At 51.0% G+C, this 246025-nt stretch overlaps 8 protein-coding genes, 1 non-coding gene and 1 pseudogene across 13 annotated transcripts in view; 4 read left to right on the top strand and 6 right to left on the bottom strand.

The window, feature by feature from the left end:
- Positions 26276–29325, bottom strand: INAFM1 (InaF motif containing 1). The gene is made up of 3 exons (XM_018062672.1): positions 29132–29325; positions 28699–28748; positions 26276–28118 (listed from the first exon to the last, which is right to left on the bottom strand). The coding sequence occupies exon 3, from the start codon at positions 27043–27045 to the stop codon at positions 26608–26610; it is 438 nt and encodes a 145-aa protein (XP_017918161.1). The 5' UTR covers positions 27046–28118; positions 28699–28748; positions 29132–29325; the 3' UTR covers positions 26276–26607.
- Positions 30003–40602, bottom strand: CCDC9 (coiled-coil domain containing 9). Its single transcript, XM_018062666.1, has 12 exons — positions 40495–40602; positions 38855–38928; positions 38623–38727; positions 36785–36880; positions 36370–36618; positions 34674–34757; positions 34404–34577; positions 33682–33863; positions 31521–31567; positions 31266–31398; positions 30727–30817; positions 30003–30634 (listed from the first exon to the last, which is right to left on the bottom strand). The coding sequence occupies exons 2-12, from the start codon at positions 38855–38857 to the stop codon at positions 30185–30187; spliced, it is 1614 nt and encodes a 537-aa protein (XP_017918155.1). The 5' UTR covers positions 38858–38928; positions 40495–40602; the 3' UTR covers positions 30003–30184.
- On the top strand, positions 45510–46303 carry LOC102178104 (annotated as a pseudogene).
- Positions 62909–71929, top strand: BBC3 (BCL2 binding component 3). Of its 4 annotated transcripts, none has more exons than XM_018062668.1 (4): positions 62909–62971; positions 66899–67187; positions 68623–68813; positions 70815–71929. In XM_018062668.1, exons 2-4 carry the CDS (start codon positions 66914–66916, stop codon positions 70929–70931), a joined length of 582 nt encoding a protein of 193 aa, XP_017918157.1. In that variant the 5' UTR covers positions 62909–62971; positions 66899–66913; the 3' UTR covers positions 70932–71929. The 4 variants fall into 4 exon arrangements, with proteins under 4 accessions (XP_017918157.1, XP_017918156.1, XP_017918158.1 ...); XM_018062667.1 differs by lacking the exon at positions 62909–62971 and adding an exon at positions 64023–64208; XM_018062669.1 differs by lacking the exon at positions 62909–62971 and adding an exon at positions 64778–64844.
- SAE1 (SUMO1 activating enzyme subunit 1) lies at positions 75937–136936 on the bottom strand. Of its 2 annotated transcripts, XM_018062664.1 has the most exons (9): positions 136731–136934; positions 124082–124193; positions 119989–120162; positions 117606–117748; positions 115905–116004; positions 103634–103739; positions 85601–85745; positions 80425–80494; positions 75937–76894 (listed from the first exon to the last, which is right to left on the bottom strand). In XM_018062664.1, exons 1-9 carry the CDS (start codon positions 136826–136828, stop codon positions 76802–76804), a joined length of 1041 nt encoding a protein of 346 aa, XP_017918153.1. In that variant the 5' UTR covers positions 136829–136934; the 3' UTR covers positions 75937–76801. The 2 variants fall into 2 exon arrangements, with proteins under 2 accessions (XP_017918153.1, XP_017918154.1); XM_018062665.1 differs by lacking the exons at positions 80425–80494; positions 85601–85745 and having other exon boundaries at positions 136731–136936.
- On the bottom strand, positions 150357–154115 carry LOC102177832. Its single transcript, XR_001919530.1, has 2 exons — positions 153258–154115; positions 150357–150662 (listed from the first exon to the last, which is right to left on the bottom strand). It is a non-coding gene; the product is annotated as an uncharacterized LOC102177832 (transcript).
- On the top strand, positions 154157–191846 carry ZC3H4 (zinc finger CCCH-type containing 4). Its single transcript, XM_018062663.1, is given in 15 exon segments — positions 154157–154314; positions 168849–169068; positions 169349–169459; positions 171581–171803; positions 173215–173369; positions 174003–174099; positions 174214–174353; positions 174834–174941; positions 176545–176656; positions 177476–177585; positions 182992–183181; positions 183184–183355; positions 183482–183825; positions 186694–186942; positions 188048–191846. Coding segments are annotated over 15 exon segments (3903 nt in total). The 3' UTR covers positions 189562–191846.
- On the top strand, positions 203820–206305 carry TMEM160 (transmembrane protein 160). The gene is made up of 3 exons (XM_018062662.1): positions 203820–204054; positions 205381–205473; positions 205959–206305. The coding sequence occupies exons 1-3, from the start codon at positions 203847–203849 to the stop codon at positions 206222–206224; spliced, it is 567 nt and encodes a 188-aa protein (XP_017918151.1). The 5' UTR covers positions 203820–203846; the 3' UTR covers positions 206225–206305.
- NPAS1 (neuronal PAS domain protein 1) lies at positions 206425–223125 on the bottom strand. Its single transcript, XM_018062661.1, has 11 exons — positions 222965–223125; positions 222257–222492; positions 214389–214462; positions 213955–214044; positions 211881–212055; positions 210392–210519; positions 210055–210212; positions 209293–209399; positions 208720–208867; positions 207593–207687; positions 206425–206992 (listed from the first exon to the last, which is right to left on the bottom strand). The coding sequence occupies exons 1-11, from the start codon at positions 223063–223065 to the stop codon at positions 206529–206531; spliced, it is 1776 nt and encodes a 591-aa protein (XP_017918150.1). The 5' UTR covers positions 223066–223125; the 3' UTR covers positions 206425–206528.
- ARHGAP35 (Rho GTPase activating protein 35) overlaps positions 238727–246025 on the bottom strand; it is a 115055-nt gene continuing 107756 nt past the window's right edge. The window contains exons 6-7 of the mRNA XM_018062659.1: positions 244207–244312; positions 238727–243618 (exon numbers count right to left, since the gene is read on the bottom strand). Coding sequence (XP_017918148.1) covers positions 243261–243618; positions 244207–244312 — 464 coding nt within the window. The 3' untranslated portion in view covers positions 238727–243260. The remainder of the gene's footprint in view (positions 243619–244206; positions 244313–246025) is intronic.

The raw sequence follows: 246025 nt of genomic DNA, 5'->3' as shown, positions 1-246025 counted from the left end.
TCCTCTTAGCCAAGGACCCTGACCAGTTTTTGTGAAAACCCTTAGTGTACATGCTCAAACCCACTTCCCCAAATTCCTTGAAACTAGTCTGGGCAAGGTAAAAGAGAGATCTGATCAAAGTTAACCCATGATTCATGTGTCATAAGCCTAGGTAGTTAAACAGCGGATATTTATCAATAGGCCTGTGGTCATGCCCCGATAAACATAATGGAATTTGTTTAGAGATAATTAGCATATGAGTCGGACACGACTGAAGTGACTTAGCAGCAGCAGCAGCATATTCTTTTAGGCTACGGAGAGTCCTGAGGCTCTTTCATTCAGGAGGTCTGGTTTCCCATTGGTATGCCATTTCTATAGACACCAGGCACAAAGTTCAGAGTCCACTGGGAGGCTGACCACGCATGTAGCCTGATGTTTGCAGCCTGGCCTAAGGTGGAGTCCAGCTCTATCTGTTTCTTCCTTCACTATAGGCAGCAATGCTTGGGTCCATACAGTCTTCTGACCCTGGCCAGACTGGTTCACCAGAACTTTCAACACTGTGCGAACTGAGACCCAGGAGGTGGCAATAAGCCCCAGGGGCAGGGCTGGGAGGAGGGTGCCTCAAAGAGAGGGCCTCTCAAAGGCTGGCAGAAAACACCACCACCAGCAAGAATAATAATAGCCAAAGCTCCCTAAGCCACTGCCTGGTGACCATGCTGTTCCTAGCATCTCACAATAACAGAAACAGTGAAGAAGTGCTGAGACTTCCCTATGGCCCAGTGGTTAAGACTCCACAGTTCCACTGCAGGGGCATGGGTTCGATTCCCGGTCAGGGGAATTACTCCCACCTGCTGCATGGGATGGCCAAAATAAATAAATACAATTTATAAAATGACAAAAAAAGATAAGGAGTGCTAACCCTGATGGAATTCAGAATGGGAGCTATTATTATTACTACTCTGAAAATTCTAGAAGTTTCTAATTCTAAAATTGTTTAAGTGTATGAAGAGCAAAAGCATCTCTGACTTTAAAACTTACCAGTTCTTTCTTTTCTTTTTTTTTTGAATCTCAGTTCCCTGACCAGGAATTGAACCCAGGCCCACAGCAGTGAAAGTGCCAAGTCTTAACCGCTAGACTGCCAGGGAATTCCCATAAAGTGTCAGTTCTAAGATTCTGATATTCTGAGCTCCAAAATCACTGCAGATGGTGATTGCAGCCATGAAATTAAAAGACGCTTACTCCTTGGAAGGAAAGTTATGATCAACCTAGACAGCATATTCGGAGAAGGCGATGGCACCCCACTCCAGTACTCTTGCCTGGAAAATCCCATGGACGGAGGAGCCTGGTAGGCTCCCATGGAGTCGCTAAGAGTCAGACACGACTGAGCGACTTCACTTTCACTTTTCACTTTCTTGCATTGGAGAAGGAAATGGCAACCCACTCCAGTGTTCTTGCCTGGAGAATCCCAGGGACGGGGGGAGCCTGGCGGGCTGCCGTCTCTGGGGTCGCACAGAGTTGGACACGACTGAAGTGACTTAGCAGCAGCACACAGCATATTAAATAGCAGAGACATTATTTTGTCGATAAAGGTCTGTCTAGTCAAGGCTATGGTTTTTCTGGTAGTCACGTATGGATGCGAGAGGTGGACTATAAAGAAAGCTGAGTGCTGAAGAACTGATGCTGTTAAACTGTGGTGTTGGAGAAGACTCTTGAGAGTCCCTTGGACTGCAAGGAGATCCAACCAGTCCATCCTAAAGGACATCAGTCCTGAGTGTTCATTGAAAGGACTGATGTTGAAGTTGAAACTCCAATACTTTGGCCACCTGATGCGAAGAGCTGACTCATTTGAAAAGACCCTGATGCTGGGAAAGATTGAGGGCAAGAGGAGAAGGGGACAACAGAGGATAAAATGGTTAGATGGCATCACCGACTCAATGGACATGGGTTTGGGTGGACTCCAGGAGCTGGTGATGGACAGGAAAGCCTGGCATGCTGCGGTTCATGGGATCGCAAAGAGTCGGACATGACTGAGCGACTGAACTGACTGAACTGAAAGATTCTGTCATTTTTTAAAATTTCTATTAATTTATTTTTAACTTACAGACAAATGATTTCCTCTCATTTGAGGGAGCAAGTCTATGGATCTTTATTTATTTATTTTTTCTGCTGCAGTTACATAACTTGTGGGATCTCAATTTGGAGACCAGGGATTGAACCTGAGCCCTCATCAGTGAAAGCACAGAATCCTAAGCACTGGACCGCTAGGAAATCCCCAGTCTATGAGTCTTAACAAAGGCATTGAGTCATGTAGCCTTTACCACAAACAAGACATATTGCCTTCCAAAATCCCCTTGGGGCTTCCTCTCTGTCAACACCACTGCCACCTGTAACCCCTGGCAACCACCGATCTATTCTCCATCGCCAAAGTTCTGTCTTTTCCAGAATGTCCTATAAATGGAACCAAACAGTATGCAGGCTTCTGAATGTCAGTTCTTTCCTGTAGCATAAGATGTTTAAAATTCATGCATGTCATGGCATGGACCACAGGTTCCTTTTAATAGCTGAGGAGTTTTTCATTGTCTGGGTGTTTCACAGTTTGTGTATCCATTTATCAGTGGAAGGATGAGTTGTTTCCCATTTAACAATTACTTTAAAAGCTGCTGCAAATATTCTCCACAGGGTGTTCTGTGATCCTGTGTTGTTTTTGGTTTTGGTCACTAAGTTGTGTCCTACTCTTTGTGACCCCATGGACTGTACTCCACCAGGCTCCTCTCTCCATGGGATTTTCCAGTCAAGAAAACTGGGGTTGGTTTCCATTTCCTTCTCCAGGGATCTTCCCGACCCAGGGACCTTCCCGACCCAGGGACCTTCCCGACCCAGGGATCGAATCCACACCTCTTGCACCTGCTGCACTGGCAAGTGGATTCTTTACCGCTGAGCCACCTGAGATTCCCGTCTTGCAGACAGGCTAATGGAGGCTCAGAGAAGCTTCAGGGTAGGTCCCTAGGAGTGGGATTTCTGGGTCATATGGTGAGTGCATGTTTAATTTCATAAGAAATTGACCATATGAGGGAATTCCCTGACAGTCCAGTGGCTAAGACTCCATGCTTCCAGTGCAAGGGGATCAGGTTCAATCCCTTTTCAAAGATTTCACTTTTTAAAAAGAGCTGGGTTCAGGGGAAACCAGATAAAATAGGTCAGGTGGGGTGACATGGTACCTCCTTAGGTTATCCATCTTTAAGTCCTTCTTTAAGCCCCTCACTGATCAAGGGGCAACCACAAACCCCAGCATCAGCATCTCCTGGTTTTGTAAGAAATGTGAATCTCAGACCCCGCCCCTGTGCTATTAAATGACAACCTGCATTTTAACAAGAGATCCAGGTGGTTCCTGGGCACCTTAAGGGCTAAGAGGTGCTGGCCCAGAGCATGCCTGGGAGAAACTGATCAAGTGTGCCGTCCAGCCCTCACTGTGCAGATGCTGCCCTCCTGTGGAGCTGCTCTCAGCCTTCTCCCTTTCATCCTGAGTGTATGTTCCTGCTCAGTCGTGTCTGATTCTTTGCGACCCAGTGGACTGCAGTCCAGCAGGTTCCTCTGTCCGTGGAATATTCCAGACAAGAATACTGGAGTGGGGTGCCTTTTCCTATTCCAGGGGATCTTCCTGACCCAGGGCTTGAACCCATGTCTCTTACGTCTTCTGCATTGGCAGGCAGGTTCTTTACCAACTGCACCACCTGGGAAGCCCTCTCCTTTTCAGAGTCTATCTGTATTGGGCTGTGGGTACATATGTTTGCAATCTGCTGGAAATCTGAAATGAAGGCAGAGATGTGTTCTTGGAAATGAGTAGTATATATATTACTCTCTGAAAACACACACACAGATACACACATAAGAAGAATGAAGATAGACAAGATCTAGAGAGAAGTGGAGTTTCGCTTGAGTTTCCCCAAGAGTAGACTCCAAGAATATGACTTGGGAGACAAGACTTTTTAGAACTAACACCCAAAAGAAACGTCCTTTTCATTATAGGAGACTGGAATGCAAAGGTAGGAAGTCAGGAAACACCTGGAGTAACAGGCAAATTTGGCCTTGGAGTACAGAATGAAGCTGGGCAAAGGCTAATAGAGTTTTGCCAAGAGAATGCACTGGTCATAGCAAACACCCTCTTACAACAACACAAGAGAAGACTCTACACATGGACATCACCAGATGATCAACACCAAAATCAGATTGATTAAATTCTTTGCAGCCAAAGATGGAGAAGCTCTATACAGTCAGCAAAAACAAGACGCGGAGCTGACTGTGGCTCAGATCATGAACTCCTTATTGCCAAATTCAGACTTAAATTGAAGAAAGTGGGGAAAACCACTAGACCATTCAGGTATGACCTAAATCAAATCCCTTATGATTATACAGTGGAAGTGAGAAATAGATTTAAGGGACTAGATCTGATAGAGTGCCTGATGAACTATGGATGGAGGTTCATGACATTGTACAGGAGACAGGGATCAAAACCATCCCCATGGAAAAGAAATGCAAAAAAGCAAAATGGCTGTCTGAGGAGGGCTTACTAATAGCTCAGAAAAGAAGAGAAGCAAAAAGCAAAGGAGAAAAGGAAAGATATAAGCATCTGAATGCAGAGTTCCAAAGAATACCAAGAAGAGATAAGAAAGCCTTCTTCAGCAATCAATGCAAAGAAATAGAGGAAAACAACAGAATGGGAAAGACTAGAGATCTCTTCAAGAAAATTAGAGATACCAAGGGAACATTTCATGCAAAGATCGGCTCGATAAAGGACAGAAATGGTATGGATCTAACAGAAGCAGAAGATATTAAGAAGAGGTGGCAAGAATACACAGAAGAATTGTACAAAAAAGATCTTCAGGACCCAGATAATCATGATGATGTGATCACTCACCTAGAGCCAGACATCCTGGAATGTGAAGTCAAGTGGGCCTTAGAAAGCATCACTATAAACAAAGCTAGTGGAGGTGATGGAATTCCAGTTGAGCTATTTCAAATCCTGAAAGATGATGCTGTGAAAGTGCCACATTTAATATGCCAGCAAATTTGGAAAACTCGGCAGTGGCCACAGGACTGGAAAAGGTCAGTTTTCATTCCAATCCCAAGGAAAGGCAATGCCAAAGAACGCTCAAACTACCACACAATTGTAATCATCTCACATGCTAGTAAAGTAATGCTCAAAATTCTCCAAGTCAGGCTTCAGCAATACATGAACCGTGAAATTCCAGATGTTCAAGCTGGTTTTAGAAAAGGCAGAGGAACCAGAGATCAAATCACCAACATCCCATGGCTCATGGAAAAAACAAGAGAGTTCCAGAAAAACATCTACTTCTGCTTTATTGACTATGCCAAAGCCTTTGACTGTGTGGATCACTATAAACTGTGGAAAATGCTGAAAGAGATGGGAATACCAGACCACCTGACCTGCCTCTTGAGAAATCTGTATGCAGGTCAGGAAGCAACAGTTAGAACTGGACATGGAACAACAGACTGGTTCCAAATAGGAAAAGGTGTATGTCAAGGCTGTATATTGTCACTTGCTGATTTAACTTATATGCAGAGTACATGATGAGAAACTCTGGGCTGGAGGAAGCACAAGCTGGAATCAAGATTGCCGGGAGAAATATCAATAACCTCAGATATGCAGATGACACCACCCTGATGGCAGAAAGTGAAGAGGACTCAAAAGCCTCTTGATGAAAGTTGAAAGAGGAGAGTGAAAAAGTTGGCTTAAAGCTCAACATTCAGAAAACGAAGATCATGGCATCTGGTCCCATCACTTCATGGGAAATAGATGAGGAAACAGTGGAAACAGTGTCAGACTTTATTTTGGGGGGCTCCAAAATCACTGCAGATGGTGATTGCAGCCATGAAATTAAAAGACGCTTTCTCCTTGGAAGGAAAGTTATGACCAACCTAGATAGCATATTCAAAAGCAGAGATATTACTTTGCCAACAAAGGTCCATCTAGTTAGGGCTATGGTTTTTCAGTGGTCAGGTATGGATGTGAGAGTTGACTGTGAAGAAAGCTGAGTGCCGAAGAATTGATGCTTTTGAAGTGTGGTGTTGGAGAAGACTCTTGAGAGTCCCTTGGACTGCAAGGAGATCCAACCAGTCCATTCTGAAGGAGATCAGTCCTGGGTGTTCATTGGAAGGACTGATATTGAAGCTGAAGCTCCAGTACTTTGGCCACCTCATGCGAAGAGTTGACTCACTGGAAAAGACCCTGATTCTGGGAAGGATTGGGGGCAGGAGGAGAAGGGGACGACAGAGGATGAGATGGCTGGATGGCATCACCAACTCGATGGGCATGAGTTTGGGTGAACTCCGGGAGTTGGTGATGAACAGGGAGGCCTGGCGTTCTGTGATTCATGGAGTCACAAAGAGTCGGACACGACTGTGTGACTGAACTGAACTGAACTATTTAGGAGGTAACTTTGGGAGTGGAGGTCCCAAGGAGTGGAGTAGAGGACTGGAGACGTGGAGAACTGAGGCAGAGAAGGGAGAAGGGCCAATCAAGGGTGAGCTAGGACTTCCCTGGTGGAGCAGTGGATGGGAATCTGCCTGCTAATGCAGGGGACACGGGTTCGATCCCTGGTCTGGAAGATTCCACATGCTGTGGAACAACTAAGCCCATGTGTCTAGAGCCTGTGTCCACAACAGTGAAAAAAAGGAAAAAGCCACCACAACGAGAAGCCTGCGTACTGCAAGGAAGAGTGGCCCCGGCTTGCCACAACTAAAGAAAATCCAGGCTCAGAAAGAAAGACCCAGCATAGCCAAAAAATAAAAATAAAAGAGTAAGCTAATCTGTGGGGTGCAGCCGTAGGCAACTGGGCTCAATCCTGTTGGGACTCTGAGGAACAAGGCAGAAGGCGCCTCCGGATGTTGCTACTGAAGGATGGAGAGGCTGGGGCATTAATGCGGTCACTCTCATCGCCTTTGGGTACAGGTCGCCCCAGGAGACGTTAAATTCTTCCTCTGGAACTTAACAAGAAAACTGAGTGGTGCCAAAGAAAAAGTCGCTCGGAAGGACAGGGGTGCTGAGTGACACGGGTGCTGAGGCGACAAGCTGTCCGTGTGCTGGAAACTGTCAGCTCCAGCTGCAAGTGGGTCAAAGGGGGATGGGGAGGGACACCCACAGTTCCAAGACACACGAATGATCCTTGACGATTTATTTTTATCAGAAGATTGGGTCTCCTCTGTGGCCAGAAGCGATCATTTCCCTTCTCCTCGTAACTTTTTTTTATGAATGAAAAGCAGTTTCTCTCCTTCACCTCTCCATCAATGCTCAGAGAAAAATAACGTGAAACGATCGGCTTTAAGGAGCACTGAATTGTTCCCTTTTCTGAAGTGTAAAATTACCAGCATGCCCAGGAGGCTCAAAGAGCTCAGTCAGGCTTGAAAGAAACCATGCCAAATGAAGTGAAGCTAATAAGGCATGTGAAACAAGTATAATAAATATCCTTAGAGACATACGGCAGGGTATCGAAAATCTGAAGAAGCCTTATGAAGTAGAACCTAACTGGTAATAAGGGATATAAACAATATAATTACTGAAATAAAGAACTCAATAGGTGTGTTAAATGGCAGAACACATCCAACTAGAGAATAAATGAGTGAGCTGAAAATACTCTCCCGAAAGGCAACTGTAAAGGACAGAGAGAAACCCTCGAAGAAACAAAACTCAAGACGTGCAGAAGATATATGTTAAAAACTCTCACTTCTAGCATATAGAATCTCTCTGAGGAAGAGAAAAGGGAGATAGGGTAACAATATGTGAAAAAAATAAACTAAAAAGAGAAAAAAAGAAAAACAAAGCAAAATAGTAAGAATTTTACAGCTAATATTATTGTTATAGACAATACCTAAGAATCTGAACCAAGAACTCAAGGCACCATACTTCATGCTGAAATATTTATCATACAGCGAGCCAGATAAGTGTGGTGGAGAAGAGGAAGGGAATAAGAAAATCGAACAAATATTTGTGGAATTTTTCAATACCAAAGAGCTAGAGGGACTTCCCTGGTGGTCCAGTGGTTATAAATCCTCCTTCCAGTGCAGAGGATGTGGGTTCCATCCTCGGTTGGGGAACTATGATCCCACACACCACAGGGTGACTAAGACCATGGGCCACCACAAAAGAGCTCATATGTCACAACTAAGGCCTGACACACCCCAAAATAAATACTTTTCTCAAGTTTCTAAAAAATATACCAGAGAACTAGAGAAAAATCACAGAAGTCTCGAGCAAGGGGGGGAAAAAAGATTCTTTATTAAAGGATAAAAATCAGATTGTCTCCTGCAATGTTGTGATTTATAAGAAATATATCTATTTAATTATTTGGATGACTAAAATGTATTTCTCAGGTGTATTTGGTCTTTGCTCATAGTTCCTAGCTCACAGTTCCCAAAACCCTTGGAATTTCTTGAGTACTGAGAGCAAGGAGCATCTTGTTTAAATACTTGATCTCCTATCCTCATTTTCTTTCTTTTTTTAAATATTTATTGTTTATGTAATTAACTTGTTTGGTCACAATGACTCAGTTGCAGCATTCGGCATGCTACATCTTTGGTTGTACGTGTGGAATCTAGTTCCCTGACCAGGGGTCGAACCCAGGCCCCCTGCATTGGGAGTGCTCTGTCTTAGCCACGGGACCACCAGGGAAGTCCCCTGTCCTCGGTTTCTGAAAATGCTTCAGAGCCTTAAAGGTGAAATGGGTGTCTTATTATTCATAACAAGCTGCTTTCCATCACAACTGAGATTCTGTTAATGAAGGTGATTTCTGCAAAGCACCTAAGGATAGGGGTTAGTTGCCAGGGGAACCAACCGTGACTGGGGGTTGAAACCTTTAGCCCGGCCCTTGATTTCCAGGGAGGAGAGAGGTTGAAACGATCACCAATGGTTGATGAGTTAATCAATCATGTCTATGTAGTGAAGCCTCTGTGTGTGTGTGTGCTAAGTCGCTTCAGTCGTGTCTGACTCGCAACCCCGTGGACCGTAGCCTGCCAGGCTCCTCTGTCCATGGGATTCTCCAGGTAAGAATACTGGAGTGGGTTGTCATGCCCCCCTCCAGGGGATCTTCCCAACCCAGGGATCAAACAAGGCTCTCTTGTATCTCCTGCACGGCAGGCAGATTCTTCGCTGCTGAGCCATCAGGGAAGCCCAATGAAGCTTCTATAAAATACCAAAACGAAAAAGAGGGCGTTCAGAAAGCTTCTGGGTTGGTGAACACAGGAGATGCCGGGATAGCGGGGTGCCCTGTCATGGAAGCTCCACTCCTTTCCCTCCCTCTTCGCCTGTTCCTTGCCCCATGCATCTCTTCTTTCTGGCTGTCCCTCAGTTATATCCTTTTATCATAAACTGTTGATCTAGTAAGTAAAATGTTTCTCTGAGTTCTGTGAGCTGCTCTAGTAAATTAATTAAACCCAAGGAAGAGGATCCTGGGAACCTCTGGTTTGTGCCCAGTTGATCAGAAGCTCAGGTAACAACCTAGATTTGTGACTGGTGTCTGAAGTCCACGGAGAAGGTCATAAGAACCTCCATCTGCAGCGGGGGGATCAGAGGCACAGGCTTGCAACTGACACCTGAAGTGGGGGAGCTTCCCCGGCAGTCCAATGTGCTTCCAGTGCACGGAGTGAGGGTTCGATCGCCGGTCACTGAGATAAGATCCCACATCCTGCGGCATGATGCAGCCAAAAAATATAAAATAAAATAAATGAAGTGGGGGAGGTGGGAGAAGGTGGGAGTGAATTCTTGTAGGACTCAGCTCTCAACCCTATCTCCCTGTAGGTAGTGTCAGAATTGAGGTGAATTCTCAGACACCCAGCTGATGTTCTGAGAACTGTTTGTTGGAAGTGTAGGAAATCTCTCCTCCACATTGGGAGTGAGTCTCAGAACACCAAAAAGAGCATCTAACTTCCCGCAGCAAATCTAGATGCAAAGAGATAAAGAAGTGACATCCTCCACGCAATGCTAAACTGCCGTCTCAGTGTAGAATGGTACAACCAGATGAATGGTCATTTACCTGGAAGGTCATATTTGATAATTCAGAAAGCTTGCCTCCCATAGACACTTTTTGAAAGAACTTGAAACAAACAAGAGCAGAAATTAATTCAGAAGGAAATGACAAGTTGTTGGACATAAGGTGGATTTTTTTTATAGGTAATTATCAGAAAAATAAATGTTTATCCATATAAAATGTGTTAGTTGCTCAGTTGTGTCCAACCCTTTGCGACCCCCTGGACTGTAGCCCACCAGGCTCCTCTGTCCATGGGATTCTTCAGACAAGAATACTGGAGTGGGCAGCCATTCCCTTCTGCAGGGGATCTTCCTGACCCAGGGATCAAACCCGAGTCTCCCACATTGCAGGCAGATTCTTTACCATCCGAGCCGCTCAGAAAAAGAAATGCTTGTCCATGTAAATTTACATATAAAACTCAAGGTGATATACAAATGGGAGTTGCATGATGTGGGTGGACAGTGTGGAGGAGAAGATGAAAGGATGCTTAGATTTTGTCTTGTTTGGGGGGGAAACATAGATACTGATGTGATTATACAGTCCGCAAAATTCTCCAGGCCAGAATACTGGAGTGGGTAGCCTTTCCCTTCTCCAGGGGATCTTCCCAACCCAGGGATCAAACCCAGGTCTCCCGCATTGCAGGTGGATTCTTTGCCAGCTGAGCCACCAGGGAAGTCCAAGATTACTGGAGTGGGTAGCCTATCCCTTCTCCAGAGGATCTTCCCAACCCAGGAATCAAACTGGGGTTTCCAGCGTTGCAGGAGGATTCTTTACCAGCTGAGCTACCAGGGAAGCCTGATGATTCAAACACTAACAAAAAAAAATTAGAATTCAGTATTGCCTCTCAATAAGGGGAATCACTAACGGATGATATTAAAACTTTCAGAGACTTCCCTGGCAGCCCAGTCATTAAGACTCTGAGCTTCCATTGCAGGGGGCGAGAGGTTGATCCCTGACATCACATGCCACACAATGCAGCCAAGAACTTTTTAAAAATAAAGTGAATTTTTAAAAAAATTTTCAAAGCAGTAGCAGGAATATAACTGATATACTCAGTGGAAACATGAGAGTAAAAAAAAAAATCAGAGAGCCTGGTGTGGACACAAAAGCAAGAATAAACACGTGGGACTGCATTAAACCAAAAAGCTTCAGCACAACAAAGGAAACTATCGACAAAGTTAAAATGCAACGTCCCGAATGGGAAGAGACATCTGCAAACCTCATATCTGATAAGCGGTTAGCATCCAAAATACATAAAGAAATCACACCGCTCAATAGTAAAAGAGCAAATGATTTTTTTTAACTTTTTTATTTTGTGTGGGGGTATAGCCGATTAACAGACAATGCTGTGATAATTTCAGGTGAACAGCAAAGGGCCTCAGCCATGCATGTACACGTATCCATTCTCCCCCAAACTCCTCTCCCATCCAGGCTGCCACGTAACGCTGCAGAGTTCCACATGCTCTGCAGTAGGTCCTTGTTGGTGATCCATCTCACATACACCAGTGAGGGGGCTTCCCTGGTGGCACAGTGGTAAAGAATCCCTCAGCCAGTGCAGGAGACACAGGTTCGATCCCTGATACAGGAAGATGCCGCATGCCTCGGAGCAACTAAGCCCGTGCGCCGCAACTATCAGGCCTGTGCTCTAGAGCCTGGGAGGCAAAACATACTGAGTCCACACACCCTAGAGCCCGCGCTCCACCACAGGAGGAGCCAGGGCAAGAAGGCCACGAATCGCACCTAGAGAGCAGCCCCTGCTCGCTGCAACTAGAGAAAACCCCAAGCAGCAATGGAGACCCAGCACAGCCAAAAAGAGTACATATTTTAAAAAAGAATAAAGAAGTATACCAGTGAGGCCTTTGTCAGATTCCACTGTGGTGGATAAAACATGGGTCCTGGCTCGAGGTAGTAATAAACCCCTTTATGCTTTTGCATTGCTGTGGACGTCTTATTCTCTCAGTTTTGGGGACTCGGACTCTGGGCATAACATTTGGGGGCTCGTCCGGGATCCCTTTAACTGGGAAGAATAACACTCTCCCGGCAGAAGGGGTTTCCTCACTAGGAGGAGAGATCTCTGAACATCGGTGTTAATTCTGGTTAAGTCGAGCGTAAGGCCGAGGCCTGGCTTGTGCTGGGGAAGCGGCTGGCTCTGTTTTCTGGTTAAGACCAGTGTAAAGCCGAGGCCTGGCTTGTGCTGGGGAGGCGGCTGGCTCTGTGGACGTCCTGCCGGGCGCAAAATCTATTGTTATTGGTGAAAAAGCCAAGACTGACATCCTGACCACTTGGGGTACTCAGGGGCCAGCTTGCCTCCCAATGGACCAGACCCAGTGGCCACAACTGGGACCCTTTTGTCCCTGGTCTCCTCCTGACGTGGACAACTGGCCAGAGTGCCCCGACCGAGAGAATGTTATGATTGGATCACCACGTCCTCTTACCTCCTTTCTGGCCTCAAAGGCAGAAAAATTAAGTTACTGACAGATGAAGAAAAACAGCAGCTACTTGGAGAAGAGGATAGTCTAAAAGAATTAAGTGACCCTGAAGCAAGAAAGATTCATAAAGAAATTGAAGAAAACATGGAGGACAAGAAACTTGAGAAGGAAAAGAAAGAAGAGAGTGAAGAAGAGAAACCTTCGACATCTACAGAAAAGGAAAAAATCATTCGAGTCATTGGAGAAGATGAAAATATTCATTCTCAACCTCTATATGGAACAGATGTCTTCTTGGAGAGAATCGGCTAATCAAGGTACATTGGCCCCAAAGTATCTTGAAGCAATGGCTATACTTGATCGCACACAGGAGAAGTTAATAGAGGTCGAAAGCAGAGCCAGACAAGCTGAGGAGAGGTTTGATGATGTGAATGAAAGACTTCATTATACCATTATAAGAAATAAAGAACTGGAGAAAGAGTTAGAGGAAGTATTGATGAAGTATAAAATGAAGGAGCCTGAAGTGGAAGAAGAAGAAAATGAAGGAGAAAGAGAAGAAGAAAAAGAAGAAGAAGAAATCAGACCACCAGACAGAGCCTCAAAATCTCCAAAGAAAGAGATACAGCACAAGGAGGGTTCTAAATCCAAACTCCGGACTAAATCCAAGACGAAACCCAAATAGCAACCACAGGATGCTGGGCTACACCACACCACAGCCATCCCAGATATCTGTGCACTTTTGAACTGACAGTGTGGCTCAACTGACGGGACTCCCTTTGCAGCAGACAACTCAGGAACATCTTCACTTTAAAAGTCACAGTGATGGCTCTAGGCAATCAATCAGTTAGCTTATTTCCAAAATTAAAAATGGTTTGTGTAAAGGTTTTCTAGCCTCTTCAGTTGATTTCCCAGCGGAAGTCGTCAGCCTCTGCCAAGAAAATTATGCTTTCTGAGGACTCTGAACTCTGCAGAGGAGAATGGCAAATAAAAAGCATTTTTTTTTTCAATTTAAAAAAGGGGATCGTGATAACACTGTTAGTTTTCTGCAGCATTTTCAGATTTCTTATTTCAGAAAATAAGAAAGAATTCTTTTTAAATAATTTTAAAATTATTGTTTTCTTCTTTTTAAATAAGTTTTTGTCTTCTCTTCTTTTTAAATAATTTCATTTATTTATAAAAAAAAAAAAGAAGAAGAAGAAGAAGTATACCAGTGAGTGCATGTCCATCCCAAACTCTCTACCTATCCCTTCCTCCATCCTTTCCCCTCCCCACCACCGGCAACTATAAGCTCGTTCTCAAAGTCTGCTTCTGTTTTGTTAAGTAAGTTCATTCAAACAGTCTAATTTTTAAATGGGCAGACAATCTGAACAGACGTTTTCCTAGAGAAGACGTAACAGATGGCCAACAGGGCCAAGAGAATATGCTCAACTTGACTAATTATCAGGGAAATGCAAAGCAAAACCAGAGTGAGATATGAGCTCACAGGGTCATATCTGGAAAGTGCTCATCACAGGAAAACAGGTCATAACTATGTATCGCGATTGATGTCAGCTAGGTTTATTGCGGCGATCATTTCACAATATATACAAATGTGGACTCGTGCTGTGCCCCTGAAACTAATATAATGTTATATCATTTATATATCAATATTTTTAAAGAACTCAGAATTCACAGAGGTCTTTGGAGTCAGATGAATAAAGTTTGATATATGATTCTACGGGGGCTTCCCTGGTAGCTCAGTGGTAAAGAATCGCCTGCCTTTGCAGGAGATGCCAGTTTGATCCCTGGGTTGGGAAGATCCCTTGGAGAAGGAAATGGCAACCCACTCCAGTATTCTTGCCTGGAGAATCCCATGGACAGAGGAGCCTGGCGGGGTCACAAAGAGTCGGACACGACTCAGTGACCAAACAACAACGAATATGACTCTAGACAGGCTTCTGACTCCCTGTAAGCCCTAGTCCTCATTCGTAAAGTGAGAGGAAGAACATTTACCGCCTACAGTTATTGTCAGAAGGTCATGGTCAAATGGGGGATGGCAATGGCACCCCACTCCAGTACTTTTGCCTGGAAAATCCCATGGATGGAGGAGCCTGGTGGGCTACAGTCCATGGGGTCGCTAAGAGTCGGACACGACTGAAGCGACCTGGCAGCAGCAGCAGCAGCATGGTCAAATAGAAAAGTTGTTTTAATGACTGTAGGGTGACCGTGGCAATTGGCTAAAAGCTGAGGATTTGAAACTGAAGTAAGATATTTAATTAGTCTCTTGGTAAATACAGTAAGCGTATAATAATACAGTTACAAGACACTATTTTTTTGCAGCTTTATTGCAGTATAATTGAGGTCCCATAAACAGCATATATTTACAATGAAATATGCATGGGAAACCATCACCACGATCGATTTAACGGACATTTCCATGGTCCCTAGAAGCTTCTCTGTGGCCTTTTGTAGGCTATCCCTCACTCCCTCCTCCCTCATTTTCAGGAAACCACCAATCTGCTTCCTGTCACTAGAGATTCAGTTCAGCTCAGCTCAGTCCCTCAGTGGTGTCACTATAGATTAGTCTGCCTCTTCTAGAATTTCATATTGGTGGAAGCATACAGTATGTGGATGAATTTCTTCTGACCTGCTTCTATCACTCAGTATAATGCTCTGGGGCCGTTCATCATGTCATTGCAAGTACCAGGAGTTTATACCGTTGTTCTTTCTAGCTTTCCATGGTAGTGTGGTAGACAGAATAATGGTGCCTGGGTTCTTCATGCCTACGTGACTGAGCGCCAGTGAAAATCCTGGACCCAGGGGCTCAGGGGAGCATCTCTGGCTGGCAACACTCTGTACAGGTCATCACATGATATGCCTGAAAGAAAGAAGCACCGACCTACGACTCCACTGGGGAAGACCCCTGGGGGAGCTTGTGCCTGCTCTCTCCTGGACTCTATCCCATGCACCTTTCACCTTTGCGGATTTTAATCTCTAGCTTTTTGTGGCAATATACCATAGAGGTGATTATGACAGCCTTTCAGACATCTGTGAGTCTCTGAACCTGACAGTCGTCTTGGGGACCCCCAACACACGTGTCTAGACGTGTCTCAGTTTATACCTCTCAGAATGCCAGGTTTGGTCTCAGTCTCCATCTCTATTTCCATCTCCCAAATCCCATCTCCCAGGTCTTTCCACGTTTCATTTTTTCTATCTCTCCCTCTTCTGCATTTCCTCACAACATCCGCTCTTTCTGTTGATCTGACGGCCAGAATTACAGCCACCTCTTCTCTCTTGATGTAAACCACACACTGATTATTTTTTTAATATTCATTTCTTTATTTGGTCCTGCAGCATGTGGAATCTTAGACTAAGGATCAAACGCGCGTCCCCTGCATTGGAAGTGTGGAGTCCACACCAATGGACTGCCAGGGAAGCCCCTTTACTTTGATTATTTTTATACTAATACAACAAAGTGGGGATCTTAGAACATCAGAAAACAGAGAGTAGATAACAAGAAACACTCTTCCCTGGCTCCCTATCAAACTCAGTGCCAAGCATCCCTAGGCGTTGCCCTTCATGCTCCCATCGTCTGCCAGCGAGTGGGCTCTTCAATCGTCCACAGCCCCAAGCCCCAGTGTTCCTAGGCGGTGGGGACCGACAACGAAGAGATTTCTCATGGCCTGCACGTTTTTCCTCTCCTGTCCTGAAAGAGGACAGGATGACAGAGGATTAAAACATTCCAAGACCTTTATTGTTGCAGCAAGACAAGAAATGAAGAGCCCATAGCGTATCAGTTAACTGCGGCCATTGCTACAGACTGAATATTTGTGTCCCGCACCTCAAAATTCATATGAGGAAATCTAATCTCACATGTGATAGAACCAGGAGGTAGGGCCTTTGGGGTGACTAAGTCACGAGGAATTCCTCACGAATGGGATTGCTGTTTAGTCACTCAGTTGTGTTTGACTCTTTTGTGACCCCACTGACTATAGCCCACCAGTCTTCTCTGTCCGTGGGATTTCCCAGGCAAGAATACGGGGGTGGTTGCCATTTCCCTCCCGAGTCTCCTGCCTTTCGGGCTGATTCTTTACCACTGAGCCGCCAGGAAAGCCTGATGAATGGGGCTGGTGCCTTTATAAAGGAGATCCCAGAGAGCTCTCTGTCTCTATCTGCCATATGAGGACACAGCGAGAACACAGGTGTCCACAAACCAGGACGTGACCCCTCATCAGACTTGGAATCTGTTGGCACCTTGATCGTAGACTTGCCGGCCTCAGGAGCTATGAGAAATATTTGTTGTTTAAGCTACCCAGTCTATGATCATTTGTTACAGGAGCCCAAACAGACCCCAACAGCTGTGTAACAAATATCCCCAAATAATAATGGTTGAAAACAATAAGTATTATGGGGTGGGGTTTTTTTGGCTGCTCTGCATGCAAGGGGGGATCTTAGTTCCCCAGTCAGGAATTGAATTCATGCCCCTTGCAGTGGAATCACAGTCTTAAGCACTGGAGCCACCAGGTAAGCCTTGATAACTATTTTTGTTGCTTACAAGTCCATGGGTCAGCTGGAGGGCTTTTTGTCTTGAGTGAGCTCATCCTTGCATCTGCAGTCAACTGAGGGCTGGGTGGGCGGCTCTGTTCTGGGAGCTGAATGGGTGCTTGTGGTCTATCCAGTGCAGGCGCTCATCCTCCAGTAGGTTGTGGGGATGCTCAGTCACTTCAGCTGTGTCTGACTCTTTGCAACCCCACGGACTGTAGCCCACCAGGCTCCTCTGTCCATGGGATTCTCCAGGCAAGAATACTGGAGTGGGTTGCCATACCCTGCTCCAGGGGATCATCCCAACCCAGGGATGGAACCCGAATCTCTTATTCCCCCCCACACTGGCAGGTGGGTTTCTTACAAACTCTAGCGCCACATGGGAAGCCCTCCTGCAGCAGGTTGTGACTGAGTGAAAGTCGTTCAGTCGAGTCCGGCTGTTTGTGACCCCACGGGCTATAGCGCGACAGGCTTAGCCGAGTCTTATTCCCACGGCAGTGACAGCTTTCCAGGGAAGCAAACGGAAGGCACGAAGACTCTCAGGACGTAGACTCAGAGCTGACGAAGCATCACGCCTGCCATATTCTACTGGTCAAGGTCAGCTCAGGTTCAAGGAGAGGGGAAACTGACCCTACCCATGAAAGGAGGACCTGCAAACTCACAATGCAAAGGGCGTAAGTGAGGGGATTTTTGGCCACTTTTTACTTGTGACACTAACGGACGATGATGATTCTACTCTTTTACAAAAATGTATAAATGAAGCCTGGCATGCTGCAGTCCATGGGGTCGCAAAAAGTGGGACACGACTGAGCAACTGAACAACAATAAAGATAAAACAAGCCCAACTACTCGTCAAAAAGTGTGCCTTTCACAGGAGGATCTGCAGAGAGTGTGACTGGTATTTCAGAGCAAGAAACAACCCATTGCAACAGTCATTAAAGGTGATCTCAAACATTCCAGCCCTCCAGGGCACACCTTCTAAGCCTTCTAGACGCGTGTAGGGTTCCACACTTCTGCCTATTGGAGGTCTGGCAGGGCCATGTGGCTTTCCCTGCCCAATGAAACGTGAGAAGAAGGAATAAAGAATCTGCCTGCTGATGCAGGAAACGCAGAGGATGCAGGTTCAGCCCCCGGGTGGGGAAGATCTCCTGGAGGAGGAAATGGCAACCCTGAAGAGTTCCAGGATTCTTGCCTGAAGAACCCCATGGAGAGAGGAGCCTGGTGGGCTACAGTCTGTGTGGTCACAAAGAGGCAGACAACGCTGAGCGTGCATTGGCACGCACACGCCTGACCATCTTTTGAATTTCCCTTTGGCCCGTCACATGTTGGCTGGGACAGCACTCATCTGAAGGTTCGACTGACTGGAGGTCGCAGGGGGCTTGCTCACCCAGCTGGCAGTCAATTCTGTCTGTCAAGTGGGAGCACAGCAGGGATTTTTCACCAGAGTGCCTGCATGTGGGCTCTCCATATGGTTTGGGCTAAGAAGCAAAATGAACAGTGAAATGAAACCGTTCAGAGTCAGATGGCCTGGGTTTTCATCCTCCCACCCACCCACCACCCCAACACACACACTTACTGCTCTGCAAATTGCTATTTAACCCCTCTGAGGCACAATATTAATGCTAATGCTGTTCATATCATCCCTACTGGATGCTCATATTTTGGTTCTCAATTTCAAGTTTCAGCACAATATCCAGGTCCTTCCAGACCCCTACTGTCCTCCATGTGGCCTAGGCTGGGCCATGACCACCTGTGGCAGATTAGATTGGGGCTCCCCAGGTGGTGCTCCTGGTAAAGAACCTGCAGGAGACGTAAGAGATGAGGGTTTGGTCCCCGGGTGGGGAAGATCCCTTGGAGGAGGGCAAGGTGACCCACTCCAGTATTCTTGCCTAGAGAATCCCATGGACAGAGGAGACTGTCGGGCCCACAGTCCATGGGGAGCAAAGAGCTGGACTCAACTGAAGCGACTTAGCACACAGCAGATTAGGTTCCTCTTTGGAAATCTTTACTCCATCCACCTCATCACCTCGGAAGGAATGTACTTCTGCCACTCTATACTGGGCTTGGCCGTGTGACTTGTTTGGCCAACAGCATGATGGTACACAGAACACAGAGGCTTGACGTGTACCTGTATAGCTAAGCTCACACTTCTGCCATCACAGTAAGAGGAACATTCCTGAAACAGACCACAAGTGCCAAGCATTGGTGTACCAGCAAAGGCCAGCCAAGATCAGCCCATCCACAAACACCTGGGGCAGCCCAGTCAAGATCAGCAAGGCAGGCAGTCACCTCCAGCCCCAGATGACCTCAGATGCACGGGAGAGCCCAGCCAAGATCAGCAGAGCCTGCAGCCACAATCAGCTGACTCTCAGGGTGAGCTCAATACATGTTCGTATCGAAATGAATCAGGACACTACGGTCCTTCCCCGCCGTGTCCTCCACCTGCCTTTTGTCCGTGGAAAAACTTTAGCCAAAGAATCAGTTTAATCAGAGCAGTGAGAAAATGCAGAAGCAGAGGGAAACAGCCCCACGAGACTAAATAATAATAGTTGGGTCATTAAGCATTGTCAAGGACCTTTCTCCTCAAGGGCTATGGATAATATTCTGAGCCATATCCCGTGAGCTGTCTGGTAGATACTGAAACCCCCACCAAGTGGAAGAAGTTAACTACACAATGTCCAAATTGTAGCCCTGAGACAAGCTGCCACAATTCTGAGAATTTACCTCAAGGAAATGGGAACTGGACCTGAAGGCTAACTGTACTTGGGATGACGCTAAGCAGGCCATCGGTGACCCATTTCAAGGTGACTGTCAGAGCTGATTGTGCTGTTTCTGTGTGGAGCCCCCTCCCTCTGTCTATGAACGCTCTTACCCACCGAATGTCAGTGGAGGGGGACAAGCAGTCTCCCCTCCTCCCCACCCCGGGTTGCTGGCATCCAAAATAAAGCAAACGTTCCTATCCACCAACCTTGCCTCTTTGTTGGCTTCTGAATGGCAAGCAGCCAGACCCCATTCACTTTCAGTTACATGCAATGTGTGTGTACATCAATACACAGGTTTTGGTTGTTACCCAACTATAGTTAATTACTCAATTACTACTAAATAGTTTTTTAAATACATTTGATATACTGTTGTTGTTTTAGTCACTAAGTCGTGTCTGACTCTTTGTGACCCCATAGACTGTAGCCTACCAGGCTCCTCTGTCCATGAGATCTCCCAAGTAAGAATACTGGAGCAGGTAGCCATTTCATTCTCCAGGGGATCTTCCTGACCCAGGGGTCGAACCCAAGTCTCCTGCTTTGCAGGCAGATTCTTTACCACTGAGCCAGAGGAGAAGCCCATCTGATGTGTTACCAGACTTATATATCCACAGACTTATCATCATTACATAGCTACAGTGTGACCTCATGACCTCCTTATTATTTTTATTTTATTTATGATCCGTGGACCACATAGCAAGATGGCACTGGCAAAATCGTAATTAATTACCCAGACCAGATGGTAAATGTGGATGACAAGGAAGGCTAACGGCGGTTTTGCAACCGCAGAAGTTTCAGGGTCGTGTGGTTAGGGGTTAACAGGCTGGAAAAGCCCACGCTCAGGATTTCCCATGACTTGACTGGACTTCACCCAGATTTTTCCAGAGGCCAGATGACTTGTGATATTGCAACAGATCAAATGCAGAAGCGACTCTGAAAATCCAGTTGTTTTCTCTTGAGCCGGACATTACACACTCTCAGAAATGTATAGTCATGTCACTCTTCTCATTAATTTTTTTATTTTAGAAAATACAACATTTCTCATTTAAAGTGTTATGTCAAAATCCGGTTTCTGAATGTCTATCAACAGACAAAGAGGTAAATAAAATGTGGTATCTGTGAATGTGGCATCAATGACATATAACTCAGTCTTGAAAAGGAAGGAAAGCCTGAGACACCTACAACATGAATAAACTTTGAAAACATGATGCTAAGTGAAAGGAGACAGATACGAAAGAACAAATGTTGCATGATTTCCTATACATTAGATAGTAGAATAGGCAAATTCTCAGAGACCTGGAGTAGAAGAGAAGTGACCTGGGATTGGAAAGATGAGGAATTATTGTTTGATGGGTACAGAATTTTAATTTGGGAAGATAAAACATCTGGAAATGAATAGTAGTGATGGTTGCACAACAGTGTGAGTTTACTTGATGCCTCTGAACTTATATACTTAAAAAATGTACCATTTAAAAATAAATAAATAAATAAAATGTACCATTTTAACCATTTATACCACCTTTCCTGGTGGCTCAGCAGTAAAGAATCCACCTGCAATGCGGGAGACGTGGGTTCTCTCCCTGGGTGGGGAAGATCCCCTGGAGAAAGAAATTGCAACCCACTCCAGTATTCTTGCCTGGAGAATCCCATGGACAGAGGAGCCTGGTGAGTAACAACAGTCTGTGGGGTCCCAAGAGTCAGACAGGACTTAGCAACTAAACAACAGCAAAGTTTTTGTGTATCTCTTACCACAATAAAATCAATGCAGAAATCCAATGGACTTACCATGGTTATTTTTAAATGAGTTACTAAATTTTGTAACTTCTCAATCTTAATACTTAACTTATTATTGATAGATGTAACACATATACAAAAAAGAAAAAAAAAACTCCTCGGTCCTCAAGAATTTTTAAGGGTGTAAAATGAATCCTGAGACCAACAAGTGTGAGAACTGCTGTTCCACGTACAACTGAGGCGAGCCTGAGCTAGCTGCCCCTGGCACTTCTCTGCAAGAATCTGCAAACTCCCAGAAATTAGTCTCTTCTGGCGCAAGTAGACACGCCCTCTGGTGGAAGTATAAGGTATTGCTTGGCAACGCAAAATTTCTGAGTCATTTGTAGAGCTGGCTGAAATTCTAAAAGGGAGGCAGAGATGGTCTCATGAAATGAGGACTTTATTTCAGCATTTTAATTTTAAACTCTGAACTATGTCTCCTCTCCTGCACATTCACACACACACACAAACACACACACACATATTCATTCAGAAACCCACAGTCACATTCACACACACAAAATTACACACAGATATAAGCAGATGTTCACAAATACAGTCACACACACAGACAAGATCAAACGTACTCATTTACACACAATCTCTCACAGGCCCCCATATATACACACAGAAATACTATCACACACACAAAAAGGACACAGCTTCACACACAGACACACTCATATAGTCATACACACAGACACACTTTCACACGCACACACACACTAAAAATATCGCATCGTTAATAAAGGGGACCAAGTAAATGAACATCATCCTCTATTTTTAAAAAAAGATTGTAATGGAAAATGAGTTTCTTCCCAAAGCCATTAAATAAATGTTGAACAAATAATTAAGATGAATCTAGGTTTGGCAGCGCGCCCAATTAGAGGCCCACAATCCCTTAGCTGAAGTCCTTGGGGACAGACGCATTTCAGAACTCAGAAATGTTCTAATTTTAGAAGGGCAATTCTGAGCGAATGCCGTATATTATGTAACATTCCCAGGGGCTTGAAGTCGACCCCTCTCCATCAAACATGTTAATATATTTGCAGCAAAACGTGTGAAAATTCACGCCAACGGAGATAAATAAAGACTGTTAAGAATGCATATTAGCTGGTTTGCCACCATGTGAGTCTGGGCCAAAATAACCCCCAGAAGAAGAAAAAAATTTTTTTACTTTTTTTGGTTTTTAGGGATTTTTGAAATTCGGAATTTCAAATAAGGAATAGCGGATTCTATCCGAAGGCCCTTCACACATCATTTACGTATACTCTCGTGAATCTTCGACTTCAACTTGGACGTGAGGGAAGACGCCAGGAGCCTGGGGGACGGCGGCTCTTTAGCGCCCCTTCCTGGCAGCCCCAGTCCTTGCAGTTTGGCTGAGGAGTTGGCCTGTCTACCGGCTTGGGCCAGATACCGCGGTAGGTCCTGATTGGGCTAAATCTTCAGCGTAATCCCGCCTTCACTTAACAGTGAGTGGCTCAGGGACCCACATTTTAACCGAGAGGGACAGGTCGTTGGCGCAAGCATCGGCTCTGGGGTTGTCATGTGACCCAAGCTGATCCAATCAGATTGAAGGAAAGCCGTTTGACTCCTAGGAGGCACCTGGCCTCCCTTATCTCTGAAGCACGGTAATGAGGAGCTCTTAGGTACCTGGATCTGTGGGCACCAGGTGAAGCCGCTTGGGGATGAGGCCAGAAAGAACCGGAAACAGTTTAGATCCCTGTGGTGGCCATTGAATGCCGCTGAGCAGCTCTCCCTTTAAGAGATTCTGCTGCTGATAGCACAGCCGTCTGACAGCGCTACCACATTCGTGCCAAGACCATGCCTCCCTTGGGATCACACAGTGGGTACTTACACCAGTCCATTGCAGCCCCATCCAGGAGTCTTCTGATGGGCAATTCTTGCTCAAGGACAGCTCCATAGACACATAAACCCCACGGCACCCAGAGAGGTACAGCCAGAGGCTCCCCTGACCCATTCCCTCCTTTTTTTTTTTTTTTTTTAATATTTATTTATTTGGCTGCATTGGGCCTTAGTTGCGGCAGGTGGGATCTTCAGGATCTTTACTTGCGGCATGCAGTCTCCTAAGAGATCAAGTTCCCCGCCAGGGATCGAACCCAGGAACCCTGCATTGGGAGTGCAGAGTCTTAGCCACTGGACCACCCGGGAAGCCCCTCCCTCTGTCCTTTCACAACTGTCAGACTGATGGGTCATGGTTGCACACATTGTAACTGTACTTCATATACTGAATTGCACAGTTCAGACTGGTGAAAATAGTAACTTTTATACCATATGTATTTCATACGCACACATTTTGACCACCCACTCCTCCTTTCCTCTCCATCACCACCCTTGTCTAGCCACCGTCGTCCCTCATCTCACTCACCGCAGTGATCTCCTTTCTGGGCTCCCAGTTTGCACCCCCACCCCCTACATTTCATTCCCCACGTGGCAGTAAGAGGGTCCCGTTAAGAGGATCTCTTAACAGAGGTTAAGCCTCCACCTCACTAAAAGCCAAACTCCTCACCCCGGCCCATGGGGTTCTGTACAAACTACCTCCATTCTCTTTTCTCCCACTAGCCCCCTCATTCACTCTGCTCTACCCACACTGACATCGTTGCCGTTCCTTGGACAAACCGAGCACCTCCAGCCTCAGGGCCTTTGCACTTCGGGATCCCTAGACCACTATTCCCCCAAGACCTGCAGGTCCTGCCCTTACTTCTCTGAGGCTTCTAGCCAGTAACCAGCAACTTCATCACTCCCTATCCCCTGATTAGTTTTCTCCTGTGTTTATTATTACCTGACATAACACATACATAAGTTATTCATCTCTATTTCTTGTCTGTCTCCCCACCGATCCACTGGCTCCACTGAGTATAAATGTCTCCCTGTTTTGTTTGCTGTTTCCCCGATGCTTAAAATAGAGCCTGGCACATGGTAAATGCTGCATAAATATTTGTTAAATGAGAGATTAAAAGATAGGGACCAAAACAGAGCCTGAGAGGAACAGGAAGAGAGAAGAGAGACCAAACAGGGAGGGGGCAGGGAGGAGACAGGGGAGTGAGGGAAGCTGAATTAGGGGAGAGATGAGAAGGAGGGTTGGGTCGAGGTGTTTAGGAGAGGAGACTTCCCTGCTGATCCAGTGGTTAAGACGCCACATTTCCAATGGGGGGCGGGTGCATTCCATTCCTGGTCAGAGAAGATCCCACATGCCATGTGGCGCAGCCAAAAGTTAAAAAAAAAAAAAAAAAAGATGGAGGAGAAAAGTGAGGAAGGGAGAAGAAATAGCTGAAGCCAGAGCATCAGAGCGGAGAGAATGAGTCAGAACAGAGTGAGGGATAGAAACAGAGTCATGGAGAGACATGAGAGACAGAGACACACAAACGTTGAGAGACAAAGAGACAAATACAGACAGAAAGAGAAAGAGGATAGAGGAGAAGGTGGTGAGGGAGACACAGAGAAAGAGAGCAGGAAAACAGGCTGGGAGAAGAGTGGTGAGAATCAGAGAGGGGAGCCAGTGGGAACAAGGATAGTCCCTCCCTCTCACTCACCATTGGCTGGTGTCCAGAGCTCTGGACTGACTGGCAATCCTTTGGGATCCAAGCTGTGGCTTTTAAAGTCCCAGGGACAGAGGAGGGTGGCGAGTGAGAACATATCATGGTACTCTAAAGGCTTCAGATCACCAGCTTCTTCAATCCTCAGAAAAACTTTATGAGATAAATACTATGATCATCTTCATTCTAGGACCAGAGAGGTTGGGTTAGCTGCCCAAAGTCACACAGCTAGTGAGAGGAAGAGCTGGGATTTGAACCTGGGTATGTTGGCCCCAAGATCAGTGCTCCTAACCACCATCTACACTAACTGGAAAGGGGTGCCGGCTTCCTGAATTCCATTCATCCTGAAGACACCCTCTGGGAAGTGGTGCTGGAGGGGTAGAAGGAAGGAGCGGAGATAAACAGATTGACATTCCTAGCTGGGTACAGATGGACGGCTGTCCCAGTCTGAGAGGCTCCACTTCACCATCCTAAGGAAGTCTCCAGTTCAAGGGAGGTGGTCAGACAGGAAATCACTTCCTGCTTGTTCGTATACCCTGCCCAGAGCTAGACCTTAGTCGTCTGGGTAGGAAAACGGGCTCAGCCACCTCTAACTTTTTAGCAGGACTCAGGTTGCTCTGCCTTGGTTTGCAGGCAACACTGCAGACCAGAGAGGCAGTACTAAGCTTCAAAGGCAGCTGGATGCTTTGATAGTTTCCTCTGTGATTTCCAGAGGGGTCCTACCACCACCCCTGTCCACGCTCATCTCTCAGCTCCCAGGAATGTGAACTCATGCTCTTTCAGCAGTATCCTGACTTCTCCAAATGATTTAGCTTCCGTTCTGGACACTGTAGTTATACAAATCACAATCCCCAGAAACCCAGTTCTCGCTGAGATCACCCCATCTCTTGTCTTGTCTCCTGTGCTATTACCGGAGGCCAGCCCTTTTCTCCCCTCCAGAGGCACTTGTCCTCTGCAAGCATGCAAAAACCTGCTTAGTCCTTCATACCGTCTGACCTTCAACTACCTTGTTGCGGATAAGCGTCTTCTCACCCCAACCCAGAAAATACACGATGGCGATGGAAGAAGAAAATGACACCACCACTATCCCCGCCCAGGGAAGGGGAAAACGCACACAGCCCACCCTGAGTGAGAGGCAATGCCCTGATGCCAGGAAGGGCTTGCCCTCACAATCTTGAGAGGGGAGGCCCCTCTGCAGACAACACGACAAACACCACGAGGCAGCTGGGGCTGGAGTTTATTGCAGGTGGATAGATGCACACGGAGGGAGAGGGTCAGGCTGAGAGCTCCGTGCACAGAATCCTACGGAGGGAGGAGCAGGAGGCAGTGATCAGTATGGGGTCTGCCTGGTGGAGGACCCGGCCTGAGGGCGGAGGAGCTGCGAGGATCGAGGACCAGAGCCGGCTCCCCTTCGCCCCCCATTCTTCAGGATGACAGCTCCGCAAACGCTAGTCATGCAGAGGGAGCCAGACACCAATTCGGAACCGGCGCATCCGCGGCGAGAGCGCCGGGCTCTCGAAGGCTGGCGGTCCATCTTGGGTGAAAAGGAAGGTTACCCAGGTCCTCGGCCCCCCGCGGCCTCCTGCGTCTTCCCCAGCGTCTGGCGGCTCGGGCGGCGGCGGCGGCTGGGGTCGCTGTAGCGGCGGCGGCGGCGGCTGCGCGGCAGCTCGAGCTGGGGTCTCGGCCCGCCAGGGGCTCCCAGGAGGCAAGCGACCGAGGCGGCGGCGGGCGCCGGGGCAGGCAGCGCACCCGCGCGGGCTCCGCACGGAGAGGACTGCGCGCTGGGCGGCGGGCCGGCTGGGGCTGCAGGGGGCCGCGTGGGAACCCAAATGAGACCGTAGTAGACAGCGAGCAACACGGCAGCCAACGAGACGCAGAGAAAGTAGGCGCAGACCGGGGCTAGGCGCAGCCAACGGCCCCGCGGGCCCTCGCTCAGCCCTGCGCCACCCGGGCTCTCGCCGCCGCCGCCCACGCAGCTCGTGCCCCGCATCCCCGCAGCCCACTCGGCCGGGAGCCACAGCCCGCACAGGGCCCGCCCCCCCCCCGGGGGACCGCCTCCGCGCTTAACTCTCCCCGTCCAACCCCGCCTCCGTCTGCGTGGCCACGCCCCCGCGTGGGCGGGCCTCCTGCGGGCTCTAATTCTCCCCCGCCCAACCACGCCCCCGCCAGCGTGGGCACGCCCCCGAACGGGCGGGCCTCTTCCGCGCTCCAAGCCCGCCCCCTCCTCAGCCTCCGGCCAAACACTAGCAAGCCAAGGCTTAACTACAGCATTCTGACCCCGCCCCAAGCATGCAATACCTTGCTTTTTCTCAAATGTTGGTCTCGGCCCAGCCGACTCCTACCAGGCTTCGGCGTTATACCCGCCCCGGAGCTTACCTCCGCTCTTTTCTCTCCTCTTCCCCGCGCCCTACCCATCCCCTTTCGGAACTCAGACTTCTCCCGGCATCTAGCTTCGCCGCTCCCTTGCCAAGCTCAAGCCTTTTAAGTCCTACCCCAGTTGTAATTTGCCTTTAGCCAAGTTAAACGCTACTCCAGCATTCGATTCCACTGTCTTCTCCCCCTACCCTCATCTATCTTCAATCCAGATTCCGCCTCTTTTCTCCTCCTCCACTCCACTAGTTTGAGCACCCCATTCTAAACCAAGCTCTCTGCTGCTGGCTGCGCCCCACACCAGCGTTAGGGATTCCCATCTAAATTTGCGCTGTGGTTCTACCTCACGTCCTAACACCTTTCCTTGTTTTAAACTCCATTAGAATGCGGGCCCCAAACATCCTAACCACGCCCCTCGTTGGACGCGCCTCTTCCTCCACATTTTGTCTTCAGATCTAAATTCAGACTCCGAAGCTCCAGCTCCGCCCTACAACCCAGTCACGCCCCCTCCCCATCTCCTCCCCCACCACCCTCAATTTCTCCCTCTCTAAAGCCATGGGGTCCAAAGTGGGCTCCGGGGAAGACAGAGCACAGCTCGAAGATCCAGACTAAGCCCCTCCTGCCGCCCCCTCCCCATCAAGGCGGGGAAGCGTCAGTCCCCTCCCAGCAGCATCTTCAGGAATTCGGGGAGGCCTGTGGGAGGGGGGAGGGAAGACGTATCAGGGGGGTGGAGGAAGAGCGAGCCCCTTCCTCCCGCCTCTGCCGCCATGGACAAGCCCGCCAAGCACAGCAACCCAGCCTGCCCCCGCCAGAAATACAGTTCAAAGGTTAGCGGAAGCACTGCGTTTAATAGGGACCAGTTCTGCGGCCGGGGAAATCAGGTCCTTCAAGAGTCACTGGTTATTAAGCCATGCCCCAGATGTAAGCTGCTGGAGGCGGAAAACGGCCCGGGAACTGGCACCTACACCCCCATGGCCTCCAAAAGTGGGTAACTCGGAGGTGTCTCAGCCACCCTGGTGCCACAGCGCCCCCTATTTGTGAGACTGGACTATTGCCCTGGCCCCACCCGGTTCACTATCCCTGGCTCCTCCCCCCGCCCTTACATTTAACCCTCTCCTGGCTGGAGTGGCGGAAGCTGAGGGTAGAGGAGCGAGGCGGCGGAAGGTTAGTGCAGAGCGCAGAGGCCGCAGTCGGCGGAGGCCGCAGTCGGCGGGCGCGGTCAGCGGGCGGCCCCCGGTGGCGAAGCGGCCGCCACCACTTTGCAGAAACGCACCCTCTGGAAGTCGGCGATCTCTGCCGTCTCTTGGCCCTCGGGGTCCGCCTCTGCGAAGAGAAGAGGCGGTCACCTGAGGGCAACTAACCCCGCCCCCCACCGCCGGCCCCCGGACACCCTAGCCCCGCCCCTCCGCCCCACCAAGCCTGGCTGCCGCCCACCCTGCGTTAAGCGATTTACGTCTCAGGCTCCTTTAATCCTCGGAGAGGATCTACGCAGACACACACCCCCGCAACAGATCCCTGTTTACAATCGAATACATAATCTGACAGAGCGAGATGGCAGTCACGTGACCCAAAGACAAAGCGCTTCGGGTACCCCGACCTCAGCCGCCATCCTAAACTCTCCTCTCATCCCAGCCTCACCCCCGCGGACATAAGCCAACCTCTAGCAAGCCTGCCCTACAGGATCTACCTCCACTTCCCTTGCCCACCTTCTGAGTCCTAACCAGGCCTTCCTTGGCTATGCCCCCAAGGCCTAACCCCTACTCCTTGGGAAGGTCGGAGGTCCACAACCCGGCTTCCGCCTGGTGGAGGTGGAGACTGGGTTCTGCCTGTTGCTCCAGGTCCGCTAGACTCCACAATTTTTACCCCAGTGTGTTATGTACTTCTATTCTAATTGACCCCATTTACTAATTTACACCTCAAAACTAACCACGCCCACAGCTAGATCCATTACTCCTCCCCAGTTCTTTATTTTTGACCGACTTGTATTTCAAATCCTGCTCTGAGCTCGTTATCAATGTAACCCACCCCCTTGTTTCTAGATTACTTTGCAGAACCCCTGGGGTAGCCCTCTACCTCCTAATCCCACCCTGGCTCCACCCCCTCACCCCCAAACACACTCAATTCCTAGTGGCTCGGCCTCCGGGAAGTCCTCCCTATAGCTCCACCCCCTTGACCCTGGATTCGTTCCCACCCAGCAGCCTAGCCCCTCCCCCGTTCCCCCCATCCCCGAGCCAGCAGCTACCCCACACCCATAATGGAGACGCATCCACTCCATTCTACTGCCCCCAAACTCTCCTCCCCTCAACCCAAGAGGAATCAGAAGGAAAGCCACCTCCACCACCCCAGCCACTCCCCCAACCTGGAGCTGCCTCAGACCCCTCCTCTTCAGCTTTCTGGGTTCCTGGGGCGCTGGGCCCACTCTCCAAGGAGGCAGGGGCTGGCTGGTCACCTCCTGGGGAAGGGGGAGGCCCAGTCAAGCCCATTCCCCTCCAAATACCGTGCCCCCCCTCCACCCAACCAAGATAGAAGGCTCTGGGGGAGTGAGAGGGGGTTTAAGGACACACGTGGGAAGTGTCATTTGAGGAAGTGATCTCTTTATTGGGGAGGGCACTCTGAATGGCTCAGGGCAGGGCAAGATCTGGGGGTGGGCCTTCTAGAGACAGGCATGGACTGTCCCCCCTAGCCACCAGGGCACACGGGGTCCCAGGGTCCTGAGGGTCCCCCATGCACCCCTCAAGCACACACACAAGCAGCCAGCTTCATGCATTTTCAAACGGCCAGGCCTCACCCGGAGAGACAGCATCTGCCGGGTGGGCGGTCCGGGGAGAATTCAGCTCCATCTCTTCACCCCAGTCGGACACAGGGTGGTGGCCCCCGGGGGGCGAGAAGGGGCTGGAAGGTGTGGCAGGGGCCTGGGGGAGCGGCAGGGGCTCTTCCGGCCTGGCGGGCTCTTTGTCACTGTGTTCCCTGGTGGGGCTCCCACTGGGGCCCCCGCTGGGGCCCCCACTGGGCTCAGCCTCCTGGTGTTGGTGATCTCCGGCTGGTTCCTCTTCCTCATCATCAGCCTCCTCTTCTTCCTCGATCTCCTCCTCCTCTTCATCCTCACTCACGTCTTCCCACTCCTCATCCTCCCCATCCTCCCCCTCATCCTCGCCCTCCTCGCCCTCATCCTCAGGAGGCCGATGGGCAGGGGCCAGGGTCTCAGGCAGCTGTGAGGAACACAAGGCAGGTCAGGGAGAGGCTGCAGGCCCCAGGCACCCCCACACCATGCTGCCTGCCGGGAGCCGACAGCCCGCCCTACCTGCGTGGGCGCTTCCTTGGGGAGAGCAGGTTGCAGGGGCTCGGGAGCTGCGGACACAGCCTCCTTCGTCTCCCAGCGGTCATCGTGGTCACTGGAGGGGACAGAGGAAAGGAATAAAGCCCAGATGAACAGGAGGAAGGGGCTTCCCACCCCAGGCTCGACCTCAGACACAGAGCTACAAAATTCAACAGGTGGAGAGAGCGGGTCTTTGGGATTTCCAGACAAGGAGCCGGCAGGCTAGAGCACCGAGGAGGAAACAGGGCGTGTCCCGGGTGTCAGAGGTGACCAGGCAGAGAGGGGCCAGGTGGGCAGAAGAGACAGGTGGGAGGGCAGGAGGGGACAGATGAGGGTAAAGTGACAGCCAGGCCCCGATGCCCCCGAAACCAAGTGCCTGACCCACAGGAGACAAGTGCCCGAGAGACAGACAGGGCGAAGAAAGGACAGAAATATCCCCCAAACCCACAAGCCAGAGAACCACCAGGGGTAGGGCCACACAGTCCTGCTGGGGTTGTGCATGTGCAAGGCGAAGGGGCCCCCACCTGTAGGCACGGGGCGCTGCCTTAGGCTGGGGTCGGCTGCTCTTCTTCTTTCTGCGGCTGACCTCAGTTTTGTGCTGGGACAGGAACTCCCTGAAAGTGGGGGGCTTGGGGGGCCGGGCCCAAGCCTGGTCATCTGCAATAAAACCCAGGGGAAGCCGGGGGTAGAGAGCACGGTATAAGCTATCCCCACCCCACCCTGCCCCAACCCCCCCAGCCTAGCCAGCTGCCTCACCCTACCCAAGAATTCCCACTCACCATAGCGGTGGGATGGTTCCAGGGCCACAGCTGGGCCATCCTTGAACCTAGGGAAAAAGAAAAGGGTGAGCAGGCAGCTGGTCACACAGGGAGAACAGGTAGGGCGGAAGAGTCATTGGGGGAGGTGGGGGCCACGGTTAGAAATCAAGATCACAGACCACATGGTCGTCAACCCAGATGGGGGAGAAAGCTCAGGATCAGGTGAAAGACAAAAGGCACGTGTGACGTGGCAGTACAAACAGAGAAAAACGATCAGTATTTGACAGCAATTCCCCACCTCAATAAGAACGTGCAAGTTCAGCATCCCCAGCTTCCTGTCCAGCCTCAGCCCCATCACTCTCTCTCACCTCCCGAGCTTAGCAAATTCTCCTACCACGGAGGTCCTGCCTCATGACCTTTGCACATGCTGCTCCTGGGGCTCGCTTCCTCCGATCTCTCCGGGGCCCACTCCGTTACCTCCTTCAGGCCTCAACTTAGAGGCCTTCCTAACCTTTCCAATCACGTATTATTACATACATTGTGTTGTGTGCTAAGTTGCTTCAGTCATGTCCAACTCTCTGCAACCCCATGGACTGCAGCCCACCAGGCTCCACTGTCCATGGGATTCTCCAGGCAAGAATACTGGAGTGGGTTGCCATGCCCTCCTTCAGGGGGTCTTCCTGACCCAGGGATTGAATCCTCATCTCATATGTCTCCTGCATTGGCAGGTGGGTTCTTTACCACTACCGCCACCTGGGAAGCCCAATTCCATACATTATCTAGGTCTAACACAGTAGCCTCAAATGTGACATTAGCTCTATTCACTGCACAATTTGCACTATTCAATGCAAACGCGGGACTTGCTGCAGGCTGCTGTGGGGACGTAAGAGGACTTTCTCAGTCTTAAGCCCAAGAACATCTCCACAAAAGCTCACCTGCCTCCCCCTCAGAAACATCAGCTACGGATATCTGTGCAAAATGTTTCTCACGCTGGCAAAGGCTTAGCTCACAATTCAAAAATAAATGCTCCGACCTCCAGGCACACAGACAAGATCCTCTTTCTTTAGCCAGCACTGTGGCAAAGGACAGAGGATGATGTAAAAACGACAGCTGTCCATCTTAAGATTGCCATTCAGCAGGTCTTCCAGAATCTTCTCCACCTTTGCTATGGCAGTTAGCCCTCCTGTGGATGATGCCTTCGCTTTAAGTTTGACTAATGGGATGTTTCCTGGGACCCGAAAGGCGACAGAGTCAGACCTGAGAATAATAATGCCACCGGGATAAGGTGCTTGGGTAGGTGGGGGACATGGTTAGAGGGATGAAGGGAGGATGCCAAGGGGTCATTGCTACAATTCTTCATGCCCTCCCTGCATGAGAACTCACATCCGCACCCTTGGCTGTAGAATCACTGCAGTACTACAGAGTTGACAGAGTGGAATTTCCTGCCGCAGCAAGGTGGGGTCTGCTGGCTAACAGACGGGGAAGTGTCTCACTCTCCCTCCTGCACATCTGCCAGTACCGTGGCCAGCGCTTCCCCCAGCAGCCCCTTCCCTCAGCGCAAACCCCAGAATGTGCACGTGCAGGGCGGAAGTGAGTTCAACCCCAGCTGGACCCACAGCTTCCAGTCCAGCCTGAATCAGCCCAACTTAGAAGACCAGTGAGCACAGGAGAAAGAAATGTTTCGGGACTTCCCTGGAGGTCCAGTGGTTAAGAATCCACCTTCCAGGACAGAGGATTTGGGCTCAATCCCTGGTAGGGCAAGCTAAGACCCTACAGGCCTTGGAGCAACTAAGCCTGCTTGCCACAAGAGCTGAGCCCAGGCACCCTGGAGCCTGCAGGTCGCAATGAAGAGCCTGCACATCATAACTAAGTCCCGACGCAGCCAATACATAAATAAATAAATGGTTGTAAAAAACTGCATGGCTGAGTCCTTTTGCTGTTCACCTGAAACTATTACAACATCTGTTATTACACTGGCTATACCCTAACACAAAATACTTTAGCTGTTTAAAAAAGGAAAAAGAAACGCTTTTCTGTGCCCTGACACTTGGCGATGCTTACACAGTGTTACCTAGCTCGTGCTAACTGATACACAGGATGAGAAACCCGAGACAGGCCAAGGAGCCAGAGGTCAGGGCCAAGGTCGAGGAGCCCCACAGGCGCGGACAGGGCAGAGACTCACATGCCATCTGTCTTCTCGGCGTCCCACTCCCGCCGCCACTGGCCGGTGGGCTTGCGGTGCCTCTGCAGCCGCTCCTGGTCGATCTTCTCCCGCTCTTGCTTCCAGCGCAGGTACTCGGACCGCTCTCGGCCCGTCATGGAGAGCGTCATGTCCCCGGCGCCGCGCAGGCCGGCCCGGCGGCCCTGCCCCAAGCAGATGGGTAGTCAGGGCTCCGCCCACCACTCTCGCCTGGCACCCCTTCCCTGAGGCCTTCTAAGCTCCTGGGTAGAGCCCGTGGCTCAAGGTCACAGGAAAAGGTGGTGACAGGGTGGAGATCAAAGCCATATCTGCTCACGTGGCACCTTAGAGAAGCCATGCCAGATCCTTCTCTATTCTCAGTGTCCTCACGTGGCTGGGCTGGAGCCTTCTTCCCAACATTCAGCATTATCTGACATCTTATTACATGGCCACTGATTTAGCCCCAGCACCCTAGACAGTGCCTGGCCCCCGGCCGGTACCCAGTAAACATCACTAACGTTAGTAAGGAGGAAAATCACACCAAAACAGATCATAAAGCTACAAAAAGGAGTATGGCTCTGGGGCAACCATCAACTGGAGGGAAGCCTGAGCGCAGGGCTGCAGCCTCTTCCTGCTCTGCGCCCCGCATTCAACATACATCCCTCCCCGTGGAACCCAGAGACCGGCTGCTGGGCGGCAGTCGTGGCCCAGCCGGCCGCACCCACCTGCCGCTCCTGCTCGAGGCCGTAGCGCACCCGCTCGAAGTCAGGGCCCCCCCAGTTGCGCCCGTGCCTGCGGCTGCCTTCCCGGCGGTCCCGCTCAGGCTCCTCCAAGGGCCCACTGCGTCGCCGGGGGTCGTCCAGGAAGTTCCGCACCGGGTTGGGCTCCAGCACGCCTTCCTGCGGGCATGCGGAGTTGGTCGGGGGTTGGGGTGTTGGAGCGCTCCCCCACCCGGCAGCTCCACCCCACCGCCAGGGGGCGCCCGTGGCACTGACCCGCTGGTTGCGCTCGTACTCTGCAATCTTCTCCATCTCCTCGTTCATCTTCTCGATGTTCTGCTTCCGCCGCTCCTCCCACTCCTTGTTGGGGGGAGGAGGGCAGGACAGAGACAGACACACAGGGCGTCAGAACGAACCACTCAACCTGAGCGTTCGTCACCATCTGAGGCTCTCTCCTTAGACCTGTTATGCAAGAAGCCCCTGGCTGGCACCTGGCCACTGGCTCTCTGCACGTCCTGTCAACAGTTAACCAGTAAGCGGGGCTCCAGGTGCCTAGACTTTTTCTGCAAATACAGTGTATGCTGAACACCCACCTTCCTTCTACGGTCCGGAATTTGGATGTGTACGAGGCAGAGGGGACCTATGTGACCAGCCTCAGATAAGAAGCCTGGGTACTAGCTCTCTAATGAGTCCCCAGTAGAAGAACTTTGACATATGTTGTCAATGAACAATTAAGTGCAGCCTGTGTGTCTTTGGGCTTCCCTGGTAGCTCATTGGTGAAGAATCTGCCTGCCAACGCAGGAGACACAGGTTTGATCCCTGGGTGGGGAAGATCCCCTGGAGTAGGAAATGGCAACCCACTCCAGTATTCTTGCCTGGAAAATCCCATGGACAGAGGAGCCTGGTGGGCTACAGCCTACGGGGTCGCAGAGTCAGACACAACTTAGTGATTAAACAACAATTTGTGTCTCCACTGGACGCAGACTCTTGGAAGCTAGCACCTGGTATCCTCCAGACTCTGGCTCGTGGGCCATTTTGCTTTCTATTCTTTCCCTGTAATAAATTTCAGTTGTTAATCCTTCTGGCAAAATGCTGAGCCTGGCAGAGGGGTTGGGGACCCCTCAACGGCTGCCACAGTAACAACTTGACAAATGGCCAGGTGACCCCCACCATCCATTCTCCTCCCTTTCTTAGGTAACAATTCCCCCCACCCTGGGTGGTAACAGAATTTTAGATGAGCATGTGCCCAAGATGCTGGGAACACTTGCATTTCCAAGACTCAGCATACAAGAGAGAAATAAACTTGCATTTGATTAATGCCATGGCACTTTGGGGTCTTTCTAAACATCCTTAAGCAACATACATTGAGCACTTAATCTGAGGATTTCTATGCCTCATGTCATACGATGCTTATGAAAACCTTTAAACCTGATTTTCATTCCTACTTAAGAGCGAGAACTGGAATCTCCTAGAGGGGAATTGAGCTGCCCAAGGACAGGGAACTCATAGAAAGTTGTCCCCTAAGTCACCACTCTGCTAATCTGCGTGGTGGGGTGCGGAGAGCAGGTACAGTAAGAACCTCACTGCTCCCTACCAACTAATTCAGGGAATGACACAGAGAGAGCATGTGTGCATGCACACACGAATGAGGAAAGCACGCATGCTGGACAGAACCCACCAGATACCGTCAAAAAGAGACAAAGGGAAGGGAAGGCAGATGACCAAGCACACAGCAGAGCGCAAAACGGGAGGCAGAAAGAGACAGGGAGAGTACCCACAGCGCTGGTCTAGGGGAGAGAAGAAAGGGAAAGAGATGAAAAAGAGCTGGAGCGAGGGTCCAAAAAAGAAAACAGAGACAGTAAACGACGGATGAAGGATAAAACCCCTTTGAGGGCAGAACAGAAAGAGCAACAGGACACCACTGAGGCTCCCCAACAGACTTCAGGCAGACGTCAGCACCTTCGGCTCCTACCTTGGATTTGCGGTCGGCAATCGAGGCATCGCCACCTCCAGAGAGATGAGGGGACCCCCTGCCCCGACCCCTCCGGCCGCGGCCCCCAGCGCCTCCCCGAGGCTGCTCCCCGGGACTGTCTTCCCAGCTGCGGGATGTCCGGCCCATGCCTGCCCGGCCTCCGTGCTGAGGGGGGGTCCGGCCTCCCTTGCTGACCCCTGGAGGCCGAGGGGTTCCTGGAGACCTCCGGGAAGGACCCAGGTTCTTCTCCTGGAAAGGGGGGAAGGGGGCAAGGTCACTGGGGCAGGGAGACCAGGACACCGCAGGCCCAGAGGGTGGCTGCCAGGGTCGAGGCCTGGGGCAGCAGGGAAGGCTCGTAGGTCTCACAACCCCCCCCCACCCGTCCTCGCGAGGCCCACCCTGGCGTGGAGCTCACCACTGCCACATTCTCCTTCTCCACCGAGCGGCCCTTCCGGGGACCTGTCACTGCTACTCCCTCCAGTTCAGCTTTCTTCCGATCCTCCTCAATCTCCTGGGAGATCAGAGAGAGCAGCCATCAGGGGTCCTGTGTACCGGCCAGATGCCCACAATCCCCTGAATATCCCCAAGTCGGCCCCAGCGCAGACCTCTGTCTGGAGCTCTAGACAAGAAACCCGGTCACTTCTTCCCTCTAAGTGCACCAGGCGGTTCCCCTGCTCAGACCCTCTGAGCCAGAGTCAAAGGCTCCCCCACAGCCAATGGGGCTCCACAGGGTGCGGTCTCGTTACCATCCCATCCTCACCTCCCACTCTCTCCTCTCGCTCACTGTGACCCTCTCACTGTACCTGGAACATACCAGGTTCAAACCTGCCTCAGGGCCTTTGCACCTGCTGCTCCCTTTGCCAGAAATGCCCCTTCTCCATAGATTCTCCAGTCCCCCACCTCCTGCAGGCCTCTGCTCAAAGGTCCCGTTCTCAGGAAGGCCTTCCCTGACCAGCTCGCCTGCCACTCTCCACGCACCACCCCACCCTCCCCCCGCCCCTTCCACAACAGGATATTATGTCTATTTTGCTTCTTATCTGGTTCCTCCCCATAACACAGTCTACTCTGGGTCAGGGATATCTGTCTGCTTTGTTCACTGATATATATCCCAAGCCTGGAACACTGCCTGGCACACAACAGAGGCTCAACATCCTTTTTTTTTTTTTTAAATGAATGAATTCATGAAGAATGAACAGATGAAACCTACTCCTCCTCCTATCTCAGGGACAGCCCCAACACCTACTCTGGCACCTGTGACAGGGACCTGGGCCTCATCCTGGATCCTCTCCTCACCTCCTGCCACCGCCCATCAGTCACTGAGTCCCTCCCAACAGCCCTGTCCCAGGCCAGGCACCTCCTCTCCCTACGGCCCCCCACCCCTCGCCCCCTGCGAAGTCCCTGCCCCAGTATCCTGTCTCCAGTGTCCTCTCCTCCCATCTTCCACCACACAGCAACCAAAGGAGTCGTCCTACAAACCTATCCTGACCTGGCCCCACTTCCACTCAAAGCCCTCGATGGCTCCCCAGTGTCCTTAGGGAAAAGTCCAAACTCTTAGCCTTATGGCCTGCACGGCCAGGCCCCAGCGGGTCTCTGCAGGTCAATATCCTCCATCTGACCCTCCAACTTTAAGCTCCAAGTTTCTGCACAAACTGTCCCCTCTGTGCGGAGTGTTCTGCTCTCCTTTTCAGCTAGCTGGGACTTCCCTGCTGGTCTAGTGGTTAGGAGCCCCTGCTCCACTTCCATGGGCCTGGGTTCAGTCCCTAGTCAGGGAACTAAGACCCCCACAAGACATGCGGTGCAGCAAAAAAAAAAAGACCGGCTAACATCTACTCACCTTTCGAGTCTCAGAATCCCCTCCTCCAGGAAGTCCTCCTTAATATCCCCCAGGCTGGGTGAAGAGCCCCACCTGGGCTCTCACAGAACCCTGAGCTCCTCCATCCCAGGCTGGCCCACTTGCTCATCACTGACTGAAGCCATGGCTGGGCCCCTACTGGCCTGTGAGCCCTGGAAAGGCAGGCCCGGGGTCCCCTCCATCACCGCTGCCGCCCCAGTGCCACTAAGCAATGGGCCCTGATGAATACTTGTGAAGAACAAACCAATGATGGAATGAAAGGAGGAATCCCAGGCTAAGACCCTCGGCTTTTACCCTGACAGTGATGAGGAGTCATGAAAAGGTTTTAAGGAAGGAGAGGTGAGGGAAACTCACTGCGGGGAGGAGAGGGGATGGGGTCTCCCAGGGTGGGGCTAGGGCACCTGGTAGCGCCGGATGAGGGCCTCATTCTTCCGCCGAAGAGCCTCGATCCTCTTGTCCAGCTCAGCATCCTTCTCCTCCTTCGATTTCAGATCCAGTGTGGCTGACTGAGAGGGGCGGACAGTTAAGAGGCTGGAAACCTCTACCTGCCCCAGGGTCTGCGGGCCGAGAACCTCTCCTCCCAAGCCCCCTGCCCCAAAGCTCAGATCTCAAAGACCCCACTTTTCTTCTCACCATTCCACTGGCAGAGTGGGGCCTCGGTCCCAGCAAACCTCCCCTGCAGAATCTGGACACAGCACTGGGGGCTCCTGAGGGCAGAGGGAACAGAAGCACTAAGGCCAATGGCGCCACTCAATCTGTCTCTTCCTGTTCCAGACTGGGGGCTCCTCAAACGTGCACACACACCCCTTCACTCCAACACACACACACACACACACACACACACACACTCACTCCAAAGGAATTCTCGCCCAGTCTCTCTTCTTGAAGCCCCTCTTCTAGTCCACCCCCTACCAAGAAAAGTTTAGACTCAGTACTCTCAAGAGGGTTTTGGACCCATCTATTCTTCTGTAAACAATGTAGTCACACACACCCTGGGAAAGTTCTGGGCCCGCCCCACCACTTAGGGAAACACCCCACACTGCTCCCTTTAAAATGAAAATCCTAGTTCAGTCTCCACACCCCTGTGCTGGGAGTTTAAAACCCAGGCCTCTACCCCAAGAGAACTTTAGGATGAGCCTCTCCCACGACCTGCGCAATAAAGTCCGACTCCCCCTGCTCAATCTGGTGCTGCTTACATCCCGTTTAATAATCTACACCTAACACTTCCCCAGGAATTTCAGCGACGTCTTATAACCCAACACTCAAAAAATAGTCCGAGCCCCATTCCTATTCGTTGCCCCTACCCTCAGGGATATTAAAGCCCCGCCCCCAGCACCCCAACAAAGATTCCTCCAACAGACCCAGGCTTCCCGGGTCTGGTTTGGCCTCCTGGGTGAAGAGCCTCCCCGCCCAGGCGCAGACAAAACCGCCCCGCCCTCACGCGGCTTTCTAGGGAAAGGCTCCAGCCTCCACCCGGTCCGGAACGCCACAGCCCAGCCCCGAAGAGAGGCAAACTTTCCGGCCCCGCCTTTCCCGCCAAACCTCTGACCCCGCCCACACGCGCGTCACTAACCCCACCCCCTTCCGGCGTCCGACGGCCCCGGCCAACTTCCTGGCCCCGCCCACAGGAGCCCCAGGCAGCAGCCTAAGCCCGCCCCCTCCTCCTCGCCTTCTGGCACCGGTCCCGCCCCCGGCTCACCAGCCAACACTTTGGCCCCGCCTCCGATTTGCTAAGCCCAGCCTCTGGTCACGCCCCTGGCTCCGCCCCCGCCCCGCCCGTCAGTGTCTGGTCCCGTACCTAGAGCCCCTAAATTCTGGTTTAGCGGCCCGATTCCTGCGAAACTTTTTGGCTCCGCCCTACCGGCGCCTGGCCCCGCCCCGACCCTCAGGTCAGCCCCTGGCCCCGCCCCTGACTTCCTGGACCCACTTCCAGGACACGCGAAACTTTCCGGCCCCGCCCCTAGTCCTCAGGGTAATATTTGGCCCCGCCCCCAGCCCCAGCATAACTTTTTTCGGGCCCTCCCCAGCTGCCCACCAAAGCTCCGGATGCGTCCGGAGCCCGGCCCACCCAGGCCCTGCCCCGCCGACGGCCCGCCCCCTCAGCACCCTTCTAGCTTCCCATGTGGGCGTCCAGTCCCCGCCCCCCGCGGAGTACTCTGACCCCGCCCCCGCGGGCGGCGGGCTACCCTGCCAGCGCCGGCGCCCGCTCCCCCCACGTGGGGCGTCAGGCCCCGCCCTCTCCGGGCGCGCTCCCGGCCCCCTCCCCCGGTCACCTGTCCCGGAGACCCCGCGGCGTCCGCGACTCCGGCTCCGTCGGCCTCCGCGTCTGCAGCTCCCGGGCCACGCGCGTCACTTCCGGCCTGCACCACGTGAAGAAGGGAACTAAAGCGGGTTACTTCCGGTCTTGCAGGCCTGTTTCCGGGAACCTTAAAGGCGCGGCGCTCCTCCCCGCCAACACCCCCATCCTCCCAACCCCCCACGCCGGGTGGAGGCGGGAGTGGGTTGAGCGGGCGCACGGAGTGTTCTGCAAGCTTGTTCTACTGTCATCTACCTGAATGACCTCCTTCCAGGGAAAGGAAACACCATCCTCTCTCTGGTCTCCATTTGCGTCTCCTCTTTCCTGGTTCCTACAAGTAGGTGCCGGGCGCTGGACTGACTCTTGGAAGCCTGACCTGCCAGCTTGTGCTGGGAGGTGGGCGGGAGTCCCCCACCCTCCTGCCAGTGAAACTTTATAGTTAGTTGTAGGAGCTCACAGTTTTCAATGGAAAGAATCTCTTCTTCCTCTGAATCAGCATTGAGTGCCAGCTCTGTTCTGGGGGGATAGGGAAGTGGGGGTTAAGGTGATGAACAAGGCAGACCGCATCCCTGGACTCTTGAGGGAAGGCACAAGTACATGTGAAATGACAGAAAACAGAACTGTGGGGATTCTTGTGAGAGAGATGAGGCTAGACTGAGAGGGGGTGGCTGTCCAGGCAGGTGACACAGCCTGTGCAAAGGCCCTGTGGTGAGTGAACTGGTGCTTCTAGGGAACTGGAAGATGCTCAGAGGAGGATCTACTGGGTTTTCTACAGAGTCAAGAGGGTTACATACATTAAACAAAGCTTAGACATAATTTACCTATTGTTACAAGTGACGATAAATGCTATGGAACACCCTTACAGGAGGTGATGACAGTTGTAAGTGAGCAGACCAGATTTCCTGAGATTGCTGATGAATTTAGTTTGTGGTCTAAAACATGGGAAGGGAAAATACCTGGCAATGCACTGCCCCTATATGGTTATCATTAACAGCCTTTCAGAGACCTTCTCTACACATACAATTTAATTCTCTTAAAATCCCCCAAGAATTCCCTGGTGGGCCAGTGGGTAGGGCTGGGTGCTTTCACAGATGGGGCCCACGTTCAATCTCTGATCAGAAACTAAGATCCCACAAGCCTCAAGGCACAGACACAGAAATAAATAGATAAGTAAAAATTTTTCAAATGCCTACCAAAATCACTGCATCACCGGCTTCAATCATGTATTCAGTTTTGCCTCTTTGAGGTCTTCCTTGAAACCACTCGTTTGAAAATTTCGAAACCTCCCATGCTTTTCTCTTTCAGTTTTATGTCTCCATCTTACTGTTTACCCTCTAAACTACCGTGTTTCACTTTATTCTCTTGCTGTTCGGCCTCTTAAGTCATGTCCGACTCTTCAACTCCGTGGACTGCAGCACTCCAGGCTTCCCTGTCCTTCACTGTCTCCTGGAGTTTGCTGAAACTCATATCTGTTGAATCACTGATGCCATCCAACCATCTCATCCTCTGTCACCTTCTTCTCCTTCTGCCTCCAATCTTTCCCAGCATCAGGGTTTTTTTTCCAGTGAGTCAGTTCCTTGCATCAGGTGGCCAAAGAGTTGGCGCTTCAGCTTCAGCATCAATCCTTCCAGTGAATACTGAAGGTTGATTTCCTGTAGGATTGACTGTTTACTGACTTTTTCTCAACTATATTGTCTGTGTTATGTCCGCAGTACCTCCAACAGTGCGTCATACATAAGAGTCCCTCAAAACCTATTTGTTTAATGAATGAGTTTTTTTGGCAGGGGGTTGGAATTTAGGTCCCCGACCAGGAACTGAACCCTACCCTTGGCAGTGAGATCGAGGAGTCCTCACCACTGGACCACCAGGGAAGTCCCTGACTGAATCTTGGCTAGTACTATTATTTTCTTCCTTGTTTGTGAAACAAAATGTATGCCCTGAAATTCTATACCTTGAAGTTAGCCCATGGATGGTTGATTAGCTTTTAAACTGCCACGTGAAATTCTCTCCTACAGATGAGCCATAATTTAGTCCAACTGGTCTCGTGGATATTCAAGTTGTTTCCAACTGGGGAGGTTGCCAGCGATGCAGCATTGAATTTCTATAGGCGCATAGCTTGATGACTGCATGATCTGTGATCTTGTTCACAAAAGGGCTCCTAATGTCATGATTAAGGCTGTTGACTCTGAAGCCAGAAGATCTGGCTTTGAATCCTGGCTCTGTCATTTACCAACTGTGTGATCTTGGGCAACACGCATAGGAAACTTCTCTGGCCTTCATCTTCTCCATCTGTAAACGGAGATCATAACACCATCCTACTGTTTGTTGCACAGAATTCAATGGATTCATGAATTAATAGACACCCAGTGCTTGGCCTGAAATATTGTAAGTTCTCAATAAATGGAAACCATTCTTCTGTCTTCTAGGAAAGCAGATTGCTGAATCACAGGTTAATTCCCATTTTTATTTTCCAGGGGAAAAAAAGAATGAAGAGAGGTGGACCCAGGGTATGTAGAACCTGAAGTTTATACCAGTTGAAAACCCTCCTGAAAAAAAGAGTGGGAAATTCCCTGGTGGTCCAGTGGTTAGGGCTTGGCGCTTTCACTGCTGGGGGCAGGGTTCAATCCCTGGTCAGCGAATTAAGATCCCACAGCCTTTAAAAAAATGTACAAGACTGCAAGGGCACCTCCCAGGGTGTTGGGCAAAGCTGTGGAAATAGGGGGACCCAGAGGGTTGCACTTCCTCTGTTTCACAGGAAAGCTACTTCTGATGGTGGCTGCTCAGGAAAGACCTAGTGCTCACTTCCACTTTTCCAGGCAGGACAGTGTTGCAGGTCCCCTGGCAGCCTCACGGACAGGGGTATTCTCCGTCTTTGATCTTTGCCAATATCACAGCCAAAGAGTCTGTCTCAGTGTAGTTTGAGTGGCCACTCTCTGATTAAAAAGTGAGACTTCAGGCTTCCTTGGTGGCTCCATGATAACGAATCCACCTGCCTGTGCCGGACACACAGGTTGGATCCCTGATCCCGGAAGATCCCACACGCCGCCGAGCAACTAAGACCGTGGACCACAGCTACTGAAGCCCACGCGCCCTACAGCCCGTGCTCCGCAACAAGAGCAGCCACTGCGATGAGAAGCCCGCACGCCGCAACTAGAGGGTAGCCCCCGCGCGCCGCAACTGAAGCAAAGCCCACACAGCGATGAGGTCCCAGCCCAGCCAAAAATTAATTATTTTTAAAAAGGGAAACTGAGCACTTTTGGTATGTCTACTGGGGATGAGAAGGTGAGATAGCAGAGTGAGCCAGACCTCGAGAATCCCTCCTTGAGACGCTCAGCATCTTCACCAGAACTCTGGGCAGTGAAGGAAATTCTTTATCATCTCCGCTTTACAAAGGAGAGCACAGAGGCCCAGGAAGGAGGTCCACTGAGCTGCCAATGCCTGGGTCCCTGCCTGGAGCAAAGCCACAAGTTTAGGCCCCACGTGGTCTTGATCCCTTTGCCCCACCCAGCCAGTCAAAGAGGTGAGCATTCTCACTCCCATTTTATATTTCTATTAAATAAATTTTTATTTAATTTTATTTGTTTTGACTGCACTGCCGGGGGTTGTGGTATCTGAGCTCCATAGCCAGGGATCGACCCCACGCCCCCTGCTGTAGAAGCTCAGAGTCTTAACCACTGAACCATTAGAGACGTCTCTATTTTTTTTTCTTTTAATTTTTAATTGAAGTATAGTTGATTTACAATGTTGTGTTAGTTTCAGGTGAGCAAAGTCATTCAGTTGGGTATATATGTTGATATATGATAAAGTGGGTGTCCCTGGTGGCTCGGATTGGTAAAGAATCCACCTACAAGGCAGGAGACCCAAGTTCGATCCCTGGGTCAGGAAGATTCCTTGGAGAAGGAAATGGCAACCCACTCCAATATTCTAGCCTGGAGAATCCCATGTACACAGGAGCCTGGTGGGCTACAGTCCATGGGGTCGCGCAGAGGTGGACAGGACTAAAGCGACCTGGCATAGGTACTCATGTGTCCTTTTTTCGGATTCTTTTCCATTATAGGTTATTACAGGACACTGACTACAGTTGCCTGTGCTCTACAGTAGGCCCTTGTTTATCGCTTCTATATGGAGAGGTATGTTCACGCACATGTTGGACCTGAAGACTCAGCTGATGGTGCTGGCCCCCAGTCATCCAGCTGATCAGCAGCCGACCTGGAATTTGAACCTGGGGCTGCCTGACCCCAGAGAGACAGTGAGGAGAACGAGTGACATCTTGGCCCTGAGATCAGGTTGTCTAGGTTCAAATCCCTGCTCTGCCGCCTGAGCTGTGGGACCACAAGGAAGTCACGTCACTTCTCTGAGCCCTAGGGTCCTCATCCGTAGAGTGACAAGTACAGTGCCCACCCCAGTGGGCTACCAGCCGGGGCTGCTGCAGGCTGAATAGTGGTAGGAGTTTAGTTGCTAAGTTGTGTCCAACTGTTTGTGACCCCATGGACTGTGACCTGCCAGGCTCCTCTGTCCATGGGCTTTCCCAGGCGAGAATACCGGAGTGAGTTGCCATTTCCTCTTCCAAGGGATCTTTCCAGCCCAGGGATCGAACCTGTGTCTTCTGCACTGCCGGCAGATTCTTTACCACTGAGCCACCAAGGACCTCGTAGGCTAAATAGTGGTTTCCAAAGATACCCGCCTTCTGATCCCTGGAGCCTGAGAACGTTATGTTATGTGGCAAAAGGGACTTTGCTGATACGATCAAGTCAAGAAACCTGAGATGGAGAGATAACCCTGCACCATCCACCATCGGGGTGGATCCAATGCCAATCACAAGGGTCCTTAGAAGAAGGAAGCAGGACCTTCCCTGGTGGTCCCGTGGCTCACCCTCCATGCTTCCAGTGCAGGAGGCCCGGGTTCAGTCCTTGGTCAGGGAACTAGACCCCCACATATGCCACAGGGGAAGACCAAGAAATTAAAATAATTAATTACATTTTTCAAATAAAAGGGGGGGCTCTTTTTCGTGGCGCCTCGGAGGCTGTCGGCCGCTTCAGAATGAAGCTGAACATCTCTTTCCCCGCTACTGGCTGCCAGAAGCTCATTGAAGTGGACGATGAACGAAAACTTCGTACCTTCTACGAGAAGCGTATGGCCACAGAAGTTGCTGCTGACGCCTTGGGTGAAGAATGGAAGGGTTATGTGGTCCGAATCAGTGGCGGGAACGACAAGCAGGGTTTCCCCATGAAGCAGGGTGTCTTGACCCATGGCCGAGATCGCCTGCTTCTGAGTAAGGGGCATTCCTGTTACAGACCAAGGAGGACTGGAGAGAGAAAGCGCAAATCTGTGCGGGGTTGCATTGTGGATGCCAATCTGAGTGTTCTCAATTTGGTCATTGTGAAAAAAGGGGAGAAGGATATTCCTGGACTCACTGATACTACAGTGCCTCGTCGCCTGGGTCCCAAAAGAGCTAGCAGAATCCGCAAGCTTTTCAATCTCTCTAAAGAAGATGATGTCCGCCAGTATGTTGTGCGAAAGCCCCTAAACAAAGACGGTAAGAAACCTAGGACTAAAGCACCCAAGATTCAGCGTCTCATGACTCCCCGAGTTCTGCAACACAAACGCCGGCGTATTGCTCTGAAGAAACAGCGTACTAAGAAAAATAAAGAAGAGGCTGCAGAATATGCTAAACTTTTGGCCAAGAGAATGAAGGAGGCCAAAGAAGAACGGCAGGAGCAGATCGCCAGAGACGGAGGCTGTCCTCCCTGAGAGCTTCTACTTCCAAGTCTGAGTCCAGTCAAAAATGAGGTGTTCTGAGAGTGACAAATAAAGCAGACCAGACACCAAAAATAAATAAATAAATAAATAAAAGAGGGGGAAGCAGAGGGAGATTTGACAAGGAAGAAGGCCACGTGCCGTTAAAGCAAGATGCTCCACTGTTCATATTGAAGAGGGAGGAAGGAACCAGAAGTCAGAGAATGCACAGACCACAGCTGGAACAGCAACTGGAAACGGTCAGTGAGCCGATTCTCCCCTCAAGCCTTGCAAGGAGTGTGGTCCTGCTGACACTTTGATTTTGGTCCGGTGAAATCGACTTTGCATCTCTGACTCCCAGAATGGTAAGAGAATACACGTGTTGTTTGATAGCAGCAAGAGGCACTCCACACGATGACCAGGAACTTCCCTGGTGGTCCAGTGGCTAAGCCTCCTTAATGTCAATGCAGGAGGCAGGGATTTGATCCCTGGTCAGGGAACTAGACCCCACATGCCACAGCTAAGAGTTCACGTGCCACAGCTAAGAGTTCACGTGCCACAGCTAAAGATCCCACATGCTGCATCAAAGATCGAATATCCCACGTGCCGCAACAAAGACCCGGCGCAGCTAAGTAAATTAGAAAGAAAAAAAAAAAAAACTGTCCCCAGAACACATTAAGTGCATTTCACTGCCACTATTATATTTCTGTTGGGCGTCCCTGGTGACTCAGTTGGTAAAGACTCTGCCTGCAATGCGGGAGACCCAGGTTCGATTATATTTCTGTTACGTGTAATACCACTGACCACATAACAGGCCAGCTGATGATCTATGAACATGTCACAAATGTTTGCTAACTTATTGATTAAAAGGATACTCTCTTTTCATCTGCGTCATAGTCCTAAAAGGTGGGTGCCTTGTTTATACCCATTTTACAGAAAGAGAAGACAGGCTCAGTGAGGCTTCTCCATCCACGGTGTCACAGCTGCTGAGCGGCTGGGTCAGTGTCGGATAACAAATGACCTCAAACAGCATGACTCAAAATAGCAGACATACATTCTTTCGCAGTTCGGCGGCCGGAGGTCTGAAATCAAGGTCTCAGTAGAGATGCTTCCTTCCGGAAGCCCTGCTTCTGTCCCAGCTTCTGGAGGCCGCTGGCAAGTCTTCCCCTTGGCTTACCAACCCATCACTCCAGTCTCCACCTCAGCCTTCACCAGGCCTTCCTTTCTGGATTTCTCTCTATCTTCTCCTTGTCTGTCTCTTATAAGGACACCTGTCATTGGATTCAGGCCCCACCCTAATCCTGAATGATCTCAGCTTGAGTTCCTAACTTTCACTACATCCAGAAAGACCCTTATTCCCAGTAGGTTCACATTTTTTTTAATGTACTTTTTTTTTTTTTTTTTGCTTCACTGGGTCTCTGTTGCTGTGTGCGGGCTTTTCTCTAGTTGAGTGGGGGCGACTCTCTAGCTGCCGTGCATAGGCTTCTCATCGTGGTGGCTTTTCTTGTTTGCAGAGCACACGCTCTAGGCGCTCAGGCTTCAGTAGTTGTGGCGCACGGGATTATTTCCTCTGTCGTGTGGGATCTTCCTGGGCCAGGGATCGAACCTGCGTCCCCTGCGTTGGCAGATGGATTCTCATACACTGCGCCACCAGGGAAGTCCAATAAGGTCACGTTTTGAGGTTCCAAGTGGACCTATCTCGGAGACCACAATCCAGTCACTGCAGTGGCGGGGTCAGAATTTGAACCCAGTCCCCAGGCCGGCCAGCCTCCACATGGCCCATCCTCCATAGAGTCCCTCAGGCGTAAAGAGGAGACTTGAGGGTGCCCAGCCCTCTGCTGACCTCTCAGGCCGCCTCTTTCCCTTTCTGCCATCCTCACCCTCCACGGTCTCACCTCCTGGTTCTCAACAGGGACGATTTTGCCCCTCAGGTGACATTTAACAACATCTGGAGACATTTTTGGTTATCACAACTAAAACCCCACACTGTGACCTTGTTTGGAATACAGGGGCCTTGCCAGTGTGGTTAGAGCAAGGAGGTGGAGCCCAGATCATCTTGGATTAGGGAAGATTAAGGAGAGGGTCCCCCTAGCATCTATTGGGTTGAGGCCACGAACCTGCAGAACATCCTCCAATGAACAGAACAGCCCCCACAACAAAGACTTATCCAGCCCAGAAAGTCAATAGAACCGACGCTGAGAAACCCTCCTCTAGCCATACAATATTTTTAGCTCCTTGAAAATAATATGCTCTCTCTTATCTGGGCCTTGGAAATAAGCCATTCCCCTTGCTTGGAACACCCTCCACAGCCTCTTCCACTGGTTAAGTCTTCTTCATCCTTCAGAGCTCAGCTCAGATGTCACCTCCTCCAGGAAGCCCTCCTTTGGGACTTCCCTCGTGGTCCAGTGGCTAAGACTCCACACTTCCAGTGCAAGGGTCCTGGGTTTGATTCCTGGTCAGGGAACTAGATCCTGCATGCCACAACTAAGATGGAAGATCCCATGTGCCCTAACTCAGACTCAGTGCAGCCAAATAAATAAATCATTTACAAAAAAGGGAAGCAAGGAAGCCCTCCTTGGCAGGGTCAGCCTTGAGGAGCACCTGACCTAGACTGCGGTCAAGCAGGACAACCCATGCCAGTGTTCTTGCCTGGAGAATCCCATGGACAGGGGAGCCTGGTGGGCTAGAGCCCATGGGTCACAAGAGTTGGACACAGTTGAAGCGGCTGAGCACGCATGCACCGCGTACACGTGTGCCCCAAAAGATGTGCCACGAATCACAATGTTCATAGCAGCTTTTACATAATAGGCCCTCTTACAGGCTGATTTGTATCACCCCAAAATGTATATCTTGAAGTCTTAACCCCCACCTCAGGACCCCAGCGTGTGACCTCACTGAGACAGATTACGAGATTGTCTCTCGTAGTTAAGTGAATATGAGATCATTAGAATGTACCCTAGTCTAGGATGACTGGTATTCTTATAAGAAAAGCAGATTAGGGGAATTCACAGCTATCTAGCGGTTAAGACTCGGCACGTCCAATGCAGGGAGCGTGGGTTCAATACCTGGTAGGGGATCTAAGATCCCACATGCCCTGTGCTGAGGCCAAAAAATGAATGAGAAGAGGTTAAGACACACAGAAGACCACTGGAACCCACACAGAGAAAGTGGCCCTCTACCAACCAACGAGAGAGGCCTCAGAAGAAACCACCCCCACCGAGACCTTGATCTCAGACATCTGGATGTCTGAGAACTCTGAAAAAATGAGTATCTGTTGTTTAGGCCATCCAGTCTGTGCTACTTTCTTATGGCGGCCCTAACCCATAGACTAACCCAACCCCAAACCGGAAGCAACTCAAATGCCTGCAGCAAAGTGGATGGTGACACTGTGGTATTTTCCTACCAAGGAATACTATACAAAAACGAGGGCGGGGACATCCCCGGTGGTCCAGTGGTTAAGGCTCTGAGCTTCCAATGCAGGGCTTGTGAGTTCGATCCCTGGCCAGCGAACTAAGATCCCACGTGCCAGGGACGCGCAGCCAAAAAGGAAACAGAAAACAAACAGCCTCCGATGATGCACAGCAACATGATGAATGGGACAAACATGAAGCCGAGGGACAAGAGCCAGACAGACACGAAGGGGCACATGCTGCATGGTGCCATTAGTCTGAAGTTCTGGAAGAAGCAACACTGATCTCCGCTGTTAGCATTCAGGATAATGGTTACCCCGGGGGAACAGTGACTAGAGGGCGTCTGAGGGAAGCTCCTAGGGGTAATGTCTGTATCTTGCATTCCCCATCTCGGACCCTGGGCAGGGTGTACGTATTACATGGAGTTTCACGTGTGGGATTTGCGAGCCTTACAAAATTATGGAAGTTACGCCTCAGTTGAAGCAACGTTTTAAAGCATTTAAAAGGAAAATTTGAAAGTTCAAAAAATAATCGTAAACAATACTTCGTGTTTAACGTGAAATGGAGTTACGTCCTAGTATTAATTAGTACGCAGGCAATAACAGAGGGCCTGAACGTCTGTAGAAAATTGGGACAGCCGGGCAGGGTACTTCCGCGGTGCGAGTTTCCCACTCGCCACCAGGGGGCGGTGTGGCGCACTCTCCGCCGCTTTCCACCCCAGACGCATTCATTCAACAAAGTCCTTGAACCATGAAACCTGCTTTGCGGAGGAGCCTCGATCAGTTTTTTTTTTTTTTTTCAATCTGTGAAATGGAAAGTCGAAAGTACAGTTATGTCCCTGCCGCCATGGAGGTGACTTTCAACTAAAGAAAACACACTGTAACTAGCTAAACAAATGACTATGTAAAAGGAGAACTGTGGAGCAAAATAAGGCAGAGTGAGGGGACAAAGATGGTCCTGGAAGGCTTCTCGGAGAAGGCGACGTTTCAGTAGAGATCAGAGTGAAACGCTGGGGCAAGCCAGGTGAATAGAGCCGTGTCCCGGATGAAGAGAGGGAATATGGTGGCTCCATTCCTTGCTGTAAGATAGACAGGGAGGCTGAGGCAGGCCCATCCTGGCCCAGTAAGAGGCACTGGGAGGCATATTCCCTGACACAAGCTGCGCAGACAGAGGTACTGACAAGACGAGCTCCTATGAGCCTGGGGAAGCAAGGAGGCAATCAGGGAGTCCTGCCTGGAGGAGTCCTCGCAAGACTCAAACCTTGTGTTGTGGTCCCTGAAAAGAATTTTCAGACAGGAGGCAGAACAAAAGAAGAAGAAATTATCAGAGTGGGAGACACTGTTAGAACAGCCGGCCAGCTCAAGGGAGCGGGACAAGGAATCTGGGTCATTTGCCTGTTTTTATAACCAGGGAACAAAAGAATGGGCTAGACAGCTTGCGAGTCCTTTGCTGATTGGATGAGGTATGTATACTTTCCTTCTATGGGGAAGAAGGACAGGACAGATACCTTTAGACAAAAAAGGACAAGCCATGCTGCCCAGGAGGGCTCAGATATTCTGCACCAGCTGCAACCTGGAGGGAAAGGCAGGAAGGGTCTGCTGCCTTCAGTCCCCATGTTGTGAGGCCCTTTGGGCTTATCTTGCTCTTTTGCCCTCTGAGCACCACACCTTGTAGGCCCTCTGAGGTGACTAACTGAATATTTGTTTTATCAGGATTGTTTTAAGATCATGTCTCTGTAGCCCCAGGCCTTAAAGAGAGTGTGTGTGCCTGCTAAGTCTCTTCAGTCGTGTCTGACTCTTTGTGACCCTGTGAAACATAGCTCTCGAGGCTCCTCTGTCCGTGGGATTCTCCAGGCAAGAATACTGGAGTGCATTGCCATGCCCTCCTCCAGGGGATCTTCCCAACCCAGGACTCAAACCCGCATCTCTTATGCATTGGCAGGTGGGTTCTTTACCACTAGCGCCACCTGGGAAGCCCCAAAAGGAGTCTGTACTAACATTTAAGCCTTTCTTACCGCTGAGTTTTGTTGTTGTTGTTGGGGGTTTTTTGTTTGTCTTGTTGTGGTGCATGAGGAATCTTAGTTCTCAGACCAGAGATCGAACCCAAGTCCCCCTGCATTGATGCACTGGAGGCATGGCATTCCCATGCATTGATCATTGGACTCGCCAGTGAAGTCTCTCTGTGGTGCTCTTTTGTTCCTCAGCAATTCATTCCCAGGAGAAGGCAATGGCACCCCACTCCAGTACTCTTGCCTGGAAAATCCCATGGATGGAGGAGCCTGGAAGGCTGCAGTCCGTGGGGTCGCTGAGGGTCAGACACAACTGAGCGACTTCGCTTTCACTTTTCACTTTCATGCATTGGAGAAGCGAATGGCAACCCACTTCAGTGTTCTTGCCTGGAGAATCCCAGGGATGGTGGAGCCTGGTGGGCTGCTGTCTATGGGGTCGCACAGAGTCGGACACAACTGAAGTGACTTAGCAGCAGCAGCAGCAGCAGTTCATTCCCAAGTCCTGGTAAAAATGGTACTCTTGCAATCTCCATTTTATAAAGCAGGATACCAAAACCCGGAGTCCTTGTGAGCTGTTTAAGGTCGCACATCCAGCTGGGATTTGAACCCAAAGCGATCCTTCTGATTCCCAGAGCCCACACTAACACCTCTATAGTAAGTTTTTGTAATTATTAGTTGTGCTTAGACAAGATACTTAATCTTTCTTGCCTCAGTTTCTGCTTATGTAAAATAGTGCTAATGATGGGAGGCTGTGAGGATTAAGTAAGATTATACAGTTAAAGTGCTGAGAACGGTTCCAGACACACACTCTATGTGTAGGCTATTGTTGTTATTATCCATCAAATCCACACACAGCTACTGAGCAAATCATGTAGATTCCACTTTCAAAGTAAAATCTCAATAAATCCAGAATACTACACTGGCCCCCTCCACCTCTGGCTTCTCAGGATGGTCAGAAGGGTTTAACCAGGACGGGTGCGTAAAGCGGTGAGTTGTCACAGAATTTGGCAGTAGGTGCACAGAATGTGGGAATCGCCATTATTATGATTATTATTATCATCATCCTGGCCTTTTTATCCTTCCAGCTCCTCAGGACAAAACCCTCTAAATTCCTCTTTCCCACACATCCACACCCAATGCCTCGGCCAATCCCATCGACTCCACGTTCAGCCTGACTCCACAGTACCCACTTGGGTCCAGTCTCCAGCATCCCAACCTGTGTTATTACAATCGCATCCTCCCGGGGCTCTCTGCTTGCTCCGCCCACAACCCGACAATCTGTTTCCCACTTGGCCGCCAGGGGCGCCTTAGGAACGAAGTCAGCTCACCTCCCCGTCTCTGCTGGGAAATCTCCAGTGGCTGCCACCTGACGCCGAGTAAAAAGTAAAGTCCTCAGCACGATCTAATCTTGTATGGACTTCACCCTCTCTCTTTCCTCACGCCTTTCCAGCCCCACAGCGCTCCTATCTCCTCTGGACATGTCCACTCTTGCCTTAGGACCTTTGTACCTGCCTTTCCCTCTGCAGGGGCACCTCCTTTGGGCTTTTCCTCCAGTACCACTTTCTCTGGAAGATCTTTCCTGCTCACCGTGGTGATTAAGACCACTCTCAACACTCTCGGTCCACCTTCCCTGCTTCTTTTATCTACTTTGAGACTCATTTTGTATTGTTAATTTTATTATCCATTGCCTATCTCCTCCAAACTAGAGTATCAGCCCCAGGAAGGCAGAGATTTTTGTCTGTTTTCTTCACTTCTGTGTCCCCAGCGCCTGTAACAGTGCTTGGCATAGACCTTCCAAGGTAGGGGGTGTGGGTTCTGTCCCTGGTCGGGGAGCCAGGAGCCCACATGCCTGGCAGCCAAGAGCCAAGACATAAAACAGAAGCAATACTGTAGCAAATTCAATATAGACTTTAAAAATGATCCACATCAAAAAAAAATCTTAAAAACAAAAAGAAGAAGAAATGACCGCAGACATCTGGGTGATTACTAGCATTCCCTTCTCACATGTGAACCTCTAAAGGGCTCTATTCATCAGATATGTAACCTCAGGCGGCTGACCTCAAGGCTCTGACCTCAGTTTCCCAGTTGTAAATGGGATAGAAAATTGCCTCTGTCTCATGGGGTTGCTGTGAGGATGAAATGGATTCCTATTTGCCGCACTCGCACTCGTGAGCTGGTGACACCGTGAACTGCAAAGGTTGGGTTTTTACGCCGGAGCCTGCGCTTCCTCCTTTCGCCGCTCGGAGGCAGCAGGAGCCCAGCGGATTCACCGGCTCGGCCCGCGCGGGATGAGGAACGGGGGCAACTCCGGCGGAGGAAGCTGATGAAATCCAAACCAACTTGCAGTGAGCTCATCCCGCCCGGGCGCCTCCGGAAGCCACGGGGCCTCCGGGGCTCCGGCTGGCCCGAGCGATAAAACTCCAGTGCTGAACCAGGGAGGGAAGTCCTTCCTGAAGTCTGCCCTGCGTGGGGCCTGCTGGCTGAAGCCTGGGTTTGCGGGGAGGGGCGAGGGTGAATTAGCGAATGGTCGGTCCCCGGGCTGCCTCCGCAGAATGAAAAGTGAATTCTGAGCTTGACTGTGGGAGTGAGAGAGAAAGGGGACGGGGAAGGGAGGGAGGCAGAGCCAAGACGTGGGAAGACGCAAAGATGGGGAGACTGAGGCAGAGGAGGGGGAGACAGAGAGAGCCCGAGAAAGTCTTAGGAGGGACAGAGACAGGAAGAGAGAGTTGGGGAGAGAGAGAGATCAAGGAGAGACAGAGGTGGGAGGCGGGAGACAGAGACAAAAAGAGAAAGAGACAAACGAGGACACACACATAGGGAGAAACAAGCGGGGACGACAGAGGCGGAGAGAGTCGTAGCGAGCGGCCGAGATGGGGAAGGAGAGGGAGATGGAGTCAGGGCTGCAGAGACCGAGGTGAGTTTGGGGAGCGGTGGGGTGAGGGCGATCCGGGAGGGGCACTCGGGGTTAGGGTCGCCTGTAGGGGCGAGCCCTGCGGGATATAGGCGGGGCCCCTCCCTACCCCCTCATCCCCACGGTGGCGGCGGCGGCGGCGGCCGAGTTACTAGTTACCAAGTTACCGCAGGATTCGGAAGCTTCTCACTGGCGAGGCCACAGCCAATCAGAGAGCAGCGTCGCTGTTCTCGGGCAGGAGGCCTGGAGATGCACCTTCCCCCGACACCCAGCGAAGCACGCGGCCACACAATCACAGTGGCTCACACACTTACCCTGTCCCAGGGACACGCAGCATCGCCTGCCCCCCATACGCGCACGATCGCAGCGATACACATCGTGTCATACACACGCGGCCCCAGGAACACGCAGAGACACACAGCATCGCAGAGGCACAAAATCTCAGGGACACAGTCGCAGTTCCGGGACACACAGCACTGCCGAGACCCACAATCACCATGACACACAACATTACCCTAACACACAACCACACTGAAACCCAGTGTTGCCCAGACCCATGCATTCTGCACGTCTTAGACCCTAGAACACACAATATAAGTGGCATACACAATGCCAGTGGTCATGGTACATACATTATCGCAGTGATACACACAATCACAACAATGACTCATTCAATCACAGTGACACAAGACTGCACAGACACACAACCTTATTAACAAAGGCACAGTCTCATGGACACACATCACACTGACAAACACAATCACAATGACACACATAATCAGAAGGACACACAGCACTGCACTGATGTACATACACTCAGTAACACAGTCCCACAGACTCACAACATTTCCAATACAATGACAAGAGTATCCTGCTATACACAGCGTTGTCCAGACACACATTAGCAGTGACAGGCACGCACATTTTCCCCTTGACACGCAGCAAAGCACTCAGGCACACAATATCACAGTGACACACAACGTACCACACAAAATCTCACAATTCCACTGAGGCACAGAGTGGCCTAGATAATCCCAAGGATGTGAAGTTTTGTGCACACACACTTACAACGATGATGGTACACACACACAATTCCAGGATCACACAGCATTGCAGACACAATCATAGTGACGAAACCACACAGTTGCACCATTGCATACAACCACAGCATGTCCACAAACATTTCTGCTAATGCACAACAGCACTCCAATGCGTATCCAATCCCACTGTCACACAAACACAACCACAGGGACATACATCACCTCATCTATGCACACCGGGAAGTTGCACAAAACAGCACATGAACACAAACACACAGATACACCATCACACTCACACACAACATGCCCAAATATCATACAAATAGCACACTGACACACAATCGCAGAGTCAGAGCCACCCCGTGGGACAAATGCCATCACACAACATCATCCCTCTGACACACACCATCAGCTGATACAGGACAGTACATTGACCACTGACACAGTCCCACACCACAACTTTACACAAACACAGCTCAGATAAGTCAACCCCTGGACACCAGCACAGTAGCCCAGCAGACTGACAGGGAACTCTCCAGGACACAAACCACGCAGTCACACAAACGCACAGTCTCACACACGCACTCATCCCTGCCCTTGCCCCAATAGGATGTGTGTGATGTGGGATGCTTGGGGGGAGGGGAAATGCTAAGTGGGCTTGTGTATGTATGTGTGCTTGTGTGCGTGTGTGTGTGCGTGCGTGTGTGTGTGTGTGTATGTGTGTGTGCTTATGCCTCCCTCTCCTGGCCCTTCCCCGAGGGCGGGGCCGTGCGGCAGCCGCTGTTACCGGGTAAACTTCCCCGCCCCCCCCAGCGCGGCCATTAGTCACCCCCCCCAGGATGATGTCATCGCCTCATTCTGGAGGCTGAGTAATCCTCGACTCCACCCCCCCACACCCCAGGTACCAGGGTAGGGGCGGGCCGCACCTGGACTCAACCCGCGTCTGGAGCTGGGGGCTCGGCTGCCTTGGTCTCCTGGGGGTGAGGACTGAGGAATCTGAGCCTCTCTGGAGTAGCCTGGGCGCTCACATCAGGGTCCCTTGGGGCTGCAGACTCGCGGTCCCGGATCCCTGGTGGCCAACTAAGAGCACTGGGAGCCAGGATCTACCAGACCTAGGGTCCTGGGCATCCCAGGGCCCCAGGACTTGGAAGGGACCCCCTGCACACTGTGAGGGGCTGGGTCACCTCGCCAGGTGACTGGAGGAGGGGAGGCTCTGTGACACTTGGGGCTTCATTCCCGGCATGTGCGTGGTGGGGGGAGGGGGGAGGTTGAGTGCCAGGGAGCAGAGGGCGTGGCTGTGGGGTCAGATGCCTGCGACCTGGGAGATCAACAAGCTAGACCCTGGGGAAAATGACTCGGAGGGGAGGCGAGCTCGCAGCCTACCCCTTGGGGCTGCGTAGGTGGTAGTCTGGATGAACTGGACACCTGAGGGTCTGGTAACTGGTGTATCTGTGGGGTCTCTCAGCATCAGTATGGTGAGGCGCCAGGATGCCCACGGACTCTGAGACATCTCGTTGCCTGAGGGCCCAAAGACCAGAGTCTCTGCTTCCTGTGGGGGTAGGGAGCTCAGTTCTAACTTTCTCAGAAGCCGACCTGCCCGGGTTCCCTCTGGGGGCAGCCTGAATGCTTCTTTCCAGGGACTGGGAAACTAGCATCCCTTGGTGGGGGGTTCATATGCTCGTCGTCACAGGACAGGGCATGCCTGAGTCCTTTGGGGAGAAGGGGAGACCCCTATTTTTATGGGATCTTTTTCTGGGAAAGATTCCCCAGCCCCTGTTTTTTTTTAAAGTCAAGATGCCTAAATCCTGTTTGGGGAGGGTCTGAGGTGGGTGGGTGGGGGGGCATGTGCAGACAACCAGCTTCTATCTTTGCGGAGTCAGGATGCCCAGGTCTCCCTCTGAGAAGGGGAGGCTTGCTAGCTGTTTCCACAAGGCCGACTCCAGCGTGCCGTCCTGGGGAGGGACGGGATGCGCGGCCCCTATTTCCAGCCCATCTGAAGTGCCCATCCTCGTCAGGGAGTGCGAGTTACGGGGCGGGCCGGGGGGCGGGGAGGTGGGGGCGGCAGTGCCCAGCCCGGGCCTCACCCCAGCCGGCCGCAGGCTTGCAGGCAGTGAGCCCGGCAGCTCCCCGGGGCCCGCCTCCCCGCCCCCCGCGCCGAGGGCTCCCCAAGATCCGGGCGGGCGGGCAGGCGCGGCGGCGGCCAATGAGCGCGCTCGCCGTCTCCGGGAGCCGGGCCGGCTCTGCCCGCCTGGCATTGGGCACGCGGTGGGCAGCGGCGGGCGGGGCCTGGGGGGTCCTCGCGCCTGGTTGGGCCAGGCTTGTTGCTGGGTAACGGGGCGGCGAGTTTCCCCTGGCAACGGCGGCGGGTACCGCTCACTGGCTGGCCGGGAAGGAGGGGGGGCGCGGGCGCGGGCAGGCCCCGCAGACCCCAGCAACAGCGCGCGGCCCCCGCCCCGCCGGGGAGCGGTAACCTTCACACGCGCCGGCCGCTCGGACCCTGCGGACACCGGCGTCCCCGCCCAGCCCCCACCCGGCTCCAGTCCAGCCCCGGGGCCTGAGAGGCCGGCCGCACCGAGGGGACCCGGGAGGCCCCCCTCCCCACAGCGGAAAGCCAGGACTCACAGCCTGCTCTGAAAAGTTAAGTCCTTTCCAACTCCCTCTCCGGTGCTGAGAAATCTACTTCCCTGGAACGGCATTCAAGATACCGGGGCAGGTTGCGGGTCCGCAGTAAACTAGCTGGGACGTTGTTTTTCTTCACCCAGCACTTCACATGGAGCCCAGCACTGCCCGATACGATACTGTCCTACTTGCGTTACAAATCGGAACTCACTGATTAATCTTCACATTGAAGTTGGGGTCCTATGGCGATCGTCTTTGTACATGTGGGGAAACTGAGGCGCAGAAGGAGGAAGTTACTTCCTCAAGGTCATCGTTTGAACCTAGGCAGCCTGGCTCCAAAATCTGGATGGTGTATATCTTCACTGTGTTGACTGTCCCTTTGAGAGGCATTAATAGTCCAAATGAGGGACCTCCCGGGTGGCTCAGTGGCTGACTGCACTCCCAAGGCAGGAGGCCCAGGTTCTATCCCTGGTCTGGTCGGGGTGCTAGGTCTCACATGCTACAACTAAAGACCCAGTGCAGCCAAATAAAGAAAATATTCAAAATGAGAAACTGTGCCAGCCAGTGAAACACACTAATGGCTGGCCCACAAGCCGGACTTGAAACCCCTGCCCCAACCTGAGGGTCTTAGCTGGAAGACCTTCTCTGGATTCTCAGAGAATCAATAGCTCCCCCACACAGAGAAATGATGTGTGAAGGACCCATTAGAGCCCAGTGCTTTATTTTTACTGACCTTCTTACTCAGAAGAATCCTCTGACTAGGGACCTGTGCTGTCCCAACTCACAGGTGAGGAAATTAATCGAGGAACAGAGATGGGACCACTTGCCCAGGGTCACACAGCCCAAAGGTGGCAGAGCTGGGGATTCTAGGTCAGGCCATCAAGTCCACAGAGCATCAGCTCCTTGGTGAAATTCTGTGCATTCTTGGGGGAGAGGGGAATGGGCCTCAGTTATGGAGATTCTGGTGACTTTCTTTTAGCCAGTGGTTCTCAACCTGGAGTGATTTTTGCCTCGCCCACGTGATTCCTATGTGACACTAGCGGTAAAGAACCTGCCTGCCAGTGAAGCAGATGTAAGAGATGAGGGTTCAGTCCCTGGGTCGGGAAGATCCGCTGGAGGAGGGCATGGCAACCCACTTCAGTATTCATGCCTGGAGAATCCCATGGACAGAAGAGCCTGGTGGGCTACAGTCCAAACGGTCTCAAAGAATCGGACACGACTGAAGCAACTTAGCATGCATGTGGGTGATATTAAGCAGTGTTTGCAGACATTTTTTTTTTTTTTGACAGACATTTTTGATTGTCACAAAGGGAGGGGCTGCTACTGGCCTCCAGGGGATAGAGGTCAGGGTGAATGCTAAATATCCTACAAAGCACCAGACAGTCCCCACAACAAAGACTCATCCGACCTCACATGTCAGTAGAGAGGAGATGAACAGACTGCTCTAGGGACTTCGCTGGCGGTCCAGTGGTTAGGACTGCGCCTCCACTGCAGGGGCATGGGTTCCATCCCTGGTCTGGGAACTAAGATCCTGCACGCCTGGCGCTGGGCCAAAAAGCAAAACTTTGCTCTCTGCCAAGCCTGACCTCCCCCACCCTCAGCCAACCCATCCCTGACCCCTCTTATTTTCTCTCCACCTGGTCTCTTTCCGACTCCCTCCACTCCCCTGGTCTGAGTCTTCCTGTCTCTGTATCTCTTTTTGCCCCTGTTGCTCGTCCTCTGTCAAAGGTATTGGTGACCCCTCAGAGCTTCAGAACCCTCTGTCCCCTCTCCAGGGGAGCAGCGGCCAGAGGCAGGGTTGGAGGAAATGGTTCTTCAGAAAATTAGAGGAGGGAGTCCCTGGGTCCCTCAGGAGACCTGCTGGGGTGGTGGTGGCGGGGAAATTTAGTCTGGAAGGTGGAGGTTGGGGCTTATCCCTCCTTGGGCTCCTACGATGCGGGTCTCAAAAAGGCAGCCCTTCAGCCAGTCATAATTTTTTTTTTTTTGCCCATATAAGGTTTTTAAATTTTATTTACTTTTTTATTTGTGGCTGTGCTGGGTCTTTGTTGCTGTACAGACTTTCTCCAGTTACGGTGAGCAGGAGGAGCTACTAGTTTCCGTGCTCAGGCTTCTCCTTATAGTGGCTTCTCTTGTTGCGCAGCACAGGCTTCTCATGTTGCGCGTGAGCTTCAGCAATTGCAGCTCCAAGGCTCTGGGGTACAAGCTCAGTAGTTGTGGCGCACAGGCTTAGTTGCCCCGCAGCATGTGGGATCTTCCCAGATCAGGAATTGAACCAGTGTCCCCTGCATTGCAAGACAGATTCTTAACCACTGGACCGCCAGGCAAGCCCACTCATATACTTTCCAATTTTGACTTTGTAGGCCTCCAGAAGACACATACTTTTTCCACTTAGCCACAGTCCCCACCATGCCCTGTTGTCTTACACTGGACTCATTTCTCTCATTTATTTCATGATGGTCTTGAGTTTGAGACCCCTGGTCCGGTGAGTGAGAGGATACCAGAATTTGGAACAGGATCTGATTGTGGGAAGGGTGGGTCCTGACTGGTGCCACTGCTTGTGGCCTGGTAGATTCTTGGCCTTCTCCTCTCCCACCCTTACTCACCAAGCCAGTTCCTTCACCCTCATTTTCTTCTCAGAAGAACATTCCAGTACATCTGACTTCCTGGTGTCCAGCCCAAGACGAGGCAGCTTTAGGGCACTGGCCAGTGGATAAGAAGTCCAGGCTGGTCCATGAGCCTTTCTCCTGATTCATCACTGCCAGGCCCAGAGCAAACATTGACAATAATTAGTTATACTAGTGATAGAGTGTGTGTGCACACATGCTAAGTCACTTCAGTCGTGTCTGATTCTTTGTGAACCCGTGGACCATAGCCTGCCAGGTTCTTCCCTCCATAAGATTCTCCAGGCAGGAACACTGGAATGGGTTGCCATGACCTCCTCCGGGGGACCTTCCCAACCCAGGGATCAAACCCATGTCTCTTACATCACCTGCATTGGCAGGTGGATTCTTTACCACTAGCATCACCTGGAAACCTCCCTGGAGTTAACATTTATTAGGCACTTATGCCTGTGAGCATAAGCTTCTCCAGGCAGGAACACTGGAATGGGTTGCCATGACCTCCTCCGGGGGACCTTTCCAACCCAGGGATCAAACCCATGTCTCTTACATCACCTGCATTGGCAGGTGGATTCTTTACCACTAGCATCACCTGGAAACCTCCCTGGAGTTAACATTTATTAGGCACTTATGCCTGTGAGCATATACACATGCACACACATATGAGACACTGTACTCACTGACTTCCACGCGTGATCTCATTTAATACATGTCTAAAGCAGCATTTCTAAAATGCCTTTAAATTCGATCTATAGGCAGCAATACATCCATTTTCTTTGTGGTTTGGTATGTAACCGCTATAATCAAATTTTCACAAAAACAATATTTTCCTTTGACTTCAACATTTTTTAAATGATATCATTTTGTTTTGTTTTGAGTCTGCTCAAAAGCCACTAAAGTTGCAGGCAGAAGGGACTGACTATAAAGGGGCACAAGGGGGGATTTCCCTGGTGGTCCAGTGGCTAAGACTCCGTGCTCCCAATGCAGGGGACCTGGATTCCACCCTTGGTCAGGGAACTAGATCCCAGATGTGGCAACTAAGAGTTTGCCTGCAGCAACCCACATGCCACAACAAAGGGCACACATGCCGCAATCAAAGATCCTGTGTGCCGCAACTAAGACCTTACACAGCCAAATAAATACATAAATAAAATACCAAAAAATGAAAAAGGGGGGAGCACAAGAGAAGTCTTGCGGAGGGCGACAGACAGGGTCCAAATCTGGATGTGGTGATGAACAACAGTGTCCATTTGTCCCAACTCCCCAAACTATACACGTGAAAAGAGTAAATGTTATGGTATGTAAATACATCTCAGTGAGCTCAGAATAAGATCCACACCAGTGATTTCACAATGCATGGTTCACACACATGGGGCATGACCCACAGTTTGGAAGGGGAATTCCCCGACGATCTGGTCCAGTGGTTAGGACTACACTGTTTTCACTGCCAAGGACCCGGGTCTAATCCCGGGTCAGGAAACTAAGATCCCACAAGCCGGGTGGCACAGCCAAAATAAATAAAAATAAATAAATAAATTGAAAAAAAAAAAGAAACCCATTGGAAGGAAGGAAGGAAGGAAAGGTCAATGAATGAATGATTGAATGAACGAAGGGAAGGAAGCAGAGAGGGAGAGGGAACTGGTCCCCAGCATTTGAAGGAGGGAGATCACACATGAGACCTGCATTCTCTGCTCTTGGGAAGTCGAAGCATCTGGCCAAACTTGAGAACCTGAACAACCCCCTGAGAACCTTCCTCTGCTGGGCACTCAGAGGCCACTTGCCCTCTGATGACGCCGTACGGTTTGGGGGCTGATGCAAAGGGAATGGAGGGTGCAGGGGAGACAGAGCCCCAGAGCCTTTAGACACCACCTCTCGTCACCACATCAGAGTGGGGGAAGGAGTGACGAAGGGAGACTGAGAAAGGAAAGGGAACTGAAAGGCAGAAAACCCCGGGTGAGAGCCACTGCAGAGGTTGCCCGGGCATGTCCCGTGCCAGCTGCCCAGGGCTTTCTTCTCCCCCTGGGTCCCCCACCAGATTCGCGGTGAGTGCAGACAGGTGCACATGCTTCCGGAGCGTGTCCCAGCAGTGGGCCAGTTAGGAACCTGTCACAGGTGTGACTTTGTGACTGTCTGTTGGGGGAGTCTGTCTTTTTATGTCTGACTTGATCTGTGTCCGGGAGAGTCAATTTCTGGCAGTTTTCATGTGTCAGCTATGAGTTGCTGGGGGTGTGTTTGTGTGTAAGCTGCTGGAGGTGTGTCCCTGTAGTGTTTCTACACACTGCAGATCAAGTGTGTCCAGGTGTCCCAGTGACAGGTGTCGTGTGTGTGTGTGTGTGTGTGTGTGTGTCCTGCTCTGCCTATCAGGAAGTTTCTGTGTACCGACAAGACAAGCTCTTAGTGGGTGTCTGTGTGGGTCCTCCACTGTGTGTGTTGTGGGTACCTAAACAGAGCTTGTGAACATGATTGCTTTGTGAGCCTAGGTGTGCTCAGCAGTGCGGGTGTTTGTGCAACTTCTGTGTCTGTGACACTGCGTCCCAGTGAGACTGTTAGGAAGTCACGTTACGTATGTATTTGTGCCTGAATGGGTGAGTGCCTCGTCAGTGCGTGAGTTTGTGCGTCCACGCCCCTGTCCAGGGAGTGTATCTGGCGTGTCTGCGAGTGGGCTTGGCCCCATGGCCCTGAGAGCACGTGACTTTATGTACCCTGGAGCGCCAGGCGGTCAGCCTGCATACACGTCTCAGGGTGTGTGTCTGTGGGTCCCAGTCAGTGTGTCAGTGTGTCAGTGTGTGTGTGCCCAGCTGTCCCGCCCGTCTGGACGGCCGATCGGCGCGCCTCCGCCCCCAGGCCCAAGCCTTGCTCCGCCCCCGGCTTCAGGGAAACCCCCCGCGCCGAGGTAGGGGGCGCGGCGCGCGCCTGCAAGTCCCGACTTGTCCGCGGCTGGCGGGCGGGCGGGCCCGGCCGTGGCGTCACTCGGGGGCGGGGCGTGGGACCCGCCAGGCGGGGGCGGGGCGGGGCGGGGCGGGGCGGGGCGGCCGCCGAGCGGGCCCGGGATCCGCCGGGCGGCCTGAGACGCGGCGCGAGCCACATGCGAGCGGGCGCCTAGCGGCGGCGGCAGCAACAACGACAGTAGCAGCAGCAGCAGCAGCAGCAGCAGCAGCAGCAGCAGCAGCGACCAGGACGCGAACGCGCCTGCGGTTCCAGGAGCAGCTGCGGCAGGAACAGCAACAGCAACAGCCACTGCAGTTAGAGCGGCAGCAGCCGCAGCGAGCGGCGCTCGGCGGGCGCGCCCTCCTAAAGGAAGCCGCCCGCCCCCCATCACCATCCCCTCCGGCGTGTTCATGCCCCCGGGGTGAGTGTGCGCACCCCGAGTCCCCTCCAGCCGCGATTGGCCAGGCCCGGTGGGCTCCCTGGAGGAGGTGGCAGGAGTGCACTCGGAGAGACAGTGCGGGGGCAGGGCGCGCTTCGTCCCCACACCGGGGTCCCCTCTCTCCCTGCCCTCCCCACCCTCCTCGAGGCTGGGGTCCCTGGGCGGGAGGCATTGAGGGTCCAAGAGCGCAGGTGCCTCCTCGGTCCGGCGGGTTTGTTTACAAACAATGGGGTGCCGGCTCGGCAGCGCCCCCTGGCGGCCAGTGCTGGCCCGGGGAAGTAAGTCGCCCCGGACTGCCCCGGCCCCTGCAGTCCCGGAGGGGCGGGGGGTGGGGGTTGGGGGGGATGGCGTGGAGGGGCGGCCACACCCCGGGCGCGCGCCCGCTGGGGGCGGCGACAGGGGGCGGCTCGCGGGCCGTGGAGTCTGCGGCTCCTGCGGGCGGGGGCTGCGCCCCAGCAACAGCCGGTTATTGGCCCCGCGCTCGCCTGGCGGGCGGGGCGGGCGCACGTGGCGGCGGCGGCGTGGGGGGTGGGGGGACCGTGACAGCGCAGGGGGCGTCTGGGCCCGCTGTGGGAGCGCGCGTGTGCGGGGTGGTGGATCTGCAGGTGTCTCGCCTGGGTGTGTGCGCGTGTCTGGCTCCGAGTTTGTGCTGGGGTCTGCAGGGAGTGGTTGTGCCAGTCCCGGGGCGTGCTGGGGCTGTGGCCCCGGCGGGATGTGCGGCGCCGTCCCCCTGTGTGTGTGAAGGGGTTCTCTCCGTGCGTGCTGCCGCGCCTGGGGGGTGGGCGCTCTGTCGTTGTGTGGTGTACTTGTGTGTGCTCTGAGAGTTGTCTGTGTGTGCTGTTTGGGGGTGAGTCTCTGGCTCCCGGTTGCCTGCTTGCGCTATAGTGTGTGTGCGCGTTGCCTGAGTGAGCTGTTGGTGTGCTTACGTGTGCGTCTTGCCCGATGGGCTGTTTGCGAGTGCTTGTGTATCTTGTCTGTGTGGACTGTGTCTGTGTCTATCTCCAGGGCATCTGGCTCAGCTCAGCGTTTACGGATGTCTCTTTTCTGTCCAGGTGTCTGTGTGAGTTCTGCGTCGTGTGTGTGTGTGTGTGTGTGTGTGTGTGTGATGGGGGGTTGTCTCAGTCTGTGTTTGGCTTGTGTGTCTGGCATCCGCGTCTGGGAATTGAGGAGCTAGGCTCTGTGGGGTCTGAGTAGAACAGTCAGTAGATGCTGCTGGCAGCCTCTTGTACAGGGATGTGTCTGAGCCCGTGTGTGTGTGTGTGTGTGTGTGTGTGTGTGTGTGTGTGTGTGTGTGAGAGAGAGAAAGAGTGTGTGTTGAGTCTGAGGGGCTTGTCTCTGTGATCGGCTGGCTCATGTGTGTCATGTGGGCTGCGTGTGTGTAGTGTTTATGTCAGTCACGTGAGACCAGTGTTTTCTGAGGGTGCTTTAGGTGTGCGCCCTGCCAGGCCAGTGTGGGATTAGCTGTAGTGTGTGTGTGCGTGTGTGTCCAGGGCTGACAGTTGGTAATGGTGTTTGGAGGTTGGGGGAGGAGGGTGGGCTGATGTCTGCTGTTGCGTTTCCGTGTTGTTGCTGGCATGTGGCAATTCATCCAGATCTGATGACATGTGTGCCTGCTTTACATGTGTCCGGGATCTGAGAGTTGGTGACAAGTGGGTGTGTTGCAGTTGTATGGGTCCCTGTGTGTCCACGGAGGTCTGTTTCGTGTTGATATGTGTGTGAGTCCTGAGGGGTGTAGGTCTTATCTATTGCGGGTGCATTACGGGGAGGGGCACGTGTGCCTGAGAAGGGACAGTGCCCTAGCTGGTGTGTTTCTGTCTGTGCTAGTGACGGCCGCATTGAGTCTCTGTGGCTCTGTGGGCATATTAACAGCGGGTCAGTGGGTGACATCCTGACAATTTTGTGTATCTGTGTTTTTGAGATGAAGGGGCTGGGGTGTACCAGCCAGCATGCAGTGTGTGGATAGCTATTCCGTGGTCTCTGTGTGTGTGTCCTGGGACCTTCTCAGTGTTTTGGGGTACAAATAGGCCTGGTGGGAGGTCAGGCGAGCCAGTCCTGCGTGAGCCCTGTGTGAGCCCTGTGTGCGTTGTATACCCTCCACATACACCCCTCTTGGTCCTGTGTGAGTCCTGGTGTTTGTTGTGGGAACAATCGCAGTGCCTGGCTGCCCTCCGTGTGTGTGTGTGTGTGTGTGTGTGCGTGCGCGTGCCCATCGCTGTGTTCCAAAAGTTAACCCTGCCAGCCCAGGCCGTTTGTGAGTCCCAGGTTGGGTGAGTGTGTGTTGGAGGGCTCTCAGCCCTTATACACACACTGCTGACGGGCCCACAAGTCTGGGACCTGCGTGAGCTCCTGTCCTTGCTGTGAGAACTGTCCTGTGCCTCCTTGTCCTTGGTCCCTTCTATGTGCCGGTCACCATGTTGTCCCTGGTCCCTCCTGTGTGCCGGTCACCATGTTTGGGGTTGGCTGGGCCTGGGGTCAGCCCGGGGAGGGGCTGTGTGAGGGGCCATCAGGCCCCTCCATCACAGCTCTGTGTGTCATGGACCCTCGTGGGCTGCCCCAGCCCGCTGTGCGGGCAGAAGTGGGGTACCCTGTGTACCCCGCGTGGGGTGGGTACCTCGTGGGGTTCCCCCTGCACTGCCCCGCTGCTGAGCGTGCCCATCTACCCTGTCCTGCAGGCCCCAGGGAGCGCCATGGCCCGAGCACGCCAGGAGGGCAGCTCCCCCGAGCCCGTAGAGGGCCTGGCCCGCGACGGCCCGCGCCCCTTCCCGCTCAGCCGCCTGGTGCCCTCGGCGGTGTCCTGTGGCCTCTGCGAACCCGGCCTGCCTGCTGCCCCCGCCGCCCCCGCCCTGCTGCCCGCCGCCTACCTCTGCGCCCCCACCGCCCCGCCCGCCGTCACTGCCGCCCTGGGGGCCCCCCGCTGGCCTGGGGGTCCCCGCAGCCGGCCCCGAGGCCCGCGACCCGACGGTGAGTGCCTGCCCCGCACCCTAGATGCCGGGAGCTGGGAAAAGAGAGACCCCGAGGAACCCGGGAAAGGGGAGCGAGTCGGGGGAGGTGGCGAGCCGGCCGGGCCACGGGGAGGGTGTGGCCAGTGTGGTCTTTGTGTTGCAAGAAGCAGGAAGACGGAGTGGGAGGCTGGGGGGTGGGGGGAGGCCGACTGGGAAGTCCCTCCTGGAATCGGACTGCAGTCCGCGAGCTGCAGCCCAAGGCCTTTTCCGGGCCCGGGGCAACAGCTGTTTTCCAGCCCCCCACCCTCCCCAGGTCTGGGTCCCCGGGAGCCCCTTGAGGACTGCAGCTGGAAAGAGTGTGGGCAGAGGGGACTGTCACTTCAGGACTTCGGGGAGGGGTCGAGGGTGGTCTGGTGCCTTTATCTGCATCTCTTTGGCCAGGGTCCGCCCTCTCTGCAGTCAAAGAGGAGGAAGGAGGGGGAGGGGCCATTGTCTAGGGGAAAGGGTAGGGGGGGCGGGTCTTGGGGAGGGAAGGGTTAAAGGTCCCCTGCCTGCTGGGCTGTTAACTCCGTGGTGCCCGGCCGGCCCGCTCGGTGGCAAGGGAGAGGTTTTCTCCGCGTCCCTTCCCACCTGTCCCCGGAACCTGGAGAGGTCAGGAGAGGGCAGAATTCCCTGGCCAGCGGAGGCTGGAGGAGACCCGGTTCCTAGACCAGAATGACAGGCATGGAAACAGGCCCTGAGGTTAGTTCTCAGGGATTCCTTAGGCCAGGACCCGGCGTGACAGAGGGAGGAAGAGTCGTCAGAGGAACTCAGAAAGTGCGTGGGGACGTCCCGCATCCTAGCCTCCAGGCTCACAGGGGGCCACAGGCCGGCCTTCTGGGTTTCCAGGCCTTTGCCACATCCGGGGGTGTGGCCTCACTGTGGTTGGACACTAGAGGCCAGGAGACCCGAGGCTTGTGACTCCGGGTGTAGTCAGTCACCGTATCCCTGTGTGACCTTGGGCCCCATTCCTAGGGGGAGCCTCAGTTTCCCTGTCGGTTGAGTAGAGCAGTCAAAATTTGGCAATCGTTTTGGAAGGAGCCTGGCCGGCCATGGTCCATGGGGTCGCAAAAAGAGTCGGACACGACAGAGCGACCTAAACATCAACAAACAACTTCGGTAGGATAAGAGGAAGCACTTCCAGACTAACACGGGGAGTGGGGTGGTAGCTGGCTGCTAGACAGGTGAGCCCAGGAAGGCCTCCCCAGCACTTTTTTCCTCCCCCGGAAAGTAGGAGCTAAGAAATCTAGCTCTTAAGAGGGCATAGTGGCATCGCTCGAGATGAGGTGGGGAGCCGAAGAGAAGTCAGGCGATGGGAAAAGGGAGAAGCAAGTCCTAGCCAGCCGGCCCTCCTCCGGGCCACTGCAGGGCCTTAGAGGGGTGGTGGGTGTGACCCCAGCCCCGGCTTTTCCCAGGTCCTCAGCCTTCACTCTCGCCCGCGGAGCAGCACCTGGAATCGCCAGTGCCCAGCGCCCCGGGGGCCCTGGCGGGCGGACCCACCCAAGCGGCCCCGGGAGTCCGGGGGGAGGAGGAGCAGTGGGCCCGAGAGATCGGGGCCCAGCTGCGGCGGATGGCGGACGACCTCAACGCGCTATACGAGCGGCGGGTGAGTGCTGGGGGAGGGGTAGACGGCAGGTGGGACTTCCCGCCGGGGAGGGGGCTGCGGCGGCCCAGCCAGATGTGCGGCAGCTGCTGCCCTGCGCGGCGGGGTCGCGCCGGGGACAGGCAGCTGGGAGGGGCGGCGTGGTCGCCGAGCCGCCGCCGTAGGACCCGCGCTGTAGCCGGCACGGCCCGGCTTGACGGCCGGGGCCGGAGCGTCCGCGAGCGCCGCTGCGCGCCCGGGGCCCGCGGCCGTGGGGACTGAGGGCGGCGCTCGGTGGAGCGGCTCATATATCCCGGGCTATTTATAGCCGATGAGTCAGCAGCGGCGGCGCGGCCGCGCCCGCCCCTCCCACCCACCCGCGCGGCGGCTGCGGCGGCGGCGGCGGCGCGCCACCCAGCTCCCCGGGGGGCTGGGGGCGGGGCCTGGAGCTCCGCCCCTCCGGAGACCCCGCCCCCGGGGCCCTCAGCCAGGCCTCTCATCACTACCAGATACTTGAAGCCTAAGGCGGTGGAACGGAGAATAACAGACACGGGGCGCCCACCACCCAGCTCTGTCCAACCTGAACATTACAGCCATACTGCTTGCTTATTCGAGGGAAAAAAACAAAAACCGGATGTTGCGAAGCCCCTTGACCCTCTTCCCCTCCCCGCTTTCAAAGGAAGCCTCACAGATTGGCTTGTCCCATTGGTCTGCAGGTGTTGATTCTTTTACAACACATTCACCAGGCCACAAACAATACTTGGGATTGCGAGGCGTTTCAGACTTAAACGTGATCTGGTGTGTTCTCAAAGCTGCTCCCCCCCCCCCTCAGTGTTTTGCTTGAGATACAGCCACGGACAAGAGAGCTTCAGTTCATTCATTTTCACTGCCACATAGCATAGCATTCTGTCGGATCACCATGTAGTATCCGTCTTCATTTTCTCATTGGTGGGTATTTAGGATATTCCAGAAGTGTCTCAAATTTTTAAATGTAATTTAATTCTATTGTTCTTTTAGCTATCCCAAAAAATGCCTATCTCCAGGCACACACATGTCTCCACAGTAGATACCTGGGTGGTCTTCTGGCCCCTAGCCTTGATAAATAATAGTTGGCTTGCTCAGCAAGGTGACTGTGCCAAGTGGCACTCCACAGTGGGATGGTGGCATTACTGCCAATCTCATGTGCCCCCTTGGTCACCTTCTCCTGGCTGGAAAATTCGGTGGGAACTGAGGCAGAGACAAATATGGTACCAGGCAGCCCACCCCCAGGCACCCATTAAGATCATTAGCATGGTTGATCTGACCTTCTTGTTCACATCTGTAAAATGGGTTTCTTCTTCCCATCTGGTGGGGATGAGATTAGTTCTTTGGCACAGGACCTAGGCCTGCACTCAGCACAGAGTGGAGAGAACGGTAGCTCTCCATGAGTATTGAGTATTGTTGATTTTAATTGAAGGGCAACCTTTTCTTGTATCTAGCTTCCTTCGTTCCCGCTTTTCTAGCATTGTGGAACTGTTGACAGTCCCAGAGGCTGCCCCCAGCCTTCATCCTGCCACTCGGGAAGGGGCTGGGGGTTTGCTTGGCCCAAACATTTCTGTACAGCTTCAGCACTGAATAGTTCCCAGTTCTTGCACAGAGTATTCTAGAATCGCTGAGACAGGGGGGCTCTATGCTCCCTTGTGTGTCTCATCAGCTTTCAATGGGAGGGCAGGTGGGCTGCGGTCCAGCCTACCCCTCAAGCCCAGGTGACTTTGGTCGGGTGACTGTCTTCATCTGGAGACCAGGGACTAGGAGATCAGAGCTGATACCCACAGGCCCTATGCTGAGGGCCTCGTCCACATCCTGTCCCTCCTAGTCTCTTCCAGGCCAGGAGATGACCCAATGAATGATAATAATAGTACCGCCCTGAGCAGGTTGGTGGAGGGTCTGTGCCTCCCGCCTCACTGCCCTTCAGCCTGACCCCGTTGTGCGCCCCACCCGTCCATCTCTAGCCCGTCTAACTTCCTGTCTGCTCCCTTTCCCCAGAGACAAGAGGAGCGGCAACGACACCGCCCCTCGCCCTGGAGGGTCCTGTACAATCTCATCTTGGGACTCCTGCCCTTCCCCGGGGGCCGCGGAGCCCCCGAGGTGGAGCCCAATTAGGTGCCTGTACCCGCCCGGTGGATGTCGGGGACCCGGGGGGGCAGGACCCTCCCAACTCCTGACGCCCTGGCCAGCGCGGGGGACTCTTTCTGCACCATGTAGCATACTGGACTACAGCCCTGCCCGACCCAGGGGTGGGCCAGGGCAGCCACTCCCGACCCAGCCCCGGCCTAGCCCCAGGGAGCACTGATGGAGACGTGGACTCCTGGGCCCCTGGCTGAGGGGCCAGGGGAGAGAGGGCTGACGGACTTGGCGTCTGAAGGCGGCGGGGACCGAGGGGGCAGGGCCTGAGCTGCCCCCCTCTGCCGCCCACCACCATCTCAGGAAAGGCTGCTGGTGCTGGCTGCCCATTCCAGCTGCAGCGGTGACACTGGGGGGCGGGGGTCTCTCCCCCCAGCGCTCCTTCACTTTGGGCCTGGCCTCAGGCCCCTGGTGCTTCCCCCCCTCCTCCCGGGGAGGGGGCCCATGAAGAGCAAATGAGCCAAACGTGACCACTAGCCTCCTGGAGCCAGAGAGTGGGGTGCGTCCTGACGGGTGCCCCGGCCCAGCGCCCAGCCATCTTCCCTGAGCCAGCCGGCGGGTGGTGGGCATGCCCGCCTCACCTTCATCTGGGGGTGGCCAGGAGGGGCCCAGACTGTGAATCCTGTGCTCTGCCCGCGACCACCCCCCGCTTCCCCCCCATCAATCCCATTGCATAGGTTTAGAGAGAGCACGCGTGACCACTGGCATTCATTTGGGGGGTGGGATATTTTGGCGGAAGCCGCCCCAGCCTTAGTCCCCAGGGCGAAGCGCTGGGGGGAGACGGGGAGTCAGGGAGGGGGGGAAAATCTCAGAAGAGGGAGGAGTCTGGGAGTGGGGAGGGATGGCCCAGCCTGTAAAATACTGTATATGCGCTGCTGTAGATACCGGAATGAATTTTCTGTACATGTTTGGTTAATTTTTTTTGTACATGATTTTTGTATGTTTCCTTTTCAATAAAATCAGATTGGAACAGTGGATACTCTTGTCAGCTGTCCTTCCCCGCGGTGGGGCCTGTGACCCTCGTCTGGGAGGAGGTGGCCGGGCGTTGCCTGGAGCACCCTGGGGTGTCTGTCCCTCTGGTTAAAAGATGGCTCTGAGCCATTGTGGGAGCCCAACCTTCATGCACCCCTCCTGGGCTCCCACTAAAAGCTAAGCCCTGCAAAGACAGGGCTGTTGGGAGACTTTCTCACTTTATTCTTATTGGAGAAAACATCAGGGGGCTCAAGATTCACAGAATGAGTGAATGACCTTTAACTTACTCAGAAGTCCCACCATGAGGAGTCCCGGGGAACGTGTCAGTCCTGAAATAGACCTGGTGGGCACTGGCAGGCGGGTTCTTCACTACTAGTGCCACTTGGGAAGCCCAAACATCCTCTAACTTAGCGTTAAAACCCTGTGTTGAATTAATACAAGAAGGGGAGGGATTTCCCTGGTGGGCCCGTGGTTAGGATGCCTCACTTCCACTGCAGGGGGCCCGAGTTCCATTTCTGGTCAGGGAAACTAAGATCCCAAGAGCAAAGTGGTATGGCCGCCCCCCAAAAAGGAAAATATAAGAAGGGGCGCTTCTACTGCTATCTTCTGGAAAACAGGGTAATGGGCCAAAGGTTTCTCCTGTGGCATCTTCCACAGAGGACTGGCCCAGACAGGCTCAGACCCCAGCCTTGCTCCTTCCCCTGGGTATCCTAGTAAAGGGGCAGTTCAGAGAAAATGGTTTTTTTTTTGGTGGGGTGTGTGTGGTGCACGTGGACCTTTGTTTCCCCACCGGGGATTGAAGGTGCACCTGCTGCATTGGAAGAGCAGCGTCCTAACCACTGGACCACCAGTGCATTCCCCAAAAGTGGCTCTTCTCAAAGGGCAGGTTGAGGGAAATGGAAACGCAAACCATCATTTTGGACAAGACTTTGGCAAAAGCTTGTCAAGCTGAGGATGTACCGGCCTGTGGCAAAAGTGCCTCCCGGGGTGTCTCCTTCACAAGTGGATGTTCGGGGCTTTCCTGGTGTGTCAGTAAGGAACCCACCTGCTAGTGCAGGAGACGCGGCTTTGATCCCCTGATCTGGGAGGATCTCCCATGCCACCGAGCAACTAAGCCCGTGCGCCTCAACTACTAAGCCCGTGCTCCGGAGCTCACATGCCACAGCAATTGAAGCCCACACATCCTAGAGCCCATGCTCCACAAGAGAAGCCCAAGCACTGCAACTAGGAAGGTGCCCCCACTCTCCACAAATAGAAAAGAGCCTGTGCAGCAACGAAGACCCAGCGCAGCCAGAAATAAAAAGGGGACGTGCACAGGTGTCCAAGTGTTGGCAAGACACAAAGCCACCATCTAAGTAGCAAGAGCTGTCAGTTTGAAGGGTAAATCAAGTCTGCTGTCACACAATAGAACACACAGCAGTGAACTGGAATGAACTTGAAATTTATCACGATGAATAAATAGCAAATAATGGTGAGCAGAAACAGCAAGTAGCGAAACGATGGTGGGTGGGTACTGGGTATTCATCTTGTGCCTCTCTGTATTTCCTTCATGCTTACATACACACAGGGGGCCCAAGGCCCTAAGGTGTTTTTTTTTTTTTTTTTGCGGGGCGGGGGGAGGGCCTGTCGGTTGTGTCACAAGTCTTCTGGGATCCTAGTTCCCCAACCAGGCAGGGATTGAACCCAGGCCCAGTGGGAGCTGGGAGTCCTGACCGCTGGACACCCAGGGAAGTCCCCTCATTGAACTATTGACCTGTTTGGATTAGGTCGTTTTCTTATTTTCTCTTCATCAGGTTTTTGTGTTTCCTCTCTCCTGCCTTCTCTTGGATTATTTGAATACTTTCTAAGGATTCTTTTAAATGTATCTTTAGGTGTATCAGCATTTCTGAGTATTGCTCTCGGGATCACAAACATATCCTTACCTATCCGTTATCTATGGACTGTCACGTCACTTGCAGCGCAGGGGCTCTGCCCACACACAGCCCCGCTCGTCCTCTTCTCCCCATCATTTCATGCTGTAGTTGTCATGCGGAGCATATCAACACCCCTTACAAATGCCCGCAAGTATGAGCTTTTTAAAAAATACGTATTTACTTGGCTGTGCCAGGTCTTAGCTGCGGCTTGCAGAATTTATTTTTCTGACTAGGGCTCAAACCCAGGCCCCCCTGCAGGGAAGTCCTTAGACATGTACATTTTGCTTTGAACAGTCAGAAATAAAAGGGAAAAAAAATTTTTCTCTATTTACCCCAGACTTGGGTGGGTGAGGCTGTTGCCTTATCTGTGATATGGGTACAACAGTATCTACCCCCATGGTTGCTGTGAGGATTCAAGCAATTTAGCTGAAGTCTAATTATTTTGAAAGGTTCAAGTGGGTCGTGTGAGGACTTCAGCTGTTATTACACTCTTTGCCAACTAAAACATAAACTTACATTTCCCCACCTGTACAAGGACAAGAAAGGGACACCTCAACAGATGGGACATTTATACTCATCAGTAAAATGCAAGAAACTGAAAAAAAAAAAAAAAAAAGGGTCTGCAGTGCAAAGGGAAATCATGGAAAGTAAGGCTGTGATGGGGCCAAAAGTTTAAGATTTTTGGCTGCGCTGGGTCTTCGTTGCTGTGCACCGGCTTCCTCCAGTTGTGGCTCAGGGGCTCTAGAATTCGGGCTCAGCAGTTGTGGCGCTCCAGCATAGCTGCTCCGTGGCATGTAGGGTCTTCCTAGACCAGGGATCGAATCCAGGTCGCCTGCATTGGCAGGTGGATTCTTAAGACAAGGGAGGCTTTTTTGAGTAGCACCTGTTCACTAGAATGTTCAACCACTGAGAACCTAAGTTTGGTTATTAAGCACACCAGAGACAAGAGAAGTGGGGTATGGAGTGGAGAGGCCTGGCAGAACCATTTGCTAACTTCAGCACCTCCCCCACCAAACATACGTTACCTTCACAGACAGGGTCCCTCTTCTCAAGTGGGCTGCGTTATGTCCCGAGGTGTTTGAACCCACAGGATAATCATTGTGGACTTCCTGGAGACTTAGGGAAATCCATTCTTAAGATAACACAAACTTGTAATATGGAAAAATATGAAATCTGAAAGCAAGGAGAATTAAGCCTTTTTCTTGTCCAGGGCTGGAAGTTTCCAGCACCACCCTCCAGATTCCCAAGGGGTAATTTCGGGGTCACTCAGTCTCTGCCATTACAGGTGGAAAAGTTTGAAAAGTTGCAGAGAAGATTCTAAGACAGTTTTGTTTTTAATCCATCCAGACCCATCTGCTCCCCCTTGTGACCAAGGCCCCACATTGCAAAATAAAGGGTGTAATTAGCTCAGATTTTCCAAGACCCTGTGAGATTTTTCCAAGGATCCCCTGATTCAACACTACCAGGGCCCAGAAAAGGGCTGCTCCAGAAACAAAGCCTAGCCTCACCTCAGGCAGGGGCAGAGAGAACCAGGAAGGGGGGAGAATTGAGTCCTTCCTCCCAGAGGAGATCCGTGCTTTTCTTTTCTCACTGACATCAACAGGGCTGAAATAGAGAAGCTGATTTATTCATTCTAACCAGCCAATTTAAATATGGGGAGAAAGCCAACTGTGGGTGAGGAACGCATTCCAGGTGGAACGCACGTGCGGGTCGCTGAGTCAAGATACATTTGGCACTCCAGCAACCGCTCTGACCCGTCCAGCTGTGGGACTTGGGGCATTTTACTTAGGTCTCACTTAACTGCTATGAGATCATTGCTCACTTTTACTCCTTTCCCACTATTATTACATTACAACTGCTGTCACTGCGCACAGCCACTACTTAACAGAATTATTTGACAACAAGACTCAAGCTTCTATGTGCTTTAGAATATGAGCATGCTAACTTTTGCTGCATTGCTCAGAAAAACAGTGGCAGGAATGGTGACAGAGGGAAGGGCCTTGGTGTTGTGTTCAAGCATCCAGGGATACATCTTCAGGTTTAAACAGTTCATTGTTCCCTGTCAGAGGAAGAAGTTTCTCACGTGGAAGAAAAACAAATCAAAGCAAATAACTTTATTTCTATCATTCCTTTTTGAAGAACCAAAGAAATATAGAAAATATAAAAAACACACAAACAGTTGTGATTCAGGGGGGTAACAAGAAGGACCAACACACAGCCCTGCAGCGCGGCAGCCTGCACCCGTGAGGGGCTCTGCAGGAAGACAGGCCGGCTCCCCCGTCCCACCTCAAAGCCAAAGAGTCAGGCTTCCCAGGGGTGGGGCCCAGGAATCTGCCTTTTCAAACAAGCTTTCCCATTAATATTCCACTGGCAAGGCCTCACCCTAATACCCAAGAGAATTTGGTAATACTTCCTCTCTTTCAAAATCCCGGCTGGAACTCAACTAATCCTAAACTAAAACTCAAGAACAGCACACCAGATGGCACCTGTTGTTTCTCAGAGCTTCAACCATTGGTGGAGATACACTCCACCCGCCATGTTTTTGGCTCTCTTAAGGGCACCTGTCTACACTTGCAACAGTGGTTCTGCTGTGTGGTTTCACGGCCCCGGGCGTTATTCCTCACCTGATGTCACGCTCCTCGCTGTGTGACATCAGGTGGGGACCGAGGACAAGAAGGTGGCGAGAGGCTCCTAGGCAACCAAGTGTGCTGGTTCCTGGCTGGAGACTTCCAGGAACTGGCCGCGCAGGCGAGCTTGGGAGGCCTGGGGCGGGAAGGAGACTGTCAGGACCCAGGCCCTTGCGCAGCAGTGCTGCACAGCCTCGCGGCTTGCAGGAAATGGTTGGTACTGGTTCAGTGGCTTGGTTTTTCCCTCGCCTGGAGAAGCCTTCATAGGGGAGGGGAGGGGATCGATCGCACAAGGGCGCTGTGCAGGCAGCATCTCTGGGGCCGCGGAGTCTCGCGTTCAGTTGGGGCCCAGGCACTCCACAATCCCGTTCCCCTTCATGCCATCGAAGAAGAAGAAGTTGTTGTGAGGGGGGTCCCGCTGAGACAGGGCCTGCGGAGGGAAACAAGAAAAAGGTTCAGCTCAAGTGCTTAAAAGGGGATATGAGGGAGAAAAGAGAACAGACCCCTGAACCGAGATCTTCTCAAAGCAACATGGAGAGTTGTTCTCGAAAGACGCTGACTTTACTCCCCTGGGGCTATCTGGCCACGTCAGGGAACAGTTCTAACTGTGACTGTCCTGTCCCTGCACTCTGTCCCCTACCAGCTGTGTGCCCTTGAGCAGACCATTTAGCCTCTCAGACCTTTACGTTCCCCTCGTAAAATGAAAACAACAACTGTTTTATCCTGGGGATTAAGAGACATGCTTTACCTCCAATATCTAAAACAATGCTTAACTTGGAGAAGCACCACTGGCAAATAGGCGTACTAATTACTGATGAATATTCCACGGAGAAAGGCAGTGAATGGTTATTCTGACCCATCTGAGAGCACAGCCTCTGTCACCAGGGGGAAACACACCGACACTCCCAGGGGAAGGCAGTGCTGCTGGCCCTCCACGGGACACACCAGAGTGGTCAACCAGAGGGCCTGGGAGATGCTAGTTGGCCATGGAAATGGTCATCATTTCGTGAGTGACAGTCCCTGGGATTACATGCTGGACCATGAGTGACCTGTGTGGACCGGGGAAAAGTCCAGAGGTGACAGTGAGTTTTCTAAGACATTCTCAACCCAAAAAGGGTCACTGTTTAAAGAGGAGGACATCACCCACGCAAACTGCAACCTGCCAAGGTGCCCGGTAGCTCTGTGCAGTCACTCCTAAGGCAGGCCCGCCTTTACAAAGCTGGCCCCTGAACCTCTCCTCCTTGAACTGAGGGCCAATCCCAGTCCTCGTCTGTAAAACAGAAATGATTATACCTATTCCAAGTGCTTATTCCAGAACGAACTGTTCTTCTGGAGAGGAGGTGTTGACCTGGTGTCAGAGGGTGGCTTCTCTGAGCTTGCATATAAAAACCCAAACAAACGGCCTCAGCCTATTAGGGTTCCTGGTGAGTATGAAATGCGATCCAGCTTGTAACATGCCGGCCACAGAGTAGATTCTCAATAAATGGGAGCTGCTACTGCTTGAACAGGAGGTCCTTTCCCAATATCTGAGGCCCCCAGGCACTCAGCCAGGTGGAAGGGCACACAGGTGGATCCCAGATGCAAGAAGCCACGTTCCAGGAGATGACACAACACATTTTCACGCGGAGCCTCGTGAGGCTGCTGCTGTCAACTCTAAGCTCTAGCGCTGTAGGCAGGGAGTCTGCCCACCAACGGTGACAGAGAACGAAGAATTAGACCCAAGGCAGGAGGATGAGACAGAGGACGGGGCTAGAATGTGTGGTGTCTGGAAAGATACAAGGAAGGAGGGAAACAGATGATGCCAAGGGAACAGACTTGTGCGTCTGCCCCCATCTCCCGATGTTTACGTTTTACCGTGGTCAGAGGGCCCCACCAGGGAGAGGGTGGAGGTCTGCCGCCCTCAGATGGCAGGCCTTTAACGCCAGCTGGCTGAAGCTGAACTGGTGTTAAGTGAGGGGGAGGGGCAGGGACAAGACAGCAGGGCACGGGGTGAACATGGGGCCAGAGGTAACGTGCTTCCCGAAGGGGGAGGGGAGATTCCAAACACGCCAGCAGGCAGGAATGCAGAGCGCTCTGGCTATGGGACAACCAGGAACAAGATGTGGGCCACAGCTGTCCCCGGCAGCAGGAGGGAGGGGCGTCCCTGCACACAGCGGGCGAAGACCACCCGCCCAGCCCACCACCTCCATCCCACGCAAGAAAGTCAGGGAGCAGCGTCTCTGCGGGATGCGTGGAGGTGAGGAGGAGGGCACCCGGGACCTGCTGACGGGTGCTGAAGAGCACGGGCCCAGAAGCCGGACGCCATGAGCTTGAATCCCGGCTTTACCGCTGCTCTGCATCTCAAGGCAGGGATCGCAGCGGTTCCTACCTCACGCGCTGTTGTGAGGATCGAATGAGTCTATCATGTCGAGAACAAGGTCTCCAAGCAGTGGGTGTAGAATGGGCTTTCAACAAATTACCTAGCGATTTCCCTGATGTCTAGTGGTGGGGAGTCGACCTGCCAATGCACGGAACATGCGTTCGATCCCAGGTCTGGGAAGATTCCACGCACAGAGGAACAATTAAGCCCATGCACCCCAACTACGGAACCCACATGTCCTCGAGAAGCCACCGCAGTGAGCAGTCTGTGCCCCATAACTGGAGAGTAGCCCCCACTCTCTGCAACCAGAGAAAGCCCTCCGGCAGCAACAAGGACCCAGCATAGTCAAAAAAAGAAAAAAAGTCCTAGAGAAAACTATGTTTAAAAGAAACAAGTGTTATCTATGCTCTCATCATTGTATGGCACATATTAGGCTCCCACTCTGCCCTTGCTGTCCCATCACTGTTCTCGCTCCTGCCAAGGCCCTCCACAGGCAGTCTCAGGGTCCTTCTCAACAGTCCTCCCGCAGCCACTAGCGACTCCCCAGACTGGGGGCCTGAGCTGAGCCTTCCTACCAGCCTGGGTAGGCAGGAGCAGGAGTGAGACCGCACACCGCAGCGCATGCCTCTCCTCCTCCTCTCCTCCTACTGCCTATGCCACAGAGTCAGATTTAGAGAAAGACTCTGATCCAGAGAATGGTCAGGGAAGAAAAGAGAGAGAGAGGAAAAAAAGCCTTAAGAAGATGGTGGGACCATCAAACTGAGTCAACTGTTTTTGAAGCAAGTTTGCAGAAACCAAGACAAAGCAGGGGAAGTTGGTCCATATGTGCACAAGGCAAATTAATCACTTTAGGAAAATATCAAAGTCCCCCAAGAAAGGAACACATACTGGGGGGTATGCTACAGTTCTGACAACCCAAATGTTCCAGAAGAGACTTCAAAGTGCCGTGCTAGGTACTAAATACATGACCCCGTGTGAAAGCTCCCCTTCCGAGAGGAAGAAGGACACCTGCCTAACGTGGGCACAGGGCACCCTCGACGGAGCCTGTGGGCTCCGGGCTCCTTTGGTGCTGACTCCCACCTGCTCTACACTCGCCCACAGTGTGTCAAGTCATGAGAGGGAACTCTGACGCCATGGCATGAGCGGGGGGACACTGTGGAGCAGACGGGAGCTGTACAGGCTGTGGAGGCCCTTCTTTGGGCCTCAGCATCCATCCCTTAAGTGTGAATCAGGACAGTGCCCACTTCACAGAGCTGTGAGAAGCAGAATCTGTGGCAAATGTCACAACACCAGACAGCTGGTTGGTACAGTTAGGGGATGGCAGACAGCACCCCGTGGGCGCTGTGTCCAGTTCTGGGCTTATCAGCACGAAGTAGGCATTCCCAAGGTCATTTGCTGAAGGCCCACGTGAATGGGCTGGAGAGAAGGGGATGAAGTAGAAAAAGGGAGGGAGAAAGGGAACAGGGAGGTCAGGAGGCAAGGATGAGTGGGGTCTGAGAAACCAGGCAGCTCTCTAAGACAGCTCTGGGCTCTCTCTGTCGGCACGCTCCAGGTCCTAACGCGGAAGGCCGATGGTCTTCCATGCCACAGGGACTTTTTACCTTCACGATTTCCTGGGCCAGGATCCCTCCAACCACTGCACACACGGGGGCCATCTCAGAGAAGCAGTACCTAAAAGAGAAGACATGTGAAACGGAGCTCTGAGCAACAGGAAGGCTGGTGTGGACATCTGGGAGAGGTCAGTGGTGGGTTTGCCTGAATGAAAACATCTCCCACCAGGAGAAGTCAATTCAGAAAGCAATGCTAATACTGGTATCTAGGTGTGAAAAGTAAATCTGATCCAGGTTAGTAGGTGGCGAGAAAGACATCTGAACCTTGGCAGGCAAGAACTGTTTCACAACTTCTTTTTTTTGAAGTTAAAGGATAAGACTATATCTGTGCATCCTAAAAATAAAGCCCTACAAATACCAGATGTTTCGGTGCCCCGGTCACATTCTCGCAATTCTCTTTTGTCCCACAATGGGCAGTGGGTTCGATATGCTAGTCCCAGACAAATGTCAGGAGCAGGCCTGTGTTAACATGCAGACAGCTTGGGAAAGTCGGGGTCTGAAATTAAAGCACGGGAGCAGAGAAAAGTCTTCACTACCCACATAGATACCAACCCTTCTGGGCCAGGAGGGGGAACCTAGAGGACAAATATTGTCACCTGCCCCTCCCAATCATCCATCCCAGACAGTGAAATGCTGTCTCCCACCACCTCCCTCCAGGAAGCCTGCTTCGCCAGCTCCCACCCCTGAACACAAAGGGGTTTCTGAAATGAGCAGGTTGCGGTGCAGGCGAGTTAAATGGAAAGCTTCTCTCTGGAGCCCTACCATGAGGAGAACACTTCCAGTCTTCTTGCTTTGGTGCACACCCTTCCAGACATTTTTAAAAGGGCGCATATCTAAACATATATAACTGAAAACCCAGGTCACAGCAACTACTGTTCACTGTGCCCCATAACCTATGGATAGATATTGAAGCTGTTGGACTCTGTGATCATACACCTTGGTAGAGCTGTCTAAACAGTTCCTTATGGCAAATTCCTAAATATAGAACTGCTGAGTCCTGATGCCCTCCAGAAAGGCTCGACCCATTCAATTCCCACCAACTGGGATTGGGGGGTGACCATCTCCTCACCCCCTGGCTGGGACCAGCACCCCCATCTGTTAATCTATGAGGCAACTTTTCCTCTTGTGTACCAAAATCCTCTGAGGAACTATAAAACCTAACAGAGAAAACTATAGCCAGGAGAAACGAGTCGCCATAATTCTACTTCTCAAAGATAGTCAATTTTTTCCTTAAAAAAAATTCTCCTTTATTGTATGTGATCCCACTATACAAATTTAATGTTCTACTTTTTTTTTCTTAAAAGTATATAATCTTAAAAAAAAAAGTATCATCTCAACAAAATCCCAGTAAATCAAAACAGCAACATACACATGATCACTTCAACAGACACAGAAAAAGCATGGGACAAAACGCAGCACCCTTTCGTGATAAACACACTCAACATTTGCCTTTCGTGATAAACACACTCAACATTTGGGAACAGAAGGAAACTTCTTCAAACTGATAAAGGACATCTACAAAAATCCACAGCTAATATCACACTTAACGGCAAAACACCGAAATATCAGGAACAAAACAAGGATGTCTGCTATCACCACCTCTATTCAACACTGTCCTGGAGGTTCCAGACAGGGCATTTAAGGAAGGCAGGAAAGAGACACAAGGGGCATCCAGACCGGAAAGAAAGAAGTGATATGTCTTCACAGATGACACGATCTGGTATACAGACGGTACTAAGGAAACCACAGAGAAATTATCTGAACTACTGAATTATTTGAATCAAGGCTGCAGAATACAAGATTAACATACACACAAAAAAAAAACCAATCTATTTCTATACATCAGCAATGAACACCCTTCAAGATGAAATGAAGAATTCCATTTACAATAGCATCCAAAAGAATAAAATATTTAGGAATAAATTTAACAACAGTTGTGTAAGACTTACTCTCTGAAGACTACTGTTGAAAGACATAAAAGACTTAAATAAATGGAAAGATATTCCCATGTTCATGGATCAGAAAACTTAACTTTGTTAAGACAGCAATACTCTCCAAATTAATCTATACATTTGACATAATTCCTCTCAAAATTCCAGCTAACCTTTTTTGTAGAAATGGGAAAATCCCCCCTAAAATTCTGCATGAGACCCAGAATAGTTAAAATAATCTTGGAAAAGAAGAGCTAAAGTTGGAGAACCCACATGTCCCAATTTCAAACTTCCTACCACAAAGCTCCAGTGATCAAGACAGTGTAATACGGCACAGGACAAAGTCTGATCCCCTACCCCCCGACCCTTCTTGTTCATGGAATGAGTGATTTTAATTTTCTTTTAAAATTATTTTAAAAACAAAAAACTTCTGACCACACTGCCCAGCATGTGGGATCCTCTGTTTCCTGACCAGGCATTGAACCTGCACGCCTAGAAGTGGTGAAGTGCATAATCTTAACCACTGTACCACCAGGGAAGTCCCTATTTTAAAAAATTTTTATACAATTTTAAAGGTCATCTTCCATTTATAGTTAATAAAAATATTGGCTAAATTCCCTGTGTTACACAGTGCATCCTTGAGCCTATGTTATATCCCATCCTCTGTGCCTCCCACTTCCCCTCATTTTCATCTTTGGATTCATTCCATACTATCTGTTTTTTTCCATAATACGTCTATTATCTCTGAAACTTAAGGACCAGTAAGTTCACCAAAGGACATATACTACATTCCAATTCCACTTAAACAAGATGCCCACAACGGTCAAATTCATCGAGAAAGAAAGAGGCTGCGAGGGGCTGGGGACACACAATGGGAAGTCAGTGTTCAACGGGGACAGAGGTTCACTTTGGGATGAGGACAAAGTTCTGGAGACGGGTACCAGTGACAGGCGACAACAGGGTGAATGGACTTAACACCACTGATCTGTCCATTTAAGGATGGCTAAAATGGTGTAATTCATGATGTGTGCATTTTACCATAATGCAAAAATTTAACAACACAAGTTATATTACACATATACATTATGAATGTTTTGTCATAGATGTTTGTAAAACAGGGAAAAACTACAAATAAGTACCCAGCAAGCAGGTAATGGTTAAATAAAAACCATACAGTAAAAAAAAAAACAAAAAACCAGTAGACAATGAAACATCAAGCAGTCCAGTGAGGTCTCGGATCTTCACTTGTGACACAAACAGACCCATGAGATGCTGGAAAAGGAAGGCTGTCGCATGAAAGTGTGATCATTTTGGTATTTAAAAAGAGAAGACACATGAGTAAATACACATGCAGATGTCTGAGAGGCTAAACCCCCAAATTAGACCCCAAGCCAGCAGTGGTGACTTCTCACTGGGAGGGGCTATGGGAGATCCTTTTCTTCCCTTTTCTATTTTTTGGCAACAGGCATCTGTTACCTTCATAATCAGAAAAGCAACTGAGCCCTCTGAAGAGAATAAATAACCTAACATGAAGGAGGGGACAAGCAGATCACAGACAGATGAGGGAAACGGAACCTTGGGCATAGCTTTCCCTCCTCAAGTGAGTGCACCCTGCTCGGAGCTGGCGGTGGGCAATTTGTGCAGGCAGCTCAGCTGCCACACGGCAGCTCGATTCCCCGCCGCATCCCCAGCGCATCTCCCCCAGCCTGATCTGCACTGGCCATGGCCGGCCATCGAGAGGCCATCAAACACCTCTCACTTAAAGGGCAATAGACAGGGAGCACCTGAGCACGGGAGGGCATAGACATGAGGCCACAGACACGGGAGAGCTGTTTCTGCAAAGAGGACTGGGAGGGTGGGGGGAATACAATACTCTGTGGAGAGGAAACCAGCCAGCAGTGAAACAGGCTGTTAGCAGCAAGGCTGTGGCTCTCTCCTTCTGGGAAGTGGGGGCTCTGCCACTGGCTGGCGACGTCCAGGCAGGCCATTCATCACTCTCAACGCCCAAATTGGTCACTCGGCTGCATGCTCACGGCCTGGCACTGGCACTGGGTGTGCTCACTGGCCCGGCTGGGACTGTTGAAGCGGGACACCTGCGGGAACCTGTTCTCTGTGGGCCGTCCCCCGGGACAGGGACCCCCATCCCAGGCGGTGGTGCCACTAGCCCCTGAACTCCCTCCCGGTGCCAGCTTACAAGAGCGCCTGGTGTCCAGGTGCCTCTTTCTGGCTGAGGGCTCAGCAGGCGATTCAAAGCCCCACTGCTGGTCTTAAATTGGCTGAGGCTTGTCAGTGTCTAAGTGAGGTCCCCAGACATGAGTGCACAAGGGAAAGACTAGGGAAGGATGGGACCACCATTCACTTTCTTGCTGAATAGGAACCAAGGTACTAGGCTGTCCCTAGGGATCAGCGGTGTGGGGAAATCTTGGTCAGCTACTTACTAAAACCTTGGACATGTGACTGTATCTTTCCAAGCCTCAGTTAACTCAGGGGGAAATAATACACCCTTCAAGGACCACTGTAACAACCATATGGCTGCACTGGTAAAGCACTGAAAGCCTGCACTACACCACGCTTCCATTACTAGCTGTGTAACCTCAGGCTAGTGACCGGACTTCTCTGAGCTCTAACTCAGCTTCCCCTCTCCTATAAAATGGGATCTTGTCAAGAGAGGGCACATACACAAAGCAGCTACCACAGTGCCTGGTACCGTAATAGCTGCTCAGTAGATTCTAGCCATCATTATTGCTGCTACAAGCGAGCACAGCAAGGCAGCTTACGGAGTCCCTCAAAGATGCGGAGAGAGAGTGGAAGTAATCAGATGATCCCAAAACTGTCTGGGAAGGATTCCTGACTTGTCTCCCTTTGGACTTCACCAATCAAACCCAAAACCTGACTGTGTATAAGAACAAAGGACTGGTCCCTGAGGCTGAAAGTATCGCAGTGCCCAGGGGTGAAGATGCTGGGAACAAGGATGCCATATCCATTTTTCATATACTAACAGAGGGGTGGAGGGCCGCGGGGTGGGGGTGGGGGTGGGGGTGTGTCTGTCTGTGTGTGTGTGTTTCTGTGTGTGTGTCCAAATTAAGGCAAATACTAAACACATTCATCAATCTAAACTCAATTGTGATAGTCAGACCAACCTGTGTGTGTGCGTGCGTGTGTGTGTGTGTGTGTCCAAATTAAGGCAAATACTAAACACATTTATCAATCTAAACTCAATTGATAGTCAGACCAACCTAACAAAGTCTTCAGGAAGCAGATCAGGATCGACACCCAGGGCATCAAGCACATCGTTTCGTATCTGGAGCAACAACTCAGAATCTTCTCCAAAGGTATCAGAACTAGGATCTCTTCCTTTATCTGTGCGAAACTTCAGGAGCACTGGGAAAAGAAGAAGGCAGGTTAAAAAAGCAAGTCTTTTCACAACTGAAAAGAAAATATTTGAAAATGATGTGATCAAAAAGGTCTTATTTCCAAAACATATAAAAACCTCATAGAACTCAAATGGGCAAAAGACCTGAATGAACATCTCTCCAAAGAAGACATACATGCGGCTGACAGGCTCATGAAAAGATGCTCAATGTCACTAACCAACAGAGAAATGCAAATCAAAACTACAAAGAGGTAGGTACCACCTCACACTGGTCAGAATGGCCCTCAATTTTTTAAAAAAAATTGCAAATAACAAATGCTGGAGAGGCTACAGAGAAAAGGGAACCCTCCTACATTGTTGGTGGGAATGTAAATTGGTGCAGCCACTATGGCAAACAGTACGGAGGTTCCTCAAAAAAAAAAAAAGAGTTGCTATATGATCCAGCAATCCACTCCTGGGCATATATCTAGACAAAACTACAATTCAAAAAGACATGCATCCCTATATTCAAAGCAGCACTATTCACAATAAGCAAGACATGGAAACAACCTAAATGTCCATCGACAGATGAACGGATAAAGATTATGTGGTGTGTATACACAATGGAGTATTGATTCAGCCACAAAATAGAATGAAATAAAGCCATTTGCAGCAACAGGGATGGACCTCGAGATGACCATACCAAGTGAAGTAAGTCAAAAAGAGAAAGACAAAAACCACATATCACTTATATGTGGAACCTAAAATATGACACAAACAAACTTATCTATGAAAAAGTAACAGACCCCCAGTCCCAGAGAACAGACTTGTGGTCACTAAAGGGGAAGGATGGATTGAGAGTTTGGGATTAGCAGATGTAAGTTACTATATATAGAACGGAATAACAACAAGATCCTAAGGTATAGCTCAGGGAACTATATTCAATAACCTGTGATAAAGCACAGTGGAAAAGAATGTCTGTAAATGTGAATCAACTTTGCTGTAGAGCAGAAAGTAACACAACACTAAATCAACAGTACTTCAACACTTTTTTTCATAATAAATACTTATAAATGTTCATAATAAAACAATTTTTTTCATTCTACAGGAAGTACATTAATTAAAATGTGGGCCAAGTGAAAGGTTAACACTTTTCATTTATTCAACAAACATAGTCAGAAAGGTAATCAAATAATAACAAAAATGGCTAAAATCCCTGTGACGCGAGCCACGGCAGCACAGCAGAGCCTGACAGCCTCTGCAGGGTGCTGGTAAGCGAAGCTTCCCCGTGTCAGCATCATGAGTGAAGTCTGTGTGGGTTTGGGAAGAAAAGTCTGGGAAGCTTTCAGCACAGGAAAAAGGCCCTGTTCTGACTCGGGAGAGACGTCAGGTGGAGGAGGCATGCATTCTAGGCAAAAGTTCAAAGGATGAACTGCTTCCAGCCAGAGAGGCCAGCCAAGGGCTCCGACGCATCAGACAGGCAGATCGTTACAAACAAACCCTCCCATACTTAACACAACTGCTACGTCAACCTCCAGAAAGGGATGTTTCATTTTGGATGTGAACTAGAGGAAGCATTCAGATGACGGCAGCAAATGAGAGCTACCGTGGAACGAACCCTGAACAAGGCTTGAACTTGTAAACCAAATGAAAAGACATAGGCATGAACAGAAGACAGATCAAAACACAAGCCCCTCCCACTGCCTCATCCAGATGTCACTGCAGGCAGGCTGGGGGGACTCTTGTCCCCACCGTGCTCTCCAAGGCAGGCAGAGCCTCCTCTCCAGGCAGTGCTCCTCCCACAGCACACGGGCTGTTCTGGAGCAAAGGGAGAGACAGTAGATCCTGGGGGGCCCTGGGAGGGCCCTTCACACTCACAGTTCACCAAGTGCTTCCACTTAAGTCTCATCAGTGTTTGCTGACTGAAAAAGTGACCTCATCCCCCAAATCATACTCCCTCCCTCAGTACAAGGAGCTCTCCTCTAAAAGGTAAAGGTGAATGGGCAATTGTCGTGGGGCTCTTTAAAAATGCAAATGTTTGGATCTAGCCCCAGACTAGGGACTAGGGAATCATCGACCTTCTCTTTGTTTTCTTCAGACTCACACACAGTTTTGGTGATGAGCAGCCCAATGGAGAACAGCTCTCCAAGAAGTAGTAAGAATTCATTCATTCGCCAGCACGAGTGAGCAAGGCTGACCTCGGTGTGCCCGGTGGACCTAGGTGCCAGAGTCCAATGGTGAGCAAGGTCTCTGCAGCCTGAAGGTGATGGGGGAGGATGGGGAATTAGAGGCCAGGACAGACAGCTTCATTGCAGCCTGAGAGAAATTCATAAATAGTTATACAGAGTTCTCAGAAGACCCCAGACAGCGGAGGTCTGGGTTAAAGAAGATGCGAACTGCTGCCGGGCTATGCTTTTCTCAGTGCCAGTATCAGAGAAAGACTGCTAGTCACGCGCCCTGGACAGGGGTCTGCACATCAGAGGGCTTGTCCTCTTTTTCTTTAGAAGGTTCCAGAACACCTGCTTTGGATACTGTTTGCTGTCCAGGAATGTTAGTCTTCTCTCTCTTCCAAGAATACAGCTTCTACAACCCTTGATTCGGCCCGACCATTTGGCAGCCAACTCAAAGCCAATGTCCATCTGGATGCTGGCTAACACAGACGTGCCATTACCTGAGCTCAACTTCCACCTCTGCGGATGTGTCGCTGGGATTCTGATCTGGACTAAACAAGTGCCTTCAGGCAAGCGTGTGGGTACAGGGTGGAGGAAAGGCTGCGGAAGTGGTGAGGAATCGCTGAGACTGGGCCTCTTTTCCAACAAGATCCTGTGAAGACAAACGAACCCGGAAATCTCCAGTCTAGTCAAGAGGACACTCTAAGTGGATGGTATAGAATGTCAGCCCTCATCCTGTCCATCACTCCGGAGAAGACAGACCCAGAGTGTGCGTCAGTGTTGCCTGAGCAGATGCTTGTAACGCACAGTCCAAGGGCCAGGGACAAGCAGGTGGGAAGCGAGTGAGGCTGCGGGACTGCAGCTGGGGGCCCACCTCAGCTGCTTCCTGTACAGTCCTCTTGTGTGTCACTGGGGCAGAAGCACGAACTGTCAAAAGGGACACCAGAGAGGCTCATTTTTTAAGCCCCCGCCACGAAACTTTTCATCTTCTGGTCACGAAACACAGCTCTTGAAGCAAACTCAAACTATTGTAATAACTCCAAAACAAACAGTGCCTACTCCACACCAGGCACCTTTCTAAACCTTCTACGTCCACAATAACCGAGGGAGGGAGAGAGGGAGGTCCTGATACGCTTCCCCCCTTCACAGGTGAAGAAACTGAAGTTCAGAGACTGAGCAGTTTTTTCCATGGGACTGCCAATGAGGAGTGGCACAGAACAGCCAATGCTGGCACTCAGAATCTCTGCTTCTTAACCCTAACTGGACCCAGCAGAAACCCAGGACCATGAGGAATGCAGCCCCAGGACCCCAAGTGGTCTGGCTCTTTGCCCCCCACCTTAAGAGGACTCCCGTTCGACCACATTTTGGTGAGATGCATTTTCCAGACGGGCCCTGCCCTCTCAACTGGTCATTAATTTTAAGTTCCTAGTCCTGTGGGTGAGAAGAGGAGGCAGGGGCCATACGAGCCCTGGCCCATCCATCTTCGGAGGGTAAGACCAGTTTCATCTCGGAAAGAAATAAGACAGCACTCAGAGGACGCCAGCAGCTGGCCCCGCTGTTTCTCTGGGCCCCTTGCCTGTTCCTGGTGCAGGCCGCCTGGACGTAGGCCGGCAGCCTGGCACCGTCTAGAGGCCTCACTGACCACATCTGAAGTTCGTGCAGGGCCTCCGGGACAGGGGCCAGTCACTCCAGCCACTTATTTGCAGCAAAGCAAACAGAGGCTGTATTCTGTACTCTTTTTTTTTTTCCCTTTAATGTCAGCACTCCAGTGAGCAGGGCTGGAGGGGGCGGGAAGAAGCCCAATGTTCTAGACGGGCAGCAGCCTCAGAACTGACCCGAGCCCCTGACGGGTTCTTGCTTATTAAAGTCTCCTCTTTGTTCTGTCATCTGCCCTCCCAAATGGCCAGACATACACACATCACTGTTGACTCTGCATTTCTGGAGAACACCTCCCCGCCAGTTTCCAGATTATGAAACTATTCCGTGAAGATCAAATACTGTTAGGGATGCCAAAAGATGACTCATCGAAACATATCAAAACACTGCACAAAATCAGAGTTCCAAACTTGATTAACTTCCTCTGAACCTTTTAATTAACTCAGGCTGCTGAAGTCTGGGGGTAGGGGGTGACATTCACCGCTACTGAGGACAGACTGGGGTCTCTGCTAGAGTTCAGGACTTGCCCATGCAACGGAGAAGACAAACTTTGAAAGGGAGAAACCAAGCACCTTTTCCTGGATTAGAAGAAAAACTGTATATGTGGATAAACTACTACTTTTGCAAAGAGAAATTAACCCAAATTCAAATTTAATCTGAATCAGACTACTATATTAGTGTTATAACAGGAATCCAGGAAGCAATATTATTAATTATTCTATTTCTTTCTGAAAACTTTCATTGCATTTAAATGGCACAATTGTATTTAGCATAATCACTAAGGCCATTCAAAAACTCCTTAATTTTTGTAGGAAAAAAAATGAAGTCAATGTTGCAAACTAGCTCCAACTCAACTGCTGTTCCCCAAAAGAATTCATCTAAAGGAAAAAAGCCAAACCTCTATAAAACTGCCTGGCTGGTGCCTAGAACTGCTCTGTACCAGACACCCCTGCCTCACCTCTCTGGTGCTCCTCAACATTCTCCCCTAACTGGCTCACTCAAGAGACTCATTATCTCTGGGAATGGTCTGGAAATTGGATCCACTCCTGGGTGACATACATCTCCAAGAAAATGAAACGGCGAGTTATCCTCTTAGCCAGCAGCCCATCTTCTAAAGCAAGACACCAGGTCTCCTGTTTAGTCAACTGTTCATTCAATAAATACTCTGTGCCGGGGCCTGAGCGCAGCAAAGAGCAAAATGCACGCTCTGCCATCCCGAGCATTTTGTGAGGTGACACGCATAGCGACACATGGCGACAAAGGTAGGGGCGAGAGAAGGCGCTGAGTGGGTGCAACGGGGTGGAAGAGGTGGTCCCCCGAGCAGCCAGACACCCCCTTCCCACCAGACACAACCACCATATTTTGGCGGGTCCTCCAGGCCCGAACGCTGACCCTGGCCACCTCCTGCCCTTGGGACTTGCCCGTGCTGCTCATCAGGGGCCACTGTGCCCTCTGTGCAGAGCCCTTCCCCGGGCCCGGGCAGCCTGGAACCAACAGACAGCTTTGACCCCTGTTCTCAATCAGTGTAACGCTGGACCCTGACAACATCCCTGAGCCTCCTCCATAAAATGGGAATCGTCACAGCACTGAAATCATACAGTTTAAGGATGAACAGAATGAACACAGGCCAGGCACCGCGGCCGGCGCCAGGAGAGCGTCAGGTCCATGGTGCTATTCCAGAACTGTCCGACTTCCATAAACCCCACTCACATGGCCCTCAGAAAGGCTGACGCACTGGCCTAAGCTCTGACTCCTCACGTGACTGAGACCACCACCAACTCAACAGTGAGCTCAGGGGGCGACCGTGCCTTGGCTCTGAATCGTGCATACTCTGGTAACTCTCCGCACCTTGCTCTTGGCCTTCATGGTCTCAATCACAATTTGAGACTCCATAGTCAAAGTGTCGGCTCACCTGTACGAGGACGGACCCGCCTCCTCACCAGCCTCTGGTGCTCTGCGGGGCAGAGACGCATCTGTCTTGTTCACCATTACCTACTGAGTGCCCAGCACGGGGCGGGCTCCCACAGCACACACTGAGGAAGCGTCGGTGCTTGGAGAAGGAAGGAGTCACAGGGCAGGGAGAAGGCTCACAAAAAGGTGACACAGGCCCTCACAGATCTAACCAGCCTGCTCCTGTGCTGACTGAACTGAATGGAGACCTCAAGATCCCCAGGATGGTTCTGTTTCTTACCAAGGAATGTTCAGCCAGAGAAAAAAAGAAAAAAAAAAAAAAGACACAGAGCGTACCACATCTGCCTCAAGAGGGAAACAAGATAGAAGCCTGCTTTTCAAGGCCACATTTGAGGGCCAAAGGTGCAGAACAGCCAGCCCATGGGCGTGAAGCTCAAAGGAGGGAAGGGGCTGGGCTGGGGGAGGCAGAGGCATGGTCTCCGGGAACCCCCATGAGGCCTGCTGGCTTTCAGCCTCTCTCACCTTTCAAGGCATCTGGTGGCATCTGGTCATCTGTTTGGCTCAGCTCCACCCCACTACCCGCTTCATTTACCTCTTAGTTTTCCTCTTTAACCCAGAAACTTTAAAGTATGTGCATGCATATATTCCTTCATTCATTTTCTCGTCCACAAACATTTCCTGAGCACCTGCACACCACTTCCACCCCGTATGCTGAGCTGTGCTGGGACCCAAAAGGCGGAGATCACAGTCCACAGAGGGCACGCACATTAAGCCCCTGTCACCACGGCCGCCCGGGCCTTTGACCTCTTTCTCCAGAGAACTTCACCTCCAGATTGGCCTGTCCTGAAGACTTTTTCTGAAACACCCCTGCTGAGCACCAAGTCCTGGCCATCCTTTCATCTGGCCAATGAAAGCTAGTCTCTGACCACATTCCATCTCAGTTCAGCAGAGAGAGAAAGCAAGCTGTCTCTGGTTATTTACAGCTCACTGTCTTCTGAAGAAAACCTGAGGCAGCTGGATGAAAGTTGTTGATGGGAGAAAGGGGAGTCCTGCTTCTCAGAAATGACCTGCTGGGTTTTGCCTACCAAATGAAAGACCCACATTACTCAACCTGAGCACGCAGCGGAGGAACTGGCTCACCCAGCCATGCAAAGGTGTGGTATTGAGGGGCTTTACAAAAGGTCAGGCCCTGTGGCCAGTGATTATGTGCAAACGGTTGCTGCCAAGTTATTTATGCCACAATCTGGAAACAATCTCACATCCAATAATAGGATGATTACATAAACATGATTGGAGTAGGAAATGGCAACCCACTCTAGTATTCTTGCCTGGAAAATCCCACGGTCAGAGGAGCCTGGTGGGCTACGGCCCATAGGATCACTAAGAGTTGGACACAACTGAGCGACGAAGCACACACAGAAAAAATGACAAGTTGACAGAATGGAGTATTATTCAGCTATCAAAATTATGTTTAAGCAGTTTTTTTAGTCACATGTTTGTTTCCTTAACATTTAGGTTTTTAAAATGGGGGCATTTAATAGCCTATATTCAGAATGAGCTCTTCTACATAAAACAGAATGAGGTGGGTACAACTGTGATCATCCTCATATCCGAGGTGGGAAACTAAGGCTTGGGCTTATGATAGATTCCAAAGTCACTACACCTCTAACCTCTATGTTGTACTGCCTCCCTGGAAGCAGAGAGAAGAGAGAATACAGACAGACCTTTTCTTTAAAAGACTTTTTTTCTTTAAAAAAAGAAAAGAAAAAAGAAAATCACTTCAAATGAACTTAGTTTCCCATCCCAGAATCCATCAGTTTAGAATAATGCAAACCACCCATTCAGACTCCATCTGAAATATTCTATTTCTCCTTAAAAAACAAACAAACAAAAGAAAAAAACAATTATTATTTTAAAACAAAAATCGTAAACAATTTTTTTCCCCCAGCTGTGCTGTATAGCATGTGGGGTCCTAGTTTCCCAACCAGGGATCAAACCCATGACCCCTGAAGTGGAAGCATGAGTCCCAATTACCAGGGAAGTCCCCCATTTCTTGTCTTAAAAAAAAAAAACCACAACAGTCTAATGATTCCTGAGCTTGACTCTCATCTTTACAATGGAGCAGTCTGAGAAGTCTGTAACTTACAAAAAGAAGGGGACATAAACATTCTGAAATGCTGAGGCAGGTTATATAGAGGCCAAGTGTGGAGTGCCCTGGCCCCCGAGTGCTTGGCCCCATCTCCCAGCGTGGCCAGCCGCACCCTCGGCTCACAGAGCTGTTCTGACAGAACCCTCTCCCATTCACACTCCCCTGCCTGGTCACAAGCAGCAGGGAGACAGGGGCTTTTCTCCAGCCCGGCACTTGAGTGGCACATGACCTTGACTCTGGGCATCTGCTGCCCTCCACCAACCGCTCTTGCCCAGGGAAGATGGCACAGGACATTCCCGTGACTGTTGCCTGACAGGCAGGGAAGAGATGTGAGGCTTTCAACCAGAATCGCAGCTGGGCTGGGGCCCGAGAGCAGCTCAAACACAGGCTAACACGGGGCTGGGGGAGACACGGGCCTGCAGAGAAGACAAGGCAGGTTGCTGACAATGTTGCCCATTATTTCATTCTGGCCTTGGTGGGCCTCAGTTTCCCATCTGCAAAAGTGCAACAAGAAAACGTCACGGGTTCTTGTGATGTTCAGACTTTAAAAAATGGAAATAATGCCATGAGTATTAATTAGTAAGGTGAATAGCTGAAGTCTGACTGAGTACTTTGAGGGACGTGGTATTTAATGGGGGATGCTTAAACACTTACTAGGTTTGGTGACCCTGGACAAACGACTTAAGCTTCTTTCAGACTCTATTTCTGTCTGTGAAAATGAGATGATCATAGTAAGATCTGCTCTCATGACAGTGCCCTGTTGGTTAACCAACAAGGACTTACTGTATAGCACAGGCAGCTTTACTCAATATTCTGTAAGAATCCCTATCAGTAAAGAATCTGAAAAAGAATGAATACATGTATATGTATAGCTGAGTCACTTGGTTGTACACCTGGAACACAACATTGTAAATTGATTACATGCCAATAAAAATTAAAAAGTAAAAAAAATTATGAATGCACAAGATGTGCCTGCCCTGCATTTGTTAATCCCTGTGACCCCCGGTGGCAGACTCCGGGTAATGCGCCTCTTTTTCAGGTTGAGGAACAGAGCACAAGCCTAACCAGAGCTGGCAGGACTGCACTCACGGCTCACCTCTGCCCTCCCCCTCACCTCTCCGCTCTGTGTGGCACTGCCTTCTTCCTTTCTGAATGACTGTGGTCTGTGTTTTGTACCACTGATAAGACAAGTGGCACCAGAAAAAAAAACCAAACAACAAAAAAAAGAAACACAACAAAACCCACCGCTTCTTTCTTCTTCCCTCCCTACAAATTATTTTTAAACATCTGTGGTTATGACAGCAGCAAATCAGCAAGCACTCAGCGGCTGCCCCGTTATCGGAACCCATTTCCCTGTGGCCGTCTCTTCCTCAGCAGTTCTTGTCATCGCTGGACACCAGAACACCCGCGGGGGAACGCCGGGCCCAGCAAGTGGCGATGGCTGGTGTGCAAAGGTTACAGGTTTTAAAATAAGAAGTTCCTCCTGCAGAGAACTGATCACCCAATCAAGCTGAGATCTAGAGACAAAGTCAGTTAAAAATCATAAAAACAGGCAGGCTGGGAGTGTGGCGGGGGGCAGGGAGAGCTGAGCAAGGAGGAGTCAAGGAAACTAAGTTTTCTAACCATAAAAAAGTTAAAACTGTCCATTATTAAGAAACCTTGCCAAAGAATCTCTGCAGTGATGAGGAAGAATGAAGCACAAAATACTAGAAAGTTCTGGAAGAATACACATGAAATGGCAGTTTCCTCTGAGACATCCGACTATTTTACTCAGAAGGTTAACATTAAAAGAAGACGACAGGACGATTTCTAAAGCTCTCCTACACATGATGTTTGGGAGCAGGTTATCAACATCTCCCCCATTCCTATATGAGAAAATAGAGGCCGTAAGGTGAAGGGGCTTGCTCGAGGCCAAGAACTATATGACAGTAGAACCAAAATGCCTTTCTTCCAAATCCCAATCTGGAGACATCAAGGTTCTAGGGGTGGCACAAAGCAGACAGGAACTCCAAATTTGCTGGGCTGGACTTATGAACCAAGAACAATCGGCCACCTTAGAAAAGATTCTAATCCCCCCACAGCAGGCCCAAGGTCTGATCCACCAGCTCCAGGAGCCCCACTTCACTGTGTATTCCCCCTAAACAAGAATATTCTCATAGAACCACAAAAGTTATCAAAACTGAAAATTAACATCGATCGAGTATTACTACCTACTCAACAGATCTTTTTGAAATTTTACTGACTGTCTCACTGATGTCTTTGAAAGCAAATGCAAAAAAAAAAAAACCAACTTCTGCTCTCAGATCCAGTCTGGGAAGTCCATGTTCCATTTAGCTACCCTGTCTCTTCATCCTTCTCTAATCTGAAATGGAGTTCCTGGGTCTTTAACGACACTGTTGACGAGTACAGGCCATTTATTTTACAGAATCTTCTCAGTCCGAGTGCGTCTGATGCTTCCTCGTAATTGGGCCAGGAACCAGAGGCCAGCCCAGCAGCGCGGAGCTCCTTATTATTCCATCTCCCACCTGCTCAGTGGGCCCAAGCGGGCGCGTGAGACCTACTGTCCTATTCCCGGAATGTTAACTGTGATCTCTTGGTGGAGGGACCACCTGCCAGCGTTCTCTAGTATCTCTCTAATAAATCAAAAAGTATCTTGGGAAGACATCTATGCTGCTTCACAGCCTACTTTCCCATTCGTTTTAGCATCCATCAATGATCCTTAAAACAATACTACCAGTATGATGGCCAAACACAGATTTCTTTTAATCTTCCTCATTATTGATGTATTTATTATTTTCTGTTTAAAAACAAAACAAAACAAAACTTTCCCCTCTCCCTTATTTATTTATTTATTCAATTATCAGTATAGGTTCATGAGTTATTTTATTCTATGGGTTGTAATCATGATTTATCTGATCCTCAAATTCTCCCAGATTTGATCAGTAGGCGCCCCTTCAAACTGACTCCTGTGACCTTCACGCAGACACGACTGTCATTCTCTGTACACGTCCTCACATTCGGGCAGAGCAGGATGTTCCAAGCACACCTGTAAATTTCCTACCCCAGGCCCAGAACCAGCCCTTTCTCCAAGGAGTCCTGGTTCTCTGCATGTTAACAACCATGAAGTCTGTTCATGGCTATTAGTTAGAGCTGGGAAACATATATGTATAAATGTGAACACATGGGGACTTTCCTGGTGGTCCAGTGGCTAAGATCCGCGCTCCCAATGTAAGGGACCTACCGGCCTGGAGGGTCAGGGAACTAGATCTCTGGTCAGGGAACTAGATCCCACCGGCCACGACTAAAAAGATCTTGCATGCCACAACTAAGATCTGGAGCAGCTAAATAAATGTTTTTAAAAATAATAAAAAATGTAAATAGATGGACACACATGCATCTATTTCTGTACCTACATATAAAAAAAACCATGAGTTCATCCAGATGACTCCAATTCCAATTGAAGTAGAGAGGGTTTCCCAGGTGGCTCAATGGTAAAAAAAATCCTCCTGACAATTCATGGGACATGGGTTCGATTCCTTGGTTGGGAAGACCCCCTGGAGACGGAAATTAAAACCCACTCTAGTATTCTTGCCCGAAAAATCTCACGGACAGAGGAGCCTGATGGGCTACAGTCCATGGGGTCACAAACAGTCAGACACGACTGAGCGACTAAAACAACAAGGGCAACTAACAAACTCCCCTTTCTGGCAATAAAAAAATACGAGTCTCATTATCCACAATATATTTGCCTATTTGCTCCATCCAGGGCTTCCCTGGTGGCTCAGATAGTATCCTAGAATAAAGAGTAAGTAAGTTTCAGAATTTCTAACCTACACCACTGTAAAAAACAAACCTAACTCAAGTTCAATATTTGTTTACAGCTATTTTTTTAGTCTGAGGGTCTATAGACAAAACAGTGCATTCAAGAGCCACATGGGGTTATCTTCTTAGCCCTGCCTCAGTCATGTCCTTGTCTGAAATACAGCATTTAACACGTCTTAAAATAAAACTGCAAATGAGTGAACCAAGGCTCTGACACAGGACAGGGGCTCCCCGTCTCCTCGGGCAATGGCTTCCCTCTAGTTGACTGGTCCTTTAGAAACCTGGGAGGTGTGCAACAATGCAGATGCCAGCCACTCTGAGCTGTTCTGATTCAGTAAATCTGAGTAGAACCAAGGAACCTGTATTTCAAATGTTCCCTGAGGGAGTCTGATATCCTCTTGGGAAACCACTGGCTGTAAGAACAGAAACCTAAAAAAGCAAGGCCCTGATCTCATGTCTGGCTGGCTTGCACCAAGCTCCAGCCTCACGGGGCCACGGTCCCCACCCTGCTGGCCGCCTGCAGGCGCTGCTTCTCTGGCCCACAATACTCTCACCTCCTTCTACCACCTGGCAAATACCTATTCTTCAAAATCCAACTCAGATGTCTCCTCCTCTCTGAAGCCTTCCCAATTCTCCAAAGACAGCCAGACCCCAAGTTCCCTGAGCTCTCAGAACAGTTTGCTTTCGATTGTCGAATAATTCACACATATTGAAAAACAGACCAGCACAACACGACAGCTTTGTCAATAGCCCTCTGTTACAGCTTCCCTCACAAGCAGGATTATCTCTGCCTGTCTTTTCCATTGGCAAGGAGGCTTCTTCTTCCCGTGACGATCTCCAGGCATGAGATCTGGAGCACGGCAGGTGCTCCAAAAATGGTCTTAAGATTATTTTCAGCATTAATTCTGTGGTTCAAAGACAGCCTAAGTACTTTTCCATGACTCGTCAGAACAGACTGAGAAAAGTCAGGATTGCCAAAGATTCTCTGCTCAGTAATTCACATCTCAAGATGAAGTCCATGTCTTCCTGGTCTGGGCTAAACCTGCGTGTTATTGTTCATGCTGGTAAGTGAATGCTGTTTCCATACGAGACTCAATTATTTTTAGCACTCCTGTTATGATAAACTCACAGTAACCTCAAAAAGAACAAATCAAAGTCAACTTTTTGCCACAGGAAACCAGCTCACACTTAATGTTTTGCAACATGCCATGGGAGAATAATAAAAAGATGAGACCTTTTGCTCACAGATGGTGAGGCTGACTCTCGAGATAGTGGAAAATGCAGCAGGAAGTGTGCAGTCTGGCCACTATCTTATGAAGTAAACTGGAAAAACACTCACACCCCAACAAAGCAAACACATGCACACGGACAGCAGGGCAACTGTTTCACAGGGGCTGGACGGTGAATGGGGTGAGGGCCGTCTACATGTGCGGGGCAGGCCAGAGCTGGGTGACACTGGTATCAAAAGCCTGATGGGTGCCCAGGGGAGTAGGCAGGCAAGAGGAGCCTGTGGGGACACCAGAGGGAGGGGGGAAGAAATGACCAGACAGGCAAACCAGTCACTCACGTATAAACTATTTGTCGGGCACCTACTAAGTGTTCCATTTGGGTTCTCTGCAAGGTATCCTCATGTATGTATCACAGTCAAGTTCTCTGACCTTGCACTCTGACCTCACTAGGAATTCCTAAGGCATCATCAGGTGTATCAGTCACATTCCTAGAAAGGCTCTTGGGAACAAATTCCAAGGACTGAGAAAAGCTGAAAACAACTTACATTTGGTAAGACTAGTCACAAAAGACCAGAGAAACACATTTTGCAGCCAACAAGACAAATGAGGTCATTCTATGTATGCTCCAAGATCTCTTCTGAAGCACTTAAGGCCATCAAGTAAAAGAAAGCAAGTCGCTTAACACTTACAAGCTGAATTCTGGCAGAAGTCTGAGCTGCCGGCCAGACTCCCCTAGGGAAAGAGATCATGAGAGCCATTGCCCTCCACTTCCAGAAGCTCAGTCCAGTCCTTAATCAAGGAGTTAATCACATGTGAAAAGCCCCCAGAAAGCTAACCAGACCCTGATGCTCACTGCTGGAACACTCCTAAGAGTTCCAGTTGCAGCATATCTGGAAAGACACGCAGGGCACAGGATGACCCATGAGGGCAAAACAAAACAAAACATCAGGAATATGCATGTGACAACATGCAAGTCAGGATGCGTCACCTGCTGCAAAGAGAAAAGCGAAGGCTGTGCTGGATATCTGGAAAACTCAGCAAGAGCACTGTGCGTGTGTGCGTGTGCGTGCATGTGTGTGTGCGGCGCAGGGTGGGCGCAGACGTGCGGTGTGTGTGTGTGTGTGTGTGTCGTAGGGTGGGCGCGGACGTGCGGGGGGTGTGTGTGTGTGGTGTGGGGTGGGTGCGGATGTGTGGGGGGTGTGTGTGTGTACGTGTGGCGCAGGGTGGGCGCGGGCGTGCGGGGGTGTGTGTGTGTGTGGTGTGGGGTGGGTGCGGATGTGTGGGGGGTGTGTGTGTGTGCGTGTGGCGCAGGGTGGGCGCGGGCGTGCGTGTGTGTGTGTGTGTGTGTGTGTGTGGCGCGGGGTGGGTGCGGATGTGTGGTGTGTGTGTGGTGCGGGGTGGGCGCGGACGTGCGGGTGTGTGTGTGTGTCTCACGGCATGGGCACAGACGTGCGTGGTGTGTGTGTGCGCACGTGGTGCGGACGTGCAGGTGTGTGTGTGGCGTGGGGTGGGGTGTGGACGTGTGGGGTGGGGGGGGCGGCGCGGGGTGGGTGCAGACGTGTGCGGTGTGTGTGCGTGTGGCGTGGGGTGGACGCGGACGTGCATGGTTTTAGACCTGGGTTTTAGGCCTGATATTGCCACTGGTGTGCTCTATAGCCAGGAGGAGGAGGAGGAGTCACTTCCCTTCTAGGTCTCCTTATAAGCTCGGAAGTGGACTAATTAGAACTGAGAAGTGGGCTCATCTGTATGCCCAGAGAGGACCGCAGGCAGTGCTGTCGAGAGGATTCTGAGGCTCTGAGAGAAGCGGCCGGCCAACGAGGAGGCTTTCTTAGCCACGTCTGCCACAGGGGTTGAGGGAAGAGTGGGAAGCACACAGCTGCCAGCCTTGACCAAGATGGTATGACATGTGGAGTCAGTCGCCTCCTTTTTTAAAATTCCCTATTACAAAACTATGGACATTTCCCTCATGGCTGAGATGGTGAAGAATCTGCCTGCAATGCAGGAGACCTGGGCTAGATCCCTGGGTTGGGATGATCCCCTGGAGAAGGAAATGGCAATCCATTCCGGTATTCTTGCCTGGAGAATCCCATGGACAGAGGAGCCTGGCAGGCTACAGTCCATGGGTTCGCAGAGTCAGACACGACTCAACGACTCACACACATACACGTTACAAAACTATACACACGGACTTCCCTGGCGGTCCAGTGGTTAAGAATCTGCCTGCCGATGCAGGGTACCTGGGTTTGATTCCTGGTCTGGGAAGATTCTACATGCCGCAGAGCAACCAAGTCTGTGAGCCACAACTACTGAGCCCTCATTCTAGAGCCCATGCTATGCAACAAGAAACACCACCACAATAAAAAGCCCATGCACCACAACTAGAGAGTAGCCCCCATTCTCTGCAACTAGAGAAAGCAAAAACGCAGCAACGAAGACCAAATGCAGCCAAAAAGAAAAAAAAAAAAAAAACTACACATAAAAATGGTTAAGGTGATAAACTTTATGGTGCATGTTTTTATCATAATAAAGAAACTAACTGTATCATTATTAGTTATGAACATAGTCTTAATCTCCAAATGCAAAGCTTTGAAACTAAAAAGAGAATTAGTTACCATTTAGAAGAGGGAAGTAAACACGTGAAACAGGCAAAAAAACTAAAGCCCGACAGGATTGCTGCTATGATAATACCTACTCAAGTATAGAATTCAGGGTAAACTGAGTCAACCCTAACACTGTACTATACACCAGCAAGTACCTCCAGCCTCCAAGCACACAGCTAGATTAGACAGGTCTCTAGGACTTGCTCTGGGCTAAGCCTCTTGCACGGGTATCATCCAAGACTCACAAAAGCCCTCTGAGGCCAGCACTGTCAACACCCCCATGGTCAGAGGGGAATCTGAGGGAGCCTCTAGGAATTGAAGTCTGTGGCTCAACCTCATCCACTTGGGAAAAAAAAATTGACAGAGCCAGGACTGGAAGGCAGGTCTGTTTTGATTGCAAAGCAGCAGTTCTGAATAACCGTGTACCACTGCCTGCTATGTCCCTCATAATATAAAGCTCCTGCTTCTTCCTCAAGTCCTGTTGTTTCCCCAGCCCCTTGTAACTTCTGATGGTGATGGTCAGCAGAGTCTTTTGGGATGAATTATACACCTTCCCCCATCCGGTCTCCAGGGCACAAGTCCTGCCTCCCCATCTCAGTGACAGGCTCCTGAGGACAGGGAGGGCCACGGGCCTGTGTCTTTACCAGTCTACCCCTTATGTGTACAGAGGGGTGTACAGCAGCATCTTCGTGTGCGTGCGGCGAGGATCCAACAAGCTAACACTCACAGGGCACTGAGAGTGGAGCACGGATGCTCTTATTACCTGGTGCCTCATAAGGTATTTAATCCATTAGATTTCAAAGACCCGGCTGCTCAGGTCCCACCTCTCTTACACCTGCATCTGGTGTCCTCTTGGGCTTCCCAGGTGACGTGAGTGGTGAAGAACACAGCTGCCAACGCAGGGGAGATGTAAGAGATGCAGGTTCGATCCCCGGGTTGGGAAGATCCCTGGAGGAGGGCATGGCAGCCCGCTCCAGTATCCTGCCTGGAGACTCCCATGGACAGAGGAGCCTGGCGGCTGCAGTCCACAGGGTCACAGAGTCAGACATGACTGAGAGGCTTTCACTCGGTGTCCTCTTAAGGCAAACACGAGCCTCTCTGGGTCTCTGCCTCCTCACCCCCAGAAACCAAACTGGGGATAATTCCTACCTTGTCCATCTCACCAGGGAGATGTGATGAGGAGATGGACAAGAAAGTACTCTGGAAACTGCAAAAGGGTTGTAGATCAGGGTCTCTCAACTGCAACACTGCTGACTCTGGGGGCCAGAGCACTCTGTCCTGGGGGCTGTCTTAAGATATGAAGCAACATCTCAACTCTCTCCCAACCCCAACCCCAGTCAGAACAACCAAAAATGTCTCCAGACACTTACTTGCCTTGAGGGCAAGACTGCCCCTGGCTGAGGATCCCCAGGTTATGGTAAACTCAAATACTAGCTGACTCCCCTTATAAGTGGCAGTTAGAAACACCGAGGCTATGCCCAAACCTCTGCAAATTAACAGCTGTTTACAGAGGGGTGTCTATGTCCCAGCATTGAGGAGGGAGAGTTGAGAAGCACATCCCCAAAAGTACAAAACTGTCAAGGTGATTCTTTTTCTTCGGGCTTTTCTGGTATTTTCTGTAACAGATATGGATTATTTTTATGCTAACAAACCCATGTGATTTACATACTTGCTCACCTTGAGAACAAGAGGAACCTCAATTTTTCTGTGCCTTAGCTCTCTTGTCTGTGAACTAAGGGATAACACATCAACTCCCACTGGCTCTTGCTAGTAAGCACTCAATGTTCATGATTACTGTTTTAAAAATAAAATTAAAAAATTAAAGTACAGGGACTTTCCTGGAGTCCAGTGGTTAAGACTCTGTGCTTCCAATGCAGAGGGCAAGAGTGCGAGCCCTGGTCAGGGAACCAAGATCCCACATTCCGCGGGTATTTTAAAAAATAATAATAATAAAGTGTCAAGCACAAGAACACTGAGATGGCAACCAACACCCACCTAAGGCCCTCTGAACATTGGCAGTGATGGTGAGAGATGGGAGAAAATCTCTCAGGCGAGGAACGCTGGTTTTGAGCAGGAAGAACTCTGAAGAGGGAAAAGTGGTGATGACAGGAGCTTGATTTCTAACACTGTTATCTTGGGCTCAAGTTCAGAAAGCAGTTCATTTCAACACATAATTTAAAATAAGCAGAAATCGTAAAGAAACTAGAGCTCAATGATGGGCCTCCTCTCTGTTCACTCTGTTGTCCTAAGTGACCACTTAGAACCAACTAAGGGGGAACTTGGCTCAGGGCAACCTCAAGGAACCTTCTGGGCTCTGCAGCCTCATGTGCAGAAATGAGAGCACAAAGCGCATGCCAAGAAACTGCTTTCAGGGCTCACCTTGAAGGAGGAAGTAATCCGGAGTCGTGCGCTTCAGAGCTGCCTTTGCTTTATCACTGCTCCAGTCCACTTCCAGCGCCTCTTTGACGGAGCAGAAGACCACCTTCTGTTTAAAAAAAAAAAAAAAAAAAGACAAGATTGTTTAGGGATAAAATCGTGAAAGTCGCTCAGTCGTGTCCAACTCTTTGTGACACCATGGACAATACAGTCCATGGAATTCTCCAGGCCAGAATACAGGAGTGGGTAGCCGTTCCCTTCTCCAGGGGATCTTCCCAACCCAGGGATCGAACCCAGGTCTCCAGCATGGTGGATTCTTTACCAACTGAGCCACAAGGGAAGCCCAAGGATAAAATACATTGACTTCAAATCACCAGGCAGTAACACCACCATTACTAGGTTTCCTTGTTCACTAAGAAGCTGCTGCTGCTAAGTCACTTCAGTCATGTCCGACTCTGTGCAACCCCATAGATGGCAGCCCACCAGGCTCCCCCGTCCCTGGGATTCTCCAGGCAAGAACACTGGAGTGGGTTGCCATTTCTTTCTCCAATGCAGGGATGTAAAAAGTGAAAGTGAAGTTACTCAGTCGTGTCCAACTCTTGGCAACCCCATGGACTGCAGCATACCAGGCTCCTCCGTCCATGGGATTTTCCAGGCAAGAATACTGGATGGGGTGCCATTGCCTTCTCCGAAAAGAAGCTGAGGCCCACTCAAATCCAATAAACACTTCCTGAGCACTTACTGTGAGCTCCCCTGGGCACTGGGGTCACAGAGATCAATGCTATGGACTCCCTGCACTGCAGGAAGACAGAGCAAAGCTCTGTCCATTCTGACTCTGGAGGTATTTACGCCATGGAAATTCCTTCACAAGTGACCAATAAAATGTGTCTAAAGATACTCAATGAAATATTCTCTGTGTTAGTAAACAGACAAACAACAATACCCATGAATAACAGCATTCCTTCTCCCTACGGCAGGAAGAAAGACAGTTGATTCCTAGTAACCTACATCAAATTTTCTTTTAAAAATGCCATGAGAGATATATGTTAAAACACAAACAACTAATTATGAATAAGAAAATAGTTTTCTTTCCCTTTCCTAAACAATGAAGTCCAAAAGCCATTTTCTGGGACTGAAGGACAGGGAAAGAACGTGTGTGTGGAGAGCTGATGGCTGGACTGGAGGGGGCAGGGCAGGGCAGGGCAAGGAGGGCATCCTCAGAGGGCAGCAGCAGGAGCCCGATCACATCCAAGGACTTGATGCGACAAGAAAATACACTGAGAATCTGGGCAGCAAGGCTTCACTGTCAGAGAAGAAGAGAATCAGAACTGTGGAAACAGAGAGAATTAGAATGAAGCCTGTGGTGAGAGTTACTGCCGTGAACTCATTTTCCATATATACAGACAGATAAAGAAATAAATGCAAATGCAAGTGTATGTGTACACATACAAATATTTACCTGCTGTGTACACTGAGAAAGTCTAAAAGCAATGATACTCTAGCAGCAATAAGCACATCTAAAACACAGAGTCTGGTTTCTAATCACCACTAAAAGACGCATTTCTCCTTGGAGAAATGACTGATTGCAAAGCTGCAACATGAGAGGAGCCTGAGACAGGAAAAGTGCCCCAAAGAATGATGGAACATGTCGAGGTAACAATTCAGCTTAAAGAAACTTCCACTGGTCAAATCTGGACCAATCTGAGGATAAAAGTAAAGAATAATAGATAGTACTTTTAAGTAAACTATAATCCTTTAGATCTAAAATTAGCTAATGAGCAAAGTTTTTTAAGGAATGAAGTATTTATATATTTTCAAAATACTTCTCCACAAAATACCTATTAGTCACACAGGGATAAAAAAAATTGTTTTCAAAAGACTAATATGGAAAGTAACCTTACTCAAATGATCAAATTAACACAACCAGTAAAGCAGCTCATGGAAACCACGCACCAGACCACAGGACGCAATGAGAAGCATCCATGTCGTGGTATTTTTGCCAAAGATGTGTAGCAAGAGTCTAATTACAAGGAACATCAGAGGAATCCAAACTAAGAGACATTTTACAAAATAACTGGCTTGCAACCTTTAGATGTCATGAAAATCTAGTTGCATCCCATTCTGACCCGGATCCTTTTGCTGTTAGGACATGACTGGAATAACCAGCAAACCCTAAACAGGGTCTGAGGATTTAGACGGCAGTGACTTATCCAGATATTTTTCCTGACTGTGATGGCTGGTTTCTGATCACGGAGAATACCTTATTTGAGAAAATACAGACTAAAATATGTGGGAGTAAGGCAGTGGCACCTTATCCTCATCTAGTTGTCAGCTACTTCTACCAAGTTTAAGCTAGTACATGTGTGTGTGCAAGTGTATAAACCTTCAGACTTACAGAGGTGTGTGTCTTCCTTTCTTCCCTCTACCGACCCCCACCCCCACAGCAAAAAGAAAAATAAAACAGAAGGAAGACAACAATGGCGCAATTTATAGGCTAAGGGAGCCAAGACCCATTAGCTGCCAGGCAGTTCCCACAGCTGCAGATCAAAATGGACCTGAAAGGTGAAAACACAAACTGCTGGTGAAAATGAAAAACAGCCATGGTGTGTAAAGTGGCTTTCCGTCTCCCCATGATCACTCCTCTGGGGTTTAGGCCCACTGTAAGAGCTAGGATACAGGATGGCTGTACTGCCCTCAAACCTTTTGGCCAATGGGTCTGTCTGACCTTAGAAGTTAAGTCATGCAGTCAACCAGAGGGACATTTAGTGCTTGATATAGACTTGCCAGCCCCTTCTTAACAAGTCTTACCACACAGATCAAGCCATCAGTAGTACGACCTGGAGATGCCATCACAATAAGGAAACGTCTTACCAGGTTTCAAAACCCACCAAGACTTTCATTCAAAATTTTTGTAGTTTGCCTGGCTAAGTAAGACCAATGCTAAGAATCCACTGATTTGTTAAGCCATTATATGAAGAATAAGGGGGAAAAAAGTTGGTTCTAGAATCAGTCTGAGACAGGCCTGCCTCTAACGCTCTCAGGGCCTGAGGGTAAGAGTACAAATGAAAACCCATATATCATGTCTACATATTCAGTTATAAATCACACTAATAAGCTATTAAGTATATTATATTCTCCAGCCTTGACAAATAAACCTCCTTCACAACCACCTGGAAAACTAGGTTCAAATTTGGAATTCTCACACTCTGTGGGAGTCCTGTGCCACAGGAGGTACCCTGGGAAGGTCGCCCCCGTCTCATTCTGGCTCACCCACAACATAAGGAGCTTTGAACCTGATTTTGCACAAGGTTTTGCCCATCCTTCCCTACCAAAACATCCAATCCTCAGGCCGAGGCATTCAGACGCTGTGGTAAGGTCCACACTCCAGAGGCAGACAGGGAAGCAGCCTAGAAAGTGAGCCTGAGGCTATCTGGCCAGGAGATTCCAGGGGTCCAGGTACCCAGAATGGGGTTCAGAACTGGGGGCAAGGCTATGGGACCCAGGCAGATGTACCTTCCTGATCTCATGGGATCCTTACCCTGTGAGGGGAATGGCTGGAGGAAGGCCGGAGTGGGACCTTCTAGAGCACCACGGCCAAGGGTAGAGGCCCTCTGCCCTTCCCAACTTCACGGCAGATTTGGTCCCAGTTCTGCCACTAGTCTTTGACTGTAGACCAATGACTTCACCTCTCTTGGGTCTGTGGCAGACAACTTTTGGAGAAGTTTCCTGGGATCTAAGGAGGAGGCCCCTGTGGCCTTGGCTTTAATGTGTACCCCACCAGCACAGGTGACAGAGTCTGAGATGGTCACACGACCCAAGCCAGGCCCACCAGATTCCTTAATCAAGAATATGAAAGCTGGAAATAGAGACACATTCATGGCAGAACTCTAAAGAGAGAGGCCAGATTCCTGTTGCCTCCAGGGCCTCCCAGCTGCCCTGGTTTTTTCCTCTTCTCAGATCACAGGAATAAAACTCCATGCTTCTTGGGCTACTGCAGCCTGCCTCCAATTAATGCCCCCTTTTTTGGTTCAAAGTATCCAAATTCTACTATTGTGGCTCATAACAAAAATAAAACTTAACCAAGCTGCCTAATCTGTAGTAGAACAGATGCAAAAGGCGGTGCCTGCCTTACCCACCTCACTGGCGTCGAGTTTATAAAGAGAAAAGGCTGCCTGATACCGCTTTCAGGGAGTAAAGAGCCTTCAGATGAAGCAGCCACAAAGCCTGCCAGGTAGCAGCCGCTACCATTCCCCCAAACGAAGTAACCCCTCCTGTTTCACCATGCCCTCAGCTCATGAATCCCTGTCTGGTAGGCCTCACCCACTCCCCTCCACTGTCCATTTTCCTTCCTGATCATTCTGGGCCTTGAGGATTTCAATCTGAGAGTCTAGTTAAGACTAATAACAAGCCTTCTTATACTGGGTAGCAGCTTCCTGATGCAGAGACCACAGTGAAAGGCACAGCATTGAATGGAGCAGAATTTTCAACAAATACCCAGGAACTGATAAGACCCACCTGCCTTTCATTTGCCAAAAAGCCCAACAATAAATATAAAAGATGAATTCTCCACACAGTCTATCAGCTATCAAATTATGGGGTTGTGCTGAGCCATTTAGATAGTGGGAGACTGCAATAACCTCTCTGCAAGAGGAAACTGGCTCAACAGATCACGGCAAGGCAAAGCGAGGAAGACCTACCAGACAGCCACTTAAAAATCATGTTCTCCAATTGTATGCCAACTACAGCTCAATAAATAAAATAGAGTAGAACAGAAGCATGCTCTCCAAAGGAGACACAAAGATTTGAGGAGTGCTTATGAAAACACACGGAGTGAAAAAAGGAAAGACAACACATATATATATATGCCACATACATTAGGTCATTATGTATGTCTTGCATATATTTACATATATTAACTAGCACTCCAATTTATTATGCACATGCATAAAAAGAATAGTGACATTACTGGGTAGCAAGATTCACATTTTCTCAGTTTGTTCTATATTTTCCACATTGGAACTTGTGAAACCATTTTGTTTTCTGTGGGTTTTTTTTTTGGCTGTGCCGCATAGCATGTGGGATCTTAGTTCCCCAACCGGGGATCAAATCCATGCCTCCTGCAATGGAAGCATGGAATCTTAACCACTGGACCACTGGGGAAGTACCCTATTTTATTTTTAAAAATCAGGCTGAACATCTATAAGAAGTGATAAAGATCTGGATGTAAAGCAGCATGTAAATCAGAATTGAAACAACTTTTAAACTACAGATTTCGAGGTCTAATTTCCACACCTACTTATCAGAGACTATAGTTTTCAAAAGCATTTTAACAACTGACAACCACAACCCGAGACAGTTTTCACACTCGGCAGAGTGGCAAAAGAGCCCCAAGTTACCAAATGTTACTGTTACATGCTGCTGGGTTGGAATGTAAATAGAGAAAATGCCTTAAGACTTACTTTTTTAGAGTCTGGTGAAGTTGAAGGTGTGCACATTCTAATTCTCCTATGCCCTAGAGAAATCACACACCTACCCAAAGAGATTATCTATGCACGCACGTAACACTGACTGCAACACAATTTGTAACGGCAAAAACTTACATAGCTAAATGCCTATTAACAGGAGAATAAATAGTAATGTTTTCACACAACAAATACTCTGTGGTCAAAACAAATAAACAAAAAACCCACCGATAAAACTGTCTTGCAATGACTGTTGTCCAGGAGAACTTGCAATGATGACAAAAACACTCTGTATATGGGTGCTTTGCAATATGGATGCCACAGGCCGTGTGTGGTTACTGAGCATGTGAAATGTGGCTAGTGAGACTGCAGAACTAAATTTTTAAATTAAATTTTATTAATTTTAATTTGAATGGCCACACGCGGCTGGTGGCTACCATAATGGACAAAAGCTCCAGACCTACACACAAACACAGATGGCCTCACAAAGCTGCTCTTAAAAAGCATGTGGAATGGAGGAGGAAATGGCAACCCACTCCAGTATTCTTGCCTGGAGAATCCCGTGGACAGGGGAGCCTGGCAGACTACAGTCCATGGGGTCTCAAAGAGCTGGACATGACTTAGCAACTACACAGATATAGGAGAGACAGAAGTGTGATGGGACAAATTATGTGTATAGGATTAAGAGATGAAAAACTCCTATTTATAAAACAGCAGCAAGTTTATATTGTATCAGATAAAGAATTACAGCCATTATTGTATAATAACATTTGGTAGAGTATAATATGTAAAATACTGAATCACTGTGCTGTACACCTGATAGTATAATATTGTAAATCTACTGCAATTAAGAATAAAAAACTAAAAAAATAAAAGGTGAATTTCCCACAGAGAATTGTTAAGATTGTATTTTCTGGATGGTACAAGCCACCAGACATTTAATAAAGGGAGTATCTATGAACAACAAGAACAAAAAAGCATGTGAAACCAATTTTTAAGAAATTAAAAAGCACGCCAAACAATTCTGTATTGCTTGGAAACATAGTCGAGCAGGAAGAAGAAATGCATGGGAATGAGAAACATGACTGAGGACAGTGGTTACTCATGTGGGCGAGGGGCATCCAAGTGGCCGCAACCACCCAATAGTGTTTTCTGCTTTAAACTGGGTGGTGGTTTCATGGTGGTTTCTCTCTACATTCTTAATTTCTACCCTACAACATCACCTAGTAAGCATTATTCCATTGTTGAGATTACAAACACATGATGAAAACACCATGCCAAGCCGGCCTATATCCACTCTCTGGACACCTTAGTAAATCCTCAAAAGTGTGCCAGCAGACCTGAGGAGACAGAGAAAGAACACGCAGATCGGTGCAAGCGTCCTGGAGACCTTCCGCTTATTAAGGTGGACAGTGTTTGCTTGAGTGTTGTGTTTTATGACTTGCACTGATGTCACATGATTTTTGTGTCTCAAATATCACACACACACACTGTGCTGTGATGCTGGCAGGGACTTCTATTCCTCATCCATAGAACCGAGAAACTTCTCTCCGATGAGACAAGGCACCAGCAGCACCCGCTCCAAAACTCTTCTACCTGGGAAACCTGCCATCAGCTTCCCACCAAGTCCTCTGCAATGTACACCCTGCCCCCTCCCTGCCTGCCCCCAACCACAAACATACCAAGTCACTCTGACAGGGAGTTTTGAACCTCTCTGGCCTGCAGGTTCTGGTCCAGGCAACAACTCAATAACAGACTTCTACACATTCTTCACCAAGAACCTCATCTTCTTTAAAAGTCTGTTCTCAGCTCAGTTCAAATAAGCTCAACTATGAGAACTAACATACTATAACACTAATCAATTTATTCAATCACAAAGAAAGTTAAATCCTTTCTAACTGATGAACAAATCCTTTTTACAACAACAATAATCTCCCAAGTTGGGTCATCTTATGCTTCCTGTACACTGAACACACATGTCCTGAACACGCATGTGTGGGCACTGCACTAGGAACACAGCTGGGAACCAAACTCCCCAGCCCAGGTTGAATGGAGTTTGCGTGAACGAGGGAGGCACTGCCAAGTCATCTGAGGGGCAACGGGTGCTGCCATCAACGTGCCAGAGGAGAGGTGGAGCCACTAGCCAGCCACCAGGAATGTTGCTGTAAAGATGGGGCTGAGAGGAGGATGCGAGTTGTCAACAAATAAATGGCTCATAAAGGAGAAATCAAAGCAATGAATCACTCTTCAACTGTGGAATTTCACAACTAATTCATGAAAAAGGGACTTCCAGGGCCAAAATTAGTCACCCACTACTTCAGAAGGGGTAAAATTAAGTCTATTTCTTAGCATGTCAGAAGCAAATCTTTATGTTTAATCTTTAAAAAGCTATCACAGAGAGTATCCACCCCCAAGAATCTATCCACTCCTGTCCGGCAGCCCCCTAACAATAAAGAAACATGGGCAGCAACATGGGAGCACACTGGTGGTCATTCATCCTGAAAGTTTTCAGAAGTGACCCTGATTTTCACACACTTCAGCCTGGCATCCTCACCCAACTTCAAGTCATCCTGGAAACTCCAAGGGGCTGCGCCTTGTGGTGATAAAGCGCCCCTGCACCCTCGGCCACCCCCCGTGTTCTCCCCTCCCTGTGTCAGCCTCTCAGTCATGTCTGACTCATTGTGACCCCATGGACTGTAGCCGCCAGGCTCCTCTGTCTATGGGAGTCTCCAGGCAAGAATACTGGAGTGAGTTGCCATTCCCTTCTCCAGGGGGTCTTGACCCAGGAATCGAACTCAGGTCTCCTGCAGTGTAGGCAGATTCTTTACCATCTGAGCCACCAGGGAAGCCCACCCAGTCCTTCCTCTGACACAGCTGTGTGATCTCAGGCAGGTCCCTTAACTTCTCTGGGCTTCAGGGTCTGCTGTAAATGGAGATAAGACAACTAACGTACTTCCCTGCACCCGATGCAGTGCCTTGTACACAGTAGGCATTTTGTAACTCACAGATACAGAAAGAACTGGCTGTTTGGAGCCAGGGAAGTCAGAGTCGTTCTGTCTCAACATCTGAGCTTTTTCTTGACCCTGTTTCCTGTGACTGGCTGCTGATCCTGGCTTGGGTGCTTGCAAGACTGTTCTTCACATTTCAACTCTGACAACTCTTCCTCAGGGAAACCTTTCCAGACACTTCCTCGTCATAAAACCGCTGCCATCTCCTTTACGTGCTGTATATGGTACCCACTTCACGCCTGTGCCCAAGACCTGTTTCTGGGGAAATCTCTCTGATGACTCCTCCTGGGCACCAAAGGAAGCACACAGTGTCCTGAGCACCAGTCTCTGGGCTGGGCATCTGCCCGCCACTGTAGTTCTCACCTTCGCACAGGTGCTAGAAAGGCCTGGCCAAGCATCTTCCTAGACGGTGTGAAAACCACAGCTCTGTTTTTCCTCTTTGTTTTTTAACGTTTCTAATTTCGGAGCACAATGTGTACCTTCAAGCACAAGTGGGTGTACAACATAGGGTTGAACCTAAGGAAAGGGGGGAGGGGAAGGGAACCCTCACCAGAAGCCTTTCACAGGAAACAGGAAGTGGCTGCTTCCCCACCCCCATCCTGCAAGGCTGAGCATAGCCCAACTAGTTGAAAGGGCAGAATCTAAACCCAGGGATTTTTGAATTGGAGGAAAACTTCGGAACTGTGGAGCAGTCACTGACAAAATGGAGACAGCACATTCTCGCAAGGTGGCCGAGCCCCAGCCTGGCCCCAGCCTTCTGCAGCTCCCGGGGCAGCCACACAAAGACAAGGTTTGGAATCCCGGAGATTGTCATGAGGAATGCCCTGCATGCCTCACGACCTTCACGGCTCAGGGCTGGAATCCAAGCCTGAATTGTCCCCGTGAAACAGCTGACTAACAATGTCAGCTGGGGAATATTTTGATACCTTCAAATTGGGCCCTGTGGAGGAAGAGGCTACACAAAGAGCTGTGTGCCTGAAGAGCCCGCAGAATGGTACGCAGAGGCCACCCAGGGCCTGCCAGGCTGCCCACATTCTCCTCATAGCTCGCTAAAGTGGCTCCCAAAAGAGGTTTCCAGATTCGCCCCAGTGGGCACCAGCAGACTGACTCCCAGGAAACTTCCCGCTGTGCAGGGCTCACAAAGCTAGGGCTCTCTCTATTTGAATGTGAAAGGCCCGCCTCAATCAGAGAAGGCCCTTAAGCCATAAAACCCTTCACACCAAGGCCAAGTGTCACACTTGTAAGAGGGTGTGATTTATAAATTGACAGCACCCACAAAGCTGCTTTTGTCCTCCTCCCTTAGTTAACAATTTATCTCCCCCAACCAAACTCACGGAGCCATTCAGATAAAGCTTGACTGGGCCTCAAGAAGAAAGAAAGAAAGGAAGAAAGAAAAAGACGCAAGTTTTGGCCAAAACACTAATGTTCGCTCTGGATAATTATGGTCCTGTGAATAGACACTAAAATTAGGGCTTAATAATTCCTCTGTATCGCACTCACAGCATCGAACTATTCCAACACAAACATAAAAAGCAAGAGAAAGAAAATCTCCAATGCAGCCTTGCTGGAAACTCAAGAGTTCCACTTCTGTGGTTTTCTGCAGTCTCTTTTGTGGTTTCTGCACTCTTAGAATCCCCCCTTTAGAGCAATTTTAACTCAACGCCCTGACCAGCTGTTTTTTTTTTCTCAACGTTTAAATCTACAAAGTAAAGAGTAAACATGGGCTTGGCCATGTCTTTCCTCTTGGTTTAACAAAACCAATTCTGGCCACTTGGATTTGTTTTCCTCATCGCATGAATTCCCTTCTCAAATTCCAACACTAGCTATGAAACCATCATCTATCTACTGATTCCCGTTCCACTCTTTCTTATATAAAATGAATTATGGTACCAATCCTAACATAAACTACGTTAAAAAAAAAAATATATATATATATATATATACACCTGAGAACACTTGTCAATATCAAGACCTTTCTTCTTAAAAGGTTATTTGGTGGGGAAAAAAACAAAAACTTTATTTTAAAAAGGCAATAAGCAATTCAAGTTTAAACTGTCTCCCTGCCCATTAAGGAGCCTACTAAATTGTCTACCAATTTGAAAACAAAAAAATCTGTACAAGAGTAATGGCTTGTGCTCAACAACAGTCTTCTTTATGCTACTCCATACACCAAAGGTTCAAACTGCTGGCCCACAGAGCAGGTAAGTAAGGAGGGCACACATTCTCTTTAGTCTCTACACGGTGCAAGGGAACAGCGTGCAAAAAGGCTGCTGGCATTAACAAGTCTGGGACAGAGCATATGAAAAAAATCTACATTTCTCACTCTCTTGAAAAATCACATCTGGGCATCACTAGGTTCACATTTTCTCCAGAAAAACATCTACTTCTTCTTCATTGACTATACTAAACCCTTTGATTGTGTAGATCACAACGAACTGTGGAAAATTCTTAAAGAGATGGCAATACCAGGCCACCTTACCTGACCCTGAGAGAAGCAACAACTAGAACCAGACATGGAACAACAGATTGGCTCCAAATTGGGAAAGGAGTACGTCAAGGCTGTATATTGTCACCCTGCTTATTTAGCTGATATGCAGAGTACACCATGTGAAATACCAGGCTGGATGACTCACAAGCTGGAATCAAGATTGCCAGGAGAAATATGAACAGCCTCAATTATGTAGATGATACCACTCTAATGGCAGAAAGCGAAGAGGAACTAAAGAGCCTCTTGAGACTGAAAGAGGAGAGTGACAAAGCTGGCTTAAAACTCAACATTCAATGAACTAGATCATGGCATCTGGTCCCATCACTTCAAGGCAAATAGATGGGGAAAAAGCAGCAACAGTGACAGATTTTAATTTCTTGGGCTCCAAAATCACTACAGACAATGATGGCAGCCATGAAATTAAAAGATGCTTGCTCCTTGGAAGAAAAGTTATGACCAACCCAGACAGCATATTAAAAATCAGAGACATCACTTTGTCTACAAAGGTCCATATAGCCAAAGCTACGGTTTCTCCAACAGTCATGTAGAGTTTGACTACAGAGAAGGTTGAGCACAAAAGAACTGATGCTTTCAAACTGTGGTGTTAGGGAAGACTCTTGAGAGTCGCTTGGACTGCAAGATCAAACCAGTCAATCCTAAAGGAAATCAACCCTGAGCATTCACTGGAAGGACTGATGCTGAAGCTCCAATAATTTGGCCACCTGATGTGAAGAGCTGACTCACTGGAGAAGACCCTGATGCTGAGAAAGATTGAGGGCAGAAGAGGGCCACAGAGGATGAGATGGTTGAATGCCATCACCAACTCAATGGACATGAGCCTGGGAAAACTCAGAGATAGTGAAGGACAGGGAAGCCTGGTGTGCTGCAGTCCATGTGGTCGCAAAGACTCAGACATGACTTAGCTACTGAACACGCAACCTCATGGTAACAGCTAGCTAGCACTAAGCATATCTGCCCCCCTTTAAAGGGGATAAGCGCTGGTCCACTCTGTCCAGACTCCTCCCTTCAGGACTACATGTTTCCTTTCCTGGTTATGGCCTGGAGCCTACAGGATCCTAGGGCTTTTTGACTTAACACTCCCCACCTCACCATCCATTCTTGCCTGGGAAATCCCATGGACAGAGGAGCCTGGCAGGCTACACAGTCCATGGGGTTACAAAAGAATCAGATATGACTTAGCAACTAAAACAAGTATGAATTCTCAACTAAAACAACAACAACAACACAATTACACAGCTGCTTTACAATGTTGTGTGTCTACTGTACAGCAAAGTGAATCAGCTACATCAACATACCTTCTTGACCATGGTCGTCTCAGATGAATCAAGCTTGGCTCTCTTGGTATCAGGTCCATCTTCTACTCCTTGACTAACTTTGGCAACTTTGGTTTTCTCCCTAGAGGATGAGAAGTGGGAGAATCGAGTTTTACTCTGTGAATTATGCCAGGAGAACAAAAAGAGCATCACCAGCTCACTGCATGGAATGGATGGTGGTTAAGAGCCACATCTCACACTGATCTGGTCTCAAATCCCAGCCCAGGTGCTAAGACCACCTGATGTGGCATCTACCTACTATGTGGGAATAATAACCCCTGCAGGATTATTAAGAGAAATAACCAATTGTTAGCAGACTGCCAAGCATGTAGTATGTTCTCAAGAAACGCTGTAAACATTCCCTGAATTCATTTCCTCCCATCTACCATGGGGAGCTCACCTTCAAATAATCTGGACTTCTTTTCTCTACAGTGACTTCTTTATCCATTTAGAACATGCCCAAAGACTAGATTTTCTTAAAGCCATCACACATTAGAGTTATAAGAGATTCTGAACATGTCTATCCTTCCCCCATCTCGACTTCACAGGCAAGAAACCTGCAGACTGAAGAGAGTTCAGGGGCTCCCCTGAAAAGTTCAATGCAAGAAAACAGTTCCTGTCTTGACTCCTGGTGGGGGCTTCACTACCACAAAGGGTCTCTCTCTCTCTCTCTCTCTCTCTCTCTCTCTCATCGGCATGGCGGTGGTCAAAAGTCACAGCCCCCAAACCAACTCTTGTCATCTTACAAGAATGGTATCATCACCATCTTTCATCTAGAAGCTGTAAGTTCAAAATACGGTAGGTCTCATCATGTGAGACTTACCAGGATCTGCAACCTCAAGGTACAAGAAGAGGAGATCTGTTTGTTCCACCAGAGCTGCCTCTGGACCCTGGTAGACTCTGGCTGAGAGTGCTTCCAGAGTTGCCCATCTAACTAGTACTCAGTTTATTAGCTCTCAAACCTAAACACACACAAGCCCAAGCTGGAGAACAAATGTATACAATCTAATCAAGTCGTCCCTAAACAGAAAGCAAAGCCCAGACTGATCAGACACCCAAGTGGTGTGCTTTGATCACCTTAGAAATGCCTTTCTCATGTTCTAGAGCAACTGTTTCCAACCTTTTTGGCACAGTGGGGGGCGCCGACAGTTCAGTGGAAGACAATCTTTCCATGGTCAGGGCGGGGGATGCTTCAAGTGGTAATACAAGTGATGGGGAGCAGGAGGTGAAGCTCCGCCCACCTCCTGCTGCACGGCCTGGTTCCTAACAGGTCAAAGACTGGTACCAATCGGGGGTCTGGGAGTTGGGGAACCCCTGCTCTAGAGGAGACCATCAACTTGGAAGGCAGGAGCCACATCTCCTACAATTCTGAACACACAACCTACGTAGTCAATAAGCTGTTAAATGATTTCCCAAAGTTCTAAGTACTAGAGTAAAACACTTTCCTTAAACAGGTCATTTCCTGTTGCTGTTGTGTTGTTCAATCGCTAAGTCATGCCCAACTCTTCAATCTCATGGACTGCAGCACACCAGGCTTCCCTGTCCTTCAACTATCTCCCAGAGTTTGCTCAAATTCATGTCCACTGAGTCGGTGATGCTATCTAACCATTTCAGTCATTTCTTACCCGTGAATAAAAGTACATTTTAAAATGCTATGTTCTCTCCTCCTTTCCCTGAACTTACTCTACAAATTCATGCTCTCCAAGATTGGCAAACGTGTATCCATGGTAGCCAAAAACATCTCCTGTAAAGAACTTGATGCTATTTTTGTGACAGATCTGGTCAACTTTCACTATGACGTCCCTGGAGCAGCAAGTCAGACATACCTGCAGAAGAAAAGAAAAGTGGCTGCATGTGAGTTAGGCAGACCATGACTCACCGCCCAGAAGTCTAAATAAACCTTAATGAACAGTCTCTCTGGGCATGTCTAAAGCCAGTTTCAAACTGGTACAACAGGTTCCTTGGATCCTCAGGTTAGAAGACAAAAGAACAGTTGCAGGTCTCAGTGTGCAGAAAATGTAAATCATTGAGACTGTCATTTCACCTTCTGTGACCAAACTGAAACACGTTGAGCTATTAAGTAACAGGCACTCAATGAATTTGTTTCCCCTAAACCATGAATATACATAAACCACATTTCACAGTTTTCATGAAAGACAGTAATATAACTCAGAGTAAGTTATTTCTAAATCATTAAACCTATTAAAGTCTGATTAAGCTACAGCAAGAAACAAAACCAGTTTTTTAAGATTTACCCAAAGATCGTGTTTAAATACAAGGGCATTATCCCCCCCTTCTTCTGACTGATGTGTGATGATAAAGAAGGTAAACAAGTCCCATTAAGATTATTTTTCCACAGTTTTCGATGTGAAACTTAATCTGAATTTAAGGACAAAAGAAAAGGTTATAGCCCAAGTGACCTCCCATTCAGAGTTAAGACAATGAGCTGGTGATTCACTCAGGGGAATCATCAATGTTGCTCTGAGGCCTCCAGGTCGTGTTCCAGTAAGTTGAGGTATTGGAAATGGCTGTTTTACTGCACAGGACACCATCTTTTCAGGAAAAGTTTTGTGATCAGGAGCAGGAAGACAACTTCTAAATCGCACATGTTTTCTTCTGAACAGAGAAAGTTGGAGAAGAAATTACCAAAGGATGTTTTCATTTGATAACCTCTTTGCTGCTGTCTGGGAGCCTGAACACTGACATATCGTCATAGAGAAATGTGTCTCCACTGCCATTCAAAGGCTGCAGCCACCCGGGGAGAAATCAAATCTAAAAGACAAGACAGGTGCAGCTGAACATGCAAACTGTCTGAACAGAGCTCTGCAGTCAAGAGTGAGTGTGAAAACCTATGAGGACCAGTCAAACATGGCTCAAACAAGTCACGCTTGCCCTGTGAACATGCCTTATATTAATACAAGCAACAACCCCTTGTTTCAGTTCTAACAAAGCTTTAGTGGCTAAAAGTTCAAGGACACCTACAGTAAACCAAATGTGGCTGCTATGGATAAAGAAATGAAGGATGGCTTATGTCCAAATGGAAAATGTTCCAATATCTGGACTTACAAAACAGAGTGAAAAAAATCTTAAAGGGACAAAATGCACAGATGAACCATCCTTTGAAGCCCACATTTGAATACATGCACATATGAGATACAATGGTGTGGAAACCAAACTCAAATCCTAACCTCTCATGTAATAGGTCTTTCATTGAAAAACCAAGCAGATCATCTCTGACTATTACATGGTTATCCAACATTTACTAAGCTTTTCCAGGGTGGAGGGAACCATGTCTGAAAGGTCGTATAGACACTGAAGCAGAATTTCACTTATCCTTTCACCTCTGCAGAGATTTGGCAGTGAAATCAAGTGAGGTCGGATATGCTTCATTTGGCTTATGACTGCAGTGATTCTGTCTAGTTGTCCATGGCAACATGGTCAAAGCGGCTGTGTGGAGGAGAGAGATATAGACAGACCAAGATCAGGTGTGCTCTTTTAAAAGACAAAACACAGACTGGAGTTTGATATTTCTAACAAAAAAATGACTCTGCTACAGAAATTAATCACCAACTTGTTAAGTTTTCGGAAGAAAACATTTGCAGTGAAATGTATTAAAGCTGTGTGCGAAGAGTCTGGAAGGAAGACAAAACACCAATGATGAAAGCTGGTCTTGGGGGAAGTATGCCGAAAGAAGAAACCATAAGGCAGCAACTCACAAGCAGCTAAAGCAGATTCAACAGCCTGGGTCTGCCTAACCCACACACTCAGCAAACTAAGGCCAAACACTAATGAGGCATATACGCACTAAGGTAATATAAGACTTCACCCAACTAGGGCAACAGCTTGGGTTGCCCAAAAACCTGGTTCGGGTTTCTCCTTAAGATAGTATAGAAAAACCCAAACCAACTTTTTGGCCCACCCAATACTAAAAGCGAAGAACAGAACAGCCTACAAACTATATTGGGAAAAAGCTCAGATTTGGGAGTCTAACACCCCAGGGGACCTAATATACATACAACTAGTGCTTAATTCCTACAGCAGATTTTACATTCTCTATGAAACTTACAGCATCAAATTGGGTGAAAAATGACTCGGGTTTCTTTTCTATATTCTCAGTGTCCACCTTCACATCCACCATGGGGTTGAGATTCTGTGCTCGCTCCAAAGAGGCTTCAGCCCTGTTTCGGCCAACAGACCCAGTACGGATCAGGAACTGGGCTCCGGGGTCTTCTGGAGATACCTGGGAATGAATTTTTTTTTTTGAATATTTGAATTTGGCAGAGCATAACAAATGAACGTTTCCATTTTATTTTTTTAATTCTTTAATGAATTTGTTACAGTTACAGTGTAGCTTGTTTTATGTTTTGGTTTTTTGGCTAACAGCATGTGAGATCTTAGCTTCTGGACCAAGGACTGAACTCACTGCATTGGAAAGCAAAGTCATAACTACTGGACCGCCAGGGACGTTCCCCTGAACTTTGCCATTTTAAAGAGTAACTAAAATATCTAGCATCTCATTGTATTACAACTGTTTCTATAGGAATTTGTCCAACGCAGATTCCCTATATTCTCTCCTCCTGAGGCTTGAAAACAGACATTTAACTTTTTTTTCTTTTTTAAACTGGGCATTGATGGTTAAAGAGCACCCCCTTGTGTTTATAATGAAAATTCACTCTAAACAAAAAAGTCCATGCTTTCTTAATTTTTAACTGCCAACAAAATGACATAATCATGAGTGCTAAGAATTTACCAAAAATACCTACCATGTGCCCAACTTGAAGCATTCATAGAAAGACATAAGTAGCTTAAAAGATGCAGTCCCTGCCTACAAGTAGTTTCAAATCAAACCGATGCAAAAATCAGACACAATTCAGAACGCTGGAAACAAACTCTTAAATTCAATTAAAACTCAGAAAGGAGGCGAGATGAGCAGAGGCTGGAGCAGAGGGACAATTTCACTCGGAAGGCTGGACATCACCAGAAGTGAGCCTCAAAGACAGATAATATAATCCCCTGATAGCCACAAGCAGGATTAGATTCCACTATTCAAAATGCATTTCTTCACACATCAAACATCTAATTTCATCATTCATCTCCATGGATGACCTCACCACCTCCACCAAGACTGGGCTCAGTAGAGGAAACCCTGCTCTCCTGCCAACTAAGCACAGCGCACATGTCCCTACGGTCTTTCCTCCAAGCATACGGGGCTGGTCCTCCTCCCACTTCAGGCCAGCCGTCTAACAGTCCCCGTGACCCATCCTGGGATCTCACAGCACAGAGAGATTGTACATCATGGTGGTTTCTGGAGTAATTAAGGTTGGATTCAAATCTGTGACTCAAATCCTGGCTCAAGGACTTAAATGCGTGCTTTTGAGCAAATATGAAGATATCCCATGTAAAATGGGGCTTCTCTGGTGGCTCAGAGGTTAAAGTGTCTGCCTCCAATGCAGGAGACCCAGGTTCGATCCCTAGGTTGGGAAGATCCCCTGGAGAAGGAAATGGTAACCCACTCCAGTATTCTTGCCTGGAGAATGGACGGAGAAGGCTGAAAATGACTTTACTACAAGCAATGCACTTACTCAACACTCTGCCTGGCTTACCTGGGTCATTGGGCCTTACTCCTTGGCCTCTCAGCTCCTAGCTCTCCTTCCCCCTCACCGGACACCCCAGTCTCTATATGGGCCCTCTTCAGTGCAGCTGTCTTCAGGATTCCATTCAGAATCACTCATATTTTCACTCTATGTAGCTCCATAAACCAACTCCATACCTTTCAGTATCTACCAAAGTCTACTGTTGTTTCTCAAATTGCTTCTACTGATACAGACTTCCCAATCCATTTGAGTCTTATGTTAAACTGTCCATTGGATATTTCCTGCTGTAGATCCCAGAGGCCAATCATATGTGACTCCTACATTTGTTGTCTTTGTTGATGAGCCCACCAGTCAGCCACCCATTCAGTCACCAGAGCCAGAAACCTGGTCTTTGTATCTTCTTCATTTCCTTGATAGCAGCCACCAGGTGACGAGACTAAGCAGGTGGGCTCTGCCAGGAGTCGGGGCCTGGGTTCTGGTGCTCCCACTAACTACTGTGACCTTGGGTGGGCCATGCTTCACCTCCTTTCCTTCTGTTTTCTTATGTGTAAAATAGGGATGATAATCCCTCCATCTGAGAGTTGTTTCTGAGGACTAAATGACACACTACACCTACCGCTCTTAGCATAGCGTCCAGCACCTCCAGTCCACGGCAGCAGCTGTGGTTACTCCTTGCTTCCTCATACGGAATCCACCCGATCCTACCACCTAAGCACCTCTCACCTCTGCATGCTTCTCGCCATCTCTGTCATCACTGCCATTCCTCAGACTCTTTCCAACTCTCCCTAAACTACTAAGGCAGCCTTCTAAGTAGTCTTCTGTCCCATGCCTTGTGCCATCCACAGTCTACACGGTATCAGTGATCTACACAAGGCCCAAAGCTCAGGGGCCCCTCGCCCATCTGAAACCCTCCAATGACTCCGCACCACCGAGAGAAGTAAGGAAAGGCTTACAGTGGAGTTTACCAGCAGGCCCTTCGTGACTTGGCCCTCACCTGCAGTCTGCACCCTCACCCCCATCCCTTAGGCTTCACGCTCTACAAATACCAAACCGCTTGTTATTTTTGATTTCTACCATGCTGCGCTAATGTCCCCTGCCTAAAACACAGCCCCTCCAACCTTGAAAAATCTCTACTTGTTTTTTAAGACTGAGTTTAACACTCTGGGAAGCCTTCCCTGACACAACCTGAGTCAGGGAGCCTTCTCTGATTTCTGGAAAAAACTGAGAATGAGAAACAAATCCTGTGCATCCCTCCCTTCCCCCCACCTCCCTGCACCACATGGCATGTGGGACCTTAGTTCCCCAACCAGGCATGGAACCTGCACCCAGAGTCTTAACCACCAGACCACCAGGGAAGTCGCTCTTGTGGATTTTCCTATTGCCCATACCTAGACTACTCCAAGGTAGCCACAGGTGTTCCTGGATGCATGCTGATGTAACTGAAATGAAGAACTCTAAGGGGCGGGAATGAATATCTTCATTTTATCGATGTATAAACTAAGTCTCTGGGGAGTGAATGCCCTTGCCCAGCTTCAGAAGGTGGGACTTGAGCCCAAGTCTGCATGATTCCAAAGCTTTTGCATCATGCAGCACTGTCTACCTGGGATGTCTGCAGTAAGGGACAAAAGCTCAAGCAAACTGTAAAAGGCGGAACTACTGAGGAGTGCTCGTGCGCTACGCAATTTATGAGTGGGCATCAGGCTGGGTGAGCTGACTGGGATCAGGTCACACAAAGGCAGTGCTTCTCAGCCCTCCCTGACTTTAGACTCACCTGGGAAACTTTTACTCTTAAATAACTACCCAAATATTCTACAGCACAGATGGGACTGAGAACCACGTGTTAGGCTTTTGAAAACCAGTCAGAGGAGCTAGGCCTTGCAGCGGAAGCCAAGCTGAAAGTGCCACCAGTGCTCGCACTGCAGAGGTAAGGGGTGGCTCCGACACTGAGCGGCATTCGTCCCCAGGCTGAGGCGCTGGCAGAAGCAGGCCACGCGCCCTCAGCGATCTCTCCTGGTTCCCCATGCTCAGATTACACAACCAAATGAAGACACTATCGTCCCACTGCTGTTTTGTTTTTCCACACCAAGGACCTCCGAGTTTTGGAACCATCTCTCCCTGAGTCTCCTCTCTTACCCTTCTCTTGCTGTTGAGTTGCTCAGTTGTGTCCAACTCTCTGCGACCCCAGGGGACTGCAGCACGCCAGGCTTCCCTGTCCTTCGCTATTACCCTCTCTACCCAAGACAAATTCTTCTTCTGGGTGAGGTGTTCCTGCCACTAGAGGGCACTGTGGTGCCAATCACCCTTCAAAGGAGATGGTAACTCCACTTTACAGACAAGCAAGCTCAGTGAGGGGACGGAGCCTCTACTGGCGGACCACATAAGATATGGTGGAGGTGACTTCAAATCTGGCGTTGGCACTGTCAGTCTCCATGGCTACAGTGTCATTAACGCCAGCCCTCCTCTTTCACAGCCCTGAAGGGGCAAGCAGGAACACACACAATCTCCATGTGTTTATACTGGGGTGGAGACTGTGAAGGACAGTGATGTGGGGACAGCGCATCTCACCTGCTCATGATCCAGCATGGTCAGTCCTTTCACTCCAGCCAGGATGAGATTCTTGGCGATTTCAGCCCCGAGTCCCTTCATGCCGACAAGAAGCACCTGGGAGGCCCGCAGCCTACAAGGCAAACATTGTTAACAGGATGAGAGAGAACAGTGGAAGTACCTCCAGTCACTGAAGAACAAAACAAGACAAAAGGAAGTAACCTTGGTTTTCACTGAATGCACTTAAGCACCAAGACCTCAGATCTTGGAAAAGAAACAGGCTCCACTCTATCCTACAAAGAACAACTCATTCAACAACTGTTTATGGAGCACCTACAATGCCAGGCATCCCTCTAAGGTGTGGAAATACAGCAGTGAAGAAACAGACACAATCCCTGCCCTCTCAGAGCTTGTATTTTCTAGAGACAGACAAAGAGACACACATAACATATCCAAAAGTGACGAAAATCAAGCGTGATGTGGATCAGTGATGGACGATGCTACTTTTGTCAGCCTGATCGTGAAGGCCATTCCACAGAGGTGCTGAGCAAAAATTAAAATGAAATGAAGGACAAGCACACAGGTAGTATTTTGGAGAAGAACGTGCCAGGTAGAGAAAACAGCCAAGTGCGAAAGCCCTGAAGCAAAGGGCTGCGTGGCACGTTCCAGGAACAGGAAGGCAGAGAGAGCGGCTGAAGAGCAGAGAGCAAAGGGAAGAATGACAGACGAGGCTGCAGAGAGAACCAGGGGCCACATCATGAAGGCTCTTACAAAGGCACCGTCAGGACGCTGGACTTTAAACAAGATGGAAGGTCATGGAGTGCGCACGGGGGGTTAGAAGAGTGTCACAGCTGAGAGAGGACGATGGCTTGGACTAGTGGGACAGCAGAAGAGGAGGGGCACTATTTAAGCCATCATACACAAGGTGGCATGAAAGAGGGTGCATCTGGGAAGTGTTTATATCATTCTAAGTCTGTAGGGTGACAGAAGAGGAAGCTTAAAAAGAAAGTAATCAGAGGCTGGGCTATACCCCAGGAAGTCTGGACTTAACTCTGAGATCAGCAGAAAGCAGCAGAGGTCCACAATCCCTTATGAGAAATTCCTGAATCAAAAGTGTTTCAGAATCAGAATTTTTCCAATTGGAAACAGAAAATAAAGAATTTGCATCATGAAAAACCCCATCAGGGTCTTACAGGTCTTAGCACCTTGTAATCAAACCCATTAATATTTCTGCAGCAAATCTATGATTATTCACACTGACAAGGATGAGTAAGAACTAAGAACCGTCACACATAAATTCAGAGTCTGCTGGCCAATGAGTCTGCTCCTAATTCAGGAAATGAGTCCATTCTCATATAGTACCACTATAGGGAGAACATGCAGAAACTCTTTTCCGAAAATCGTTCTAAGAATTATGGACACTTGCATGTCATCAGGCTAGAAATCTTGAATGGGAATGAGGGCTGATAAAATCAAGTCCTGCACTGATTCTTGATGCTAGCAGATTTGGGATTTCCTTCAGTGGTATGATCAAAGGGTAAAATCAGGAGGAGGGAAAGAACACTGACAGTATTTCCCTCAGAGGCATATGTCTGGTTCCCAGCTTGTTCACTATTGTTTTTCTACACTGCCCTGCCACTGCCAACCACACCCTAGCAGAGAGGAGCCTTTCATGCGACAATTCCACTTAACCAGAGTAACTGGGCAAAGGACTTATGACATACAAGCAAGATAAGTAACAGAGATGCTAGCAATGACGGGGGTCTCTTATTACAGGTTGACAGCATCACACCAGCAGGGGGGAGGAGGAAAGAGACATCCCAATCCCTCCAGAAACAGCACAGATAATAAACAAGCAATGTTTCCAAAGAGGATATCATGCACAGATCAAACTTTTGACATCAGACAGGCTGAGCAGCCATGCATTGAGCTGTACCTTCCAGGTCTCTGCTGTCACTGTTCTTCATCTCCCTTCACCTGGCCCCGACACTGCTGCACCTGGAATTCCAGGTTTCATGGTCCCTCTTAGTCTGAGTGATGGTCTTTTCTGGTTTGGCTGCTCCATTACCCCAAGGATATAGCTAGACTGGCCCCGCCTCCTTCTGAGAAATCAATGCCTCCAAACCCACTAACTTCTCAGGCTCTGTTCTCCTTGCCGTTCCTTTGGCAACAGGCAAGACCCAGCACTAATGCCCTTCAGGGGTGAAGACTTGGGTTTGAATTCTGGCTCTGCCACTTCCTACCTGGTGACCCAAGCAAACTGAGCCATCTCTCTGAACCTCATTCCATTCATCTGTAAAATGGAGATACCCATTCTAACTTTAGTCATTTAATCTCCTCTAAGACCTGGTCAAATGTGTGCAAAACCACCTAATGCAGGCCCACCCAGCTACCAGATGCTGAATAAAAGTTACCTGAACATCTGTTCAATCTCCACTGCCTTAATTACAAAAGGGCTCAGTGATCGATTTGATTCTGATTAAAAAAAAAAAATCTGACAGAGAAAATTTAAGCTGACGTTTAAATCCATTCAGTCGTGGCTCTCTCCCATTTCCGCCACCTTATCTTCCACTACTACCAGCTTCCTCCCAACACGCCTTCAGTTCCCCACCTGCAGACATTAAATCGCAGCGCTGTACACGGCTGACACGCGCACCCTGTCTTCCTCCCTCGGCCTCGCCTAGCCTTTCCTCCAGACTTCAAACCCGACTCAGACACCATTTCCTCAAGAAGTCCTTATCACAACCGACTCAGAGTGTCCTCTCTGAAGTCTTCAAGCGCCTGCTCCATATAAACACCTCTGACAGAAATCCCATGGAGCCCACGGCCTCCCCAGGATCCCTCCATCCTACAGAGCTCCACGGACTCTAACTGCTCAGGAGGTTTTTTTATTCAGCTGCCAACAACACCGAATATTACGGTATGTTTTTAATCCTTAACCATTCTAGAGCCCTGAGAGGACTGCTTATTTCTGGCTCAATTAATAGTACCTGGCACACAGTCAGCACTTAAGAACGTCAGCTCTCATTACTCACTCTAAGGCAGCAATTGCCTTCTGGGAATCAAGCCTACAGAAATACTCAGGTGGGCCAAAACCAGGCACACTGATGTTCGCGGCAGCATGGGCCACCACTCCACAGCCACCACCCTACCCTGGCCTCTGTTTCTCACCTGTAAAACCGCAACACCCTGATACCCGGCCTCCCTGCTCCCATCCCTGCCCCCCACAAGCCACTGTCCCCATCTCAGGAAGAGAGAGCTCCGACACCAGATCATGCCACTCTCCTGCTGAGTCCCTTCAATGGTGCCCAGGCAAGCTTGGTACTGTCAGCCCTGCCACCTCATCCAACTCTCGCCCTTGGTAATCGCCTACAGCTCGGCTGGCCGTCCCTGATCCTAGAGAGCGCCGCCACGTCGGCTCCCGCTGCTGGATTCTGGCATTAGCTGTTCTCTCTGCTTCTTCCCCTACCTCATCACATGACCTGTCCTTCAGGTCTCAGCTCAACTGTTTCCATCTTGAGAGAGGTCCACACTGGCCACCTCACCCAAAATAGGTCCACATCTGGAGTTATGCTATTTGTTCATGTGTTCACTGCTCATTCCTCCATTAGCGTGTAAGCAAGCTTCAGAAACCACACAATCTCTAGTGTCTGTGATTGTGTTTGGAAATATATTACAGTGTTAATCCAGTAGCTGTTACAGATACAGCAAAAGAAATCCCAGCAGAATTACATAAACCTGGCAGACAGCAAAATAGCGCAAAACATAAATAAATAAATAAATAAACAACAACAACGAATAGTTAACACTCAGTGAACACTCACACTGCCTGCCAACCACTGTTCTAAACTCCTCACGTGTATTATGTCATTTAACCCTCATGAGGATCTCATGAGCTGGCACCTTGCTATCCCTATTCTGGAGCTGAGAAAACAGGGACTAAGAAGTGAACTAGCTTACACAGTGGTTACACAGCTAAAAGTAACTGAAAGGACTAACTAGTAGAGAAGGGCAACAAGGTAGAGTGAGTGAGACGGTGGGCTCAGAGGCCACCTTGAAGGCAGGACTCCATCTTGGCTGGACTGTGGACTTTGAGCTATAAGCCCAGTATCTGTGGAAACGACATACCAACTGGAAAACCAGACCCCCGGGATGGAAGAGCCCCAGGGCTTGTACATAGACTCTCCTTCTCCTAAAAGAATACCCTAATTATCTGCCTAACCAAATAGAATCACAAATTCTATTATGCTTATTGGGTTATGACCACAGACCTATTGATAATTGTCCACTGTTACCTACCTAGGCTTAAGGCATATGAATCACGGGTTAACTTTGATTGTACCTTTCTTTCCCTTTGTTCAGACTAGTTTCAGGGAATTTGGGGAGGTGGCTTTGGGCACGTACACTTAGGGTATATAAGGTTTTCACTAAAACTGGTTGAGGTCCTTGGCTAAGAGGAGACTCTGCCTTGGGCCAACCGGTGTAATAAACTCCACTCCACTATCTGCATTGTTCTTCTGAATGAGTTTGTTTCCCTGAACGCGAGGCTACAACATTATTAGTCTCATTTTACAGATAAAGAAAGCTGAGAGTGTCAGATAAAATTATGCAGCCCCGCCCTCACCACATCCATGCCCTTAATTCCTGGGACCCATGAATAAATTACATCATGACAAAAGGAATTTTGCTGATGTGATCAAATTAAGCATTTGGGGGGGAAGGGCAGGGGTAATTATCCTGGATTTTCCAGGTGGGTCCAAATAATCACAAGGGTCCTTTAGAGAGGGAGACAGAAGGGTCAGAGGTGGCAAGGTGATGACAAAAGCAAAGGCTTTGCTCAGAGAAGAGAGGCTTGAAGATGCTTTGGAGATGAAGGAAGGGGCCACAAGTCAAGGAATGCTTGTGGCTTCTAGACATTAGAAAAATCAAGCAAACAAATTCTTCCCAGAGCCTCCAGAGAGCACAGCCCTGCCTTGACTTTCATTTAGCCCAGGGAAACCGATTCCAAACTTCTGACCTCCAGAATTTGGGCTGTTGTAGGCCACTAAATTTGTGGTAATCGTTGCAGCTGCCAAAAGGAAACTGACCCATTGAAGCACAGAGTTCTTAGGGACCTTGCTGAAGATAAAACAGCCACCCAACAGGCATTATTCTGTCTGCCGCTCTCAGCTTCCTTTATCTGTAAAATGAGACTAATAATGCTACCAGCCTTGCAAAAGTTAATAATATATAAGTTGCTTAGAACAGTGCTTGGCATTCAAAAACTGTGTTTTTTGGGTGGTTTTTTTGGCCATGCCACAGTGAGGCATGTGGGATCTTAGCAAAGCAGATACCAACTTGCGCAATACTGCTCCAGAGTCTGCTCATAAAGTTACATGCCTCTCAGGACTTCCCTGGCGGTCCAGTAAGGCTCCACACCTCCAAAACAGCAGGTGCGGGTTCAATTCCTGGTCTGAGGGCTAAGATGCCATATGACTCGGGGCCAAAAAACCAACACATAAAAGAGCAACAGTATTGTAAGAAATTCAATAAAGACTTTAAAAACGGTCCACATAAGAAAATCTTTGGAAAAAATAAAGAAAGTTATATGCCTCTCTACAGCAAATAAAGGTAAAGTCACATTATGACATACTGTGTACAGTCCATCAGTAACAATGACAGTAATTACCACCGACAGAGGGCCCACAGGGCGCCAGGCACCAAGCGAGGTGTGTACATACAGTGCCTCACTGAAACCTTGATTATGGCTCACCATTGTTCTCTCTCAGAAAGCACACACACTCTAAATGTTCCATACAGTTTCTCTCCCTAAAAGGCAAGGTGGCTCCACGGGCCCCAGCATGGGCCATTATGTTTCCATAGGAAAGGGTTCATGCTCGCCTTGAGAAAGGAAAAATACAGGTTCAGCAAAGATGTCCAAGCTCTCACAGCTAACGGGTACCCAGCACTGGGGATCCAAATTCAATTTTAACCAGGATCTGTGCTTTTCTTTCCCTCTCTCATCGTCGCCCCCATGCTGCCTTGCATGCTGTTGTTCAGTCGTGTCTGCCTCTTTGCGACCTCATGGGCTGCAGCGCACCAGGCTTCCCTGTCCTCCACCACCTCCCGGAGCTTGCTCACACTCGTGTCCACTGAGTCGGTGATGCCACCCAACCAACTGGTCCTCTGTCATCCTCCTCTCCTTCTGCCTTTAATCCTTCCCAGCATCAGGGTCTTTTCCAATGAAGATAAAGTAGGTTCTAAATAAGTATTTGTGGATTCACTCCCCTCTAACTTCTGCCATAGAAATACCTTTTAAATTTCTGGAAAGGAAGGAACCAATCTTTATACCACAATCTGAATTCACAAAACATACTGCAAAGTAAGTCAAGCCAACGAACTTCACTCATGATTAAAAATTCTGAAGACTACGAAATTCACATTCAAACCACGTTTATTGAGAGTCTAATGCAAAAATCTTGTATAGGACTATTTCTAGTAGGACAAACACAAAGTCCCCAAGGACAGGCATATCTGAGGAACAGAGGGGTTCAAGGACAGATAGCTTGAATGGAGCAAGCCAGGGAGATGCAGGCAAGGACAGGCAGGCAGGGCAAGAAGGGCACCAGATTTAAAAGCTCTGAGCACTCAGAAAATCACTGGGAAGGCTTTGAGAAGGAATGTTTGTTTTTCATTTAAATCAGTTTGGCTACTAAGTGGAGGATGGATTATAAGGAGTCAAGAGTGGAACGGGGAGACCAAGGAACTGTAGAGGTGATCTGAGATGATGAGTATAATGAAAAAAGGCAGGTGAGATAAACCTTGAAGCAGAGCCCTGAGGACTTCCCAGTAGACTGGACGAAGACAGAAAGGACAGAGATGAATAAAGAGTTCCTAGGTTTCTGGTCAGTGCAACCAGATAAATGATGGGACCACTTGGCAGATCTGACCATTTCCTGCTTCTAAAAATACTTCTTTTTCAATTAACAGTACAGTTGTTGTGGTTTAATTGCTAAGTCATATACAACTCTTTGTGACCCCATGCCAGGCTCCTCTGTCCATGGGACTTCCCAGACAAGAATACTGGAGTGGGCTGCCATGCCCTCCTCCAGGGGACCTTCCCGACCCAGCGCTAGAACGCACGTCTCCTGCATCTCCTGCATTGGCAGGCGGATTCTTAACTGCTGAGACACCAGGGAAGACCCGCAGTACAGTACTTGTCATTTAAATCTATGATCCTGCTCAATCCAACTGCCTATTCATTATACTTACTCAAATGTCTTGTCAGAATCCAAGATACAACTTAAGGCTGTTCCCCACCTCAATCTGCTTGGGCAAACCTGCTCCTCCCACAGTCTAGCTTGCCATTCTGGAGTTTCCTGGCAGCCCACTGACACCTGCTGTATCTTATTTATCACAACCCATTTCCTATTTAGTTCCTTGTCTTTTGTTGCTGTAATTTATATTTGTCAAATTCATTGAATGCTTCCTGTGCATGGACCCTATTCGTGCTTCATCTCATTTCTCAATCAAAAAAAAAATTTTTTTTTTTTTGCTGCACTGTACAGCATGTAGGATCTTAGTTCCCCAACCAGGGACTGAACCCAGATCCTTTGCAGTGAAAGCCAGGAGTCCTAAGCACTGGCCCGCCAGGGAAGTCCCATCTTTCTCAAAAATCTTATAATGTAGATTGTTATTTTCATTTGATAAGTGAGAAAACTGAAGCACAGAGAAGTTAAGAAATGTATCCAAGGTTAGATAATTAAGAAGTTTGGACTCAAACTCAACTATTAATCACTAGAAAATGGATCCTTATATGAAACCACCAGGACTGGCTTCCAGCACAGGCTCAGTCACTTTCATGACAACTAGGTGCCCATGGAACCAACTCAAGGGCTGTCTCAACAGCAGCTGTGTAGGATGATGAGTATTTCAAAACAGCGAAGTTTTTGGGAGTCCCAATCCTGTAAGGCTAAAACTTCAACCCTGAGTCCTTATAGATTTAGTCACACTCACCCCTCCTTTGTGCACATGTGGGACCTAAGGCCAAGGAACTGTGTGACGCACCCAAGGCCAGAGAGCCAGCGAGCACAGCCGGGAATTGAACCCAGGTTTCTGGACTTCCCAGGTCTTTGCCGCCTACCACCATTCCATCCACTCAACAAAGCACTGGGAATTTCACAGCGACAGATCAAAACCCACATCTCAATTATCGGACATTTCAAACCACCTACCCTCACAGAGCTTATCTTCTACTTCTCTCTTCCCAGGCACCTTCCTTCCTCACTCTGAGACGGGGATAAATGGGCCTCTGGTGCGAAACGCAGTGCAAAAACTACTGAAGCACATGGTCTGAGAACGACCAGGGCTGCCAGCTTCAACGCTCTCCTTTATGTTAATTGAAAGAATGAGCTCCTCCAGGGTGGCAAATGAGCTATCATGGAAACCGGCAGTGAACCTGAAGTTACCAGCTTAGATAGAAGTCCCACTTCTATTTACTTGGTGTGTGACCTTGGGAGAGCTGGCTCCCTTCCCTAAACCTCAACCACAACATGGGCTGGGCACACACCAAGAGCTGCAAACTCACATGCTTAGGGCCGGGCAGTTCCATCAGTGATTGAAGCAGAGCTGATGGAGACCATGGCCACATAAGCTCTCTGTAAGACAAGCAGCCTCCACTTCGATCCAACCGATGTAGGGATGTCTGACCTTACTGTTTGTCTGACCTTAACTACATTTCGAAAGACAGAAATCAGAAACTGCGACATCCCCATATGTGAGGAGCGTGGGGAGTAGTTGGGAGACAGAGACATTTTCCCAACTTCTCATTAAAAAATTCCAACCTACAGAAAAATAGAAAGGAGAGTTAATATTTTACCCTGCTGGCTCTACCCATGTGCTAACAAGGCAGCCCTTCACACCTTTAGCTTGCAGCTCCAAAAATATATGTTTTCCTTCATAACCACACTACTATCGCATCTAGAAAATAATTCCCCAAATTGTCTAACAGGACTGAATACTCAAATTTCCCCTATTGTCTAAAAGATATTTTTTTAGAGAAGTTTTCTTTTTGAACCAGGATCCAATCAGGATCACACCTTGCATTTGGCTCCACCACTTTACTCTCTTAATTGAGAACAGTCCCACTGCTTGCTTTTTCCATGACACTGACTTCTGGAAGAGAACCAGGGCAGCTGTCTTGTAAAATGTTCCACATGCTGGACATCTCATCATTACCTCAATAGTGTCCTTTAACCTGTTCCCCTGTTCTCTAAAAACATGATTAGGGTAAAATATGTTTGGTAGGAAAACATCAAAGATGATGCATTAAGGTTCTTATATCACCACATCAGAAAATACATTATTAAATATTTCTAAGTGAGGTTGATTTTATTCTTTCCATGCTCAAATTGTTCCAAATTTGGCCAATTCTTTTAGAATTTTTAATGCTGGCAACTAATTTCAAAAAAATTAAAACACTGTATGAGAGATACACCCATTTTTAACCTCCAGACTGTATGAGTTCCCCTGAAGGCCATTTTTATTATGATTTCTCTCCCTGACAACTCTCTGACAACCCTGGTCCCAACATGACAGAGTCAGAGGCAAACCTGTAGCCAGAATGCAGTTATCGACTCCCAGGCTGCTTTCTATTGCACGAAGTTACTCCAGTCTCCGAAGCTTTCCTATCCCACCTGGAGTTCCCTTAGAGACGAATCAGTTTGCTTTGTGGTGCTTCCTTTGTTTCTGAACAGAGGAAGAAACCACTGCCTTCCTTCTCCAAAGAGCTGCTATAAGACTTGAGAGCATTTTATCAACTCTGTGAGACTGTCTACAAATCTATAGCTCTCAAATGATAGATAACCCCTTCCTTCCCCCCACCCAGGACCCTCAGCCAACCCTTTTCAGGTTCTCCACTGAGCTCAGTACATTTCCATTTCCTCAGAATAACTCCAACCTCCCAAGAATTCCTTCTCTGATCTGCTCCTTAGGTCTTCTCTCCCTCAAGAGCCCCCATCCATCCTTTATTGCTCCTCAGATAAATCACTGGTTCCTAAGCCTCTGACAGCTCCCTCACTAATTCTAGTTTAATCCTCACCGACACTATACCACTTCAAATAAGACCGACCTGCTGTTCCCAAACCCTTGGATCAATCCTTCCAGAACACCCAGGATTCGTGTCCCAATTCTTTAGGACCTCCTAACACTTCAATCCTTCAATCAGGTGAACCTAAGTTCAATCCACCCCACCTATGTCTTCAAGCCCATTCTCATTATTTATCAATTGTCTACTTCAGGTGCGTCCAACCCTCAGACCAACGCTTACTAATACCTCATGATGTACCTTCCTCCACAATCACAGAAGATTCCAGAATGAGTCTGAAGTAACCCCCACCTCATCCCCAACACACACACTCTCACCAAAAAATTCTACAAGCTCTCACTTCTCAAACTAAATTCTTGTGACCTGCCTGCCTCCCCAATCCTTCAATCAAGTAATTCTCCATTTTGTACACCCTCACATCACATAATCACTCCCCATTACCCAGACCTCATTACTGAACTCAATCACTCTTACATTGCTACTTATATGTCTAGTAGTAAACAGTTAAAACCTAAGTCCAAAAGCAAACTCCCAATTCTTCCCACCACACCTCCAGTTTCCCCACCTCGCTCAGTAAAGGCACTTCCATCTTTCCACTTGCTTAGGCCCAAAACCTTGGAGGCATGCTTGACTTCTGTGTTTCACATCCCACACATTGAATCCTTCAGCAAAGCCTGTCCACTCTACCTTCAAATTGTAAGAATCTATATTTGACCCCTTCTCTAGAGTTCCCTGGTGGCTCAGAGGTTCCCTGGTGGCTCAAGCGTCTGCCTGCAATGTGGGAGACCTGGGTTCGATCCCTGGGTCGGGAAGATCCCCTGGAGAAGGAAATGGCAACCCACTCCAGTATTCTTGCCTGGAGAATCCCATGGACCGAAGAGCCTGGTGGGCTACCATCCACGGGGTGGCAAAGAATTGGACACGACTGAGCAACTTCACTTCACTAGAGTTCCAAGCGGTCACTACTTCCGTCTCAAGGGGATTACCACAGCTACCTCCTAACCAGAATCCTTCTTCCCACTTCTGCACACTTGAACAGAGAAGACTGATCCTTTTCGAACACAAAGCAGATCGTGTTACTTCTCTGCTCAAAACTCTCCAACAGGTTCCTCAGCACTTAGTATTAAAAAGCTTCCCCGGACTTGGTTCCAGCCACTTCTGTTGCTCTATTTTGCCAAGCATGCCCTGGCCTCCAGGATTTTGCTGTTCTCTGAGGGTGGAAGGTCCTTCGAGACGACCACACAGCTCTTTGCCTCCTTCCTTGCATACAGAACTGAGGCTCAGTGTTACCTCTCAGGTAACTCCCCTGGCCACCCTATCAAAGCAGCTCTCCCACTAACACAACACTGTAAAGCAACTATACTCCAGTAAAACGAAAAAAAAAAGCCAGGATTTCCCTGGTGGCTCGGTGGTGAAGAACCGGTCTACCAACACAGGATTCGATCCCTGATCCAGGAAAGATTCTACTGCCACCGAGCAAATAAGCCTGTGCACCACAACTAAGCCCTAGCTCTAGAGCCCAGGAGACACAACTACTAAAGTCTCAGAACCCTAGAGCCCCCGCTCTGCACCAAGAAAAGTCACAACAATGAATGAGAAGCCCACAGAGCAAGGAAGACCCAGCACAGCCAAAAATAAATAAAATTTTAAAACAGCTCTTCCACCTCACCATCCTTTGTTGATCCTCTTTTCCTGCTTTATTTTTTCTCCCTGACTCTTGCATTGCCCAATATTTTGCTATTTCTTTAGGTTTACTGCCTTCCCCACAAGAATGTAGTCTCCATCGTTCACTGACACCCGCTCAGTGCCTACAACGGTGTCTGCGGTAGGTGCTCAATAAATATCTGATCAAATCCATCGCCTCTTTCAAAGACTTCATCCCCTCAGAAAATTACTTGCCCAAGACGAAGGTATGCCCAATCCTGTCCTCTCTGGAGGCATCCCCAGATCTACACATAAGAAGCCTCTTCGGGTACCTCCAGCGCCCCGAGACCTTCCGAGCCTCTCGGGATGCCCACTTGAAATAAAGTACTCCAAAATTCCTCAAAAAAAAAAAAAAAAGAAAAGAAAAGAAAAAAGCCCTCATTCTCTCAGACTGGCCCACCACTTAGAGGCCACAAGAATGAATGCAAGTTCGCATCCGTTTGGCTCGCCAGTCTCCCCCAGCGGCCAGCCAAGACGAGGTTCCTGCTACCTATGAATGAATCAACTATGCCCCCCGCCCCCACTTCACCGTTTCCAGGCATTCCTCCCCTCTATTCCCTAAGCCCGCAACCCCGATCCAAATCCCACCATCACTCCCTTCGGGCGTCGAGTCCCTGAACCTCCCCTTCGAGAGGCCGCCAACCCCTCGGAACGACCCTCCCACCACCTGGGACGTCCCTGCTTCCCAAAGCTTCTGAGGAAGCAGACCAAACCTATCCCCTCCAGTCCTCTCAGGAGGGCACCCACGCCTGACACGATTCCCGCCTCCTCTTTTCAAAGTAAACCGTCAGGTTCCCCGAAGGCCGCCAACGCCTCAGGCCAGACGCCCCCTGCAGATCCTCAACCCACCCCCCCCCCTCGACAAGCCGCACCAGCCCTGACCGTTTCTGGGCCTCCAATCCCCAAAGACGGATCTGCCGGTCATACTGCGCCGCCTCCTCCTCGCTGATACCGCCGCCCGCCTCCTCCTTCTCCACCATGGCGCCGGCTCTAGCTGCCTGAGCTCTGGTCCCGCTCCCGGCAACCGCCAGCCGGCCCCACACGCCTCCAACCGCCGCCGGCCGCGCTCCCGGGAGGCGTCTGCGCCTGCGCCACTGACTGCGCCTGCGCAGTACCTCCTCCAGCGCCCCACCCCACCCCGCCCCGGAGTCAAAACCACGTGGACCTACTTAGCCTCCAAGGCGGGCAGGACACAGCCAGTCACGTGACGGAGTCTGTGGCCAATCCTGGCCAAAAGTCCCCGCGGCTTCTAGCCCCACGGGACTACCCAGGTGGTCGTTTGTAAAGGAAAGGAAAGCGAAGTTGCTCAATCATGTCCGACTCTGCGACCCCATGGACCGTAGCAATCCTGTCCCTGGGATTTTACAGGCAACGTACAGCAGTGGGATGCCATTTCCTTTTCCAGCGGATCTTCCCTACCCAGGGATCGAACCCAGGTCTCCCACATTGCAGGCAGACGCTTTACCGTCCGAGCCACCAGGGAAGCCAGGTCGTCGTTTGCTGCTGCTACTGCTGCTAAGTCGCTTCAGTCTTGTCCGACTCTGCGCGACCCCATAGACGGCAGCCCACCAGGCTCCCCCGTCCCTGGGATTCTCCAGGCAAGAACACTGGAGTGGGTTGCCATTTCCTTCTCCAATGCATAAAAGTGAAAAGTGAAAGTGAAGTCGCTTAGTCGTGTCCGACTCTTAGCGATCCCATGGACTGCAGCCCCCCAAGCTCCTCTGTCCATGGGATTTTCCAGGCAAGAGTACTGGAGTGGGGTGCCATTGCCTTCTCCGAGGTGGTCGTTTATGTGGCTGTAAATCCAGCAAATATAATTAAATCTGCTGAATCCTGGCAGCGCGGGCGTTGTGAAATAGAGTGGCGAGTAAAATAGACAAAGCCCCTGCCCTCGTGGAGCTTACATTACACTGAAGAGAGCCCAAAGCGGGGGGGGGGGGGGGGGGGGGGGAGGGGGGGGGGGGGGGGGGGGGGGGGACAGGGAGGGGGGGGGGGGGGGGGGGGGGGGGGGGGAGGGGGGGGAGGGGGGCGGGAGGAGGAGGGGTCAGGCACTCAGTAAATGTTTTGGAGAAAAGTAAAACAGGACATGAGACTAGAGGGTGACAGGAGTGGCCAGAGGAGGTCTCTCAGAAAAGGTGACATTGAGCAGAGAGCTGAAGGAGCTGCAATAACAAGCTATGTAGATGGAGTATTTCTTGGGGTGGTGAGGCCAGCAGGTGCACAAGCCCTGAAGCTGGCACATGTGACATTTGAGGAGCTATGGAGAGCGGGGAGAGGCAGTGGCCCCCCACTCCAGTACTCTGGCCTGGAGAATCCCATGGACGGAGGAGCCTGGTGGGCTGCAGTCCATGGGGTCGCTGAGGGTCGGACACGACTGAGCGACTTCACTTTCACTTTTCACTTTCATGCATTGGAGAAGGAAATGGCAACCCACTCCAGTGTTCTTGCCTGGAGAATCCCAGGGACAGGGGAGCCTGGTGGGCTGCCGTCTATGGGTCACACAGAGTTCGGACACGAGTGAAGTGACTTAGCAGCAGCAGCAGCAGCATGGATCGGGGAGGGCAGATGGAGCAGAGTGAGAGGGTGGCTAATGGCACGAGATTAAATCATAAAATGAAGCAGGTGGGAAATCACTAGGACCTTTTTTTGTTGTTTAGTCACTAAGTTGTGGGGCTTCCCTCCGAGCTCAGTCGGTAAAGAATCAGCCTGCAATGCAGGAGACCAGGGTTCGATTCCTGGGTTGGGAAGATCCCCTGGAAAAGGAAATGGCAGCCCACTCCAGTATTCTTGCCTAGAGAATTCCATGGACAGAGAAGCCTAGTAGGTTACAGTCCATGGGGTTGCAAGAGTGGGACACGACTGAGCAACTAAACCACTACCACCACTAAGTTGTGTCTGACTCTTTGCAACCCCAAGGAATGTAACCTACTAGTCTCCTCTGTCCATGGAATTTTCCAGTCAAGAATTCTGAAGTGGGTTGCCATTTCCTTCTCCAGGGGATCTTCCCAACCCAAGGATTGAACCTATGTCTCATGCATTGGCAGGCGGATTCTTTAGCATTTAGCCACCTGGAAAGCCCCATGTAGGACCTTATAGGCTAGTAATAGCTAATGTGTACTTAGGAAGAGTGCCTTTTTATTGCTCATTCTACAAATATTTATTAATAAGTTGTCAACCACCAATCTTTGTGCTAGGGATAGAACAGTGAAAAAGAAAAAACAGTATCTGCCCTCTCATGGAGCTTAAATGGGCTTTACATGGATTATTTCTCTAACCCTTGGAAGAGTAGATACATTCTTTAATATTCCCATTTCTTAGCTGAAGAGTGTGAGATTCAGCAAAGTTAAGTATTAGTGGCCCAAACAAAGTATTAATATCTTAGGAGTAGTGAAGCTAGGATTCAAACCCAGACCCACATGCTTCCTCAGAAAGTTACACTTCTGGTGGTACATTAAGCTCTTACTATGTTCTCTGAGCTCGGAGAAGGCAATGGCAACCCACTCCAGTACTCTTGCCTGGAAAATCCCATGAACGGAGGAGCCTGGTAGGCTGCAGTCCATGGGGTCGTGAAGAGTTGGAGATGACTGAACGACTTCACTTTCACTTTTCACTTTAATGCATTGGAGAAGGAAATGGCAGGCCACTCCAGTGTTCTTGCCTGGAGAATCCCAGGGACAGGGGAGCCTGGTGGGCTGCTGTCTATGGGGTCACACAGAGTCGGACACGACTGAAGCAACTTAGCAGCAGCAGCAGCATGTTCTCTGACCTAGTGCTAAAGAAACTGCCTGCCAATCCAGGAGACATAGGAGTCGTGGGATCAATCCCTGGGTCGGGAAAATCCCTTGGAGTAGGGCATGGCAACCCACTCCAGTATTATTGCCTGGAGAATCCCACGGACAGAGGAGCCTGAGGCTACTGTCCACTGGGTCTCAAAGAGTCAGACAACTGAAGCAGCCTAGCACATAGTCACATGCACACACATGTTCTATGACCTTGCCCAGTGAGGTACATTCTCTATGAACCTCAGAGATAGATATTTCTTCCCCTTTTGCAATATGACTCTGGGATTCAGAAAAGGGTAGCAATACCTACTGTGTTGGTTATGGTTATGGAACAAATTGTATAAATGGTTAAGGACTTCCAACAACAGTAGATATTTGTTATCTCTTAGAGTTTCTGTGAATCAGGAATTCAGGAGCAGTTTGGAGGAGAAGTTTTGGCTCAAGGTTTTTCATAGGGACGAAGTCAGATGGCAGCTGGGGCTACAACTTTCTGATGGCTTGGGGTGGGGGGAGATCTCCTTCCAAAATGACTCACTCATGTGGCTGGCAAGTTGATGTTGGCTGATGGCTGGGGACCTCAATTCCTCTCCCTCTGGGACTATCCACCAGCCTGCTAGAGTGTTTTCATGACATACTGACTGGCATACCCCAGAGCAAGTGATCCTCAGAGCCACTTTGAAAGCCACGCGTTCTCACCAGTATGCTATTGGCCACGTACTGGCCAGCTCGGTTCATTGCGGGAGGGGGTTATACAAGGGTGTGAATACTAGAGGGCAAACATCATTTGGGGACCATCCTGGAGGCAAGTTACTCCGCTGACTACCCATCTTTCCCTGTGAAAATAGAGTGAACAAAGGAAACACCCGCCCTGTCTGGTGCTGACACTCTAGTAGGGAGGACAGACAGTACTTCATCAAAGGCATTCACTAATGCAACTACTCAACAACTATTTACCAAATTCCAACTATGTATTCAACTTTGGGCCAGGCCCTGGGGATACAATCATGATAAACTTGGACACACTCCAGGGAGCTCCAGTGGTTAGGATTCTGCGCTTGCTGTCTGGGGAACTACGATCCCACAAGCCTTGTGGTATGGCAAAAAAAAAAAAAAAAAAAATTTAGGGCTTCCCTGGTGGCTCAGTTGTAACGAATCCACCTGCCAATGCAGGGGACACGGGTTCGAGCCTTGATCTGGGAACATCCCATATGCGTTGGAGCAACTAAGCCCGCTCACCACAACTACTGAGCCTGTGCTCTAGAGCCTGAGAGCTGCAACTGCTGAAGCCTCGCACGCTAGAGCTGGTGCTCTGCTACAAGGGAAGCCGCTGCAATGAGAAGCCCACTCACTGTAGCTACAGAGTGACCCCGGCTCACTGCGACTAGAGAAAAACCCTCACAAGAACAAAGACCCAGCACAGCCAAAAACAATTAAATGTGTTTTTTAATTAAAAAAATAAAAGAAATAGAACTTTGAGAAAGAGAAAAGAAAAGGGAGATATGATAGTATCTGACTTAATGTAGGAGTCAGGAAAAGATATTTTGAGAGTGTAAACTTTCAGCTGAGATTTGCAGTCAATAAAGACTGAAACTACCAAACCAGCGAAAGAACCCCAAGCTGAGAGCATGGCTTCCCCTGCCAAGACCCAGAGTCTGAGTTAATTCTCTTTGTCTGACTCCTTGAGAGTCTCTCCTTGGCCCTTACCGCTGCCTCTCCCTCCCAGACTTTCTGTGGGAGGGATAAAACATGTCCTCAAATCTTTTGATATTCTTCATTTGTATTGGGAGGGAGGGAAGGAATCTAGATCTCCTGTCCTTGAGTCTGTGCTCTATGGCTGCTTGATTAATCATATATGATAGAAGTGAATGCGAGGCCAGTGTTTGGGTCCAGCCCCTAAGAAATGGGCAACCTCCCTTCAAAAAAGCGAAACTTTGAATTATCATAGGACCCAGCATTTCCATTTGCAGAGACTCGAACAGATATTTGTATGCCAATCTTTATGACAACAATTATTCACAAAAGCCAAATGTGAAACAACCCAATCCATCCATCAAGTGATGAGTGGATTAAAAAAAAAATGTGGTAAAACAATACAATGAAAAAATAGTCACCCATAAAAAGGATGAAGCACTGATACAGGCCATAACTTGGATGAACCTTGAGAATATTATGCTAAGTGAAAGAACTCAGATACAAAAGGTGATGAAAGAAGAATTAGGCAGTGGTGATGGCTGTGTGACACTTAACGTACTTAATTTCCATTGAATTGTACATTTGAAAATGATTTAAAATAAAAAATGGGTAAAATTTTTTTAAATTAATAATGTAATATACCCAAAAAGACTGAATTGTACACTTAAAAAAAATATTTATGTATTTGGCTGCGTCAAGTCTTAGCTGTGGCATTGGGGATCTATTTCCCTGACCAGGGATTGAGCTCTGGCCTCTTGCATTGGGAGTGCAGAATCTTAGCCACTGGACCACCAGGGAAGTCCCTGAATTGTACACTTCCAATGAGTGAATTGCATAGTGTGTGAATATCTCAGTGAAGCTGTTTTTTAAAAAGGAAGTGGTCAACTTCCACTATGTGTTTCTTGGGACGCTTGTTCTTAACCCCAGCTTCCACGCTAGTAGAAGCCAAAACAGCCTACGGAGAAGTCTTACATGGAAAGAGACCAAAGCTTCTGACCCTCGGCCAGGCCGACAGCTCCAGCCAACATCCAGCACCATCTTTCTGGCCATGTGAGTGCGCCATCTTGAAAGGAGATTTGATCCTCTGGCAGAAAATCACCCCAGAGGGAGCAGAGAGAAGCTATTCTTGCCAAGCTCTGCCCAAAGTACTGAGCTGTAAGTAAAATAAATGTTTACTGTGAATTCCCTGGCTGTCCAGTGGTTAAGACTCGGCAGCTTGCAGTGCCGGGTCATGAGTTCAATTCCTGGTCCAGGAACTAAGAACCAGAAAGCCCTTTGGCACAAGTTTGCTGACACTTGTTACAGAGCATTAGAAAACCTGAGTATTCTCCCCACCCAATTCTCTCCCTTCTCACCCTCTCCCTTATTGCCCAACCCCAGCTTCCTTTCTCTTTCTAACTCTAGTTCTCCTTCTCTGCTGAAAGCGGTATAAAAATAAATAGAAACTTTGAGCAGTGCTGTCAAGGGAAAGGAGCTACAATAGTGTCTGATTTAGTGTAGGAGTCAGGAAAGAGTATTCTGAGAATGCGAACTCACTCTCCATCTTTCTGAATTTAGTCTCTCTGATGGGTTCATTCATTTACATTTCCCTGGGGACATCTTCAATGCCTGCTTCCCTGGTGGCTCAGATGGTAAAGAATCTACCTGCACTGTTGGAGACCCAGGCTTGATAGCTGGGTGGAGAAGATGCCCTGGAGAAGGGCATTGGCAGCCCACTCCAGTATTCTTGCCTGGAGAATCCCATGAACAGAGGAGCCTGGAGGGCTACGGTCCACGGGGTTGCAAGGAGTCGGACAGGACTGAGAGACTAACACTAAGCCACTAACTCCTCAATGCCCAGCCCCATGCTAGGCAGTAGATAACCTGCAGGGGGAGTGTTTTGTACTGTAGGCTTAGGGAACATTTCTTAGAGGAAGTGATAACCAAGTAAACAGGAGACAAAGGAAGAGAAGTCAGGCGGCTGAGCCACGGTGACCCCAGGGGACAAAGCATCAATCAAGAGGCAAAATGATGATTTGTTTTGTTTTTAACTGACATATAATTGACAAACAACATTGGATTAAAGTGTGTACTTTTTTTTTAAAGCCTGGAAATCTATTGGTTAATTGTAATATGTGATCATTGCGTGTGCTTAGTCGCCAGTACAGGGATTGAACCCAGGAGAGCTCCGCATTGCAGGCGGAGACTCTTTAAGACTGAGTATATTCCATTGTGAGCATATACCACATTTTGCTTATCCATTCATCCATCAATAGACATTTGGTTTGTTTCTACCGTTTCAACTATAGTGAATAATGCAGCTGTGAACACTGGCGTACAAATACCTCTTTGAGACCCAGTTTTCATTTCTCTTGGGTAGATACCCATGGGGCAATTTGCTTTTTAGCAACACCTCATCAGAACAGCTGCCCAAACTGTGACAGAGTAACTTAAAGGGGGAGGAGAGCAGTTATTCAATACATCAGGCTCCTGGGTTTAAGGATTACATAATTACCTCCACCCAGGTGACTGCTCACCATTCACCAAGGCAGTGGTTCTCAATCCCACCTGTACATTAGGATTGTCTGGAGAGCTTTTTAGTGAAGACAGTGCCCAAACCCTACCTTCAGAGACGGCTTAATTGGTTCGGGGTGGAGCTGAGACCTTGGGATTTTTACCAAATGCTCCCCAGATGATTCTAAAAGGCAGTCAGTGTGGAGAACTGTGGAACAAAGGTCTGTGTCTTGTTTCATTCTAGTCTGAATTCTTTTCCTCCTCTTCCTGTTAGAACCATGTAACTCTTAGGGGTATTTAAAAGACGGCGGGCGGGGGGGGGGGGCGGCGGGCGGAGGTATGTGTATGGCTGAGTCCCTTCACTGTTCACCCAAAGCTATCACAACATTGTTAATCGGCCATACCCCAATACAAAATAAAATTTTTTAAAACTTAAAAAAAAATAGATAAAAGACATGGGGAAGGGGTGGAATTCCCTGGCCGTCCAGTGGTTAGGACTCTGCACTTCCACTGCAGAGGGGCACACATTCAGTCTCTGGCCAAGGAAGATCCCACATGCCTGGTGGTTCAGCCATAAATAAATAAAAGACAACAGATGGAGAGACAGATTAGGAGTTTGGGGTTAACACATACATGCTACTGAATATAAACTAGATAACCAACAAGGACTCCCTGTATAGTGCAGGGAACTATACTCAACACCTTGTAATAATCTGTAGAAGAAAAGATTTTGAGGAATATGTATGACTGAATCACTTTGCTGTACACCTGAAACTAACACAACATCGTTAGCCAACTATGCTTCAGTTTTTAAAAAATGACATTGGATTAAGCTCTGGATATCTCTCACGGCAGAGAAGGCAATGGCACCCCACTCCAGTACTCTGGCCTGGAAAATCCCATGGACGGAGGAGCCTGGTGGGCTGCAGTCCATGGGGTCGCTAAGGGTCGGACACGACTGAACATCTTCACTTTCACTTTTCACTTTCATGCATTGGAGAAGGAAATGGCAACCCACTCCAGTGTTCTTGCCTGGAGAATCCCAGGGACGGGGAAGCCTGATGGGCTGCCGTCTATGGGGTCTCACAGAGTCAGACACGACTGAAGTGACTTGGCATCTCTCATGGGTCTGTACAGCTTTTAATCACGCTTTCTAAGCCATTCTGTAGACACAGTTTCTGCTGTTTAGAGTAGAAACTATGAAAGTCAAAGGATAAGTGGAGTCTTGAAAACAAATACATTTTAATAAAAGTATACTATAATAAGGGGCTTCCCAGGTGGCACAGTGGTAAAGAATCCTATCCTGTTTCTAAATAAGCTCACATTCATAGGTAGTAGGGATTGAGATTTGAACATATCTTCTTGGAGACACGATTTGACCCGTAACACTTTGTACAGATGTAAATTCATCAGTCTGCATAATGTAATGTATGTACTGTATTATATGCATGCATGCTCACCTGCTCAATCGTGTCTGACTCTTTGTGACTCCATGGACTGTAGTCCACCAGGCTTCTCTGTCCATGGGGTTCTCCAGGCAGGAATACTGGAATGGGTTGCCATTTCCTTCTTCAGGGAATCTTCCCCACCCAGAGGTCAAACCTGAGACTCTTGTGTCTCCAGCACTGGCAGACAGATTCTTTACCACAGTGTATGTGTTAATCCCAAACTCCTAATTTAGCCCTCCTCTCCATTCCCTTTCGGTAACCATAAATTTGTTTTCTATGTGTGCGTCTCTTTTTGTTTTGTAAATTAGTTCGTTTGTATCACTTTTCACATACACATGAACTATTTATTTCACACTCTTTTCCCTTATCGGTTATTACAAAATGATGAGCACAGGTCTTCTGCTATATGGTAAATCCTTGTTGGTTATCTGGCTATGAGATTATAATTGTTTAATTTGGATGATATATATATGACTTTCACTTTATTCTTCCCTCTATTTTTGTGTATCTTTGAATTTTTCCAAAATAAAACTGTGGTTTTTTTTCTTTTTTTGAACCTTGTTTTTTAAGTTCTAAATTCAAAGCTATTGCACTCGGCTGTGTTACTATTTTCCAATCAAAGGGGAAAATATCAATGACAGGATCAAATAACCTCTGTGGGGAAAATGCCAAAGACAGGATCAAACAACCTCTGCTCAGTAAAGATGTTTAGAAGTCATGGAATGACTGGGCAGCAAAGGGCTATATCAAGTATCTTTTGGATAAGCCTTTGGAAATAAACACTTTTGCTGAGTTGCCTTGTGTTATTCAAGTGAACAAGAATCTGTCTGCAATGCGGGAGACCTGGGTTCTATCCCTGGGTAGGGAAGATCCCCTGGAGGAGGGCACGGCAACCCATTCCAATATTCTTGCCTGGAGAATCCCCATGGACAGAGGAGCCTGGAGGGCTACAGTCCATGGGGTCGCAAAGAGTAAGACATGACTGACTAAACACACACACACACACGGATCATAGGAAAATAAAGGAATCAAACTCTTTTTTTAAATTTATGGATTTTTGGTGGCACTATGTCTTCATTGCTCCATGCAGACTTTCTCCATTTGAGGTGAGCAAGATCTCTTATCCTCTGTACCACCAGGAAATTCTAAGTGAAACTTTTTTGAGTTGCAAAAACAGACTCGGAACTTTGAATGATTTGTTAATATATTGATCTTGAAATTGACCTTAAAGATCCAGGGCATGTACTTATTTGCATTATGTCCTGAGTGAAATTTTACTCATGTGAAATTCACATAAATAAAATATTTTGGACTGCCAAGGAATACCCCAAATTAACCATTTTAAAGAGACTAATTTGGTGGAGGAGGGATAAATTGAAGGTTTGGGACTGAACATATATACATCACTATATTTAAAATAGAAAATCAACAAAGATCTATTATGTAGCTCAAGGAATTCTGCTTAATACTTGTAATAACCTAATTGGAAAAAGAATTTGAAAAAAATTTAAAAATGTATACGTATAACTGAATCACTTTGTTGTATATCTGAAACCAACACAACGTTGTAAATCAGCTATAGTTTAATCTAAAATACAAATTAAAAAAATAAATAAAGTGACCAATTCAGTGACATTTAGTGCAGCCACTACTGGCAACCACCACTTCTATTGAGTTCCAAAACACTTCTCTTATTCCAAAAGTGTTGGTATGCGTTTATCTCCAAGAGTCTACCATGACTTTGCTATGTACAAAATTCCTAAAGAACTGGAAAAGTTCAGCATGACAGCTTAATATAACTTAGCATAAACAGTTTTTCCCATTATTCACAAACTAATGTTGCAGAACATTCTATCATCCCCACCTCTACCTTCTAGATCTGGTAACAGCCCCCTCATTATTGTGATGCCTCAAAAGTCCACGAAAATTTCCAAAACGTCCCCAAGGGAGCGATATTGTCCCCTTGAGAATTGACAAGCAAAAATAATTTCCCTCCATAATTTCCAAAATGTCCTCTAGGGGGCGACATCATCTCCTTCAGTTCAGTTCAGTCACTCAGTCGTGTAGGACTCTTGCGAACCCATGGACTGCAGCCAGGCTTCCCTGTCCATCACCAACTCCCCGAGTTTGCTCAAAGTCATGTCCATCGCGTCCCATCTCATTCTCTGTTGTCCCCTTCTCCTCCCGTCTTCAACCTTTCCAAGCATCAGGGTCTTTTCCAATGAGTCGGTTCTTCACATCAGGTGACCAAAATATTGGAGTTTCAGCTTCATCATCAGTCCTTCTAATGAATATTCAGGACTGATTTCCTTTAAGATTGACTGGTTTGATCTCCTTGCAGTCCAAGGGACTCTCAAGAGTCTTCTCCAACACCACAATTCAAAAGCATCAATTCTTTGGCACTCAGCTTTCTTTTTAGTCCAACCCTCACATCCATACCAGAGAAGGCGATGGCACCCCACTCCAGTACTCTTGCTTGGAAAATCCCATGGACAGAGGAGCCTGGTAGGCTGCGGTCCATGGGGTCGCGAAGAGTCGGACACGACTGAGCAACTTCCCTTTCACTTTTCACTTTCATGCACTGGAGAAGGAAATAGCAACCCACTCCAGTGTTCTTGCCTGGAGAATCCCAGGGACGGGGGAGCCTGGTGGGCTGCCGTCTATAGGGTCACACAGAGTTGGACACGACTGAAGTGACTTAGCAGTAGCAGCACATCCATACATGACTACTGGAAAAACCATGGTTTTGACTAGATGGACCTTTGTTGGACCTATTTCTGCTTTTTAATATGCTGTCTCGGTTGATCATAGCCGTTCTTCCAAGGAGCAAGTGTCTTTTAATTTCATTAAAAGATGGCTGCAGTCACAATCTGCAGTGATTTTGGAGCCTAAGAAAATGAAGTCTGTTACTGTTTCCACTGTTTCCCCATCTATTTGCCATGAAGTGATGGCACCAGATGCCATGATCTTAGTTTTCTGAATGTTGAGTTTTAAGCCAACCTTTTCAGTCTTGTTGTTCACTTTCATCACGAGGCTCTTTAATTCTTCTTCACTTTCTGCCATAAGGGCATACAGGCCCCTCTCTGCCAGGAGGCAGAGAGGCAGGCTTGGACAGCTAGAGCTGGAAGGCAAGGGGCTGCTACAATCTCAGCCCCAGAGAAGACATCATCTCCTTGAGAACTAGTTAGACACAGGCTCACTTCATAAACTAAACTTCTTTACCTCCAACCTTCCCAATAAATTCAAGATCGGATTAGCAAAAAAGAATGTGGGAATAATGATTGGGTTGGTAGTCAGTAGGATCCAATACACCATAATGTCTCTCTTTGACCAATGGTCTCCTTTCTTCCCCAGGGTTTCCAGAAGTCGAAGCTGGCACTGCATCCAGACTCTGTGATGTCTCCTCTCTAAAGGACTGCTCACCCGTGGCACAAAGAACCTACCCGAAAGCCATCCCAGGAACTAGAAAAATCACATCCTTTTCCAGAATTATGATTTTCCAAGAATACCTGGTGGCTCATTCAGTAATGAATCCACTTGCAATGCAGAAGACCCAGTTCAAGCCCTGGGTCAGGAAGATGCCCTGGAGAAGGAAATGGCAACCCACTCCAGTATTCTTGCCTGGGAAACCCCATGGACAGAGAAGCCTGGTGGGCTACAGTCCACAGGGTTGCAAAGAATCGGATACAACTGAGCAACTAAACCACCAACACCAAATGGACAGTGAAACAGGTGCCATGGATTCATTGATTATAGATTTATGCACATTATAGAAGGTTCTGTCTCAGAAAAATATGGGCACCTGCCAGGTCAAAGATGTTTTGGAGTTCCAGAAGAAGAGATATGTTGGAATGGATTTTTTTTTTTTTTTTTGTCCCAAAACAAAGGGAAAGTTGCTAAAACTTGTATTTCCTCCCACCCCTACTACCAGAAAGCCAAAATGTTTGGGGGGCCCTCTAGGAGTTTTAGCAGCAATTTGTATCATGATTGGAAGACATCACCGAAGGACATCCTAGGGCTTCTGGGCCCTATGCAAGAGGAGGTTCTCTAGATGCTCCAAGATATAGTGTGTTGTTCAGTCGTTCAGTCGTGTCTGACTCTTTGCGACCCCATGGACTGCAGCATACCATGCTTCCCTTCCTTCACTGTCTCCTGGAGTTTGCTCAAACTCATGTCCGTTGAGTTGGTGATGCCATAAGGGAGTGGGAAATTTCCCTCTTCACCCTTCTTGAATTCTTGTGGCTAGATTTGTAATAAAATTGAAATAACACAGATTAACAGGAGAAAAAGAACTGAAATCTAAGAAGTGGCCAAAACAGGTAGTAGACAAAACTTGTCTCTTTTAGTGGGTTTCCCTGGTGGCTTAGTGGTAAAGAATCCGCCTGCCAATGTAGGAGACACAGGTTGGAGCCCTGATCTGGAAGGATCCCATGTGCCATAGAGCAACTAAGCCCATGCACCCCAACTATTGAGCTGGTGCTCTAGAGCCTGGGAGCTGCAACTGCTGAGCAGGTGCACCCTAGAGCCTGTGCTCCACAACAAGAGAAGTTATAGCAAGGAGAAACCTGCACACTACACCAAAAGAAGCCTCCACTCGCTGAAACTTGGGAGAAGCCCAAGCAGCAACAAAGACCCAGCACAGTCAAAAATAAATAAATTTTTTTTGTAAAAAACATATTTCTTGTAGGAAAAAAGACACAATAATTTGTAGAGAAATTGACAAGATAAACTTAGATCTGAGTGCTTTCTTAGTAAGGAATTTAAACAAAGTTTGGTTTCAGGTAGTAAGTTAGAAAAAAAAAGTGTTTATACATATATCTTTATAACTTATTATTATTTTAATTTTGGCCACACCATTTTAAGATTTTTTTTAATGTGGACCATTTTTAAAGTCTTTATTGAATTTGTTACAATATTGCTTCTATTTTTGGTTTTGGTTTCTTAGCTCTGACACCTGTGCGATCTTTGCTCCCTGACCAGGGATCAATCCCGCATTACCTACTTACTATCCCCAATCTCCTTTGTGCCTTTATATGTACTTGCGGGATATATACTTTGGGGGTTGTCAATAAAAAAAAAAATGAGTTGATTGATCTAGGAAAGAAATGGAAAATTTTATTTGAGTCAAATGGAGGATTATAACCTCAGAAAGTTCTGAGACTCTTCCACCTGTTAGAGGCCAAAGCACAGTTATTTAGGTTTTTGAGACAGAAGACTGTACATTTAATGATGTAGAAAGTTTGCACAATTCAAATCTGGGGTACAGAGTGGTGGGTCACGTGGTCCCTTACAAAATCAAGATGTTATCTTTTAAGGAGTTGTCTTGTTGATGCTGAGAGAACATTTCTCTTTACGGTTGAGCAGGTCTTTCTTTGGACCGGGGGAGGTCTGGTCGACTTCTAATGCAGATATACAAAGCACAGTACAGGGGAGAGAAAAGAAATAGGTTTAAATTTTTCCGATCTTGCCATAAAACATGAATTTTAACTCACGGATTAGAATTGCTGTATTTTGGTGTAGGAGTACGTTCCTACACCAGATCAACTAGCCTGTATTTGATAACTGCCGGGCTAGTTTTTAAAGTGCCTCGAGGGGAACGCCTGTGTTTCTACTCTACTAGAAACGGGCTTCTCTGTCCTCTACTATCTCCTGGAGTTTGCTCAAACTCAAGTCCATTGAGTTGGTGATGCTATTTAACCATCTCATCCTTTGCCATGCTCTTCCAAACCCCAAAGGCTAGGGATTTTTAGGAAGGTGTTGCTACGTAGGAGTGTGTGTGTTTGTGTGTGTATGTACTCACTCGCTAAGTTGTGTCTGACTCTTTGCAACCCCATGGACTGTAGCCCACCATGCTCCTCTGTCCATGGGATTTTTCCAGGCAAGAATACTGGAGTGGGTTGCCCTTTACTACTCTAGGGGATCTTCCCTACCTGGGGATGGAAACCGAGTCTCCTGCATTGGTAGGTGAATTCTTTACCACTGAGCCACTTGGGAAGCCCACTATGTAGGTATAATTGGTTAAATCATTGGCCATTGGTGATTAAGTTAATCTCCAGCTCCTCTTCCTTCTAGGGATTGGGAAATGAAAGTGAAAGTGAAGTCGCTCAGTCGTGTCCGACTCTTTGCGACCCGGCGGACTATAGCCTATCAGGCTCCTCCGTCCATGGGATTTTCCAAGAGTGCTGGAGTGGATTGCCATTTCCTTCTCCAGGGGATCTTCCAGACCCAGGGATCGAACCCGGGTCTCCTGCATTGCAGGCAGACGCTCTACCGTCTGAGCCACCAGGGAAGCCACCAGGGACTGGGGAAGGGGAGTAAAAAGTGCAATCTCCTGATTGGTTCCCCTGATAACTAGCTTGGTGGCTTTCCAAAAGTCACTTCATTAACATAAACTAAGGTTTGGTTAAAAGGGGCTTGTATGAACCTTTATCTATAGCTCTTATCACTTTGGACATTCCTAGGGTTTTAGGAGCTCAGTGCAAGGTACTAGGACAAAAACCACACATGCATTTTTTTGATATAAATCACAATATAGATTGGTTAGACAATTCATAGTCCTACCAGCAGCCAAGGCTCCCCCGTCCCTGGGATTCTCCAGGCAAGAACACTGGAGTGGGTTGCCATTTCCTTCTCCAATGCATGAAAGATCTCACATGATGCAGAGAAATCCTGCAAGCCACAACTAAAACCTCAAACAGACAAATATTTTTTAAAAATACTTTGAAAAATATAAAGCACTGTGTTAATTAACTGCAAGCTATTTTCCACAGTGCAGTACCACTAAGGATACTATATCCATAATGGTCTAGAAAACTATTTGTGACTCTATGGAATGCAAATATAATCTAATGCCTTATATAATGCAACACACTGTTTATAGATTGCAATACACTATTTATAAGAATAAGAATCTAAACAGTTTCAAACTACTAGAGATTGCAAATAACCCTCCTGAAGATCTTGTGGCCCAGACCTGGTTTGCGATATTTTAAATTCTTATAGTAAGATTAATACAGCAGGCGATCTGACAGCCTCTGCCTCCAGATTTTCTCTTAATGCCACAAGGTTTTTCTCTGTTCTTGGAATCTAACTGGTCCTTGCTTTGTCAGATTCTGAAAGAATCTATTTCCTCTGCCTGGAATTATCTCTTCTTGTCTCAGCTCAAACAACCTTGTCTGCCAATACAGTAAGAGTCTTCATTTACTCTTTAACTTCCAGTTTCTTTCCCCTGTGGCATTATCGGTTTCTAAGCTCTATTAAGAAGAAACTATGTTCCATTCTGCCATCACAGGACTTCGACCTGTACAAGGTGCTCATAAAAGCATCCAACGAAGCTCCTCTTATAAATAGCACTGAACAGAATTTCTTCAGGGGAGCAATGGAATGACAGCTGTGATTAAAAATTTGGTATGCTCCCTACGGCTAATCCTATAACCATGAGCCAATTAGCTAGATGCTGAGGTTCAGTCTACATCCATCAAATGGGCATAATGGTAGCTCCCCTTATAAGAGTTGTGATGGTCAAAAGATTTTACGTTTTTATACTGTTCGAACCCGGTCAGCGTTCCCAAGTCTATCTTTTGAGATCTTCTACCTACTAAGCTCCCAAAGAATTACTAAGACCCGCCCTCCCGCACCGCCCAAGAATAACATTAGCGACAGAGGTCTCTAATGACGTCATCTCCGGGCCTGTTCAGCTTCATCCTCCGGAAACCTACAACTGCAGGCACCCGATCTCCAGCTTTCGGTTATTATTTTCTCTCCGTATCCCGAATTCCTTCTCTCCCATTTTCCCACCTAAGGCTTTCGACTCTTCCCGCCTCCCTTAAACCTAGCAATTTTAGGTTCTTCTCGCTTGCTCTCGGGCGAATTCCTCAAAGTCTTTACTCTCGTCATTAATCGCTTCACGAGCCCCACACTTCAGCTCTTTCGGTCTATAAACCTTATTACCGCCGCCGGGCGTCACTCGGCTCTTTCCGCCTCCTGCCACTCACCCTCGACACCGCCTTCGGTTCTTTCCGGATCACCTCAGTTTCTTGTTATTTTCCCATTCCCGATTCGCTTCGGCTATTTCCGGCACCGAGGGGCTTCCCTTTCTTTCCCTAGCCCCACCCCATCGACAACTTCGGCTCTTCCCGCCTCTCACGAAGTTCAGCTCAGCTCCTTCCGGCTTTTTCCGCCTTGCCTCGGCCTTACTCTCTCCCTTCGGCTCTTTCCGCCGCTCATCGGAAGAGCTGTCTCTGCCTCTCTGCTACACGTGACACGGCCTCCGCCTCCCAGTTCCCCCTCCCACCTCGCCTTTCCTCCCGCCTTAGCCTCCTGGCTCGTCCAGGCCGGGCCGCCATTTTGTGTGAATTTCTGACAGCGGCGGGGGCCGGGCAGCTGGGGCACCTAGGCGGGCTGACAGACAGACAGTCGGCCCGTCTCCGCGGCCCGTTTCCTCTCTTTGAAACCCCCCCCTTTTTTTTTAACCGCCCTCGCTCGCTCTCCTCTTCTCCCCTTTCCCCTCGCTTGCTCCATCGCGCGCGGCCCGCGCTAATTACACCGAACCACCCACCAGTGTCCGTGTCCCCCGGGTCTCCCACCCCCGGGCCCGCGGGGGTGCGTGTGTGTGTGTGTGTGTGTGTGTCGGGGGCGCCTGTCGCCCCGATGAGGGCCCTGCGCCCGTGAGCGAGTGACCCCGCGGCGGGCTGCGGAGTAAGCAGGCGGCGAGCGGCCCCCGGAGGCCTAGGCCGCGCGGCCTACGCGGAGGTCGGCGCAGAGGTGATTCCGAAATTGAAAAAATATATACCCATTCCGATCAGGAGCCCTCAAGAGCTGAAGTGTGCCCCTCCCGCTACGCCCAAGCAGTCCTTTTTCGTGCATTAACATCCCCTCCCCCCCCAAAGGAACTATGGAGGCCGCGCCCGGGACCCCCCCGCCGCCGCCATCAGAGTCGCCGCCGCCGCCATCGCCACCACCGCCATCAACGCCTTCGCCTCCTCTGTGTCCCCCCGACGCCTGCCTGGCTACCCCGCACCTCCTCCACCGCCTCCCGCTCCCTGACGACAGGTCAGGCCCCCGGCCCGGCTGGGGCGGCGTCCCCGGGGGGAGGTAGAGGAGGAGGAGGAGGAGGAAGGGGGGCGGCGGCCATGTTGGGCCGGGCCGCGGAGGAGGAGGAGGAGGAGGAGAAGAAGGAAGGGCGGGGTCGGTGGGTGTCTCTCGCTCGCTCGCTCTTTCTCGCTTGCTTTCTCTCCTGGCCTCATGCGTTTCCCCCCCCTCGCGGCGCTCGCCCGCTCTCCCTCGCTCTCGCTCTGTCTTTTTTGGGCGCCATGCTGAGGGGAAGGTGAGGAGGCGCCCCCCGGACCCCCTGCGCCCGCCCTGGGGAGGGGGCGCCGGGGGGGGGCTTCGGAAGCCCACGGGGGTCCTGGCTGCCCCTGCGCCCGGAGCTGGCAGCCACGGGCCCGCCTGCCTGTCGCCTGGCTTCGGGGAAGGGAATGGGGGAGGGGCTCCCGGACCCTTTGGGGGGATCTGGAGCCAGAGCCCCGCTCTTAGGGAGTTGGCGGGGTCTCCCAGCCCCCGGCAGTATCCTTTCTCCTGGGGGAGGTGTGCCCTGCCCTACTTGGAGAGGTACCCTAGCTTTCGTGGGAGACAGAAAGTGGGGGTTCGTTCATTTCTTTCTCCATCCTAATGGGGGGGTCCTTTCGGTTGGGGCTCTTTTACACTTTTTGGCGGGAGTTGTTGCCTGGCTATTCCCTAGGGGGGCAAACATTGCGGGGGGTTGTGATCCCTTGCTCCTTTGGAAGCCCCTGCCTCATTTTGGGGCGAAGACCCTTCCCCAAGCTATTTTTTAAGGGAGGGGTCCTGCTTTTCGTAGGTAGGTGATGGCGTTTATTGGCTCGCGGGGTTGGGGGGTAAGCTGTTGAGGTTTGGTTTCCTTGCCTGGGAGAGGAGAGGAAGTTGGTCCCCTCTTTCTCGTGGGGTTCCCTCCCTTTTCGGGCTATCATGGGGCGCCATCCCTTCCGGGAGGGAAAAAAAACGAGGTTTCCTTGTGCTTTGCCAAGTGGTGGAAGGGAGCGCCCCCCTCCCCTGTATTAAGTGCGAAATGGGCTCGCCCCATGCCCTTCTCTGGAGGGTGATAAAGGGGCCAGCCCGGCGCGTTTCAGCGCGAGGTTGGGGCCCCATTTCCCCTGCGCCAGCAGAAGGTTGGGGTGCGGGGTTCGCCCACTCTTCCCTGGTAGGGCAGGGGAAGAGATGGCTAGAGAGTGGATTTGGAAATGATAGCAGGGTTTCAGCCGGCTGGAGAGAGTCTTGGAGGGAGTGGGGGTGGGGAGAGGAAGAGGGCGCTGGACAGATGGCTGCCTGGTCGCAGCCCGGGGCTGGGGAGTCGCAGAGGACCCTCCCTTAGACTGGGGTCTTAGCTAGGGCTTCCCCCGCCAGGCACCACGGCCCCTTCTCCCCACTCCCACCTCCCCTTTTCCCTTTCTCCTTCACAGACCATACTTTGCCTTTTAAAAGAAATGCCACCCACATTCAGAGACACAAGTGCAGCAGTTTGGTGAGCTTTTTACAAATTTTTTTTTGTTTTGTTCTGTTTTGTTCTAATTAAATGTATCGTCCTGGGAATCGCAGCCCATCGCAGCCTGACTCCAGTTCAAGGAAATAAACAGATTAGCAAAGGTCTGTTCGCTAAGCCCACGTCGGGCTTCCGGGCCCCCTCTTGGGGGCAGGTGCTTTACTCAAAGGTGCTTACACGCTTTATTCGACCTCTAAGGAGTTCTCTTATGTCAGAAGTGTATGTCTTACAATGGGTTGGGCTGGTAAGTAGCCTCTTTTATTGAGTAATTCAATTATCTCCCTCTTTTTGTCCCTTTCCTGCCTGCCTTCCTCCTCGCCTTTAGACCAAAGTGATGCTTGAGTGAGTGAATTTATATGTTCAAATCAGGATTCTAACCCTGTTGAGCCCTTTTAGAGTTGCACATCCTTTCGATGTTTAGTTTTTTTTAATTTGATGTACACAGTTTTCCAAAAAAAAAAAAAAAAGGTGCATTACTGTAACATGTCAAAAACCTACCTAAGAGGCCCATATGTTTCCAAGCCCTTGATCTCCCTCTTGCCATTTCAGTCCATTGCTTTGTCTCCAGCCTTCATCTTTGAAGAAAGTGGATACTTCACATCCGTTTGTAGGAGACAAAGTTACTGAATTTGGTTTATGATATTTGTGTTCAAGTTAATGTTCTTCCTCCCCTTTTCCCAGCCGACCCAAAAGATTGTGGTTCAAGTAGACCCTATTTTCTCATATCTTTATGGTGACGGACGTTTAAATTAAGCAAGTCATTTGTAAAGTACTGTTTAAGCACCAAAATCTGTAAAGTGTGTCAAGCCTCAGTCTCCTCTCCCCGTCTCCACTGTTCCTTTGTTCGAAAGCACATGCCTGACCGTGAAAAGTTGATGCAAACGTGTTACACGCCCAGCCATGGTGGAGAGAACACTTCCTCCAGCCCCCAGTCCCCTCTCTCCTACATGTACAAGGAAAAAGCAACAGAAATGACTTGCATAACCAAACACTCCTTCTGATATGTTTTACAAGCATAAGTTCTGTTAAAAGACAAAACACGGTGAAGTTCCAGTTTCCCTCTTGCCCACTTTTGGTCCCTGACATACTGCTCTGTTAGAGAAAACTTTTTAACACACAGCCCTCTTCCCCTCCCAAAGATCCTGTTTCCTTTTTTCCGTTCTTAGGAGAAAATAAGTTCACTGACGTTTAGATGAGGAAACACGTAAAGTGCAGTTCAGTGGGCCACTTATTTTGTTCTTTCTCTCGATATGTTCACAACTTAAGTGCCGTGAGGATCTTAGGTATGTAAAAGCCTTTGTGGGAGGAAGAAATGTCCACACAGTCCAGTATTCCTGCAAAAAAAAGTCTGAAGCACAAACTGAACACACTTTCTAGTGCATAGGGTCAGCTGAAAATTAGCATTCATTTGAAGTTTCCCATTTGTCAAATTCCTCCTCCAGGAGTCAAGAGCAGAAACTGGATGCTAATAGATGACCCTACCAAGTGTCAAGGGCTACTCAAGTGTAGAAGGATGCTTTTTTAAAAATTTTACTTTTAAAATGAAATGTGAAGGAAATTGGATTTCTTTTTTAAGTGAATTTTTTTAGCGGTCATTAATGTTAAACTATCTCCTCAAACACTGTGAAATGCTCAGGCACATCAACACAAGGGTTTGTTGTTTTTTCCTTCTCAAAGAAGTCCTATCAAGTCCAAGTAGCCCCAGTCATGTCAAACTGTATCTCAGTAGTCTTCGTTTTTGAAATGTCACAGTACTACCTTTTCCCCCCAAACTGATGTACCAGTGTTAAAATTCAAATTAATGGATGTTGCAAAAAAGAAAAAAAAAAAAGGGTGTCACTCAGAATCTCTGATTTAACAGTAGCTCTTACACACTTGTAATCTTTAAAATTTTTATATTCTCTTGGGGAGAGGTTTAATCTGAAAGCAAATAAAAAATCTCCCAGTAGAAACAAAAATCATCTGTGACCATGGAAACATGGTTATTCTGGTCATAAACTCCTTTATTTTTTTTAACTCCTCTCAAATTTGCTCTTCAAAAGAAAAAAAAAAATGTGATTCCCCAAAAGGGCTTTCTAATTCACCTTCTGCAACTGTCTCCCAGATAAGGTTTCAATTTGTTCTGAAGGTTTACATTTTTGAGTCTCAGACAAGCCAGAATTTTTTAAAGTAGAGCTAGCTGTTTTAGAAAACCAGCACTCTGACTTATCCTCAGCCAGGAAGGCTGATCCCAAGGGGACCTTGTTTTGCACCTGTAGAAATGAAGGCTTTCTCAGCTGTTGACGGGCAAGTTAGAGATGGATGTTGATTGAGTTTGGATGTTCCCGGTCGGGTTGAATGTGGAGAGTTTCCCGTCAGGCTTGTTGAATAAGGCCTCCACCTCCACTCCTTTCTCTTTGATCTTTTCCCTTCCCTGATGGGAGAAAATTGAGTGTCCCAGGGTTGCCTTACTTGTTCACTTATGTTACGTTTTTGTGGTTGTCAGGTCCCTAGAACATCCCATCGTGTAGGCCAGATCCAGTTACAGTAAATAGCCTCTGTGGTGAAAATTGCTAATGAAACTATTACCAAGCCTTTGTGGGTAGCTTCAGGTCAAACCATATTCCAGAGAACCTAATTTTGGTCCCTGTGGACCATATCTTCTAGGACCAGAGCAGCTGATTGTAACCCAGCTTAAGCCGTTAGAAGAAAATAATTCAGCACAAACAGTGAAGTGGCTGTGCTGAGCACAGTGCTCACCTGTACCTTGGTAACGTTAACTACTGACACAATAGGAAGGGAAAAGGAAAAGAAAGGATAATTTCTGAGATTTCTGGCAGTTGGTATTTAATAAGCTGATTGAAAGACATGTAGGAGCAGTCTGCTCACTGGTGGAGGGACTCCTGTTACATGGCTTGAGGTCCGTTTCAGAGTCAAAACCCGGTGAAAAGAGTGGAAAAGGCTTGGCTGTTTGGGTGGCATATAAGGTTAATTTGGGTAAGTTAAGGTGAAACTGGAAGTTGGGTATCATGGATTTGACCTTCCAAATTTATGGGCCAAGTCTTTGCTGTAGAGCTTTTACTTTTGTTAGTTCATGAAGATGGCAGTGTTGAAGACATTGTGCAAAGCTTTTTATCTTGCTTTAGTAACAGTATGAGGTTACAAGGGCAGTTTCTTAAATACATTTCTGACACTGAATCAGTTGATGAGCAGGAGGAAGACACACCGCTTTTGGGCTGGCGTAGCTGTAGTTAGGTCCCATGTTGGAATCGTTTTCAGTAGTATGTCGGCTCTCTGTCAGAGCATAGTTTGTGTCTGCTGTCCAAATTGCTCCAGGTTGAGGATCTTTCTCTTGTTTTTGTTACTTCTCATCTGTGTGAACTGGTGACTCAGCTTGCTATTTGTAAGGCAAGTGGTGACATCTTCTGAACATTGGAGGTGGCGACAGGATGTGAAGGAACAGCGTGGGTTTGGAGATGGATAAGCTTGTGTTCAGTGTGCAGTGGGCACTGAGGATAATGCCTTCCCCTCAGGGGCATTGTGGTCAGATGGGCATATGTAGGACACCCACACAATGCCTAGCATTCAGAGAATCTTGGCTTCTTTATCTTCCTGCTGTCCCTGCTAGAGAAGAACTCTAAATAGAATATACAGTCTGGTGTGTAAACAGAAGTAAGAGTAGCATCTGTGTCTTTGAAGGAAGTCAATTTCTCACCTCTTAGATTTCTTTATGGTCAGCTCATAAAAATTGCAAGGAGCCCATTAGGGTTGCACCCGAGTGGGAGCAATCTTAAAAAGCATTTCTTACTTGCTCAGTGTCATTATTATAAGATGCTAAAACAGACATGGGCTTCTCTGGTGGCTTAGACAGTAAAGAATCTGCCTGCTATGCAGGAGACCTAGGTTCGATCCCTGGGTCAGGAAGATCCCCTGGAGAAGGGAATGGCTGCCCACTGCAGTATTCTTGAATTGAGTTCATACTGACTACTTCCCCTATTCATCTTTTGCAGTTCAGGTCTGAGTTAAGGCTACAACTTTGGCCAGCCTCCTGAGAGCAAGGGATTGAGAGGGCTCTGGCAGTTCACCCACTGCTAACTAGTCACATCCCCCTAAGCAAGTCCTTCGCCCTCACCAGAGTCTCTGAGAAAAATAAACAAGGCCGGCCCCAGCTCCAAGGTTCTCCCACCCCGTGGTGATTTGGCCGAGCCAGTTCAGGTTCTATTCATTTAGCAGCCAGGCTTGTCCCGTGCTTTTCTTGGAGCAGAGAACAGTGTTCACTCGCAGTGTTCAAGGAGCCCGTCTCTCCTCGGGACTTTATTTAGAGTTGGGCAAAGGTTGCCACTGCCTTTTTAGCAGAGCTCATGTTACCTTCTTGTGTCTGCCCTGCCTTCAGTGGCTTCTGGCCACGGTGAACTGGTTGCTGCGACTGCAGCTCCTGGTACTGGCTGCAGAGTAGATGCCTTGGAAATGAATGGTAAGGTTGTGCTAAATGGCTAGATCCCAGGCAGAGCCATTAGAGAAACCTTGGCTCGGTGGCTAGCTAAATTTCAAGCTGGATCCTTTGTCCCTGTCGAGGGGTCCCAGAAACCCCAGACTCCGGAGCCAGGAAGCTCTGTGGAGCCTGGATGCTGCCTGCTCCCTCCACGCCAGGCTGGCCCTGTTCTGGTGGAGACGGTGGGAAGTGGTGGGTGGCGGTGGCCGTGGGAGTCAGGCAGTCTGATTATACCTCACGAATTGCTCAACTCTTAAGGCAGTCTCCTGGCCTTCCCCAAGGTATGTGGATACCTATTGGGCATTGTTATATGAAGGTCAAAGGTTACCTGCCCCTGCCGGCTGAGTGCCTCTCCGGCATTAGCTCACTTCAGCCTTACGCTGAGAAACTGAAACACAGGTGAAGTCGGCTTTTTGAAGGTCAGAGAGCTGTTGGGTGTGGACGCAGTTAGAACCTGGGCAGCCTATACCCAGACCTGAGCTCTGTGCCCAGAGGCCAACCTGGATCTAGTACAGTATTTTTCAAACTGCAGCAGGCAGGCTTTAGTGGAATATGAAGTTCATTTATTGATTTGCCTCCTGTGTTTGGGGGAAAAGAAAAAGAGGATAGAAAAAGCAGAGTACTGCGAAGATTAAATGTGGTTTGTGGAAGTTTGTATGTTGAGTTTTATTGAAGCATTCCTTTATCTCAGTGGTGGCTGCTTTTGCACTAAACAGTGGAGTGATTGGGACATAGACTGTATGACCTGCAAAGCCTAAAGCATTTACTCCTTTGCTCTGTAAGAAAAAGTTTGCTGGCCTCTGCACTGGTTGTGGGCCTGGTGCCTGGAGGGCTTGCACATCAGCCACCATTGCTTATTTTTGTTGTGGGGGTGGGGAGTGGGAGGGAACTCTAAAGTTGTTGAGGGGGGGGTCCTCTGTACTCCCGCCCCTCTATGACTTGCTGAGGGTTCCATCATTGCTGTGTTCCATACCCCGGCTTTTGAACCTTTTGAAGCAAAGGGGTTTTCATTCATTAGGAGTAACCGGAGCCCTCTTGAAGTCCAGCGTGAACGCGGATGGCAGCTAACCCATCCCTGCTGTGGCCCGACCCAAGGGAGCCTGGGCCCAGGCGCAAGTGTCATTTGGCTGAATGTCCACTGCAGGTGGCTTGGATTATTGCCCTCTTCATTTTCCTAACAGACACTAGGGCTTAGGTTTCCTTGGGATTCCAGGCTCTGCCGTCGCTCAGGGCACCAGAGCAGTCCCCGGAAGCACAGCCTTTTTGCAGCTGTGGCGGGGCCCTGGCTGCAGCCCCGAGGTGACTGACCGGGAGCTGCTTTCAGCTACTGGGTTGATGTAGCAGTCACTTAGGGGCTCCTGTCCTTTACCCTCTGACCTGTCAGGAAGCCCTCAGCAAACACCTTGGTGAGTGAGTTTGCAATCAGAGGTCACCCCTCAGTGACCTGCTGATTACAGAGTTTTAAGTGATCCAGGTTGCTCCCTGGGAAATAGTCCAATGACTGACTGTGCTGATGAAATTGACAGTGGGCATGGATGGCTGAGATGGATGCCTGTTTGTGTGGACTGAATCCCAAGCACCCACCCCATCTATACCTGGCCCTGTTCTGAGCCCTTGGAAACCCAGGGATGACTATCAGTCTCTTCTCTGCCCTCCCAGAGCCCACAGTTGAGCAGAAGTTAACAAATAATTGTAAATAGATAATTGTGTATATGAACAAGAAATCTGGGCATCCAAGGCCAGATCTCTTGTAAGAGGAAAATATTAATATTAATACGTTGTCTTGGCTAAGTGGAATCAAATTGATTCCTCTGAAAAAAAATTATCAACAAGAAGTCTTAGTTCACAGGTATTGTGATTCAGCTTTCCTTTCTGGAATGACAGGAATCGGCTCTCTTTGGGTGAGAGCCAGCATCTTTCCAGCTTTAAGCAATCCAGAGCGTGGTTGTCCTGAGAAGGTGGCTAGAAAGAGAAGCATATTTCAGAGGTTCATCTGACAGGAAAAACTTGAATCAGAGAGATGCTTTTATCAAGAAGACTGTTTTCAGAGCAAGTGGGAGTAGGAGAATAGCTATTCAAGCCAAGAAAAGGATACTTTTGACTCAGATCCTTCCAGGAGGCTAGGTTTTTACTTGGTCAGCTTGTTTTCAGCTCTACAGCAATGTTCTGCTTCAGAGGTTTGTGGGTGCCACACACTTGGGGAGGAAGCAGTCCTTCTAGAGGACTTTGGAATTTTCTTTCCTTGGATTAATACTGCTTTCTGTCCCTGTTGGGAGAAGTCCTGTTTTTTGCTAAGATTCCTTGGACCTTTCTGAGTACCTCTTATTCCCTAAACTATCCAGATTCTTTGGGTCATATTTTGGAATGTCCCAGTTCCGTTTGTTTGACGTGGGATGGCCTGGGGAGATGGGCTTATAGTGTCTTTTCCTGTTGATAGATTTACTCCTGAGCCTGTATTTTGGGCCAGGTTGACGCTAAATCCTTGACTTACATGGTTTCGGGGGATTTTTCCCAGGAGGATGTATTACTATGTCCATCTCAGAGGTTCCTTTACTGCCTTTGCTTTACAGTTGAAACAGGGCAGAGTGTTGAAGGAGCTTGTCTGGTGTCTTAGGGGCCTCCCTTTGGCATTTTTTGCAGTACTCTTTGATTTGATCTATTTTCTGCACCTATGTGTTATTTTTTTCCAACTCAAGTTTAAACTTCAGGGTGGCAGTTGTTTGGTTAGTTGGTCTGTATAGTAAATTACTCTCTTTTGGATAATTTCTAATTGTTTCAAGGGTTGAGTTTAAGAGCTGGCCATGGAGTCAGAAAGTCCTGAACTCGGATTCCCGTTCTGCTGCTTCCTGCTGTGACCCTGTGGGCGTATTTCTTCCCATCTCTGAGCCTCAGTTTACTTGTCTGTAAAATGGGGATACTGAGTCACTACTGCATATGTTTGTTCATGGGTTTGTTCATGAGTTTCGGTGACAGATTGCAGAGCTCAGCAGTGTGGTACCTGGCTTGGAAATCACTGCTGCAGGATGTTAGTCATGAATAGTTCCTATGGCTCTTGGACTTTATGAGGCCCTGGGGTGCCCAGGGAGGTTTTTCAGTTGGGGAAACCACTGCTGAGAGGTGAGGGCTGGTGGAGGCCTTCCCTTGAACTCTTTGCTGGGGGGAAAGAACGTCTTGAGGACCTTGATGAGCTCTGTTCACTTTACTGAGAGATTGTCCTCACCCAGGGCATCTTTTTTAATCTGTTCATGTTTTCTTAGGGACATTTTCTAACCTACCAGTATTTAAGAGACAAGGAAATAATATCATGGACTGCTGTGTACCCGTCACCAGTTTTAACAATTCTAAACATCATTTTGCCAGTTTTGGTTCATCTCACTACCTCCTCTGTCCCCCTTGAGTATTTTGAAGCACATCCCAGGTCTCATCTCATTTCACCCATACATTCTTCAGTATGAATCTTTAACTTAATTTTTTTTTAACATAACTACAAAACTTTAACCATGCCTAACAAAATTAACAGTAATTATGTAGTATCTCAGATACCCAATCTGGACTCAGAGTTCTCCAGTTTCCCCCATGTTGACTTGTTGGTGTGTTTCTGGCAGGGTCCTGGCACTGGGCAGGCTGTCTCACTTCTGTTGAAGTGAGGGGTTCAGGGTATGGCTCGAGTTTCTCATCTCCCAGGGCTGGTTGGTGCTTGCTGCTTGGGTGGGGTCTGTGATGTGGCCCTGTTGCCATGGAAATGCTATGACATCACAGAGCCAGTTATGACCACTCCTGAGAATGTTGAGGGACAGGCAAACACAGTGCTTATTTGCTCCTGGTTTGTGGTTGATGAACCTAGGTAGTAAGGACACTGAAAAACACGTGCAAGACCCAGAGGCTTATTTCAAGAGTTTCCAGCCTCTGAAAATCCCTCAGTGAGGTTCCCCTCCCTGTGGCTGCTTCACCATGGCCTAAATTGAGGGAAGGTCTCCAGGGGCCTTCCTCAGGCAGGTGCCCTGAGCCAGTTTTGTAAAGGAAGAAGGTTCCATGCCTTTGCTCTTAGTAACTGACTGTCCCCCCGGGTCAGACTTGGGGATCCCGGACGTCTGCATTTAGGCCTGTCGTTAAACATTTGAAGAGGCGGAGCCTCCTTGTAATTTTTGTAATTTTGTCCCTAGTTAATGGGTCATTCAGAGCCTACCCAGGCAATTTGTTGAGAGTTTGGGCAGTTAATGATCATGACCCTGACCTTCACATTAACCTAGCCGCCTCTTGTCAAGGGCTCTCATGATCTTCAGGTAACAGCCACTGCTCCCATGGGTTTTCATCTTTTTTGTTCTGTGTCCATCTCTCCCCTCTCTCTCATAAATGAGGTCGAAGCATAAACCCAGGTCCCTCTCAGCTTCCATCCAGCTCTCTCATCTAGAGGTTGTCCATGTTGCCAAACCTCATCTCTGTCAGGGACCTTGGTTCCCTTTTCCCTGGACTCAGCGCTCCCTGGGCCTCTTCCTCCTGGTCCTCCACTTGGTTACTTTGTTGGACCCCCTGGATGAGAGCTGAGGAAGGGGAGGTGTTGACCTGTCAGTGTCATCGTCAGAGGATGGCGCATGCGTAGACCGACCAAAAAGAAAGCCGGAGCTTGCTGGCCAGCGGTTAGCAGCGGTCCCTGAGGGGAGTCGGCTGTAGCTTCTCCACAGAGAAAGTGCTTTCCCATAAGGATTGGCAACTGTTGAGGATTGTCTGCATGGTCGTGCTCCTGCTCCGTGGTTCTTAATACCAGTAGTTACTGTGTGTCTAGTACTTACTCTTTGCCTGCCCCCTGGGACATCAGGGGTTTCATCCATGTTATCTCATTTAACCCTCACAACCCCTTGAGGGGGTGCTACACGTACTCCATTCTGCAGATGAGAAAACCAAGGCTCAGATTCCATACCAGAGCGCACGCTAGGGAAGACTCAGAGCTGGCCGAGTCACTTGATCTGCAGAAGGAAGCGGGATGCTCCCTCTGTAGACTGGGGGAGGGGAGGCCAGCCTCCTTTGAAGCATGACGTTTCTTTACTGTTTTTGCCAAGCCCATGATGTGTGGTGAACCTGTGGAGTTGGCCTGGTAGGCATTCCTTAGAATGGGCACCCAGATCTCTTCTTTGACCCAAAAAGCGGAATTGGCCATCACCAGCTCTGCAAGGGGAAACTTAAGTGCCCTGGATGCTCAGTCTAAGAGGCACCAGGCAGAATTGACCGTATGCAGGGATTTGGCCTTTTTCCCCCCAGGTGCCCATCCCAAGTTGGTCTCCCAGCGTGGTTGATTTCTGGTCCTCAGTGGCTCTGGCGGGCTGGCCATGGTGCAGCCGTCCCAGCGTGTTGCCAGCCCAGGCCCTGGAAATCAAGCGTCCGCTGCCCAGGCCAGTGCTTCAGGCTTTCTCCTGTGTGCTTGTCTCAAGAGGGTTTGGCACGTCTAGATTGAAATGATTAGCGCAGTGGGGCTTCCCCCACTCTGCTTGGGGGATTATGTCACAGTCTATCAAGCATGCTCCCTCGGTATTCAGTGCCACTCTGACACGGACTTTGCTGGCAGCCTGTTAAGTGGCTCCACTTAAACCCCGTTGCTGCTTTGTGGGGGCAGCCCTTGCGCATGTCAGTGTCAGTGGCCCACAAAGTTTCTGCCTCCATCCCAGTTGGTTTGATCCCCCCCCCCTTTTTTTCCTTCTGGTATAGAAGAAAATAGTCCCTGTATTCATGCAGGACACTTAGCTGGGAATCTCAGTGTTACCCAGGGGTACCCCCTCAGGTGACCAGAGATGAGCCCAGTCCTCGGAAAAGCTGGAGAGCACAACGTGGCCAGAGAGTAGGGAGAAAGAGCAGTGGGCAGTCAGGTGTCTGCATTCATTCCCACACCTCCTCTAGTATCCTGTTCCCCCTTCAGAAATCACCAGGAAAATTTTTTTAATGTTATTTATTTTGCATCAGCTCCCAGGGAACAGAGTTTCAGGTATTCACTCCCCAGTTTGTAAAAAGCTGTAGATCTACCTGGGGCTGTTAGTAGAGGATACAGAGAAGCTGTCTTTGGCTAAAAGAAGTCTTTGTAGAGTGATTTAAATGCTGAAATTCCCTGCCTTGGATAAAGCCTGTGGAATGAAAAGGCATTCTCGTGGAATCTCTCTTGAGGATGGTTGAAGCTCTTGGAGTTGCTGGGATGGTCTTTGCCCCCCTGGGCAAGTGTGAGGTGTGTGTGTGACTGCAGGACGCAGGTGGAGGTCTCAGCTGACCCTGGGCAGGACTTGGCGCCTGGGCATCCTTGTCCATGAGCGTGGGGGTGGAGGAGTGTCTGCAGGGGCCAGCCCCTCCGGCTCAGCTCCTGGCCCTGTATCCCAGACGGCTCAGCTCCCCTGCCCTGTGGACTCGGCTTCTTGTCATTTGTACCTTTTCCTGCAAGGGCCGTGCAGAACTGGGTGTGCTCAGAGACCCAGCACAGAGAAGAGGCTCAGTGTGCACGGCGTCGGAGGCGGCGGCCAGTGAGCTGCTCCCCCTTCCCTTTCGATCCTCACCAATCAAGGAAGGAACGGGGAGCTAAGAACCAGTTTCTGAGTTTTTCCATGTCACTCCGTGTGTCCGGCCTCAACACGCTCTTTCACCTGCCATCCCGTTAAGTTCCATTGGTTTGAAAACAAGAGGGTTGACGGCATCCCACCGTTCCTTCCACTCTGACAGGCCTTTCCTGGCTCCAGGAGGGCCTTTTGCTCTTTGCGACCTTTGACTTCTCGTCCAGGCTTCTGGGCCCCCAGACAGCTCCCTGTCCTCCCAGGTTCCCTCCCTCCCTGCCCTGCGGTTCTGGGTGCTCTTAACTTTTCCCTTTCCGGACTAAAGTGTGGAGAGTGGTGCTTCTGTTTTCCTCGTAGCTTTTCTTCACAGGACACCAACCCCATCCTCTCCAGTCGGTCTGTGGGCCTTCCCTAGTCCCGAAGCGTCTGTCTGTCTAGTCTTGTCTGTCCCTGTTTTTTTCTCCTGAGTTTTGGTGACCTGGCCCGCCCAGCCAAGTTCTCAGCAGGGACAAGTTTGCTCTCTCCGTGTCCTGCAGGACTCCAGGTCTCCGCGGGAAGTTTGCCATGCCCCTGAATAACAGCTTCTCCCTCAGCTCAGAGCTCGCCAGAACCAGTTTCCCCAGTCAGGTGGCCCCTTTACTGTGGGTGAGGCCGTTCCAGCAGAGTCGCCTCTTCCCAGGAGAGCTTTGCTCCCATGGAGCAACTCTCGTGTGGGCCACACCCAAGCCAGGAGGTGCCTCACTTGTCAGGAATGCGGCCTTCTCCAGCCTTGACTCTTCCTGCATGGCTGGCCCAGGACCGCCGGGCGGGTTCCGGGGTCACCTCGCTGTATTGTTTGCCTTGAAACATCAGTAGGAGTTTTTTTGGTTCTGCATCCTGTGTTTGAGAACTACCTACGACCTCTGCCGACGGAGTAACCGTTGGCCTGGACCCTTGGGTTTTAAGCCGCCCCAACTCCTTTGAATTGAGAGTGAGAATTAATGGGAGGGTCCCCTTGATGGGTGGTGAGGCGGGCAGCATGGAGGTGCCCAAAGGGAGCCTTGTGTGTGAAAAGGCCCTGGAGGATCCTCAGAGAGGTCAGCCGTTGTTTCTCCACAGAGCCCCTTAGAACCTTCGAGGCTCCAAGGGCTGAGCCCCCCCGATGAGCTTGTTCCCACACTGAGCTGGTCCCTTCTGAACAGCAGGGGCCTTTTCTGCCGAGATTAGTTCCTTCGGGGGTTAGCCTTTTAGGTCCTGGGCCTGTCATGTTACTCTTTTATCTTTTCATTCTCTCTGTGGGTCTTAGTTAATGGAGTTTTTTGTGCTCACACACATACTTGGCAATCGTCATGCATGATGAACTTCGAGAGATTTGGACTTTTTTTTACACTTATTTATTTTTTTAAACCAACTTCTGCATTTGTGAGAACTGTGTCTGTGGGTTTGGCTCCAAAAACTGAATTCTTTTTCCAGCTGCTCTTTTTCTTAACCTGATTTATCCCTTCACTCCCCACCCCACCCCACCCTACCCCATAGATATTTAGATGTTTAGAATGTCCTGCCAGCAGCATCTGTCCCATGTGGAGGGTTGTTTCTTAAAGTGCTGGAGATCGGGGTGACATGTAGGGGATTCGACAGTCAGGAAGTCGTAGGACAGGGAGCCGGGGGGTGCTGTGGATAAGGCGACCCAGGTGGAAACAAGGGGTCAGCGGCAGGCGGGGGGAGCCCTTCTGTGGGCACTGCTGCCCCTGTCATGCGGGGAGCCCAGGGAGGGGTCTGGGGCCCTTCCCCCCTCCACCCGCCCAGCTCCTCACCTCTGGCCCAGAGCCGTGGAGCCGACAGGGCAGGGCAGGCCTGAGATCCGGGGACCTGAGCCTGTTCTCCACGGGCCCCCCGTCCTCCACCTCAGCAGACAGTAGAGAACAGCGTCGGGGCAGGGGCTACAGCGTGGAGCGGGGATCAGGCCTCGCGCCCTCAGTCCTGGGCCCTTCTGGCCCACAGTCCCACGGGCCCCCCTCAGAACCTGCGCTCACTCAGCCATGGGGTTGGTTTGCAGGGAAGATGGTGAGTTGGAAGAGGGCGAGCTGGAAGATGATGGGGCCGAGGAGACGCAGGACACCTCTGGGGGCCCTGAGAGGAGCCGGAAGGAGAAGGGGGAGAAGCACCACAGCGACTCGGACGAGGAGAAGTCTCACCGGAGGCTGAAGCGGAAGCGCAAGAAAGAGCGGGAGAAGGAGAAGAGGAGGGCCAAGAAGAGGAGGAAATCCAAGCATAAAGTAGGTCCCGGAGGGCGCGCTGGGCCTGCTGGCGCCCTGCCCGGCCTAGTGCCCCAGGGCCCGAGCTCAGCTCATCAGGCCAGAGGGCACTCTTAATCAGGCTGGTTTTCCTTTCCCCAAACTGTTTAAAGACCTTTTCTGAAGAGTGGTAGCTCATGCTCCATTGCCGCTAGATGCCCCTAGGTGAGGCCTTCCACGCGCAGCCTGGCTGGCACCCTGCTGTGGCCGGCACGTGGCTTGCCCGCCGCAGGAGCCCTGACCTTCTGCTCTGTCCCTGCAGCGTCACGCTTCCTCCAGCGATGACTTCTCGGACTTCTCCGATGACTCGGACTTCAGCCCCAGCGAGAAGGGGCACCGCAAATACCGAGAGTATAGCCCGCCCTACGCGCCGGTGAGTGCCCGCTGCCCCGGGCCCGAGCTGGGGTCATGAAATCACCCGCGTTTCCTGAGCACCGGCACTGTGCTGGGCACTCTTGCACGGCCCTGTACATGGGTTTTAATTCCGCAGGATTAGGTGTTGGTTTTATCCCCCGCTTTGTAGGTGAGGATGCTGAGACTTTGAGCACTTCAGCCAGGCTGAGGCTCCTGGGGCAGGAGCTGAGTTGAGCCCAGTCGGTGCTTCTCTGGGCCACCTCCGCGGTGGCCTTGGCAGGACTTATCGTGTCTGTCCCCTGTCCCTGAGAAAGATGTTGATTTGTCTCCGTCAGAGCTGACTTTAACACTGTTCTGAAACGACCTTTTGTAGAAAATGGGCAAGAGAGTGAAATGGTTATGGGAATAAATCACCTCAGATGTTGTGGGGTCTGAGGTTATATAGCACTGAGCTTAAGCATAAATTTTAATTATTTGCCCAGTTTGTGTGTTGTTTTCCCCTGGCAAAACGAGTAAGAGATGAATTAGCATGGATATTTAAGGTTTTCATTGGAAAAAAATTTTTTTAAGTTCTTAAAAGTATCCGGTGTTCAGCATCACCCATCGTAGCAGATATTGTAGATATTCGAACTGATGTTAATCTAAACTTGAGGGTGGCAGGGAATGCAGGGAACACCACAAGCTTGATTGGGAACTAGGGGTTAAGGCATTTTAAGATCCACTATTAGAGCCGTTTTAGTTTTTAAAATTTTGCTGAATACAGTTGATTTACAGTGTGTTAATTTCTGCTGTACAGCAAACTGACTCAGTTATACACGTGTATATGTTCTTTTCGTATTCTTTTCCATTAGGGTTTGTCACAGGATGTTGAATATAGTTTCCTGTGTTACACAGTAGGACCTTGTTGTTCTTAGAGCGGTTTTAGGTTTAGAGAAAATTGAGGAGATAGGCCAGTCCCCTCCCCACCCCACCCCACCCCATTCCCCTGTTTTTTTTTTTTTACCATCTGTATTTATGTTAAGCTAAGTATTAGTTCACACTAACGTCTCCTGCTGTAATCATCATTCCCCTGGTTTTAATGTCTTAGATTAGTGTGGTCCATTTGTTGTAATTGTTTAGCCACCATTGGTATATCGTATTATGTGTTCACCATATACTCTCATATAAAGTAGTTTGAATTCCCTTAAAGTCCTCTCTGCAGGCCCCTCACACTCACCAGTCTTTTTACTGTTGCTGTAGTTTTGCCAGTTCCAGAAAGTCATGTAATTGGACTCGTATGTAGCTTTTCCAGATTGACTTCTTTCCCTCCACAGGATGTCTTTATGGTCCTTCCATGTCTTTTCATTGTTGGATACTCCACTGGAGTTGGATACTCCATTTGAATGTACCACAGTTTGCTTACCTGTATTACCTACTGAAGGACATCTTGGTGGCCTCCATTTGTGCTATATTTTTAGACTTCATCCAGTGTCTGTTGGAACTAGCACAGTTGGAAAGCATCATTTTAAATGATTTTCTAGCCTGGGCCCCAAAAGTCAAAGTGAAAGTCACTCAGCTGTGTTTGACTCTTTGTGACCGCATGGACTGTAGCCTGCCAGGCTCCTCTGTCCATGGAATTCTCCAGGCAAGAATACTGGAGTGGTTGCCATTACCTTCTCCAGGGGATCTTCCCAACCCAGGGATCGAATCCAGGTCTCCTGCATTGCTGGCAGATTCTTTACCAACTCAGCTACCAGGGAAGCCACTGGTTTGGGTCCCAAGTAGTCATTAATTGAATTCCAAGGCCCCAGGAGATTTTTGACTAGAGAGCGTCCCTCTTGCTTGGCAACCCCCTCCCCAAATGAGATTATTCTAGATCCCTGGGAAATACACCCTTCTTTTCCCACTCCGTTCTTCAGGGGTCACGGGCCCTCTGTTTCTCAGTGGTCTTTACAACTGTGGCTCTTTCTGAAGAACAGAGACAACTGGGCCCACAGCCCCACTCTCATTCAGGTGGGAGCCAGGACCAGCGTGGCTCGGGGCTAGCCTCTCACCCCAGGGCCAGCAGAGACACTCAGACAGACGTGCCAGTTTGGGGGACAGCGGGGCTCTTGGCAGTCCGAACTGGAGGCCCCTGGGCTCACTGTCCTCTCCCCGTCAGTCCCACCAGCAGTACCCTCCGTCCCACACCACGCCCCTGCCCAAGAAGTCCTACTCCAAGATGGACAGCAAAGGCTACGGCATGTACGACGACTACGAGAACGAGCAGTACGGGGAGTACGAGGGGGAGGAGGAGGAGGACATGGGCAAGGACGACTACGACGACTTCACCAAAGAGCTGAACCAGTACCGGCGCGCCAAGGAGGGCAGCAGCCGGGGCCGAGGTGAGGCCCGCCGCTCCCCTGGCCTGCTGGGCTGGGCCCCGCGCCGCGCAGCCTCAGGTCCAGGACCAGAGGGGGGGCTGTCGTTCAGTGCTGAGATGAGCACAGCGGGGGCTGGGCGGGGCGCTGCCCGCGAGCACCAGAGACCGGGGCTCCGCCACCGGAGTGGAGGGTCTGTGCTGAGGCTGCGGCTGGGAGGGAGCCAGGCCGGCATTTTCTAGTGGTCACGTTAAAAACAAAAGAAAACATGAAATAATTTTAACAACACATTTTATGGTGCTTATACATTCTAAATCTTATTTCAACATGTAGTCAAGGCGAGGAGAGGACTCTTGTGGCTCAGGTTGCTTTTGAAGGGGGGCCTCCCCTCCCAGAGATCGAACTCAGGCCTGGCAGTGAAAGTGCTGAGTGCTAACCAACTACTGGACCCCTGGGGAATCCTCTGAAGCGTTGTTCTTTAAACTCATTTCCTGGTCAGTTCTGAAGAGATAGACAACTTTTCACACAGCTTGGGAGGGTCACTGACGGCTGATGCCTGCCTCCGTCACCTGACAAGGTGTGACTGCAGCCCACGGGACTGCCACACCTCTGAACCTTGAACCTGTGGCAATTAGGAGGATGGGGGAGGGCCGCGCACCAGAGACCCAGCCTGACCTCTCAGAACCATCTGCCAGTCATATTTCCCAGCCCCAGAGGGCTTCCAGAATTTTCCAGCTCAGCAGTTCTTAGCACTGCTTGTTTCAGTGGCTGGTCATTCAGCAGTCTTTCTTGCACTTCTTTGTAGATAGGCCCCGCTCTTTAGGGAGATGCTGAACTGTCCTGTCCAACAGAAATACAGTGCAAGCCACTGTCTAATTACAGATTTTCTAGTGGTCACATTGAAAACAAAAGAAAACATGAAATAATTTTAACAACACATTTTATGATGCTTATACATTCTAAATCTTATTTCAACATGTAATCAAAATAGATGTGATTTTTAAATAAATAAATATTACCTCTCTCTTGCTGTCTTTTAACTAAGTCTTTGAAATCCACTGTGCACTTTATACACACAGCATTTTCTTTTTTTCTTTCATTTAAAACCGCTAACATTTATTGAAAATCACTTCATGCAGGAGAGGGCAGTAGGTCTTCTGGCGTCATAGCGTCTTAGTTTGGTCAGCCCCGTGTTGGGTGCTGGGTGGCCCCATATGCCTGGTGCCCTCATGTGGGAAAGTGCAGCAGTCAGGGTCTTGTGGGGAGCATGCAGCAGCTGTGTGTCCATGGTGCTGAGCCAGCTCTGTCCAGAGGCCCAGGGACTGTGTCAGCCCAGAGCATCTGGGAAGGCTTCTTGGAGGAGGAGGAGGAGGTGATTGACCTCGGGTGGCTGGGGGTTGACTTCTCCCTTGTTCACTGTCTCATCACCATGCAGGCAGCCGGGGCCGAGGCAGGGGCTACCGGGGCCGAGGCAGCCGTGGAGGGTCTCGAGGCCGAGGCATGGGCAGGGGCAGCCGAGGCAGAGGCAGAGGCTCCGTGGGAGGAGACCACCCAGAGGACGAAGAGGACTTCTACGAGGAGGAGATGGACGTAAGGCTTTCTCCAGCTCGGGGGCAGGGGGAGCGTGGCTGGTGGGCACAGGCTCTGTTGGAGGTGGTCCCTGAGACTGCTGGGAAGAAGGCATCAGATGGCAGGTTTCCGAACGTTCCTTTGTTGTTTGAATAGAGAGAACCTTCCTGAGATTCAGAACTGAAAAGGTTCCCAGGGCTGAGCTGTCGAACATCTTCAGCCGCTGCTTTCTCTTGGCGCCTCCGTTCCTCGTCCCTGAAGAAAGGGTTCCCCAGGGTGCTTTTGAAGCCTTTGTAGTTGTCTGTTTACTCACCCCCTACACACACACAGGAGAGCTGCCACACTCGTGTTCTGTCCCTGCCTGAGGCCTGGCCACGCTGCTTGTTCCAGCTGCACCGCTGTCCCCTGGGAGCGACAGGGGCTGGGAGCCCTGAGCGTACAGACCTCAGGGAAAGGACCAGGACCCAGACACTGCCCAGGCTGGGGCGGGTGAAGAGGGGCGCAGGCAGGAGTCCTGGGCCACTCACTGGCCACCTCTGTCTGGTGGTGTCCTGAGCATACAAAAAGGCGGAAAGAGCTGGCATGTATAGTTCAGGACGTGGTTCACTGTTCCCCAAATGACACGCGCCTGCTTTCCTCCTCCCGGGGCTCCAGTACGGGGAGAGTGAGGAGCCGATGGGAGATGAGGACTACGACGACTACTCCAAGGAGCTGAGCCAGTACCGCCGGTCCAAGGACGGCCGAGGGCGAGGTGGGCCGGCGCTCCGAGGGCAAGGCGGCAGGGAGGGCGGGGGCTCCCCGGGCAGCTGCGGGGCTCAGGTCCTGGGCAGAGGCTGCGGATGGACACCATCTCTCTCTTCTGCAGGGTTAAGTCGAGGCCGAGGCCGGGGTTCCCGAGGTCGAGGGAAAGGGATGGGCCGGGGACGCGGTCGAGGAGGCAGCCGAGGTGGGATGAACAAGGGCGGGATGAACGACGACGAAGACTTCTACGACGACGACATGGGCGTAAGTCAGTCCTCCGTCCCCTCGTGATGCTCTTACTCAAGGCTCCTCCTCGAAAATTTTTTTCTTTAAACGAGTTGTCTTCTGAGGCTGATCCCATCCCCTTGCTCCCATCAGCCGTTCCAGCGGGGAGCCTCTCAGCACTAATCAGCTCTCCTGGGTGATGTTCTTCAGGGGAGACCCTCTGTTTTAAAGCCACATCTTTGTAGCACCTGCAGTCACCTGCTCTCTGAGTTCTCCAGGAAGGCGCCGCCTCAGAGCGGATGCGTTCCTGCTGGTGTGTGGCACGCGCGTTCTCAGCTCCGAGCAGCGGGGCTCTAAGCCACCCACCTGGGCCCCGGATGGAACTGGCTGGTCGGTGCCCCGTCAGCCCTGCCAGTCAGCCCCTCTCACCCTCAACTGTCCACTCCACCTGGCCTGCACAGACCCTCCCCGCCCTTCCTTTTAATTCTCCTTTCCGTTCCCACTCTGTGTTCCCAACAGGATGGTGGTGGGAGCTACCGGAGGAGTGACCACGACAAGCCCCACCAACAGTCCGACAAGAAAGGCAAAGTCATCTGCAAATACTTCGTGGAGGGGCGGTGCACCTGGGTAAGGGCAGTCCCGGGGCCAGGGTGCCTGGGGCCAGGGTGCCTGGAGCCGGGACACACGGGCCTCGCGGTCTCCTTTCTTTCTGGAGGCCACACTCTCTGGGGCAGTGTTTGGGTGGGCTTGGAGTGGCTGAAAAATGCATCGGGGGCTTGGAAATGATTGAAGAGCCAGGACGAGATTGGTGACACACCTGTGTTATTTTGGTTGGGGGGATTTTTTGGCCAAAATTTCCACCCGATTCACGGAGCCTCAGATGTTCTGTTGGACCTGTCGCTAATGCAAAGGTGTGACATAGCCTGGTCGAGTTAGTGAACTTTAATGTTGGAGAGGGAGTCATCAAGGCCGAAGAGGTGGGAGTGGGAAGGGATCAGGCCTGCCTCGACCTTCACGGCAGAGTGTTATGCCAAGAGACATGCCAGTGAGCTCAGGGTCCTGAAGGAAACAAGTACAATCCAGTGTTAGTTCAGCCAGCCAGCTTTTTATTCAGATTCAGTCAGTGGGCAGATATTGGCCAACATGTTCCCAGGGAATACTGTACCTATGTATCTGTGTCAGGGAAAAATGTTACTATGTTTCAAGCAAAGGTTTGCACATCACGCATGCATACATAAAGTTTTCCTTGTTCAGAGTTGCAATTCATGCTATTTTTAGGAACTTGAAATGCATACAAACAAAAATAAATAGCTATTAGGAAGAGAAAGAGGGCCCAGGTATTCAAGTTTCTTTCTTCTGTTCACCTGGATATTGTTGTTTGGATTGTACAGTTTGCAAATAGCCAAAAGCTCAATTCCACTGGCTGAAACCCATAGACGTTTGTCTCTCAGAACAGAGTGTGGGAATTCCCGGGCCGTCCAATCCTAACAGGACTCTGTGCTTCCACTGCAGCAGGCACGGGTTCGATGCCTGGTTGGGGAACTGAGATCCTGTGTGCCATGTCAAATGACCAAAAAATAAAAAGATCAGAGTCTGGGAGTGGGCACTACAGGGCAGGTACAGTGATGAGTAGCACCATGGGAGACCCAGGTTCCTTCCTAGTTCTTATGCTGGCATCTTCAAGCAAGTGGCTTCCGTCCTCATGGTTGCTTAGTGGTTGCTGTGCCGTCACATCTAGGGCTGAGAGGAAGAAAACTGGGAAGGAATTGTTGGGGAAAAAAATGCCTTGGCAGCATTGTCTTCCCTGGGACTTTATGTACATCTCATTGGGCAGAACTGCATAGGAAGCTGGGAAATAGAGTAATTTTAACCCCAGCTTGGGGTTCTGTTAGGAAGAAAGAAGAGTGAAACTGAACACTGGCTGTTACGCAGAAAGCAGTACGTGGGTAAGAGAGGGGGAGGCAGGAGGAGGGGTTAGAAGCAGTGAAGGCAGCAGAATGGTGGGGGTGGGGTAGCTGAGGACAAGGGGGAGGAGGCACGGGCGGGAGAAAGGGGCACAGGCTTTGGCAGAAGTTTCAGGCTGGTGGGAAACTGCATTATGGGTCAGAATAAATGCCAGGGGCTGTGTGGAGGGGACTGTTCATTTTTGTCATCGGTCCCTCTGTGCTTCCCCAGTGACAGAGTAGTACTTCCTTGGCAAACAGCTTACCTTTGACTGGTTCTCTTCCAGGGAGACCACTGTAATTTTAGCCACGACATCGAGCTACCAAAGAAGCGAGAACTGTGCAAGTTTTACATCACTGGGTTTTGTGCCCGAGCCGAGAACTGCCCCTACATGCATGATATCCTTTGGTGCCCGCCTTCGAGCGCATGGAGGGTGTAGACCTTTTCTCCTTACTGGAGTTAACAGCTGGCCTTCACCGCACTCCATTTGTGCACGGAGGAGGTGCCGAGAGCCCTCTGCCCGTCTCCATCTCTTTCAGCCGTCACCTTTGCCCTGCGACAGGTCTGCTCTTGCCATTTTGCAGATGAGTAAACTGAGGCACGCATGTTATGTGTTCCCCATACATACACAGTTGACCCCTGAGCGGCGTGGGTTTGAACTCTGCAGGTCCACTCATGTGGGTTGTTTTTGGTAGTATCACAGTACTGCAGGATCTGCAGTTGGTTGTATCTTAAGACACAAAAATCTGAGTATAATTAATATATAATCTATCTTCCGTATTCTTGGTACAGATGGAAAACCGAGGGTGTGGAGGACAGATTATAAATTATACTCCTATATTTGACTGGGCAGAGGGTTGGTGCCCCAACCCCCATGTCATTCAAGGGTCAAGTATATTCTCAAGACCGTGCCATTGCCCGCTGTCTTTCTGAGACTTTTCCAAATGGCTGAGTATCCGTGGGCAGATCATTGAACTTTCACCCTCTTCCTGTTGAGTGAGGATCTGAGGACAGGGCCTCAAGGCCTGTGTGGTGGAGCAGGCTGCACTCCAGACAGGCATCTCTTCTTGGCTCAGTTGCCAACCTGCTGTGCACAGCTGAACCAGTCACTGCACCTCTCTGGGCTTCAGTTTCCTCCTCTCTGAAACAGAGGGGCTTGGTTTCTGTCCTGGGGTGGGTTTCATGAGGTGAGGCATTCGCCTTAACTTGCGGTGTACGTGATTTCCCGTGTAAGCTGTACCACACAACTGGAAACTGTATCAACGGCGACGACTGCATGTTCTCTCACGACCCCCTGACCGAGGAGACCCGAGAGCTCTTGGACAAGGTAATGCCCGGGCTGACAGGGACTGGGACGGCCAGGGGCTTGGCCTCCGTGCGGGACCAAGATGCCAGCTGCGTTGACCTGGAGCTGGGTCGAGTTCAGGAGGGAGTGGGAACCGTATGCTCTGCAGGGAGGATGGGGACGGTCACGTGTGTGTCTTCTCTCTGCCCGGGGCGGTGTTCACTGGAGAGCAGCTCCCTGAAAGGAATTTGGCCTGGTGTGTCTCCAAACACACCTCGTGATTTCCTAGATGGCCTTCTGAGAGCCCAGGGAGCATGGAGAGGAAGTGAGGCTTCGGATGGCTTCTGTTTTGATGGAAAAGTCAAATGTTTTTTTCCAAGTCTTTCATGTAGTAGAAAAGGTACAGGGCGTTGGGAGTTCTGAGGGTGGGGGACCCCCTCCACTGAGGTATCAGGGCTTCCTTACCAGCCAGAGGACGTCTGAAACTCATTCTTATGTCCTTTGTTCTCCCTGGGGAATCAGACTGAGGACTTTGGGGCCCGGTCCCTGTTCTTGGTTTCCTGACATCTGTCATGGGGCGGGGGGGCTTCCCTGGTGGCTCAGCTGGTAAAGAATCCGCCTGCCATGTGGGAGACCTGGGTTCCATCCCTGGGTTGGGAAGATCCCCTGGAGAAGGAAACAGCTACCCACTCCAGTATTCTGGCCTGGAGAATGCCATGGACCGTAGGTTGCAAAGAGTAGAATGGACTTTCACTTCACTTCGTCATTGGGTGAATGGGTGTGAGTAGGGTGATTGGGTGTGAGAGAATGTGTTCTCCCAGGTGAAGGCTTTCCCACCTTCTGTCTGGTTCCCAGAAGGTTTGGGCTATTTTTTGATAATGGGAAGAATCAGTACCTTAGCCAGCTTCCAAGAATCCACCCAGTGGTGGCTTCACTGTTTAGATGGGGCCCAGGGCTCCCTGAGGGGTTGAGGGGAAGCCCTGAACAGGCAGAGCAAGAGGACGTCCACTCGTCCCTGGGAGAGCATCAGGGAGAAAGTCCTCATCTTCGGCACTCCTTTTGGCCTGTGAGCCTAGGAGTAGGGTTTTGTAACTGGTAGCTGTCTAGAACCTGTGAGTCATTCTCAGGGTAAGGAGTGGAAAAAGTAATGTGGCTTCATTTCTCATTTGAAGAGCTGAGTCATCTCTGACTGAGGGCTGCCCCCTCCTGGAGGTTTAGAGTTTGCGCTCTAGACCAGTGCTGCCCAAGAAGAACACAGCAGAGCTACCTGCAAATTTCTCTAGTAGCCATGTTAGAAAAAAGTAAGAAGTAACAGATGAGATTAATGTTACTAATGTATTTCATTTAATCCAGTATATTCATGTCCAGAGTACCATTTCAGCAAGGAATAAATATATGAAAAAAAACGTGATATTTTGTATTTTTTTTTTTAATATATACCAAGTCTAAGGAATCTGGTGCTTGTTTTCTACTTATAGCCCCATTTCAAGCACCTGGTAGCCACACGTGACCAGTGACCACCATATTGGACAGCACGGCTCGAGACACCCTAATGAAAACCCAGAGCAAATCAGGGTGGCACATTTCCATTTCTGGCCATAAACATTCTGAGAGCATCGGTATCATGCCCTATCTCAAGTCAGGTCTCAGTAGGTTGAAAGTGAGTGTTGACACCACAACTGGAGAGTAGTCCCCACTCACCACAACTAGAGAAAGCCCCATGCAGCAGTGACCACCCAGGGCAGCCAAAACAGATAAATATTTTTAAAAAAAACGAGTGTTGAACCTGGAAAAACCATTCCAGAATCGAATTTGGGTGGTCAGAAAGTAAAACTTCAACCTTCACAACGGGCCCAGAGTAATAACCCCGATAAAGGCAGGAGGCCAGCCGTCTCCTCCTCGCTTGGACACAGTTGCAGCCCGGCCCCCAGGGGTGGGACCTGAGGCTCCTGGGCCACCCTTGGGGCCTGGCTGTGGTGCCACTGAGGATGGGGCCTTCACCTCGCTCTCCTCTGTGTTCTCTCTCCCTCCCTTTTCTGCAGCCTTGTTTTCTTACATCTCAGGGACATTTCTGTCTGTCCAGATACATCAGCGTCCAGCTGTCCACTCCAGGTTTGAGACATGATGCCTGGGGCTGTTGGTGATGGCTCTGTGAGAGCGAGCGGCAAGAATTCTTCCATCTGAGATCCCTTGATTAGCATATTTTGCCCCATTTATTAGTTGCTCTCCTTTGTTCTTGAGCCGCTTGAAAGTAAGTGGGACACACTCCAGTTCTTTACCATTAAATCTTTCAGTTATTGATTTATACATACACTTTCACAGTCAGGTTTGTCAAGGTATAGTTTACTCTTGCCTGGAAAATCCCATGGACGGAGGAGCCTAGTGGGCTGCAGTCCATGGGGTCACTAAGAGTCGGGCACGACTGAGCGACTTCACTTTTGCATTGGAGAAGGAAATGGCAACCCACTCCAGTGTTCTTGCCTGGAGAATCCCAGGGACAGGGGAGCCTGGTGGGCTACCGTCTCTGGGGTCGCACAGAGTTGGACACGACTGAAGCGACTTAAGCAGCAGCAGCAGTTTGTATCCAGTTAAAAAAAAAAAAAACCAACTCTTTGAGTTTTGACAGATAGAGTCATGTAACCACCTCACAATCTAGCTAGAGAAAAGTCACTTTCACCCTCAAGACTCACCCTTTTGTAGTCAGCACCTCTCCTATTTCCAGCTCCTGGTAACTGCTGATCCGTTTTCTGTCCCCGTAGTTTTGGCTTTCCAAGGAAGTCATATGAATAGATTTATATGGGATGTAGCTTCTAACTGTGTGTGTGATTTTGAATCTGGCTTCTCATCCATGTTGTTTCAAGTATTGGTGCTTCATCACTATTGTTCATCACTATTAGTTCCTGAGTACCACCCCACTCTATGGATGATGTGAGACACTGTTTTATCTAGTCACCAGTTGAACGTTTGGTTTGTTTCTAGTTGGGGGCAGACGCTTAGAATTTTTAACAGACAGACACGAGCTTATTTGGCCTGATGAAGCTTGCCCCGCACGTCTGCGTGTGTCTGCTGGTGTGGCAGTCCTTTTCCACTGACAGCACACCTCTGAACTTTGGGAACTCGAGGATCATTCAGAATCCGTTCTGGGGGTGGGGGTGGGTTGTGGTGCCCAGGCAGGGCCTGGTGGTCTGGTGTGAGGGCCTGTTTGTTGCACAGAGGCCCGGGAGTCTGTAGGACTAGATGTACCGAGGGACAGCCTGGATGGTTTGGGTTCAGGGTTTCACGGGGAGGGACAGCATCTCTTATGTGTCAGTGTCCGGGCCTCTGATGTGGTTCAGCGCCTGCCCTCAGCAGCACTCGGGACCCAGGGCGGGTGGTGGGGACAGGGGTGAGCGCAAGCGGCTGGCTGTGTCCCCAGCTGGAGTCCAGCAGGGTGTTGTGGGGTCTGCACGAGGGGTGATGGGGGGAAGTAAGACTCCCTCCCCAGCACAGGGTGGGCACAGAAGCCCCAGCTGCAGAGCGCAGTGGGGAAGCTAAAGGAACGCGGCCCCAGGAGGTGAGCATGGGAAAGGGGGCCCACCACGCTGGGGATCAGCCGTACCTTCAGGAAGCTGTCCTAGGGGCCAGCACTGCGGTTCATTTAGTCGTTGAGTCCACGGTGTGGCCTGAGTGCTGAGTACTGCGGTCCAGGCCGGGGGCAGCACTGAAAAGATCTCCATGGCCTCGGTCCCCAGCAGAGTTCCTGCTGAGTGCTGGTGTTCTGTGCTGAGTGGTGAGGAGACGTGTGGCCCCAGTCTTGGGGGTGAAGGGAGTATGGCACATTCAGTGGCTGGCAGTGGTACCCCTCCCCAGGTGGGGAGGAAGCTCATCAAGTTTGTACCTGTTTAATGAAGTGTAACCTTGATAGGTTTTGCCCGCACCTGAGAGCACTCAGTTGCCCCTGTGAGGATCTAGCAGTGCAGGGCCCAATGGCTCTGCAACCACAGGCGGCCCTGCCTGAGTGGGGAGGAGGCTGGGGCAGGGTCCTTCAGAGATGCTGGGGCCCAGGCTGGAGGCCCCATTTGCACGTTGGCCTTCTAAGAGACGCAGGCAGATCCGCGGTGTCAACTTCTGTACAGGATCTCAATCCGTGGGATGTTCCACTTGAATCCAGACTTTGAAACTGTTCCTCTGCCCTGTAATAGGCCTTAGGTGGAGCCTGGGGGTCTTTCCCTTGTGGAATTGGTAATCATCGGGCCAGGAATAAAGAGATACAACTAAATGTAAAATCTTAACAAAGCTTGGGTAATGCTTTGGAGGGAGCTGATGGTGTTCCCATAGTGAATACAGGAGACCAGGCCTGTCACTCTGAACTGACCTTTTAATAAGAGACCTCAGCAATTGGGGGGCATGGAGCCATACATGGAGGGGAAAATGAATGCCCAGACAGAGGCCTGGTCCAGTGAGGGCCCGGTTGCGGGGAGGAATGCTTAGCTGTCGGCGGGACTGAAACACAGGGTTGGGTGCTTAGGCTGGAGGAGTCCGCGCACTGCGAAGCCCTCCGCAGATACCAGCCCTGCTGTCAGGACCTGCGGGTCCTCAGAAGTGCTGGCGGTTTGATTGCAAGTGCGGTGAGGCACTTAAAATCCAAACAGAACCATGAGCTATTAGCTGTAAAATAGATAACACAGCTGCACCGTGGGTGAACCTGGAAAACTTCATGATGCTCAGTGGAAGAAGCCAGCCACAAAAGGCCACATATTATAGGGCTTTGTCTATAGGAAATGTCCAGAACAAGCAAATCCGTAGACAGACAGGAGGTGGGTGGTTGCCAGGGGCTGGGGGAGGGAAAGTGGGGCGTGGGCCCTTGATGGGAGCGATGACTTTGTGGGGGAGTGGCCTCTTGATGGGCGTGGCATCTTCTGAGAAGGGAGTGGGGAGTGGCCGCTTGACAGGCTTGGCGTCTTCTGGGGTAGTGGCCGCTTGGTTGGCGTGGCATCTTCTAAGGGGAGAGAGGTGAGTGGCCTCTTGACAACATGGCGTCTTATGTGGGCGTGGCCTCTTGGTGGGCGTGGCATCTTCTGAGGGGGGAGTGGCCGCTTGACGGGCGTGGCGTTTTTTCTGAGGTGACAGAATTAGATAATTGTGGCGATTGTACAACACTGAGAATGTACTTGATGTCTAAATTGTCTACCTGGAAATGGTGAAATAGTGCGTGGTATGTTGCATATATTTTGCGGCAGAATAAGAAGGGCTGCCCTGTCAGCCGCTCACTGGGAGTGGATCCATAGGTGGTACGGGGGCGATGACTTATGTTCCCGAGAGCTTTCGTGGTCAGTGGCCTTACGCTGTAAGGGTCTCGGGGGGCTGAAGCACGTTGCTTGGAGAATTCAGGTCTCAGCCCTGGAGGGCTGCATTACCACCTGCCCCTCCCTGTCGTGACTCGCACGGCTTTGTCCTTCTCGCCCGCAGATGCTGGCGGACGATGCGGAGGCGGGCGCCGAGGATGAGAAGGAGGTGGAGGAGCTGAAGAAGCAGGGCATCAACCCCCTGCCCAAGCCACCCCCGGGCGTGGGCCTCCTGCCCACCCCGCCCCGCCCGCCCGGCCCACCGGCCCCCACATCTCCGAATGGCCGGCCCATGCAGGGCGGCCCCCCGCCCCCGCCCCGCCCCCGCCCCCGCCCCCCGGACCCCCTCAGATGCCCCTGCCAACGCACGAGCCGCTGTCCCCGCAGCAGCTGCAGCAGCAGCAGGACATGTACAATAAGAAGATCCCCTCCTTGTTTGAGATCGTGGTGCGGCCCACAGGGCAGCTGGCTGAGAAGCTGGGCGTGAGGTGAGTTCCCCGCTGGCCAGCATGTGACATCTTTGGAGCCTTCAGAGCCTGTTCGGAGCCCTCCTCAGGCTGCAGCTCCCCCCATCCTCTGCAGCCCCTCTCACAGGCACCATTGTCTCCTTCCAGGTTCCCTGGACCCGGAGGACCCCCTGGGCCAATGGGCCCTGGGCCCAACATGGGACCCCCAGGGCCGATGGGGGGCCCGATGCATCCTGACATGCACCCCGACATGCACCCAGATATGCACCCCGACATGCACCCCGACATGCACCCAGATATGCCGATGGGCCCCGGCATGAACCCTGGCCCACCCATGGGCCCCGGCGGCCCTCCCATGATGCCCTACGGTCCCGGAGACTCCCCGCACTCTGGAATGATGCCCCCCATCCCACCAGCCCAGAACTTCTATGAGAACTTCTACCAGCAGCAGGAGGGCATGGAGATGGAGCCGGGGCTCATTGGGGACGCAGGTATGCGGGGCTCAGGGTGAGGGCTGGCTGGGGCCTGCACAGTGGAATGTAATCAGGAAGATTGGGGTTTCCTTCCTTGGTCTTAGTCTTTGAAAACATAAATCCAGCTCCATCTCTGTTCCATAAGTGGCTGAACCTTTTCAGTGATGTAGGATTCACCACCCTGTTGAGTCTGGGCGGGGTGTTAGCATCACTATAACTCACTTAGTTTCTTGTAAGTTTGCTGGGTGTGTGTGGACTGGGAATGTGGGAAGTTAGGGGTTGGATGCCGAATGGTGTGAACTTTATGGCTGAGGTGCTCTCCGCCAGTGGCCTGCTTCTGGGTGGTTCTTGGCTTGGAGCTTCCTTGCGACTGTGCTCGTTCTATCCCCACACTGACCATCTTCCTTCCTCCTTTCCTTCCTTTCTTGGCTAAAATGAGAACACATGTTGTTAACAACCTAAAGGTCCGGCTGTCAGGGTGCTTGGATGACAGTGCTGCTTCATAGGAGACGGTGTGTAGCCTTCAGGAGGATGGGAGGCGTCCAGGGGGCCAGGCTTGCTTCCAGGCCTGGGGGCAGAGCAGGCCTGGACTGCGTTTCAGTTTAGAGAAGCAGACAGGAAACATGTCAGTAAGCGTGCCGCTCAGGTTGGCATCGGTCATTGCTGGAAGTGAAGCGGGGCAGTGTCTGGGGTAACGGGTGGAGGCGGGCTGGGAGTGGCTGTGCTCTGGTGCGACACTGCCTGTCTGAGGCCTAAGTGAAAAGCAAATGGGAGAGGGATGTGAAGCGGGAGGAAGGCTTGGCTTCGGGGGAGCTGCAGCAGGTAGAGGTTCCAGCCAGTCACCTTGTTGGTGGACTCCCCAGGTGTTCGTGTGGCTTGGGACAGGAGAACAGGGGAAGGAAGCCCCAGCACACAAGACTCTGGGCTATGGTGAGGTGTGCTCAGCCGAAGAAGGATGGGGATAGCAGAGGAACACGGGGGCCATGGATGCTCGTAGAAGGATGAGGGAAGCAGAGGAACGCTGGGCCCACGGGTGCTCATAGCAGCTGGAGGGGAATCTGGGAATCTTGCAGGCTGCCCTGGAGTCACCCTGGGCAGAGGTGAGGCGAGGGGCACCCAGGGTGACTGGGAGCCAGCAGGGTTGGGTGTGGAGGCACCATGGAGTCAAGGGGCCAAGGCGGCAGGGTCAGGTGCGGATGCCTGTGGGGGGCAGAGTCGTTGGGCAGGTGCCCACGCTGTCCCTGGGGCGGGAGATGCTGCAGAGAGCCAGGCTGGGAGGAGGGAGGGCAGCACTTAGCGCTTTGGCTGCCGAAAGCACGAGGTGCCCATTTAACACCACGTGGAGTCGACGATGGGCATCAGGGAGCTGACCAGGCTGGAGGTCGGGGTAGAGTTTTCGCTGGTGTCTAGATAGTGTGCGGAGACATAAAAACAGGTGTGTGGGGCAGGGCGCCAGGACAGTGACACGCTCTCACATGAGAAAAGCAGGTGACCCTGACTGGAGGGGTCTCCTCCCCCTTTAAACAATGGATGTGAGATGCATGAAGGGCCAGGTGGGGAAGCAAAAAGTCTGTCCAGCTGGTGATGGTATCTCTGGAGTAATTGGCTCAAATGCCCATATTGTGAAATCTACCCTTTTAGTGCTGTTCAGTTGCCTTTAATAATATTCAGTGTTGTAAAACCATCAGATGCAGGGGGCCTGGGTGGGACTGTTGTTTAAGGAGTGAGGCTGTGGCCCAGAGCAGCCTGGCCTACCGAGTTCCCATGTTCTGAAGTTCAGAGGCTGGAAGAAAGTGGCTTTTCACATTTTGCTTTATATGATTATGTAGGAAGTATTTATCTTTCTAAAAAAATTTAAACGTTTGACTCCTGGAACTTTAAATTACGGACTCCCTTTCTTGGTAGAGCTGGCTGCATTTCAGCTGCTCAGTAGGGGCACTGCACGCAAGGTGCAGATCGGGGCTATTTCATCATTGCAGAATGGCCTGTGGGCAGTGCTCACTGGACTCTGTCTCCAACACACACACACACACACACACACACAGTCTCTAGGTGCTTCGTCACAGACCTCCACATGCTGTTCCCCTCATCCTTGGCTGGATCTATCCTTAGCATTTGTGAAGGGAGGCAGCTGGTGCCGGACGCTGCCCATCCTTCAGGAGAGATGGCAAGCCCTGCCGCCTGGTTTCCTAGATGCTGTGTTGGAGAAACACCCCCACCCACCCCGTCCTGTTAAATGTAGCAGCTGCCCAGAAACATTTGTGGAAGGAGAAGGATTTGCCCGGCAGCCTCTGGGTGGACTTGTAGCCATAGCAACGTTTTGGTGTATTTTCTTCTTTTCTTTATTGGTCTTTGTTTACTGGGATTGAACTCATATTATGAGCTTACTGTGAGACTGAGTGTTTTTCTCTATTTATTTAAAGAGACTATAAGATTAATGCCCATCCAAAGTATTTAAAACAGATGGGAAATGGGTGGAGTAAAAAAATGTACGATGCCTCAACCCCCTCCCCCAATCTCATTCCCCCCACTCTCATTCCCAGAGGGCCTGTTCTCTGTCTGTCTTTTCAAAGCCTTTTCTTTGCGTTTTATAAACATTCGTACGCCGTTCCGTCCTGTTCTCACCTCATGAGCATTTGCCCATGTCACTAAACCTCACCGTGAATCCCATTCTCAGTGGCTGCGTCCTAGTTGGGACCTCCCCCTCCCTTTTTGGCTGCTCCATCCCCTATTGCTAGGGCCCCTCCCGGGAAGGGTAGGAGGGCGTAGGCTGTGCATTCTCACCCATCGCCATCAGGGGTGGTTTTCCAGCTGAGGGCACGGGTGGGTCGGAGTTGGTGCCATACGGCCCTTCCCGACATGAACGCCGGTTCTTCCCTGCCACAGAGGACTACGGGCACTACGAAGAGCTGCCGGGGGAGCCTGGGGAGCACCTCTTCCCCGAGCACCCTCTGGAGCCAGACAGCTTCTCTGAGGGAGGGCCCCCAGGCCGGCCGAAGCCGGGCGCCGGTGTCCCCGACTTCCTGCCCTCGGCTCAGAGGGCCCTGTACCTGAGGATCCAGCAGAAGCAGCAGGAGGAGGAGAGAGCGAGGAGGCTGGCTGAGAGCAGCAAGCAGGACCGGGAGAATGAGGAAGGCACGTGTCCTCCCCCGGGGCAGGGCTCTCCCCGATGGGCGTGGGCCATGGCCACCCTGCGGGGAGCGGTGGGGCGTGCCTAGGTCTGGGGTCTGCGTCGGACAGGAACCTGTGGCCAGGAGGACCCCTGCGGAGAAGGGCGAGACCCTGGTCCCGTGGAGGAGGGCAGTGGACTGGTCCCTGGAGGAGACCGCACCCTCGTAGAGGAGGCTGGAGGGAGATGCCCAGCCCCTGCTCCCCAGACCGTGTCTTTGGGAAGCCCAGAGATGAAAGCCAGTCACTGACACAGACCACTAACAGTCCCCGCCTCAGCTGCCGAGTCTTGTGGGGCCGAGTGGTGCCCTGGTGGCATCCGCCCCGGGGGGAACGGGGCAGAGAAGGCATCTAGAGCCTGCAGCCAGGAGCCGGGGAGCAAGTGGGGCAGTGAGAACAGGGGACAGTCCCCTCCCCAAGGTCTCCACTGCACCTGCCGAGGAGGTTGGACACGGGCCAGCTGCGTCTGCTCACCTGGCCCTGCCTCTTACCAGCTGGTGACTGCCTGCCCTGGGGCGTGGGAGCACTGTGAGGGGTCTGGGAGGCACAGGTCTGGGAGCCCAAGCTCAGTGAGAGCCCAGGCAGTGACTGCTGCTCACGGGCACTCGGAGTAGGGTCTGCCGTGGGAGGGGTCTGAGTCTGCCCAGGTGAGAAGGCAGTGCTGGAGCCCAGGGCTCGGGAGTCTGAGCCCAGCCTGGCTTTGTCCCCGATCTCAGGGTGCTGTGTCGGTGCCTCTGTTTTCTCATCTGTCAAATGGGCATGGTGACAGCGCTGTATCCTGGGTAGTTGTGGCAAATAAGGCAAAGTCCTTAGCTCGGTGCCGGTACACAGGGAAGGGTCCATCCGCGACAGCCAGAGACCTGCCAGGCTCCGTGCTTGGCCTGCCTGAGCTCCCTGGCTCTTCGTGCCATTCTGTGGTTGGGGGGAGGGTGAGCAGCAGGTGTTTTAAGCGAGAGAAATAGAGGTTCTGAGAGATAAGAGGTGGGGAGCAGGCTACCGTGGGATCCAAGAGGGCTGGTGGCGGGTGTGGTGACCACTCACCGGCTCCCTGCGCCTGTCTGCTCGCTCGCAGGTGACACTGGGAACTGGTACTCAAGCGATGAGGATGAAGGTGGGAGCAGTGTCACCTCCATCCTGAAGACGCTGAGGCAGCAGACGTCTAGCCGGCCCCAGGCTTCTGTTGGAGAGCTGAGCGGCAGTGGGCTGGGGGACCCCCGCCTCCAGAAGGGACACCCCACGGGAGGCCGACTGGCTGACCCCCGCCTCAGCCGGGACCCCAGGCTCTCCCGCCATGCCGAGGCTTCCAGCGGGTCAGGCCCAGGTGACACCGGACCCTCTGACCCGCGACTGGCTCGCTCCCTGCCCACCTCCAAGCCCGACGGCGGCTTGCATTCCAGCCCTGCCGGTCCCGGGGGCTCCAAGGGGTCTGGGCCACCCCCGGCGGAAGAAGAGGAAGGGGAACGAGCCCTGCGGGAGAAGGCCGTCAACATTCCCCTGGAGCCGCTCCCTGGGCACCCACTGCGGGACCCGCGGTCACAGCTGCAGCAGTTCAGCCACATCAAGAAGGACGTGACCCTGAGCCGGCCCAGCTTCGCCCGCACTGTGCTCTGGAGCCCCGAGGACCTGATCCCGCTGCCCCTGCCCAAGCAGGAGGCGGCGCCCCCCGTGCCCGCCGCCCTGCAGTCCCTGCCGGCGCTGGATCCCAGGCTGCACCGCGCCGCCGCCTCAGGGCCCCCCAACCCCCGGCAGCGTGCGGGCAACTCTGCAGATGCCGGCGCGGCCGGCTCCAGCCTGCCTGACTTTGAGCTCCTCTCACGCATCCTCAAGACTGTCAACGTGACTGGCCCCTTGGCCACCCCTGGCTCCGGCGACAAGCCCAGTGACCCCCGAGTGCGGAAGACGCCCACCGACCCCCGGCTGCAGAAACCCACAGACTCCACCACTGCCTCCTCCCGGGCGGCCAAACCCGGCCCTGGCGAGGTGCCCTCTCCAGCTGCCAGCCCCAGTGGGGAGTCCTCCCCACCGGCCACCGCCCCCTACGACCCCCGCGTGCTGGCAGCTGGCGGCCTAGGCCAGGGCGGCGGGGGCAGCCAGAGCAGCGTGCTGAGCGGCATCAGCCTCTACGACCCCAGGACTCCCAGCACGGGGGGCAAAGCCGCAGAGCCGGCCGCCGACGCGGGCGCCCAGCCCAAGGGCCCTGAGGGCAACGGCAGGAGCTCTGCTGCCGCCAAGGCCAAGGAGCCCCCGTTTGTCCGCAAGTCCGCCCTGGAGCAGCCTGAGTCCGGGAAGCCCGGCGCCGACGGGGCCACGGACAGATACAACAGTTACAACCGGCCCCGGCCCAAGGCTGCCGCCGCCCCTGCTGCCACCGTGGGCACCCCGTCAGCAGAGGGCAGCCTGCCCCAGCCCGGCGTGCACAACCTGCCTGTGCCCACCCTCTTCGGGACCGTGAAACCGGCACCCAAGACGGGCTCCGGAAGCCCATTTGCTGGCAACAGCCCAGCCCAAGAGGGTGAGCAGGACGCTGGGTCCCTGAAAGATGTGTTTAAAGGCTTCGACCCCACCGCCTCCCCTTTCTGCCAGTAGTGTTAAGCCGGAGTCCAGCACTCCCCGCACCCCACCCTTCCCAGGGCAATATTTAAGGGCAGCGACCAGAGTTGGGGCTTGGGGGGAGGGGGGAGGGGGTTTGGGTGTTCTTTCTTTTCTTTCTTCCTATTGTTTTCTTTTTTCCTCTCTCTCTTTTTTTTTAAGTAGTATCTTCTTTAAAACATATGAATTGTATATAACCATCTTTAACTTCTGGTCAGTGCTGCGGGGCTGCTAGGTGCCCGCCGACAAAACCTCCACGTGCATGTGAGCAGTCGCGAGTCCCCTGGGCCTCAGCCCAGCTGGCACTCCGCCTGGCCTGGCCAGGCCCGATTTTCAGGGACTCCCTTAAAGGCTGGGGCCCCAGTCTGGCAGCTGGGGGTCTGGTGGGTTTTCTGGGCAAAGCGGGGCCCCTCCTCCTCCTCCCACCCCACCCCACCCCACCCCCAGGACGAAGGGAGCAGCAGGCGTCAAGAAGGCACGAAGTGTTGCATGAGCAAGAAGAGCTGGAGCCGAGACGGTGGGCAGGCCCCGCGGGGAAGCAGGTCTAGGCATTTCTGCGTCTCCTCTGCAGCATGCAGGCCATGATGACCCGCTTCAGGGGCCAGTGGACGAGAGGAAGTATCAAGAAAGAAGAACCTTGGGAAGCTGCCTGGGCCAGGAGAAACAGTCCTTTCCCACTGCTGTCTCGTCTGGATTCACCTGCAGGGCCCCCTGCCCCCACCCCGCCCCCCTCCGTCCAGAGTTCACCCGTGAACCCGCGCCCACCAGCCTGCGGCAGAAGACTCCGGGGTGAGAGATGGACCTGGAGTCAGCAGGGCTGGTGCGGGGCGACGGCCCCGCAGACTGCGTGCTTTCTGTCAGTATTAGCCTGTCCTGTTGTGGCCATGCCTTTCTCCCCACGTGCCGGGCTCTGTCCTGGGCCCTGGAAGGCAGCGCACGTGCCGGTGTGCCGGCCCTGGCCCCTCTGGGGACAGCTCAAGGATCCGTGCGTGGCCTGCCACCACGCTCCCGACGGAGGGAGCCAGGGTGGTGGTCAGCAAAGCATCGCCCTCCACACCCCCTCACAGCGTACCTTCAGGGCCCGTGGTTTTGGTGTGTTTGATTTTCTTCCAAGCCAAAGGGGGCATGGGTTCAGAGGCACGTGCAGTGTTGGCTTTATGGCCACGTCCAGGCAGGGGGCCTGAGGACACGGTGGGAAGCTGGCCAGGGCCCGGAGGGTGACCCGCTGTGAGCGGGGCAAGGACCCCACAGCCCGCATCCTGCTCTCCTCGTCCATCCGGCTGAGCCGGGAAGGGAGCCGAAAGGGCTGCCCTGGGCTCCGCAGCTCCCCCAGGACCCTGGCTGGGCTCCCGTCCTGTCCACAGAGCCCAGTAGAGGCCCACGCCGTGACCTCGGGAATTGGACGTGGTCTGTGCCCACACCTGCCTGCTCTCCTGCCTCGCTCCTCATCCTGCCATCTCGGCCCCCTCGCTTAAGGGCCCTGACTCTTCCTGCTAATAATGAGGAAGCCTGGTGTTTCAACCAGCCAGAGGGTTACCCCTCCCACCTCCCTGGGGTGGGAGGTTAAAGAAGGTCCCACACCCCCTCCCCCAGAAAAGGAATAGTCCTAGAGTTTGGTGCCAGAAGCAAGGGCGGGGGAGGCACCCCCACAGGGTCAGTGCGCCATGATCAGGGTGGTTTGGTTTGTCTTTGTGTCTTTTTCTGTTTTTTTTTTTTTTTTTTAAACAATCATTAATGAGATTTTTCTTCAGCCACCAGTGTTGGCCTCGAAGCAGAGGGCTGCAGCCCCTGGTTTGTAATATAAGAAAGAATACGCAGTGTGGCTGTGGTTGGGTGTTGGGTTGTTTGTGTTTTTTTTCCCTCCTTTGAGAATTTTATTTTGTAGAAGCAAAATGAAATACTTTTTTAAAACTGAAATCTGTGGATGAATTAGAAGCTGGAACCCTCCTCTTGGAATATTCAGCCTAAGAACCTCATGGGACTATGAATTCACCCAAAATTTTCATTTGCCATCAGGCCGAGCTTTTAAAGAAAAAAAATAAATTGTTCTCTAACCAGGATTGTAACAAAAGTGTAAATACTATTTCAGAGTTGAAAGTTGACGGTGCAAATATGTATATAACGTACTGTATTTTTACAATGATCGTCGCATGACTATTCCTCCCCCTTTTTGTACTCCATATCTGTCTTCCAGAAACACCACCTGTCCTTTCTCCTGTGGTCTCTTAATCCAATAATTGTATTACTGCCATTAAAGGATGCAGTTATTTTAAAAAAAAAAAAAAACAACTAATCTACGGATCTTGTCTCTCTCTGCTGACCCCAGCACCCCTTGCCCCAGAAATGACAAGGGGGTGGGGGGCGCAGACTTGAAACCAGAGTCTGTCCTCAGCGGCCTGTCAGTCCCTGGGTGGCGGTCGCAGTGACGCTGTGGGGATGGCACCTTCAGACAGCCTCCACCTCCCCCAGCTCCAGCTCCAGCTCTGGACACCGGCGACCCACGCGGATCACAGAAGAGGCCAGGGATGACCTCAGGACCGTGGGGCTGGCATAAACGGGCCCTAACTGCTGTAGATGGAACGTTTGTGTTGCCTCAAAATTCCCGGGTGGAAATCTGTTCACCCAAGACAATGGGGTTTGGAGGTGGGGCCTTTGGGAGGTCAGGAGGATGAAGCCTTTGTGAAGGGGATTAGTGCCATTTTAAAGGAAACCCCACAGAGTATCCTCACCCCTTCCATTGTGTGAAGGTGTGGCGTGAAGATAGCCATCCGGCAGGAGGGTCTTTGCCCAACACTGAGTCTGCTGCCACTTGACCTTGGACTTCCAGCCTCCACAACTGTGGATTTTATTGGACTCAGAGACTCCCCTCTTGCTAACCTGGGGTCTGCCCTGAGAAAGCCATGCTCTGCGAGGGAGAGATGGGAGCAGGACTTGGCCTGGAGGGTAGCCACGTCTTCTCGGGACTTAAATTTGGTTTCTGTGTTTTGATGGGCCTCTCTTAGTTTTCCATGACTGCCATATAAATTATACAAGCCAAGTGGTTTAAATCAGAAACTTGGTGAAAGAAAAAAACAAAACAGGAACTTGATACCTTACAGTTCTAGGAGTCAGAAGTGTGACATGAGTCTCACTCAGCTAAAATCAAACTGTCTCGGGGCTTCCTGGTGGCTCAGTGGTAAAGACTCTGCTTGTCAACCCAGGAGATAACCGGTTCAATCCCCAATCCAGGAAAATCCCACATGCCAAGGAGCAGCTAAACCTGTGCACCACAGATTACTGAGACTGTGCTCTAGAGCCCAGGAGTTGCAACTGCTGAAGTCCAAGCACCCTAGAGCCCCAGAACCTGTGCGCCACCACGAGAAGGGCCCCTGCAGTGAGAAGCCCGTGCACTGAAACGAGAGAGAAGTCCCTGCTCGCTGCAGCTAGAGACAAGCCTCTACAGCAATGAAGAGCCAGCACAGCCCGAAGTAAATAAATCTGGGGTCCAGTATTTGGAGTGTTTCTCATTCATCCACGTTGAATATGGCCGATTTCACCTGTAACTCAGGACTCCCCCCTCAGCTACCTTCGACAGGCAGGAACCCATCATCCCAGGTAAGAGGGCTGGTAGGGCGGGTCCAGGCTTGGTAAAGTCCAGGTGAACTCTGAATTCACCCAGGTTCAGCCCCTCTTCCACACTGCCTGTCTGGGACGCAGCACCCCTTGTGATGGCAAGACGGCTAGAGGGTCCTCCAGCTTTTACCTCCTCATGCAGCCAAGCACAGAAGCAGAAAAGAATCTTCCCATGTATCTATCAGCCAGGTTCAGAATTGAGGAGTATGACAAAGCTGTATGCTGATTGTCACCTCACTTATTTAAGTTACATGCAGAGCACATCATGCGGAATGAAGGGCAGGATGAATCGCAAGCTGGACTCAAGATTTGCAGATGTGTCAACAGCCTCAGAAGGCAGATCTTAACCACTCTCATGGCAGACAGCAAAGGAACTAAAGAGCCTCCTGATGAGTGAAAGAGGAGAAGTGAAAAAGCTGGCTGGAAACTCAACAGAAAGCAAAGATCGTGGCATCCAGTCCCATCACTTCATAGTGGAAACAGTGACAGATGTTATTTTCTTGGGCTCCAGAAAGCTATGACCAACCTAGACAGTGTATTAAAAAGCAGAGACATCACTTTGCTGACAAAGGTCCATCTAGTCAAACCTATGGTTTTTCCAGTAGTTGTGTATGGCTGTGAGAGTTGGACCATAAAGAAGGCTGTGCGCTGAAGAATTGATGCTTTCCAATTGTGATGCTAAAGGAGACTCTTGAGTGTCCCTTGGACTGCAAGGTAATCAAACCAGTCAATCCTAAAGAAAATCAACCCAGAGTATTCAATGGAAGGACTGATGCTGAAGCTGAAGTTCCAGTATTTTGGCCACCTAATTTGAAGAGTTGACTCATTGGAAAAGACCCTGATGCTGGGAAGGGTTGAGGGCAGGAGGTGAGGGGGGTGACAGAGGATGAGATAGTTGGATGGCATCATCGAATCACTGGACATGACTTTGAGCAAACTCCAGGTGAAGGAGCGGGAAGTGTGATGTGCTGCAGTCCATGGGGTCGCAAAGAGTTGGACACGACTTACCGAGTGAGCAACAAGGGGCAAGGAACTGCTTCCCAGAAGTCCCTCAGGCTTCCTCTCAGTCACTTTGGCAGGCTCAGATTGTGTGCTCCTCCCTACCTTGGTCCACAGCAAGAGGGCAACAGAGGTCTCACGTCTGGTTCTTACGCGTCAAAGATCCAGCATCCTTGGCCAAGCACGTGGCTACTCGGAAGGTGAACATGCTCGTGGGGCTCGTGCGGCTCGTGCAGGGGGAAGATGGTGCAGGAGTTGGAAGCTGCAGTGGTGATACAGGCATCATTCAAGTGCTAGGGCATGGGCCTTCTCCGGACCAGATCCTGTGGTCGGCACCAGGCTCTAACAGGGATGACCCATTGGCTGGAGTTGGCACCTGGGGCTTGGGAGGTTGGCAGGCCCTGGAGAGCCTTGAAGGCTGTGTTCCAGATACGGGCAGAGAAGAGCTTGTATTCAAGTTGCTGTTTAGTTGCTCAGTTGTGTCCAACATTTTGCGACCCCATGGACCGCAGCCCACCAGGCTCCTCTGCCCATGGGATTTCCCAGGCAAGAATACTGGAGTGGGTAGCTGTTCCCTTCTCCAGGAGATCTTTCCAACCCAGAGATCAAACCCAGGTCCCCTGCATTGCAGGCAGATTCTTTACTGCTGAGCCACTGGGTAATGACTCCCAGGTCTCAGTGGCTCATCCACAGGTCAGCAGGGGGCTCTGCCCATCACAGCCACCCAGGGACCCGCATTGGCTGAAGCGCCAGCCCTGGAACAACTTGGCAATGGTGGGGGAGGTGGAGAAGAGCCCACCAGCTCTTAAGTGCTTCTTCCCCACAGTCAAGGACTGCAGTTCTGCTGTTTCCTTAGCTAAGCAAGTCCAGAAGCCAGCCTCACTTCAAGGGCATCAGTCAGTTCAGTTCAGTTGCTCTGTCGTGTCCGACTCTTTGCGACCCCATGGACTGCAGCACACCAGGCTCCCCTGTACATCACCAACTCCCAGAGCTTGCTCAAACTCATATCCATCCTGTCAGTGATGCCATCTAACCATCTCATCCTCTGCTGTCCCCTTGTCCTCCTGTTTTCAATCTTTCCCAGCATCAGGGTCTTTCAGATGAGTTAGTTCTTCGCATCAAGTGGCCAAAGTATTGGAGTTTCAGCTTCAGCATCAGTCCTTCCAATGAGTATTCAGGACTGATTTTCTTTAGGATTGACTGGTTGGATCTCCTTGCAGTCCAAGGGACACTCAAGAGTCTTCTCCAATACCACAGTTCAAAAGCATCAATTCTTTGGTGCTCAGCTTTCTTTATGGTCCAACTCATATCCATACATGACTACTGGAAAAACCATAGCTTTGACTAGACGGACCTTTGTTGGCAAAGTAATCTCTCTGCTTTTTAATATGCTGTCCATGTTGGTCATAGCTTTTCTTCCAAGGAGCAAGCGTCTTTTAATTTCATGGCTGCAGTCACCATCTGCAGTGATTTTCGGAGCACCCCAAAAATAAAGTCTGACACTGTTTCCACTGTTTCCCCATCTATTGTGATGGGACCATAATCTTAGTTTTCTGAATGTTGAGTTTTAAGCCAGCTTTTTCAAGGGCATCAGGAGATGCGTTTCCACTGTGTGTCCAGGAGGCGGCGAGTTGGAAATACTTGGAGACCCAGCCTCCTGTTTTCCACGTCAGCCCCAGCCCTCCAGCCCCAGTGCTCCCAGGCATCCCTCATTGTTTGCAGGTGCCGTGCCACGGGCTACATCGCCAACTGATGAGGTATGGTGGCCTGGATCCCTCGCTGCAGGGAGCGTCATTGTCTTAAGATCTGAGGTGCTGCGTCTGGAAATACGCCACCGGGTTTGCGTGGAGGCCACACCTCTACTGCCTGCTCCAGCCAGTGCGCTGACAGGGGCAGAGGGTAGGACCCAGGGATGGCGGAGAGAGGGAGAAAACTGGCATCTCATCTAAAGACCCTAATCCTATTGGATCAGGGCCCCACTTTATGACTTTATTGAACCTTAATTACTTCCTTAAAAGTTAGAGCCTCAGCATATCAATTTTTGGAAGACAATTCAGTTCATAGCACCCACTGTATCCCTTCTAGCATATCTCTAGTAGCGCAGTGAAGGGCAAAAACTTTCACATTCTTTATTTCTTCTGGTGGGTACTCTGTTTCTCTCAAGATACGTCAACTTTAGGTACTTCTTGTCAACTTCCTGCTCCCTTCCCTCCCCCTTACTTTCAGGCTGCTCTTCGAATTTTAAATACCATGACATCTCATTCTCCGAGTCTTATTCTCTCAACCAGCTCTGCCCCATAGAATGTTCCACAGTGACGAAAATGCTCTCTCTCCATGTCGTCCAACATGGCAGCCACTGGGCACACGTGGCCACTGCGCACTGAAACTGTGGCCAGTAAAACTGGGGCGCTAAATTTTCTCTTTTGGTTAATATAAGTTAAGTTTGGGGCTTCCCCGGTGGCTCAGTGGTAAAGAATCCATCTGCATGCAGTGCAGGAGAGTGGAGTCCGTCCCTGAGTCAGGAAGATCCCCTGGAGAAGGACATGGCAACCCACTCCAGTATTCTTGCCTGGAGAATTCTGTGGACAGAGGAGCCTGGCAGGCTGTAGTCTGTGGGGTCACAAAAAGTTGGACACGACTGAGTGACTAACACACACACACACACACACACACACACACACATTCCATGCTAAACCCTCACTTTATATGGAAAGAAAACCAGACAGGAAGCTAACTCACCTGGGGTCACCACCAGTCTTAGAACAGACAGCCAAAATCATTTTAAGGCCTCACACCGTATTATGTGTACTAAAACAATAACCGCGAACACACATACACACACACATACACACACAGCATGTGAGACAGTGCTGGCTCTGCTGGGTGGCTTTGCACGCACTGAAAATTTTTCACAGCTCCATGAAGTTGGTCTCATTATGTTCCCATTTCACAGATAAGGAAACTGAGGCCCAGGAAGACTAAGCAACTTGTCCTAGATCGATAGCTGCTGCTGCTGCTGCTGTTCAGTCGCTTCAGTCGTGTCCGACTCTGTGCGACCCCATAGACGGCAGCCCACCAGGCTCCGCCGTCCCTGGGATTCTCCAGGCAAGAACACTGGAGTGGGTTGCCATTTCCTTCTCCAATGCATGAAAGTGAAAAGTGAAAGTAAAGTCGCTCAGTCGTGTCTAACCCTCAGTGACCTCATGGACTGCAGCCTACCAGGCTCCCCCATCCATGGGATTTTCCAGGCAAGAGTACTGGAGTGGGAGATCTATAGCTACTGAGTGGCAAAGTCAGTCTCCAAATACAGACAGTCCGGCTCCAGAGTCATCTTGGGGAGAGAGCAGCTCCAAGGAAGAGACGCCAGGGTCATCGGAGAAATCCAGAACAATGCTCTTCCTTTCCTCTTGATCAGTATCTGATCAGGAAAACTGAAACCACTCCAGGCTATTTAAGCTAGAGGAAATATAATTAGGGAATTGGACACCAAGAGGCTGGAAAGGCTGGAGGGTAAAAGAGGCATAATCGGGTTACCACTGATTAGTAGCTGCAGGAAGCTGCTAGAATTCCTAGGGTTGGCGTGACAAGAAAATGATGGGATAGGGAGTTCCCTGGCGGTCAAGTGGTTGGGACTCCATGCTCTCACTGCAGAGGGCCTGGGTTCAATCCCTGATCAAGGATCTAAGGTCCTGTACTGTGGTGTCACCTAGAGACTGCGACTGCTCTGTTGCCGAAGTAGGAACCAGGCTGGACTCCTGAAGTCTCAGCTTGGCAGCCCTCCCTCAGGGCACTGCCAAAGGCAAGGGGGAAAAAACTTCTGTGTGTGTGTGCGCGCCAAGTCACTTCAGTCATGTCCGTCTCTGTGTGACCCCATGGACTATAGCCCACCAGGCTCCTCTGTCCATGGAATTCTCCAGGCAAAAATACTGGAGTGGATTGTCCCATTACCTCCTCCAGTTTTTTTTTTTTTTTTTTTTACTGCCTTTCAACTGCCAGAAACTAATAGGAAATCAGCTGGCAAAGGAGACAGAGAAATAGTTTGCAGCTTCTGGCCCCAGATGTAGAGAGGAAACATAGACGCAAGCGTGGGTCTAAGACACACCGACTGTCTTCTTCATGTCCTGGGGCTGTCCTTGAGGGGTGCTGTGAAGCCTTCTGCTGTGTGGGCTGTCACTCTTGCAGGGGACCCAGCCCTCACTTTGCTGTGTCCTCAGAATCACAACCCAACTATCGAGGAGGCTCAGCAGTGAAGAGGAGATGGGACAAGCTGGTAGAGGAGAGGGGGAGATGACTCCTTCCCCCTAAGCCCTGCTTAACCCTCCCTTTCTTCCCGGCATGTCCCAGGAATTATCAGAGCGGGCTCTGCGTCTTCCCTGGAAGGAACTCTGCTTCACTCTTCCTGACACAGCTCACTTTATCCAGTCTTCTGTCTGTGCTTCTCATACACCTCATGGAGACCTGATGTGTCTTCATGAAGGGCCTTGTTAAGACAAATAGCCAGTGCTCCATGCCTCAAGTGCCAAAAGCACAGACCATATCCCGTGGGAGATGAGCCCCAGGCCTGGAGAGGGAGTGAGTGGATGCATGGGTGTCCCGGAAAGACACAGCTCTCTGGTCTCCCGCCAGGTGTACAGGACATAGGATTGCCTTGTACGGTTGTACAGGTCTCTCACTGAACAAGGACATCACAACTAAAGGGGGGTCATTTACATGGAAATCATAGGTTTGTAAACTAATGACAGTTTTCTAGCAAGTGGCAGAAAAAGTCCCTTGTTCTAACCAAATTAATGTAGCAGGACAATTTCTCAGGTGAGTGGAGATCCCCCCAGGGTCTCAGTGGTAAAGAATCCCCTTTCCAGTGAAAGAGACACAGGTGACTTGAGTTCAATTCCTGAGTTGGGAATATCCCTGGAAAAGGAAATGGCAACCCACTCCAGTATTCTTGCCTGGACAATCCCATGGACAGAGGAGCCTAGTGGGCTACAGTCCAAGGGGTTGCAAGGAGTCGGACATGACTGAACAACTGAGCGTGAGCATGGACACAGTAAAGGAGAGTCTTGATCCTTGGTGGGTTGGAGGCCAAGGAAGTGGGAGGGAAAGGAAGGGACTGTGTGAGGGAACCCCCAAGAATCCCAAAGGAAGACACAAAGGTGGAGGGAGGGGCAGTTTGGTGGCATAGACGTGAGGTCAGAAAAGGGAGTTGCTTTCAGCAGAAAGATGGATGTACAGCTCAGTGGGGTCTGAGGGGCAGGGAGAACAGAGGTCCCATCCAGAGCTTTCAAACCCCTCCATCTCGTCTCCTCACCATCTCTTACTCCAACAGCTGCTTCACCAGAAGTGGACGGAAGGTCAGTGTCCACCCAGGGGTATCCAGGTTCAGAGAGGCATAGGACACTGAAGCTGTAGGGAACGGAAGAGCTCTGGGGACGCTGGGAAGGGCCCCAGCTGCTCCTGTGGCTTGGCCTGCCCGGACAGTTCTGCTTTCAGGATGACATTTGTTGGGAAACAGGTGAAGGTCCTCAACAGGCACAAACTTCCGGTTAGAAGATGAATGCGTTCTGGGGGCCTAATGCATGGTGAGTCTGGGTAACAGCACTGTATGGTACACTTGAAGATGGCTAAGACGGTAGATTTTTTTTTTTAATATCTACTTATTTGGCTGCACCAGGTCTTAGTTGGGACACGCAGCATCTTTGATTTTTGTTGTGGCATGCGGGATCTTTAGTTTCGGCATGTGGGATCTAGTTCCCTGACCAGGGATTGAACCTGGGCCCTTCTGCATTGGGAGTGAGGAATCTTAGCCACTGCACCCCCAGGGAAGTCCCAGGACAGTAGATCTTAAGTGGTCTCACATGTTAAAAGAAACAATGGTACCCATGTGAAGTGAAGGAGCTGTTAGCTAACCTTATAATGAGGTGCTCACTTCTCAATATATATTGCATATCGAATCATCACTTTGTGCATCTTAAACACAAACTTATATGCTAATTATATCTCAATAAAGCTGGGGAAAAGAAACCCAAATGACACTTCTGTCCTTCCACTCAGCCACCCCAGCTTACAAAAGCAATCTTCATGGTAAAATCTTTTGAAAAATCCCCCCAAAATGGGAAGAAGAAAATAAGTATCATCCAGAATCTCATAGGGGCTTTCCTGGCAGTCCAGTGGTTAAGACACTGCACTTCTACTGCAGGGGCCACGGGGTTTGATGCCTGGTTGGGGAGCTAAGATCCTCCGTGGCCAAAAGATAGAGGAAAAAAATTACCCAGAATCTCATAAACCAAGTTATTCAGATTGTCACAGGGAGACCTGATCCTTCATATAGAAAACCCTTGCAACCCACCACCTCCTCTTCTCTGGGTTCATCTCTTCACTTTCTGGAATACATCCTTGAAGTTATTTTTACAAGGAAGAGAACACCTAGGTGTGGGAGGATATAATGTGGAGAGGTGCCGTTTAGTCAAGAAAAATACTATATACCAGCAGTAACCAGTCAGGAAATTAACAGAAAAATCAGATAAGCTTCCCAAGAGCAATTAAAAAGCCAGGAAGTAGGCAAATGAAGAATGCCAGAGACCTTTATGGAGATGTCAAATAAAAACAGCCCTGGACTGAGATAACTTTATTCAAAAAGCCCGCTTGCAGTAAGGAGAATGCTCTGAGCTCAGAAATATGCAAGCTTCTCAGAATCAACCAGAAAAAGTCTTTGCTTGTCTAGGGTAAGAGGGGTTCCCCATAAAGGGGAAGTTGATTAGTTGAGGAAAAGTAACCACTGTGGTTGGCAAAACACTCAGGAAGTGTGTCTTCTCCGGGTCAGCGGTTCTCAGGAGAAGCTGACAAGGAGGCCCGTCCCACTTTTCAGTCCTCAGGAGGCGAGGGAAACTAATTGAGGGCCAGTGGGGAGAAGAGAAGCCAGACTTAAGCTTGCTCAGAGCAAAGCAGAGGGTGAGGGATGAGCCGTGAACACCTGGTTGGACAAAATATTGAAATCTTGTTCAAGGATGACCTGAATAAATGGCTGATCTAAGGGCTTCACAATATGCCATTGCAATCCGCCTCCACGTTCTGATATGGCCTGCCAGCGAAGTTGATTCTTTATCTCTTGCTTATCTCTTTGGTTCATTGAATTCACTATTGTGTCCAGAGATGGTGGAACAGTCTCTGACGTCTAATCAATTCTTGATACAAATATATTCTTTTAAAACAAATTTTAGGACTTCCCTGGTAGCTCGGGGGTAAAGAATCTACCTGCCAATGCAGGGGACAGGGGTTTGATCCCACATGGTGCGGAGCAAGTAAGACCAGAAGCCACAACTGTTGGGCCTGTGCTCTAGAGCCTGGGGGCTACAACTACTGAGCCCACATGCCCGAAGTTTGTGCTCTGCAACAAGAGAAGCCACCACAACGAGAAGCTTGAGCACCACAACTCAAGGAAAAGCCTGAGGAGCAGCAAAGACCCAGCACAGCCAAAAATAAATACAATTATTTATTTTTTTTAATTTAAAGAGAATTCCCGGTAGTCCATTGGTTAGGACTCTCTGAGGGGCTGGTTCAATCCTGGTTCAGAATAATTTAGAAGTGAGAAAATATATATATATATATATATATTTAAATGGAGCTATAACTGACATAGAATACTGTATGAGATTGTGTTGTAACTATGATAATTTGATACACAATGATCTGTACATACAATTACACATTGCAATATGATTACTACCACTATCTTGGAGCACCTCCATCGCATTATGTAATTATCATTTCTCTTCTTGTGGTGAATAAAAATATTAATATATTCACTGTAAAAGGCCACCAGTGCCTGGTCCCACCCTCCAGTCCACAGGTCCTGGTGGCGCGGCTCCTGAGTGGGGCTGAAGCATTAATGCTTGTCTTAACAAAGTTCCTGGATGATTCGTATTAGAACCACCGATCTAATCACAAGTGCAGAGGCCACTGGCCAGCTCTGTCTCTTTAAAAAGGATTTGTTTTCTCTGCTCTGACCCTTTCTGGTATTTAATTTCTCCCCCTCTCTCAATCTGCCTAAACCATCTCACCAGCCAAGAATGTGAGTAATGTGTTTCAAATATTTTCAGTTCCCATTTAAGCCCATTTAATGCTTGTTCGCTGCCAGCAGGCAGACTATCTTTTAGACTATCAGCCTATTTGAACTCCCTCCCCTAGTTTAACCCCCAATCTGCCTCTCCCTCCATAAAATCCAAGCTCTTCCCAGTGGGAGATGAAGGAGCAGAGGGCAAGAGGGGCCTGGCCCAGCAGGTCTTGTAGTCATGGTTTTGGTAGGGGGGGCAATGGAAAGCTGTGGAAGATCTTCCCCCTCATGGGAGGGTTTAAGCTGGGAGAGACATCACTAGATGCTCATTTAAAACATCTGGGGAATTCCCAGGTGGTCTAGTGGTTAAGACTCCCTGCTTCCCATGCGACACACTCAAGTTCAGTCTCTGATTGGGGAACTAAGATCCCACATGTGTGATGAGGGGGAAAAAAAAAGAGGAATCCTACAGAAGTGACTTAATTGGGTGGTTTGGGCTTAGGGTCTCCCACGACCTTGGGCTGGGGCCGGGATCACCCAAAGATTTGATGGGGGCTGGAGGGTTCACTTCCAATTCAGTTCACTCGTGTGGCTGGCATGCTGTTGCTGGATGTTTGCAGGGAGCCTCAGTTCCTCTCCACGTGAGCCTCTCCACAAGGCTGCTTGAGTATCCTTGAAACGTAGTAGCTGGTTTCCCACAGAAAAGGTGATTCAAGAGAACAAGGTGGAAGTCATAAAGGACCTAAAATATCCAGTCTTGGAAGTCACACTGTCACTTCCACAGCATTCGACTGGTCACACAGATCAGTCCTGATTCGATGTGAGGAGTGACTATATACAAAATGTGAAGATCATTTAAATTTACTTGGCTGCAAGAGGTCCTAATTGTGGCATATGGGATCTCATTCCCTGACCAGGGATCGAGCCTGCGTCCCCTGCATTGCAGCGCGGATTCTTAACCACTAGATCCCCACGGAGGTTCTGTGTGTTTCTTTTCATTAGATGCACGTTGTAACCTGCATCTTGTAACGTATTCAAAATAAATAATATTTTTAAATTAAAAAAGTTATGCCGTGGGAAAATATTCAGTGCCACTGGTCAGTGTTCATTATTGACTGTTACATGAAAAAAATTAAGTTGTCAAACGGCAATCTTTTACACCCGTCTAGAAAAAAGACGGTATAGGAATACAACAAAATATTACCACTAACCGCTCATTGGTGGGATCAGTGATGAACTTTACTTTCTCCTTTGGAGTCTTCGAGATTTTGCAAACGTTCTACATTAAATACCACGAGTTTTGATTTTTTTGGTCGTTAAAATTGTTATTAGTAAAAACTACAAGTCCCGACAGACATTGCGCCTCCAACTTCTGAAGACAGGCCTTCCCCCTATGCAATGAACGCTGGGATTCGCAGTCCATCCCCGAAGCAAGGTGGGACGCACAATACCGGCACAGATGACAGAGGAGGGATCACCACCATTTCGACCAGTGGACAGTGCGCACTGGTCCTGAGTGGCGCACGAACAACCAATAGGTAAGCGGCTAAGCCTGAGTGACGTGTACTTCAGCCTACGGGCGGCCCATGGGGCGGGGCGGGCCTCGGCGGCCGTAGTGCGAACCATGGGAGGCGGCTGGTGGTGGGCTCGAGCCGCCCGCCTTGCCCGACTCCGCTTCCGGGGGGCGCTGCTGCCGCCTCCGCGGCCCCGGAGCGGGGGCGCCCGAGGGTCCTTTGCCCCTGGCCACGGCCCTCGCGCTGGGGCTTCGCCGCCGCCCGTGTCCGAGCTGGACCGCGCAGACGCCTGGCTCCTCCGGAAGGCTCATGAGACAGGTCTGGGGCTGGAGCTGGGGTCAGCCTGGATGGGAGACGGGGTTCCGCCTAGCCAACCTGCACGCGCGAACGAGTGGAGGATGGGGGTGGGATTTCTGCTGGAAACTGGGCCCGAGCTTAGAAGGGAGAAGGGCTTCCGTGTAAGCGCAGGGAAGTGGCTGGCCGTAGGAGCGCAGTCTGTGCGCACAGGAGAAGGGTTTGCGGATGGGACGGTGGGTCTGGTTTGTGGGGTGCAGTAGGAATTGGAGAGGTTGGTCGGGCCAGGACAGGGAGCCTTATCCAACTGCGCTGTCTAGATGGGAGAGGCTTCCAAAGAGGGCTTTGGGCGGGGGAATTGAATGCAAGAGGGGGCCTGGTTGGAGGGGCCAGTTCAGGTTAGGGGACCACTCTGCATAAGGCGGGAGCGTAGAGCCCCACAGAAAAGGAGGGAAGTTCCGGATTGGAAGAGGGAACAACCAATAGAAGAAAACCTTTTGACTGATTGGAGGGCGTGGTGCCTGGTTGGAGGGGGCGGGGCTTCACGTGGCCATTGGCCGTCCTGATTGGAGAGGAGGTCTTATAGGTACAGGATGGGATAGGGGTGGGGGGATTGCAACCCGACCAGTCCTGGCTAGTGACACACCAGGGACTTGAATGGATGTGAATGACATCGAGGAGGAGCATACCCACTAGCAGTGAGGTTTCAGAAAGCTGAAGGGGAGGCTGGAGAGAGGCCTGGGAAAGTAGGGGGATAACAATTTGTTGGGGGATCTGAGAAAAAAGTGGGGCGGGGCGAGCCCATGGGGATACACGTGTGGCAACGACGCTGGCCCAGATGACCTCTTGGGATCTTTCTGTTCTCAGATTTGTTGTTCAGTCTCTCAATCATGTCTGACTCTTTGCGACTCCATGGGACCCCCTGCCAGCTGGCCAGGCTTCCCTGTCCTTCACCGTCTCCCCAAGCTTGCTCAAACTCATGTCCTTTGAGTCAGTGATACCATCCAACCATCTCATCCTCTGTCACCCCCTTCTCCTCCTGCCCTCAATGTTTCCCAGCATCAGATCCTCAGATACAGGTTCTGCAATTTTGATCCTAAATCCTCCTCAACTCATGTCTTGCATCTTTGGTGTTGCAAAGTTTGGGATGGGGAGGGACTCGGAGATGGAGTCGTGAGAGGGTTTTGGGCAGATAGACTTTGGTAGGTGGGCTGCCCGGACAACGTGGGGATTTAGGGCTGCACAGGGTGGTCGGATGAAGAGGCACCCCTTGGTTGGACTATCCAGGCTAGGGGGTTGGGGACAGGGTTTGGGCTGACGCTGACTTTTCTGCCCTGCCGCCACCCCCAGCCTTCCTCTCGTGGTTCCGCAATGGCCTCCTGGCATCGGGCATCGGGGTCATCTCCTTCATGCAGAGTGACATGGGCCGGGAGGCCGCCTATGGTGAGTGTAGACTCCCCGCACCCCGCAAGTTAGACTGTGTCCTGCCCCACCCAGTCACCCCCCGTAGTAAATGAACCCCTCCTGCTTCCCCCACCAGAAGCGCCTCCTTCATTTGTGAGTGTCCTCCTTCTCCCCAACTCATCGCTACGTCATGGGCACTGGACCCACCAGATGGGGTGGCTCAGGGCAGGGCTGTGGGTCCGTGCCCTTTCCAATCTGACTTCTCAGCAAAGATACGGGTCCCTGTCTCAGCCCCTCATGCTGCCCCCACTCCCATCTTATCTTTGCTCTCAGACAGGCCTCCCCCCTCCAAGCCCTAGCCACCCCCTCTGATTCCCTCTCATGTCCCCAACCTTGGCTCTGTACCGTCCCTCACCCTGCCCTTGAGTGTGCCCCATTCCCTTTCTAACGCCACCTCTGGCCCCTAACCCACCTGGGTCCCCAGGATTGGGCTCCCTGACCCCGTCCCCCTCTCTGTCCCACAGGCTTCTTCCTGCTAGGCGGTCTATGCGTGGTGTGGGGCGGCGCCTCCTACGTGGTGGGCCTGGCGGCGCTGCGGGGGCCCATGCAGCTCTCGGTGGGGGGCGCGGCCGCGGGCGTGGGGGCCGTGCTGGCCGCCGGCCTGCTCTGGGCTTGTGCCGTCGGCCTCTATATGGGCCAGCTGGAGCTGGACGTAGAACTGGTACCCGAGGATGACGGAACCGCAGCGGCCGACGGGCCTGATGAGGCGGGCCGGCCTCCACCCGAGTGAGCCACAGGGAACCGGCCGGGCGCTGGCCAGCCTGGCCTGGAGGACCGGGACATTAAAACCTGACCCTTCCCGCGCTCCAGATTCCGAGTGGTGGTTTCTTTGGCAGGGATGCTGAGCCAAGGGGGAGGGGAGGGGCGGGTGGGGACACGTGGAGATAATTAAGGAGGAAGGAGAGAAGAGGAGCTCCATGGCCACAGTGTGGGAGCAGGTATTTAATTCACGGGGGCCGAGAGCCCTGCCCCCTGTCCCCTTGGGGTCCCCACCCGTCCTCTCGGTCCAGACACGTGGAGGGCTGTCCCAGTCCTCAGTCCCCCTTCCGCTGCACCCTGGTGCCCAGGGCCCCCGGGTAGGGCAGGCCCAGGGCAGGATAGAAGGCCTCCGGGAGGGCGGGGCCTGGGCCCAGCCTCTGCAGGTGTGGGTATGCCAGGCCCAGCTCGGCAGGGCCGTAGCGGATGGTGCCCGGCGTGCACAGGCCCCGCAGGACTGGGGGCAGGAAGCCAGTGTGCAGGAGGGAAGGCGGGGGGTCCCCAGGAGGCGCCAGGCCCCACGGCCCCACCAAGTCCTGCTTCAGGGCCCCCGCCCGGATAACGGACGTGAACTCGGGCCTCGTTGGGGCCAGGTGGCCCGACGGCTCCTCGTCCTCACTGTCCTCTGGGTCTTCTGTCTCCCCGGGGGCGGGCTCCACTTTGATGGGTTTGCCCCGGGGCTGGGGGGCCTCGTCCTCCTCCGGGGGGGCAGCCCGCTTTCCTTCCACTGGAGGCTCTGGCTCTGCAAGAGGAAGATTCGGAAGGATGCCGTCCTATTCATCCCCAGCCCTCAGCCTTTCCATCTGTAGAATGGGGCCACGCTCCATGGTCCAGACCCGTGGGTCTCCGCTGGGGCAGTTTTGTCTAGAGGCATTTTTGGTCGTCCCAACTGGGGAGGAGGATGCACCTGGATGCGAGGGGTTGGGTGTCAGGGATGCTGCTAAGTACCGTACAGCGGGGCAGGCTGGCCCCCACCACCAAGTGTGACCAGGCCCCAGAGGCCCCGGTCTGGACCCAGGCCATCCAACAGGACCTCCCATGAGGATGAACGTGCTCCATATCTGCACTGGCCACCTTTGGCTACTGAGCTCTTCAAATGTGGGGAGTACGACTAAGGAAATGCAACTAAAACTATTTGTGATGATTTTGTGCCACACTGCGTGGCCTGTGGGGTTCACCAAGCGGGTATTAAACCTAGGCCCGAGAGTCCTAACTCCTGGAACTCCAGGGAACTCCTGGGATTTGAACAGTACTTTTACTGTAAGCAGCCTCCACACTGGACAGCACAGGTCCCAGAGGCCGCTCAGGGCCTCCCAGGGCTGGGCTGGGAGGTGGGGCTCACCTGTGGGCTCTGGCTCCGGGCTGGACACGTCCTCATGGGCCACACTGGCTGGAAGCTGGAAGGCGTCCAGAGGTGTCTCCTCCCCCTCGGCTTGGCTGGGACAAGACATGAAATTGGGAGCTAGGGGCCCAGGCCACCCGGCCTCTGGGGAAGAGAGCCTTCCTCCTGCCCACAAGTCTTTTGAGTAGAGACTTCCCCTTCCCCTCTGAGAGCAGGCACCTACCCCCACTGCAGTGACTGGGGACTCCCCCTGACCCGAGGCACTTAGGCCTCATCATTGGACCCCAGATTCCAAGTTGGTGTCTAGACCAGCTTGGCCCTGTCTCCTGAGGCCAAACCTCTGCAGCCGGTGGAAGCCTGGATGTCACCCTAGGTATCCCCTTGGGCACCGCATGCTCATCTGACCTCAGCATCCTCCTTCCAAACCTGCTGCTTCTCCCAGAGACCCAGGCCCAGGCCCTGCGAAGCCAGAGATGGCCTGGTGGCCACCACCCCCCTCCACCCGTGCTGCCTGGCATCTCCCTGTCCCTAGGCTCCCAGCCCGTCTTGTCCTACAGACAGACCTCCATCTTCATGGCAGGCAGAGGGTCCTTTCACAAAGCCGATTTGACTGTGACTGCCTCCAGCTCTAAACCCTTTCCCAGCTCCCCAGTGCCCCACCACCATCCTCAGCTTTGTTTCTGGGGACTCTACTCCAGCCCAGAGCACTCGCTCCCTTTGGTTCCTCAGCTGGGTCAGCCGGGACTCTGGGCCTTATCTGTGCTCGGCCCGGAATGTCCTTCCTACCTCTAGTTTCTTTCCATCAGTTGTTCTGGCCCTCTCCTGGATATTGCCTGCCATGGCCCCCCCAGTGTCCCAGAATCCACCTAGGCCTGAGGCCACTTGGCATCTCTGTTTCTCCCTAGAAGAGACCATCGCTTCCTCTCTGCCTCCTGCAACCAAGGTCTCTTCTCCTCCAGGCCTTCACTCTCGCTGGACTCCATTCCCCTTCATGTTTTTACTGCCTCACCCCCCTAGACTTGTCTAGCAACCCTCCCTGAGAGCTCCCACCCAAAGGTGGGAAGAGCTGGCAGAATCTTCTGGAAGGAGTTCTGAGCTCATGGGGAGAGGGGGCAGGCAACCCTCACCTGAGCACATAGCTGACCCAGAGCACGTGGCGCTCTCCAGGGCTCTTCCCACTCACAGCCACAGTGGCCACGGACTGCAGCCACACGAAGCCCCCGGCGCGCTGCAGCCAACGGTAGTAACCGGTCATCACCTGGCCCTTGTCCAGCACTGGGCCCAGCCCAGGGACCAGGAGAGACCGGAAGGGATGGGGTGGGGTGGGATGGACAGAGAGAGAGACAGGTGGACAGGGAGACAGGGGCAGAGAGGGGGCGGGTGACGGGGAAACAGGAAGGGTGAGATGGTGGGGAAAAGAGAAAGGCAGAGCACAGAGAGGGGACAGAGAGAACCCAAGTCAGAAAGACTGAGAGGGAATCTGGCATCGAGGCCCCTGGAGTTTGAAGGCTGGGTCAGAGAGACCCCAGTCCCTGTAAATCCCACCCCCCGCCCAATTCCTGAGACTTTGCTCAGGGACGACTCCCTTGCTGCTCGTCCTGTGATGAGCTGGCAGCAGGAGAGACCATGGTCAGCCTCAAAGAAGGACTTCCAGGGAGCAGGGCGGCGGGGTGCTCAGGTCTAGGGTGAGGGGTTCTCACGGTCCAGGTGGCTTTGGCGGATCCTGGTTGCATCCTGTCCATGGACAAACTGGTAGCAGCTGCGGCCCACTAGCTCTGAGGGCCCCAGGTCCATGTGGTCGCTGACCCTGAAGGCAGGGACCAACAGAGAGCTGGGGAGAAGGGGTCCATGACCATGCGATGGGGAGAAGGGGGCAGGGTTGTTTCCGGAGTCAATCAGCGCCCCAACCCTGGCTCTGCAGTGCTCCAGGCTTAGTTTTTCCCCCTTAAAATGGGCGGGAAAATATTTAAAATAATAGTGTCCCTGTCTAGGGTGGCTATGGGCATTCGAGCAGATGGCATTCCTGGGTGTGGGTTGGCCCCGGGCACTCCAGAGGCCCCTGAATTGTGGAAACAATTTCGCTATTTATTGATAATTTCCCTCTCACTGCCTGGTGCGGGAAACAAAGTGGATGAGAGACCAGTGAGGCAGAAAGAAACAGGATCAAGAACAGCTGAGCTCTGCAGGAGGGTTCCGCGAAGGGAGGACTTGGCCCGGGAACAGAACACGGCCCCGCCTCCACTCCACAAGCCCCGCCCCAAGGCCCCGCTTCGTCCCCGTAGGCCCCGCCCCATCCCCGCAGGCCCCGCCTTCACTCCTCTTTAAGGCGGTCCCCCGCCGCTTTCTCGCTTCCCGCGTCTCTCCAGGGCCGCAGCCTCCTGACCCCTGGCCTCTCTGACTCCCCGCCCACCACCCTCTCCCGTGCGCTCCCATCGGCCCACCTCTGACCCCAACCCCGGTACCTGCTCTCACAAGCAAGGATGGTGAGACCCAGGCTGAGTCGGAAGACGATCATGTGTCCGTGCAGCGGCAGCTCAGCCAGTGGAGCTGGCGGCAACGTGTGGCCGAGGGCCACGAGGCCCAGGGCGCGGGCCCGAAGGCGGCCGGTCACGTGGATGACCTGTGTCGGAGGCAGGGGCAAGGCGGGGCCCATGGGGCGCGGGGACCACAACCTGGCCACAGAGCCTGGCTCTGACCGTTGTCCCCAGGCCCTGGGGCTCCAGGAAATAGCTGGCAGGAACACGGGGTGGGGTAGGGGACGCAGGAGACAGACGCTGGGCGCGGAATGCTCACACCCACCTTGTACCCCGAAGCCTTGACATGCAGCCCCCTCTTGGTGAGGGTGGATTTCATGCGGATGAAGAAGGAGCGCTCCTGGACCCGGGAGGATGGGGATACCTCGGTGGGGCTGGCCTCTGGGGCGGAGCCTGAAGGAAGGTTATGGGGTCCGGAAGCGGACACACACAGGCCACCCCCGCCCTCTGCAGACAGAGGGTCATGACCACAATCACTGTGACACCATATCCGTATACTAAGCTCCCCTCCTCACCGGCAGTCAGCCCCCTCTTTCTAAAGCTCGGATCTGACCCTATACGTCTGCTCTGAGCCTGCCATGGCTCCCTAGTACCCTTGGGAGAAAGCCCAGCTCCTCACCATGGCCTAAGACTGGCAAGCACTGCCTTCTAATGACGTCATCTCTAGCCACAACCTCCAGGTCTCAGTTCAGACATCTTCACCTCCAGGAAGTCCTCCCTGACCCCCAGGCTGGGTCAGCTGCCCCTCTGGGGTCTCTCCTACCCCAGCCCTGCCCACTCTGGGTCATCACTGCCTGGGGACCGTTCAGTCTCCTCCACTGGACTGTGAGCCTCGGGAGGGTGGGGCTGGGGCTCTAGCCACTGCTCTGTCTCCAGCCCTACCCAACAAAGGGCTAAGCACAGAGTGGGGTTCCGGCTATCAGAACAAATAAGCCTCACAAATACAGATTATTCTATAAACCCCGTGAAGCAGTCTTATAAATAGGCTCACACCCAGTTAACCCTCTCTGGGCCTCAAACTCAGGTGTAAATATAATCACGCTTGCCAACAGTCCCACACGTGTCACAAACATCTCCCAAGCTTGCAAGCACTGCTGATAGTCCACATGATTTTCCTTTAAAGCAAACGCCATACAAGAGAAGCCTATTCACGAGAAAGACAACCTCAGTCCCCCAATATCTCAGAGCTAAAGAAAACTTGCAGGGTAGTCTCCAACACCCTTCCCTCCCCAACATGGAGTGGAATCTTCCACTGGAGAGAAGGGTTAGAAGCACAGACTCTGCAGTCAGACAAACCTGGGCCAGAGTCCAGCTCAACCACTTACATCTGTGTGACCTGGGACACTTAACCTCTCTGCACCCCAGGTTCCTCCTTCGTAACATGGAGATCATCAGTTTCTGCTTCATGAGTTTGTGGTTGGGATTTAATAAAATTATGTCCTTAAGGGCAAGGCACGTGTAAATGCCCAATAAGCATGCATTGTAAATAATAATAACAACCCACAGGCACCCCCCTCCACTTTGCAGTCAGAGGGGGTCTTTGTAAAGCTCCAATCTTGGGGATTCAGGCATGCTTAGGGAGCTTAGGTAATTTTAGGGAGCCACGTCTCACTGCTTCAATTTAGACTCTGACTCATTCTATAAAAACTTGCTTTGCACAGCTCTTAACAAGAGTGTTTTTGTTTAAAGAAGACATATTTGGGGACGTACCCAGTGTCCCTCAGACCTCTTTTTTGGGGGGCCCTGGGAATTACCGATCTCAGGCGTATCCGCAAGCGAAGAGGAAGATGAGGAGGAGGAGGAAGAGGAGAGGACGGAAGGCGGGGTGGGGGGTCCGGGGGTCGGGGCCCGCAGCCCCAGTTGCTCCAGCACCTCGGAGTGGTCCCCAGGATGGATGTAGTCGAAGACGCTGCTGCCCGTCAGCTCCACCTGCCGGCGAAGGCGGGGAGTGCAGGGGACCGGTGAGGGGAGCGCCGTCGCTAGCCCGCCTGACAAGCAGGTGTCTCATGCCAGTCTTGTGTTTTCATTAGAAAAATAAAAATTACTTAAACTTTTTAAAAGGAGAACATAAACTTAGGCTCTTACCGTGCCCTCTCACTTCAAACCCAGAGATTATTACGGATTTTCTGCCCCTACCTCCGCTATGAAGAAGCTGGGGGAGCGGACTTCCCCGGTTGTCCAGTAGCTGAGACTGCGCGCCCAGTGCGGGGCACCCAGGTTCATTCCCCGGTCAGGGAACTAGATCCCACGTGCCACAGATAAGACCCAGTGCAACCAAATAAAATAAAATAAAAGAAGCTGGGGGAGGGGTTTGGAACGGGGGTGTCGTAGCCTCTGTTTACCCAGTTCCTGCTTATTCACTCTCATCCCCATACAGCAAACAACTGCGCCCTGAAATGACTCGCAGGATGTCCCAGCAGGAATGGAAATCAGGACCCAAGCAGTGGAATGGCTTTCAAACTCTTTAAAGTGTTAGAACCTTTAAATTAGATTTTTACATTCAGTTCAACCCTCAGGTTTCTCGCAGCAGTCCCCTCATCTCCACACGGTCTCAGAGCCGGCAGCCACCGTCTCCCTGTGTGTTCCTCCCAAGAGTCCTCCCTGGTTTTCTTCCCTTCAGTCCTCACACACATACCCCTCCATAAGGTACTGCTCGGACCATGGCCCTCCTCTGCTCAGAAACCTCCCATGCTCCCACTGCCCCTGGGTTTGGGGGGGTCACATGCTTCCCTCTATTCTCATTAAGCTCCCCCACACACAAGCTTCCAGCCTTCCCTCCACTCATATCCTTCCCTTCCGCTTGTCCATATTCCCCGTTCAAGGTCTTCCTCTTCCAGGAACCTCCCTCCAACAACTCACTGGAGAGCTGCTCACAAATGCCAAAAACCAATGCACTGAATTTTCTAAATTTGCCATTTGTCAAAATCTCTGTAAAAATGCTAAAAGTCAGCAACAATGCATTGATTGGATTGGCAAGACCTAAGATGCCGCAAGGAGCCGGGACTCCAGGGATGGGGACTTTGGACTTCTCTTTGCCCTCCTTTCCCTCTCAGACACCAGCTTCAGGAGCTGGAGCAGAAACAGTGGGTTGAAATCAAGGCAAAATGCAAACCAGTCAACTAAGATGCCGCCCAAAATCCTCCAAGATGCAAAACCTGAGTCCTCCCAATACGAATGGCTGGAATCCTTTACAAGTGTTAAGAATAGGGCTTCCCTCGTGGCTCAGTGGTAAAGAATCTGCCTGCCAATGCAAAAGACTCAGGTTTGATCCCTGGTCCAAGAAGATCCTACATGCTGCAAAGCAGGTAAGCCTGTGCGCCACAACCTGTACTATTCGCCAGAGGTTCACCACAACTATTGAGCCTAGGCTCTACAGCCTGAGGATCACAGCTACTGAGCTCCACACGCCCGAGACCCTCTGCTCCACAACAAGGGAAGCAACCGCCATGAAGCCCGTGCAGCCCCGCTCCCCACAACTAGGGGAAAGCCCAGACATGAAGACCCAGCATGGCCAAAAATAAATAAGTAAATAAAGTTATGTGTTAAAACTGTTAAGAAGAAACATGTTTTGGTAAATATCAGTGCAAAGGGTGACCACTCACAGGCAAACTTAGCTTTCTGCTGATTTGCTTTCTTCAAATCAACCTACTACTTTAAAAACTCTCCTCTGCATTTGGTGTCATGTTGGGTCCCAAGGAACACACTTTGGGACCCTAGGAGCCCATCCTTTATTTTTTTCATGCTGGTTTGGTGAGGCCAGGAGAGAGGAGGGTGGGCAAGGGAGATGGCAGCTGAGCTGGGCCAGGCAGCCTGATGCGGGCCCCTTACCTGTGAGAGACCCAGATAAATGGAGACTGTCTCTGAGATGTAGAGGAACTTCCCTTCCTGGTTCAAGGCAAACACGAAGCCATCCAGGGACTAGAGTGGGGAGAGAGAGAGGGGGCGTGGGGAGAGGAGGACACGGCATCTACAAGAGGTTCTAAAATCTGGATCTCTGCTTGCGATGGGTTAATCAGGGGTAAAGAGTTTCAGCGGCCCTAGGGAGGAGGAGGAAGAAAGGGGAGCCCCAGCAGCCTGCCTCCCAGTTCTGGGCTGCCGGAACCCGCCCCCCGTCCCCACGCCCCCCTCCCCACGCCCCCCTCCCACACGCCCCCCCCCCCCCTCCTCCCAGGCCCGGGGCTGAGGCTGGAGAGGAGAGTGCCTTTCTCCCAAGTCAGCCACCAGGTGGCAGCAAGGAGCAGAAGGCGGGGAAGGGGCCTCACCTGCAGGATGTGTCCACCCAGGTGCTGCTCAAAGACTTCGGAGACCAGCGCCACGGGACCCCTGCGGCCTGGGGCTGGGGGGAGAGTGAGGGGTAAGGCTAGAGCCTACTGGTTTGACCCCTGACCTCTGGGAAGACCCCCAGGGAAGCAGGCTACATATCTCCCCCTCTAGTCTCCAGTCTTGAGGCACTGGGGAGCCTTGTCAGGGAGAGACCCAGGGTGTGAGGAGGGGCAGACTGAGACACACAGAGACAGAGAGACACCAGGAGATACAGAAAGGGATTAATTCACCCCTTCAGTCCTCCAGCAAACGCCCTGAGCATCTGCCCTTCACTGGGCAGTGCTAAAGACAGAGTGGGAGGTGACCAGGACACCCACCCCTGCCCTCACAGGGTACCCAAGTCAGGGCAGATATCAATGAGCAAGAAACTAACAAATACAGACTATCATTCGTGACCACTGCTAGGGAGAATTGAACAGGTGGCATGAAATAAAGAAAAATGGGGTAGGGCCTGTTGAAGGAGGGGCCTTTGAGCTCAGACCTGAAGGATGAGAATGCAGCAGAAAGGAACCCGAAAAAAAAAGACAGAGAGATAGGGACATAGAGAGACACTGAGAGACAAAGACACAAATAGATGGACAGAGATACAAAGGAATAGAGAAAGAGATGAGGACTTTACAACTCAACAACAAAAGGATGAGGAGTCCAGTTAAAAAATGGGCCAAATCAGGAAACTCAAACAGGGGCTCTGTATCAACCTAGAGGGGTGGGATGGGAAGGGAGATGGGAGGGAGGTTCAAAAGGGAGGGGATTTATGTACACGGATGGCTGATTCATGTTGAGGTTTGACAGAAAACAACAAAATTCTGTAAAGCAATTATCCTTTAATAATAAAAATAAAATTAAAAAAATGGGCCAAAGAGGAATTCCCTGGTAGTCTAGTGGTTTGGACTCAGTGCTTTCACTGCTGAGGGTCTGGGTTCGATGCCTGGTCAAGGAACTAAGATCCTTCAAGCTGCACAGAACAGCCAAAATAAAAATCGGGTAAAGGATTTGAATAGACAGTCATCCAAAGACGGTACACAAACGGCCGATAAGCGCTTGAAAAGATGTTCAGCATCATTAGTCATTAGCAAAATGCAAATGAAAACCACAATGAGAGATCATTTCACACCCACTAGGATGGCTAGAATTTGAAAAAAGAAAAAGAAAAGAAGTGTTGGCGAGGATGTAGAGAAATCGGAAGCCCTGTGTGTTGCTGGTGGGAATGGGAAACGATTCAGCCAGTCTGGAAAAGTAGTTGGGCGATTCCTCAATAAGTTAAATATAGAATTACTATTTGTTGTTTAGCTAGCTGCTCAGTCGTTTCAGTCTTTTGCGACCCCGGACTGTAGACCTCCAGGCTCCTCTGTCCATGGGATTTCCCAGGCAAGAATATTGGAGTGTGTTGCCATTTTCTTCCCCAAAGAATGACCATATAACCCAGCGATTGCACTCCTAGGTACATAGCCCAAAGAACGGAAAACAGGTGCTTTAACAAATACTTGGATGTGAATGTTCATAGCAGCATTATTCCTAATAGCCAAAAGGTGGAAACAGCGCAAATGTCTACTAACTGCTGAATGAATAAGTAAAACGTGCTAAATTCATACAGTGGAATGTCATTCGGCCATAAAAACAAATGGAGTCCCGATCCACGCTGAACAGAAAGCAACTTTGAGAACAATTACGCTAAGTGAAAGCAACCGAACACAGGAGGCTACATAGCGTAGGATTCCATTTATATGAAACATCCAGAACAGGCAAATCCAGGGACAAGAAGCAGATTGGTGGTCGCCAGGGGCTGGAGGGAGGGGCGGGAGAAGCTGGGAGAGACTGTGAACCGTACAGGGCTTTAGGAGAGTGACGAACATGAACCAGATAGATGCGCGGCTGCACACTTTAAAATGGTGAATGTCGTGTTACATACATTTTACCCCAATAAAATTTTTAAAAAGAGAGATAGAGCAATATATAGACACAGAAATTGAGACAGAGATAGACAAAGACAGAGAGACGTGATGAGATGGAAGGACAGGGACCTCCCCTGAGGTCCGGTGGATAGGACTGCCCATGTCCAATGCAGGCAGCATGGGTTCGATCCTTGGTTGGGGAGCTAGGATCCTGCAGGCCACCACCAGCACAGAACATTTTAAAAACAAAAATAAAGAGACGGAGGGACGGAGGGAAAGAAATGCACAGAGAGACATGCGGGGAAAGTGGCAGAAGATACAGATGGTGAAGGAGACGGAGGGAGAGACACAGGCTGTCCATCCTGGCAACAGTCAAGAGCAGAGGACTCCAGACATCCAGGCCAGACCTTGCAGAGAATGACTCCCCAAGGGGCCTGTGCCCAGGTTGGGGAGTCAGTGACCTCGAGGGTCCCCAAGCACCCGGCTCCTGCTGGCCTGAGGATCCAGGTCTGGTGTCAGTCACTGTCCTCCCCAGGGACCAGTGCCTTCACTTCTCTGTGCCTCCTCTGTTAAATGGGTTTGCTAAGAGGACTGGCTGATCCGTTAGGGAATGTTGAGCATTCATTCCGCCTAGGGAACAGAGAGGGCCTACCAGGGGCGGGCACGCAGCAGGTGCTCCCGAAACAACCTCGGATCAGTATTAATAGCCTGATTACTATTGTGATTTCCAGACCATCAAAACACCAGGCGGCGGAACGCCACCCCCCCCTCCCATCAGGGCGCAACCCCCAAGCTCCACCCCAGCTTGGCCACGCCTCCTCCCTCCAGGAGCGACCCCCGACACCCTCAGGCTGTTCACACCCTTTTTCCACCCCCCACCCGCCCCTGGAGTTCCAGGGACATTAGCTGAGGGGTGGTGGTGGTGATGGAGACCCCTCCCCCGAGATGCAGCAGGAACCAGCCGGGTGACAGGCGGGAACAATGCCGGCTGCTAATTGTCGCAATTTTCCCCTGTCATTTTTGCTAATTCCTTCATTTTCCCTCTCACAGGATCAGCCCAGGTCAGACTGAACGGCTGCAATTAACAGCGTTAATGGGCACGTCGGGATGGGGGTGCGTGTAGCGGGGAGGGCTCAGCCACTCGCTCTTCCCCTATCCTGTCCCCTGGGTCTCTCCCCATCCCTGACTGAAGGGTCTTTGAGGGGTCTTATGGCTCCTAGCCCCACCCCGCCCCAGGTCCACCGACTCCCCGCTTCCTCCTTCTCCCCGCCTCCCTTCTCTCCCAGAAATACCTCAACCCCATCCCTCCCAGATCTGCTCCTTGTTCACGTCCAAACCTCAGCCATCATTCACTCTTTCAACAAACATTTGCTGCGTTTCCTATCAAGTCAGCCTTCCCTGGAATACAACTGCCCCTGTCATCTTCCCTCCAAACCGGAGGGGGCGCTGAGGGGCCGAGGGGAGAAGCTAAGGCCTCACCCAGGGGTCCCGCCCCCACAGTCCATCCTCAACTGCCCTGGGGGCTTTGCCGTCCCAGACTAGTGGGGATGAAGGGGCGGGACTTCAGGACCTTGTAGCAGTCTGGGAGAAGGAGCCCCCTGCCTTCATCAGAGCGCCTTGCTCCCTGGAAGCACGCCTGAGGGGCCGGAGCAGGCGCATTCCCGCCTGCGCTTTCCCTGGCTGCACCTGTGAAATGGGTCTAGGGCTGGAGCTGGGTGGGTTCACGCATGCACTTGGCACAGCCAGCTGCTGCTGCTGCTCACTCCGTCGTGTCCCACTCTTCTTGACCTCATGGACTGCAGTCTGCCAGGCTCCTCTGTCCATGGGATTTTCCCAGAAAGAATACTGGAGTGTGTTGCCATTTGCTTCTTCAAGGGATTTCCCCAATCCAGGGATCGAACCCATGTCTCTTGTGTCTCCTGCATTGGCAGGCGGATTCTTTACCACTGAGGAAGCCCATACAGTAGATGAGTCTGGGTTATTCTTCTAGGCATTTCTACGGATAAACTCCACAGCAGGCACCTTCTGGGGGGTACCTTGCTGTCCACCTTGACCCTCTCTTTCCTCACACCCACACCCCTGTTCTGTAAGTCCCAAGGCTGGATGGTCACTGCATCTCCTGGATCCCACCACCTCTCATCCCACCGCCCCCACCCTGGCCTAGCTCCCTCATGTCCAGCTGGATCACCTCGCTTGCCTGCTCACTGGGCTCCCTGCTTCTTCCCTCACGTCCATCCCCTCTGTGGCTCCCATCTCACTCGGAGTAGTCGCAAAAGTCCTCACCATGGCCCCAGAGGCCCTGCAGGAGCTGGCCCCGACCCGCTGACCACTGCCCCTCCATTTACTCCTCCCTTCCACTCTGGAGCTCCTGACCTCACTGCTGTGCCTGCACCCACCAAACTGCTTGCTGCCTGCCTCAGGGCCGTGGCACTTGCTGTTCCCTCTGCCTGGAACACTCTCCTTCCGGCTTTCCTCAGAGCTCGCTCCCTCACCTCCTCCCAGTCTCAGCTCAAAGGTCACTTCCTTAGAGAGGTCACACCTGATATGTGCATCCCCCCAACACCTAGTTCTAACTGTTCCGTCACTCAGTCACGTCTGACTCTTTGTGATCCCGTGGACTGTAGCCCACTAGGCTCCTCTCCCTGGGATTTCCAGGCAAGAATACTTGGAGTGGGTTGCCATTTCCTCCTCCAGGGAATCTTCCCATCCCAGGGACTGAACCCACGTCTCTTGTGTCTCCTGTACTGGCAGGTGGATTCTCCACCGCTGCACCACATGGGAAGCCCCCACCCAGTTCCACAGCTGCCCAGCAAATATTTAGTGATCCCTCACTGTGTGCAGGGTCTGTTCTAGGCTCAGCAAACAAGGTGTTGTAGGGGAGAAACACAATAAACAAGAGAAGGGACTTCCCTGATGTCCAGGAACTAAGACTCCAGCTCCCAATGCAGGGGGCCTGGGTTCCATCCCTGGTCAAGGAAATAGATCCCACATGCTGCAACTAAAATCTGGCACAGCCAACTAAATTAATAAATATTTTTAAAAATTAAATAAACAATAAGTACTATGGAAAGAAAAAAGACAGGAAAGGGAGAAAGGGAGACAAGACGTGCCGGGAGCAGGGGGTTGTTATTTTTATTTGGCTTCACCTGGTCTTAGCTGTGACGTGAACTTTTTGTTGCAGCATGTGGGATCTAGTTCCCTGACCAGGGATTGAACCCAGGCCCCCTGCAACGGGAGTGCAGACTCTTAGCCACTGGACCACTAAAGAAGTCCCTTTTATTTTTAATAGTGTGGTTGGGAAAAGCCTGACTGAAAAGCCCACATTCAAAGGGAATGAGGGTTCCTGGTGGAAGCATAGCAGGTGCAAAGGCCCTGGCGTGGGAGCAGGCTTCTCTGAACAGCAAGGCAGCCAACGTGGGGCAAGGGCTTGAAGTCATTAGAGAGGTAGAAAGGTGACATTAGGGAGGTAGAGGGCAGGGGACCAGGTTTGCAGCCCACCTCCCAGGGCAGGAACTTTTTTCCTGTTCTCTGCGATGTCCCCAGTCCCTAGAACACTGCCTGGCACAGTTGAATCAATAACAATGAATGACTGATAGATAAAGCTGCCTTCTCTTCAGACTTAGAGCCCCTAGGCTAGACTTCAACATTCATGATCCCATTTTACAGATGGTAGTGTGAGGCCCAGAGAGAGGCCAAGCCCAGCAACCCAGAACCCATCCCCGGAGACCCACACATATGCCAAGTATGGTGATAGAGAAGGTGGGCGTCAGAGCCAGGCTACTTGAGTCTGAATCTCATCTGAGTCCCTTGTTGGCTGTGTGACCTTGGGCAAAGAGCATCACCTCTCTGGGTCTCAGTTTTCCAGTTCTATAAAACAGGGATCAAAACACTGCCTCCCTCTGAAGATTTCTGAGAGAATTAAGCAAGTGAATTTGGATCCAGTGCTCAATCCAGTGTCTGTGGCATATATTATTACTAGTATATTTGAGAAGAACATGGGAGTCCCCCCTCCTTTAGAGAGCCTACATTGTGCTTTTCTCTGATGGCAACTAAGGCACTGGCCTCAGCTTCCCCATCTTAACTGTTGAGGCAGGTTCTTGGTCTCTTGCTGAAGACCCCGGGAGAACAGATGCCTCCATTTCTTAATTTTGGGGGGAATCCACGCTGCTCCTCCCCAGCACACTGCCCTGCCCCGCCTTCCCACCTACAGACAAGGGGGTTGCTAAGGTCGGTGGTCTGCCCCCTCGAATGACCCATCCCGGCAAGCGGGGAGGGGGGAGTCCGGCCGCCGGCGGGGCTCTCAGCATCCCCCCCCAACGCTTTCTCTCCCTGGGGCTTGGGGACAATAGACAAGATGTTTATCCCCCGCCGGCGCACATGTTGTTCGCGGTAATGACAGTAATCAGCGGCGCTAATGCCGCATTCTCTCCGCGCCAGTCAATTCGCCTAATTACCGCCTGGGAAGCCGGATTATTTAAATTTAAATGGTGATTTATTGCGAACTTAATCAATGCTATTTTCTCTCCCCCCCCCTCCCCCCCGAGACCAGGGCAGGAGGGGAATTGGAGCCCCTCCAACCCCACCCTAAGGACAATCCATCTTGGGGTGGGGGGGCGCAGTTGCTTAGGGTCCCCTGTCCCTGTTACCTGAGACCTCTGAAGAACACGATTCGCACACTTCTGGTAATAAGAGTAAAGCAATAAAACATAAATAGAAGTAACAACAATAATGTAACACTTCTGTGTAATGAAGTCTGAATAATAATGAAAGTAGATATCTATCTATATATATCTGTGTTTTCCATGTTCTATATTTTAACATATTATAGACTGTATTTCGTTATCATGTCTTGGGGAGTAGGATGTCAGCCTGTCCAGGGCAGACACTTTTATTCAGTTTGTTTCCGGCTGGGTCCAGAGGGCTCAGAACAGTAGCAGGCACACAGCAGACGCTCAATAAACCTGCAGGTACCCGTTGATAAAGGCTTCCCTGGTGGCTCAGCGGTAAAAAATAAAATCCCCCTGCCAATGTAGGAGACGCGGTTCGATCTCCGGGTTGGGAATATCCCCTGGAGAAGGAAATGGCAACCCACTCCAGTATTCTTGCCTGGAGAAATTCAGTGGACAGAGGGAGCCTGGTGGGCTACAGTCCATGGGGTCGCAAAGAGTCAGACGCGACTGAGCGACTAAACAACCACTGATAACAGTAATCGCTACACATTGGCTGTTTACTCTGAACCAGGTGTGTTTAGGGTCTTTATTACCTGGTAGACCTTTTTCTCTTCTCAGCCCTGGGGAGGGGAGGGGCTTCATCATGATTTCCACTTCACAAATGAGGCACAGAGAGGTGAGGCGACCTGCCCGGGGATCACAATGCTGGGGAATGGCCAAGCGGGAACAGGGACCTCTGTCTTACTGAAGCTCGCCATCCTACCTGCCATGTTATCCCGTCCCCCTCCCGCATCCCAGGCTGGGAATTCAGACGCCAGAGTCCTTGTGTTTCCTTTGGGGTCCCTCCGATCTGAGTGCGGGGTGTTTCTTGCTCATTAGCGGATGGGAGGCCCGGGCTGGGTCCTCTCTGTTCTGCTCATGCAGCTGCGGGTCTCCTTTGTGAGAATCATGAATCATTTCCTCTAATAAAAATAATAGCCCTTACTAGTGGCATGACCCCTGGTACGGCCAGGGCAGAATTAATGAAACCGTCCCTACCTGGTGAGCCCATTTTACAGATGAATAAACTGAGGCTTGGACAGCAGAAGCCATCTGATAGCAACACACAAAAGGTCTGATTCCAAATTCTGTACTCCCTTCCTTTCGGGTGGAGGAGACTGGCCACGGCTAGCTCACAGCTCAGACCCGGGGTGCCCTGTCCTGCGCGAGCGCGCCAGGACCCCGCCCCCGCGCATGCGCACTCACCTAGGCCCGCCGGCTGCACCGAAGACCGCAGCCCCCAGGGCGGCGCCCCGAGCGCGGCAAAGCGGCGCAGGCGGAGGTAGGTGACGCTGAGGCGCACGATGGACGCCTTGTCCAGCTGGCTGGAGATGGCTCCGGGCAGAGGGAGTAGCTTGGCCAGCTCGAAGAACTCCAGATTCTCCTTTCCGCGCCGCGAGCGCGCAGCGTTACGGGACTTCTCCTTGCGCTGCGCCTGCAGGCTGGGCGGGCGGCGCGGAGGGAGCGTCAGCGGGGGCCGGAGACTCCGGATTCGGGGGGCCGGGGCCTCGGGAACGGGGGGAACGGGACGTTGGAAGTGGGTTCAGCACTCTGGAGGTCGGGACAGAGCCTGAGAGTGACTTCTCTGCCCAGCCGTGGGGCAGGACTTGGGGGTGTAAAAGCTGAGGGGGAGGAGGAAGGAGAGGCGAGCGGTAAGAATGTTGGGTAGGAGTCCCGAAAAAGGGGGCTAGGAACCGAACGCCCAGTGTGCGGTGAGTTGCGGAACCTCGGTAGAGCAACTCCGGGTAAGAAAGTCTAGCCCGAGGGGCGGGGCGGAAGGTGAGTGTGAATTCGCTTCGGATCCCGCCTTGGGGCGGGGCCACGGCCCGAGGGGCGGGGCGAAGGTGAATGTGAATCCTCGTCGGATCCCGCCTTGGGGCGGGGCCACGGCCCGAGGGGCAGGGCTTTGCTCACCAGGGTCCCGGCGGGGCCTTGACCACGAACCCCGGCAGAAAGTCCCAAGGGACGCTGCCGCCGCGACCTCCCCCGCCACCGCTGGGGTAGGGGGCCGCCATCTCCGCGGGGACCCACTCAGGCGGACTCAGAGCGGCCTGCGGGACTCGAGAGCCGCGTCTCCTGCAGCGGGAAGGAGCGGGAGGCAACGCTCAGCGCCCGAGGGGGCGCGTGGGACACCTGGTAGGCAAACCAAGGTCCGCGGGGTTGGGTGCAGGGTCCCGGCGAGGAGCTGCCGCGGGAGGCGGCCTCAGTTTCTCCTACCCGGAGGCCAGGTTACACAGCCCGCAGCTCTCACCGTGCCGGGCTCCGGGCGAAGCTCACTCAGGGTGAGGACGTGCCCCGCCGCCGCCTCCCCCGCGCCGCCCGCCAGCGCGCCCGCCTCACGCCCGCGCCGGGCCGGCTCCCGCATACCAATAGGCGCACGCGGCGCGCATACGGATCCGACCGGCCCGCGCGCTGCGTGCCAAGCATGCCCAAAGCCGGGCGGGGGGCGGGCGCCTCGCCGGGGCCCAGGAAAGACCGGCTCCAGCCCCCAGAGCCCTCTACCCTGGGGACCTGCTCCCACCACAAGCCCATCCCGGGAGTCTGGTTTTTGCATCTGCGGTACGCCTATTTCCCAGGCTCGGTTAAAGAGAGAGGGGCGGGGGGGAGGCAGAAACTAGGGACCCCACCCGATGCTTTTCCCGGGGACCACCCCTCAAACCCTGGGGGTGATGCCACGTGTCTGGGCCGCCAAATCTCCACAACCACAACTTCCTCCCTGAAGACCCCCGATGCAGCGGCCAGCTTCTCAGCCCCAGGTAGCCCTCAGGATGGATCCAGAATTCTGAGCCCAGGTGTCCTGGTATTCAGATTCCCCAGAACCGGAAACATGTTCAATTAGGTCTTCATTCCTCCAGGGCTAGGCATTCAGGGTCCAGCCCCGCTCCCCACATCCACGCCGCCCCCAAGCCTTCTCAGCCAGGTCCCCCGATGCCCTAGATCTTGGCGTTCAGATCCCCCAGGCCCCTAATTCTCCAAGACTCAACCTCCGTGCGCCCTTACTCTCAGCCCCGGGAGACAGGCGTTCCGCTGCCCTAGCCCCCAGGACACTGGAGTCCCGGTCCCCTTCACCTCCAGGACTCAGGAGTTCCCTGTCCTCTCATACCTGCCCCCTGGCGTCCCCTACCTGCAAGACCCACCGCCTCGTTATCTGACCGCGAGGACAGTCTCCGGGCGCGGCGTGGGGCCGGCCGGGCGGCGCAGAGGAGCGGCCCCATAGACCCCGGGGCGGGCCGGGCTCGGCGGGGCGCGCGGGCTGTGTCGCTAGGCTCTCCGCGCCCGCCGAGGCCTCGCAGACTTGGATGCGTGGAGACAGCGCCGGCGGGCGGGGGCGGGGCCTGCTGGAGCCCCGCCCACGGAGTCTCCTCCCTTCGGTCCTGCCCCGCGTCAGTCACTCTGATCTTTTCCGCGGTTGTTGTTCAGTGGCTCCGTCGTGTCCGACTGTTTGCGACCCCATGGACCGCAGCACGCCAGGCCTCCCTGTCCCTCACCATCTCCCGGAGTTTGCTCAAACTCATGTCCATTGAGTCGATGAGGCCATCCAACCATCTGGTCTTCTCTCTTCCTCTTCTGCCTTCAATCTTTGCCAGCATCAATCAGGGTCTTTTCCAATGAGTCGGCTCTTCGCATCAGGTGGCCAAAGTATTGGAGCTTCAGCCTCAGCCTCAGTCCCTCCAATGAATATTCAGGTAGGGCGTTCCAAGCAAGGGAGTCCTGGGCTGCTCAGATGTCTAAGCCCCCTTAGCCCACCAGAACGGGAACCTCGAAGTCGGCTTCCCCACCCCAAGAGGGGAACACCCGAGTCCAGGCTCTATCTCTATTTACCCCACTGGAAGGAACTATCACCCCATGTTCCCTAAGAATACTCGGCACCCAGCAGCTCCTCAAGACAAGGAAGGCACCCTGCGCCCGTCTCCTGTAGGGGTGGAGACCCAGCCGTCAGCGTCCCCTCTAGGGGCTCAAATCCAGGCGTTAGAGACCCTTTACCAGGAGAGAACTTAAGAATGTCAGCGAGGCCATCTGGACAAGAAGGGGACCTTGGGCTCAACAACCGCCCCCGCCCGCGCCCCCCCAACCCCACCCCTACCCCCGCGTTATAAGACTAGGATTTGACGTCTAGACCTCCCAGGGACTGGGACACAGGTGTCCAAGGAACTTCAGAGATCAGGATCCTGGGGTCTTAGTTCCACCACTACTCCTGCGGGAACCCTAACTTTGGAGCTTCCCATTAGACCATAAATGGGAACTAAGGGATTATAGTACCTCCCATAAAGATCTGGAGACCCAGGTGATCCAGCCAGTTCTTTTCCACTCTGGTAGAAAATACAAAATCTCTCCCTCCCAAGCCCCTTCAGCAGCCTGGCATGGGGGTTTCCAGGTGCTTAAGTGCTGCTAGGGGGCTTCCCAGGTGACTCAGTGGTAAAGAACCCACCTGCCAATGCAGGAGACATGAGACACCCGGGTTCAGTCCCGGGGTTTGGAAGATCCTCTGGAGGAGAGTATGGCAACCCACTCCAGTGTTCTTGCCTGGAGGATCCCATGGACAGAGGAGCCTGGCAGGCTGCAGTCCATGTGGTTGAGAAGAGTGGGACCAGCTGAACATGTGAGCATGAAGTACTCCTAGGAGACCGCAGTGCAACTGATGAAGGTGGGCTGGAAGTCTTAGGGGAGGCGGGTGGGCAGGGCTGGCAGAGAGCTAGGGTCTTCCTCAGGTTGGACAGAGGAACCAAGGCACACATCTCTGCACCCTCATGTACACGGGCTGATAGGAACACTCTTTTTTTTAAAAAAAAATTATTTTTAATATTCATTTAAAGAAGGCTGAGCACCAAAGAGTTGATGCTTTTGAACTGTGGTGCTAGAGAAGACTCTTGAGAGTCCTTTGGACTGCAAGGGGATCAAACCAGTCAATCCCAAAGGAGATCAACTTTGAATAAGGTTGATCAGTCTTGAATATTCATTGCAAGAACTGATCCTGAAGCTCCAATACTTTGGCCACCTGATGCAAAGAGCCAACTCATTGGCAAAGACCCTGATGCTGGGAAAGATTGAAGGCAGGAGGAGAAGGGGACAACAGAGGATGAGATGGTTGGGTGGCATCATCAGCTCAAGGGACATGAATCTGGGCAAACTCCGAGAGATGGTGAAGGACCGGGAAGCCTGGCATGCTGCAGTCCTTGGGGTTGCAAAGAGTCAGACATGACTGAGTGCCTGGACAACAATACAAAATTCGTTTATTTAGTTTATTTTTGTCTGTGCTGGGTCTTCATTGCTGCACGCAGGCTTTCTCTAGCTGTGCTGAGCAGGGCCTACTCTCTCTCCCGTTGCAGTGCACAGGCTTCTTGCGGTGGGTGGCTTCCCTTGTTGTGGAGCACAGGCTCTAGAGCACAGCCTCAGTAGTTGTGGGGCACAGGGTTAGCTGCTCCAAGATATGTGGGAGGCGCTATAATCCCTTAGCGCTCATTTATGGGCTAGTGGGAAACTGATATTGGGGTTCCCATTGGAGCAGTAGTGAAGCTAAGACACCAGGATCCTGGTCATTGAAGTTCCTTGGATACCTGTACCCCAGTCCTTGGGAGGTCCGGAGGTTCAATCAGGACAACCACACTGAACAATTTGAGAGCTAATCTTTTATGTGTGACGTGGGCACTCGTTCCTGAGACCATCTCAGGGGGTCTGTGAGATCACATTTTCATACCGAGACATTTTCTGCCTTTCCACTTCCTTCTCCATGAGCGTCCAGTGATGGGGGAGGTTTCAGAGTCTCCCTGGCCTGTGATATCACAGCAGACCCCAGGCATAAGCAGCAGGAGTGTCCAGCTGTTTTCTGTGAGGCTGGACTTTAAGGAGCTTTGCAAAAGTGTAAAATAATGACACTCCTTTCACTAAAATTTTTCTTAAAATAGGTTATTTATGTAAGCCTGTAATGCATTTATTATTGCTATTTAAAAATGCCTTCTGAATCCTTTTCAAGAATTTCCAGTTTTATTCTGATATGACTTAGGAAACAGAAATAAAAGCTCTTTGGTCTTCCCTAAAAATGTACGTGAAGTGAAGTCGCTCAGTGGTGTCCGGCTCTTTGCGACCCCATGGACTGTAGCCTACCAGGCTTCTCAGTCCATGGGATATTCCAGGTAAGAGTACTGGAGTGGGTTGCCATTTCCTTCTCCAACAATGTAAAGAGAACAAAAAGTCTGAAAACTGCTGAGTTAAGCCACTTAAAGCTGAGAATGTGTTACTGTGTCACTTCAGTCCTTTGACTCTGTGCGACCCTATGGACTGTAGCCTGCCAGGCTCCTCTGTCCATGGGATCCTCCAGGCAAGAATACTGGAGTGGGTTGCCATGCCCTCCTCCAGGGGATCTTCCCGACCCAGGGATCGAACCCGTGTCTCTAATGTCTCCTGCACTGGCAGGAGGGTTCTTTACCACCAGCACCACCTGGGAAGCCTCAAAACTGAGAATAGAGCCAGGCATTAAATCCACAAGATATACATGCCCATCCAAAGACACATTCACCCTCATGTGCCCTTGACTCTGCTCACAGAGTGACTGATAAACACAACCATTTGGGGTCTCAGTTTTCCCATCTGTGAAATGGGTGGGCTGTTCTGTGATGTCCATGCCCTTCGGCAGCTCTGGTCATAGAGCTGGGAAGAAACAGGATCGCTTCTGGGGCAGAGTATATGCATCAGGTGGGACCCTGTGGGAAAGAGCTGGGACGCTCTAACCGGGAACCGAGATAGCTTTCATAAAAGAATTTTTTTTTTAAGCAGTCAGGGGTCAGAGGGTTTTCTGTGAATCTCCCAGGGTTTATTTTATTTCATTAAAAAATATTTATATTTATTTAACTGAATGCAGTCCTAGTTGCTGCAAGCAGGATCTTCATGGCCATGTGTGGGCATGGAGTGCAGGCATGTGGGATCTTATTTCCCTGACCAGGGATCAAACCCGTGTCCCCTACATTGCAAGGCGAATTCTTAACCACTGTACCACCAAGGAAGTCCCTGAAAGGACTCTTGACAAAGGTTTGGGGAACATCTAGGACAGTTCTGCCACCCCCAGGGCAGGCAAAGCACTGAGCCATTACCACCCGGGGCCTGTTAGAGAATCTAGAGACAGTGGCAGTTGAGACCCTCTTGGTCTCATCCCTGACACGTCTTGCCCTAGCTTCTCAGTCTCTCAGCCACATTCAGCTCTCCTTGGCCTTCCTCAGCTTAGGAGATGTTTCTCACCAAAACATGGAGACCTCTTCTGGGGTGGAAGAGATGGGAAAGAATAGTATGTGTCTTTGAGAGGTGGTGAGGTCCCCGTAATCAGGGGAAATCAAGGAGAGGGGCGAGGGCCTGTGTGCCACGACTACTGAAGCCCGCATGCCTACAGCCCATGCTCAACAAGAGACGCTATTGCAATGACAAGCCCATGCACCACAATGAAGAGTAGCCCCCGCTCACCACAGTTAAGAAAGCTCACTGCAGCAACGAAGATCCAGTGCAGCCAAAAAACTAATAATAAATAAGTAAATCTTAAAAAAAAAAAAAAGAGGCGCAAGGATTTTGGTAGGCCGTACGAGCACGGGTGTGTGCGTGTTTGTGTGTTTGGAGGGTTCCAGTGACTTCTTAATCTCACGCTTCTCTACTAAGAGAGCAGAGTTTTAGGAAGGGGACTCAATGGGCTCATTGTAATTCTGACGCGGCTTGTGTGACCTTGAGCAGTTTCCTTCACCTCTCTGTGTCTCACTCCCCTCATCTGTAAGATGAGGAGAGTATAACAATACTCCCCAAATAAATGAACTGCTCCCCCACATCCACAGGCTTCCCCCATTTCACCTTTGTGAAAGAAAGAAGTACTAGAGGGAGTACAGAAAGAACCTAGTTTTTAAAAGTCTGAAAAAAAAAAAAGTCTGAACACAGGCACAATAAACAATCTATTACTTAGGGATGTGAGCCTGGGTGATGCGAGAATGATGAATAATAGGTAATAAATCAAGAGAATGGTTAACCTGAGATTTAGGAGAGAGGTTGAGTCTGGGGGTGACGGGGGAAGATGCCTTGGGCTGGAGGGCGGGGGCCAAGGGGCTGCAGCAGAAGTCTCATTGTGGCTGGTGAGTACCCAGGTGACCACTTAATTATCGTTATTGCATAAACTTGGCAGGTTGCTTTGTGTAGTCTTTCGCTTGTATGATCTAGTTCATAATATAAAATGATAGGAAATGGGGAAGGGAGGTGTTGTGGGTTGAACTGTGCTCCCCAATCCCCACCCCCGCACAAAGGCAAATGATTCTGCAGTAGTAAAGATACTGTAAACAATGTTAAAAGATTAGTACCAGGGTGGACAAAAAATTAAGAGACAATGGATTGACATACATCATAAATAAAGAGCTCCTACCAATCAATAAGAAAAAGGCAGATGACCCAATACAGAGAACTCAATGGGGAAAATGGTCCAGATGCACAAAGGCAAATCACAAAAGAAATGTGTCTGACACATAAACACATGGGAAAGTGCTCAACTGTCATGATAATCAAGAAATTGAAATTAAAAAGGCAACAAGCTGTCCTTTGCCTGTAGACAGACTTGAAAAAACAATAGTGGTGGTGGGACTTCCCTGATCATCCGGTGGTTAGGACTCAGCCCTTCAAATGTAGGGGCCCCAGGTTCAATCCCTGGTAAGGGTACTATGATCCCACGTGCCCTGCACCACACAGCCAGAATATTAAAAAGCAAAGCAAAACTAAAAAAAAACAAACCACTGTAGGTCTCCAGATTTAGTGAAAGTGTGAGGAAATGGGTGCTTTTATAAAAAAACGGCAACGTGGTCGAGGGAGATTTAGTTTGCATCTTACAGATTTAAGAATTATTGAATTTTAAACCTTGTTTGCTTTCAATGAGAATATTATATAAATAAAATTGATGCAATTCTTCAGTCCTAAAAATTTTATGACTTCCCCCTGTGTGCCAGGGGCTGGGAGACATCAGTGAACAAAGCAAACAGGGTCCTTACGTGTGTATGTGGGGGGCAAGCAAGGAAACAAGTACATGAAAAAGATGATTTCTGCTCATACTGAGAGCTGTGAAAGAGAGAAAAGAGTGAGGCAAGAGAAATAAAACTACCGGAGAGTGGTTATGATGGCAGGAAGCCCTCTCAGGGGAAGTGACATTTGCTGGGAAACCTGAGGGATGAGATGAATCTACGGGAAAAGGCAGGAGGACTGGCAAGCGCAAAGGCCCTGAGGTGGGATGGAGGAGCTAGGGAGGAAAAGAGCCTCAGCGTGTCTGGCAGGGAGTGGGCGGGGCCAGCTGCAGTGGGCGGGGCCTTGCGGGGAGGAGTTTGGCTTCCACGGGCTTAGAGGGTGTTAGGTTGGGGAGGGGCCTGATCTGATTCGTATATTTTTATTTTTAGCGGCACCGCAGGGCACGTACCCCCCACCAGGAATCGAAACCGCGCTCCCTGCCGTGGAAGCGTTGGGGAGTCTCGGCCACTGGACCACCAAGGGAAGTGTTGAAAGTGAAAGTGTTATAGTCAGTCAGTTGTGTCTGACTCTTTGTGAGCCCACGGACTGTAGCCCACCAGGCTCCTCTGTCCATGGGATTCTCCAGACAAGGATACTGGAGTGGGTTGCCATTTCTGTCTCCAGGGGATCTTCGCGACCCAGGGGTCAAACCCAGGTCTCCTGCATTGCAGAGAGATTCTTCACCATCTGAGCCACCAGGGAAGTCCCTCTAATTCCTATTTCTGAAATTTGGACTGCTGGCTGGAGAAGGAATTGTAAGGTGTGAAAGCAGAAGCCTGGAGCCCAGCTGAGGAGGCGACTGGAAAAGTCAGAGAGATAAAAGAAGAAAAAAAAAAAAAAAGAAAAGTCAGAGATGAGGTGATGGTGGTCCAGCCAGGAGGCACAGGGGGTGGGGGGAAGTGGTGGGATTCTGGGGATATTTCAAAGGCCGAGCTGAGGGATTGGCTGGCGACCAGATGTGAGGGTGACAGAAAGGGAGGAGGAGTCCGAAAATGCAGCGGTTTTGGCTCCAGGGCCTGGAGGATGGAGCTGCCCTTGAACCAGATGAGGCAGAAATGGCTGAGGGAGCAGGTGCTGGGTCTAAACTCCCGGGCGGAGGGAGGGGATTTGTCCAAGATGTGGGCGAAACCCTGTCCTTGAGACCTCCTGGGACAGACCTGTGACTCGTGGAGTCGCTAACATACCCCGGGCGTTCACTTCCTGGGAAGTCCTTATACATGTCTAATCTTCATCTCTTCTGCTTTCACTTCTGCACTTCACAAACTTATAGTAGGAGTCCCTGGACCAGGCCCTGATCAAGGCCAGGGTTCCAATATTCAGGTTCTCAAGGAGCTGATTCCTCTGACCACCAGGGGGTACTAGTGGGGTACCGCACCCCCAAAGAATGTATTCCTTGAACAGACAGTTTTGTACTGAGTTCTGAGAGTAACACTCTTCATTTAAAGCACATGCAGAATGATGAAGGGTCATTGGGAGACCTGGGCAGACCAACCTGGCCCCAGAGTTGTCCTGTTTTTGGTTTTGAGCCAGCTAGCCAGCAAACATGTTTTGAGCACCTCCTGTGTGCCAGAAGCTCCAAGGATCTAGCAGGGAAGAAACGGGCAGAGATTCTTGTCACTGGAGCTCACATCCAGGTGGGATGTCACAATAGATTAAACAAGAAAAGATCCACATCAGATGGAGCTAAATGCCGGAGAGAAATAAGGCAAGGGGACGTGCTACACGAGTAGTTTTAGGTAGCCTAGTGTGTGTTAGCTACTCAGTCGTGTCCGATTCTTTTCGATTTTATGGACTGTAGCCTGCCAGGTTCCTCTGTCCATAGAATTCTCCAGGCAAGAATACTGCAGTGGGTAGCCATTCCCTTCTGCAGGGGATCTTCCTGACCCAAGGATGGAACCTGGTTCTCTTGCACTGCAGTCAGATTCTTTACCCTCTGAGCTACCAGGGAAGCCCCAGGTAGCCGAGTAGACTACTGACAATTAGTGGGAAGAATAAAGGAAGTGGGGAGGACTTCCCTGGTGGTCCACTGGCTGAGACTCCGGGCTCCCAATGCAGGGGGCCGGGGTTTGATCCCACATGCCGCAATGAAAGGTCCCACATGCCGCAACAAAGATCGAAGGTCCCGAGCGCCACAGCTAAGACCTGCTGTCATCAAAGAAATTTTTAAAAATTTTCTTTTTAAAGTGGGGAATGAAAACACCACCCACCAACTGGATACATGACCCCACATTAAGTGTCACCCGGCCTGACACTTGGGTGTTCTGGTTGCCTCCCATCTTCCAGCCCCGTCTTGTCCCCTTCAAGCCACCCAAGATGTCAGGGAAAGACTCTAGCCTCCAGAGGACATCCAGGCCTGACTGTCACCTGTCGGTAGGTGCCAAAAGAAGACAGCAAGCCTCCGGGAACAGATGCTCGTTACAGCACGGCTCACAGCGGGAGGGTCAGCATCACTGGGCTGGTTCCCTGACCCCCCAAGTGACACCGGGTGAGACCATGGGCCCAGGTGGAGAACTAAATGAGTGGCAAGCAGCAAACTAGCTGGTGTGCCCCCTGAGGGGGCGGCCAGAGCCGGGGATGGTGAGCCTGTGGTCCTGCCCACCAAGGAGGGAGGTGTGGGCACGCTCATGGAGGTGGGCTGACTGCTCTTCCTATCCAGGGGCTGCTCCTGCCAGAGACAAAGGGACTCTCTCCCCACAACTGACCCTGCAGAGGGGGACTCAGCAAGAAGCCGAGCATCGGCTGTGGAGGCAGCAGGGGAAGGCAGGGCAATGACAGGACACGGTTGCAATCATTATTTTTGGCTGCACCAGGCAACATGTGGGACCTTAGTTCCCCGACTAGGGATCGAACCCCTGCCCCCCGCCCTGCAGTAGAAACGTGGAGTCTTAACCACTGAACTGCCAGGGAAGTCCCTGCAATTATTCCACATGCTTGCTCCTTGCTGTGCCTGACTTCCCCATCGCCCACTTGGCTAACTTTATTCCAGCCCCAGGCTGCCCTTCAGGTTCATAGCATAATACCAATGACCGCAATGATAATAATAGGATCATGGGGAAGAGTTGTAGGGGGTTGAATATTGCCCCTTCTCCGACCCCAAGAGATATATGTCTGTGTCCTAACCCTGGGACTTCTGAATGTGACCTTATTTGGTGAAAGAGTCTTTGCAGGTGTAATTAAGGGCTCTGAGATGAGATCATCCTGGATTATCTGGACAGGCCCTAACCCCAGTGACAAGTGTCTATAAGAGACAGGGAGGAGGGAATCCCCTGGTGGTCCAGTGGTTGGGACTCCCTTGCTTTTCGTGGCCGAGGGTTGGCTCGGGTTCAATTCCTGGTTCCGGAACTAAGCTCCTGAAAGCCGCCATGCAGCGCCCCCCCCAAAAAAAAAAAAACAAAACACAACAGAAGAGGTGATGCACAGGAAAAATACAAGTACTCAGGGAGAAAGAAGAGGAGGCCCTGTGAAAACAGAGGCCGAGACTAGACGGATGCCAAGGAACATCTGAACACTGGAAACAGCTCTTCTCTAGAGCCTTCAGAGGAGCAGGGCCCTGCTGAAACCCTGATTTGGGGCTTCCAGCCAGTAGAACCGTGAAGGAATAAATTTCTGGTGCCAGCCCGTCTGCGGCCATTTGTTACAGCAGCCACAAAAAGAGCCATGGGCTTTGGGGTTCAAATCCTGGCTCCCACTTACTAGCTTGTGCTGTTGGACATCCCTTTCATGCCTCAGTCTCCTCATCTGGAATGTGGGGACAATGATAATACCTGCTTCATAGAATTTTCATGTGAAAATTGAGTTGGTACATGAAAGATTATTAAAAAAGGGCATGATACTTTGTAAGTATCCAAAAATGGTTAGCTTTTTTTTTTTTTTTTTTTTCTACACCGCAGAGCTTGCAGGATCTTAGTTCCCCGGTCAGGGATTGAACCCTGGTCCCCTGAAGTGAAAGCAGGGAGTCCTAATCACTGCACCATCAGGGAAGTCCCTGTGAGTGTCTATTAGTTGCTTTGTCTTGCTGACATATATGGCAACTGCGTGCTCTTTAATCCCCACCGTGGAGGCAGCGCTCCTGTGAGCGGTGTCTCTGGAATCCCCAGCTGCTTCTCCCACTTCCTCAGCTCCTGCAAATCGGACCCAGAGGCTCCTCCAGTGACCTCAGGACAAACTTGGAGCTTATCAGCTCACCCCATGAGACTGTGTGGCCTGGCCCCCTGAGTGAATAAATGGAGGGATGGTTGGGTGAAATGCCAGGAAGAGTAGCTCACCCGATTCTCAGCCTGCTCCTGAGACACCTCCAGCCCCGTTCTCAGTTCAGTTCAGTCGGTCGTGTCTCACCCTCCTTTGAATAACGTCACCCCCTGGGCTTCCAACACTTCCCAGGCCAGACCACGGCTGGGCAGGGCGGCGCTCTGCTGACCCCTGGTGGCCGCAAGGAGTAACACGCCGCCTTCCCACCTCCGGGCGGTTGGCTTGGAGCTGCTGCTGCTACTGCTGCTAAGTCACGACCCTATAGACGGCAGCTTACCAGGCTCCCCCGTCCCTGGGATTCTCCAGGCAAGAACACTGGAGTCGGTTGCCATTTCCTTCTCCAATGCATGAAAGTGAAAAGTGAAAGTGAAGTCGCTCAGTCGTGTCCGACCCTGAGACCCCATGGACTGCAGCCTTCTCGGCTCCTCCATCCATGGGATTTTCCAGGCAAGAGTACTGGAGTGGGGTGCCATTGGCTTGGAGCTAGCGAGCGCCTAGTACACGCTCCGTGCTGGCTGCAGCTTCTGGAACTGACGCTGACTAGATAGACTTTGTGTCAGCCCTGGAGTCCTCTCACCTCCTGGGGCAATCTTGAGCAGACTGCGCCATCTTGTCGCCCTGACTCTTAAGATGTTCTGAGCGCTTCTTTCCACTTTCCCTGTCCTAGGTTTGTTCTCATCCACCATCACTTTTCTCCCCGTTCCAGGCTGTCTTATTGATTTCTCCTTTTGACTCAGGCTTCACAGCACTGTTACTGAATCTGTTTCTTTTTGCCATAAGAAAGGGTTTTATTTTTGGCCGCACTGCCTGTGGAACTTTCCCAACCAGGGATTGAACCTATGCCTCCTGCATTAGAAGGGCAGAATCTTAACCACTGGACTACCAGGGAAGTCCTATGTGTTTTTTTTTTTTTTACTTAAAATTTTGGTCATCATGGATTTTGGGAGGCTGACTTTGATTTTTTAAAACATGAATTGAAATAATTTTTTATCTTTATCTCTGATCCCTTGTCCCTTTAGGTTTTGTTTCTGAGGCAAATGCCTGACTCACCTCATCCCGGTTTGATATCACGTTCCCAGGGAGGTCTTCCCAACCATCCCAAATAACAGCTCTGCTCCCCCAAATTCACATCCTCCTTAATGTCTTATCTGTGCCCGACATTAAGGCATACATTCATTTCTTGGAATGTTTTCTGTCTGTTCCACTAGGGGTCAGATCCCAGCTTTGTCCCTGAGGGACTGGCACAGAGTAAACGCTCAGGAAACGTGTGTTAAACGGGTGAATACAACGTAAAGGAGTAACAGACAGAAAAACGCTGTTGAAGAGAATGCTTTTTTCTTTGAAAGCAAAGGAGTTCATCTTGGTTTGGGTGGGGGAGGGGTGACTTTCCCAAGGAAGAGTCCCGGGAACTGAAATCTAAAGGTTACGGAGGGAGTTAGCAAGGAAGGGTGGACAGAGTGTCTGGAGGGAATAGCACCCGTGGTAGGCAGGCCCCTGAGGAGTCAGAAGGCTGGACTGCAGGCTGCAAGGTGAGCCTCCCTGGGAGGTTGGCAAGGGCCCTCCCTGGACCTGCTGAAGAGTTGGCTTCGGACGGTGCTGGGGAGCCCCAGAAGGTGTCAAGAGAGGGGTGGCAGGGACAGATGCGTTTTGAAAGCTCGCTCTGGCTGCCACAGAGAGATGGAAGGGAAGGGGTGAAACTGGAGGCTGGGAGACCAGGGAGGAGGTCAAGGAGGGGGCTGGTGAGATTCAATCAGGGTGGTGGCAGGAAATGAGGCAAGTGGTAGGGTGAGAGCCATGCAGAAGGTGAAACAGAACTTGGGGCGCTTGATGGGAGAGAGTAATTCCCTGTGGAGGTCTCCAGGGTCTCTGGCTTGTGAGGGGAGCGGGGGTGGGGATGAACAGGTTTGGAGAAAGGGATTGGGAGTCTGGCTGTGGTTATGCACAGCAGAGTCAGTGAGCAGAGTGTCGCAGGCGAGTGGGCAGGAACGTGGTTCTCAGAGCAGAGGTTTGCACTGGAGTTGGCTGAGCGCCAAAGCATTGATGGTCTAGAACTGTGGTGTTGGAGAAGACTCTCGAGAGTCCCTTGGACTGCAAGGAGATTAAACCAGTCCATCCTAAAGGAAATCAGTCCTGAATATTCATTGGAAGGAATATTCCAATATTCCAAACCTGAAGCTCCAATACTTTGGCCACCTGATGCAAAGAGTCAACTCATAGGAAAAGACCCTGATGCTGGGAAAGACTGAAGGCAGAAGGGGATGACAGAGGGTGAGATGGTTGGATGGCAACACCGACTCGATGGACAGGAGTTTGAGCAAGCTCCGGGAGATGGTGAAGGACAGGGAGGCCTGGTGTGTTGCAGTCCATGGGGTCGCAGAGTTGGACACGACGGAACGACTGACCACCACCACGTGGGAGAGGCTGGCTTAAAGAGACCAAGGGCAAGGCTTCCCAGGTGGCACCAGTGGTAAAGAACCTGCCTGCCAATGCAGGAGACATGGGTTCTGTCCCTCGGTTTGGAATATACTGTGGAGGAGGAAATGGCAACCCACTCCGGTATTCTTGCCTGAAAAATCTCATGGACAGAGAGGCTGGTGGGCTACATACAGTCCATCGGGTCACAGAGTCGGTCACGACTGAGTGCGCACAAGCATAAGCAAGGGCAAGGTTGAAATTGACCACTGAGTTCTGCAAATGGAAGTCCTGTTATATTCAAGGCACCTGCTTGATGCTGAGACATATGGGGAAGCCACAGGCCCTGCCCCCCAAAGCTCTCCACTTTGGGTGGATGATGGCTGAGAGGTGTTAACTATGCAAGTACGTGGCACTTGAACATCAAAAACCAGAGACAAAGACGGGCTTACGATGTCAGTGTGCATACTGAGTGCCAACTGTATACTGTAGAAACTTTTTTTTTTTTTTTAAGCAAATGCTGGGACCATGCTTCCACTGCAGGGGACACAGGACTGATCCCCGGTGGGGGAGCGAAAATCTCGCCTGCTGTCTGGCGTGGCCAAAAAGATAAAGAACAAATGTTGAAGACTTTCTGGGAGCCACACAAATCGCCGTAGCAGGTCGGTAGTTGTTGGGTCCATCAATGGGTGAAAGGGCCTGGGAATAATTTCCAGAGGAAGACTGGCTTTGAAGGACGGGTGAGGATGTGATGGGCTGTGCTGAGATTTGGGGGCGTGAGGAAGAGAAGGCATTTCAGGCAGAGGAAACAGTGCAAGCAAAGCCTTGCAAGTCGGAAGCAACCAAGTGCTTTGGGAGAATGCGAATGACTCAAGACAGAAGCTGGAGTCTGACTGGAGGATGGGGAGAGGAGGGCGGGCTGGGGCCAGAGGGGGCGCCCCTGGCTGGCCTGCGCTCAGGGGCCTGCTGGCTCCTGCTGACTGGCAGCCCGGGGCCGGAGCGCTGGGGCAGGAGGTGTGATCCAGGACTGTGCCTGCCTCAGGCAGGGGAAGGGAGAGGCATCTCTCAGGGTGACTAGTCCTCACTACTGCCATAGGTAAAGCAAAGCTGGGTCTTCAGGGGGAACTTCTTGGTTTAAAGACTGAGGGCCAGGAGCCATTTAGAGTGTGGAAGTGTCCGTCGGAGGCCAGGGGAGCCAGAATTAGGACCTGGGCCAGAATGGACGTGGTGGCTGAAGGTGGCATCTGGGAGGTGACTGAGGGGGCCATGGAGGGGAGAGCACGGGGCAGAGCGTGCCTGACCGGCTGAGGCATCTCTGAGGCACTGTCCTGAGGTTCACTTCCCTGGGTCCCATCCCAGAGCCACCGGCGTGGCCTCAGCTCAGACGACCGGGAAGGGCATCAGCTGCAGGTGCTGGTGTGTGACCTGCTGGGTGCCCCCGTGGCCACAAGACTCTGTGGGTAGGGAGTGCTTGGCCTGATGACCTAGAATAAACTGCGGGAGCAACCAGCGGCAAGACGACCTTGGGAAGAGAGATCCCTGAGCTCGCAGATCCCTCAAGCTGTGCCCAGGTCTTTTATGATCCCACGGACTGGGGCCCACCCGGCTCCTCCGTCCATGGATTCTCCAGGCAAGAATACTAGAGTAGGCTGCCATTCCCTCCTCCAGGGAATCTTCACGACTCAGGGAAGGCGAACTCTTTACCACTGTGCCACGCGGGAAGCCTGGATCACTCTGCTGGAAAGGCAAGGCAAGGAGGCCAGGGCTGGCGGGGGCTCTTGGCAGCAGTCCTGGGGGTGGAGGGGGAAGGTGCCTGCAGCTCCCACGGGCCTCGGCTCTGCTGTTAAGCCTTCTCCCTGGGGCGCTGGGGGAACCCTCTTGCCCGTGGTCCAGAGGCCCCCACGCTCCTCCTTATGGGCCGAGGCTGCAGCCAGCGCCCCCACGGGGCCTGCCTGGTGGGTGCGCGCCCAGGGGCCGGGGAGGGGCTGCCTTCATCTCTCTCTCAGGTTTGGTTTTTTACAAGATTGATTTATTAACTATGATACATATCACGTAAGGCCTTTTCAGTTTTGTACACCATTCCCATTGAGACAAGTACAATACTTTGTAGCAAATACATGATTTTAAAAAACAAAGCCAGACGGAGAACACCTCAGTCAGAGATGCTCAGCCTCTGTTGACGGCTGACCATGCACTAATCAGGTTGGAGCCTCAAAAAACCCACGATGTGTTAAAAAAAAAAAAAGTCTGCAAATTAAGCAAACATTCCTAACGCCAACTAGAGGATGTCCTGGTTAAAGCCCCTAAAATACAAAGAAATAACTGTTATACTTTCTTTACATACAGTTCTCCACTTTTGCTGCGAAACAGAATTTTGGGCACACAGCCAGACTACTAACACATTTCAATACCATTAATGTTCCCCTCCCCACCCTCAGGAAACTCAAAATATTTGTTAATCCAACATATATAAAGATCATTTAACATGTGAAAATACAAGTACCAGAAAAATAAGCTGGCAGCAGCACTATTCCAAATTTTCAAACAAGTTTTATTCCCATACAATTCAGACTTTTTTAAAAAATGTACACAGGGAACATGATTCTTCTTAATGCAAACAATAATTTACGCCCTGTCTCGACTACACTGAGGTGTAACATCACTGCTGTTGGAGCTGGCCGAGGCGGGCTCTTGGGCAGGAGGCGCGGGCAGTCACCTCGGAGCCTCGAGGAGTCTGCAGTCAACAGCCGGTGGAAAGACGGTTCCGGGAGGACCTGACAGGACACTGGTGCAGGCCCCTCCTGGCCCCAGGCCTTCTGCCATAGGATCACCAGATGTAACCTAGGTTTCCAGCACACACGACTCAGTCGTCCTTTCACCTAAGCATGAATGCGCGGCTTGAACCTGCCAAGCAACAGGAGGGCAAGACCTCCGTCCACTGTCTGTGGGAAATGGAGGCCCTGGGGGTGAGCGCCGTGGCTGTCCCCAGCGGCTAGCCCAAGTCCCTGGAGCCTCCTCCTCCTGGGAAGGCAGCCACTGGCCGAGCAGAACAGAGCCGCCACCTGAGACAGCCCCCAGGCAGTGTGGATCTCCTTGCAGGAGGGGACGGGGGAGGGTGAGGGTGGAGAGAAGCTCGGATCACAAGTGCTGCAGGGAACTGGCTGGACCTCCCGGCCTGGGGGCAGGCAGCCCGCCAGGGCCACCCCCTCCACAGGAAACTGAGGCACGGGACGAGTGGAGGCGAGCTCTCCAGCCCCTCTGGCCAGCGTGCTGCTCCGAGGAGGTCACCCTCTGCCCACCCTGACCAAGATACAGCCTGCCAGAAGAACCGCACCTGCAGCACGCGTTCAGCCTGGAGGAAAGCCGGGGAAAGCACTTTAGCATTCCTCCTTGAAAGGGCAAGTGCTGGGAAGAACTCGACCGAATGCAGGGACCAATGCACTGTGATAACCACATGCAACAGCCAAGGACTGAGGCGAACTCGCAAGCCACGGCCCTACCCGTGGACCACTTCCTTCCGTGAAGCCGCCCTCCAGAGCCAGCCTGACACTCAGCCAGGGCTGTCTACTTCTGGCCTCGGGGTCTGCACCTTTGGGGATCTGGATGGGGAAGAGCTTCCGGGCGCCCCACTATTTCACAAGCCCTGCGTCTCCACTGCAAGGCTTTCCCAGTTTGGCCAAGGCTAGTAACATCCTCGCCGCCCTCAACTCCTAGAGTTGTGGTGCCACTCGCATGAGAATGACCTGTGGAAGAACTTTCTAGAGCTTAGCACACTAGATAAATGGGTGGGGTGGGCAGAGTTCCAGTTAAGGTCGGCCTGCCCCCGCACACACCCACTCTCCTTCATGGGTCCCCCTCTGAGTGCCCATTTGGTCCAAATACCAACACACTCTGCCCCCTAACTAGCACTGCTGATGGTGGGAATGCCAACTCGGAACGATCAAGAAATGTCCTCCAAGCCCAAGCCAGCCTGAGAAGCAGAAAATGAGAAGAATTAGCAAAGGAAATAGAGAGGAACCCCTGGAACTTCCTGTCCAACTGTGGCTCTCTGGGGAACGAGCCACCAGTCCCCACCTGCGGTTAAAGCCCTGGCAGGATTCCGGGTGCAGGCCTGAGGGGCCCCTGCAGCTGTCGGGCTGGCTAGCAGGGGGCGCTGTGGGACCGGCAGTGACCCCGTGGAGCCGCGGAAGTCTGGTCTCCGCTACTTCCACAAGAGTTAAGGGTGCAAAGCACAGGTTTCCACCCTTACTGTGCCCTTTCTTCTTCCAAAAAAGTCACCTACCACTTAAGAGAACTGCGGTCTTAGGGAGGGGTGGCGTGGGAAGGCAGGACAGTTGGGGGCTTGTGAAGTTCCTGGTGCAGAGCCAAGGTTGCAGGTGGCAATGTGGTCCAGGGTGCCAACAGAGGTGGGAGGGAAGCAAGCTGCTTCTGCTTCAGCTGACACGTGGGACCGTGTTCCCAGGCCACTCTCCAGGCTTCCTTTCCACCCCCACCCAACACCTTGACGGGCTGCCTGGGAATAAGCGAGCATGACCTAGAAAAGGGCTGATTAGTCAATGGAGCCACGTGCACACCTGCCTGGGACTCAGCACTGGGGCAGCTGCAGGGCTAGAGAAGCAGGAGTCTGCCGACCTCAAGTCAAAACTAAGCCACGTCCCCCTCCAGCCAAGCCCCAACTGAGAAAGCATCAGACACACATCTGCCAGAAGAGAAGACCTGGCATCTGACAGTAAGACGTTCATGTACCTTAGGTTTTCTGACTTGTGTCCTTAAGGAGGCGCTGAAACGTGCAGGGGACATGTAGTTTTTCCAAGCACCTTATTTTGCTGTACAAGAACTAGAGACAGTGCGACATCCAGCTTATCCAGAGGAAGAGTCGGTGAGCACAGGGCCTGGCCTGCCCTCCAACAGCCAGTGGGAAGCGTCTAGGGCCAGGGGTGGCCGAGACTGTTCTGAGGCGTCTCTCACTTTGTCAGGCGGCCTCGAACATACCACAGGTGCTGCTTCTTAAAGTGCAAAGAGACCCCCGGAGGACTGTGCGGCAGGCGGGCCTCCACCCCACGCCCCCACGCCCAGGGTACCTTAGTGGCTTCTCCACTGCGGAGGCATGCCCAGCCACGGGATGGGGGCAGCCGTATCTGTAGCAGCCTTAGCAGGGTCGCTGTTTGGGGGTGGGGTGGGGCAAAGGGGGGCACGATGAGGAAGCTTCTCCCAGAGGCCAGTGGAAAGGCCAGGAAGGGCGGGGAAGCCCATGGAGAACGGTGACAGGCAGGCACGCCGCCCCGTCCTGACTGACCGCCTCTGTACCGGCAGCTCCTCTGGGCACTGATGGCTGGGGAGCAGGAAGGCCGGCCCTGCACGCACCGGCAACCGTCACACCCTTGGAGTCCCCCGACACAGCCCACTTCCCACGGACAGCCCTGCTGGCCCAGGAGGAAAATGATTCTACTTCAACACCAAACACACGGAACCAATCCCCACGTGCCTGCAGGCACCTCCCGCCGCCCCACTCCCTCCCTGTGCACGAGGGGCAGTGTCCCCGCAGCACCGCAGCGCTCCAAGGCAGACAGGTGCTGGGCGGGCCCCCAGCTCTTTCTGCCAAGGGGCTCGAGCCATACACCTGGGGCGGGGGAGGGGGATCTAGTGACAGGACCTAAGTGGGACCCCAACAGGCTCTCAGGCTGCCACCCCTGGGCACCCCGGTCTTGCTGTCACAAAGACGGGTTGCCGTCCACTTGCGTGCCTCTTGGCAGAGGTGGGGAGAGCGCTTCACCTTGAGGTCTGTAGTTTTCTTCCTGTAGTTTCTCTTCCTTTTTAAGAATTATTGGGGGAGGGATGCCTCTCCATTTTTCTTCCAGTGTTCCTTTGTTTTAAAGAGAATGGATCCCCAAAGCCTGTGAAGTGGGGCGGGGTGCATGGGGGCGGATGCACCCACGCTCCCTGGTCCAGGAGGAGCTGGCCTCCTCTGTCCTGACCTGCTGGGCCAACGCCCTCAGATGGGACTGTACCTTAGGGTGGCAGAGCTGGCCTACATGTTCCCAAGGAGGCTGCCGGGCAGGCTGCACCCACCAAGGGTGGGGAGTGCCGGGCGCAGCAGAGGGACGTGTCCTCGTGAGGGGCTGCTGGCCCTGCCCTGGGGCAGTCGGACCTCAGGATCTCCTCCTCCCGGCCGACGCCAGGCTCTGCCCAGCGGGCGGCGGCCCTGAGGCTGGTGTGCACAGATGGCGGGGAGGGGTCCAGGGAGCAGTGAGGGTGTGGAGGGCTCCTGCCTGCCTCGTTCAGTCCGCAAAAGGGTCCATGCCACAGAGCAGGGCTCCCGCCAAGGCCTGCGGCCAACCCCAGGTCTGTAGTGCTGGGCTCAGGGCAGCGGCCGGCCCAGCCTGCGCCTTCTGTTGGCGGCTGCTAGTGCTGCGGGCTGGAGAAGGCGAGAGGAGAGGGGACCCTCCCCGCCCCACCCCAGCAGGCCTGGTTCTGTTCAAGGCCCAGTGCCACCCCGTCAAGAGAGAAGACCTTGTCTCCTTCAGCCCGAGGCCTCGGGGGCTCACAGCGTGTGTTCGGCTTGAAGTTGGGAGGGGAGCAGCGGCTGCATTGGGGACTGGGGGGTGGGCGGAGGCGACTGGGGCGGCGACGGCTGACTTGTGACGGGCGTGGAGGTGAGGAAGGGCACGGTGGAGGCCAGGGCAGAGGGGGAGCTGGGCGTGGCACCAGGGGGCTCGCTGATGGGCCGGTTGTGGAAGAAGAAGGGGCACTGCTGGATGAAGAGCTCGATGATTGTCTGGTAGGTGCGCGTGGCCGTGAGGGCGTCCATGGTGCTGAAGTCCGGCCTCATCAGGGTGGGCCAGAAGCAGATGGACAGGTTCTCGCTGGTCATGAGGTTCACCTTGTTGTTGTGGCTGACTCTGCGGGCAACACCAGGCTCGAGGTCAGAGCTCCATCCCCCTGTGCTCACGGTCACCGTCCCCCCGGCTGCTCTCCTGCCTCCACCCCCGCCCTGCAAGCTGAGAACCGAAGAGGCCCGAGCCCCCTGGGCCTGTCCTCTGAGGCCCCCGAAGTGGGGGGCACTGCTCTGGCTGTGCAGAAAGGCAGCGTGTGTGTCCCACAGCAGCGCTCACGGAACACCACTCTGTCGGGAGAGGAACAGGTCTGGCTGGAAAGCAACCCTACTGCGTGGGAGTAACGGCGGGCAGGGCTGCAGCTCCCTGCACGGGTTTCCCTGGCTCCCGTTCGCTCTTTCCCACAGGACGCCTGTCTGGGTGCAGCACGTGGTCACAGCCGTCAGGGAGCATGGGTCCTGGAGAGCGAGCTGCTTCAGTGGGGCTGGGGGCCGAGCAGGCCTCTCTCAGACGGAAGCAGGACAGCCTGAGGACGAGGAGCCGGCACCTGACGAGCTGAGGACAGAGCCCCGCTCAGCTTCCTCCCGCAGCCCACTGGCCCTAACTGGAGGGTTTCCAAGGAGGGGAAGACAAACAGCAAGCCCTGCAACGTACCTGTTCAGGTGAGAGATGACGTATTTGAAGACTTCATGGTTCTCTTTTGGAAACTTCTTGAGTACCTCCTTAAGGGCGTGTAACTTCTGCTCCCGGTCATTGATTTCTGAGGAAAGAGAAAACCAAGATCAAGGCTGGTGGGCCTGGGGCTCAGATTAGCTACTGGTCCCGGGCAGTGGGGGGAAGGGCCATGCTGCCTGCTCTGAAGGCAGCCCAACCCCATCCTCGCCCCACAAGCCGTGCCCCGGGCAGGCGCACCTGGCAGTGGTGTGGGGCCGGGGCCAGGCCCACCTCCATGCCCCAGGCCCCTGCTCCTGAAGAGGGGCACTGTACACCCAGAGCTTCCCGGCCCCCACCATCCAGGGACTCTTCCATGAAGGGCACCATTCTTTGCTCATCTGGTTGCCCCTGGAGACGGGCATCCCGATGCATAGCGCCTGCTGCCTCCTGAGCAGACGGGTGGGCGCCACCGCCTACCCGCGCCAACAGTCTCGGGAGGGGGGGATCACGAGACCAAGGCTCTGTCCTTTCCCTAGAGTCAGGGACCCTCTGCGCATCTGCCCTTTGGAAGAGCTGGTGGAAACGGTAGGGAATTCTTACAGAGTTCATCAAAAGGACTACGTGTCCCCTAGTGTCCTGAGACAGGGAAAAGCTAGCCCAAATGAAACGCTTCATTCAAGCCAGGCCTGCTTCGGCCAAGTCCTCACAATCGTAGGAGGCTTGGATCACCTCACTTCCAGGATAAGGAATCTGAGGCTCAGGGAGGTGGCAGCAATCAGGCTTTTGGTCTGGGAATCAGACCCTGCCCAAATGGCTGCAGAGTCTGGGTGGGGACCACTGTGCTTCCTGGGGTCCTGGCAGCCCCTTCTTGAGTGGACCTGGCCTGCCCTGGAGGTGAGAGTTGGCCTGGGCTAGCAAGACGAGAATGGTCTGGGGCCGACCAGGTCGAGATCTGAGTACGGCCACTTGTCGGAGCTGAGGCTTATCTCTAGGACCCCAGGGCCTAGAAGATCCTGAAGATCACAGGAGGACCCCGTGAAGAGATGGTGCAGGTGGGTGGGGGGACAAGGCATTCATTAACAAATACAGTGGCGCCTAACTGCTTTGGGGCACAGGCTCCTGTGGGTGGATGAACACTCCGGATCCTCTTTCACAGATAAACCGTGTACAGGTCTGCCTACATCCCTGGAGCTTCCCAGACTCTCCAAACCCATGTGTTCTTCAGGAAGCCTGTGGCCTCCTAGTTAAGGACTCCAGTGGAAAGTGACATGTCCCAGAGGGTCACTGTCTAGGCAAGTGGGTATGAGGAGCCTCAAACTAGACTGAGAAGGACAGATGGAACATCAATGGTGGCGGGAGCAGTGGGAGGAAGGGTCTTGCGGTCTGGGTCCTGTCTGTGACACCAGCCAGCTGTGAGGCTTCGGGGACATGACTCTGAGTGGCCGTCTCGTCTCTAAGAGGCTCAGGACAGCGCCGCCTCCACTTGGCGACACCACACCCTGAAATGCAGCACTCACGGCCAGACGCACACTCAGCACCTGGGAGCAAGGCTGAGACTCAGGGACCAGGGGGAGAGGAGGCTGCAAAGACGGCCAGGACAGCCACCGGCAGCAGGAAACCGGCAAACGTTCAGACTCGAGAGTGCGGCTTGATGAAACAGTGCTTTGGTGACCTAGACCCACAGGAACTAACTATGTGCTGCCATCATCAGCGTCATTTCTCTGAACCCAAGATGTATTTTAAGGGCTCAACGTCAGGGGCACACTTTTTTTTTTGTCTGGCCTTGAGTTTCAAAACCCTTCACTGTTAAGTTTCAATA

This window comes from Capra hircus, chromosome 18, assembly GCF_001704415.2.
Source record: "Capra hircus breed San Clemente chromosome 18, ASM170441v1, whole genome shotgun sequence".
In the NCBI taxonomy this organism is placed as follows: domain Eukaryota; kingdom Metazoa; phylum Chordata; class Mammalia; order Artiodactyla; family Bovidae; genus Capra; species Capra hircus.
Note: the sequence above shows the minus strand (reverse complement) of the source record. Positions and strands in the feature narration are given on the sequence as shown.

What these genes read in the sequence shown, in the direction of transcription:
- TMEM160 (XM_018062662.1), top strand. Translation starts at nt 203,847, where the DNA reads ATGGGAGGCGGCTGGTGGTGGGCTCGAGCCGCCCGCCTTGCCCGACTC. An exon ending in CCGGAAGGCTCATGAGACAG is followed by an intron (nt 204,055 to 205,380) that starts GTCTGGGGCTGG and finishes CGCCACCCCCAG; the next exon opens with CCTTCCTCTCGTGGTTCCGC. An exon ending in GGGCCGGGAGGCCGCCTATG is followed by an intron (nt 205,474 to 205,958) that starts GTGAGTGTAGAC and finishes TCTGTCCCACAG; the next exon opens with GCTTCTTCCTGCTAGGCGGT.
- INAFM1 (XM_018062672.1), bottom strand. Translation starts at nt 27,045, where the DNA reads ATGCGGGGCACGAGCTGCGTGGGCGGCGGCGGCGAGAGCCCGGGTGGC.
- BBC3 (XM_018062668.1), top strand. Translation starts at nt 66,914, where the DNA reads ATGGCCCGAGCACGCCAGGAGGGCAGCTCCCCCGAGCCCGTAGAGGGC. An exon ending in CCGAGGCCCGCGACCCGACG is followed by an intron (nt 67,188 to 68,622) that starts GTGAGTGCCTGC and finishes GGCTTTTCCCAG; the next exon opens with GTCCTCAGCCTTCACTCTCG. An exon ending in ACGCGCTATACGAGCGGCGG is followed by an intron (nt 68,814 to 70,814) that starts GTGAGTGCTGGG and finishes CCCTTTCCCCAG; the next exon opens with AGACAAGAGGAGCGGCAACG.
- CCDC9 (XM_018062666.1), bottom strand. An exon ending in GCCTCGAGCAGGAGCGGCAG is followed by an intron (nt 33,864 to 34,403) that starts GTGGGTGCGGCC and finishes TGCTTGGGGCAG; the next exon opens with GGCCGCCGGGCCGGCCTGCG. An exon ending in CCAAGGAAGCGCCCACGCAG is followed by an intron (nt 30,635 to 30,726) that starts GTAGGGCGGGCT and finishes TGTTCCTCACAG; the next exon opens with CTGCCTGAGACCCTGGCCCC.
- SAE1 (XM_018062665.1), bottom strand. Translation starts at nt 136,828, where the DNA reads ATGGTGGAGAAGGAGGAGGCGGGCGGCGGTATCAGCGAGGAGGAGGCG. An exon ending in TTTTCACCCAATTTGATGCT is followed by an intron (nt 117,749 to 119,988) that starts GTAAGTTTCATA and finishes TTTCTTCTGCAG; the next exon opens with GTATGTCTGACTTGCTGCTC. An exon ending in GGATTACTTCCTCCTTCAAG is followed by an intron (nt 76,895 to 103,633) that starts GTGAGCCCTGAA and finishes TTCCCTCCGCAG; the next exon opens with GCCCTGTCTCAGCGGGACCC.
- NPAS1 (XM_018062661.1), bottom strand. Translation starts at nt 223,065, where the DNA reads ATGGCGGCCCCCTACCCCAGCGGTGGCGGGGGAGGTCGCGGCGGCAGC. An exon ending in GGTGCAGCCGGCGGGCCTAG is followed by an intron (nt 214,463 to 222,256) that starts GTGAGTGCGCAT and finishes CTCTCCCCCCAG; the next exon opens with CCCCAGGCCGCAGGGGTCCC. An exon ending in TCAAGGCTTCGGGGTACAAG is followed by an intron (nt 210,213 to 210,391) that starts GTGGGTGTGAGC and finishes CCTCCGACACAG; the next exon opens with GTCATCCACGTGACCGGCCG.